The sequence below is a fragment of the Heptranchias perlo genome, chromosome 20 (assembly GCF_035084215.1).
Source record: "Heptranchias perlo isolate sHepPer1 chromosome 20, sHepPer1.hap1, whole genome shotgun sequence".
NCBI lineage: Eukaryota > Metazoa > Chordata > Chondrichthyes > Hexanchiformes > Hexanchidae > Heptranchias > Heptranchias perlo.
In genome coordinates, this window is record NC_090344.1 from 5,126,528 (window position 1) to 5,372,964 (window position 246,437).

Sequence of the window (246,437 nt, forward strand, 5' to 3'; positions counted from 1 at the left end):
TTCGTCCTTCATTTACAGACGCTCCCTGACTGATCACCATTTCTCCATCAGTTGCAGACGCTCTTTGAACGATCATCATTTCCACTTCATTTACAGATGCTCTCTGATCAATCACCCTTCCTTTTCAGCCGTTCCCTGACCAATCATCATTTCTGCTTCAGTTGCAGATGCTCCCTGACCAATCATCATTTCTCCTTCATTTTCAAACACTCCCTTACTGACCATCATTTTCCCTTCATTTACAGATGCTCCCAGACCGATCACCATTTCTTCATCATTCACAGACGTTCACTGACCGATCACCATTTCTCCTTCGTTTACAGAAACTCCCTGACCGATCACCATTTCTCCTCCATTTACAGACGTTCCCTGACCGATCACCATTTCTCCTTCATTTACAGACGCTCCCTGACCGATCACAATTTCAACTTCATTTACAAATGCTCCCTGACCTATCACAATTTCAACGTCTTTTACAGACGCTCCCTGACCGATCACCAATTCTCTTTCATATACAGACGTTCCCTGACCAATTACCATTTTCCTCCATTTACAGACACTCCCTGAATGATTACCATTTCTCCTTCATTTACAGACGCTTCCTGCCCGGTCTCCATTTACAGATGTTCCCTGACCGATCACCATTTCTCCTTCATTTACTGACTCTCCCTGACCGATCACCGTTTCTCCTTCATTTCCTGACTCTCCCTGACTGGTCTCCAGTTCTCCTTCATTTACAGACGCTCCCTGAGAAGTCCCAGTTTACACCGCGCATGCGCGGGGCCACGGCCTTTTGTTGAGAGTTGGTCCGGAGCGAAACGGGAGAAACCGGAAACCGGCGGGTAGTGAGGGGGGGATAATGTTCACTGTTTTATATTCGGGTCTGGGGCCGCACTCGGGGTTTGTGAAGCCTGAGCCTGGGCCTGAGCCCGGACCCGGGCCCCGGGGTTTATTGATCCTCTTGCTCCGATCCTCTCACCTGCACCGAACGCGCTCCTCCCGCAGCCTCGACTGACCGCGCATGCTCAGGACACACTGCCCGATAATGAGTCACTACTGCGCCTGCGCAATGTGCTCCACTGATTCAGATAGGGCACAATCTGTCCCGCGCTGCATGCTGGGTGATGCATCCGCCATTGATTATCTTATTATCTGGCCGAAAAGCACAGACATTGGAAGCAGAGAGAGCGCGTTTGGACCAAGGATAACAAAATAAACTGAAACCCCAGCCCTTCGTGCCATTTAAACCGACAAAAACACACAGCGTAGATGCCCCACCTGCCCCACTTTGCTGAACTCCAGAAAATATTTTGTCGGTAACTTTTATTAATTTTGTTTTGTTAAATGTTGCAACTGACGGGTTCAATTAATGTTTATTTTCCAACTGCACCGCAGGACGGCCAGTCTCACCATTAACCCCGTCCTGGTGATTAAGGAGAGTTCCGGACCAATAGGAGGAGCGGAAATTTATTGGAATTTCCTGCAACTCGTGGGGTGCCGCAGGGATCAATGCTGGCGGCCTCAAATATTTCCAAAATATATCAACAACTTTGATGAAGGAACAGAGTGTCTTGTGGCCAAATTAGCTGATGATACAAAGATAGGTGGAAAAGCAACTTGCGATGAGGACACAAAGTGTCAGCAAAGGGATGTTGACTGGTTAAGCGAATGGGCAAAATTTGGCAGATGGAATCTGATGTGCGAAATATGAAGTCATTCACATTGGAAGGAAAAATAACAAAGCAAAATATTATTTGAATGGAGAAATACCACAAAATGCTGTGGAACATAGGGATCTGGGTGTCCTCATACATGAAACACAGAAGTCAACAGAAGTCGGGGCTTTAACTTTCCCAACATTGACTGGGACAGCCATAGCATTAGGGGCTTGGATGGAGAGAAATTTCTTGAGTGTATTCAGGAGGAATTTCTCATTCAGTATGTGGATGGCCCGACTAGAGAGGGGGCAATACTTGACCTACTCTTGGGAAATAAGGACGGGCAGGTGACAGAAGTGTTAGTGAGGGATCACTTTGGGACCAGTGATCATAATTCCATTAGTTTTAAGATAGCTATGGAGAATGATAGGTCTGGCCCAAAAGTTAAAATTCTAAATTGGGGAAAGGCCAATTTTGATGGTATTAGACAGGAACTTTCAGAAGTTGATTGGGAGAGTCTGTTGGCAGGCAAAGGGACGTCTGGTAAGTGGGAGGCCTTCAAAAGTGTGTTAACCAGGGTTCAGGGTAAGCACATTCCTTATAAAGTGAAGGGCAAGGCTGGTAGAAGTAGGGAACCTTGGATGACTCGGGAGATTGAGGCCCTAATCAAAAATAAGAAGGAGGCATATGACATGCATAGGCAGCTGGGATCAAGTGGATCCCTTGAAGAGTATAGAGATTGCTGGAGTAGAGTTAAGAGAGAAATCAGGAGGGCAAAAAGGGGACATGAGATTGCTTTGGCAGATAAGGCAAAGGAGAATCCAAAGAGCTTCTACAAATACATAAGGGGCAAAAGAGTAACTAGGGAGAGAGTAGGGCCTCTTAAGGATCAACAAGGTCATCTATGTGCGGAACCACAAGAGATGGGTGAGATCCACATCGATATTTACGGTTGAGAAAGGCATGGATGTTAGGGAACTTTGGGAAATAAATAGTGATGTCTGGAGGAGTGTACATATTACAGAGAGGGAGGTGCTGGAAGTGTTAACGCGCATCAAGGCAGATAAATCTCCGGGACCTGATGAAATGTATCCCAGGACGTTATGGGAGGTTAGGGAGGAAATTGCAGGTCCCCTAGCAGAGATATTTGAATCATCGACAGCTACAGGTCAGGTACCTGAAGATTGGAGGGTAGCAAATGTTGTGCCTTTGTTTAAGAAGGGCGGCAGGGAAAAGCCTGGGAACTACAGACCGGTGAGCCTGACATCTGTAGTGGGTAAGTTGTTAGAGGGTATTCTGAGAGACAGGATCTACAGGCATTTGGAGAGGCAGGGAGTGATTAGGAACAGTCAGAATGGTTTTGTGAGAGGAAAATCATGTCTCACGAATTTGATTGAGTTGTTTGAAGGGGTAACCAAGAAGATAGATGAGGGCTGTGCAGTAGACGTGGTATACATGGACTTTAGCAAAGCCTTTGACAAGGTACTGCATGGTAGGTTGTTACATAAGGTTAAATCTCACGGGATCCAAGGTGAGGTAGCCAATTGGATACAAAATTGGATTGACGACAGAAGACAGATGGTGGTTTTTCAAACTGGAGGCCTGTGACCAGCGGTGTGCCTCAGGGATCGGTGCTGGGTCCGCTGTTATTTGTTATTTATATTAATGATTTGGATGAGAATTTAGGAGGCATGGTTAGTAAGTTTGCAGATGACACCAAGATTGGTGGCATTGTGGACAGTGAAGAAGGTTATCTAGGATTGAAACGGGATCTTGATAAATTGGGCCAGTGGGCCGATGAATGGCAGATGGAGTTTAATTTAGATAAATGTGAGGTGATGCATTTTGGTAGATCGAATCGGGCCAGGACCTACTCCGTTAATGGTTGGGCGTTGGGGAGAGTTATAGAACAAAGAGATCTAGGATTACAGGTTCATAGCTCCTTGAAAGTGGAGTCACAGGTGGATAGGGTGGTGAAGAAGGCATTCAGCATGCTTGGTTTCATTGGTCAGAACATTGAATACAGGAGTTGGGATGTCTTGTTGAAGTTGTACAAGACATTAGTAAGGCCACACTTGGAATACTGTGTACAGTTCTGGTCACCCTATTATAGAAAGGATATTATTAAACTCGAAAGAGTGCAGAAAAGATTTACTAGGATGCAACCGGGACTTGATGGTTTGACTTATAGGGAGAGGTTGAATAGACTGAGACTTTTTTCCCTGGAGAGTAGGAGGTTTCGGGGTGATCTTATAGAAGTCTATAAAATAATGAGGGGCATAGATAAGGTAGATAGTCAAAATCTTTTCCCAAAGGTAGGGGAGTCTATAACGAGGGGGCATAGATTTAAGGTGAGATGGGAAAGATACAAAAGGGTCCAGAGGGGCAATTTTTTCACTCAAAGGGTGGTGAGTGTCTGGAACGAGCTGCCAGAGGCAGTCGTAGAGGCGGGTACAATTTTGTCTTTTAAAAAGCATTTGGACAGTTACATGTGTAAGATGGGTATCGAGGGATATGGGCCATGTGCAGGCAATTGGGACTAGCTTAGTGGTATAAACTGGGCGACATGGACATGTTGGGCCGAAGGGCCTGTTTCCATGTTGTAAACTTCTATGATTCTATGATTCTATAACATACAGGTGCAGCAGGTAATCCGGAAGGCAAACAGAATATTGGACTTTATTTCTAAGGGGATGGAGTATAATAGCAGGGAAGTCATGCTGCAACTGTACAGGGTGCTGGTGAGACCACATCTGGAGTACTGCGTACAGTTCTGGTGACCTTATTAATGGAAGGACATACTTGCATTGGAGGCGGTACAGAGAAGGTTCACTCGGTTGATAACGGTTATGGAAGGATTGTCTTATGAGGAAAGATTGAACAGGTTGGGTCGATACGCATTGGAGTTTAGAAGAATGAGAGGAGATCTTATTGAATCATGCAAGGATCTGATGGGACTCGACAGGGTAGATACTGAGATGATGTTACCCCTCATGGGGGCTCTAAAACTAGGGGCATAGTCTCAGAATAAGGGGTCGCCCGTTTAAGATGGAAATGAGGTGGAATTTCTTCTCCAAGAGGGTCGTGAATCTTTGGAATTCGTTATCACAAAAAGCTGTGGAGGCTGAGTCATTGAATACATTCAAGGCTGAGTTACACAAATTTTTGATCAGCAAGGGAGTTAAAGGATATGGGGAAAGGGCAGAAAAGTGGAGTTGAGGTAAAAATCAGATCAGCCATAATCTCATTAAATGGCAGAGCAGGCTCGAGGGGCCGAATGGCCCACTTCTGCTCCTATCTCTATGGTCTTATGGTCTTATGGTAAATTGACTGGAGGGATGAGCGGACAGTTGGTCCTCCGACCATTCGGAGTGTGTGAGGGGCGGGAGTTGCGGCACCGAATGGGCGGGTCGAAGCCCAGATGTCCCCATTGTCTGAGGCATCATTTTAAAAAATTAATTTATCTTAAGCTCCAGGAGAAAACTCGACCTTTCTGTTGTGGCTTGAAAAAGATGAAACCAGATGAGGTGGAACAAACATTTCAACATTTGTTGGAAAAACACATTAATTAAGAACAACTAACATGGATTATTTGAGATATCTCAAGTCTACTGATAAAGGGAATGTAGCGGAGGTTGTGTAGATGGATTGTGAAAAGGTGTTTGATAAGATGCCGGACAGGAGGCTTGTTGATAAAATTAATACTCACGGTATTAAAATGAATGGGGCAGGATGGATAGGAAGTTGTGTGAAGGGCAGAAAACAGAGAGTAGTGGTTAATGGATGTTCTTCAGACAGGACAGATGTAAACAGTGGTGTCCCCCAGGGTCAGTGTTGGGACCATTGCTCTTCTCAATACAGAGAATGATCTGAACTTGGGTATGTGGGACACAAGGTGAAAATCTCTAGATGACGCCAAAATTGGCAGCGTGGGGAACTGTGAAGAGGAGTCAGTGACGTCATTGTGACGTCCACAGGTTCGGAAACAGGCAGGTGAAGTTTAATGGAGAGAAATGTGACGTGATACATTTTGAGAGGAAGAAAAATGAGATGAAATGTAAACTAAATGGTCAAAGTTTTAAAGTAGAGGAGCAGAGAGACTTAGGGGTGGAAGATTCTAACTAATGCATTGTCTTGTTAATTAACAAGTCTGAGCGTCCGCAACTTTAACACGTTATTAAGAAATATATGAGCAAATTCTCTTTCCTCTACCGCACCAGAGTAAACATACAAGTCCCCCGTGTACACGAGATGATCCCTCTGGATAGAACCTCAGGCGCCCTGAGCTTGATCTCCGGTGTCTCCAGTCCCGACTGCCCCTTACATCAGTATCCCCTCACTTTTATACCCTGTTGTGATCCATCTTTGTCACTGGAGCTGGAACTTCCCTAATCTGTGGTTTACAAGGACACATTGCTTGGTTCCCAGCAGTTACTGTTCTTAGTAACGTTCTCATGACCCCTAAACTACCATGTTTACTGTTAATTAGAATCATAGAATCAAATAAATTTACGGCACAGAAAGAGGCCATTCGGCCCGTCGTGTCTGTTCCTGCCGAAAAAGAGCTATCCAGCTTAATCCCACTTTCCAGCTCTTGGTCTGTAACCTTGTATGTTATGGCACTTTGAGTATATACCCACGTGCTCTTTAAATGCGATGAGGGTGTCCGCCTCTACCACCCTTTCAGGCAGTGTGTTCCAGATCCCACAACCCTTGGGTGAAAGAATTTCTCCTCAGCTCCCCACTTCTACCAATCACTTTAAATCTATATCCCTGATTATTAACCTCTCTGTTCAGGCGCCTCATAATTTTGTACACGTTAATTAAATCTGCCTTTAGCCTCCTCAGTTACAAAGAAAACAACTCCAGCCTATCCAATCTTTCCTCTTAGCTAAAATTCGACATTGCAGGCAACATCCTTGTAAATCTTTCTTGCTTCGTATAAAATGTCTGCTATTTGAAAGTTGTGACATTGATCAAAGTCTGCGTTAAGTTTTCTTGCCATTTGTGTCAAGATTTGGAAAAGTTCTACTACCTAACACTTTAAATGTTGCTGACCTTTAACTGTAGCTCACAGTGTCCGAACAGTCACTGTTATCATTGGCCTTTTATCTATCTTCTTGTGCTCCATCTCCTTCACAACACTTGCTGATCACAGTATCGTTTCCTTCAAATTGAATCCCAATGTGAAAAAATGCACAATTTCAAACACGTGCAAGATTGGAAGGAAAGTGCGACTGGGGATAATTGGCTTGGATCAGTGATCTCTTCAGCATTAAGACATTCATTATCTGAAAAAAGCACGGAGATGAGATTTTTGTCTATATTTATCAGTACAGAAAAGAAGCAGGGAGTTGAGATCCTTTTCACCTCCACGGCACATTCTGTTGGGGGTTCAGACTGTTTTATCTTTGTCTATTTCGCTTGCCCATTTTCCTGTGAATCCAGATACTGATTGCGTTTCTGGCTGTGTTTATCTTTGTGTGTCCATCAGTGCGTTGATGCACGGATGAATATTTGTGCTTGTGTTTGTTTGTTACATTACATTAAAAAAAGGATCAGACAATTCTCGCTCGGACACTGAAAAACTAATAAGCGAAGTGTTGTTTATTGTGATGCTGAAACTAAAAAAATCAGAAAAACTTGTGAGGGAAATTAAGGACAAGTCTCAAGGTTTTTACACGTGTATTAAGAGAAAGAAGGGTGACTAAGAGTAATGTGGGACCCTTAAAGACAAATGGCGATGATATTGTAATTGAAAATCAGGAAATGGCAGACCAGCTAAATACTCGAAAAGGATGAGGATAATATACCAGAGACACGAGGAAAACTGGAAATAAATCAAAGCGATTCAGTGTAAGTAAAATAATGGTAATGAAGAAAATAATGAGACTGATGATAGACAAATCTCCAGGATCTGATGGTTACCACCCCAGGGGATTAATAGGAGTAAGTGAGGAAATTTTACAAGCTTTGGTCATGATCTTTCATAGTGTCATGATTCAGGATTTGTTCCATGGATTGAAAAAATGCCAATGTCATTCCATTATTTAGGAAGGGGAGGAGAGATAAAGTAGGAAATTATAAACCTATTAGTCTGATGCCTGTTGTGGGGAAGTTACCCGTATCTGTTATGAGGGAAAGAATGACTGAGCACTTGGATAAATATGAATTGATCAGAGTGAGCCAGCATGGATTTGTGAAGGGTAAGTCAAGTCCAACGAAACAAGCTGAACATTTTGAAGATGTAAATAACGTGGTAGATAATGGAGTGTCGATGGGTGTTATATGTACATTGACTTCAAGAGGCATTCGATAAGGTACCACATAAGAGAGTGTTAAAAACAATGAGAGCGCATGGAAATTAAAGTAACCTATTGACATGGGTAGAGAGTTGGTTGGGAGGTAGGAGACAGAGAGTAGGGATAATGAATCTGTGCTCAAATTGACAGGCTGTGATTAGTTGTGTCCCCCAGGGATCTGTACCGGGGCATCAGCTTTTTACTATATGTATAAATGAGGCAAATGAAGAAATAGAGAGCCATATATCCAAGTTTGTCGACGACACCAAGTTAGGTGGCACAGTGAGTAGTGTAGATGGCAGCATGAAGTTACAAAGCGAAATTGATAGATTGAGTGAGTTGGTAAAACTGTGTCAGATGGAGATTACATAGAATGACATAAAATGTACATCACAGAAACAGACAATTCGGCCCAACTAGACTATGCCGGTGTTCATGCTGCAGACGAGCCTCCTCCAACTCCTCTATATCTAACCCTATGAGCAAACCCGAATAGTTCTTTCTCCTCCATGTGTTTACTTAGCTTCCCCGTAAATGCATCCATGCTTTTCGCCTTAGCTACAACTTGTGGTAGCGAGTTGCATTCTAACGACTCTCTGCGTAAATATGGCTCTCTTCAATGTTATATTGCATTTATTAAACACTATCTTATATTATTAGCCCCAGGTTTTGGAGTCCCTACCCCCAAAGTACATACACTTTATCTACATCTGACCTATCAAAATCTTGCATAATCTTAAAGTACTATATCAGGTCACCCTCAGCCTTCTCGTTTCTACAGATAAGACCCCCAGCGTGTTCAAACTTTCAATATGGGAAAGTGTGAGGTCATTCACTTTGGACCTAAGCAAGATCAGTAAGAGCATTTTCTAAATGGAGAGAAGCAAGCAACTGTGGGGAAGCAGAGATATTTCGGGGTCCAAGTACAGCAATCACTAAATATCAGTGGACAGGTACAAAAGTAATTCAAAAGGCTAATGGAATGTGGGCCTTTATCTCAAGGGAGCTGGAATACAAAGGGTGGAAGTTATATGCATGCTGAACAGCAGAAGCAACATGATATAGACAGAGCTAAACGATTCCACAAACAATGGAACAGATCCAAGTTGTGCAGTCCTGCCACATCCAGTCGTGAATGGTGGTGGACAATTAAACAACTAACGGGACTGTAAACAATCCCATCCTCAATGATGGTGGAGTTCAGCACGGGAGTGCAAAAGACAAGGCTGAAGCGTTTGCAACCATCTTCAGCCAGAAGTGCCGAGTGGATGATCCATCTCGGCCTCCTCCCGATATCTCCACCATCACAGAAGCCAGTTTTCAGCCAATTCGATTCACTCCACGTGATATCAAGAAACGGCTGAATGCACTGGATACAGCAAAGGCTGTGGGCCCCGACAACATCCCGGCTGTAGTGCTGAAGACTTGTGCTCCAGAACTAGCCGCGCCTCTAGCCCAACTGTTCCAGTACAGCTACAACACTGGCACCTACCCGACAAATTGGAAAATTGCCCAGGTATGTCCTGTCCACAAAAAGCAGGACAAATCCAATCCGGCCAATTACCGCCCCATCAGCCTACTCTCAATCATCAGCAAAGTGATGGAAGATGTAATCGACAGCGCTATCAAGTGGCACTTACTCACCAATAACCTGCTCACTGATGCTCAGTTTGGGTTCCGCCAGGACCACTCGGCTCCAGACCACATTACAACCTTGGAGCAAACATGGACAAAAGAGCTGAATTCCAGAGGTGAGGTGAGAGTGACTGTCTTTGACATCAAGCTAGCATTTGACCGAGTGTGGCATCAAGGAGCCCAAGTAAAATTGAAATAAATGGGAATTAGGGGGAAAACTCTCCAGTGGCTGGAGTCATACTTAGCACAAAGGAAGATGGTGGCGGTTGTTGGAGGCCAATAATCTCAGCCCAAGGACATTGCTGCAGGAGTTCCTCAGGGCAGTGTCCTGGGCTCAACCATCTTCAGCTGCTTCATCAATGACCTTCCCTCAATCATAAGGTCAGAAATGGGGATGTTCGCTGATGTTTGCACAGTGTTCAGTTCCATTCGCAACCCCTCAGATAATGAAGCAGTCCGTGCCTGCATGCAGCAAGACTTGAACAATATGCAGGCTTGGGCTGATAAGTGGCAAGTAACATTCGCGCCAGACAAGTGCCAGGCAATGACCATATCCAACAAGAGAGAGTCTAACGACCTCCCCTTGACATTCAACGGCATTACCATCGCCGAATCCAACACAATCAACATTCTGGGGATCACCATTGACCAGAAACTTAACTGGACCATCCACATAAATACTGTGGCTACAAGAGCAGGTCAGAGGCTGGGTATTCTGCGGCGAGTGAATGATCTCCTCACTCACCAAAGCCATCTACAAGGCACAAGTCAGTTGTGTGATGGAATACTCTCCACTTGCCTGGATGAGTGCAGCTCCAACAACACTCAAGAAGCTCGACACCACCCAGGACAAAGCAGCCCGGTTGAGTGGCACCCCATCCACCACCCTAAACATTCACTCCCTTCACCACCGGCGCACTGTGGCTGCAGTGTGTACCATCCACAGGATGCACTGCAGCAACTCGCCAAGGCTTCTTCGACAGCACCTCCCAAACCCGCGACCTCTCCAACCTAAAAGGACAAGGGCAGCAGGTACATGGGAACAATACCACCTGCACGTCCCCCTCCAAGTCACACATCATCGCGACTTGGAAATATATCGCCGTTCCTTCATCGTCTCGGGGTCAAAAGCCTGGAACTCCCTTCCTAACAGCACTGTGGGATAACCTTCACCACACGGACTGCAGCGGTTCAAGAAGGCGGCTCACCACCACCTTCTCAAGGGCGATTAGGGATGGGCAATAAATGCTGGCCTTGCCAGCGACGCCCACATCCCATGAACGAATAAAAAAAATGTTACAGTTAAATAAACTCTGCTGAGACCACATTTCGAGTACTGCATTCAGTTCTGGACACCACGCCTGAGGGAGGATATATTGGCTTTGGCGGGGGTGCAGTGCAGATTCACCAGAATTGACCAGAATGATACCTGGGCTAAAATATTTAAATTATGCGAACAGGTTGCATGGACAAGGTTTGTATTTCCTTGTGTATAGAAGATTAAGTGTTGATGTAATCGAGTTGTTGAAGGTGATTAAATGAGCCAGTGGTGTGTGTGTGAGCTGTGAGACAGTTTGAAATCCCAATCCTCTCCACCACTGGGGACTGAGTCTTCCAACATACAGGGATTTTCACTCGTGCAAGTTTCATCCACATTTTCTGCTCTTCATTTCTCCGACCTGCTTGTTGCGCCTTTCCCTTCAATTCAGGACTAACAGGAAAAACTCGATTCTGCGGTCAATCTTCGTGTCAAATGGTGAGATTTCAAATAATTGAAATCGCCCCTTATCAACCCCAATATCGTCACTTACACGTTTGACGAATGCAAAGCGGCTTCTATCGCGGTTTGGCTGCACAACTCGTTCAAAGATACTGTCGGTAATTGGAGGGTCTTTCAAGTCATGACACGAACATAACAGTTCGCACTGCCGTTTTCCGCAAGACACTTCAGATTCATGTGGAATGATTTCGGTCTGGCGGTTAAATCCGTTCCCTCTTCACAAATCCGTCTTTGAACCCGGGACTTTTATTATTTTTGATAACCGAGACCAAACTGGTTTGTCCTGTACTGTACATTACTTTCTAAATATTACAAATAAGCGGAGCACTTGAGCTGTCACAGCTGTGACTTTGACTTTTCTCCCTCTCCTCTGGATCTCCCCGGTAACTATCACTAACCACAATCTTCTGTCACACTTCTCCATCAGAAAGTTCCGAGTCTCGGTTTTCAAATGAAATAACTCCCATCTCTTCAATCAACGACAGCCCAGGGAGAGTTTCTTAGTTTCAGCTCCCAATTTCCCCAAATCCTTAAAGTAGCATGAAAATAATTGTCCTTAAGATAATAATAATATAATTAAAAGTTCTTATCGTCTGGGGTTTTGTTTCAGATGCCACGGCTTTGAAATGTCACTGCGGATGTTTAACGAATCGCCTCTCGGTTGGAGGCTTCTGTGTGGGAAAGATCACGAAGCGATAATTGAGAGACCGAGGATGAAGCTGTTTGATGGGAGCACTGGGGACACAGACCGTGCGCGGCTCCAGTGGCGCAATCGGTCAGTGCGCGTTATTTCCACAATAATTATATGCTCGAGAAATGCTGGGGTTGTGAGCTCCAGCGCCATCGAAAGTAGTTGAACCTTTTAAACATTTTGACTGGAGTTCAAGGTACAACCGGTTCCATAACGCATCGACTTCTTCATGTCCCCATGTGGGCACTGAGGCTCCTCTGGCCCACCGTCTTGCAACAGCAGGTGAGAGTTTATTTGTTTGTAAGAGGAGAGAGGGCAATTGGCGAGAGCTGAAATGGTAAAGCGGCCGGCACGACATCTTTAAATCTAAAGAACCAAAAACACAATTCTTCTTTCCGTGAAGCAGGTTTTCATCGGTTTGAAGTGTCGTGTAGGGAAAATTCGGGAGGCAAATCTGTTGCCTGGTGTCACGGTGTGACGGGTGAAATTATTCAGCTTTCAATTGTTGATCGGCTGAAATGTCGAGAGGCCTTTTCCAGCTCCCGTGTGGAACAAGTTTAGCTTTTGAGCCATTGGGTGAAGCGTTTTTTTTATTGCTGCTAACGAATGACAAGACATTTTGTTGAAACGAGAAGAATTGCAAAATCACAAGTTCGCTGTCCATGTTTCTGACATCATGTTCAACAGAAACAAAGATTCTCCTCAACACGTTGCTGAAAATTGTATAAAAGGGATCCTCACCCGAATTCGACATCGACAGGGATAATTCAGAGTCCGACCATGAATCTGTATGATGGAAGCTAACCCAACAGCGAGCCTGGATAGCTCAGTCGGTAGAGCATCAGACTGTTAAACTAGGTTAGTGATCTGAGGGTCCAGGTTTAAGTCCCTGTTCAGGCTAAAACTTTTAAAACAGCTGGCAAGTTCTGCTTTTCCAGCGGACCAAAATCAGCGAAAGGAGCAAGAGTTGGCCATCCAGTCCTTCGAGCCTGCTTCGCCAATTTGATCAGGTCATTGCTGATCTTCGACCTCGACTCCACCTGTCTCCATAACCCTTGAGTTCCTTCGTGTCCAAAAATCTATCCATCTCTGTTTTGGATCTGTTCAATGGCTCAGCATCCACAGCCCTCTGGGGTAGAGAATTCCAATGGTTCACAACCCCCTCAGTGAAGAAATTATTCCTCATCTCTGTACGAAATGGCCGGTCCCTTATCTTGAGATTGTGACCATTAGTTCGAGACTCTCCAGCTAGGGGAAACAGCGTCCTAGCATCTACCCTGTCAAGCCCTCTAAGAATTTTATATGACTCAATGAGATCACCTCATTATTGTAAACTGCAGAGAATATAGTTCCATTCTACTCAATCTCTCCTCACAGGACAACCATCTTATCCCAGGAATCAATCCAGTGAACCTTTGTTGCACCCACTCGAAGGCAAGTGTATCGTTCCGCAGGTGAGGAGATCAAAACTGTACACAGTACTCCAGATGCGGTCTCACCAAAGCCCTACCTAATTACAGCAAGGCTTCCTTATCTTTGTACTCAAACCACCTCGCAATAAAGGGCAACATACCATTTGCTTTCCAAATTGCTGGCCGCACCTGCAGGTTAACTTTCTGTGATCCATGTACAAGGACACACAAATCCCTCTGAATATCAACACTTCGTAGTCTCTCACCTTTGAAAAGATATTCTGCTTTTGTATTCTTCCTACCAAAGTGAATAACCTCACATTTCCCCAACTTATACTTCATTTGCCACCTTCTAGCCCACTCACTTAATCTGTCCGCATCACTTTGCATCCTCTTTGCATCCTCCTCACAGCTTACTTTCCCACCTGGTTTTGTATCGTCAACAAACTTGGATACATTTCACTCGGTCCCCTCATCTAAGTCATCAATATAGATTGTAAATAGCTGAGGCCTAAGCACTGATCTTCACGGCATCCCAATAGTTACAACCTGCCAACCCGAAAATGACCTCTTTATTCCGACTTTCTGTTTTCTGTACGTCAACAAATCCCCAATCCATGTTAATATATCACCCACAAACCCATGAGCCCTAATCTTGGTAAACAAACTTTTGTGTGGCACCTTATCGAATGCCTTTTGAAAATCCACATATTCTACATCCACCGGTTCTCCCTTATCTACCCTGCTATCTACACCCTCAAAACCTCTAATAGAGTTGTCAAACACGATTTCCCTTTCATAAAACCGTGTTGCATGTGCCGAACCATATTATGATTTTCTAAGTGCCCTTTTACCACGTCCCGAGTTATAGATTCTAGCATTTTCCATCCTACTATTGTCAGGCTAATCGCTTGTAGTTCCCTGTTTTCTCTCTCCCTCCTTTCTTGAATAGCGGAGTTACATTTGGTACCTTCCATTCCATAGGGACCTTTCTAGAATCTGTAAGATACATAAAAAGGCTGATGATAACAGTGACTGTTCGGACACTGTGAGCTACAGTTAAAGATTGGTAACATTTAAAGTGTCAGGCAGCAGATCTTTTCCAAATCATGACAGAAATGGCAAGAAAACGGAACGCAGACTTTGATCAATGTTACGACTTTCAAATAGCAGACATTTTATACAAGGCAAGAAAGATTTACAAGGATGTTGCCTGGACTGTCGAATTTTAGCCAAGAGGAAAGATTGGATAGGCTGGGGATGTTTTCTTTGGAACAGAAGAGGCTGAATGGAGATTTAATTGAGGTGAACAAAATTATGAGGGGCCTAGTGTGGATTGAAAGGACCCATATCCCTTCACAGAGAGGATAGTAACCAGGGGCATAGATTTAAAGTGATTGGTCGGAGGATTATTGGGGAGCTGAGGAGAAATTCTTTCGCCCAAGGGTTGTGGGGTCTGCAACTCACTGCCTGAAAGGATGGTAGAGGCGGACACCCTCATCGCATTTAAAGAGTACGTGGGTATGTACTTGAAGTGCTGTCAACTATAAGGCCACAGACCAAGAGCTGGAAAGTGGGATTAAGCTGGATATTTCTTTTTCGGCTGGCACAAACACGATGGGCCGAACGGTCTCTTTCTGTGCCGTAAATTCTTTTGATTCCATGATTCTAATTAACAGTAAGCAGGGTAGTTCAGGGGTCATGAGAACGCTACTGAAGAAAAATAACTGCTAGGAACCAAGCAATGTGTCCTTGTAAACCACAGACTGGGGAAGTTCCAGCTCCAGTGACAGGGATGGGTCACAACAGTGTATAAAAGTGAGGGGATACTGATGTAAGGGGCAGTCGTGACTGGAGACACAGAGATCAAGCTCAGGGTGCCTAAGGTTCTATCCAAAGGGATCACCTCGCGTGCACGGGGGACTTGTATGTTTACTCTGGTGCGGTAGAGGAAAGAGAATTTGCTCATATATTTCTTAATAAGGTATTAAAGTTGCTGACTCTCAGACTTGTTAATTAATAAGACAATGCATTAGTTAGGACCTTCCTCCCCTAAGTCTCTCTGCTCCTCTACTTTAAAACTTTGACCATTTAGTTTACGTTTCATCTCATTTTTCTTCCTCTCAAAATGTATGACGTCACATTTCTCTCCATTAAACTTCACCTGCCTGTTTCCGAACCTGTGGACGTCACAATGACGTCACTGACTCCTCTTCACAGTTCCCCACGCTGCCAAATTTGGCGTCTTAGAGAGATTTTCACCTTGTGTCTCACATACCCAAGCTCAGATCATTCTCTGTATTGAGAAGAGCAATGGTCCCAACACTGACCCTGGGGGATACCACTGTTTACATCTGTCCTGTCTGAAGAACATCCATTAACAACTACTCTCTGTTTTCTGCCCTTTACACAACTTCCTATCCACACTGCCGCATTCATTTTAATACCGTGAGTATTAATTTTATCAACAAGCCTCCTGTCCGGCATCTTATCAAATACCTTTGCACAATCCATCTGCACAACATCCACTACATTCCCTTTATCAGAAGACTCGAGTTATCTCAAATTATCCATGTTGGCTATTCTTAATTAATGTGTTTATCCAACAAATGTTGAAATGTTTGCTCCACCTCATCTGGTTTCATCTGTTTCAAGCCACAACAGAAAGGTCGAGTTTTCTCCTGGAGCTTAAGATAAATTATTTTTTTACGATGATGCTTCAGACATGGGGACATCTGGGCTTAGACCCGCCCATTCAGTGCCGCAACTCCCGCCCCTCACACACTCCGATTGGTTGGAGGACCAACTGTTCTCTCATCCCTCCAGTCAATTTACCATAAGACCATAAGATCATAAGAGATAGTAGCAGGAGTAGGCCATTCGGCCCCTCGAGCCTGCTCCGCCATCTAATGAGATCATGGCTGATCTGATGTTTACTTCAACTCCACTTACCCGCCCTTTCCCCATATCCTTTGACTCCCTTGCGAATCAAAAATTTGTCGAACTCAGCCTTGAATGTATTCAATGACTCAGCCTCCACAGCTTTTAGGGGTAAAGAATTGCAAAGATTCACAACCCTCTGGGAGAAGAAATTCCTCCTCATTTCCGTCTAAAACGGGCGACCACTTATTCTGAGACTATGCCTCCTAGTTTTAGATTCCCCCATGAGGGGTAACAACCTCTCAGTATCTACCCTGTCGAGTCCCCTCAGAATCTTGTATGTTTCAATAAGATCTCCTCTCATTCTTCTCAACTCCAATGATTATGGACCCAACCTGATCAATCTTTCCTCAAAAGACAGCCCTTCCATACCCGGAATCAACCGAGTGAACCTTCTCTGAACTGCCTCCAATGCAAGTATGCCCTTCCTTAAATAAGGTCACCAGAACTGTACGCAGTACTCCAGATGTGGTCTCACCAGCACCCTGTACAGTTGTAGCATGACTTCCCTGCTTTAACACTCCAACCCCCTCGAAATAAAGGCCAATATTCCGTTTGCCTTCCGGATTACCTGGTGCACTTGTATGTTGACTTTTTATGTTTCATGTACGAGGACGCCCAGATTCCTCTGTACCGCATCATTTTGTAGTATTTCTCCATTCAAATAATATTTTGCTTTTTTATTTTTCCTCCCAAAGTGCATGACTTCATATTTTCCCACATTATATTCCATCTACCAAATTTTTGCCCATCCCCTTAACCTGTCAATATCTCTTTACAGTCACTTTGTGTCCTTATCGCAACTTGCTTTTCCACATATCTTTGTATCATCAACAAATTTGGCCACAAGACACTCTGTTCCTTCATCCAAGCCATTATTATATACTGTAAAAAGTTGAGGCCCCAGCATTGATCGCTGTGGCACCCCACTCGTTACAGGAAATTCCGATAAATTCCTGCTGCTCCTTTTGGTCGGGATATCTCGTTAATCACCATGGCGGGATTAATGGAGAAACTGACGGTTCTGAGGTGCAGTTAGAAAATAAACATTAATTGAACCCATTAGTTGCAACAATTAATAAAACGAAATTAATACAAGTTACCGAATAAAATATTTTCTGGAGTTCACCAAAGTGTGTGTGGTGGGGGGGGGGCTTCTATGCCGTGTATTTGTGCCGGTTTAAATGGCACGAAGGGCTGGGCTTTCAGTTTATTTCATTATCCTTGATCCAAACGCGCTCTCCCTGCTTCAAATGTTTTTGCTTTTCGTACAGACATTACGATAAGCAATGGCGGCTGTAGCACCCAGCATGCAGCGCGGTAGACATTGTACCCTATCTGAATCAGAGGAGCACAGTGCGCAGGCGCAATAGTGACTCATGATCAGGCTGCGGGAGGAGCGCGTTCGGTGCAGGTGAGAGGATCGGAGCAAGAGGATCAATAAACCCCGGGGCCCGGGTCCGGGCTCAGGCCCAGGCTCAGGCTTCACAAACCCCGAGTGCGGCCCCAGACCCGAATATAAAACAGTGAACATTATCCCCCCTCACTACCCGCCGGTTTCCGGTTTCTTCCGTTTCGCTCCGGACCAACTCTCAACAAAAGGCCGCGGCCCCGCGCATGCGCGGAGTAAACTGGGAATTCCCAGGGAGCGTCTGTAAATGAAGGCGAAATGGTGATCGGTCAGGGAGCGTCTGTAAATGAATGAGAAATGGTGATTGGTCAGGGAGCGTCTGTAAATGAAGGAGAAATGGTGATTGGTCAGGGAGCGTCTGTAAATGAAGGAGAAATGGTGATTGGTAATGGGAGCGTCTGTGAATGAAGGAGAAATGCTGATCCGGCAGGGAGTGTCTATAAATGAAGGAGAAATAATGGTGGGTCAGGGAGCGTCTGTAAATGAAGGAGAAATGGTGATTGGTCAGGGAGCGTCTGTGAATGGAGGAGGAATGGTGATCGGTCAGGCAGCGTCTGTAAATGAAGTAGAAATGCTGATCCGTTAGGCAGTGTCTATAAATAAAGGAGAAATAATCGTGGGGGTCAGGGAGCGTCTGCAAATGAAGGAGAAATAGTGATCGGTCAGGGAGCGTCTAAAAATGAAGGAGAAATAACGATCGCTACACCTTTCGTCATCCAGGGATCTCCAGCTTTGGAGGCCGTTCCTTTCCTCCTCGTGGGAATCTGTCTGCTCGGTGCTCAAACCAACTCCTCCTTGAAGGCCTCCCATTGTTCAATTACTGTTTTGTTGCCAATTTTTGATTCCAATCCACCTGGACAAGATCCCTTTTTAACTCACTGAAATTCGCCCTCTTCCAGTTAGGAATTTTCACATTTGACTGTCCCTTGTCCTTTTCCATAACTGTTCTAAACCTAATGAGATTATGATCACTGCTGCCCCACTGAAACATGCTCCACCTGCCCCACTTCATTCTCCACACCGAGCCCACTGCTGTACTCACATTCACTCTCTCACATTCACTCTGTCACAGTCACTCACGCTCACTCTCACATTCACTCTTTCACACTCTCTCACATTCACTCTCTCACATTCACTCTCTCACATTCACTCGCTCACATTCACTCGCTCACATTCACTCTCTCACCCTTTCACTCATGGTTTAGCACCACTGAAAGATGATGCGATGAGTTTGGATTTCAGCTCAGGGAGGAGGGAGAGTGTGTGGGACGGGGATTTACAGCTTTGAGGAACAAGAGAGGAAAGAATGTTCCATAGAAACTAGAATTGTCTGTTCTAAATTTTTATCCTGTACTTACAGTGATAACTTTTATAAACTCCTTTTACAGGGTATTTGAAGGGGTGGATTTGCAGACAGGAAACTCAAACCAAAGACCACGTCAAGATCTGACAGAGTCACTCGATTCATCAGGACCTGAATATCATCGGCCTTTGAATGTGGAAGGAGAAATGTTTGTCTGTTCTGTCTTTGGGAAAAGATTTGAAACATCAGTGTGAGTGGAAAATCACCGAGACACACACACCCGAGTGAGTGTTCCAGTGCACTGACTGTGGAAAGAGCTTTAACCAGTTCCAAAGCCTGAAAAAACATTGCACCATTCAAAGCAGGGAGACACCGTACACGTGTTCTGTGTGTGGACGAGGCTTCGACTGATCATCCAACCTGGAGAGACACAAAGACACCCGGACCACGGAGAAACCGTGGAAATGTGGGGACTGTGGGAAGGGATTCAATTACCCGTCACAGCTGGAAATTCATCGACGCAGACACACTGGGGAGAGGCCGTTCATCTGCTCCGTGTGTAAGAAGAGATTCGCTGAGTCATCCCACCTGCTGACACACCAACGAGTTCACTCTGATGAGAGATCTTTTACATGCTCTGACGGTGGGAAGAGCTTTAAAAGCAGAAACAAACTTCTGAGATATCAGCACGGTGACACTGGGGAGAGGCCGTTCATCTGCTCTGTGTGTAAGAAGAGATTTACTCGTTCGTCCACCCTGCTGAGACACCAGCGAATTCTCACTGGGGAGAGGCCATTCTCCTGTTCCGTGTGTAAGAAGAGATTCATTCAGTCATCCAACCTGCTGAAACACCAGCGAGTTCACACTGGGGAGAGGCCATTCTCCTGATCCGTGTGTAAGAAGAGATTCACTCAGTCATCCACCCTGCTGATACACCAGCGAGTTCACACTGGGGAGAGGCCATTCTCCTGCTCTGTGTGTGGGAAGAGATTCACTGAGTCATCCAACCTGCTGGCACACCAGCGAGTTCACACTGATGAGCAACCTTTTAAATGTTCTGACTGTGGGAAGAGATATAAAATCAAAAGGAATCTGCTGACACACCAACATACTCACCCTGGGGAGAGACTTTTTAAATGTTCTGACTGTGAGAAGGGCTTTAAAAGCACAAATGAGCTGCTGAAACACCAACGCACTCACACTGGGGAGAGACTGTTCACCTGCTCCGTGTGTGGGAAGGGATTCACTAATTCATCCCACCTTCTGAGACATCAACTTGTTCACACTATTGAGTGACCTTTAAATTCAGTGACTGTGAGAAGAGCTTCAAAAGCAGAAATGAACTGCTGACACATCAACTCACACATATTGGGGAGAGACTGTTCACCTGCTCCGTGTGTGGGAAAGGATTCACTCAGTCATCAACACGTGCTGAGACACCAGCGAGTTCACATATGACTGCAGGGGTTGGATTCTGCTGTTAATCCCATCCTGGACTGAACCATGTTCATTCTGACAGTTGGGGTTTGTTTCTGCTGATGTCAATAACCCCTATAACTGGGCTGGAGTTTAATATTCTGGATATCTGTTCAATAAATTAGCTTTGTTTTAAACACTTTATTGTTGATTTTGGTCTTTCCCACCTGAGTGTTTAGCATCACCTGGCTGGATCCCAGAAAGGACAATCTGGGGGGAGGATCGTCCGGTGAGAACTGAACTTCAGCCTGGACACAGTCCTTCAGGGCCACACTGAGAGGGGCAAACGGCACTTTGGTCTTTCTCGTCTCTCTTCACTGACAGTAAAGTCGTCGTGCGGGTTTATCTTGCGTGTAAGAAATGTATCCCAGCCGCTCTCTTTCATGGTTCAGATCTCCTAGGAATGGAACAGAAGTGTCCATTCCAATGGAATCAAGAAGGACAATGGTGAATGCTGGAAAAGTGCTGTCAAATCAGAGATTGGTGTAAAACTGTGATCGATTCGTGACTGGAAGTGAAACGGCAGGTTTAAGACTCCAGTCTAAAAATAACTGGTAATTATTCTATGAAGATTGAAATTGTTTGTGTGACAGTCCTGAGTCCACCAATTAAGGCAGGCGAAAATGAACCCATTTAAAATCAGTGGGTTAAAGCGTACAATAAAATAGCAGAAGAGGTAATTCACATGAGCCTGTTAACTGCTGGTACAATTATACAACAGGCATTTGATCTGCAGGTAAAGAAGGATCTGCAGTGTGTTTCCAGAATTCCCTGTTTTATTGATGTCTTTGTGTTAGACACCAGGATAACGAAAGATACTCGACCCGGACCATCCACAGGGTGGGGGCGATCCCGACAGTTACTCTGGGATCACCCCCGCTGCGGAACTCCACCACTGACCCTGCTGAAGGTTGCAGGCTCAGGGAGTGGGGCCTCCAGGAGTGGACTGTAAGAAAGCTGGGTTTCAGTATCCTGACAAATATATGCCGAGGAACCAGAGGAATCCTTACTAAGGAACCGTCTGGGGTTTTACCTGTCAGTGGAGGTCTTGTGCTGAATGATTCTTGACTCCCCGAACTGTCTTACATTTAACTCAGGTCAGGCCAGGATGAATTCAGTTCACAGGAGAATTGGGACAATTATCACCCACAATCAAGGGAGATAAAAGCTGCCATTAGAGAAGCTCAGAGATCTTTGGAAAAGAAGATGGTGCTCAATTTTAATAATAGTTAAAGCTTTTCCAGCTGCGTCAGGAGTCAGAAGACCATTAAAGATGGTTTAGGGCCACTGAAAGACAGTTCAGGACAGATTCCCGGGCTATGGCAGAGCTGTTAAATGACTATTTCTCATCAGCCTACACTCCTGTGGATGATGCTCAGATTCCAGCTGTGGGATGTGCTGTCGACAATAGCATCATAAATATTAAAATAGAAAGGGATGTGATCTTGGATAAAATATGAAATCTCAAAATACTTTGTGCTCCAGGTCCAGATGATATCCACCCCCGGGTGTTTAAAGAGATGGGACGGGTGCTCTGTGAGCCCCTTGCCTGTATCTTCAACTGCTCAATAGAGTCAGGGATTGTTCCCTGAGATTGGAAGGTAGCTCACGTAGTTCCCATTTTCATTACCGGGGACAAATCATAGCCAGGGAATGACAGGCCCATCAGTGTGACCTCGATCAGAGGGAAGATGCTTGAAGGGATCCTAAGAGATGCTATTTATTATCACGGGGAAAAATAAGGAGCCATTGGAGATACTCAACACGGCTTCCGGGAAAGAAGGTCGTGTCTCAAAAACTTGCTTGAGTTTTTTGAAGAAGTTACCGGATTAGTGGATGAGGGTAATCCGGTTCACATTGTCTATCTCAAGGGTGCGAAACTCATTTTCTATGGTGGGCCTGATCCGATATCCTGGCATTTGGCCTGGGCCACATTCAACAAAAGTTGTAAACTAGAAATAGATGAAGATGGACTATATTGGTGCTTACTTGCATTTGGGTTTCATTTACTGCTACTGCGGCTCCCGATACCTGGCACCTCTTAGCTTGAACCATTGCATCAACATTTGGAGTAAATGACTGGGCTGAGGCCTGTCTTGGATAAAAACATGAGGACCACTTATCATTACAGTACTTTTTGCCCCAAACACTAACCGTGGAAGTGAATTTCACAGTCTCACAACTCCCTACGTAAAGAAGTTGCTCTTGATCACTGCTCTATAACAGATAGCAGGGGTTAAGGGTCGCTACTCAGACTGTATAAGGTGGAATGAGGTGTTCCACAAGGGTCGGTTCTGGGACACTGTTCACAATTTACATAAACGATTTGGACTCGGGAATCGGAAGTACAATTTCAAAATTTACGGATGACACCAGATTAGCAGGGCGGGGGGCTGTGGGTGGGTGGGGTGGGGTATAGATAATATTGATGAAGATTGCGACCAAATACAAGAAAACATTAATAAACTGGCAAAATGGGTGTATAATTAGCAAATGAATCTAAATGCAGATGCGGGTGAAGTGGAGCATTTTGGTAGAAAGAACAAGGAGGCCGCATGCTACTTGGACAATAAGAGTCTAAATGTCCTTGGTTCCAAAGAAAACAATCCCAGCCTATCCAATCTTTCATCATAGCTAAAATTCTCAACTCCTGGCAACATCGTCGTAAATCTCCTCTGTACCCTTTAATATTCTCTCTCTCTCTCTCTCTCTGCCATTTGGGTCTCTTTCTCTCTGTCTGTGTAATTGACACAATGTTTATTCAGTGTACTGGGACGTACTGTTCTCCGTGACTGGCCTGTTTGAACAACAACGACACCTTTTGATTGGTGTGATGCTGTCCCAGCCTAATATAAGATATGCAATTTGAGAACCTTTCACTCATTCACCTGACGAAGGGGATAATCTCCGAAAGCTTGTGATTTTAAAATAAAATTGTTGGACTATAACCTGGTGTTGTAAGATTCCTTAAATTTGTCCACCCCAGTCCATCACCGGCATCTCCACATCATGGCCCTCTCTCGAGCAATCACATCTTTCCCCTAATGTGGTGACCAGAACTGTACGCAGTACTCGAGCTGTGGCCTTACTCGTGTTTTATGTAGTTGTCAGATCACCTCCCTGCTATTATATCCTATGCCTAGGCTAATAAAGGAAAGTATCCCGAATGTCTTCTGATAAATTCGGAGCTAAATTACCAACATTTATGTCTCTTCGCCCTCATAGTGAATGGAAGCAGCAATTTGAGTGAAGTATACTTATGGTGGAGTGTAAACTATGACGATGCCGAGACAGACGACAATGTCGTTTCGGAGCAATTCGTTCTGTAAAGTGTTACTTGAAAATACAAGTCGTACATTCAAAACGAATTTGATAAAGAGAGGCTAATATTGTCGATGTGAAATAATTCGTGTACAACCTGATGTTGCTCTACATCGTACATCGTACAAGAAAGCGAGATTGGAGGGACAGGGCGTTCTGAAAGGATGGTGGATCGGCTTCAAGGCAGCGAAATTTTACAGTGGCTGCACGGCTCTGTTGCCAGTTGGTCTTTGGGTCTGATTCTCGCTCAGGGAGTTTCACTGGTTCAAGTGCCGGATCAGCCCCGTTGTGTCCCCATTTTTGGTCAAAAATCACCAATTGGCTTCTCACAGCTTTTCAGCGGTTTTGACTTATCTCCAGCAGAGCATGTTTGAGCGCCAGAGGACAGAATGCAGAGGGTTTGTCCACGCAACACACTGAGACGAAATGAAGACAAGTTTTCTAGAAATTGTACTGACTGAAGCCGGCAAATTAATTTATCCCAACTCAGGCGATCTCACGGGTACAGAATACAAAAGGTAAAGGATGCTGAATTGGACTGGAACCAAATCCCTGATTTCCCACCGGCAGGCGAAGATACTAACACTGAAATACTAATGCACACACAACTGCAGGCTGCACGTGTAGCGTTGGGTACATGTCCAGAACATGCAGTCTGGCAGAGTTCCCGTGATAACCCTATGCAGTCTGCTCCACTGCCGTGCAGTTCCTGTGGGTTACGTCAGGAGTGGGTCAAACATAGCCGTGTAATTCAATGGGGGCTTGAAACCACCTCACATCGCCACTGTGAAATGCTCAAATAAATAAGAGCTGTAGTTACCAGGCAGTGTTTACTCCCTCAGAGCATAAAGGATAATCCAGCCCATTGTTCACCTAAAAGATTTCACGACATGAGACTGAATTTATTTTAACCTGTACTTTAAATTCTGCTCAATCACAGAATTTGGAGATTTATACTATTTTTCTTTGCATGCATCTCTCTATCTCTGTCTGTGTTTCTTCTTTCTCTCTATTTCCCCTGATGGACTTATCAGGCTTCCTTGAACGGCCAGGTCTGGAAACCCGGGATGGGACAAGGCTGTCGGATCTTCAGTCCAGTTGCTTTATTTCGACGGGATGAGCTTTGCTATTTTTCGTCTCCGCTTTCGGAAAATATAAACCCAGATGGAAATTCCCCTCCTCGGGTCCCGTCACCTCCCGGTAAAGGAAATGAACCCGATCTATCACTCGTCTTAATATCTGTATTCTCATTGCTTAAGAATAAAATTATGGGGCTACAGCTATTCTCAGGACACATTTTAGAAATTAACACATAACAGACTTATTCGGAAAAGTGGGATTAAAGGGCAGGTGATAACCTGGGCACATAATTGGCTAAAGGGAAGGAGGCAGAGAGCAGTGGTGAACGGATGTTCTTCTCACTGGAGAGAAATATGCAGTGTGATCCCAAGGGTCGGTGTTTGGACTATTGCTTTTCTTGTTTTTATAAATGACTTGGATGTGGGAATAGGGAGTACGATTTCGAAGTTTGCGGATGATACAAAACTTGGCAACGTAGCAAATAGTGAGGAAGATAGTAGCAGATTTCAGGAGGACATGGACAGACTAGTGAAACGGGAAGTCACGTGACAGATTTAACGCAGATCAGTTTGAAGTGATGCACTTTTGGAAGAAGAACAATTTATGGCTGGTTGCAAGAGCAGAGGGACCTGGGGTGCATATTCACAAAACAGGGCAAGTTGATAAGGCGGTTAAGCAAGCGAATGGGGTAATTCGCTTTGTAAATAGGACATTGAATATAGAAACAAGGAAGTCATACTAAACCATTACAAATCATTGGTTAGGCTCAGCTGGAATATATTGTACGGTTCTGGGCACCACACTTTAGAATGAAAAGGCATTGAAGAGGATTCAGAGCAGGTTGACCTGGATAATACCAGGGTTGAGGAACTTCAGTTATGTGGAGAGATTGGAGAAGCTGGAATTATTCCACTTGCAGCAGAGAAGGTTAAGGAGTGAATCTAATGGATGTATTCAAAGTAACGAGGTGTTTTGAAAGATCAAGTAGGTAGGAATTGGTTCCTCTGGCAAGTGGGTCAGTAACCAGAGGTCATAGATTTAAAATAATTGGCAAAAGAACTAGAGTTGAGGGGAATTTTAACCGTGAAATTCGGCTTTTCTATTCCCTTATGAATATCGCAGATTATAATGTCCAGGCGGGGTGGGACTGAGTGCTGAGATCGGAATGGAAGCTCATCAGAATGAACTTGGTCTCATCAGTTTTTGTTATTTTTCCGACCAGTTGCCCGAAGCAGGCGGTGAACCTTCTTCTCGAGAGAGGATCGTCATTTCAGTTCAGAAGGAAAAAGGTATCAAGAAAATCGGGTGACAAAAACACGGAATGATCCGAGACTGACAGCAATTCCCGTTTCAACTGACACAGACACGGAATGATCCGGGACTTACAGCACATCTCTTTTAAACAGACACAGGCACGGAATGATCCGGACATAAATCATCATTATGGAACATAAGTTTTTCTTACGTTGACCATAAGATTTGCTTCTTTTACAATGACTCCGATTTTCTCTTTGAGACTTCGCGACCATTCTCATTTCAACACGTTCGTGGAAGGAACTTTTGCTGATTTCAGCAAACAACGCAAAAACCTCTGCCCGCCGTTTCGAGAAGGATGGGACTTTAACCAGACCTGCTGGACACACTGAATGAGGGAAAGAAGACTTAAAACACAATAACGACGAGGGTGGGATTCGAACCGACGCGTGCAGAGCACAATGGATTAGCAGTCCATCGCCTTAACCTCTCGGCCACCTCGTCACATGAGGCAACCTGCGAAATCCCTTTTATTCAAAATGAAAATACTGGTTATGTTGCCAATCTGAAATAAAAACAGTGAATGTGGATATCCTCAGCAGGTCAGGCAGAATCTTTAGATATAGAAACAGAGTTGACGTTTCAGGTCGATGACCATCACATGAGTATTACATCACACTCCTGACTTGTGCCTTGCAGATCGTAGAACAGCTTTGGAGAGTCACGAGGTGAGTCACTCACCGCAGAACATCCAGCCTCTGACCTGCTCTTACAGCCACAGTATCTATGTGGCTGGCCCAGTTAAGTTTCTGGTGAATGCTGATCCTAAGGATGTTACTCGGGGCGATTCGGCGATTGTAATGCCATGGTAATGGTAATCTCCCACAGAAGAGATTTACTGGAAAGATTCCAGGGATGAGGGTCTTTAGTTACATGGATAGATTGGAGAAGCTGAGGTTGTTCTCCTTCGAACAGAGAAGGTTGCGAGGAGATTTGATAGAAGTATTCAAAATCATGAAGAGTGTAGATAGAGAGAAACTGATCCCGTTGGCGGAAGGGTCAAGGACCAGAGCACATCGATTTCAGGTCTTTGGCAAAAGAACCAAAGTTGAAGGAAAAACTTTTTTTACACAGCGAGTGGTTATGATGTGGAATGCACCGCCCGAGGGGGTCTTGGAGGCAGATTCATTCATGGCCTTCAAAAGGGAACTGGATAAGTATTTGAAAGGAAAAAAATACAGGGCTCCAGGGAAAGGGCGGGGGAGTGGGTCTTGCTGAATTGCTCTTGCAGAGAGCCGGCAAGGACTCAATGTGCCGAATGGCCTCTTTCCGTGCTGTAACATTTCTATGATTCTATTCTATTTGTAGGAGGCGATGCAAAACGACCGGAGCGTGACGTCAATCGACCTGCTCATGTCCATTCCCTGATAATGAATCCGAGTGTGAGGGAAAGAAGAAATTCATAATTATTGTACATATTTTTTATCTTATGCTGACCATAAGAGATACTCGGTTTACCAGGGGACCATTGTGCACTTTGATTGATAATTCACCTGGATCACACCTGACAGTCCCAACACCTCCGTGCAAGAAACAGTTTAGGTGCTAATTTGACTTTGCTGATTTGAGCAAACAGATGTTAGCCAGCAATGCGGAAAGGCACTTCTGAGAAAAGAAGGATTTTTGGTGAAGAGACCAAACTGAACAGCGCCAGCAAATTCTTACAGCGGTGGAATTCGAAACCTTGTAATTCAGAGATCAAATCTGACATTTTCGAAAACTAAGCCACTGTCCCACATGGCAATCGATTCGTTGCGGCTGAAAGATGTCATGGAGCTGAAACGTTTCCTCTGGCTCTTTCTCCACAGGTTCTGCCTGACCTGCTGAGTGTTTTCAGCATTTTCTGGTTTCATTTTTATGATTTCAGAATGGCTGTTTTCCTGAAAAAACCCAATTTGACCCAAGGACGCAGCTCACTCTTTACTTTCCCCACGCGCTTTAAAGTCTGTCGTTTCCGAACAAAATCCCTTCCACGCCGGACATTCAAAGGACCTTTCACTCACGGCCAACCTCCTGCAATCGACACTTTTTCGCCACTGCCGCTCTTTGCATTTCTCCTCATTCCTTTTCAATCGGACATTTCCACAGACCTGTTAAAATCAAGAGGAACATTTCCGATCTTCCTGCACCGCCCAGATTGCCAAAAGTGCACATTTCAGACGTCATTCGCAGCGATGTAGCGCCGCCCGTCTCTCCCGCACATCAACTACTCGGGGAAAAGCGCCAACGACCATGGAAACAAAACCCAGTTCTTCAGTTAACATCCCCCGTGTCACAAGATACCCCATGGAAATTTCACGGAAAAGTATGCCGCTGTCCTTCCGATTGCCAGCCCTGCTTTCTTCGTTCTTGTCTCTGGAGCAGTGTCGCAGGTGGGAATGTTTCAAGGCACAAATGAACATTGGTGTGAACGGGACATGTGCCCCCGAGTAACAGCGGTCGATGTGGAGCAAACTTAAAGACATAAGAATGTGAAAGTGAATGTTAGAGTCGGTAAGGCCGCAGTAAAGTCTCAATGAAATGGACCATGATTGTGGAAGGAAAAAAATCTGGAAGAAGCGGCGGGTCTGAATTTTGGATCTTTCAGCAGAGACACATGAGAGAACAAAGACAGGATACAGACAAAGGTGTTGGAGGCAGAAAGAAAAAGAACGAATTAAGAGGAATGAAAAGAGAGTGAAAGAAAGGATGGGATAGAAGGCGATGAAAGAAAGAAAGAAAGAAAGAAAGAAGGACGGGAGAGAGAAAGACAACCGTGCAATACTCACCCGGCAAACGGGCGCTGCTCCCAATCGGCTACACTTCGCCCCACTGACCCTCGTCCCATTCACAACATCCTACAATATGCTGTCAATGCTGTGCAGTGAAACAGAGAATTTGAAGGTATAAAGACACTCACATCGTCCGACAATACACTTTCAATACCTGTGCAGTGAGACAGCGAGTTTCAAGGTATAGAGACACTCACACACCGTCCTACCATACACTTTCAATACCTGTGCAGTGAGACAGCGAGTTTAAAGGTATGGAGACACTCACCTTTTTGTTCAAAAGTAGCACATCCCAGGAATAAGAGAGACCGAGGGTCAGTTTCCCCCTCCTGATGTAGCTGAGGCTTGTCAGTCAAGAGTCCCCTCCTCCCAGTATTGGCTGTGGAGGAAGTACAGTGTCGATTTAATGGAATACCTTCAGCCTGACCGAGGTTATTCTGACTGGCCAGTAATTACTCGATCTACACCTTTCTCCTTTTTTAAACAACGGTACATCTTTAGCAGTCCTCCAATCCTCCGGCATCACATCTGTAACCAGGGAGGATTGGAAAATGATGGTCAGAGCATCCGTTATTTCCTTTCTTGCTTCTATTAACAACCTGGGATATATTTCATCCGGGCCTGGGGATTCAGGTGGAATGATTTGGGGATTTTCTATTTTCTGTTTGCAAAAGTTTGCACCGCAGGTCAAGATCACAAGTCTCGGTCAAAATTAGGACCACTTCCGGGTTTAAACCTCAAATCGTGAATTATGCCACAACTCCAACGAGCCCAAAAACAAATAAATTAACGTGTTACGGACATATTCTATGAGAGGTCTGTCTGTACAATGAAAGGGCGTTTTTGATCAGTCATTCTGATATCCGTTTCCTCCTGAAACTTGAACAAATACAAATTCCACACTCTAATTTTGTCGTTTAATTCCACAAATTAGGTGAAAATAATAAATTACGGAAGGCACTGCTGGGAGTTGAACCCAGGATCTCCTGTTTACAAGACAAATGATTTAACCAACTAAGCCACAGCGCCACTTGATATCATTGCTGGCCCACCTCCTCTCACTAATATCTATCAGTGACACGTTACTGTCTGTTTGGGGTTCAGACCGTTTCATCTTTATCGATTTCGCTTGTCCGTTTACCTGTGCATCCCAATTTCGCCTGCATTTCTCTCTGTGTTTAACTTTATGTATCCCTCAGTGCGTTGATACACGGATGATTATGTGTGCTTGTGTTTGTTACATTAAATAAATTAGGGGTTCAGAAAATTCTCGCTCTGACATTGGACAACGATTGACCCAAACTTTACAGCGAAGTGTTGTTTATTATGGTGCCGAAACTAAAAAATCGTAAGAGGTCCAAAAAGGGAAAAGGAGATAAACTTGTGAGGGAAAATATTGACAACAATCAAGGTTTTTACACGTATATTAAGAGAAAGAAGGGTGACTAAGAGTAACGTGGGCCCCTTAAAGACAGATGGAGGTGATATTGTAATTGAAAATCAGGAAATGCCAGAGTTGCTAAATATTTACTTTTTATCAGTCTTCACAGAAATGGATGGAGCTAACATAACAGAGACACGAGGAAAACTGAAAATAAATCAAGGGGATTCGTATAAGTAAAATAATGGTAATGGAGATAATAATGAGACGAAAGATAGACAAATCTCCAGGACCTGATGGTTACCATCCCAGGGGACTAAGAGGAATAGGCGAGGAAATGGTACATGTTTTAGTCATGATCGTTCAAAAGTCTCTTGATTCAGGAATTGTTCCTTTGATTGAAACATTGTCAATCTCACTCCATTATTTAGGATGGGTAGGAGAGATAAAGTTAGAAATTAAAGACCCATTAGTCTGAAGTCTGTTGTGGGGGAGTTACCAGTATCTGTTATTAGGGAAATAATGACTGAACACTTGGATAAATATGAAGTCATCAGCGAGAGCCAGCATGGATTTGTAAAGGGTAAGTCAAGTCTAACAAAACTAGTTGAACTTTTTGAAGGTGTAACTAACGTGGTAGATAATGGAGTTTCCTTGGGTGTTATATAATATTCACTTCCAGATGCATTCGATAAGGTACCACATAAGAAGCTGTGAACAACAATGAGAGTGCGTAGAATTTAAGGCAACCTAATGAAATGGGTTCGGAGTTGGTTAGAAGGTGGGAGACAGAGACCCAGAATAATAAGGTATGTACTCAAATTGGCAGGATGTGATCAGTGCTGGGGCATTAGCTTTTGACTATATGTATAAATAACGGAGGTGAAGGAATAGGAAGCCGTATCGCCACGTTTGTCGCTAGCATCAAATTAGATATCACAGTGAGTAGCGTTTCCGGGTGTATAAGGTTGTGGTGCAATCGGTCAGCCTGCGGTAATTAGAGGACTCTAGAAATACCCAGGTTATGAATTCGAGTCGCACCTTGGATAGACAAACCTTCCAATCCGAGCATTTTGACCGGAGTTCAAGGTGCAACTGGCATGTTCCATAAGGCATCTACTTCTCAGTGTTCCTATGTAGGCACTTGTGGGTACTTGAGTTCCTCTGGCCGACCGTCTTGCAATAGCAGGTGCGAGTTTACTTGTTTATAAGGGAAGAGGGGGCGATTAGCGACAGCTGATATGGCAAAGCGGCCTACACGAGGTCCTTAAATCTAAAGAACCAAACACACAATTCTTCTTTTCGTTGAGTGGATATTCGTCGATTGGAAGTTTCGTGTGAGGAAAATTTGGAAGGGAAATCTGCTGCCTGGTGTCACTGTGTAACGGGTGAAACTATTCAATTTACAGATGTTAATACGCTGAAAGGTCGAGAGGTTATTTCCAACTCCCGTGTGGGACAAGTTTAGCTTTTAAGCCACTATATAAAGTGTTATTTTAATTGGTGCTAACGATTGACAAGACATTTGGCACAAACAAACATAATTGTAAACTCACGAGTTCACTGCCCATGTTTCTCACATCATGTTCAACAGAAACAAGGAATCCCCTCAACACGTCACTGAGAATTTTCAAAAAGGGATCCTCATCATGGTTCGACGTCAACGATGGATAATTCATAGTGCAGGAATCTGCATAATGGAAACTTTTCTAATCGCGAGTCCGGGTATCTCAATCGGGAGAACATCGGACTTTAAAAACCGATAATGATCTGAAGGTTCAAAGTCTGGTTCAGGCTGTAAATTTTGAAACAGCTGGCAAGTTCTGTCTTTGCAGCAGAGCAACAACTGCGGGACAGACGATGCCTGCGATGTGCTGTCAAAGCTTCGGTGGTATCCTGTTTCCCAGGGATGGACAGAAATGCGCTTTCTTCGGCGGCATTCGCTGCTTTCCGCCAGCAACGTGTGATTGGAGAGAGCGGGGCCGGACAGGCGGCCTGAATGTTGTTGCTGTCGTGGCTTCACTCAATCCGGGAGCTGGGGAACATCGAACATCGAAAAACTGATGGATGCAGTGCTGTTTAGAACTACAGTTATTAACCGACGCAGCGCTGCAGGATTCTTTAATGATCTCTCACAAATCAACTGAAAACAGTCGCAATGTGCAGCTTTGAGAGGGGCTTTCTGCACCGTTAGGGCAGGAAACGGGAGTGAGGGAGAGACACTGTCGGTATCTCTGTAATGCTTGAGTTTGTGTAGAACTGTGCAGAGGTTCTATGAGGTGTTGTGTTTTTTTCATATTTAACTACAGAGTGAATTCTTGCTTCATTTATATTCACTAATTGTTGGTGGATAACGTTTTCAAAATGTTTCCGCTCGGTTTCGAACCGGAGTTATTTAGTGTGTTCGGCGTGCGCGATAATTATTGCACGACGAAAAGTTCACTGTGTGAATGCATATTGGCATAACTCAGATGATAGCTGCCGTCTACAAATGCTCTCAGTGCGAGAGCCGGGTCAGATTCCCGTTCAGGGAATTAAGTTTTACAAAATAGTTTATTGTATTAATTTCGCAAAACTCTGTAAAAAAGACGAATACTCGTTCTAATCGCCATTAATCAACCAGCAACATTCTGTTTCAGACTGAAGGAAATCCTAACATTTTTTTAATCATTCATGGGATGTCAGCGTCGGTGGAAAGGCCAGCACTTATTGCCCAATCCGAATTGCCCTTGAGAAGATGGAGGTGATCCGTCTTCTTGAACCGCTGCAGTCCGTGTGGTGAAGGTTCTCCCACGGTGCTGTTCGGAAGGGAGTTCCAGGATTTTGACCCAGCGACGATGAAGGAACGGCGATATATTTCCAAGTAACTATGGTGTGTGACTTGGAGGGGGCCGTGCAGGTTGCGGTGTTCATATGTGCCTTCTGCCCTTGTCCTTCCAGGTGGTAGAGGTCGCGGGTTTGGGAGGTGCATCTTGTGGATGGGACACACTGCAGCCACGGTGCGCTGGTGGTGGAGGGAGTGAATGTTTAAGGTGGTGGATGAGGTGCCAATCAAGTGGGCTGCTTTTTCCTGGGTTGTGTCGAGCCTCCTGAGTGTTGTTGGAGTTGCACACATCCAGGCAAGTGGAGAGCATTCCATCACACTCCTGACTTATGCCTTGTAGATGTTAGAAAGGTTTCGGGGAGGCACGAGTCTCCAGTGCAATCACAGCTTTCATGTAATTTGATGACCAGAACTGCACGCAGTACTCAAGTTGTGGCCTAACTAATGTTATGTACAGTTCGAGCATAACCTCACTGCTATTACAGTCTATGCCTCGGCTAATTGAGGAAAGTATCCGGTATGCATTTTAACCACCTTATCTACCTGTCCATCTACCTTCAGCGATCTGTGGACATGCACTTCAAACGTCCCTGTGTTCATCTACACCTCTCAGTATCCTCCCAAGCAAGGTAGTTTCAGAGCAACTCAATCTGAAACGTCTTACTTGATAACACAGGTCGTACAGTCAAAACCATTTGGTAAAGGAGACTAATATTAGTGACTGAAAATAGTAAGTGCACAAGTTGATATTGCTGTACACCAGAATAGAATACGAGATGGGATGGACAGAAACGGTCTGAAAGATGGCTGATCGGCTATGGGAGGCAGCGGACATTTATACTGGCTGTCCGACAGCCAGTGGTTTGTTTTTCTCGGGGTATGTTTCTCACTTGGGGGATTATATTGATTAATGATACGAACGGTCCCGGGTTCGAATCCACGACGAACCTGACAACCACAAGGCTTTTTGTGAAAAGTCACCAATTGGCTTCTGATACCTTTTCAATGTTGCTGTTGGTCGAATTGAATTATATCGAGAGCATTTTTAAGATCCAGAGGAGAGAGTGCGGAACTTTCCAAGGCGAAACGCATGTGAAGTAAATAAATGTCGCAAGCTGATGAGGAGATTGAAGCTCGATGTGAATTTACCTTCAGGCGGCCTCATTGACATTAGATGACAGGATAGAACGCCACATATCCAAGTTAGCCGATAACACCAAGATGGGCAGCATTGTACGCAGTGCAGATGGAAGAACAATATTACAGAGACATTAATATAATAAATGAATGGGCAAAACTGACAAATGGATTTCAATTTAGTCCAGTGTGAGGTCATCCACTTTGGACCTGAGGAGGATATTTCAGAATACTTTCTAAATGATGAAATGCTCGAAACTGTGGAGGTCCAAAGGGACTCAGGGGTCCAGCTACATAGTCATTAGAATGTCATGGACAGGTGCAGAAAATAATCAAAAAGGTTAATGTAATGCTGGCCTTTTTTATTTAGAGGAATAGAATACTAGAGAATAGACATTATGCTACAGCGAATCAAAGCTCTGGTTTGACAACACCTGGAGTACTGTGTTCAGTTTTGGGCACCGCACCTGAGGAAGGATATATTGTCTGTGGAGGGAGTGCAGTGTGGATTTACTACAATGATACCTGGACTCCAAGGGTTAAATTCCAACGAGAGATTACACAAACTAGGGTTGTTTACCCTGGAATTTGGTAGGTTAAGGGCTGATTTTATCGAAGTTTTCAAGATATTAAGGGGAATTGTTGTGGTAGTTCGAAAGAAACTATTTCTGCTCGTTGGGTGCCTGGGACGAGGGGACATCGCTGAAACATTAGAGTCAGCAATTTCAGGAATGAAGTTGGGAAACACTTCCACAAGCAAAGGGAGGTAGAAGTTTGGAACTCTCTTTCGCAAACAGCAGTTGATGCGAGCTTAATTGTTAATTTTAAACCTGAGATTGATAGGTTTTTTTGAACCAAAGGAATTGAGGTATATGATGCTCAGGCGGTTTGATGGAGGGAGGTCACAGAACAGCCATAATCTCATTGAATTGCGGAACAGTCTCGAGGTGCAAAATGGCCGACTCCAGTTCCCAAGTTGCTCATTGGTGCAGAATGCAAAGCGATCCTGCATTGGCCGGGAATCGAACCCGAGTCCCTCGCGTGGGAGGCGAGAATTCTACCACTAAACCACCAATGCTGGCAGATCTGCTATCTGCAAATGTCCACTTAGGTCTCTTCGCTCACATAGTGAATGAAAGCAGCAATTTGAGTAAAGTTTACTGATGGTCAAGTGTGCGTTGTGACGATATCGAGACAGTCGACAATATTCAGCGCAGTTGATTCTGCAAATTGTTGCTTGATATTACAAGTCGTACATTCAAAACCATTTTGATAAAGACACTCTAATATTGTTGATTTGAAATAATTGGTGTAGAACCTGATATTGCTCGACATCGTATTTGGTACAAGAAAGAGAGATTGGATGGACAGAGCGTTCTGAAAGGATGGCGGATCGGGTATATGGGAGCGGAATTTTACCCTGGCTGAACATCTCCGTTGCCTTTGGGTCTGATTTTTGCTCAGGGAGTTTCATTGGTTCAAACCGGATCAGCCCCGTTGTGTCCCCATTTTTAATCAAAAATCACCAATTGGTTTCTCACATCTTTTCAGCGGTGCAGAAGGCAGGTTTGACTTATCTCCAGCAGAGCATGTTTGAACACCAGAGGACAGAATGCAGAGGGTTTGTCCACGTAACACACGTAGACGAAATTAAGATAATCTTTCAAGAAGTTTTACAGATTGAAGCCGGCACGTGAATTTATCCCAATTCAGTCGATCTCATGTGCGCAGAATGAAAAGGTAAAGAATGCTGCATTGGCCTGGAACCAAACCCCTGGTTTCCCACAGGCAGACGAGGGTTCCACCACTGAACCGCTGATGCACACACAGGGGCAGGTTGCACGTGTAGCGTTGGATATATGTCTTGAATATGCAGTCAGCAAAGCTCCTGTGCAGCCTGCTTTTACAGCCGCGCGAGCGAACGAGGCAAGGCATGGACTTTGAAATTCACTGTGCTTTCGAAACCAACTGACAATCATGGTGCAAAATGCTCAAATAAATAAGAGCTTTAATTACCAGGCAGTGCTTCTCTCAGAGATAAAGAGATAATCCAGCCAAATGTTTACCTATAAGATTTCACGATATGGGATTTAATTTAAGTTGCACCTTAAATTCAGTTTGATCACCGAATGTGGAGATTTATGCTATTATTTTCTTTGCGTGCTTCTCTCTATCTCTGTCTTCATTTCTTCTCTCTCTGTGTTTTCCCCTACTGGACTTATCATGCTTCCTTGAACGGCCAGGTCTGGATGGGATATGGCTGTCGGATCTTCAGTCAAATGTTGTATTTCGACGGGATGATCTTTGCGATTTTCCGTCTCTGTTTTCGGAAAATATAAACCCAGATGGGATTCCCCCTCCTCAGGTCCCATCACCTGCGGGTAATGGGAATGAGCCTGATCTATCACTCGGTCTTAATATCTGTATTCTCATTGCTTAAGAATAAGATAACGGGTTACAGTTATTTTCAGGTCACATTTTAGAAATTAACACATGACAGATTTATTCGAAAACTAGAAGCACGTGGGGTTAAAGGACCAGTGGTAATGCGGGCACGTAATTGGCTGAGGGATAGGAGACAGAGAGTAGTGGTGAACGGATGTTTTTCTGACTGGAGGGAAACATGCAGTGGGATCCCCCAGGGGTCGGTATTAGGACTATTGCTTTTCTAGTTACGTATAAATGACTTGGATGTGGGAATAGGGAGTACAATTTCGAAGTTTGCGGATGTTAGAAAACTTGACAAAGTAGTAAATAGTGAGGAAGATAATAGCAGACTTCAGGAGGACATGGACAGAATGGTGAAATGGGCAGTCACGTGACAGATTTAATGCAGATCAGTGTGAAGTGATGCACTTTTGGAAGACGAACATGGAGAGGCAGTATAATCTAAATGGAACAATTCATGGGGGTCGGGGGGGGGGGGGGGCGGTGGGGTGGGATGCAAGAGTAATGGGACCTGGGCGTGCATGTTTTGAAATCAGGGCAAGTTGATAAGGCGGTTTACAAATCATAAAGGATACTTTGCTTTGCAAATAGGAGCATTGAATACAAAAAAAAGGAAGTCATACTAATCCTTACAAATTTGTGTTTAGGCCTCAGCTGGAGTATATTGTACGGTTCTGGGCACCACACTTTAGGATGAAAAGGCATTGAAGAGGATTCAGAGCAGGTTGGCCTGGATGATGCCAGTGATGAGGGACTTCAGTTATGTGGAGAGATTGGAGAAGCTGGGATTATTCTCCTTACAGCAGAGATGGTTAACCGGAGACCTAATAGAGATATTCAAAATAATGAGGGGTTTTGAAAGTACAAGTAGGGAGAAACTGTTTCCTCCGGCAAGTGGGTCGGTAAACAGAGATCATAGATTTAAAATAATTGGGAAAAGAACTAGAGCGGAATTGAGGAGAATTTTTTCACACGGAGGGTTTGTTAAGATCAGGAACTCACTTCCTGAAAGGGTGGTGGATGCAGATTCCACAGGATCATTCAAAAGGCAATTGGACATGTACATGAAGAGAACTAATTTGCAGGGAAAATCTGGGGTGTGGGTCTAATTGGACAGTTCTTCGAATGATCAAGCACAGGTACCACGGCGGAATGGCCTCCTTCTGTGCTGTAAGCTTCTGTGATTCTATGATTACCTCCTGAATCATTACAATTGATGCTATTCAGTGTTGAGGAACCAAGAAAATTATTAACGTGATATTCGTCATCTCCATTCCCTTACCAATATCGCAGATTATAATGTACAGGCGGGGGTGGGACTGAATGGGGGATAGACTGCGGAAATTGGAATGGAAGCCCAGCAGAATGAACTTTGTTTCATCAGTTTTGTTAATTTTCCTACCAGTTGCCCGAAGCAGGCGGTGAATCTTCTTCTCGAGAGAGGATCGTCATTTCAGTTCAGAAGGAAAAAGGTATCAAGAAAATCGGGTGACACAGACACGGAATGATCTGGGACTTACGGCACATCCCTTTTAAACAGACACAAACACGGAATAATCTGGGACTGACGGCACATCCCTTTTAAACAGACACAAACACGGAATAATCTGGGACTTACGGCACATCCCTTTTAAACAGACACAGACACGGAATGATCCGGGATATAAATCACAATTGTGGTCGATTAGTTTCTCTTCCGCTGATCACAAGATCAACTCTTTTTACCAGGACACCGCTATCCGGTTGATACGTCGCGATCTCCCAATCTCTGCACCTTCGTGGAAGGAAATGTTGCTGATTGCAGCAAACAACCCAAAAAGCTCGGTCTGCCGTTTCGGGAAGCACGGGACTCACATCCACACCTTCTGGATGGAGTGAATAAGAAAAACAAGACTTGAACACAATAACGACGAGTATGGATTCGAACCCACGCGTGCGAAACACAATAGATTAATAATCCGTTGCCTTAACCTCTCGGCCACCGCATCACAAGAGTAACACTCCGAAAGTCCTTTTATTCAAAATGAAAATAGTGGCTAAGTTGCCAATCTGAAATAATAACAGTCGATGCTGGAAATCGTCAGCAGGTCAGACAGAATCTTTAGATATAGAAACAGAGTTAATGTTTCAGTTCGATGATCTTTCGTCTGAGCTGAGTCAGAATAAAAGCGCTTTCATTTTCTTTTTTTGAATGCAAAGCCCTGGACTCTGAGGACAGGAAAGTCGGACCATACAATGTGACCTGCCCATGCACCCAAATCGAGAATGTTGAAAATACCCAGTCAGCAGAAAACTTCGGTGGAAGAACAGATTTTGTCACTGCATGCAACGTGGGGAATTGCCAGGATGCCAAGCATTAGGATTCACTCGATATTTTGTCAGAGAGGCCTTTGATGAATTTCAGATGGAACAGCAACATGTTGAAATCCAGTCGGTGTGTGAAAGAAAGCGAGTGCTGATGGAAGGGGCTGTGAGTTCAACAGTGTGGGGCCGTGTGCCCAAACACAGCAGTTAAATCCGATTCTCAATTAGTGAACCCATCCAAAAGATCTGTTTGTTTGGTTGAGGTTTTTTCTCATTCGTTCATGGGATGTGACCGTCGCTGGCGAGGCCGGCATTTATTGCCTATCGCAAACTGCCCTTGAGAAGGTGGTGGTGAGCCGTCTTGTTGAAACGCTGCACTCCGTGTGGTGAAGGTTCTCCCACAGTGCTGTTCGGTAGTGAGTTCCAGGATTTTGACCCAGTGACGATGAAGGAACGGCGATATAATGTCGATGAAAACATAAATTACAAAGGGAGATTGATAGATTAGGTGAATGGGCAAAATTGTGGCAAATGGAATTCAATGCAGACAAATGTGATGTCATCCACTTTGGATCAAAAAAGGATAGAACAGGGTACATTCAAAATGGGAAAATGTTAAAAACAGTGGATGTCCAAAGGGACTGAGGGGCTCAGTTACATAGTTCATTGAAGTGTCATGAACAGGTGCAGAAAATAGTCAATAAGGCTAATGGAATGCTAGCCTTTATATCGAGAGGACTAAAGTACAAGGGGGCAGAAGCTATGCTGCAGCTATACAAAACCCTGGTTAGACCACACCTGGAGTACAGTGAGCAGTTCTGGGCACCGCACCTTCGGAAGGACATATTGGCTTTGGAGGGAGTGCAGCGTAGGTTTACTAGAATGATACCCGGACTTCAAGGGTTAAGTTACGAGGAGAGATTACACAAATTGGGGTTGCATTCTCTTGAGTTTCGAAGGTTAAGGGGTGATCTGATCGAAGTTTATAAGATATTAAGGGGAACGGATAGGATGGAGAGAGAGAAATTATTTCCGCTGGTTGGGGATTCTAGGAGTAGGGGGCGCAGTCTAAAAATTAGAGCCAGACCTTTCATGAGCGAGATTAGAAAACATTTCTACACACAAAGGGCGGTCGAAGTTTGGAACTCTCTTCCGCAAACGGCAATTGATACGAGCTCAATTGCTAAATTTAAATGAGCGATCGATAGCTTTTTAGCAACCAAAGGTATTAAGGGATATGGGCGAAAGGCAGGTATATGGAGCTAGATCACAGATCAGCCATGATCTTATCAAATGGCGGAGCAGACACGAGGGGCTGAATGGCCCACTCCTGTTCCTTTGTCCTATGTTCCGATATTTCCAAGTCGGGATGGTGTGTGACTTGGAGGGGAATGTGCCGGTGGTATTGTTCCCATGTGCCTGCTGCCCTTGTCCTGCGAGCTGGTAGAGTTCGTGGGTTTGGGAGGTGCTGTCGAAGAAGCCTTGGCGAGTTGCTGCAGTGCATCCTGTGGATGGTACACACTGCAGCCACTGTGCGCCGGTGGTGGAGGGAGTGAATGTTTAGGGTGGTGGATGGGGTGCCAATCAAGCGGGCTGCTTTGTTCTGGATGGTGTCGAGCACTCATCCAGGCAAGTGGAGAGTATTCCATCACACTTCTCACTAGCGCCTTTTCGATGGTGGAAAGGCTTAGGGGAGTCAGGAGGTGAGTCACTCGCTGCAGAATACCCAGCGTCTGACCTGCTCTTGTAGCCACAGTATTTATGTGGCTGGTCCAGTTAAGTTTCTGGTCAATTGTGACCCCAAGGATGTTGATGGTTGGGGATTCGGCGATGGTAATGCCGGTGAATGTCAAGGGGACATGGTTAGATTCTCTCTTGTTGGAGACAGCCATTGCCTGGCATTTGTCTGGCGCGAATGTTACTTGCCACTTATCAGCCCAAGCCTGGATGTTGTCCAGGTCTTGCTGCATGCGGGCACGGACTGCTTCTTTATCTGAGGGGTTGTGAATGGCACTGAACACTGTGTAATCATCAGCGAACATCCCCATTTATGGCCTAAGGATGGAGGGAAGGTCATTGATGAAGCAGCTGAAGACCATTGGGCCTAGGACACTGCCCTGTACTGTACACTACTTTTTAAAATATTACAGATAAGCAGAGCACTTGAGCAGTCACAGCTGTGACTTTGACTTTTCTCCCTCTCCTCCAGATCTCCCCCGCAACTGCCACTAACCAACCGCAATCTTCTGTCACACTTCTCCACGAGAAATTTCCGTGCCTCAGTTTTCAGATGAAATAACGTCCATCTCTTCAGTCACGGACAGCCCAGAGAGAGTTTCTGAGTTTCAGGTCCCACTTTGCCTCAATCCTCCTTGAGGTACCATGAAAAAATGTCCTTCAGTTAATAATAATACAAATAAAAGTTCTTATCTTTTGGGGTTTTGTTTAGATTCCACGGCTTTTAAAGATCATTGCGGATATTTGACGAAGCGCCTCTTGATTGGCGGCTTCTCTTTGACAAAGATCCCGAAGCGATCATTGAGAGGCTGAAAATCAAGCTGTTTGATAAAAGCACTGATACTTCGGTATTTATGTAAGCAGTATGGGTTCTGGAAATATCTCAGGTTGTGAGTTCAAGTTTCACCTTCAACAATCAAACCTTTCAATCCGGGCATTTTGACTGGAGTTCAAAGTACAACTGGTATGTTCCATGATGCATCTACTTCTTAGTGTTCCCATGTGGGCACTTGGGTTCCTCTGGCCTTCCGTCTTGCTTGAGCAGATGCGAGTTTCGTTGTTTTCGAGGGAGAGGGGGATCTCAGCGTCAGCTGTAATGGCAAAGGGGCCGTGATGAGATCTTTCAATCGAAGGAACCAAACATACGATTATTCTGTTCGTCAAGCGCATATTCATCGGTTGCAATTTTCGTGTGGGGCAAATTTGGAAGGGAAATATGCTGCCTGGTGTCACTGTACAACGGGTGAAATTCTTCAGCTTACAGATGTTAATAGACTGAAAGGTCGAGAGGCCTTTTCCAGCTCCCGTGTGGGACAAGTTCAGCTTTTGGGCCAATTGGTAAAGTGTTATTTTAATTGGTGCTAACGAATGACAAGTCATTTGGCACAAACAAGAGTTCGCTGTCCATGTTTCTTAGATCATGTTCAACAAAATCAAGGATTCCCCTCAACACGTGACTGAGAATTTTATAACAGGGACACTCCCCCCTGTTCGACGTCTTCGAGGGATAATTCAGAGTCCTCTTATGAATATTTAAGATAGGAACTTAACGACTAGCGAGCCTGGGGGGATCACTCGTTAAAGCATCAAACTTTTAAAGCGGGTAGTGATATCAGGGTCCAGTGTTCAAGCTATAAATTTTGAAACAGCTGGTAAATTCTGCCTTTGTTGCGGAGCAACAGCTCCGGGACAGACGATGCCTGTGATGTGTCGTCAAAGCTTCGGTGGTGTCTTGTTTCCCAGGGATGGGCAGTAATGCGCTGTCTGTAGCGGGAATTGCAGCTCCCCGCCAGCAACGTGTGATTGGAGAGAGCGGGGCCGAAAGAGGGGCTTAATGTTGTTTCTGTCGTGGCCTCAATCAATCCGGGAGCTGGGGAAGATCAAACATCGAAAAACTGATGTTTGTTGCCGCGGCCGCAATGCTGTCTATAACTGTGGTTATTAACCGAAGCTGCACTGCAGGAGCCTTTAATGATCTCTCACAAATCAGCTTAAATTATTCGCAATGTGCAGCTTTGAGAGGGGCTTTCTGCACCGTCAGTGCAGGAAACGTGAGTGAGTGTGAAACACTGTCTGTATATGTGTTGTGTTTGAGTTTGTATTGAACTATACAGAGAATGGAAAATATACCTGTTCAGTGAGGTGTGGTATTTTATTCACATTGAACCACAGACTGAATTCTTGCTTTTTTCACACTCATTGATTTTTAGTGGGTAACGTTTTCAAAATGTTTCTGCCCGGTTTTGAACCGGGGACCTTTCGCGTGTTAGGCGAACGTGATAACCACTACACTACAGAAACGCTGTTACACACAATCTTATAGGAAACCCTCAGAAGATAGCTGCCGTCTGCAAATGCTCTCAGTGTGGGAGACGGGTCCCTTTCCCGTTCAGGGGATTAACTTCTCCAAAATAGTTCAATGTATTAATTTCGCGATACTCATTAAACTCTGAAAAAAGACGAATAGTTGTTCAAATCGCCATTAATCAATTAATAACTTTTTGTTTCAGGCTGACGGAAATCCTAACTTTTTTTTATGTATTCATTCACCAGGCAGAATACAGAAAGTTCAGAGGGGATCTGAAAGAGGAAATAAGAGGGTCAAAGAGAGAGTATAAGAATAGACTGGAGGCCAACATAAAAGGGAATCCAAAAGTCTTCCACGGGCATGTAAACATTAAACGGGTAGTAAGAGCGCTACTCTGATCAGAGACCATAAAGGAGATCTGCACATCGAGGCAGAGGGGTTGGCACTAAATGAATACTCTGCATATGTCTTTACCAAGGATGAAGATGCTGCCTTAATCTCAGTATAGGAAGATATAGTTGAGATACCAGATGGGCTAAACATTGATAAAGAAGAGGTACTTTAAAGGTTATCTGCACTTAAAGTAGATACGTCACCCGATCCGGATGGGATGCATCTTAGGTTGCTGATATAATTAAGAGGGGAAATTGCAGAGGTACTGGCCATAATCATCCAAATATCCAAAGATACGGCGGTGGTGCAGAGGAGCGGAGAATTGCAAATGTTACACCCTTGTTCAAGAAAGAGTGCAAGGGTGAAACCAGCAACAAGAGGCCAGTCAGGTAAACTCAGTGTTGGGGAAACTTTTAGAAACGATAATCCGGGACAGAATTAACAGTCACTTGGACGAGTGTCGATTGATTAGGGAAAGCCAGCGCGGATTAGTTAAAGGCAAAACGAGTTTAACTAACCTGATGGAATATTTTGATGAGATAACAGAGAGGGTAGATGAAGGCAATGCAGTTGATGCAGTGTATATGGACTTTAAAAAGGCATTTCATAAAGTGCCCCACTGTAGGCTTATCAGTAACATTGCGGCCCATGGATAAAGGGGGCAATAGAATCATGGATACAGAATTGGCTAAGGAACAGGAAACAGAGAGTAGTGGTGAGCGGTTGTTTTGTGGACTGGAGGGAGGTGTACAGTGTTGTTCCCCAGGGGTTAGTGATGGGACCACTACGTTTCTTGATATATATTAATGACTTGGACTTGGGTGTACTGGGCACAACTTCAAAATTTGCAGATGACACAAAATTTGGAATGGCAGTAAACACTGTGGAAGATAGTGATAAACTTCAAGAGGTGATAGACAGGCTGGCTGCATGGCGGACACATGGCAGATGAAATTTAAAGCAGAAACATGCATAGTGATACATTTCGGTACGAAGAACGAGGAAAGGCAATATAAACTAGAGGGCACAAATCTAAAAGGGGCACAGGTTCAGAAGACCTGGGGTTTCATGTGCACAAATCTTTGAAGGTGGCAGAGCAAGTTGAGAAAGCCGTTAAAAATCCGACTGGAGCCTGGGCTTTATAAATAGAGGCATAGAGTAAAAAAGTATGGACGTTATGATGAACCTTTATCAAACACTGGTTTGGCCACAACTGGAGTATTGTGTCCAGTTCTGTGCACCGCACTTTAGGAAAAATGTGAAGGCCTTAGAGAGGGTGCAGAAGAGATTTACAGGAATGATTCCAGGGATGAGGGACTTCAGTTACTTGGATAGACTGGAGAAGTTGCGTTGTTCTCCTTGGAACAGAGACGGTTGCGAGTAGAATTAATCAAGTTATTCGAAATGATGATGAGTCGAGAAACTGTTCCCATTGGCGGAAGGGTCAAGAACCAGAGGACATAGATTTCAGGTGATTGGCAAAAGAACCAAAGGTGACATGAGGAAAAACTTCTTTACACAGCGAATGGGTAGGACTTGGAATGCACTGCCCGAGGGGGTGGTGGAGGCAGATTCAATTATGGTCTTCAAAAGGGAACCAGATAATTATTTGAAAGGAAAAGAATTGCACGACTACGGGGAAACGGCGGGGGAGTGGGTCTTGATGGATTGCTGTTATATAGAGCCGAATCGCCTCCTTCCGTGCTGCAACCTTTCTCCGAAATCTATGATTTCATGGGACATGGGCCGTCGCTGGCAATGCCAGCATTTATTGTTTATCCCTAATTGCCCTTGAGAAGGTGGTGGTGAGCCCCCTTCCTGAACCGCTGAAGTCCGTGTGCTGAAGGTTCTCCCACAGTGCTGTTAAGCAGGGAGTTCTAGGATTTTGACCCAGCAGTGATGAAGGAACGGCGATATATTTCCAAGTCGGGATGGTGTGTGACTTGGAATGGAACGTGCAGGTGGTGTTGATCCCATGAGCCTGCTGCTCTTGTCCTTCTAGCTGGTAGAGGTCGCGGGTTTGGGTGGTGCTGACGAAGAAGCTTGGCGAATTGCATTGCTGCAGTGCATCTTGTAGATGGTACACACTGCAGCCACGGTGCGCTGGTCGTGGAGGGAGTGAAAGTTTAGGGTGGTGGATGGGGTGCCAATCAAGCGGGCTGCTTTGCTCTGGATGGTGTCGAGCTTCTTGAGTGCTGTTGGAGCTCCACTCATCCAGGCCAGAGGACAGTATTCCATCACACTCTTGACTTGTGCCTTGTAGCTGGGGAAAGGCTTTGGGGAGTCAGGAGGTCAGTCACTCGCCGCAGTGAGTGACTGACCTCCTGACCAGCTCTTGTAACCACACTATTTATATGGCTGGTCCAGTTAAGTTTCTGGTCAGTGGTGACCCCAGGATGTTGATGGTTGGGGATTCGGCGATGGTAATGCCGTTGAATGTCAAAGGGAGGTGGTTAGACTCTCTCTTGTTGGAGATGGTCATTGCCTGGCACTTGTCTGGCGCCAATGTTACTTGCCACTTATGAGCCCAAGCCTGGATGTTGTCGAGGTCTTGCTGCATGCGGGCTCGGACTGCTTCATTATCTGAGGGATTGTGAATGGAACTGAACACTGTGCAATCATCAGCGAACGTCACCATTTCTGACCTTATGATGGAGGGAAGGTCATTGATGAAGCAGCTGAAGATGGTTGGACCTAGTGCACTGCCCTGAGGAACTCCTGCAACAATGTCTTGGGGCTGAGATGATTGGCCTCCAACAACCACTACCATCTTCCTTTGTGCCAGGTATGACTCCAGCCACTGGAGAGTTTTCCCCCTAATTCCCATTGACTTCAATTTTACTCGGGCTCCTTGATGCCAAACTCGGTCAAATGCTGTCTTGGTGTCAAGGGGAGTCACTCTCACCTCACCTCCGGAATTCAGCTCTTTTGTCCATGTTTGGACCAAGACTGTAATGAGTTCTGGAGCTGAGTGGTCCTGGCGGAACCCAAACTGAGCATCGGTGAGCAGGTTATTTGTGAGTAAGTGCCGCTTGATAGCACTGTCGACGACACCTTCCATCACTTTGCTGATGATTGAGAGTAGATTGATGGGGCGGTAATTGGCCGGATTGGATTTGTCCTGCTTTCTGTGGACACGACATACCTGGGCAATTCTCCACATTGTCGCATAGATGCTAGTACTGTAGCTGTACTGGAACAGCTTCGCTCGAGGTGCGGCTAGTTCTGGAGCACATGACTTCAGCACGACATGCGGGATGTTGTCCTGGCCCACAGCCTTTGCTGTATCCAGTGCACTCAGCCGTTTCTTGATATCACTTGGAGTGAATCGAGTTGGCTGAAGACTGGCTTCTGTGGTTTTGGGGATATCGGAACGAGGCTGAGATGGATCATCCACTCGGCACTTCTGGCTGAAGATGGCTGCAAACGCTTCTGCCTTGTCTTTTGCACTCTCGTGTTGGGCTCGGCCATCATTGAGGATGGGGATGTTTACAGAGCCTCCTCCTCCCCTTACTTCTTTAATTGTCCACCAGCATTCACGACTGGATGTGGCAGGACTGCATAGCTTTGATCTGATCCGTTGGTTGTGGAATCGCTTAACTCTGTCTATAGCATGTTGCTTCCACTGTTTAGCATGAATGTCGTCCTGAGTTGTAGCTTTACCAGGTTGGCACCTCATTATTTGGTATGCCTGGTGCTGCTCCTGGCATGCTCTTCTCCACTCCTCATTGAACCAGGTTGATCTGCTGGCTTGTTGGTAATGGTAGAGTGCGGGATATGCCGTTCCATGAGATTACAGATTGTGCTGCTGCTGATGGCCCACATTCACCTCATGGGTGCCCAGATTTGAGCTGCTAGATCTGTTCTGAATTTATCCCATTTAGCACGGTGGTAGTGCCACACAACAAGTTGGATGGTATCCTCAGTACGAAGATGGGACTTCGACTCCACGAGGACTGTGCAGTGGTCACTCCTACCAATACTGTCATGGAACAGATGCATTTGCGACAGGTAGATTGCTCAGGACGAGGTCAAGTAAGTTTTTCCCTCGTGTTGGTTCGCTCACCACCTGCCGCAGGCCCAGTCTCGCAGCTATATCCTTCAGGACTCGGCCAGCTCGGTCAGTAGTGGACATTGAAGTCCCCCACCCAGAGTACATTCTGTGCCCTTGCTACCCTCAGTGCTTCCTCCAAGTGGTGCTCAACATGGAGAAAGACTGATATCATCAACTGAGGGAGGAGAGTGAGCGGTGATCAGAAGGAGGTTTCCTTGCCCATGTTTGACCTTATGCCATGAGATTTCATGGGGTCCAGAGTCAATGTTGAGGACTCCCAGGGCCACTCCCTCCTGACTGTATATCACTGTACCGCCACCTCTGGTCGGATCTGTCCTGCCGGTGGGACAGGACATACCCAGGGATGGTGATGGAAGCCGTCTGGGACGTTGGCTGAAAGGTATGATTCTGTGAGCATGGCTATGTGTCAGGCTGTTGCTCGACTCGTCTGTGGGACAGCTCCCCCAATTTTGCACAAGTCTCCAGATGTTAGTGAGGAGGACTTTGCAGGTTCAATTGGGCTTTGTTTGACCTTTGTCGTGTCCCGTGCCGAGTGGTCCGTCCGGTTTTATTTTTATTATGACTTTTTTTGAGCGAGATTTTTACAACTGAGTTGCTTGCTAGGCCATTTCAGAGGACAATTACAAATCAACCACATTGCTGTGGGTCAGGAGTCACATATAGGCCAGGCCGGGTAAGGACGGCAGGTTTCCTTCTCTGAAGGATATTCGTGAACGAGATGGGTTTTCACGACAATCCGGTAATTTCATGGCAACCCATTATTGATACTAGTATTTTAATCCCAGATTTTATTCAATGAATTGAAATTAAATTCCTCAGCTGCGTGGCGGGATTTAAACTTATGACTCGGAGATTATTCATCCAGGCCTGCTGGATTACTAGTTCAGTAACATAACCGCTATGTTACCATTCCATATCTGGACACTAACATAGTGATTTGACTCTGTTTATTAATTAGTATTAAAAATACCCGCATTCCCACGGGTCACACGGAGATGGGGCCTATTTTGAATAAACTATTAAAGGTGACGTTGGGTCTAAAAATATAAAGGTGACGACAAAAGCAAAAAAGAAACAAATAATGCGATTTGGTTCCAATTTCGTTTAATTTTGTGATGAAGAAATAAAGGTGTCAAGGGGGAAAAAGCAACAATTCCAATGCAACCAAACAAAAAGTCCTGGAGCTGTCCTTGGAACCAGTCTCACTTTTTTTCTTCCATTAAGAACAGGCCCATCTCCGTGTGAGCCGTGCGAATGCGGGTTGATGTTCCGGAGCCCGTGGGCCTCGGACTGTGCCTCAGGCTGATTGGCACATTCATTTACTGCCAATTAAGCAGCGCTGCGATAAAAAGAGGGAGTCGGTTTTTATTCTCACTTATCTGGGGTGGTTCGCTTAATATAATGGAGGAGTTGGGGATTTTTGGTTTATTATTTGTTGTAGTCTGTTCAGCTCAGCCGCCCTCTCTCCTTTTCCCCGCCAATAAATGTTGGCTCTCTCCCAAAAACCGTAAAGACTGCGGATTTCCAGGAATTGAAGCCAGTGAGTGTGTGCGGAGAGGCTGCTGCTTTGATGCGGGGAACCAGGATGTGCCGCCGTGTTTCTATTCACTGGACAACCTGCCAGGTGGGCGTATTCTCGGTCCGTCTATATTCTGGGCCAGGACTTTCCAGGGTGCCCCGCAATCCAGCTGCTCTGTTTCCCTGGACAGTTTCATTTCTCTCCTTCCTGTCCTACAACGTCAGTTGGAATTTCAATCCTTTCCAGTCCGGGGAGTTGAACCGGTGCTGGGATTGAGAGCCTCTAATCCCGCAGAGTATAATTGATGGTGGGATTGGGAGCTGTTAATCAGATACAGAAAGGACAATAGTTATTCGGCCTTTGACGCAGTATCTGTAGTTCGAACCGTTGCTCGGTGACCTGGGACTCTCTCTCGTTGAATTCTGCCCGGTGTAATTGCCCAGGTAGCGGGAGGGGGGTGGGGGTGGGGGTCAGAGTGAATGAGCCCCGGCCCCTGTTGTCACTGACCATTCGGATTTGATGTTTAACTTCTATCGGAGATTCTGGTACTTTAAATCCAAGCAGCGCGGTGATGAGCTGTAGTTGGTCCACTGGTCTCCATTAGAAAGATAGTGGGACGGATAGAAACTGACACATGGATAGGGTTTGTCCCACTCCGGTTAACGGTTCTCTTTGCCCTCCCCGTGGGGCAACTAATCGCCTTTCATTGACTATCTTGCAGTCTGCACCAAAGATGGGCGGGTGCTGATCGCGATTTCCAAGGATTTGACGCTGCCTCCTGTAAACCTGACAACGGTCCATCTGAAGGATGGAGACGGAGCTGAGTGCAGTCCGACCGTGGCCTCTGCAGACACTGTGCTCTTTCAGTTCGCAGTCACTGAATGTGGCGCTACTCAGCGGGTAGGTATTGCGGGCTGGGAGTCCCATCAATGGTTCAGCTCGGGACTGATTGTCTTCTGTCTCTTGTAGCTGGACGGCGTGAACATCCTGTATGAAACGGATGTGTTGGGTGAGTTTGAGATCTTGGATGGTGCTTTGTGATCAGTGACCCGGGACAGCACTTTCAGGTGAGAATAAGAGAACATTCAGCGGGTAGAGACAGTGAGGAGCTGAATTCTCCAGCCGTGTCCGTTCTGTTGCAGGCTCCATGTCCAGTGCAGTTACAGGGGAAGCCAGGAGTCTGATCTGCAGGTGAAGCCCAGAGTTTACACCCTTTCTCCACCACTGCCTGCCACTGAGGCCGGGATCCTGCTTCTGGAGCTGAGAATAGCGAGAGGTAACGAGTGCTCGCTGATAGTAGTGTCCAACTTCAGGCTCTCTCCAAATAGTGCCCGCCCTTCATCTTTCTCTTTTCAGATGGTGGCTACCGGAGCTGGTACGTGGCCAGTGACTACCCGATCCTGAGTGTGCTCCGGGACCCCGTGTTTGTGGAGGTTCGTGTTCTGAACCGAAACGATCCGTCCCTTGTGCTGGTGCTCAATGACTGCTGGGCGACCCTCACCCCCGAGCCGTATTCGGGGCTCCGATGGGACCTCCTGGTGGACAGGTAAGGGAGCGAGTGAGGGAGCTTGGGGTAGTGTGGGGATTGGAGAGGGGGCGAAATGGGCGGGGATTAATACAGAAATCGTTACTGGAGTCCGAGTTAGTGACTGGGGAAATATTCCTCCGAAGTTGAGATTTTGTTCTGGACTCTGGTTTAATTGGTTTGATGTATACCTATAACCGTGCGGCCATCTGTTCGAGGTGTTCTCTCTCCGTGTGACCCCCGCTGTCTTTCAGGTGTCCCTTTGCTGGTGATAACTACAAAACCCGCCTCCTCCCGGTAAACGCTGCTTCCCATTTGCGGTTCCCAACTCACCATAATCGTTTTGTAGTCAGCACATTCGCCTTCTGGGACCGAGTTTCGGGCCGGGCTCTGACCGGGGAGGTGAGTTTCCTTCACTGCTTCTTTCCCGGTCACTTGTTCCCTGGGCTTAATAAGTGAGCAGGCCCCTGTTGGTCGGTTGACTGTAGAAGCATTAATCTCCTGACTGGGAGCTGTGGGATTGACTATACCGCACTGTCCCTTTGCAGGTTTATTTTCACTGCAGTGCTGAGGTTTGCTACCCTTCCACCCGAGATAACTGCACTGCTCCCTGCAGCTCCAGTAAGTACCTGTGACCTGATTAGAAACTAAACCCTGATGGGGAGGGGTGGGTGTGGGACATCTGGACACGTGCCTCCCTCAGCAAGGGGCCGAACACTGGGCGCAGGGTGAGTGTCCCGAATCTGGCGGATCTGGGAACTTGCCCAGTTCCATTCGGTGCAGGTTTCCATTAGAATAGCAATCTAGGGCAGCGGGTCTGAGCACATCTTGCACCAGGTCAGTAATTGTGAAGGATGCTCTGATCCTTGAGCTGGGATGAATGAAGTATTTTTGTTTCCTTGCTACTTGCCCGGATGCTGAGCTGCCCTACTTGCCGACCCCTGAGGAGCAGAATCCTCCCATTGTTGGCACGGGTGTGTTCCACATCCGGTTCGGAATCGTCCACCCTTGGCCTTGGAGAACATTAAACCAGCATCTAACTATCATCATTCTGACACTGGGAATTCAGGGTGGAACCGAACGGATGTCCCGGGGCCGGACACCTGGCCAATTATGAGTGTCTCATGAAACTGCGGGTCAAAGTAGTGCATCAAACAGTGTCTCCTTCACCAGCAGACCAAACTGGCCATTGTGGCAGCAGCAATTGCGAAATCTGCTCAGTTTGCGCGTCCTTCTGAGAATCGGTTTGGTGAGAACCGGATGGAACTATAGCCGGAACTGCAATCTACAAACTCTGTCCGGTACCCAGGGCCCTGATGTGCTTTGCATGAGGCCATCTGATTCAGGATTTCCAGACAGATGAAGATTTAATCATTCAACATGAACTCTTGTGTCTTTCTCTCCTTCGCCAGAGAGGCGAAGAAGCGCCGATGACCAGTCTGGGGTATTGGTGACCGCTGATGGACCCATCCTGTTCCTGGAAGGTGAGGCGAGATTGGCTGCTCTGATCCACCAGGACGAGAAAGGTAAAGCAGGGAGCTCCACCTGTGTCTCGTGATGGAGTAACTGGTGCCCATCTAACCCTGGCTTCTCCCCACAGATACTGCTGTTGATTCCCCCTTCCGTGTTCCTGGATTAGCGGTTGGGGTAGCGCTGCTCTCCGTGGCCCTGTTGGTCGGGACTGTTGCTATATGGAAAATGGAGCAGGGCCGCAGTATGGGCTCCGAGTGCAGCTCCATGGAACTGTAGATGTCTGTTGGATAATAAAATCCTGTTATTGATGATTGCTGGTCTCGTGTTATCTTCCAAATGCTCGCTGGGTTGTACTCTTTGCAGTGAGTTAACTTGGTGTCTGGTTTGAGAATTGTTTTTGCTGCAGCCAACAATTGCAACCTTCCCCAATTCGGAATGAGATCCGGGTCAAAGCTGTGGTGGGTTTGTCGTAAAATGGTGTTGGGCAGGAATGACTAGTTCCCTGTGTGCTGGTCCTGGGCCCATATCTCTGGAATTGCCTCTCCCCTGAAGGCATCCATTGACCAGTTTGCCAAGCCGGGAGAATTTTGGGCTCTCTCCTTGCACGACCACTGGCTGCTGGTCCCTTCGGCTAAAGGAACAGGAGAATAGACGAGATGATTGCGTGGCTACAGGGATGGTGTAGGAGGGAGGGATTTAAATTCCTGAGACTATGGGACCGGTTCGGCGGAAGATGGGATGGGTAACACCGGACCAAGACCGATGTCCTCATGGGGGCTGTTTGCTCGTGCTGTTAGGGAAGGTTAAAACTAGAATGGCAGGGGGATGGGAACCAGAGCAGGAAGACGGAGGAGGGGGAAACAATGATAGAAACAAGACAGAACGGGAAGAAGCAATAGTGGCAGGCAGAGAAAACATGGTGATAAACAAATAGGGCCATAGTGCAAAATAATACTAAGCTGACTAGCAATCTTGAACAGTCTAAATGTGTTAATGTGCGGATCATTTGTAATAAGTTCGATGAATTTACAGCTCAGATAGATATTAACGGGTATGATATAATTGCGATTATAGAGACATCCAGGGGTATTCAATATTTAGGAAGGACAGGCAAAAATGGAAAGGAGGTGGGGTAGCGTTATTGTTAAAGGAGGAAATCAATGCAATAGTGAGTAAGGATATTGGCTCGGAAAATCACGATGTGGAATCTGTATGGATTGAATTAACACCAAGGGGCAGAAAAAGTTGGTTGGGGTTGTCGATTGGCCCCAAACAGTAGAGGAGATGTAGGGGAGGGCATTAAACAGGAAATTAGAGACACAGGCAAGAAAGGTAAACCATAATCAGACTTAAATTTACATACAGCTTGGTTAAACCAAACTAGCAATAATACAGTGGGGGAGGAATTCCTGGAGTCTAGAAATAAATCATGTACACTCATGCATTTAGGAACCAACTAGCGAAAAGGCGATCCTAGATTGGGTATTGTGCGATGAGAAAGGATTGATTAACAATCTTGTGCGGGCTCACTTAGGGAAGAGCGACCATTACATGATAGAATTCCTCATTAAGATGGAGAGTGAAGTAGTTAAATCCGAAACTAGGGTGCTGAATCTAAATGAAGGAAATTACGAAAGTGAGTTGGCTAGGATAGATTGGAGAACTTGACAAAAAGGGATGACGGTGGACAGGCAATGGCTAATATATGAAGAACATGTGGAGAAATTATAACAATTATTAATTCCTGTCTGGCACAAAAATAAAACAGGAAAGGTGGCTCAACCGTGGCTTACAAAAGAAATTAGCCATTAGTATTCGTTCCAAAGAGGAGACATATAGAATTGCCAGAAAAAGCTGCAGGCCTGAGGATTGGGAGCAGTTTAGAATTCAGCAAAGGTGGACTAAGAGGGGGAAAAGTAGAGTATGAGTAAACTAGCCGGCAACACAAAAACTGACTGTAAAAGGTTCTATAAATGTCAAGAGAAAAAGATTAGTGAAGACAAATGTAGGTCCCTTACAGTCAATTGCGGAACAAAGAAATGGGAGAACAATTAAACACATACTTTGGTTCTGTCTTCAAATGAGGACACAAACAACCTTCCAGAAATGTTAGGGAAGTAAGGGTCGACTGAGGGAGAAACTGAAGGAAACCAGGATTAGTTTTAAAGAAAAAGTGCTCGGGAAATTAATGGAGTTAAAGGCTGACAAATCCCCAGGGCCTGATAATCTACATCCCAGAGTACTAAACGAAATGGCCCTGGAACTAGTGCATGCATTGGTGATCATCTTCCAAAATTCTACAGACTCGAAGAGTTCCTACAGATTGGAGGGTGGCAAATGTAACCCCACTATTGAAAAAACGAGGAAGAAAAAACAGGGAATTAAAGATCAGTTAGCTTAACATCAGTCGTGGTGAAAATGCTCGAGTCTATTTTAAAAGATGCGATAACAGAACGCTTGGAGGGCATTAACGGGATTGGACAAAGTCAGCATGGGTTTATGAAAGGGAAATTATGCTTAACCAATCGACTGGACTTTTTTGAGGAGGTAACTTGTAGAATAGATAGGGGTGAACCAGTGGATGTGGTGTACTTGGATTTTCAGAAGGCTTCTGATAAGGTCCCACACAAGAGGTTAGTGTGCAAAATTAATGCACATGGGATAGGGGGAATATACTGTCATGGATTGAGAATTGGTTGACAGACAGGAAAGAGTAGGAATAAATGGGTCTTTTCCCGGGTGGCAGGCAGTGACTAGTGAGGTACCGCAGGGATCAGTGCTTGGGCCCCAGCTATTCACAATATATATCAATGATTTGGATGAGTGAACGTAATGTAACATTTCCAAGTTTGCAGATGACACAAAGCTGGGGTGGAATGTGAGCTGTGAGGAGGATGCAGAGGCGGTCCAATGTGATTTCGACAAGTTGGGTGAGTGGGCAAGAACATGGCAGATGCAGTATGACGTGGATAAATGAGGTTATCCACTTTGGTTGTAAAAACAGAAATGCAGATTATTATCTGAATGGTGATAGATTGGGGAAATGGGGAGGTGCAACGAGACCTGGGTGTCCTTGTACACCAGTCGCTGAAAGCGAGCATTCAGATGCAGCAAGCAGTTAGGAAGGCGAATGGTATGTTGGCGTTCATTGCAAGAGGATTTGAGTACAGGAGCAGGAATGTCTTACTGCAGTTGTACAGGGCCTTGGTGAGACCACATCTGGAGTATTGTGTGCAGTTTTGGTCTCCATATCTGAGGAAGGATGTCCTTGCCATGGAGGGAGTGCAATGAAGGTTTCCCAGACTGATTCCTGGGATGGCAGGATGATGTATGACTAGGCCTGTATTCACTCGCGTTTAGAAGAATGAGGGGTGATCTCATCGAAACATATAAAATTCCAACAGGACTAGACAGACTAGATGCAGGGAGGATGTTCCCGTTGGTTGGGGAGTCCAGAACCAGGGGTCACAGTCTCAGGATACGGGGTATGTCATTTTGAACCAAGATGAGGAGAAATTTCTTCACTGAGGCTGGTGAACCTGTGGAATTCTCTACCACAGCAGGCAGTGGAGGCCAAGTCATTAGATGTATTGAAGAAGGAGATAGATATGTTTCTTAATGCTCAAGGTATCTGGGGAAAAAGCGGGAACAGGGTGCTGAGTTAGACATCAGCCATGATCATTTTGAATGGCGGAGCAGGCCCGAAGGGCCGAATGATCTACTTTTGCTCTTATTTTCTATGTTTATATGAAATTGATAAAGATAAAACAGTCTGAACCCCCAACAGAATATGACGTGTACCATAGATATTAATGAGAGGTCGTGAGAAGCGTTCCCGTGGATTGGCTCCGTGGCTCAGTTGGTTAAAGAACTCCGGTCCTGGATTCAACTCCCCGTGGTGCTTTTGTGGAATTTATGATGTGTAGTGAATTTGACCAGCAAAAACATCGTGCGTTGTTCAGGGTCCAATATGGAACTTCTCAGAATATCTCTTCAAAATGCCCTTTTATTTTACAGACTGACCTCTCATAGAATGTGAGCGTAACATCTTAATGTCAGGACACGTTCTTGTTTCTGGGCTCGTTGAGGTCGGGGTATAATTCTCGATTCGAGGTTCATATTCCGGAGAATCCCCATTTTAGCCTGAGAATTTTTATCTTTAGTTGCGGTTCAGACTTTGCAAAGAGGGAAAAGAAGTCCCCAAATCACTCCACCTCAATCTCAAACGCTTTCGGAAGAAGTTCAGTTCAAACAATCACTACCTTTTCAAGGCACGTCAATGACCTACACTTTCATTGAACGAGCTTTGCTTGCAATTGCATTCGACCTTGAAACCGGTCTGGCCTTTCATCTCATTGAAGCAGAGTCTGGCCGCTTTGTATCTGTGAGCATATCATTGACGGGTTTTGCTTTGATATTGGTCTCTTTCAATTTTAAAAATTTCACCAAGCCTCAGGGAAAAGAAACCGAGAATCGAATTGTCCCTGCAAGTGAAGAAATGAAGGGATTGGTGCAACAAGCAGATCTGGAAAATGCACAGTGCGGTCGCTCAGGAATTTCAAATCCACCCTCTCGCCACTCAGCGATCATATAAACTGAGCTTTACACTGGCCCAGTGTCACCGCGCTGAAATCGAGTATTTCTCCGGCACGTTTCTCTTAACTTCACAGTTGCTGGTTTAAGAGTGAAGACCAGCTCGTTGGTTGAAGCTTGCAGGAGTGAAAATCCAATCATTTTGGAGAAGTAAACTGACAGTAGACAGCTGTTATATTGGTGGCTGCAATCTTAAAGTTTAGCTCATTGAATTACTGGTTTAGCAGGTGACCTCTTCGTCTGTTTCGGTGGTGCTATCACTTAGCGAGAAAGTGTGATGGTTCGAACCCTTATTTCATTTTCCCGAAGGATTCATCGCCTCAAAGTTCCAGGGTTTCAATGTGTGTTTGGTCTGCAAGAAAATGTAACGTGATCATAGCCGGCTGAGCAGGACTGATATTCCACCACTTAACCTGCGGTCGGAAATCAGGCACATGAAACATATAAAGGAATGGAACATTGGCTTCACGGAAATCACAATTCAAAACCCATTTATTTTAAGCGGGTTTATTTTAAATGAGTTAACGCCTGCCTTCAATAGTAGACTCAGGACTGTCACACAAACAGGTTAAATCTTCATAGAATAATTACCACAGTCATTTTTAGACTGGACGCCTCACGGCGACTTTGCTGTCAGTGAAGAGAGACGGGAAAGTCCAAAGTGCCATTTGCCCCTTTCACTGTGGCCGTGAAGGACTGTCTCCAGGCTGATGTTCTGTTCCCATCGGACGATCCTCCCCCCAGATTGTCCTTTCTGAGCTCCAGTCAGGTGATGCTAAACACTCACGTGGGAAAAACCAAAATCTACAACAAGGTGTTTAAAACAAAGCTGATTCATTTAACAGATATCCAGAATATTAAACTCCAGCCCAGTTATAGGGGTTATTAACATCAGCAGAAACAAACCCCAAATGTCAGAATGAACATGGTTCAGTCCTGGATGTGATTAACAGCAGAATCCTACCCTTGCAGTCACTTGTGAACTCGCTGGTGTCTCAGCATGTGTGATGACTGAACGAATCCCTTCACACACACACGGAATCATAGAAAGTTACAGAACAGAAGGAAGCCATTCAGCCCATCGTGTCTGTGCCGTCCGAAAAAGAGCTATTCAACTTAATCCCACTTTCCAACACTTGGTCCATAGCCCTGTAGATTACGGCACATCAAATGCACATCCAAGTAATTTTAAATGAGTTGAGGTTTTCTGCCTCAACCACCCTTTCAGACAGTGAGTTCCAGACCCCTAACACCCTGTCCGCTTCTGTGTATCCTGTTACTTTATCACTGCTATCCGGAAGTCCATAAACAACTCCCACCAAAGTATTGTATTCGATTCTGTTACTCATTTCTACGCAACGCGTTTCTACTGCGTGCTCACCTTTACTGATATCTCTTCTTTCTAATGCTGTAATAATATCCCTCCTCAATATCGCTGCTCTATCGCCTTTTCCAATGTCGCTATCCTTTCGAAACGGCTTATAACTTGAAATATTTATCTCCCAGTCATGCCCAGTTTGTAGCCAGGTCTCAGTGATGAGCACTACGTCATGCATTATAAGCTGAATTTACGCTTCTAATTCACTTGTTTTATGTCTTATGCTACGTGCATTAGTGCATAGAACATTTAATTGGGCAACAGAACTTGTCCTGCCCTTATGCCCGGATGTTGTGTTTAACACACTTGGTAAATAAGGTGAGTGAACTGCAGACACAAGTGGCAACATGGGATTATGATATCGTGAAAATAATGGAGAGCTGGCTCAAACAAGCGGAGGAGCGGCCACTTTATTTAATGATACACGATATCATTACTGGCTGCAACATATTCAGGAAAGGCAGGGAAAAAAAGTGGGGAGAGGGGTTAGAGTGGAGCAGGCACTATTGATCAAAAATACTGTTACAGCGGTGGAAAGGGTCCAAAGGCAGAATCTATTTGGGTCGAATTAAGGAACAATTGAGGAGCTATTAAGCTGCCGGGTGCATTCTATAGGCGACCAAATAGTGGGAAGGAGCTGGAGGAGCAAATTGGCAGGTAAATTGCAGAAAGATGCAATAATTTTAGAGTCGTGATAAAAGGGAACTTCATTTATCCGAATATAGACTGGGAAATAGCAGTGTAAAAGACAAAGAGGGCAATTCCTGAAATGTGTCCAAGAGAACTTTCTTAATCCGTATGTTTTCAGCCCAACGAGGAAGGAAGCAGTGTTGGATTTGTTTAGGGGAAAGAAGTGGGGCAAGTGGAGCATGATTCAGTGGGGGAGCATTTAAAGCAGGTTTAGTGTAGTTATGGACAATGCAAGGAAAAATCAGGTATGAAAATACTCAACTGGGAAGAGCGAATTTCAGCGAGTTGAAAAGGGATCGGGTCCAGGTGGATTGGAATCAAAAATTGGTAGGTAAAACTGTAAATGAGCAATGGCAGTCTTTGAGTGAGGAGATAGTTCGGGTACAAACTGGACACATTCTTACTCGGGGAAAGGTTGGGCATGAAAAACTAGAGCTCCCTGGATGACAACAGAATATTTGAGACAGCATTTTTTACATTCTGAATACCAATGTCCGGACAGGTGTGCCCGCGGTAATCAACCACAACCTCGTCACCTCTACGTTGACAGATAAAAAGCGGCCTCATTCTGCTTCAGTGAGATGAAATCCGAGAGCGGTTTCAAGGTCAATTGCAATTGCAAGCAGAATGCATTCAGAGGACGTGAGATCATTGAGATACCTCCAAACACCCTGCCAGTTTGAACAGCAGCTCAAGATCAAAAGTCTGGGGGAAAAAATAGGGTTCGTCCGGGATTTGTCACATATTTCAAGCAACAAACCAGAACCGAAAATCATACCCCTGGACCAACGAGCCCGCTGGAAAAAAAAAGCAACAAGAAGTTGTTTCTGAGTATCAGCGGCAACTTTCCCCAAATCTTCCTTAAAGTACCGTAAATACAAATGTGTCCGTACATTAGTGAAGAATCATAAAGCCAATTTCTTCTCTGTTGGGTTTTTTTAGGGCTCCTGACGCTGATAAAGATGATTGGGGACAGTTGATGAGTTAATGGTTGTAAGGGTGCAGATACTCCGGTGTAAGGGCGCAGATACTCCGGTGTGAGGGTGCAGATACTCCGGTGTGAGGGTGCAGGTACTCTGCTGTGAGGATGCAGATTCTCCGGTGTGAGGGTGCAGGTACTCTGCTGTGAAGGTGCAGATGCTCGGATTTAAAGGTGCAGATATTCCGGTGTAAGGTTGCAAATACTCGGATTTAAGGGTGCAGATACTCGGATGTGAGGATTTGTTGCCGCGACTGAAATGCGGCTTAGAACTGTTGTTTTTATCCAAGGCAGCGCTGCAGGATCCTTTCATGATCTCTCACAAATCAACTGAAACCGATCGGAATGTGAATACAATTTTGCGTTTCCAAAATAAAAGGGAGTGACATTCATTGTGGAAACAGTCTGGTGTCGCTCACTGCAGAAATATCCATGTCAGAGTGAAGCGCCTCTCCTGCAACCTTCGGACCTTGTCTGTCAAGAAGAATTCAGATTTCGGCGAAGCCAATCACAGGTTAAATGGTGGAAGATCGGCCGTGCTCAGCTGGCCATCGAAACCGGGCATTTGTTTTGCAGCCAAAACAAACATCAGAAATCAGGAAATGCGAGACCACGAAGATAAAAATTACCACACCGTCCCTGGGTGGGCTCGAACCACCAACTTTTGTTAACAGCCGAACGCGCTAACCGATTGCGCCACAGAGACAGCACACGTTTGTTATTGAACCACTGATTGAACGAGCTAAAAATTCAGGTTGCAGCGATTAATATAACCTCTCTCTACTATCACTTTGCCATTAAACACCTGTGTGTTGGAAGACTCAGTCCCCTCGTGGTCGAGAGGATTGATTTCTCGAGCTGTGATTCGCCATTCTCCATTCCAGTAATATTCAGGTTTACTGAAAATGAGATGAGATGAAATGAGCAGGTCCGACGAGCAGGTCTGTGACACGAATCGGTGTCTACAAAGTTGTCTCTTGCACTTACAGTGAAGCGGGCGGCAGTTTTCACTCTTAAACCAGTATCTATGATGTTCAGAAAAAGTGTGGCCGAGACATCCGCGATTTCAGCGCGGTGACACTGGGTCAGAGCAAAGTCCAGTTCATGCGATTTCCGAGTGGTGAGAAGGTGGATTTGGAACTCATGTGCGGCTGCACTCCTGTCCAGATCTGCTTGGAGCGATATTCACTTCAATTCATCACTGACAGGGACAATTTGATTCCAAGTTTCTTTTTTTCTGTTGCTTGGTGAGATTTTAAAAGTTGTAAACGACCCATACCGACCCCAAACTCGTCACTTCCACTCTGACAGATGTAACGCGGTCACACTCTTCACTTCGGTGAGATGAAAGCCGGGAGCGATTTCACGGTGAACACAACTCATTCCAAGAAAATGCGGGTCATTGAGGTGCCTTTAAATTCCAGATTGTTTGCACTGAACTTCTTCCCAAAGCGTTTGAGATTCAGGTGGAGCGATTTGGGGAATTCTGTTCCCTCTTTGCAAAAGTTTCAACCGCAGGTCAAAATCAAAAGTTGAGGGCAGAATGAGACGCCTTCCTGAAATTTGAGAACCAGGGAAGCAGACTTCAGAGCAAGGTTCTGTTTAGTGAGAAAAAGCAGATAAAATATTCATTCCGGAACGATCCAGAATCCGATCAGCTCGAAAAGTAACGGTTACCCCGTGATTTGAACACGCAGCCTTCTGGTGACGCAAAATGTCATGAAGATCGAAGCAGGAAGTTGAAAAGTGGGAATTGATAAATTCAGTGAGTGGGTAAAACTGCGGCAAATATAGTTCAATGTGGGGGAGAGCGAGATCATCCACTTTAAATCTAAGAACGATAAATCAGAATGTTTTCTATATGGTGAGAAACTAGGATTTGTGGAGGAGCAGAGAAATTTCGGGGTCCAAGTACAGAAAGCGCTACCAACCAGCGTACAGGTACAGAAATTAATTAAAATGTCCACTAGACCATCAGTACCGCCGGTTTACTCAGTTGCTTAGAGTGTGTTGTCAAGCCTTCATCACGGATTCGATTCTTATAATTTACTTTATTTATTTCGGCTTTTTATAACTTTTGAAATCGAAGCTTTACAAAAAAATATATGAAGACAGATTCGAGGGGACAGTTTGTTGAATAACATCCATTGTCACTTTGCCCCTGGACCGGAGAAACACGTCTTTCTTTTTATTCGGGATTTTTTGGCAATTGACCCTGTGGTGCAATGGCGAGTGTGTTGGACTTCTACTTGTTTTGTTTGATAAGCCATTCACAGGTTGTGGATTCGAGTTGCAACGGCGTTGGATTTTAGTTCGGGAGCTGGGAAGTGAAATTTTACAGCAAAACCGCAACAGGATCATTAATGTCCGTCAAGGATGTGAAACTGTCCCCGACACTTCATCTTACACAAGTGGCTCCAGTCCCAGCCGAATTCATGATTCTTAAACCACTCTGAGCTGGATTGGTGAAACTCTCTCAAGAAGGAGACTCAACATCTGCTCAGACCGAAAGTCAATCTGCTCGACTTCCGGCTCTGTCAGACTGCATGTTCCTTCAGACAGGTTTCCAACTGGACACATGCATCCTGCTGCCGTGGCAGCATTGGTGCTTCAGGGGTAGAATTCTTGCTTGCAGTAATTCTGTTCCTGTAAAACGAGCTCCTGAAGTGTAGGATGGAAAGTATCCTGGCTGAGCGGCCTCTGGCTCTGGTTTAAAGCTCCAGTTAAATCCCACGATTTGTTGATGTATCAAAATCATAGTTTGTGTCTCTAAAACCGCAGCCTCCCTCCTGTAAACAAGTAATACGAAACATCTCATCTGCGCTTGCAACCGCGTCGTCCGGAGGAACCACATGGCAATTCAGATAATTAAATGAATTTTGGAACACATCAGTTGTACCTTCAACTCCGGTCGAAATGTTCACAAGGAAAAGGATTGTTTGATCTTGCTGAGATTCGAATTAAAAACCCCGGTATTTCCTGAGCCTGGAACTCAAATAAGGACTGATTGCGCCGCGAGAGCCCGGTCACTCTGATCACCTGTCACACTCTGCTGGAAAGAATCTGAAGGTGAGATTTCCTTACCTGTAGAAACGTGTCCTGTCCCCGTGATGAAACTAATATCTGCACTTTCACTTTCAGCTTCTTTCACATCCTCTGCTCCATTGCACTGCAATCGGGATTTCTGTGAACAAGTCAAAATGGATATTTGCAGAAATTCTGTCAGTGGAAAATTCGAATCGAGAAACGCCCCAAACATTGAAACCAGCGATTTAAACCACCAGCTCACACTTCCACAAAACAAGGCCTGTCTTTAAAGGTCCGTTTAATGATGAAATAAATTAAATTAATTGAAGCTAATTGACCGCATTTGCCTCGTGCTGGGGTTGTTCGCCTTGGAGCAGAGAAGGTTCAGAGGAGATTTGATAGAAGTGTTCAAAGTCATGAAGAGTTCAGATAAAGTAAATAAAGAGAAGCTGTTTTAATTGGCGGAATGGTCGGGAACCAGGCGACACAGATTTGAGGTGATTGCAAAAGAACCAAAGGCGATATGAGGAAAAACTTAATTACGCAGCGAGTAGTTCTGATCTGGAATGCGCTGCTTGAAAGGATGGTGGAAGCAGATTCAATCGTGACTTAAAAAAGGAATTTGAAGGGGAAAAATACAGAGCACCGGGAAAGGGCCGGGGAATGGGACTAATTGGATTGCTCTTGCATAAAGCCGCCACGGGCTCGATGAGCCGAACAGCCTCCTTCTGTGCTGTAACCATTCTATGATTCGATGGACAGAAGCGGTCTGAACGAATGGGCGATCGGTTGTGGGTCGCAGGGATATTTTAACTGGTTGTCCGGTTGTGTTACTGACGGCTCCTTGTTCTCGGATTATGGTTTTCATTTTGGGCGTTTCACTGATTGATATGTGAGAGGTCCCCAGTCCAAATCCCAGAACACTCCTGTTTCACTATTTCCAGTGAAGATTCACTCATTTCTTTCTCACATTTTTTCAGCGTTGCAGAAAGCAGGATTGATTTAATTCTCGAGCATGTTTGAGGTCCAGAGGCCAGAATGCAGCCGGTATATCGACGCAACACACACGGAGAGTGTAAAATGTCTCACGGCGGTGTGCAGATTGAAACTGAAGGTGAATTTATCCCAATTCAGGCGATCTCAGAGGTGCAGAATAAAAATGCTCCTTAATTGGTCGGGAATACGAACCCCGTTCCCTCGCGTGGTAAGTGCTAATTCTACCAGTGAAACAGCAACGTTTTCATGGCATCGGACTCTCTGTGTCCAGTTGGAAACCTGTTTGAAACAACATATAATTTCACAAATCTCCTCTGAGTACCTTGCGCATTCTGATTTACAGCCGTGCATTACGAGCACTCGCTGCTTGTGATGGCCGAGTGGTTAAGCCGTTACATCTAAAACTCGACAGGGTCTTTCGGTGAATCATTGGAATCCTGCTCACGGCGCTATTGTTTACAGTTTTGTTCAATGCTCAAATAAATATGAACTGGAGATAACGGGCCGCATTTCCTTCTCTCAGATAGATCCTCCACCGCGGCAGACCTTTTAATTGGGAGCCCAGTGGTCTCTTGCAAAACTTCAAGGTGCTTGAAGGGAACTTCACAATAATCCACAACTGGAGAATTGTGTCCAATTCTGGGCACCGCACTTTAGGAAGGATGTGAAGGCCTTAGAGGTGGCTCAGAAAAGATTTACTGCAACGGTTTCAGGGTTGAGGGACTTCAGTTCCGTGGATAGACCTGAGAAGCTGGGGTTGTTCTCCTTAGGGCAGGAAGGTTGAGAGGAGATTTGATAGAAGTGTTCAAAATCATGAAGGGTCTAGATAAAGTAAATAAACAGAAACTGCTCCCGTTGGCGGAAGGGTCGAGAACCAGAGGACACAGATTTACGTTGGTTGACAAAAGAACCAAAGGCGATTTGAGGAAAAACGTTTTAATCAGCGAGTAGTTATAATCTGGAATAGATCTCCTGAAAGGGTGGTGGAAGCGGATTTAATCGTGACTTTCTAAAAGGAATTTGATTCATATTTGAAGGAAAAATATTTGCGGGTCTGCAGGGAAAGAACGGGGGAATGGGACTAACTGGATTGCTCTTAAAGAGAGCCGGGGCAGGCTCAATGGGCCGAATGGCCTCTTTCTGTGCAGTAACGATTCTATGAGTGTATGATTCCATCTCTCTCAAGCTACATTTCAAATTCTGCTAACTTGATATTCAGGCTTTTTTTTCTTTACTTTTACCTCTCTATCTCTCCCTGTCTCTGTCACTCTCTGTTTTCCCCTGATGGACTTCTCAAGCTTCATTGAACGGCCAAAGCTCATCGAACCTGCGACACCAGCAGAGAACGGTAAAGATCGAAAGACTGAGACGGGAGGAAAAGTAAAGGACCAATCCAGATGATGAATTCTGAGCCAATGTCCACATATCGATGTCGCTTCGTCCTCATAGTGAAATCATCAGTACTTTTAGCCCAGTATAAAAACAAAATCTTGTATTTATAAAGCGCTTTTCACGACATCAAGACCTCCCAAAGCGCTTTACAGCCAATGAAGTATTTTTGAAGTGGAGTCACTGTTATACTTGTGGATAATCTGCGGATGCCGAGACAGACAACAATGTAGCTTTAGAGCAATTAATTCTGCAAAGTCTCACTTGATATTACAACTCGCACATTCGAAACGAATGTGGTAAAGAGATGCTAATATTGTTGATATGAAATAGTTAATGTACGTCTTCACATTGCCGTACATCGGAATAGAAAAAGTGATAGGATGGACAGAATGGTGGCCGATCGGCTGTGGGTGGCACAGAATTCTGCATTGGTTTCACCCCTCTGTTATCAGTGGCTCGTTGATCTTGGGGTATGATTCTCGCTTTGGGGATTTGCTGATTGTTATGTGAGAGATCCCGGACGAGCCCTGCGGTGATACCATTTTTAGTTCAAAATCACTAATTGGCTTCTCACGTCTTGTCAGCGGTGTAGTCGGCAGGATTGTCTTAATTCCAGTGCATGGAGGACAGAATGCAGAGGTTCTGTCGACGACAACACACATGGAGAAAGGGAAATTTCCCAAGATGTTGTTCAGATTGAAGCTTAATGTCAACGTATCCCAATTCACGTGACCTCATGAATGGAAAATGAAAAATGCTCCTCTATTGGGTGGTGATCGAACCCGGGCCTCCCGCGCAGAAAGAAAGAATTTTATTACCGAAATAACAAAGTCCGCACAGCAGCCGGCGGCATGCGCTCAGTTCGAAACCTGTCTAAATGAACACACAGTCTCAGAGTTCTCCTGTCATAACCTTCTTCATTCTCTTCTGCAGCCGTGTCGGATTTGTCGCTTGCAGCTGCGATGACCCAATGATTAAGGCGTTGGACTTGCAATGTGATTTTCCAACCCAGCTTCGACGCAACACACGTGGAGAATGGAAAATATCTCAAATGGTGCGCAGATTGAAGCTGAGGGCGAATGTCGCACAATTCACGCGATCGTATGAATGGAGAATGAAAATAATCCGAAACGAACCGGAAATCGAACCCCGGTTTCTCACGTGATAAATGAGAATTCTATCACCGAGACAGCAAAGTCAGCACATTAACAAGCTGTAAGTTTCCAGTTGGAAACCTGTCTGAGAGAACAAAGTGTCACAGATCTCGTGTGATAACCCGACGCATTCTGATTTATCGCTGTGCATGATCGATGTTTGCCGCTGCGATGGCCGAGTGGTTAAGGCGTTGGACTTGAAATCCAATGGGGTTTTCCTGCACAGGTTCGAATCCTGTTCGCAGCGCTGCTTTTTAAAGTTTGTTCAGTGTTCAAATTAATATGAACTTGAACGAACGGACCTTGTTCGCTCCCTCAGAGAGGTGCTCCATCGCCAACGACGCTTTTAACTCGGAGCCCAATGATCTCTTGCAAAATTGCAAGACACGTGAAGGAATCTCTCCCAAGCTCCATTCTAAATTCTGCTCGTTCGCAGAACTTGACATTTACACAATTTATTTCTATGTTTTAATCTCTCCCTGTCTCTGTCTCTTGACTTTGCCTGTTTTCTCCTGATGGACTTCTCAGGCATCGTGAACAGCGAAGAAGGATGGAACCTGCAACACCAGCAGAGAAGGGTAAAGATGGAAAGACTGAGACGGTAGGAAAAGAAAAGGTGCAACCCAGCTGATGAATTCGTAATTAATGTCCACACATTTATGTTTCTTCCCCTCACAATGAAAAAATCAGCAATTTGAGTACAGTACACTTATGATAGAGTGTATAATATGCGGATGTTGAGACAGACAATCGAGCCTTTGCCGTGGTGATGAAAGCGCCGAATCCTAAACACTAAACCCCAAGGAAACGCTGAAAATTCTTTGCTGCGAACAAGCAGAGCAAGGCGGCCGTTCCTAATTGGCCCTTTGTAATTCAGGTCATTTTCCTGCCAGACAAACTGCTCGCACAAAATGGCATTTTCTGTTCGAAATAATACCGCGACAGATGTGATGTTCAGGCAATGACATCACCAAGTGCAAGTAGGCATGTGCATGAAATGGAAAGTGAGGTAAAATACGACCACAAGCTGCTGATGGACATGTTTCCATTTCCAAAATTCACGCACTGAATGCAGCTCCTGGGAAAGCTGCAAGGTCACGCAGGTCCATCATGAATCGTTTGAAGCAACTGGCAGTTTAAAGTGGCATCTCCTGCTGCTTCTGTGGGGAGTGAGAGAGACGCACTGTCGGTATTTGCGTGCAGTTTGATTTTGCACAGAACTGCACAGAGAAACAGCAAATATACCGTGGCTGTGAGATGTTCTATATTATTGATATTTCACCACAGGAATATCCGCAGTCAGAAGCTGAAAAGACGGAGAGATAAGAGGCCTGAGAATAAACACAGAGCTGAATGAATCATGAAAGAGCGAAAGAAAAAATAATGTCATCAGTTCCACTTTGTCTCGTGCGCAATCTTGGGAGCTCCCCAATGGCCTGGTGGTGAGAATTCGGTACTCTCACCGCCGCGAGGTTCGATTCCCAGTTTGGGAATTAACTTTAAAAAGAGTTATGAACTTATTAAATGAATTACATGAAGCTAATTAAATCCTGTTCGTAGTTGAATCCCTGTTTTAATCATCATGAATCAATCGATAACTTTCTATTTTAGACTGAAGGCGATGTTGACGTGGTGACCGAGAGACAGTCAAAACTTTAATAAGATTTGTAAGCTTTGAATGTGATGATTTTTTTTCATTTTATAGACTGCATCTTAAGAGTGGGAATAAAAACGCAGTGGAGTCGTTGTTAAATTTAACATTTACTGGCAATTGTCGCTGTTTATCACAGGAGCGCCCGAACTGGTTCTCCGATCAAGATGAAAGTAACGCAACGAGGAACATCTGATACAACACGAAAGACATCGGGCTATGACAAAAATCCCCACCGTTTTGCTTTTCCAAAATAAAGGGTGTGAAATTTATTATCTGAACATAGGAACAGTCTGGTCTCACTCACTACAGAAATCTCCATGTCACAGCGAACCAGCTCTCCTGCTGCGAATGCGGCCTCCCTTCGGGCCTTTCGGGGGCTTGTCTGTCAAGGAGAATTGTAATTACCGTGTAGCCAATGTTCCATTCCTTTATATGATTCATGTGCCTGATTCCCGACCGCAGGGTAAATGGTAGAATATCAGCCCTGCTCAGCTGGCAATGATTCCGGTACATTTTCTTGATTCCAAAACATGCGTTGAAACCCTGGAACTTTGAGACGATGAATCCTGAGGAAAAATAAAATAAGGGCTCGAACAATCAAACTTTCACGCTAACGGATAACACCACCGAGAACAGGTGAAGAGATCACCTGCTAAACCAATAATTCACTGGGCTAAACTTTGAGATTGCAGCGACCAATATAACAACTGTCTACAGTCAGTGAAAAATGAATGATTAAAGCTTGTCGGAGTGAAAATCCAACCAGCCAGTCTTCACTCTTAAACCAGCAACTATGAAGAAAAACATGCCGGAGAAATACTCGATTTCAGTGCGGCGACACTGGGCCAGAGTAAAGTTCATTCAACATAATTGCCGAGTGGCTGGAGGGTGGATTTGGAACTCCTGACCGATTGCACCACGCATTTTCCAGATCTGCTTGGATCACCAATCCCTTCAGCTCATCACTTAGAGGGACAACTCGATTCTCGGTTTCTTTTTCCTGACGATTGATGAAATTTTACAAATTGGAAGCGATCAATATCAAATGTAAAGACGCCACCGACATGCTCACAGATGCAAAGCGGCCACACTCTGCTTCAATGAGATGAAAGTCAAGAGCGATTTCACGGTCGAATGCAATGGCTAACACAATTCATTCAACGAAAGTTCAGGTCGTTGAGGTGCCTTTAAAGTCCTGATTGTTTCTATTGGACTTCTTCACAAAGCATTTGAGATTCACGTGGGACGATTTGGGGACGTTATTTTCTTTTGTGCAAAAGTTTCAACTGCAGTTCAAGATCAAAATTCCTGGGACGACAGTTGTTCACAATTTATCGGTGCTGGGACCACTGCTGTTCACAATTTATCGGTGCTGGGACCAAGGTTGTTCACAATTTATCGATGCTGGCACAACTGTTGTTCACAATATATCAGTGATGGGACCACTGTTGTTAACACTTTATCAGTGGTGGGACCACTGTTGTTCACAATTTATCGGTGCTGGGACCACTTTTGTTCAAAATTTACATTCATGATTTGGACACGGGAATCGGAAGTACAATTTCAAAATTTAGGGACGACACCAAATTGCGAGCTGTAGTTAATACAAAGAAGAATGCGGATAATAAAGGAAGACATTAGTAAATTTGCAGAATGGGCGTGTAAATGGCAAAATAATTGCAATATTTATTATATACTCCCTTGCCTTTTTGCCCCCCCCCCCTCAACTAAATGCATTACCTCACACTTCTTCAGATTGAATTGCATTTGCCACTTTTCTATCCACCTGTCCGCTCTATGGATATCTTCCTGCAGTCGACAGCTTTCCTCCTCACTCTCAACCACAGGAACAATTTTTGTATCATCTGCAAATTTCTTCATAATGCCCCCTACATTTAAGTCTAAATCAATGATCTGTACCATGAAAAGCAGGGACCTAGTACGAAGCCGCATGGAACCCCACTCGAAACAGCCTTCCAGTCACAAAAGCACCCGTCGACCACAACCGCTTGCTTCCTGCGACTCAGCCAATTTTGGATTCAACTTGCCAATGTCCCTTGGATCCAATGGGCTTTTACATTTTTGACAAATCTGCCCTGTAGGACTTTGTCAAAAGCCTCGTTAAAATCCATGTTGACTACATCAATCGCGATACCCTCATCGATCCTCCTTGATACCTCCTCAAATAATTCAATTCAAACGACCATCCCTTAACAAATCCACGCTGACTGTCCTTGATTAATCCGTGCCTTTCTAAATGACGATTCATACTTCAGCTCGAGTTTAGGCCGACTGGCCTGTATTTACTTGATCTGTCCCTTTATCCCTTTTTCAAAAATGGTACAACGTTAGCAATCCTCAAATCCTCCTGCACGACACCTTTTGCCAGGGTGGATTGGAAAATGATGGTCAGAGCCTCCGCTATTTCCTTCCTTGCTTCTGTTAACAACCTGGGATATATTTCATCTGGGCCTGGAGATTCAGGTCGAGCGATTTGAGGACTTCTTTTTCCTCTTTGCAAACGTTTGTCCGGCAGGTCAAGATCACAAGTCTTGGTCCAAATTCGGACGACGTCCGGCTTTGAACCTCAAATCGTGAATTATACCCCGATCCCAACGAGCCCAGAAACAAGAACGTGTCCTTTCATTAACGTGTTGCAGACACATTCTCTGAGAGGTCTGTCTGTGGAATGAAAGGGCGTTTTTGAACAGTCATTCTGTTATCCGTTTCCTCCTGAAACCTGAACAAACACGAACACCACATTGTTATTTTGTCGCTTTATTGCATAAATTAGGTAAGGTAATGAGCTGCACAAGGCGCTGCTGGGAGTTGAACCCAGGATCTCCTGTTTACTAAACAGATTGCTTTAACCAACTAAGCCACAGCGCCAATTGATGACTGGGTGCCCCCACCTCCTCACTAATATCTATCAGCGACACTTCACTGTTGGGGGTTCAGGCCGTTTTTTCTCTGTCCATTTCGCTTGTCCGTTCACCTGTGCATCCCGACACTGACTGCATTTCTCGCTGTGTTTATCTTTGTGTATCCTTCAGTGCGTTGATAAATGGATGATTATGTGTGATTGTATTTGTGACATTAAATAAATCAGGGCTTCAGACAATTCTCGCTCTGACATTGGAGAACTATTGAGCCGAACTTTACAGCGGAGTGTTGTTTATTGTGGTGCTGAAACTAAAAAAAAGCGTAAGAGGAGCAAAAAGGGAAAAGGAGAAAAACTTGTGAGGGAAAATGAGGACAACTCTCAAGGTTTTTACGAGTATATTAAGAGAAAGAAGGGAGGCTGAGAGTAATGTGGGCTGCTTAAAGACAGATGGAGGTGATATTGTAATTGAAAATCAGGAAATGGCAGAGTTGCTAAATTTTTACTTTGCATCGCTCGTCACAGAAATGGATGACGCTAACATACCAGAGACACGAGGAAAACTGTTAATAAATCAAGGGGATTCAGTAAAAGTAAAATAATGGCAATGGAGAAAAAGAGGAGGCGAAAGATCGACAAATCTCCAGGACCTGATGGTTTCCACCCCAGGGGATGAAATGGAACAGGTGAGGAAATTGTACACACTTTAGTCATGATCGATCAAAACTCTCTTGATTTAGGAATTGTTATTTAACGAAGCGCATCTTGATTGGAGGCTTCTGTTTGAGAAAGATCTCGAAGTGATAATTGAGAGACCGAAAATAAAGCTGTTTGGCAGGAGCGCTGATGCTGTCGGTTGTTCGCTGCTCTCGTATTGTACAATTGTTAAGCGTGCGTTACTTATTTATAGCAGTATGGGCTCCAGAAATGACCAGGTTGTGAGTTCGAGCGTCTTCTAAAACAATCAAACCTTTTTCTCTGAACATTTTGATCGGAGTTCAAGGTACAAATGGTATCTTCCATAACGCATCTTGTTAACAACCAGTCGTTTTTACAACACGCCCTTGTGGGACAAACGTATGGAGGTCAACAATCGGCTTCTTAGTTTTCCCATGTGGGCACTTGGGTTCCTCTGGCCTACCGTCCTGTAATAGCAGGTGCCAGTTTACTTGTTCATAGCGGGAGAGGGGGCTTTTAGCGGCAGCTCATATGGCAAAGGGGCCGGTACAAGATCTTTAAATCTAAAGAACCAAACAAACAATTCTTTTCTTTAAGCCGATTTTGATCGGTTGGAAGTTTCGTGTGGGGAAAATTTGGAAGAGAAATATGCTGCCTGGTTTCACTGTGTAACGGGTGAAATTATTCAGCTTACAGATGTTAATACGCTGAAAGGTCGAGAGGCCGTTTCCAGCTCCCGTGTGGGACAAGTTCAGCTTTTGAGCCGGTGGGTAAAGTGTTATTTTAATTGCTGCTAACGAATGACAAGACATTTGGCACAAACAAGAAGAATTGCAAACTCACGAGTTCACTGTTCATGTTTCTTACATCTTGTTCAACAGAAACAAGGATTCTCCTCAACACGTTGCTGAGAATTTTATCAAACGGTCCTCACCCTTGCTCGACGGCTGCAGGGTTAATTCAGAGATCTCCCATGAATATGTAGGATGGGAGCTTATGTAGTATCGAGCCTGGGTAGCTCAGTCGGTAGAGTATCAGACTTTTAAAGTGGGTAGTGAGCTGAAGGTCCAGCGTTTAACTCCATGTCCAGGCTCCAAATTTCGGAACAGCTGGCAAGCTGTGTCTTTTCAGGGGGACCTGCGATGTGTTGTCAAAGTTTCGATAGTATCTTGTTTCCCAGGGATGGGCAGTAATGCGCTGTCTGAGGCGGTTTCCGATCAGGAATTGAACTTTATTGTGTTAGTTCACTGTATTAATTTCGCAAAACTCATTCAACTCGGTAAAAAAGACGAATATTTGTTCAAATCGCCATTGATCATCCAGTAACTTTCTTTTTCCGGCTGAAAGAATTGCTTACTTTTTTTATCCGCTCATTCACCAGGCCGAATTTAGGGAGTTCAGTGGGGAAGTGAAAAAGGAAATGAGAGGCAAGGAGAATTATGACTATAGACTGACGGCCAACATAAAAGGGAACCCAAGAGACTTCGACAGGCATGCAAACAGTAAACGGGTAGTCAGAGGAGGGGTGAGGCCGATTAGGCACGACAAAGGAGATCTACTCCTGGAGGCAGAGGGGATGGCCTTGGTACCAAATGAGTACTTTGCATCTGTCTTTACCAAGAAGACAGAGTCTCAGCAAAGGAAGTTATCGTTGAGATACTGGATTGTCTAAAAATTGATAAAGAAGAGGCAATTGAACGGCTGGCTGTACTTAAAGTAGATAAGCCACCACGTCCGGATGGGATGCATGCTCGGTTGCTGAGGGAAGTAAGGGTGCAAATTGCAGAGGTACTGGCCATAATCTACCAACATCCTGAGATATGTGTGTGGTGCCAGAGGACTGGAAAGTTACAAAGATTACACCCTTGTCCAAAAAAGGGTGTACGATTAAACCCAGCAACTATAGGTCAGTCAGTTTAACCTCAGTGGTGGGGAAACGTTTCGAAACGATAACCCGGGACAGAATTAACAGCCACTTGGACGAGGGTGGATTGATTAGGGAAAGGCAGCACGGATTTGTTAAAGGCAAATTGTGGTTAACAGGCCTGTTAGAGTTTTTTGATGAGGTAACAGAGAGGTTAGATGAGGGCAATTTAGTTGATGTGGTGTATGAGGACTTTCAAAAGGTGTTTGCTGAAGTGCCGCATGGTCTGCTTCTGATCAAGATTGCGGCCCATGGAATAAACGGGGCAGAAACAACATAAATGCAGAATTGACGAACAGAAGGAAACAGATTACTGGTGAACGGTTGTTTTTCGAACTGGAGAGAGTTGTACAGTGGTGTTCCCCAGGGATCAGTGCTGGGACCACTGCTTTTCTTTTATATATTAATGACTTGGACTTGAGTGCACAGAGCACAATTTCAACATTTGCAAATGAAACAAAACTTGGAAGAGTCGTAAAAAATGATAAGGATAGTGATGAACTTCAAATGATATAGACATGCTGGTGGCATGGGCGGAGACGGGTCAGATGAAATTTAACGCAAAAAAAATGCGAAGTGATACATTTCGGTCGGAAAAACGAGGAGAGGCAAAATAAACTCCAGGGCACAAATGTAAAAGCGGTAGAGGAACAAAGAGGGGTTTATGTGTACAAATCGTTGAATGTGGCAGGGCAGGTTGAGAAAGCGGTTAAAAAGCATACGGGATCCTGGGCTTTAGAAATAGATGTCTTGAGTGCAAAAGTACAAAAGTATAGAAGTCAGGATGAAACTTTATAACACACTGGTTCGAACACAACTGAAATTTTGTGTGGGGTTCTGGACACCGCACTTCAGGAAAGATGTGAAGGCCTTCGAGGGGGTGCAGAAAAAAAATACTATCATAATTCCAGGGATAAGGGACTTTACTTACGTGGATCGACCGGAGAATCTGAGGTTGTTCTCCTTGGAACAGAGACGGTTTTGTCGAGATTTGATAGAGGTATTCAAAATCATGAAGGATCTCGGCATGGAAGATGGAGAGAAACTGTTCCCATTGGCGGAAGGGTCAAGAACCAGAGGACATAGATTTAAAGTGATTGGCAAAATAACCAAAGGTGACATGAGGAAAAACTTTTTTACACAGCGAGAGGTTCGGATCTCAATGCACTGCCCGAGGGTGTGATGGAGGCAGATTCAATCATGGCCTTCAAAGGGGAGCTGGATAAGTACTTGAAAGGAAACAAAATGCAGGGCTTCGGGGAAAGGCGGGGGAATGGTTCCAGCTGGATTGCTCTTGCAGAGATCTCGCACGGACTCGATGGCGCGAATGGCCTCTTTCCGTGCTGTAAGCTTTCTATGATTCAATTCTATGTGTTGGTTGCAATGCAAAGGGAACAGAGCGTGCCATAAATCGACACGACTCTGAGTATCCTCACAAGCAATGTATTTTAAGAGCAACTCATTCTGAAACGTCTTACTTGATAACTCAAGTCGTGCACTCGAAAGCAATTTGGTAAAGGGAGACTAATATTGGTGAATGGAAATAGTTGGTGCACAACTTGATATTGCTGTCCACCCGAATAGAAAACGAGATTGAATGGATCGAAGTGGTCTGAAAGGATGGTCGATCGGCTGTGAGACGCAACCAACTTTTACACTGGCTGCAAAACTAAAATAACAGCGGCTCGTTGGTCTAGGGGTATGATTCTCGCTTAGGGCGTTTCATTGAGTGATATGCGAGCGATCCCGGGTTCAAGTCCCGGACAAGACCGCATACGTTTCGCCTTTTAGTGAAAAGTCACCAATTGTCTTCTCACATCTTTTCAGTTTTGCTGTTGGTGGAACTGAATTATATCCGGAGGATGTTTGAGCTCCAGTGGACTGAATGCCGACGTTTCGTCGGCGCAATACACATGAAGCAAATAAAATGTCTCAAGATGACGAGGAGATTGAAACTGAATTTGGATTTTTCCCAATTCAGGCGGATATTAGATGACGGGATAGAAAGCCACATATCCAAGTTTGCCGATGACACCAAGATGGGCAGCATTGTAAGCAGTGCAGATGAAAGCATAAAATTACAGAGAGGCATTAATATAATAAATGAATGTGCAAAATTGTGGCAAATCGATATGAATTTCGTCAAGTGTGAGGTCATCCACTTTGGACCTAAAAGGATAAATCAGAGTACTTTCTAAATGGTGAAAAGCTCGAAACAGTGGAGGTCCAAAAAGACTTAGGGGCCCATGAACATACATCATTAAAATGTCATGGACAGGTACAAAAAATAATCAAAAAGGTTAATGGAATGTTGATCTTTATATCCAGAGGACTAGATTCAAGGGGATAGGCATTATTTTACAGTTATACAAAGCTCTGGTTGGACCAGACCTGGAGTATTGCCTTCAGTTCTGGGCAACGCACCTTTGGAAGGATATATTGGCTATGAAGGGAGTGCAGCGTCTATTTACTAGAATGTTGCCTGGACTCCACAGTTTCAATTACGCGGAGAGATTACATAAACTCGGGTTTGCCTCGAATTCAGTAGATTAAGTGCTGATTTGATCGAACATTTCAAAATATTAAGGGGAACTGATGGGGTAAATAGAAAAAAAAACATTTCCGCCCGTTAGCGTGTCTAGGACTCGTTGAAGCAGCCGAAATATTAGGGTCAGGACTTTCAGGAGTGAAGTTGGGAAACACCTCTGCAAGCAAAGGGAGGGAGAAGTTTGGAATTCTCTTCCGCAAACGACAGTTGATGCGAGCTGAATTGTTAATTTTAAAACTGAAATTGATAGATTTTTGTTAACCAAAGGCATTAAGGGACATGGGGCTAAGGCGATAATATGCAGGTAGGTTACATATCAACCAGGATCTCACTGAATTGTGCATAAGGCTCGCGGGGCCAAATAGTATACTTTTGCTCTTCAGTTCCTCATTGTTACAGAATGATCCTGCATTGTATCGGGAATCGAACCAAGGTCTCCAGCGGAACAAGTAAGAATTCGACCCCAAGCACCATCAATGCGCGCGTTTGTAACAGCAGCATGTGTCCATTTGGAATCCGATCTGAATGAACATGCCGTTTACAGCTGCGGTGGCCGAGTGTTTAAAGCGTTGGACTCAAAATTCAATTGAGGTTTTCCTGCGCAGGTTTGAATTCTGCTCGCAGAGCTACTGTTCAAAAATCACTTCAGTGCTGAAATAGATTAATTGGCGTTAATTGACCGCATTTATCTCTCTCCCAGAATGAGCGATTCTGCAGCGCAGCCGGTGCTTTTTATTCGTGTCAGATCTTCTCTTGCAAGATTTCACGACCCGAGAAGGAATCTCTCCCAATCTGTAACTTAAATTCTAGTAGTTTGCAAAACTTGACATTTATACTCTTTATTTTCTTTGCATGCATCTCTCTTTCTCTCCCTGTCTCTGTCTCTTGTCTCTCTGTGTTGTCCCCAATGGACTTCTCAGGCTTCCTTGAACGGCGATGGCTGATCTAACCGGCAACAATAGCAGAGAAGGGTAAAAAAAAAAGGACTGAGACAGTAGGAAAAGGAAAGGTACAACCCAGCTGATAAATTCATAGCTAATGTCTCCACATTCATGGCTGTTCGCTCTCATAGTGAATGAAAGCAGCAATTTGAGTAAAGTATACGCATCGTAGAGTGTAAACTATGACGGTGCCGAGACAGACGACAATGTCGTTTCAGAGCAATTCATTCTGTAAAGTGTTACTTGATAATAAAAGTCGTCGATTCAAAACGATTTTGATAAAGAGAGACTAATATTGTTGATTTGAAATAATTAGTGTAGAACCTGAAATTGCTCCACACGGTATATCGTACAAGAAAGCGAGTTTGAATGGCCATGGTGTTCTGAAAGGATGGCGGATCGGCTGCGTGGCAGCGAAATTTTACACTGGCTGCACGGCTCTGTTGCCAGTTGATCTTTGGATCTGATTCTCGCTCAGGGAGTTTTACTGGCTCAAATCCCGGATGACCCCTGATGTGTCCCCGTTTTTGCTCAAAAATCACCAATTGGCTTCTCACATCTTATCAGCGATGCAAAAGGCAGGTTTGACTTATCTCCAGCAGAGCATGTTTGAACACCAGAGGGCAGAATGCAGAGGGTTTGTCCACGAAAGACACGTAGACGAAATGAAGATAATCTTTCAAGAAGTTGTACAGATTGAAGCCGGCACATGAATTTATCCCAATTCAGGCGATCTCATGGGTACAGATGCAAAAGGTAAAGGAAGCTGCATTGGCCTGGAACCAAACCCCTGGTCTCGCCGTCGGCAGGCGAGGGTTCGACCCTGAACCACCAATGCAAACACGGCTGCAGGCTGCACGTGTCGCGTTGGATACAAGTCTGGAACATGCAGTCTGGCAGAGTTCCTGTGATGAGCCTGCGCAGTCCACAACCGCGTGCTACCTGTGGGTGACCAAACGAGTGGGTCAAGCATGGTCTTGAAATTCACTGAGATTCGAAATCACTTCACACCGCCACTGTAAAATGGTCAAATAAATAAGAGCTGTAGTTACCAGGCAGTGGTTACTTCTCTCAGAAATAAAGTTATAATCCAGCCCTATGTACACCTCTAAGATTTCACGACATGCGAAGAATTTCCTTTAAGCTGCAGCTTAAATTCTGCTCAATCACACAATTGGAGATTTATACTATTTTTCTTTTCATGTATCTCTCTATCTCTGCGTTTCTTCACTTTCGGTGTTGCTCCCTAATGGACTTATCAAGCTTCCTTCAACGGCCAGGTCTGGAAACCCCGGATGGGAAAAGGCTTGTCGGATCTTCGTCCAATTGTTGGATTTCGACGGAATGAGTTTTGCTATTTTCCGTCTCCGTTTGCGGAAAATATAAACCCAGATGGGATTTCCCCTCCTCGGGTCCCGTCACCTTCGGGTAATGGGAATGAACCCGATCTATCACTCGGTCTTAATATCTGTATTCTCATTGTTTAACAATAAAATTACTGGGTTACAGTTATTTTCAGGACACATTTTAGAAATTAATACATAACAGACATATTCGAAAACTAGAAGCACGTGGGATTAAAGGGTCGGTGGTAACGTGGGCAAGTAATAGGCTGAGGGATAGGAGGCAGAGGTTAGTAGTGAACGGATGTTTTTCTGACTGGGGAGAAATATGCAGTGGAATCCCCCAGGGGTCGGCATCAGGTCTATTGCTTTTCATGTTATATTTAAATGACTTGGATGTGGGAATAGGGAGTACAATTTCAAAGTTTGCGGATGATACAAAACTTGGCAACGGAGTAAATAGTGACGAAGATAATAGCAGACTTCAGGAGGACACAGACAGGCTGGTGAAACGGTCAGTCACGTGACAGATTTCAAGCCGATCAGTGTGAAGTGATGCACTTTTGGATGAAGAACATGGAGAGGCAGTATAATCTAAATGGAACAATTTATGGGGGTTCCAAGAGCAGAGGGACCTGGGAGTTCATATTCATAAAACAGGGCAAGTTGATAAGGCGGTTAAGAAAGCGTATGGGATACTTGGCTTTGTAAATAGGGGCATTGAATATAAAAAAAGGAAATCATACTAATCCTTACAAATCAGTGGTTAGGCCTCAGCTGAAGTATATTGTACAGGTCTGGGCACTACACTTTAGGATAAAAAGGCATTGAAGAGGATTCAGAGCAGGTTGACCTGGATGATACCAGTGATGAGGGACTTCGGTAATATGGAGAGATTGGAGAAGCTGGGATTATTCTCCTTACAGCAGAGATGGTTAACGGGAGACCTAATAGAGATATTCAAAATAGTGAGTGGTTTTGAAAGAGCAAGTAGGGAGAAACTGTTTCCGTCTGGCAAGTGGGTCGGTAACCAGAGATCACAGATTTAAAATAATTGGGAAAAGAACGAGAGGGGAATTGAGGAGAATTTTTTTCACACAGAAGGTTGATAAGATCTGGAACGCACTTTCTGAAAGGGTGGTGGAAGCAGATTCCATGGGATCATTCAAAAGGCAATTGGCATAATTGAAGAGGACTAATTTGCAGCATTATTGGGAAAAATCTGGGGTGTGGGTCTAATTTGGACAGGTCTTCGAAAAAGCCGACACTGGCACGACGGCCAAATGGCCTCCTTCTGTGCTGTAAGATTCTATGATTCTATGATTACCTTCTGAATCATTACAATTGATGCTATTCAGCGTTGAGCAACCAAGAAAATTATAACCGTGATATTCGGCTTCTCCATTCCCTTATGAATATCGCAGCTTATAATGTCCAGGCGGGGGTGGGTCTGAATGGGGGATAGAGTGCGGAGATTGGAATGGAAGTCCAGCAGAATGAACTTGGCCTCATCAGTTTTTGTTACTTTTCCAACCAGTTGCCCGAAGCAGGCGGTGAACCTTCTTCCCGAGAGAGGATCGTCATTTCAGTTCAGAAGGAAAAAGGTATCAAGAAAATCGGGTAAAACGCACACAGAATGATCCGGGGCTTTTTGCACATCCCTTTTAAACAGACACAGACACGGAATAATCCGGGACTTACAGGACGTCCCTTTTTAACAGACACAGACACGGAATGATCCGGGACTTACAGCACATCCCTTTTTAACAGACACAGACACTGAATGATCCGGACATAAATCATCATGATGGTACATACGTTTCTCATAGGTTGAACATTAGATTTACTCTTTTTACAATGACACCACTGTACAATCTGATACTTCGCGACCTTACAATCTCAACACCTTCCTGGAAGGAACTGTTGCTGATTTCAGCAAATAATGCAAAACCCTCTGTCTGCCGTTTCGAGAAGGATGGGACTTTGACCAGACCTTCTGTGTGGATTGAAGGAGAGAAACAAAACTTAAACACAATAACGACGAGGATGGGACTCAAACCCACGCGTGCACAGCACAATGGATTAACAGTCCATCGCCTTAACCTCTCGGTCACCTCGTCGCACGCAAAAATATGCGAAAGCCCCTTTATTCAAAATTAAAATACTGGCTATGTTGCCAACCTGAAATCAAAACTGTAAATGTGCATATCCTCAGCAGGTCAGGCAGAATCTTTAAACATAGAAACAGAGTTAACGTTTCAGGTCGATGGCCATCACATGATTATTCCAACTCACTCAACTTGCGCCTTATAGATGGTTGAACGGCTTTTGGAAATTAGAAGGTGATTCACTCGCCGCACAATATCCAGCCTCTGAACTGCTTTTGTAACCATAGTATTCATGTGGCTGGTCCAGTTAAATTTCTGGTTAATGGTAACCAATAGTATGTTAATGGTGGGGGATTCGGCGATGTTAATACCGAATCCCCACAGAAGAGATTTACTGTAAAGATTCCAGGGATGAGGGGCATAAGTTTCATGGATAGATTGGAGAAGCTGGGGTTGTTCTGCTTGGAACAGAGACGGTTACGAGCAGATTTAATAGAGGTTTTCAAAATGATGAAGGATCCAGACAGAGTAGAAAGAGATAAACTGTTCCTATTGGTGGAAGGTTCAAGGACCAGATAACATACATTTAAGGTGTTTGGCAAAAGAACCAAAGGTGACATGAGGAAAAACTTTTCTACACAGCGAGTGTTTAGGGTCTGGAATACACCGCCCGAGGGGGTGGTGGGGGCAGATTCAATAATTGTCTTCAATAAAGAACTGGATAAGTATTTGAAACGAAAGAGAATACAGGGCGACAGGGAAAGGGTGGGGGAGTGGGTCTGTCTGGATTGCACTTGCAGAGAGCCGGCATGGACTCGATGTGCCGAATGGACTCTTTCCGTGCTGTGACCTTTCTTTGATTCTATTCTATTTGTCGGAGGCGATGCAAAGCGACCGGAGCGTGACGTAAATCGACCTGATCATGTACATTCTCTGATAATAAATCTTAGTGTGATGCAAAGAAGAAATTCATAATTATGGTACATATCTTTTATATTATGCTGACGAAAAAGAGGTACTCGGTTCACCAGGCCGCCATTGTGCACATTGGTTGAAACTTCACCTCGATCACCCCTTACACTCCCAACACCTCCGTGTAAGATACAGTTGGGTGGTAATCCAGACTTTGCTGAATTGTTCAAACACGTGTAAACCAGCAATGCGGAAAAGCACTTCTTACCAATGAAGGGTTTTTGGTGAGGCGGCCAAAATGAAAAGCTCTACAAATTTTGGCAGCAGTGCCATTCGCACCTACATAATTCAGAAATGGAAGTCAGCATCTTAGACAACAAAGCTACTCACACACACGGCAAACCATTCAGTTCGGATGACAAATGTCATCAAGCTGAAACATTACCTCTGGTTCTTTCTCCACAGGCGCTGCCTGACCTGCTCAGCGTTTTCAGCATTTTCTGTCTCCATTCTTGTGATTTCACAATGGCCGTTTTCCTGAAAACACCCAATTTGACCCAAGGACAAAGCTCCAACTTCACTTTACCCACGCGCTTAAAGTCTGCGGTTTCGGAACAAAATCCCCTCCGCGACGAACATTCAAAGGACCTTTCGCTCACGGCCAACCTCCTGTAATCGACACTTTTTCACCATTGCCACTCTTTTCATTTCTCCTCATTCCTTTACAATCGGACATTTACACAGACCTATTACGATCAAGCGGAACATTTCCGACTTTCCTGCACCGCCCAGATTGCTAAAAGTGCAGCTTTCATCCGTCTTTCGCAGCTATGTCGCGCCGCCCGTCTCTACCGCAAATCAACTGCTCGGGGAAAAGCGCGAACGACCATGGAAACAAAACCCAGTTCTTCAGTTAACATCCCCCGTGTCACAAGATACCCCATGGAAATTTCACGGAAAAGTATGCGCTGTCCTTCCGAATGCCAGCCCTGCTTTCTTTGAGCTTGTCTCTGGAACAGATCGAAATGTATCGACTGGTTTCAAGGCACAAATGAACATTGATGCGAACGGGACATGTGCCCCCGAGAAACAGCGGTCGATGCAGTGCAAACTTAAAGGTGTAAGAATGTGAAAGTGAGTGTTAGAGTAGGCAAGGCCGCAGGAAAGTCTCAAAGAAATAGACCATGATTGTGGAAGGAAGAAAAAGCTGGAGGCAGCGGCGGGTCTGAATTTTGGATCATCCAACAGAGACACACGAGAATACAAAAATAGGATACAGACAAAGGTGCTGGGGCAGAAAGAAAAAGCACGAAATAAGAGGAATGAAATGAGAGTGAAAGAAAGAATGGGAGAGAGGGAGGTGAAAGGAAGAAAGAGAGAAAGAAAGATAGAAGGGAGAGACAAAATCAAGCGTGCAATACTCAGCCCGCAAATGGGCGCTGCTCCCAATCGGCTACACTTCGCCCCACAGACCCTCATCCCATTCATACCGTCCTACAATCCACTGTCAATGGTGTGCAGTGAAACAGAGAGTTTAAAGGTAGAAAGACACTCACACCATCCTACAATACACTGTCAATGCTGTGCAGTGAAACAGAGAGTTTAAAGGTAGAAAGACACTCACACCATCCTACAATACACTGTCAATGCTGTGCAGTGAAACAGAGAGTTTAAAGGTAGAAAGACACTCACACCGTCCTACAATGCACTGTCAATGCTGTGCAGTGAAACAGAGAGTTTAAAGGTATAAAGACATTCACACCGTCCTACAATACACTGTCAATACCTGTGCAGAGAGACAGAGAGTTTAAAGGTATAGAGATACTCACCTTTTTTTTTCAACAGTAGCACATCCCAGGAATAAGAGAGAGCGTGAGTTTGCTCTCCAGGTGTAGCTGAGGCTTGTCAGTCAAGAGTCCCCTCCTCCCAGTATTGGCTGTGGAGGAAGTACAGTGTAGATTTAATGGAATACCTTCAGCCTGACCGAGGTTATTCTGACTGGCCAGTAATTACTCGATCGATCTCTTTCTCCCTTTTAAACAACGGTACATCTTCAGCAGTCCTCCAATCCTTCGGCATCACACCTGGAACCAGGGAGGATTGGAAAACGATGGTCAGAGCCTCCGCTATTTCCTTCCTTGCTTCTATTAACAGCCTGGGATATATTTCGTCAGGGCCCGGGGATTCAGGTGGAGTGATTTGGGAACTTTCATTTTCCAGTTTGCAAAAGTTTGCACCGCTGGTCAAGATCACAAGTCTCGGTCAGAATTTGGACTACTTCCGGGTTTAAACTTCAAATCGTGAATTATACCCCGACCCCAACGAGACCAGAAACAAGAACGTGTTGGAGACACATTCAATGAGAGGTCTGTCTGAATAATGAAAGTGCGTTTTTGAGCAGTCATCTTGATATCTGTTCCAGCCTGAAACCTGAACAAATCCAAACACCACAGTGTTATTTTGTCGCTTCATTCCACAAATTAGGTGAAAATAATAAGTTGCATAAGGCACTGCTGGGAGTTGAACCCAGGATCCCCTGTTTACTAGACAGATGCTTTAACCAGCTAAGCCACAGCGCCAATTGGTGACAACTTGTTCACACCTCCTCTCAATAACATCTATCAGCGACACGTTATTGTCTGTTCGGGGTTCAGACCGTTTGATTTTGTCGATTTCGCTTGTCCGTTTCCCTGTGAATCCCGATACTTCCTGCATTTTTTCGCTGTGTTTATCTTTGTGCATCCATCAGTGCATTGATACACCGATGATTATGTGTGCTTGTGTTTGTTACATTAAATAAATTAGGGGATCAGACAATTCTCTCTCTGACAGTAAAGAACTAATGAGCCGAACTTTATTGCAAAGTATTATTTCTTGCGGTGCTGAAACTAAAAACCGGAAGAGGAACAATCAGGGAAAAGGAGAAAAACCTGTGAGGGAAAATGAGGACAACAATCAAGATTTTTACCAGTACATGAAGAGAAAGAACCGTGACTAAGAGTAATGTGGGCCCTTTAAAGACAGATGGAGGTGATATTGTAATTGAATATCAGGAAATAGCAGAATTGCTAAATATTTACTTCACAGAAAAGGATGAGGATAACATACCAGAGACACGAGGACAACTGTAAATAAATCATGGGGATTCAGTATAAGTAAAATAATGGCAATGGAGAAAATAATTAGATTAAAGATAGACAAATCTCCAGGACCTGATCGTTACCACCCGAGGGGACTAAGAGGAATAGGCGAGGAAATTGTACATGCTTTAGTCATGATCGTTCAAAATATCTTGATTCAGGAATTGGTCCTTTGATTGAAACATTGTCAATGTCACTCCATTATTTAGGATGGGTAGCAGAGATGAAGTTGGAAATTATAGACCCATTAGGCTGACGTCCGTGGTGGGGACGTTACCAGTATTCGTTATTAAGGAAGGAATGCCTGAGCACTTGGATAAATATGAAGTAATCAGAGAGAACCAGCATGGATTTATAAAGTCAAGTCCAACAAAGCGAGTTGAACTTTTTGAAGATATATCTAACGTGGTCGATAATGGAGTGTCTATGGATGTTATATAATATTGAATTCCAGAAGGATTCGATGAGGTACCACAGAAGATACTGTTAACATAAATGGGAGCGCGTAGAATTTAAAGCAACCTATCGAAACGGGAAGGGAGTTAGTTAGAAGGTGGGAGGAAGAGACCCGGTGTATAAATGCGTAGACGACGGAATAGACTGCCGCATATTCTGGCGATTTGGAGGAGGGGAACGAGTGTAACGCATCAAAGTTTGCAGATGATACAAAGATGGGAGGGAAAGTAGAGAGTGAGGAGGACATAAAAAACCTTCAAGGGGATATCAACAGGCTGGGTGAGTGGGCGGAGATTTGGCAGATGCAATGCAATATTGGAAAATGTGAGGTTATGCACTTTGGCAGAAAAAATCAGAAAGCAAGTTATTATCTTAATGGTGAGAAACTAGAAAGTACTGCAGTACAAAGGGATCTGGGAGTCCTCGTGCAAGAAAGTCAAAAAGTTAGTATGCAGGTGCAGCAGGTGATCAAGAAGGCCAACGGAATGTTGGCTTTTATTGCTAGGGGGATTGAATATAAAAACAGGTAGGTATTGCTGCAGTTATATAAGGTATTGGTGAGACCGCACCTGGAATACTGCATACAGTTTTGGTGTCCATACTGAAGAAAAGACATACTTGCTCTCGAGGCGGTACAAATAAGGTTCACTCGGTTCATCCCGGGGATGAGGGGGTGGACATATGAGGAGAGGTTGAGTAGATTGGGACTCTACTCATTGGAGTTCAGAAGAATGAGAGGCGATCTCATTGAAACATATAAGATTGTGAAGGGGCTTGATCGGGTGGATGCGGTAAGGATGTTCCCAAGGATGGGTGAAACAAAACTAGGTGGCATAATCTTAGAATAAGGGGCTGCTCTTTCAAAACTGAGAGGAGGAGAAACTTCTTCACTCAGAGGGTAGTAGGTCTGTGGAATTTGCTGCCCCAGGAAGCTGTGGAAGCTACATCATTAAATAAATTTAAAACAGAAATAGACAGTTTCCTAGAAGTAAAGGGAATTCGGGGTTACGGTGAGCGGGCAGGAAATTGGACATGAATTTAGATGTGAGGTTAGGATCAGATCAGCCATGATCTTATTGAATGGCGGAGCAGGCTGGAGGGGCCGATTGGCCTACTCCTGCTCCTATTTCTTATGCTCTTATGTTCTTATATCCACGTTTGTCGCTGACACCAATTTAGGTGTCACAGTGAATATTGTAAATGGAAGCATAGGGAAACTGAAAGATTAAGTGAGTTGGCAAAATTGCGGCAGATGGAGTTACATAGAATTACAAAGAATGTACATCACGGAAACAGGCAATTCGGCCCAACTAGATTATGCCGGTGTTTATGCTGCAGACAAGCCTCCGCCAACCCCTCCTCATCTAACCGTATGTGCAGACCCTTATATTCCTTTCTCCTCCATGTGTTTATCTAGCTTCGCCGTCAACGAATCCATGCTATTCGCCTAAACTACTCCTTGTGGGAGCGAATTGAACATTCTAACCACTCTCTGGGTGAATGTGTTCCTCTTGAATGCCATATTGAATTAAATAGTGACTACCTTATAATCATGGCCCCAATGATTTGGAGTCCCCGCATTCACAAGTGCAAACACCTTATCTACGTCTAACCTATCAAACCCTTGCATAATCTTAAAGTCCGATATCAGGTCACCCCTCAGCCTTCTCTTTTCTATACAGAAGAGCGCCAGTCTGTTCAAACTTTCAAAATGGGCAAGTATGAGCTCATCTACTTTGGACTGAAGTAAGATAGATCAGAGTATTTTCTAAATGGTGAGAATCTAGGAACTGTGGAGGAGCAGAGAGATTTAGGGGTCCAAGTACAGAAATCGCTAAAAGCCAGTGGAATGTTCGAAAAATGAATTTAAATGTCTCATGGCATGTTGGCCTTTATTTCAGGGAAACCGGGATTCAAAGGGGGGAAGTATGTTACAGATAGAAATCCCTGCTGAGACCCCATTTAAAGTATTGCATTCAGTTCTGGGCACCACCTCTCAGGAATGAAATATTGGCCTTGGAGAGGGTGCAGCGCAGATTCACCAGAATGATACCGGGGCAAAAATGGTTAAATTATGAGTACAGGTTATGCGGAGGTCGGTCCTCATTTTGCTCTTATCGATCCGGCCCCATCCGTTTACTGTTGACGGGAGCGCGTCTGATACGAAGTCAGTCAGAATCGGATGCAAATCACATCACGGGCACAGCGGCTCTGGGACTGGCGACTGGTTTTACATTGAGTCTTTTTTAAGGGATAGGCTGTGCATTGTTTGTATAATAATAATAATAAGTTTGATACAATTAAGGTTTTTTTCGGTTATTTCCCATTTCCACCCTCACCAGTTTTATATAGTAACAGTTAACAATGTTTAAGGGATGTGATGTGCAGTGTTGGTGGAATCAGTGTAATTTAACTTGATACATTGAAGAATCTCTTGTCTATCCCAGGCTTTTACCTTATGTTTAGACCCTCACCTAGTTTAAAATCGGTCACTCACTGATATAAATAAACCAATAACAACCCCGAATCCTCAGCGGGTATATTTGTTCCGATAATTAGTGACGGCCGCAATTTCCATTGAAATTACAATCGGCAAATCCCAGAGGCTGTTTCGGGTTTGACAAACTGTGAAACAGATTGTTTTAAAAGCCGAAAAAAGGGAAAACCTGGTGGTAGATATAAAGTTTTATACATTATCTCTTTCTGTTTCAGATTTACAATTTCTCTTTGTGTGTTGCTGACAGGAGCGGCTATAATGGAGCCCAGTGACTGGGTAATGAGCTGCACTGAGACATTGGCCTGTGTTACAGACTGGCTCGTTGGACCTGCTCATTTCGACTCATCTCATTGTCAGCAACGGGAAATTATTGAAATTGAGGCTGGTGAATAACTGCTCGAAATACCAATCCTCTCCACCACTGGGGACTGAATCTTCCGACAAACAGGGATTTTCAATCGTGCAAGTTTCATTCACCAATTCTGCTCTTCGTTTCCCTGATCTGATTGGTGCGCCTTTCCCTTCAATTCAGGACTGATAGGAAAAACTCGATTTTACAGTCGATTTTCGGGTCATGACGTATCGTGATATTTCAAATAATTGATATCGACCTTTATCAATCCCAATATCGTCACCTACACGTTTGACAAATGCAAAGCGGCTTCAATCACGGTTTTGCTGACACAACTCGTTCAAAGATACTGTCGGTAATTGGTGGGTCTTTCAAGTCATGACACGAACGTAACGGTTCGCACTGCCGTTTTCCCCAAGACACTTCAGATTCATGTGGAATGATTTCGCTTTGGGGGTTAAAACCATTCCCTCTTCACAAATCCGCGTTTGACCCCGTGTCTTTTAATATTTTTGATAAGCGATACCAATTCGGTTTGCCCCGTAGTGTACATTACTTTTTAAATATTACAGATAAGCAGGGCACTTGAGCTGTCACAGCTGTGACTTTGACTTTTCTCCGTCTCCTCTCGATCTCACCGGCAACTGTCACGAACCACAATCTTCTGTCACACTTCTCCATCAGAAAGTTCCGAGCCTCGGTTTTCAAATGAAATAACGCCCATCTCTTCAATCAACGACATCCCAGGGAGAGTTTCCCAGTTTCGTCTCACACTTTCCCCAAATCCTCCTTAAAGTACCATCAAAAATTGTCCCTAAGTTAATAATAATATAATTAAAAGTTCTTATCTTCTGGGGTTTTGTTTCAGATTCCAGGGCTTTTAAAGGCCACTGCGGATATTTATCGAAGTGCATCTTGATTGGAGGCTTCTTGGAGAAATCGGAGAAAGATCTCGAAGCTCTTGTAGCGCAAGCGGTCAGCGTGCGGCACTTTTATCAGCTTCAGAAATGCCCAGGTTGTGAGTTTCAGCCGCACCGAGAACAGTCGAACATTTTACTCCGAACATTTTGACCGGAGATCAAGGTACAACTGGTATGTTCCGTCACGCATCTGCTTCTTAGTGTTCCCATGTGGGCACTTGGGTTCCTCTGGCCTACCGTCTTACAACAGTAGGTGCGAGTTTACTTGTTTACAGGGGGAGAGGGGGCGATTAGCGTCAGCTGATATGGCAAAGGCGCCGGTACGAAATCTTTAAATCTGAAGAACCAAACACACAATTCTTCTTTTCGTTCAGCGGATATTCATCGGTTGGAAGTTTCGAGTGGGGAAAATTTGGAAGGGAAATCTGCTGCCTGGTGTCACTGTGTAACGGATGAAATTATTCAGCTTACAGATGTTAATACATGAAAGGTCGAGAGGCCTTTTCCAACTCCCGTGTGGGGCAAGTTTAGCTTTTGAGCCACTGGATAAAGGGTTATTTTAATTGGTGCTAACGAATGAGAAGACATTTGGCACAAACAAGAAGAATTGTAAACTCAAGAGTTCACTGTCCATGTTTCTTACATCATGTTCAACAGAAACAAGGATTCTCCTCAACACGTTACTGAGAATTTTATAAAAGGGATCTTCAACTCAGTTCGACGTTCACGAAGGATAATTCAGAGTCCTACCATAAATTTGTACAATGGATCTTTTTCGTATATTGAGCTTGGGTCGCTCAGTCGGTAGACTCTGAGATTTCTATAAGCGGCTCGTGATTTGAGTGTGCAGAAATCAAATCCTTGTTCAGGCAATAAATTTTGAAACAGCTGGCAAGTATCTATGTTTGCGGGACAAATGATGCCTGCGATGTGTTGTCAAAGCTTCGGTGGTATATTGTTTCCCAGGGATCGGCAGTATTGCGCTGTCTGAGGCGGTATTTGCGGCCTTCCGCCAGCAACCTGTGATTGGAGGGAGCGGGGCCGGACAGGCGGCCTGAATGTCGTTGCTGTCGTGGCCTCACTCAATCCGGGAGCTGGGGAACATCGAACTTCGAAAAACGGATGTGTTTGTTGCCGCGGCTGCCATGCTGTTTAGAACTATAGTTATTAACCGAGGAAGCTCTTCAGGGTCCTTTAAAAATCTTTCACAAATCAACAAAAAACAGTCGCAATGAGTAGCTTTGAGAGGAGATTTCTACACAGGCAGGGCAGGAAACTGAAGTGAGGGAGATATATTTTCGGTATCTGTGTAATGTTTGAGTGTGTGTAAAACTGGACAGAGAAAGGAAAATATACCGGTTCTGTAATTTATTCATATTTCACGACATAGTGAAATCTTGCGTGTTTTCATATTTATTGATTTTTAGTGGATGACGTTTTGAAAATGTTTCCGCCCGGTTTCGAACCGGGGACCTTTCGCGTGTGAGGCGAACGTGATAGTCACTACACTACGGAAACTCTGCTGTGTAAACGGTTATACGAAATGCTCGGAAGATAGTTGCCGTCTTCAAATGTTCTCAGTGCTGGGAGACGGGGCCGGGTCCCATTCAGGGGATTAAGTTTTACAAAATAGTTTGTTGTATTAATTTCGCAAAACTCATTAAACTCAGTAAAAAGACGAATAGTTGTTCAAATCGCCATTAATCAACCAATAACTTTCTGTTTCAGACTGACGGAAATCCAGCATGTTTTTCATTCATTCATTCACCAGGCTGAATATGGAAAGTTCAGAGGGGAAGTGAAAAAGGAAATGACGGGCAAAGAGAGAGTGTGAGAATAAGCTGGCGGCCAACATAAACTGGCATGTAAACATTAAACGGGCAGTAGGAGCCGTACTCTGATAAGGGACCATAAAGGAGAGCTATTCATGGAGGCAGAGAGGATGGCAGAGATATTATATGAATACATTGTATACGTCTTTACCAAGGAAGAAGATGCTGCCAGAGTCTCCGTAAAGGTAAATACAGTTGAGATCCTGAATGGGCTAAACATTGATAAAGAAGAGGTACTCGGAAGGCTAGCTGTACTTAAAGTAGTTAAGTCACTCGGTCCGGATGGGATGCATCGGAGGCTGCTGAGGGAAGGAAGGTTGGAAATAGCAGGAGGTACTGACCATAATCTTACAAACATCCACAGATACGGGGGTGGTGCCAGAGGACTGGAGAATTGCAAACGTTACATCCTTGTTCAAAAAAGGTTGTAAGGATAAAGCCAGCATCTATATGCCAGTCAGTTTAACCTCAATGGTGGGGGAACTTTTAGAAACGATAATCCGGGACAGAATTAACAGACGCTTGGACGACTGTGGATTGATTAGGGAAAGCCCGCATGGGTTTGTTGAAGGCAAATCGTGTTTAACTAAAATGATAGAGTTTTTTGTTGAGTTAACAGAGAGGGGAGATGAAGGCAACGCAGTTGATGCGGTGCATATGGACTTTCAAAAGGTGTTTGATAAAGTGCCGCACGGTAGGCTTATCAGTAAGATTGAGGTCCATGGGTCAAAGGGGGTAGTAGAAACATGGATGCAGAATTAGCTAAGGGACAGGAAGCAGAGAGTAGTGGTGATTGGTTGTTTTTTGGACTGGAGGGAGGTGTACAATGGTGTTCCCCAGGGGTCAACGCTGGGACCACTGCTTTTCTTGATTTATATTACTGACTTGGACTTGGGTGTACAGGGCACAATTTCAAAATTTGCAGATGACACAAAACTTGGATCGGTAGTAAACAGTGTGAAGGATGGTGACAGACTTCAAGAAGTTATAGATTGGCCGGTGGCATGGGCGGACACGTGGCAGATGAAATATAACGCAAAAAAAATGAGAAATGATACATTTCGGTAGGAAGAACCAGGAGAGGCAATATAAACTAGAGGGAACAACTCCAAAATGGTGCAGGCCCAGAGAGATCTGGTGGTTTATGTGCACAAATCGGTGAAGGCTTCAGAGCAGGTTGCGAAAGCGGTTGAAAAGGTATACGGGATCCTGGACTTCATAAATAGAGGCATCGAGTAAAAAAGTATGGAAGTCATGATGAACCTTTATGAATCACTGTTTCGGCCACAACTGGACTATTGTGTCCGGTTCTGTGCACCGCAGTTCAGGAAAGATGTGAAGGCCTTACAGAGGGTGCAGGAGAGATTTACTGGAATGATTGCAGGGATGAGGGATTTTAGTTACTTAGACAATCTGGAGAAGCTGGGGTTGGTTGTCGTTGGAACAGAGATGGTTGCGGGGAGATTTGAGAGAGGTATTCAAAATCATGATGGGTCTAGACAGAATAGATAGAGAGAAACTGTTCCCAATGGTAGAAGCGTCGAGAACCAGAGGACATAGATTTCAGGTGATTGGCAAAAGAACCAAAGGTGACATAAGGAAAAACTTTTTTAAACAGCGAATGGTTGGGATCTGGAATGCACTGCCCGAGGGGGTGGTGAAGGCAGATTCAAAGGCAACTGTATAAGTGCTTGAAAGGAAAAAAAATGCAGGGCTACAGGGAAAGGGCGGGAGAGTGGGACTAGCTGGATTACGATTGCATGGAGCCGAATGGCCTCCTTCCGTGCTGTAAACTTTCTACGATTTCTATGATATGTGAGTGTCGCTGGCAAGGCCAGCATTTATTGGCCATCCCTAATTGTACTTGAGAAGGTGGTGGTGAGCCACCTCCTTGAACCGCTGACGTCCGTGTGGTGAAGGTTCTCCCACAGTGCTGTTAGGTCGAGAGTTCCAGGATTTTGACCCAGCGATGATGAAGGTACGGCGATATATTTCCAAGACAGGATGGTGTGTGACTTGGAGGGGAACATTCAGGTGGTGTTTTTCCTATGTGCCATATGCCCTTGACTTTCTAGGTGATAGAGGTCGCGGGTTTGGGTGGTGCTGTCGATGAAGCCTCGGCGAATTGCTGCAGTGCATCCTGTAGATGGTACACACTGCAGCCACGGTGCGCTGGTGGTGGAGGGGGTGAATGTTTAGGGTGGTGGATGGGGTGCCAATCAAGCGGGCTGCTTTGTCCTGGATGGTGTCGAGCTTCTTGATTGAAGCTGGAGATGCACGCATCCAGGCAAGTGAAGGGTATTCCATCACACTCCTGACTTGTACATTGTCGATAGTAGAAAGACTTTGGGGAGTCAGGTGATGAGTCACTCGCCGCACAATACCCGGCCTCTGACCTCCTCTTGTAGCCTCCGTATTTATGCAGCTGGTCCAGTTCGTTTCTGGTCAATGGTGGCCTCTCCCAGGCTGTTGATGGTGGGGAATTCGGCGATGGTAATGCCGTTGAATGTCAAGGGGAGTTGTTAGACTCTCTCTTGTTAGAGTTGGTCATTGCCTGGCACTTGAATGTTACTTGTCACTCATCAGCCCAAGGCTGAATGTTGTCCAGGTTTTGCTGCACGCGGGCAGGGACTGCTTCATTATTTGAGGGATTGCGAATGGAACTGAACAATGTGCAATCATCAGCGAACATCCCCATTTCTGACCTTATGATGGAGGGAAGGCTATTTATAAAGCAGCTGAAGATGGTTGGGCGTCGGACACTGCCTCGAGGAACTCCTGCAGTGGTGTCCTGGGGCGGAGACGATTTGCCTCCAACGACGACTACATTCTTCCTTGGTGCCAGGTACGATTACAGCCACTGGAGAGTTTTCCCCCTGATTCCCGTTGACTTCAAATTTCCTAGGGCTCCTTGAAGACACATCGGTCAAAGGATGCCTTGATATCAAGGGCGGTAACCCTCACCTCACCTCCGGAATTTAGCTCTTTGTCCAGGTTTGGACCCAGGCTGTTATGATGTCTGGAGCCGAGTGGTCCTGGCGAAACCCAAACGGAGCATCGATGAGCAGGTTATTGGTGAGTAAGTGCCGTTTGATAGCACTGTCGACGAAAACTTCCATCACTTTGCTGATGATAGAGTGCAGACTGATAGGGTGGTAATTTGCCGGATTGGCTTTGTCCAGCCTTTTGTGAGCAGGACATCCCTGCACAATGTTCCACTTTGTTGGCTTTCCACCTTGGTTACCAAGTGACAGTATAAACTTTAATGAGTTTGTTTTGTTTTCCCTGTGTTGAATTGTCACCCGTTCTCATTTTACAGACGGAATTTTAGGACTTGGTTAAAAATGTTCCGTGCTTGTGATGCAAGTTATCTGGTGCAGCCTTTGTTAAATTCCCCGCCTCAGTAAGACAGAAGGGCAACGTCTGCTCCACTCTATCATACAACCCCAACTGGTGCCGCCTCAGTTAAAGTACATTAACTAGTGCCCCCCACTCTTGTACAACCTCAAGTGAGTATATACAAAGAGTGTGCGTTTGTTTGACTGTGATGTTTATGCAGCGGCCGCCGCCAATCTTTCCGTTGCTATGGAAAGTTTGTTAGAGACGAAAATCGAATCCCACCCTGACAGTCCTGAAGAATCAATGTCCATGCTCAGTGCACTCGGCCATCCTCTATGTCAGTGTTGTCCAAGAGAAATTGCTGACTAGCCGCAGGTGTGGCCATGGTGGCATTGTTTAAGTCACATGAACGAAAACATCTTGCACACACACAATATACAGTGAGGTGTACTTCACATATGTATATTTCCTTACAAACATCTCCCACCATTCAGTAACCTAGGAAGTAAAGCACTCACAACGATCAAAAACATTCGCACACTCTGCTTTTCACCATTTTATCAACAACTCACAAAAAGTTTGAAGTCCACATGCGAATATGAGTATTGAGATCACAGATCTAAAGATTGTGTCCATGACTCATTTTGATTTAATAATCGCAATTGCAATTAGCCATATCTGGATTCCCATTTAGCCAGATGAGGCTCGTGGCAAAGATATTGGAACAACTGGTCAAAGACACAATGGATTGATTCCACGGGCCGTGTTCTGCTGACCCCAAGCACGACACATTCTCAGAACAAATAAAAACAAACCTGCCGTGGACGGATGTCGGGTTTGTTTTCTGGAAGCAGCAAATCAACTGGGCAGAAAAATCACCTCCATCCTCAGGCACAAGAAAAAAATTCGTACAAGCAAAGGACTGAATGTGAAGATTGAGGATTCAAAACCACACCACCAGGCGAAACTGCGATCTGAATACAGCGCCCTCAACCGCTGGCTGATCCTGACTCCAGAATCTCGAGTTTACTGACCCCGATTTTCTCAGTGAGGCAGTTTCACTCTCTCTGGTTCTCGCTTAAACCTGCTGGAAGGCCAATTTCAATGGGTTGAGAACGCATCTGGCCAGGGTAAATTAGAATCAAAGATTGACATGGAAAACTGTAACTGAACAATGGGCGGCCTTTAAAGAAGTGATGGTTCAGGTACAGTCGAGGTACATTCCCACCAGGGGGAAAAGTAGGGCAAATAAAGCCAGAGCTCCCTGGATGACGAAAGAGACAGAGATTAAGGTGAAACAGAAAAAAGAGGCGTAGGACAAATGTCAGGTTGATAATACAAGTGAGAACCGGGCTGAATATAGAGAGTTCAGAGGGGAAGTGAAAATGGAAAAAAAGGGGCATGGAGAGAGTATGAGTATGGACTGGTGGTTAACATAAAAGGGAATCCAAAAGTCTTCTTTTGGCACATGAACAGTAAACGGGTAGGAAGAGGAGGGGTGGGACCGATTAGGGACCAAAAAGGAGAGCTACACATGGAGGCAAAGGGCATGGCTGTGGTAATAAATGAGTAAGTTGCATTTGTCTTTACCAAGGAAGAATATGCTGCAAAGTTACAGTAAAAGAAGTAGTTGAAATACGAGATGGGATATACATTAATAAAGAGGAGCTATTAGGAATTCCAGCTGTGTTTAAAGTAGATCAGTCACCTGGTCCGGATGGTATGAATCCTAGTTTTCTGAGGGAATTAGGGGTGAAAATTGTGGAGGTCCTGGCCATAATCTTCCAATCATCCTTAGATACGGGGGTGGTGCCAGAGGACTGGAGAATTGCAAATATTATACCCTTGTTCAAAAAGGCGTGTATGGATCATCCCAGGAACTATAGGCCAGTCAGTTTAACCTCGGTGAAGGGGGAACTTTTAGAAACGATAATCCGAGACAAAGTTAATCGTCACTTGGACAAGTGTGGATTAATTAAGGAAAGCAGCACGGATTTGTTGAAGGCAAATCGTTTTTAACTAACTTGATTGAGTTTTTTGTTGAGGTAAGAGAGATTCGATGAGAGCAATGTGGTTGACATGGTATATATGGACGACCAAAAGGCGTTTGATGAAGTGTTGCATAATAGGCTTGTCATCAAAGTTGAAGCCCAAGGAATTAAAGAGGCAGTGGCAGTACGAAATTGGCTAAGTGACAGGAAACAGAGAGCAGTGGTGAACGGTTGTTTATCAGACTGGAGGGAGGTGTACAGTCGTGTTCCCCACGGGTCGGTACTAGGACCACTGCTTTTCTAGATATATATTAATGAATTGGACTTTGGTGTACAGGGCACAATTTCAAAATTTGCAGATGACACAAAGCTTGGAAGTGTAATGAACAGTGAAGAGGATAGTGATAGTACAAAGACAGGCTGGTGGAATGGGCGAACATATGGCACATCAAATCTAACGCGGAGAAAAGCGAAGCGATATATTTTAGTTGGAAAAACGAGGAGAGGCGAATTAAACTAAAGCGTTTAATTCTAAAGGAGCTGCAGGAACCGAGAAATCTGGGGGTTTGTGTGAACAAATCTTTAAAGGTGGCAGGGCAGATAGAGAAAACGGTTTTAAAAAGCATATGGGATCCTGTGCTTTACAAATTGAGGCAAAGAGAACAAAAACAAGGAAGTTACGATGAGCTTTTGTAAAACACTGGTTCGGCCACAACTGCAGTATTGTGTCCAGTTCTGGGCACCGCACTTTGCGACGGGTGTGAAGGCCTTAGAGAGGCTGCAGAAAAGATTTATTAGAATTGTTCCAGGGATGAAGGACTTCAGTAACGTGGATAGACTGGAGAAGCTGGGGTTGTTGTCCATGGAGCAGAGAATGTTGAGAGGAGATTTCATCGATGTATTTAAAATCATGAAGGGTCCAGACAGAGTAGAGAGAGAGAAACTGCTCCCATAGGCGGAAGGGTCAAGAACCAGAGGACAAAGATTTATGGTGATCGCAAAAGAATGAAAGTCGACATGAGGAAAAACGCTTTTACACAGCGAGTGGTTAAGATCTGGAATTCACTGCCTGAGTGAGTGCTGGAGGCAGATTCAATTGTGGCTTTCAAAAGAGAATTGGATAAGTACTTGAAGGGAAAAAAATGCAGGGCTACGGGTAAACTGCGGGGGAGTGTGACGAGTTGGATTGCTCTAGCAAAGTTCCGGCATGAACTCGATTGGCCGAATGGCCTCCTTCCGTGCTGTAACCATTCTAGGATTCAAAGAAGCAGAAACTAAATAACTCAAACTGCCGAAACCCGAGATCTTTAGTCAAACGCCCTCCCAACTGAGCTATTTCCACCCCACTGTTAATTGATCTTTGTGTCCTTATGTTGGAAGAACATATAAACCCAGGGGGAATTGCCCCTCCCGGTCATTCCGCACTTCATATATAAACATCGCACTCATAAAAACACACCCATAGTTCATACATAAACATCGCACTCATATATACAAACTCATAGTTCATCTATACACATCGCACTCATATATACACACCCACAGTTCATACATAAACATCGCACTCATTTATACACACTCATAGTTCATTTATAAACATCGCACTCATATATACACACTCATAATTCATATATACACATCGCACTAATATATACACACCCACAGTTCATATATAAACATCGCACTCATATATACACACTCATAGTTCATTTATAAACATCGCACTCATATATACTCACCCACAGTTCATATATAAACATCACACTCATATCTACACTCCCACAGTTTATAAAAAAACAGCGTACTCCTCCTCCACACCCAATTTAAATGTATCCAAAGTCCTGTTTATGGTTCTCACCAATGTCTGAACACTGAAAGTTTAACTGTTTTCCAGATACTGTCCGTCCTACTTTGTATTTTCAGCATCGGATTTCCTGCAGACCGGCAAAGGGAGCGGAATAGCGGTCCTGTCGGTGAATGCTGCTTTCAACGAACGTCTCGGCGTCCAGGAGCTGGCGGGGATTGGAAAGCTCTTGTGTCACACGAAGTGTCTGAACGGCCCGGATACACCTGAAGGTCATCAGCGCGGTGCCTCCACGTCGTGCTGCAATGTTCGTGTGTCTGACATCAAACTAAAAGGCGGCTTGTTGGTAAACGTTGTGGTCACAGTTTCTTTTTGTAATTGAACCTAAATCTTTCAAGATGGAATGTTTTCTTTCCTGCTTCACCATAAACAATATCTTATTACGAAATTTGATTCTTCGTTCCCCAGTGTCAGAGATAAAATTGCATAAACCCGAGCCAGGTAGGAGTCGAACCTACAATCTTCTGATCCGTAGTCAGACGCGTTATCCATTGCGCCACTGGCCCAAGTCATGGGAGTTGATGTATTTTATTTCACTTTTCATTCAGAATCAACCGACAGGTTGACAGATATAAACAGCGAAATGTGCAAGCGCAATCGAAATGAACCAAACGGCCTCAAAATCCAACACACAGTGGCGAGTATCTGACAGGTGTCAGTGAGAGGAGATGGTGAATTTGCAGCTTGATTTGGCTCCGTGGCTTCGCTGCTCAAAGTGCGTGTTTCGTCGGGTCCTTTATTGTCTTAAGCCTCCGATGTGATATTTACCCAATTTGTGAGTTCAACAACAAAATGATCTTTAACAAAATAATATTTGTATTAGTTTCGGAGTCAACAAGGAAAGGATTCCAGAACTGCAGTGCGGAAGTGCTCCTTCATTGAACAGATGGAGCTCTCATACAATGTGTCCGAAAGACGTTTCGAGGATACTGTTCCAGAGGGCTGATTTTACAAACTACTTTAGTTACAACCAGCAACCCATCTCCATTAAATTTGCGAAGCGAAACTCGTTTCAGAGCAGTTTCGCTGTTCAGCTTTTGTAAAATTAGCAGAAACTCATTTTGAACACATCATAATATTAATGAGAATATCAGGCACATGACAATTGGGATGGAACCGTCTCTTACAATAAGTACAAAGTATAATCGATTACAAAGTGAAAAAGCCAATCCAGTCTCTCAGTCTCTCTGTCACTTTCTCGGTGAGTGAACGTAAACCAACAGAAGAAGCTAAAACAAAGAACTGAGCAGTTTTGTTTGTTTCCTTTTCCTTCGGGCGAGTACAGTTGAAGAGAATGATTTCTGTTTCCTGCTGGACAAATAACTGGAAAGAGCAGTGTATCAGGTTCCCATCGCACGCATATATAAACACCCACAGTTCATATATAAACATTGCATTCATATAAACTCACCCACAGCTCATATATAAATATCGCATTCATTAATACTCACCCACAGCTTATATATAAAAATCGCATTTATTTTATTCGTGCATGGGATGTGGGCGTCGCTGGCGAGGCCAGCATTTATTACCCATCCCTAATTGCCCTTGAGAAGGTGGTGGTGAGCCGCCTTCTAGAACTGCTGCAGTCCGTGCGGTGAAGCTTCTCCCACAGTGCTGTTAGGAAGGGAGTTCCAGGATTTTGACCCAGCGACGATGAAGGAACGGCGATATATTTCCAAGTCGGGATGGTCTGTGACTTGGCGGGGTATGTGCAGGTGGTGTTGTTCCCATGTGCATGCTGCCCTTGTCCTTCTAGCTGGTAGAGGTCGCGGGTTTGGGAGGTGCTGTCGAAGAAGCCTTGGCGAGTTGCTGCACTGCATCCTGTGGATGGTGAACACTGCAGCCACTGTGCGCCGGTGGTGAAGGGAGTGAATGTTTAGGGTGGTGGATAGGGTGCCAATCAAGCGGGCTGCTTTGTCCTGGATGGTGTCGAGCTTCTGATGTGTTGTTGGAGCTGCACTCATCCAGGCGAGTGGAGATTATTCCATCACACTCCTGACTTGTGACTTGTAGATGGTAGAAAGACTTTGGGGGGTCAGGAGGTGAGTCACTCGCCGCAGAATATCTAGCCTCTGACCTGCTCTTGCAGCCACAGTATTTATATGGATGGTCCAGTTAAGTTTCTGGTCAATGGGGAGCCCCAGGATGTTGATGGTGGGGGATTCGGCGATGGTAATGCCGTTGAATGTCAAGGGGAGGTGGTGAGACTGTCTCTTGTAGGAGATGGTCATTGCCTGGCTCTTGTCTGGCGCCAATGTTACTTGCCACTGATGAGCCCAAGCCTGGGTGTTGTCCAGGTCTTGCTGCATGCCGGCTCGGACTGCTTCGTGATTTGAGGGGTTACGAATGGAACTGAACACTTTGCAATCATCAGCGAACATCCCCATTTCTGACCTTATGATGGAGGGAAGGTCATTGATGAAGCAGCTGAAGATGGTTGCGCCTAGGACACTGCCCTGAGGAACTCCTGCAGCAATATCCTGGGGCTGAAATGTTTGACCTCCAACAACCACTACAATCTTCCTTTTTGCTAAGTATGACTCCAGCCACTGGACAGTTTTCCCCCTGATTCCCATTGACTTCAATTTTACTGGAGCTCCTTGGTGCCACACTCGGTCAAATGCTGCCTTGAAATGAAGGGCAGTCACTCTCACCTCACCTCTGGAATGCAGCTCTTTTGTCCATGTTTGGACCAAGGCTGTAATGAGGTCTGGAGCCGAGTGATCCTGGCGGAACCCAAACAGAGCATCGGTGAGCAGGTTATTGGTGAGTAAGTGCCGCTTGATAGCACTGTCGACGACACCTTCCATCACTTTGCTGATGATTGATAGTAGACTGATGGGGCGGTAATTGGCCGGATTGGATTTGTCCTGCTTTTTGTGGACAGCACATACCTGGGCAATTTTCCTCGTTGTCGGGTAGATGCCAGTGTTGTAGCTGTACTGGAACAGTTTGGCTAGAGGCGCAGCTCGTTCTGGAGCACAAGTCTTCAACACTACAGCCGGGATGTTGTCGGGGCCCATAGCCTTTGCTGTATCCAGTGCACTCAGCCGTTTCTTGATATCACTGGGAGTGATTCGAATTGGCTGAAGACTGGCTTCTGTGATGGTGGAGATATCGGGAGGAGGCTGAGATGGATCATCCACTCGGCACTTCTTCCTGAAGATGTTTGCAAACGCTTCAGCCTTGTCTTTTGCACTCACGTGCTGGATTCTGCCATCATTGAGGATGGGGATGTTTACACAGCCTCCTCCTCCCGTTAGTTGTTTAATTGTCCACCACCATTCACGACTGGATGTGGCAGGACTGCAGAGCTTTGATGTGATCCGTTGGTTGTGGATTCGCTTAGCTCTGTCTATGGCATGTTGCTTCCGCTGTTTAACATGCATGTAGTCCTGAATTGTAACTTCACTAGGTTGGAACCTAATTTTTAGGTACGCCTGGTGCTGTTCCTGGCATGCTCTTATGCACTCCACATTGAACCAGGGTTGATCCCCTGGCTTGTTTATTAATGGTAGAGTGAGGAATATGCCGGGCCAAGATATTACAGATTATGCTGGAATACATTTCTGCTACTGTTGATGGCCCACAGCACCTCATGGATGCCCAGTTTTGAGCTGCTAGACCTGTTCTGAATCTATCCCATTTTGCACGCTGATAGTGCCACACAACACGTTGGATGGGAAGACGGGACTTCGTCTCCACGAGGACGGTGCGGTGGTCACTCCTACCAATATTGTCATGGACAGATGCATTTGCGACAGATAGATTGTTGACGACGAGGTCAAGTAACTTTTTCCCTCGTGTTGGTTCTCTCACCATCTGCCGCAGTTCCAGTCTGGCAGCTATGTCCTTCGGGACTCGGCCAGCTCAGTCAGCAGTGATACGACCGAGCCACTCTTGGTGATGGACATTGAAGTCCTCCATCTAGAGTACATCCTGTGCCCTTGCTACCCTCAGTGCTTCCCCCAAGTGGTGTTCAACATGGAGGAGGATTGATACATCAGCTGAGGGAGGGCGGTTGGTGGTAATCTGCAGGAGCTTTTCTTGCACTTGTTTGACCTGATGCCATGAGATTTCTTGGGGTCCAGAGTCAATGTTGAGGACTCCCAGGGCAACTCCCTCCTGACTGTATATCACTGCACCGCCACCTCTGGTCGGTCTGTCCTGCCGGTGGGACAGGACATGCACAGGGATGGTGATGGAAGAATCTTGGACGTTGGCTGAAAGGTATGATTCTGTAAGTATGGCTATGTCAGGCTGTTGCTTGACTAGTCTGTGGGATAGCTCTCCTAATTTTGGCACAAGTCCCCAGATGTTAGTGAGGAGGACTTTGCAGGGTCGACTGGGCTAGGTTTGCCTTTGTCGTGTCCGGTGCCTAGTGGTCCGATGCCGGGTGGTCCGTCCGGTTTTATTCTTATTATGACTTTTATTAGCGAGATTTTACAACTGAGTGGCTTGCTAGGCCTTTTCAGAGGGCAATTAAGAATCAACCACATTGCTGTGGCTCATTTATACTCACTCACAGTTCACATATAAACATCGCATTCATATATACTCACCCACAGTTCATATATAAACATCGCACTCATATTTTACACCCACAGTTCACATATAAACATCGCTCTCATATATAAACTCATTCGGTTTATAAAGCAACAGCGCGCTCATACACCCACACCCAGTTTATAGTAGCAGATCGGTACCGATCGCCGATAGAGCTCTCAGATTCCGAGAGTCCGAAGTAGCAGCGACCGAACAAATTCTGGATCTCATCCTTAACACAGACCGGTCGATCCACCTGTAAAATTACATCGCACTTGGATATCAGGGAGGGTAATGGTTTCTGAGAATGTATCAGGGAGCCTAATGGCTTCTTAGTGGCGATCCATCGGGGCAAGGGGATCTCAGAGAGGGGAAGGGACTGTCAGAGGGTATCAGAGAGTGCAAGGGGATCTCAGAGCGGGGAAGGGATAGTCAGATGTCATCAGAAAGTGTCAGGGGGCTCAGAGAAGGGAAGGGACTGTCAGAGGGCATCGGAGAGTACATTAAGAACTGAGAGAGGGGAAGGGCTGCCGAGTCTGAGAGAGTGTAAGGGGGCTCAGGGCAGATCTGTGTAAGGGGCACTCAGTGGGTATGAGAGAAGGTAAAGAACGCTGACAAGGTTCAAAGATGATCATGGACTCTCTGAGGTCAGAGACAGAGTGTATCAGAGAAGTTAAGGAGCTCAGCGAGAATCAAAGAGGGTAAGGGCGGCTCAGGAGGTATCAGAGAGGCGAATGGATCCAGAGATATCATCTTCTAAATATTACAATTTCGAACATTCAACATTTTTGATAACAGCAATAAATGAAGCCGATTGAACCGATAATCTGCCGTGTCCCATCTGGAGGGAATGAGAAGGTCGAATCTGGAGGGACTGGATATTTGGCAACGCTCAAGGTTTCATTTCACACAGCTCAGTGTTGTGTCTGTTTTTTAACTGGATTTCATGAACTCGAGAAAAGAGGTTGCAATTTTATAAATTTTATTACCCATTGTGAAAAATAGAACACAAATCGCCCAACGTGGGGCTCGAACCCACGACCCTGAGATTAAGAGTCTCATGCTCTACCGACTGAGCGAGCCGGGCTGGTTGCTAAAATTTTTCCCATTCTATTATTGTAGAGAGACAGCTGTTGGCTTTGCTGCATGGGTTCAGTTCGTTCTGCAATCTCAGGGTTTCTCCTTCTGTGCACCTGATTTTCATTCTGGAGTCAGTCTGATGCCTTTTGCACGTCATTCAGCACCACGCTGAGCTGAAAAGGAACATCGGAACAGGAGAGGGCCATTCAGCCCCTCTTCCTGCTGTGCCATTCAATTCGATCATGATGTGATCTGCAACTCAACTCTCCTTCCCCGCCTTGGACACAAATCCCTTGGAACCCAAACCGAGAAATGATCGACCAATATCAGTCTTGAAAATTTGAATTGAGCCACAATCCACATCCTTTTGGCCGAGAGAGTTCCAGCTTTCGGCCGTATTTTGTTTGCTAAATTAATTCCTGATTTCTTGCCTGATTGGTCTGTCTCCAATTTCAAGATTAAAACCCCTCATTATGGATTCCGCCAACATAGAGAGAGATGACACAAAGACAGACAGAATTATAAGCAGTGCAGATGGAAGAATGAGATCACAGAGAGATATTACTAGATTAAGTGAATGGGCAAAACTGCGGCAAATGGATTTCAACGTAAGCAAGTTTGAGGCCGTCCACTTTGGACCTCAAAAAGATAGATCAGAAAACATATTAATGGATGTTACTCCAAAAAATTTACCTCATGACATTTTGTGTGGATTCGCTTGTTTCTCAAGTCTGCCAAACTTTTAAAAGTTACCAAAATATTGCAATAGTAACCTTATGGCCCGTACGGGTGTCGAACCCGCGACCTTGGCGTTATTAGCACCACGCTCTAACCAACTGAGCTAACCGGTCATGTATACAGCTTAGCATTATGGGCTTACCCGCGTGCTGGGTAGTTTGTGTTTATTTTTACACCAGCTGACAGGGTTTTACAACGAATATTGAATAAACCACATCCCTTAAACATTGTTACTTGTTTCTGGATATACTGTCGAGGATGTAGATCAAAATTAACAAACAAAGAGCACTTTAATGTAACAAATTAAATTCCGATCAATATTATTTTACTAACAATCAACAGCCCATCCATGAAACACTGCCCCGCTATCAAACCTGTGGGAAGGACCCTGAGCGACTGTGAAAATGATATCACCGCAACGTGATTCGATCACGCTGCGTTTTGACGTTGAGTCAGATGTCTGTCTGTCTATCTGTCTGTCCGTTTATCCGTCTGATTGGGTCTCGGCCTTATTCTCAGGCCAGGCTTTTTGTTTGCTGGCTGCAGGCCTCGCTCCCCGACTGACTGAACAACGACCGGGCCGTGTGTCAGAATCAAAGACTGTGACTGACTGTCTGCCCATTTATGGCCACATTTCTGAGTTCCTGCCATCGCTCTGTGTCGCAGGCCTGTCTCTGTCCCTTCGGATCACAACACACCCACAAGCTTCACGACTGAATGCAGGTTTGGTCAGTCTGTCCTCGCAGGTCCTTCGGAAGCTAATGATTTTGAACTGAATTATTTTTCCTGAGTGACTTGTGAAGTTTGGTTCAGTGATATGTTTGCGAAAGAGAACGGAGGAAATAGTTAGTGTGCAACTCGACATTTCTCTACATCGGAATAGAAAACGTGATTGGATGGATAGAAGAGGTCTGAAAGGATGGCCGATCGGCTGTGGGTGGCACCGAATTCTGCAGTGGCTGCAGTGGTTCATTACCGGTAATGAAAATGAGGTAATAAACTACCACAAGCTGCCGGTGAAAATCATTCAATTTCCCAAACTTGACCCACCGAATCAAATGAAGCTGCTGGGAAAGCTACAAGACAACGCCGGTCTATCGGGCATCGTTTGAAGCAACTGGCAGTTTAAAGTAGCATCGACAGCCATGTAAGTACTGCCATGTGCCGCTGCGATCGCCGAGTGGTTGAAGCGTTAAATTCAAGATCAAATGGAGTTTTCCTTCGCAGGTTTGATTTCTGCTCGCTGAATTATTGTTTAAAGATCCGTTCAATGCTCAAATGAATGAACTGGATCTAACTCACTTCATTTATCTCTCTCAGAGCATGAGAGATACTCGAGCGTGGCCGGCGCTTTTAATTGGGTGCCCAATGTACTCTTGCAAAATTCAAATACACAAGAAAGAATCTTGCCCAATCTGCAACTAAAATTCTGCTACTTTGCAGAACCACCCATTTATAAGCGACTTTATTTACATGAATCTCTCTATCTCTCCTTGTCTCTTGTCTCTATGTTGTCCCCTGATGGACTTCTCAGGCTTCCTGGAACGGTAAAGGCTGATCTAACCTGCAACACCAGCAGGGAAAGGTGAAGGAAAAAAAGACTGAGACGGTCGGAAAAGTAAAGGTGCAACCCAGCTGATAAATTCGTAGCTAATGTCTCCACATTTTTGTCTCTTCGCCCTCACAGTGAAAGAAAACAGCAATCTGAGTAAAATATACTTATGATAGCTTGTACACTCTGACGATGCCGAGACAGATGCCAATGTAGCTTCAGATGAACTAATTCTGAAAAGTATTATTTGAAAAAACAAGTCGTACAATGTAAACGAATTTAGTAAAGAGAGGCTAATATTGGTGACTGGAAATAGGTCGTGTACAACTTGATATTGCTGTATTTTGGAATGGAAAACGAGATTGGGTGGACAGAAGCGGTTGGAAAGGATAGCCGATCGGCTGAAGACTATGGTGAAATTTTAGACCGGCTGCAGGGCTTTCTAGCAAGCGGCTCGTTGGTCTAGGGGTATGATTCTCGCTTTGGGCGTTTTTCTAATGGAATATGCGAGAGGTCCCGGGTTCAAATCCCGGACGAGCCCTGTTATCTCACTGCTTTTTAGTGAAAAGTCACCAATTGGATTCTGACATCTTTGCAGTTGTTCGAATTGAATTATATTTGAGCTCCAGAGGACAAAGTGCAGAAGTTTCCAAGGCGCAACACACACGGAGTAAATAAAATGTCTCAAGATGATGTGGAGATTGAAGCTGAATGTGAATTTACCCCAATTTAGGCGGTCTCATTGATATTAGATGACGGGATCGAGAACCACATATCCAAGTTTGCCGATGACACAAAGATAGACAGAATTATAAGCAGTGTGGATGGAAGAATGAGATTACAGAGAGATATTACTAGATTAAGTGAATGGGCAAAACTGCGGTAAATGGATTTCAACGTAAGCAAGTTTGAGGCCGTCCACTTTGGACCTCAAAAAGATAGATCAGAAAACATATTAATGGATGTTACTCCAAAAAATTAACCTCATGACATTTTGTGTGCATTCGCTTGTTTCTCAAGTCTGCCAAACTTTTAAAAGTTACCAAAATATTGCAATTGGAACCTTATGGCCCGTACGGGGATCGAACCCGCGACCTTGGCGTTATTAGCACCACGCTCTAACCAACTGAGCTAACCGGCCATGTATACATCTTAGCTTTATGGGCTTACCCGCGTGTTGGGTAGTTTGTGTTTATTTTTACACCAGCTGACAGGGTTTTACAACGAATATTGAATAAACCACATCCCTTAAACATTGTTACTTGTTTCTGTATATACTGTCGAGGAAGTAGATCAAAATTAACAAACAAAGAGCACTTTAATGTAACAAATTAAATTCCGATCAATATTATTTTACTAACAATCAACAGCCCATCCATAAAACACTGCCCCGCAAGAAAACCTGTGGGCAGGACCCTGAGCTGCTGTGAAAATGATATCACCGCAACGTGATTCGATCACGCTGCGTTTTGACGTTGAGTCAGATGTCTGTCTGTCTATCTGTCTGTCTGTTTATCCGTCTGATTGGGTCTCGGCCTTATTCTCAGGCCAGGCTTTTTGTTTGCTGGCTGCAGGCCTCGCTCCCCGACTGACTGAAGAACTGCCGGGCCGTGTGTCAGAATCAATGACTGTGACTGACTGTCTGCCCATTTATGGCCACATTTCTGAGTTCCTGCCTTCGCTCTGTGTCGCAGGCCTGTCTCTGTCCCTTGGGATCACAACACACCCACAAGCTTCACGACTGAACGCAGGTTTGGACAGTCTGTACTCGCATGTCCTTCGGAAGCTAATGATTTTGAACTGAATTATTTTTCCTGAGTGACTTGTGAAGTTTGGTTCAGTGATATGTTTGCGAAAGAGAACGGAGGAAATAGTTAGTGTGCAACTCGACATTTCTCTTCATCGGAATAGAAAACGTGATTGGATGGATAGAAGAGGTCTGAAAGGATGGCCGATCGGCTGTGGGTGGCACCGAATTCTGCAGTGGCTGCAGTGGTTCATTACCGGTAATGAAAATGAGGTAATATACTACCACAAGCTGCCGGTGAAAATCATTCAATTTCCCAAACTTGACCCACCGAATCAAATGAAGCTCCTGGGAAAGCTACAAGACAACGCCGGTCTATCGGGCATCGTTTGAAGCAACTGGCAGTTTAAAGTAGCATCTACAGCCATGTAAGTACTGCCATGTGCCGCTGCGATCGCCGAGTGGTTGAAGCGTTAAATTCAAGATCATATGGAGTTTTCCTTCGCAGGTTTGATTTCTGCTCGCTGAATTATTGTTTAAAGATCCGTTCAATGCTCAAATGAATGAACTGGATCTAACTCACTTCATTTATCTCTCTCAGAGCATGAGAGATACTCGAGCGTGGCCGGCGCTTTTAATTGGGTGCCCAATGTACTCTTGCAAAATTCAAATACACAAGAAAGAATCTTGCCCAATCTGCAACTAAAATTCTGCTACTTTGCAGAACCACCCATTTATAAGCGACTTTATTTACATGAATCTCTCTATCTCTCCTTGTCTCTTGTCTCTATGTTTTCCCCTGATGGACTTCTCAGGCTTCCTGGAACGGTAGAGGCTGATCGAACCTGCAACACCAGCAGGGAAAGGTAAAGGAAAAAAAGACTGAGACGGTCGGAAAAGTAAAGGTGCAACCCAGCTGATAAATTCGTAGCTAATGTCTCCACATTTTTGTCTCTTCGCCCTCACAGTGAAAGAAAACAGCAATCTGAGTAAAATATACTTATGATAGCTTGTATACTCTGACGATGCCGAGACAGATGCCAATGTAGCTTCAGATGAACTAATTCTGAAAAGTATTATTTGAAAAAACAAGTCGTACATTGTAAACGAATTTAGTAAAGAGAGGCTAATATTGGTGACTGGAAATAGGTCGTGTACAACTTGATATTGCTGTATTTTGGAATAGAAAACGAGAATGGGTGGACAGAAGCGGTTGGAAAGGATAGCCGATCGGCTGAAGACTATGGTGAAATTTTAGACCGGCTGCAGGGCTTTCTAGCAAGCGGCTCGTTGGTCTAGGGGTATGATTCTCGCTTTGGGCGTTTTTCTAATGGAATATGCGAGAGGTCCCGGGTTCAAATCCCGGACGAGCCCTGCTATCTCACTGCTTTTTAGTGAAAAGTCACCAATTGGATTCTGACATCTTTGCAGTTGTTCGAATTGAATTATATTTGAGCTCCAGAGGACAAAGTGCAGAAGTTTCCAAGGCGCAACACACACGGAGTAAATAAAATGTCTCAAGATGATGTGGAGATTGAAGCTGAATGTGAATTTCCCTCAATTTCGGCGGTCTCATTGATATTAGATGACGGGATCGAGAACCACATATCCAAGTTTGCCGATGACACAAAGATAGACAGAATTATAAGCAGTGTGGATGGAAGAATGAGATCACAGACAGATATCACTAGCTTAAGTGAATGGGCAAAACTGCGGTAAATGGATTTCAACGTAAGCAAGTTTGAGGCCGTCCACTTTGGACCTCAAAAAGATAGATCAGAAAACATATTAATGGATGTTACTCCAAAAAATTGACCTCATGACATTTTGTGTGGATTCGCTTGTTTCTCAAGTCTGCCAAACTTTTAAAAGTTACCAAAATATTGCAATAGGAACCTTATGGCCCGTACGGGCATCGAACCCGCGACCTTGGCGTTATTAGCACCACGCTCTAACCAACTGAGCTAACCGGCCATGTAGACATCTTAGCTTTATGGGCTTACCCGCGTGTTGGGTAGTTTGTGTTTATTTTTACACCAGCTGACAGGGTTTTACAACGAATATTGAATAAACCACATCCCTTAAACATTGTTACTTGTTTCTGTATATACTGTCGAGGATGTAGATCAAAATTAACAAACAAAGAGCACTTTAATGTAACAAATTAAATTCCGATCAATATTATTTTACTAACAATCAACAGCCCATCCATAAAACACTGCCCCGCAAGAAAACCTGTGGGCAGGACCCTGAGCTGCTGTGAAAATGATATCACCGCAACGTGATTCGATCACGCTGCGTTTTGACGTTGAGTCAGATGTCTGTCTGTCTATCTGTCTGTCTGTTTATCCGTCTGATTGGGTCTCGGCCTTATTCTCAGGCCAGGCTTTTTGTTTGCTGGCTGCAGGCCTCGCTCCCCGACTGACTGAAGAACTGCCGGGCCGTGTGTCAGAATCAATGACTGTGACTGACTGTCTGCCCATTTATGGCCACATTTCTGAGTTCCTGCCTTCGCTCTGTGTCGCAGGCCTGTCTCTGTCCCTTAGGATCACAACACACCCACAAGCTTCACGACTGAACGCAGGTTTGGTCATTTTGTCCTCGCAGGTCCTTCGGAAGCTAATGATTTTGAACTGAATTATTTTTCCTGAGTGTCTTGTGAAGTTTTGTTCAGTGATATGTTTGCGAAAGAGAACGGAGGAAACAGTTAGTGTGCAATTCGCCATTTCTCTTCATCGGAATAGAAAACGTGATTGGATGGATAGAAGAGGTCTGAAAGGATGGCCGATCGGCTGTGGGTGGCACCGAATTCTGCAGTGGCTGCAGTGGTTCATTACCGGTAATGAAAATGAGGTAATATACCAACACAAGCTGCCGGTGAAAATCATTCAATTTCCCAAACTTGACCCACCGAATCAAATGAAGCTGCTGGGAAAGCTACAAGACAACGCCGGTCTATCGGGCATCGTTTGAAGCAACTGGCAGTTTAAAGTAGCATCTACAGCCATGTAAGTACTGCCATGTGCCGCTGCGATCGCCGAGTGGTTGAAGCGTTAAATTCAAGATCATATGGAGTTTTCCTTCGCAGGTTTGATTTCTGCTCGCTGAATTATTGTTTAAAGATCCGTTCAATGCTCAAATGAATGAACTGGATCTAACTCACTTCATTTATCTCTCTCAGAGCATGAGAGATACTCGAGCGTGGCCGGCGCTTTTAATTGGGTGCCCAATGTACTCTTGCAAAATTCAAATACACAAGAAAGAATCTTGCCCAATCTGCAACTAAAATTCTGCTACTTTGCAGAACCACCCATTTATAAGCGACTTTATTTACATGAATCTCTCTATCTCTCCTTGTCTCTTGTCTCTATGTTGTCCCCTGATGGACTTCTCAGGCTTCCTGGAACGGTAAAGGCTGATCTAACCTGCAACACCAGCAGGGAAAGGTAAAGGAAAAAAAGACTGAGACGGTCGGAAAAGTAAAGGTGCAACCCAGCTGATAAATTCGTAGCTAATGTCTCCACATTTTTGTCTCTTCGCCCTCACAGTGAAAGAAAACAGCAATCTGAGTAAAATATACTTATGATAGCTTGTACACTCTGACGATGCCGAGACAGATGCCAATGTAGCTTCAGATGAACTAATTCTGAAAAGTATTATTTGAAAAAACAAGTCGTACAATGTAAACGAATTTAGTAAAGAGAGGCTAATATTGGTGACTGGAAATAGGTCGTGTACAACTTGATACTGCTGTATTTTGGAATAGAAATCGAGATTGGGTGGACAGAAGCGGTTGGAAAGGATAGCCGATCGGCTGAAGACTATGATGAAATTTTAGACCGGCTGCAGGGCTTTCCAGCAAGCGGCTCGTTGGTCTAGGGGTATGATTCTCGCTTTGGGCGTTTTTCTAATGGAATATGCGAGAGGTCCCGGGTTCAAATCCCGGACGAGCCCTGTTATCTCACTGCTTTTTAGTGAAAAGTCACCAATTGGATTCTGACATCTTTGCAGTTGTTCGAATTGAATTATATTTGAGCTCCAGAGGACAAAGTGCAGAAGTTTCCAAGGCGCAACACACACGGAGTAAATAAAATGTCTCAAGATGATGTGGAGATTGACGCTGAATGTGAATTTACCCCAATTTAGGCGGTCTCATTGATATTAGATGACGGGATCGAGAACCACATATCCAAGTTTGCCGATGACACAAAGATAGACAGAATTATAAGCAGTGTGGATGGAAGAATGAGATTACAGAGAGATATTACTAGATTAAGTGAATGGGCAAAACTGCGGTAAATGGATTTCAACGTAAGCAAGTTTGAGGCCGTCCACTTTGGACCTCAAAAAGATAGATCAGAAAACATATTAATGGATGTTACTCCAAAAAATTGACCTCATGACATTTTGTGTGGATTCGCTTGTTTCTCAAGTCTGCCAAACTTTTAAAAGTTACCAAAATATTGCAATTGGAACCTTATGGCCCGTACGGGGATCGAACCCGCGACCTTGGCGTTATTAGCACCACGCTCTAACCAACTGAGCCAACCGGCCATGTAGACATCTTAGCTTTATGGGCTTACCCGCGTGTTGGGTAGTTTGTGTTTATTTTTACACCAGCTGACAGGGTTTGACAACGAATATTGAATAAACCACATCCCTTAAACATTGTTACTTGTTTCTGTATATACTGTCGAGGAAGTAGATCAAAATTAACAAACAAAGAGCACTTTAATGTAACAAATTAAATTCCGATCAATATTATTTTACTAACAATCAACAGCCCATCCATAAAACACTGCCCCGCAAGAAAACCTGTGGGCAGGACCCTGAGCTGCTGTGAAAATGATATCACCGCAACGTGATTCGATCACGCTGCGTTTTGACGTTGAGTCAGATGTCTGTCTGTCTATCTGTCTGTCTGTTTATCCGTCTGATTGGGTCTCGGCCTTATTCTCAGGCCAGGCTTTTTGTTTGCTGGCTGCAGGCCTCGCTCCCCGACTGACTGAAGAACTGCCGGGCCGTGTGTCAGAATCAATGACTGTGACTGACTGTCTGCCCATTTATGGCCACATTTCTGAGTTCCTGCCTTCGCTCTGTGTCGCAGGCCTGTCCCTGTCCCTTGGGATCACAACACACCCACAAGCTTCACGACTGAACGCAGGTTTGGACAGTCTGTCCTCGCAGGTCCTTCGGAAGCTAATGATTTTGAACTGAATTATTTTTCCTGAGTGACTTGTGAAGTTTGGTTCAGTGATATGTTTGCAAAAGAGAACGGAGGAAATAGTTAGTGTGCAACTCGACATTTCTCTTCATCGGAATAGAAAACGTGATTGGATGGATAGAAGAGGTCTGAAAGGATGGCCGATCGGCTGTGGGTGGCACCGAATTCTGCAGTGGCTGCAGTGGTTCATTACCGGTAATGAAAATGAGGTAATATACTACCACAAGCTGCCGGTGAAAATCATTCAATTTACCAAACTTGACCCACCGAATCAAATGAAGCTGCTGGGAAAGCTACAAGACAACGCCGGTCTATCGGGCATCGTTTGAAGCAACTGGCAGTTTAAAGTAGCATCTACAGCCATGTAAGTACTGCCATGTGCCGCTGCGATCGCCGAGTGGTTGAAGCGTTAAATTCAAGATCATATGGAGTTTTCCTTCGCAGGTTTGATTTCTGCTCGCTGAATTATTGTTTAAAGATCCGTTCAATGCTCAAATGAATGAACTGGATCTAACTCACTTCATTTATCTCTCTCAGAGCATGAGAGATACTCGAGCGTGGCCGGCGCTTTTAATTGGGTGCCCAATGTACTCTTGCAAAATTCAAATACACAAGAAAGAATCTTGCCCAATCTGCAACTAAAATTCTGCTACTTTGCAGAACCACCCATTTATAAGCGACTTTATTTACATGAATCTCTCTATCTCTCCTTGTCTCTTGTCTCTATGTTGTCCCCTGATGGACTTCTCAGGCTTCCTGGAACGGTAAAGGCTGATCTAACCTGCAACACCAGCAGGGAAAGGTAAAGGAAAAAAAGACTGAGACGGTCGGAAAAGTAAAGGTGCAACCCAGCTGATAAATTCGGAGCTAATGTCTCCACATTTTTGTCTCTTCGCCCTCACAGTGAAAGAAAACAGCAATCTGAGTAAAATATACTTATGATAGCTTGTACACTCTGACGATGCCGAGACAGATGCCAATGTAGCTTCAGATGAACTAATTCTGAAAAGTATTATTTGAAAAAACAAGTCGTACAATGTAAACGAATTTAGTAAAGAGAGGCTAATATTGGTGACTGGAAATAGGTCGTGTACAACTTGATACTGCTGTATTTTGGAATAGAAATCGAGATTGGGTGGACAGAAGCGGTTGGAAAGGATAGCCGATCGGCTGAAGACTATGATGAAATTTTAGACCGGCTGCAGGGCTTTCCAGCAAGCGGCTCGTTGGTCTAGGGGTATGATTCTCGCTTTGGGCGTTTTTCTAATGGAATATGCGAGAGGTCCCGGGTTCAAATCCCGGACGAGCCCTGTTATCTCACTGCTTTTTAGTGAAAAGTCACCAATTGGATTCTGACATCTTTGCAGTTGTTCGAATTGAATTGTATTTGAGCTCCAGAGGACAAAGTGCAGAAGTTTCCAAGGCGCAACACACACGGAGTAAATAAAATGTCTCAAGATGATGTGGAGATTGAAGCTGAATGTGAATTTACCCCAATTTAGGCGGTCTCATTGATATTAGATGACGGGATCGAGAACCACATATCCAAGTTTGCCGATGACACAAAGATAGACAGAATTATAAGCAGTGTGGATGGAAGAATGAGATTACAGAGAGATATCACTAGATTAAGTGAATGGGCAAAACTGCGGTAAATGGATTTCAACGTAAGCAAGTTTGAGGCCGTCCACTTTGGACCTCAAAAAGATAGATCAGAAAACATATTAATGGATGTTACTCCAAAAAATTGACCTCATGACATTTTGTGTGGATTCGCTTGTTTCTCAAGTCTGCCAAACTTTTAAAAGTTACCAAAATATTGCAATAGGAACCTTATGGCCCGTACGGGGATCGAACCCGCGACCTTGGCGTTATTAGCACCACGCTCTAACCAACTGAGCTCACCGGCCATGTAGACATCTTAGCTTTATGGGCTTACCCGCGTGTTGGGTAGTTTGTGTTTATTTTTACACCAGCTGACAGGGTTTTACAACGAATATTGAATAAACCACATCCCTTAAACATTGTTACTTGTTTCTGTATATACTGTCGAGGAAGTAGATCAAAATTAACAAACAAAGAGCACTTTAATGGAACAAATTAAATTCCGATCAATATTATTTTACTAACAATCAACAGCCCATCCATAAAACACTGCCCCGCAAGAAAACCTGTGGGCAGGACCCTGAGCTGCTGTGAAAATGATATCACCGCAACGTGATTCGATCACGCTGCGTTTTGACGTTGAGTCAGATGTCTGTCTGTCTATCTGTCTGTCTGTTTATCCGTCTGATTGGGTCTCGGCCTTATTCTCAGGCCAGGCTTTTTGTTTGCTGGCTGCAGGCCTCGCTCCCCGACTGACTGAAGAACTGCCGGGCCGTGTGTCAGAATCAATGACTGTGACTGACTGTCTGCCCATTTATGGCCACATTTCTGAGTTCCTGCCTTCGCTCTGTGTCGCAGGCCTGTCTCTGTCCCTTGGGATCACAACACACCCACAAGCTTCACGACTGAACGCAGGTTTGGACAGTCTGTCCTCGCAGGTCCTTCGGAAGCTAATGATTTTGAACTGAATTATTTTTCCTGAGTGACTTGTGAAGTTTGGTTCAGTGATATGTTTGCAAAAGAGAACGGAGGAAATAGTTAGTGTGCAACTCGACATTTCTCTTCATCGGAATAGAAAACGTGATTGGATGGATAGAAGAGGTCTGAAAGGATGGCCGATCGGCTGTGGGTGGCACCGAATTCTGCAGTGGCTGCAGTGGTTCATTACCGGTAATGAAAATGAGGTAATATACTACCACAAGCTGCCGGTGAAAATCATTCAATTTACCAAACTTGACCCACCGAATCAAATGAAGCTGCTGGGAAAGCTACAAGACAACGCCGGTCTATCGGGCATCGTTTGAAGCAACTGGCAGTTTAAAGTAGCATCTACAGCCATGTAAGTACTGCCATGTGCCGCTGCGATCGCCGAGTGGTTGAAGCGTTAAATTCAAGATCATATGGAGTTTTCCTTCGCAGGTTTGATTTCTGCTCGCTGAATTATTGTTTAAAGATCCGTTCAATGCTCAAATGAATGAACTGGATCTAACTCACTTCATTTATCTCTCTCAGAGCATGAGAGATACTCGAGCGTGGCCGGCGCTTTTAATTGGGTGCCCAATGTACTCTTGCAAAATTCAAATACACAAGAAAGAATCTTGCCCAATCTGCAACTAAAATTCTGCTACTTTGCAGAACCACCCATTTATAAGCGACTTTATTACATGAATCTCTCTATCTCTCCTTGTCTCTTGTCTCTATGTTTTCCCCTGATGGACTTCTCAGGCTTCCTGGAACGGTAGAGGCTGATCTAACCTGCAACACCAGCAGGGAAAGGTAAAGGAAAAAAAGACTGAGACGGTCGGAAAAGTAAAGGTGCAACCCAGCTGATAAATTCGTAGCTAATGTCTCCACATTTTTGTCTCTTCGCCCTCACAGTGAAAGAAAACAGCAATCTGAGTAAAATATACCTATGATAGCTTGTATACTCTGACGATGCCGAGACAGATGCCAATGTAGCTTCAGATGAACTGATTCTGAAAAGTATTATTTGAAAAAACAAGTCGTACATTGTAAACGAATTTAGTAAAGAGAGGCTAATATTGGTGACTGGAAATAGGTCGTGTACAACTTGATATTGCTGTATTTTGGAATAGAAAACGAGATTGGGTGGACAGAAGCGGTTGGAAAGGATAGCCGATCGGCTGAAGACTATGGTGAAATTTTAGACCGGCTGCAGGGCTTTCTAGCAAGCGGCTCGTTGGTCTAGGGGTATGATTCTCGCTTTGGGCGTTTTTCTAATGGAATATGCGAGAGGTCCTGGGTCGAAATCCCGGACGAGCCCTGCTATCTCACTGCTTTTTAGTGAAAAGTCACCAATTGGATTTTGACATCTTTGCAGTTGTTCGAATTGAATTATATTTGAGCTCCAGAGGACAAAGTGCAGAAGTTTCCAAGGCGCAACACACACGGAGTAAATAAAATGTCTCAAGATGATGTGGAGATTGAAGCTGAATGTGAATTTCCCCCAATTTCGGCGGTCTCATTGATATTAGATGACGGGATCGAGAACCACATATCCAAGTTTGCCGATGACACAAAGATAGACAGAATTATAAGCAGTGTGGATGGAAGAATGAGATTACAGAGAGATATTACTGGATTAAGTGAATGGGCAAAACTGCGGCAAATGGATTTCAACGTAAGCAAGTTTGAGGCCGTCCACTTTGGACCTCAAAAAGATAGATCAGAAAACATATTAATGGATGTTACTCCAAAAAATTGACCTCATGACATTTTGTGTGGATTCGCTTGTTTCTCAAGTCTGCCAAACTTTTAAAAGTTACCAAAATATTGCAATAGGAACCTTATGGCCCGTACGGGGATCGAACCCGCGACCTTGGCGTTATTAGCACCACGCTCTAACCAACTGAGCTAACCGGCCATGTAGACATCTTAGCTTTATGGGCTTACCCGCGTGTTGGGTAGTTTGTGTTTATTTTTACACCAGCTGACAGGGTTTTACAACGAATATTGAATAAACCACATCCCTTAAACATTGTTACTTGTTTCTGTATATACTGTCGAGGATGTAGATCAAAATTAACAAACAAAGAGCACTTTAATGTAACAAATTAAATTCCGATCAATATTATTTTACTAACAATCAACAGCCCATCCATAATACACTGCCCCGCTATGAAACCTGTGTGCAGGACCCTGAGCTGCCTGTCTGTCTATCTGTTTATCCGTCTGATTGGGTCTCGGTCGTATTCACAGGCCAGGCTTTTTGTTTGCTGGCTGCAGGCCTCGCTCCCCGACTGACTGAACAACTGACGGGCCGTGTATCAGAATCAATGACTGTGACTGACTGTCTGCCCATTTATGGCCACATTTCTGAGTTCCAAATCGCTCTGTGTCGCAGGCCTGTCTCTGTCCCTTAGGATCACAACACACCCACAAGCTTCACGACTGAACGCAGGTTTGGTCAGTCTGTCCTCGCAGGTCCTTCGGAAGCTAATGATTTTGAACTGAATTATTTTTCCTGAGTGACTTGTGAAGTTTGGTTCAGTGATATGTTTGCGAAAGAGAACGGAGGAAATAGTTAGTGTGCAACTCGACATTTCTCTTCATCGGAATAGAAAACGTGATTGGATGGATAGAAGAGGTCTGAAAGGATGGCCGATCGGCTGTGGGTGGCACCGAATTCTGCAGTGGCTGCAGTGGTTCATTACCGGTAATGAAAATGAGGTAATATACTACCACAAGCTGCCGGTGAAAATCATTCAATTTCCCAAACTTGACCCACCGAATCAAATGAAGCTGCTGGGAAAGCTACAAGACAACGCCGGTCTATCGGGCATCGTTTGAAGCAACTGGCAGTTTAAAGTAGCATCTACAGCCATGTAAGTACTGCCATGTGCCGCTGCGATCGCCGAGTGGTTGAAGCGTTAAATTCAAGATCATATGGAGTTTTCCTTCGCAGGTTTGATTTCTGCTCGCTGAATTATTGTTTAAAGATCCGTTCAATGCTCAAATGAATGAACTGGATCTAACTCACTTCATTTATCTCTCTCAGAGCATGAGAGATACTCGAGCGTGGCCGGCGCTTTTAATTGGGTGCCCAATGTACTCTTGCAAAATTCAAATACACAAGAAAGAATCTTGCCCAATCTGCAACTAAAATTCTGCTACTTTGCAGAACCACCCATTTATAAGCGACTTTATTTACATGAATCTCTCTATCTCTCCTTGTCTCTTGTCTCTATGTTTTCCCCTGATGGACTTCTCAGGCTTCCTGGAACGGTAGAGGCTGATCGAACCTGCAACACCAGCAGGGAAAGGTAAAGGAAAAAAAGACTGAGACGCTCGGAAAAGTAAAGGTGCAACCCAGCTGATAAATTCGTAGCTAATGTCTCCACATTTTTGTCTCTTCGCCCTCACAGTGAAAGAAAACAGCAATCTGAGTAAAATATACTTATGGTAGCTTGTACACTCTGACGATGCCGAGACAGATGCCAATGTAGCTTCAGATGAACTAATTCTGAAAAGTATTATTTGAAAAAACAAGTCGTACATTGTAAACGAATTTAGTAAAGAGAGGCTAATATTGGTGACTGGAAATAGGTCGTGTACAACTTGATATTGCTGTATTTTGGAATAGAAAACGAGATTGGGTGGACAGAAGCGGTTGGAAAGGATAGCCGATCGGCTGAAGACTATGGTGAAATTTTAGACCGGCTGTAGGCCTTTCTAGCAAGCGGCTCGTTGGTCTAGGGGTATGATTCTCGCTTTGGGCGTTTTTCTAATGGAATATGCGAGAGGTCCCGGGTTCAAATCCCGGACGAGCCCTGTTATCTCACTGCTTTTTAGTGAAAAGTCACCAATTGGATTCTGACATCTTTGCAGTTGTTCGAATTGAATTATATTTGAGCTCCAGAGGACAAAGTGCAGAAGTTTCCAAGGCGCAACACACACGGAGTAAATAAAATGTCTCAAGATGATGTGGAGATTGAAGCTGAATGTGAATTTACCCCAATTTAGGCGGTCTCATTGATATTAGATGACGGGATCGAGAACCACATATCCAAGTTTGCCGATGACACAAAGATAGACAGAATTATAAGCAGTGTGGATGGAAGAATGAGATTACAGAGAGATATTACTAGATTAAGTGAATGGGCAAAACTGCGGCAAATGGATTTCAACGTAAGCAAGTTTGAGGCCGTCCACTTTGGACCTCAAAAAGATAGATCAGAAAACATATTAATGGATGTTACTCCAAAAAATTGACCTCATGACATTTTGTGTGGATTCGCTTGTTTCTCAAGTCTGCCAAACTTTTAAAAGTCACCAAAATATTGCAATAGGAACCTTATGGCCCGTACGGGGATCGAACCCGCGACCTTGGCGTTATTAGCACCACGCTCTAACCAACTGAGCTAACCGGCCATGTATACATCTTAGCTTTATGGGCTTACCCGCGTGTTAGGTAGTTTGTGTTTATTTTTACACCAGCTGACAGGGTTTTACAACGAATATTGAATAAACCACATCCCTTAAACATTGTTACTTGTTTCTGTATATACTGTCGAGGAAGTAGATCAAAATTAACAAACAAAGAGCACTTTAATGTAACAAATTACATTCCGATCAATATTATTTTACTAACAATGAACAGCCCATCCATAAAACACTGCCCCGCTATAAAACCTGTGGGCAGGACCCTGAGCTGCTGTGAAAATGATATCACCGCAACGTGATTCGATCACGCTGCGTTTTGACGTTGAGTCAGATGTCTGTCTGTCTATCTGTCTGTCTGTTTATCCGTCTGATTGGGTCTCGGCCTTATTCTCAGGCCAGGCTTTTTGTTTGCTGGCTGCAGGCCTCGCTCCCCGACTGACTGAACAACTACCGGGCCGTGTGTCAGAATCAATGACTGTGACTGACTGTCTGCCCATTTATGGCCACATTTCTGAGTTCCTGCCTTCGCTCTGTGTCGCAGGCCTGTCTCTGTCCCTTAGGATCACAACACACCCACAAGCTTCACGACTGAACGCAGGTTTGGACAGTCTGTCCTCGCAGGTCCTTCGGAAGCTAATGATTTTGAACTGAATTATTTTTCCTGAGTGACTTGTGAAGTTTGGTTCAGTGATATGTTTGCGAAAGAGAACGGAGGAAATAGTTAGTGTGCAACTCGACATTTCTCTACATCGGAATAGAAAACGTGATTGGATGGATAGAAGAGGTCTGAAAGGATGGCCGATCGGCTGTGGGTGGCACCGAATTCTGCAGTGGCTGCAGTGGTTCATTACCGGTAATGAAAATGAGGTAATAAACTACCACAAGCTGCCGGTGAAAATCATTCAATTTCCCAAACTTGACCCACCGAATCAAATGAAGCTGCTGGGAAAGCTACAAGACAACGCCGGTCTATCGGGCATCGTTTGAAGCAACTGGCAGTTTAAAGTAGCATCTACAGCCATGTCAGTACTGCCATGTGCCGCTGCGATCGCCGAGTGGTTGAAGCGTTAAAATCAAGATCAAATGGAGTTTTCCTTCGCAGGTTTGATTTCTGCTCGCTGAATTATTGTTTAAAGATCCGTTCAATGCTCAAATGAATGAACTGGATCTAACTCACTTCATTTATCTCTCTCAGAGCATGAGAGATACTCGAGCGTGGCCGGCGCTTTTAATTGGGTGCCCAATGTACTCTTGCAAAATTCAAATACACAAGAAAGAATCTTGCCCAATCTGCAACTAAAATTCTGCTACTTTGCAGAACCACCCATTTATAAGCGACTTTATTTACATGAATCTCTCTATCTCTCCTTGTCTCTTGTCTCTATGTTGTCCCCTGATGGACTTCTCAGGCTTCCTGGAACGGGAAAGGCTGATCGAACCTGCAACACCAGCAGGGAAAGGTAAAGGAAAAAAAGACTGAGACGGTCGGAAAAGTAAAGGTGCAACCCAGCTGATAAATTCGTAGCTAATGTCTCCACATATTTGTCTCTTCGCCCTCACAGTGAAAAAAAACAGCAATGTGAGTAAAATATACTAATGATAGCTTGTATACTCTGACGATGCCGAGACAGATGCCAATGCAGCTTCAGATTAACTAATTCTGAAAAGTATGATTTGAAAAAACAAGTCGTACACTGTAAACGAATTTAGTAAAGAGAGGCTAATATTAGTGACTGGAAATAGGTCGTGTACAACTTGATATTGCTGTATTTTGGAATAGAAAACGAGATTGGGTGGACAGAAGCGGTTGGAAAGGATTGCCGATCGGCTGAAGACTATGGTGAAATTTTAGACCGGCTGCAGGGCTTTCTAGCAAGCGGCTCGTTGGTCTAGGGGTATGATTCTCGCTTTGGGCGTTTTTCTAATGGAATATGCGAGAGGTCCCGGGTTCAAATCCCGGACGAGTCCTGTTATCTCACTGCTTTTTAGTGAAAAGTCACCAATTGGATTCTGACATCTTTGCAGTTGTTCGAATTGAATTATATTTGAGCTCCAGAGGACAAAGTGCAGAAGTTTCCAAGGCGCAACACACACGGAGTAAATAAAATGTCTCAAGATGATGTGGAGATTGAAGCTGAATGTGAATTTACCCCAATTTAGGCGGTCTCATTGATATTAGATGACGGGATCGAGAACCACATATCCAAGTTTGCCGATGACACAAAGATAGACAGAATTATAAGCAGTGTGGATGGAAGAATGAGATTACAGAGAGATATCACTAGATTAAGTGAATGGGCAAAACTGCGGTAAATGGATTTCAACGTAAGCAAGTTTGAGGCCGTCCACTTTGGACCTCAAAAAGATAGATCAGAAAACATATTAATGGATGTTACTCCAAAAAATTGACCTCATGACATTTTGTGTGGATTCGCTTGTTTCTCAAGTCTGCCAAACTTTTAAAAGTTACCAAAATATTGCAATAGGAACCTTATGGCCCGTACGGGGATCGAACCCGCGACCTTGGCGTTATTAGCACCACGCTCTAACCAACTGAGCTCACCGGCCATGTAGACATCTTAGCTTTATGGGCTTACCCGCGTGTTGGGTAGTTTGTGTTTATTTTTACACCAGCTGACAGGGTTTTACAACGAATATTGAATAAACCACATCCCTTAAACATTGTTACTTGTTTCTGTATATACTGTCGAGGAAGTAGATCAAAATTAACAAACAAAGAGCACTTTAATGGAACAAATTAAATTCCGATCAATATTATTTTACTAACAATCAACAGCCCATCCATAAAACACTGCCCCGCAAGAAAACCTGTGGGCAGGACCCTGAGCTGCTGTGAAAATGATATCACCGCAACGTGATTCGATCACGCTGCGTTTTGACGTTGAGTCAGATGTCTGTCTGTCTATCTGTCTGTCTGTTTATCCGTCTGATTGGGTCTCGGCCTTATTCTCAGGCCAGGCTTTTTGTTTGCTGGCTGCAGGGCTCGCTCCCCGACTGACTGAAGAACTGCCGGGCCGTGTGTCAGAATCAATGACTGTGACTGACTGTCTGCCCATTTATGGCCACATTTCTGAGTTCCTGCCTTCGCTCTGTGTCGCAGGCCTGTCTCTGTCCCTTCGGATCACAACACACCCACAAGCTTCACGACTGAACGCAGGTTTGGACAGTCTGTCCTCGCAGGTCCTTCGGAAGCTAATGATTTTGAACTGAATTATTTTTCCTGAGTGACTTGTGAAGTTTGGTTCAGTGATATGTTTGCAAAAGAGAACGGAGGAAATAGTTAGTGTGCAACTCGACATTTCTCTTCATCGGAATAGAAAACGTGATTGGATGGATAGAAGAGGTCTGAAAGGATGGCCGATCGGCTGTGGGTGGCACCGAATTCTGCAGTGGCTGCAGTGGTTCATTACCGGTAATGAAAATGAGGTAATATACTACCACAAGCTGCCGGTGAAAATCATTCAATTTCCCAAACTTGACCCACCGAATCAAATGAAGCTGCTGGGAAAGCTACAAGACAACGCCGGTCTATCGGGCATCGTTTGAAGCAACTGGCAGTTTAAAGTAGCATCTACAGCCATGTAAGTACTGCCATGTGCCGCTGCGATCGCCGAGTGGTTGAAGCGTTAAATTCAAGATCATATGGAGTTTTCCTTCGCAGGTTTGATTTCTGCTCGCTGAATTATTGTTTAAAGATCCGTTCAATGCTCAAATGAATGAACTGGATCTAACTCACTTCATTTATCTCTCTCAGAGCATGAGAGATACTCGAGCGTGGCCGGCGCTTTTAATTGGGTGCCCAATGTACTCTTGCAAAATTCAAATACACAAGAAAGAATCTTGCCCAATCTGCAACTAAAATTCTGCTACTTTGCAGAACCACCCATTTATAAGCGACTTTATTTACATGAATCTCTCTATCTCTCCTTGTCTCTTGTCTCTATGTTTTCCCCTGATGGACTTCTCAGGCTTCCTGGAACGGTAGAGGCTGATCTAACCTGCAACACCAGCAGGGAAAGGTAAAGGAAAAAAAGACTGAGACGGTCGGAAAAGTAAAGGTGCAACCCAGCTGATAAATTCGTAGCTAATGTCTCCACATTTTTGTCTCTTCGCCCTCACAGTGAAAGAAAACAGCAATCTGAGTAAAATATACCTATGATAGCTTGTATACTCTGACGATGCCGAGACAGATGCCAATGTAGCTTCAGATGAACTAATTCTGAAAAGTATTATTTGAAAAAACAAGTCGTACATTGTAAACGAATTTAGTAAAGAGAGGCTAATATTGGTGACTGGAAATAGGTCGTGTACAACTTGATATTGCTGTATTTTGGAATAGAAAACGAGATTGGGTGGACAGAAGCGGTTGGAAAGGATAGCCGATCGGCTGAAGACTATGGTGAAATTTTAGACCGGCTGCAGGGCTTTCTAGCAAGCGGCTCGTTGGTCTAGCGGTATGATTCTCGCTTTGGGCGTTTTTCTAATGGAATATGCGAGAGGTCCCGGGTTCAAATCCCGGACGAGCCCTGTTATCTCACTGCTTTTTAGTGAAAAGTCACCAATTGGATTCTGACATCTTTGCAGTTGTTCGAATTGAATTATATTTGAGCTCCAGAGGACAAAGTGCAGAAGTTTCCAAGGCGCAACACACACGGAGTAAATAAAATGTCTCAAGATGATGTGGAGATTGAAGCTGAATGTGAATTTACCCCAATTTAGGCGGTCTCATTGATATTCGATGACGGGATCGAGAACCACATATCCAAGTTTGCCGATGACACAAAGATAGACAGAATTATAAGCAGTGTGGATGGAAGAATGAGATTCCAGAGAGATATTACTAGATTAAGTGAATGGGCAAAACTGCGGCAAATGGATTTCAACGTAAGCAGGTTTGAGGCCGTCCACTTTGGACCTCAAAAAGATAGATCAGAAAACATATTAATGGATGTTACTCCAAAAAATTGACCTCATGACATTTTGTGTGGATTCGCTTGTTTCTCAAGTCTGCCAAACTTTTAAAAGTTACCAAAATATTGCAATAGGAACCTTATGGCCCGTACGGGGATCGAACCCGCGACCTTGGCGTTATTAGCACCACGCTCTAACCAACTGAGCTAACCGGCCATGTAGACATCTTAGCTTTATGGGCTTACCCGCGTGTTGGGTAGTTTGTGTTTATTTTTACACCAGCTGACAGGGTTTTACAACGAATATTGAATAAACCACATCCCTTAAACATTGTTACTTGTTTCTGTATATACTGTCGAGGATGTAGATCAAAATTAACAAACAAAGAGCACTTTAATGTAACAAATTAAATTCCGATCAATATTATTTTACTAACAATCAACAGCCCATCCATAAAACACTGCCCCGCTTTAAAACCTGTGGGCAGGACCCTGACCTGCTGTGAAAATGATATCACCGCAACGTGATTCGATCACGCTGCGTTTTGACGTTGAGTCAGATGTCTGTCTGTCTATCTGTCTGTCTGTTTATCCGTCTGATTGGGTCTCTGTCTTCTTCTCAGGCTTTTAGTTTGCTGGCTGCAGGCCTCGCTCCCCGACTGATTGAACGACAACCGGGCTGTCTGTCGGAATCAATGACTGTGACTGACTGTCTGCCCATTTATGGCCCTGAATGGCCACATTTCTGAGTTCCTGCCTTCGCTCTGTGTCACAGGCCTGCCTCTCTCCCTTCGGGTGAAAACACACCCACAAGCTTCACGACTGAACGCAGGTTTGGTCAGTCTGTCCTCGCAGGTCCTTCGGAAGCTAATGATGTTGAACTGAATTATTTTTCCTGGGTGACTTGTGAAGTTTTGTTCAGTGATATGTTTGCGAAAGAGAACGGAGGAAATAGTTAGTGTGCAACTCGACATTTCTCTTCATCGGAATAGAAAACGTGATTGGATGGATAGAAGAGGTCTGAAAGGATAACCGATCGGCTGCGGCTGGCACTTAATTGGGCAGTGGCTGCAGTGGTTTATTACCGGTGGTTTGTTACCGGTGGCTTGTTAGGCTTGGGGTCTGATTCTCGCTTTGGAATATTTGACGATTGATTCTGAGCGAGGTCCAGTTTCTCAATGTTGTTTGAAGCTCAAATAAATATGAACGAGATTTAACCAACCACATTTCTTTCCTTCAAACAGATATTTCAGCAGACGAGTGTCCAATCGTCTTTTACAAGACATTTGAAGGAATCTCTCCCGAGCTCCATGTTAAATTCTTGCTCGTTCGCAGAACTTGACATTTGTTTCTATACTTTAATCTGTCTCTTGACTCTCTGTGTTTTCACCTCATGGACTTCTCAGGCTTTATTAAACGGCCAAGGATGATCGAATCTGCAGAGAAGTGTAAAGAAAGGAAGACTGAGACGGTAGGAGAAGTAAAGTTGCAACCCAGCTGATGAATTCATAACTAATGTCCACTAATGTCTCTTCGCCCTCACAGTGAAAAAATCAGCAATTTGAGTACAGTATACTTTTGGTAGAGTGTACAATAGGCAGATGTTGAGACAGACACCAATCGAACTGTTGTCGTGGCGATGAAAGCGCCCAATGCTAAACACTCGATCACAAGGTAACGCTGAAAATTCTTTGCTGTGAACATGCAGACCAACGCGGCCTTTCCCACTTGTCATTTTCGGGCCAGGCAAGCTGCTCGCACAAAACAGCATTTTCTATTCGAACTACGATCGGGACAAAAGGTGATGTTCAGGCAATGACAGCACCAAGTGCAAGTAGCCATATACACGAAATAGAAAGTGAGGTAATATACTACCACAAGCTGCCGGTGAAAATCATTCAATTTCCCAAAATTAACGCACCGAATCAAATGTAGCTCCTGGGAAAGCTGCAAGACAACGCAGGTCTATCGGGCATCGTTTGAAGCAAAGTGCCATCTCCTGCTGCTTCTGTGGGGAGTGAGAGAGAGAGAGACACTGTCGGTATCTGCGTACAGTTTGATTTTGTACAGAACTGCAGAGAGAAACAGCAAATATACCGGGGCTGTGATATATTGTGTCCTAGGCCCAACCATCTTCAGCTGCTTCATCAATGATCTTCCCTCCACCATAAGGTCAGAAATTGGGATGTTCGCTGATGACTGCACAGTGTTCAGTTCCATTCGCAACCCCTCAGATAATGAAGCAGTCCGAGCCCGCATGCAGCAAGACCTCGACAACATCCAGGCTTGGGCTGATAAGTGGCAAGTAACATTCGCCCCAGATAAGTGCCAGGCAATGACCATCTCCAACGAGAGAGAGTCTAACGACCTCCCCTTGACATTCAACGGCATTACCATCGCCGAATCCCCCACCATCAACATCCTGGGGGTCACCATTGACCAGAAACTTAACTGGACCAGCCATATAAATACTGTGGCTACGAGAGCAGGTCAGAGGCTGGGTATTCTGCGGCAAGTGACTCACCTCCTGACTCCCCAAAGCCTTTCCACCATCTCCAAGGCACAAGTCAGGAGTGTGATGGAATACTCTCCACTTGCCTGGATGAGTGCAGCTCCAACAACACTCAAGAAGCTCGACACCATCCAAGATAAAGCAGCCCGTTTGATTGGCACCCCATCCACCACCCTAAACATTCACTCCCTTCACCACCGGCGCACTGTGGCTGCAGTGTGCACCATCCACAGGATGCACTGCAGCAACTCGCCAAGGCTTCTTCGACAGCACCTCCCAAACCCACGACCTCTACCACCTAGAAGGACAAGGGCAGCAGGCGCATGGGAACAACACCACCTGCACGTTCCCCGCCAAGTCACACACCATCCCGACTTGGAAATATATCGCTGTTCCTTCATTGTCGCTGGGTCAAAATCCTGGAACTCCCTTCCTAACAGCACTGTGGGAGAACCGTCACCATACGGACTGCAGCGGTTCAAGAAGGCGGCTCACCACCACCTTCTCGAGGGCAATTAGGGATGGGCAATAAATGCTGGCCTCGCCAGCGACGCCCACATCCCGTGAACGAATAAAAAAAAAATTCATATTTAACTACAAGAATATCCGGAATCAAATGCTGAAAGGAATGGAGAGATCAGAGGCCTGAGAATAAACACAGAGCTGAATGAACCACGAAAGAGTGAAAGAGAAATAAATGGCATCAGTTCCACAGTGTCTGGTGCGGAATGTTGAGAACTCCCCGGTGGGCTGGTGGTTTGAATTCGGTGATTTCACCGCCACGTGGTTCGATTCCCAGTCAGGGAATGAACGTCAGACAAGAATAAAGAACCGATTGAATTAACTGCATGAAGCAAATTAATCGCAGTTTGTCGTTGCATCATTGTTTGAATCAACATTAATCAACAGATACGTTTTTATTTCAGACTGAAGGAGATACTGACATGGTCATCAAGAGACAGTCAAAACTTTAATAAGACTTTTGCGCTTTGCATGTGATGAAATTTTATCATTTTACACATTGCAAGTAATAAAGTAATACAAAAAAATCAGAATCCTTTAAACCGAGGAGGAGTCGAACCTATAACGTTTTACATTTTGAAGAAGATACGTTATTTATTGCACCACTGGCTCAGATTGCAGAAAGTAAGCAGCAGCTCACACTCTCACAGCGCTGCGATATAAACAGGTCCCGAGTCAGCCTCGGTCATGAGCACGGGACACCACGAGCCTGAGAGCATCAGAAAGGTGCTCACTAAACAATTACCAAAGAGAAGTACGTTGTTTTTTCCTGCCTGCGATAGCTTTGCTGGTCGAACAGAAAACTTCAAAGGAGTAGATCTTTACGATCGTTTGTTCAATTCCATCTCAAAGGAGCAATCAAGCAGCAATTAGCTCAAGGCCCCTCTCGTAAGTTTACGATGCACCCTCAGAGACCGCCATGTCGTCTGAGGAATCACCCTCCTCGATCGCTTCACTCGCAGACGGCCCTGCAAGAGAACAGAGGGCACTATGAGGCATGTGCACCAACGTTACGGTGCGCCTGATGGCAGGTGATGATACGGTTACTCGCGATCATGGGCGTTGAGTGTCAGCTTTCCCTTACCGGCCGTTTCTGCAGCGACACACTCGCCATCAGCCACCGACAGGCAATGTCGCGTGCGGGCGAGGTCGAGCGCCTCCACCTCTGCGTCGGTGAGCTCTACCACTTGCGGCGGGCCACCTCCGATGCGTGCCCTTTCCCGATTGTTCTTGCTCCTCTTCTCCTGTAAAGGCAAAACACAGATGTGTGAGTGGGTGCGTATTGCATTGTGAGACACATCGAGCATCGGTGTGGGTGGGTTGAGCGTGGCGCAGATGGATGGGAGGATGCGTGTGCCACGTGCCCATCCCATTGCATAGGGATTGGGTGTGTGGTAGTGTTCGGGTGGGGACAGGGACGGTGGGTACTTGCGGGCACGGCGAGGGTGGTGAATGAGTGGCTGTGAGGATTGCTGCTGGAGCGCTGTGGTAGCTCTGCAGGAGGGGTTGAGATCTGTTTGGCGTGATGGTGGGGACGGGCTGTGGGAGGGTGCGTTGGTGTACTCACCTTGCCAGACCTAGTCAGGTCATTGAAGCGCTTGCGGCACTGCTCCCAAGTCCTTGGGGTGTTGGCCCTGCTGCTGACCTCCGCCGCCACCTCTGCCCATGCCTTCCTGGTGGCGGCGGCAGGGAACTTGCGTCCATCCGCCGGGAATAGCGTGTCCCTCCTCCTCCTCACGCCCTCCAGCATCAGCTGCAGCGCAAGGTCGGAAAAACGTGGCGCAGCCTTTCCCCTTGGCTGAGCCATCATCACCAGCCTAATGATTGCAGCAGGAGGGGGGGCTTTGGGAGACTGCCCCTTTAAGTGGAGCTCCTACATCGCGTCGACGGCACTGCGCATGCGCAGCCGGCCGGCACGCAGCTGGGGAGCGGAGAACCCGGAAGCAGGGCTGAATCTGTTCAATTCGCCCTGCGCGTTTTCCACGCTCCCGGAGGACCACCCGCTGGGAACCCGCAGGCCTGCTGAATTCGAGCCCTTGAATTATTTATATCATAAATTATACCTTTGAATTAATTATATAATTTAAACACTTGACGTCTTTATATAATAATTTTAACACTTGAATCATTTACATAATAAATTAAACTTTTGAATTATTCAGATAATCAAATAATCAGTTCAATTATTTACATAATAAATTTAACACTTGATTTTTTTTATATAATAAATGAAACACTTGAATTATTTATATAATAAAATAAACAATTGTTTCTTTATATATAAATTTAACACTTGTATTATTTATGTAACATATTAAGCTGTAGAATTATTTTTGATAAACTAAACACTTCAATAATTTATATAGTAAATTAAACACTTCAATTGTTTATACAGTAAACTAAACTATTGAGTTATTTATCTAATAAATTAAGCACTTGACTTCTTTAGATAATAAATTAAACAATAAAGTTAGATAATAAATTAAACACTTGTTTATTTGTACAATAATTTCATCAATTGAATTATTTAGATGATTAATTTATGATAAAAATAATTCAATAGTTTAATTTAACAACTGAAGTAGTTATGTAAGAAATTAAACAATTGATTATTTATATTATGAATTAAACTATTGAATTATTTATATAATAAACGAAACCTTTAAATTATTTATTTAACAAATTAAACTAGTGAATTATTTAGATAATAAATTAAACACTTGAAATGTTTAAATAATAAAGTAAACAATTGAACTATTTTTGTAATAAATTATACACTTGACTGTTTCATATAATAAATTAAACACTTGTTTATTTGTATAATAAATTCACCAATTGAATTATTTATATAATAAATTAAACAACTGAACTATTTATATAGTGAATTATACACTTGAATTATTTATATAATTAAACTACTGAATTATGTATCTAATATATTAATCAATTGAATTATTTATATAATAAATTAAACAATTCAATTATTTAAACAAAAAATTAAACAGTTTATTAATTATATAATATATTAAACTATTGAATTATTCATATAAAATTAAACACTTGAACAATTTAGATGATGAATTAAACTATTGAATTATTTATATAATAAATTTAGCTGTTGAATGTTTTATATAATAAATTAATCTCTTGGTTATTTCTATAATGAATTAATCAATCGAATAATTTAAACTATTGAATTCTCTTTATAATAAATGAAACATTTGAATTATTCATATCATAAATTACTTGAATAATTTATATAATAAATTAAACTATTGGATTATTTATATAATTTAATCAAACGAATTATTTAGAGAATAAATTAAACAATTGAATCATTTATATAATAAAGAAACAATTTAATTAATAAATGAAACACTAGACTTTACATAATAAATTAAACAATTGATTATATAATGAGTTGAACTATTTAATTTTTTATATAATAAATTAAACACTTGAATTGTTCACATAATAATTTAAACAATTGAATTATTTGTATCATAAATTAAACAATTATTATATTTATATAATGAATTAAGCTATTGAGTTATTTATATCATTAAACACTTGAATTATTTATACAATAAAAGAACAATTTAATTTATATAATAATTTAAACACTTGAATTATTTATATAATAAATTTGACACGTGAATTATTTAATGAATTAAACAATTAAATTGTTTATCAAATAAATTATTAATATCGTAAATTAAACAATTCGTTTATTTATATCATGAATTAAACGCTTGAATTATTTATGTAAAATTAAACACCTGAATAATAGATAGGATGAATTAAACTATTGAATTATTTATAACGTAAATTTAGCTATTGAATGTTTGATGTAATAAATTAAACTCTTGGTTATTTCTATAATAAATTAATCAATCGAATAATTTAAACTATTGAATTCTCTTTATAATAAATGAAACATTTGAATTATTCATATCATAAATTAAACACTTGAATAATTTATATAATTAATTAAACAATTCAACTAATGACATAATAAATTAAACGATTGAATTATTTGTATAATTTAATCAATCGAATTATTTGTCATAAATTAAACAATTTAATTAATAAATGAAACACTCATCTTTATATAATAAATTAAACAATTGATTATATAATGAGTTGAACTATTGAATTATTTATATAATAAATTAAACACTTGAATTGTTCACATAATAATTTAAACAATTGAATTATTTATATCATAAATTAAACAATTATTATATTTATATAATGAATTAAACTATTGAGTTATTTATATAATTGAACACTTGAATTATTTATACAATAAAAGAACAATTTAATTTATATAATAATTTAAACACTTGAATTATTTATATAATAAATTTGACACGTGAATTATTTAATGAATTAAACAATTAAATTGTTTATCAAATAAATTATTAATATCGTAAATTAAAAAATTCGTTTATTTATATCATGAATTAAACGCTTGAATTATTTATATAATGAATTAGCTGTTGAATTATTTAGAGAATAAATTTAACAATTGAATTATTTATATAATAAATTATTCAATTGAATTGTTTATACATTAAATAAAACGACTCAATAACTTATATAATAAATTAAACTATTTAATTACTTATATAATCAATTAAACTATTGAATTCTTCATATAATAAATTAAACAATGGATTATTTATATAATGAATTAAACTATTAAATTATACATGTAATAAATTAAACACTTGAATAATTTATACAATAAATTAAATAATTCAATTATTTACATAGTAAATTAAACTATTGAACTATTTATATAATATATTAAACTTTTGAATTATTGATTACCTGCTGCACCTGTATGTTGACTTCTTGTGTTTCATGTACGAGGACACCCAGATCCCTCTGGACCGCAGCATTTTGTAGTATTTCCCCTTTCAAATAATAATTTGTTTTTTTATGATTGCTCCCCAAAGTGGATGACTTCACATTTTCCCACATTATATTCCATCTGCCAATTTTTTGCCCATTCCTTTAACCTGTTAACATACCTTCACAGATACTTTGTATCCTCATCGCAACTTGCTTTTCCACCGATCTTTGTATCATCAGCAAATTTGCCACAAGATACTCTGTTCCTTCATCCGAGGTCCAAATGCGATCTCTCTGCATTCAATGTCTTTGCTTTTGGGCCAGATTTTAAGAACATCAATGGCGGCTGTACCACCCAGAATGCAGCGCGGTACAGATTGTGCCCTATCTGAATCAGTGGAGCACAGCGCGCAGGCGCAGTAGTGACTCATTATCGGGCAGTGTGTCCTGAGCATGCGCGGTCAGTGGAGGCTGCGGGAGGAGCGCGTTCGGTGCAGGTGAGAGGATCGGAGCAAGAGGATCAATAAACCCCGGGGCCCGGGTCCGGGCTCAGGCCCAGGCTCAGGCTTCACAAACCCCGAGTGCGGCCCCAGACCCGAATATAAAACAGTGAACATTATCCCCCCTCACTACCCGCCGGTTTCCGGTTTCTCCCGTTTCGCTCCGGACCAACTCTCAACAAAAGGCCGCGGGCCCGCGCATGCGCGGTGTAAACTGGGAACTCTCAGGGAGCGTCTGTAAATGAAGGAGAAATGGTGATCAGTCAGGGAGCGTTTGTAAATGAATGAGAAATGGTGATCGGTCAGTGAGCGTCTGTAAATGAACGAAAAATGGTGATCGGTCAGGGAGTGTCTGTAAATCTGAGAAATGGTGATTGGTCAGGGAGCGTCTGTAAATGAAAGAGAAATGGTGATCGGTCAACGAGCGTTTGCAAATGAAGGAGAAACGGTGATCAGTCAGGGAGCATCTGTAAATGAAGGAGAAATGGTATTCTCTATATCTTCAGTCATCCAGGGAGCTCTATCTCTGGATGCCATTCCGTTCCTCCTCGTGGGAATCTGTCTGCTCTGTACCTGAACCAACTCCTCCTTCAAGGCCTCCCATTGTTCAATTACTGTTTTGTTGCCAATTTTTGATACCAATCCACCTGGACAAGATCCCTTTTTAACTCACTGGAATTAGCCCTCCTCCAGTTAAGAATTTTCACATTTGACTGTCCCTTGTCCTTTTCCATAACTGTTCTAAACCTAATGAGATTATGATCACTGCTGCCCCACTGAAACATGCTCCACCTGCCCCACTTCATTCTTCACACCGAGCCCACTGCTGTACTCACATTCACTCTCTCACATTCACTCTCTCACATTCGCTCTCTCACATTCACTCTCTCACATTCACTCTCTCACATTCACTCTCTCACATTCACACTCTCACATTCACTCTCTCACATTCACTCTCTCACATTCACTCTCTCACACTCACTCTCTCACACTCACTCTCTCACATTCACTCTCTCACATGCACTTTCTCACATGCACTCTCTCACACTCACTCTCACATTCCTCTCACCCTTTCACTCATGGTTTAGGGCCACTGAAAGATGATGCGATGGGTTTGGATTTCAGCACAGGGAGGAGGGAGAGTGTGTGGGACGGGGATTTACAGCTTAAAGGAATAAGAGAGTAAAGAATGTTCCATAGAAAGTAGAGTTATCTGATCTGAATTTCTATCCTGTATTTACAGTGATAATTTTTATAAACTCCTTTTACAGGGTATGAGAAGGGGAGGATTTGCAGACAGGAAACTCAAACCAAAGATCACGTCACGATCTGACAGAGTCACTCGATTCATCAGGACCTGAATATCATCGGCTTTTGAATGTGGAAGGAGAAATGTTTGTCTGTTCTATCTCTGGGAGAAGATTTCAAACATCAGTGTGAGTGGAAAAGCACCGAGACACACACACCCGAGTGAGAGTGTTCCAGTGCACTGACTGTGGAAAGAGCTTTAACCAGTTACACAGTCTGCAAAAACATCAGACCATTCACAGCGGGGAGAAACCGTACACGTGTTCTGTGTGTGGACGAGGCTTCAACTGATCGTCCAACCTGGAGAGACACAAGGACACCCGGACCACGGAGAAACCGTGGAAATGTGGGGACTGTGGGAAGGGATTCAATTCCCCTTCAAAGCTGGAAATTCATCGACGCAATCACACCGGGGAGAGACCGTTCACCTGCTCCGTGTGTGGGAAGGGATTCACTCAGTCATACACCCTCCTGACACACCAGCGATTTCACTTTGATGAGAGACCTTTTAAATGTTCGGACTGTGAGAAGAGGTTTAAAAGCAAAAGTAACCTGCTGACACACCAACACACTCACACTGGGGAGAGGCCGTTCACCTGCTCCGTTTGTGGGAAGGGATTCACTCGGTCATCCACCCTGCTGACACACCAACGAGTTCACACTGGGGAGAGGCCGTTCACCTGCTCCGTGTGTAAGAAGAGATTTACTCGGTCATCCCACCTACAGAGACACCAGCGAGTTCACTCTGAAGAGAGACCTTTTAAATGTTCTGACTGTGGGAAGAGATTTAAAACCAGAAACGAACTACTGAGACACCAACGCACTCACACTGGGGAGAGGCCGTTCTCCTGCTCCGTGTGTAAGAACAGATTCACTCATTCATCACACCTTCTGCAACACCAGCAAGTTCACATTGATGAGAGACCTTTTAAATGTTCTGACTGTGCGAAGAGATTTAAAACCAGAAACGAACTACTGAGACACCAACGCATTCACACTGGGGAGAGGCCGTTCACCTGCACCGTGTGTGAGAAGAGATTTACTTGGTCATCCAACCTGCTGAGACACCAGCGAGTTCACACTGATGAGAGACCTTTTAAATGTTCTGACTGTGAGAAGAGATTTAAAAGCAAAATTAATCTTATGACACACCAACGCAGTCACACTGGGGAGAAGCCGTTCACCTGCTCTGCGTGTGGGAAGGGATTCACTCGGTCATCAGACCTTCTATCACACCAGCGAGTTCACACTGGGGAGAGACCGTTCACCTGCTTCGTGTGTGGGAAGGGATTCACTCGGTCATCCCACCTTCTGTCACACCAGCGAGTTCACACTGGGGAGAGGCCATTCACCTGCTTCGTGTGTGGGAAGGGATTCACTTGGTCATCCAACCTGCTGATACACCAGCGAGTTCACACTGGGGAGAGACCGCTCATCTGCTCTGTGTGTAAGAAGAGATTCACTCATTCATCACACCTTCTGCAACACCAGCGAGTTCACTCTGTTGAGAGACCTTTTAAATGTCTTGACTGTGAGAAGAGATTTAAAATCAGAAACGAAATGGTGAGACACCAACGCACTCACACTGGGGAGAGGCCGTTCACCTGCTCCGTGTGTGGGAAGGGATTCACTCGGTCATCCACCCTGCTGAGACACCAGCGAGTTCACACTGGTGAGAGACCTTTAAATGTTCTGACTTTGGGAAGAGATTTAAAATCAGAAACAAACTGCTGAGACATCAACGCACTCACACTGGGGAAAGGCTGTTCACCTGCTCCGTGTGTGGGAAGGGATTCACTAATTCATCCCACCTTCTGAAACATCAACTTGTTCACACTATTGAGTGACCTTTTAATTCACTGACTGTGAGAAGAGCTTTAAAAGCAGAAATGAACTGCTGACACATCAACACATGCCCATTGGGGAGAGACTGTTCACCTGCTCCGTGTGTGGGAAGGGATTCACTCAGTCATCACACGTGCTGAGACACCAGCGAGTTCACATATGACTGCAGGGGTTGGATTCTGCTGTTAATCACATCCAGGACTGAACCATGTTCATTCTGACAGTTGGGGTTTGTTTCTTCTGATGTCAATAACCCCTATAACTGGGCTGGAGTTTAATATTCTGGATATCTCTTAAATAAATTAGCTTTATTTTCAACACCTTGTTGTAGATTTTGGTCTTTCCCACCTGAGTGTTTAGCATCACCTGACTGGAGCTCAGAAAGGACAATCTGGGGGGAGGATCGTCCGGTGGGAACAGAACTTCAGCCTGGACACAGTCCTTCAGGGCCACACTGAGAGGGGCAAACGGCACTTTGGTCTTTCTCGTCTCCCTTCTCTGACAGTAAAGTCGCTGTGAGGCATCCAGTCTAAAAATGACTGTGGTAATTATTCTATGGAGATTTCAACTGTTTGAGTGACAGTCCTGACTCTACCATTTAAGGCAGGTGTTAACTCATTTAATTAATCCCGTTAAAATAAATGAGTTAAAGTCTGCATTAAAATAGCAGAGGGAGGAGTTCCCAGGAGCCTGTTAACTGCTGGTACAATTATACAACAGTCATTCGATCTCCAGATAAAGAAGGACCTGCAGTGTGTTTCCAGAATTCACGGTTTTATTGATGTGTGCGTGTTGGACACCAGGATCACTAAAAATACACGACCCGGACCATCCACAGGGTGGGGGCGATCCCGACATTTACTCTGGGATCACTCCCACTGCGGAACTCCACCACTGACCCTGCTGAAGGTTGCAGGCTCAGGGAGTGGGGCCTCCAGGAGTGGACTGTAAGAAAGCTGGGTTTCAGTATCCTGATAAATATATGCCGAGGAACCAGAGGAATCCTTACAAAGGAACCATCTGGGGTTTTACCTGCCAGTGTAGGTCTCGGGGTGAATGATTCCCGACTCCCTGAACTGTCTTACATTTAACCCAGATCGGATCAGGATCAATTCAGTTTGCAGGAGAATTTGGTCAAATATCACCCACAATTGAGGGAGACACAAGCAGCCATTAGAGAATCTAAGAGATCTTTGGAAAAGAAGATGGTGCACAATTGTGGGAATAATAGCAAACGTCTTTCCAGCTAGGTCAGGATTCAGAAGACCATTAAAGATGGTTTAGGGCCACTGAAAGACAGTTCAGGACAGATTCCCGGGCTATAGCAGAGCTAGTCATAGAGTCATAGAGTTATACAGCACGGATAGAGGCCCTTCGGCCCATCGTGTCCGCGCCGGCCATCAGCCCTGTCTACTCTAATCCCATATTCCAGCATTTGGTCCGTAGCCTTGTATGCTATGGCATTTCAAGTGCTCATCCAAATGCTTCTTGAATGTTGTGAGGGTTCCTGCCTCCACAACCCTTTCAGGCAGTGAGTTCCAGACTCCAACCACCCTCTGGGTGAAAAAGTTCTTTCTCAAATCCCCTCTAAACCTCCTGCCTTTTACCTTGAATCTATGTCCCCTTGTTATAGTACCCTCAACGAAGGGAAAAAGCTCCTTAGTATCCATCCTATCTGTGCCCCTCATAATTTTGTACACCTCAATCATGTCCCCCCTCAGCCTCCTCTGCTCCAAGGAAAACAAACCCAATCTTCCCAGTCTCTCTTCATAGCTGAAGCGCTCCAGCCCTGGTAGCATCCTGGTGAATCTCCTCTGCACCCTCTCCAAAGCGATCACATCCTTCCTGTAGTGTGGCGACCAGAACTGCACACAGTACTCCAGCTGTGGCCTAACCAGTGTTTTATACAGTTCCATCATAACCTCCTTGCTCTTATATTCTATGCCTCGGCTAATAAAGGCAAGTATCCCATATGCCTTCTTTACCACCTTATCTACCTGTTCCGCCGCCTTCAGGGATCTGTGAACTTGCACACCAAGATCCCTCTGACCCTCTGTCTTGCCTAGGGTCCTCCCATTCATTGTGTATTCCCTTGCCTTGTTAGTCCCTCCAAAGTGCATCACATCGCACTTTTCCGGGTTAAATTCCATTTGCCACTGTTCCGCCCATCTGACCAACCCATCTATATCGTCCTGCAGACTGAGGCTATCCTCCTCACTATTTACCACCCTACCAATTTTTGTATCATCAGCGAACTTACTGATCATACCTTTTACATTCATATCCAAGTCATTAATGTAGACCACAAACAGCAAGTGACCCAGCACCGATCCCTGTGGTACCCCACTGGCCACAGGCTTCCAGTCACAAAAACAACCTTCGAGCATCACCCTCTGCCTTCTGCCACTAAGCCAGTTTTGTATCCAAAGTGCCAAGGCACCCTGGATTCCATGGGCTCGTACCTTCTTGACCAGTCTCCTGTGGGGGACTTTATCGAAGGCCTTACTGAAATCCATGTATACCACATCCACTGCGTTACCCTCATCCACACGCCTAGTCACCCCCTCAAAAGCTGTTAAATGACTATTTCTCATCAGCCTACACTCCTGTGGATGATGCTCAGATTCCAGCTGTGGGATGTGCTGTCAACAATAACATCATAAATATTAAAATAGAAAGGGATGTCATCTTGGATAAAATATGAAATCTCAAAATACTTTGTGCTCCAGGTCCAGATGATATCCACCCCCGGGTGTTTAAAGAGATGGGACGGGTGCTCTGTGAGCCCCTTGCCTGTATCTTCAACAGCTCAATAGAGTCAGGGATTGTCCCCTGAGATTGGAAGGTAGCTCACGTAGTTCCCATTTTCATGAAAGGAGACAAATCAGAGCCAGGGAAAGACAGGCCCATCAGTGTGACATCGATCTGAGGGAAGATGCTTGAAGGGATCCTAAGAGATGCTGTTTATGATCACGGGGAAAGAGAAGGGGCCATTAGAGATACTCAACACGGCTTCTGGGAAAGAAAATGGTGTCTCACAAACTTGCTTGAGTTTTTTGAAGAAGTTGCTGGGTTAGTGGATGAGGGTAATCCGGTTCACATTGTCTATCTCAGGGGTGTCAAACTCATTTCCTATGGTGAACCTGACCCGATATCATGACACTTGGCCTGGGCCACATTCAGCAAAAGTTATTAAACTGGAAAGAGATGAAAATGAACTCTATTGTTACTTCCATACATTAAGATGTTGTTTTCTGCTACTGCTGCTCCCGATACCTGGCGCCTCTGAGCTTGAACTATTGCACCAACATTTGGAGTAAATGACTGGGCTGAGGCCTGTCTTGGATAAAAACATGAGGACCACTTGTCATTACAGAACTGTGTGCCCCAAACACTAACCGTGGAAGTGAATTCCATAGACTGCCTACTCCCTATGTAAAGAAATTTCTCTTGACTACTGCTCTAAAACAGATAGCAGGGGTTAATTGTAGCGACTCACACTGTATAAGGTGAAAAGTGATGTTCCACAAGGATTGGTTCAGGGACCACTGTTCACAATTCACATAAATGATTTGGACTCGGGAATCGGAAGTACAATTTCAAAATTAACAGATGACACCAGATTGGCGGGGTGGGGTGGAGTTTAGATAATATTGATGAAGATTGTGACCAAATACAAAATACATTAATAAACTTGCAAAATGGGTGTATAATTGGCCAATGAATTTTAATGCAGATGACAGTGAATTGGAGCATTTTGGTAGCAAGAATTTGGAAGTTGTGCCCTGTATACCCAAGTCCAAGTCATTAATGTATATCAAGAAAAGCAGTGGTCCCAGCACCGACCCCTGGGGAACACCGTTGTATACCTCCCTCCATTCCGAAAAACAGCTGTTCACCACTACATTCTGTTTCCTGTTATTTGGCCAATTCTGTATCCATGCTGCTACTGCCCCTTTTATTCCATGGGCTTCAATCTTGATGACAAGCCCATTAGGCGGCACTTTATCGAATGCCTTTTTTAAAGTCCATACACACCACATCAACTGCATTTCCCTCATCGACCCTCTCTGTTACCTTATCAAAAAACTGTATCAAGTTAGTTAAACACGATTTGCCTTTAACAAATCCGTGCTGGCTTTCCCTAATCCTTGTCCAAGTGACTGCTAATTCTGTCCCCGATTATCGTTGCTGGAACTTTCTCCACTGCCGAGGTTAAACTGACTGGTCTGTCGATGCTGGGTTTTGTCTTTCACCCTTTCTTGAACAATGGTGTTACATTTGCAATTCTCCAGTCCTCTGGCATAACCCCCATATCTAAGGATGTTTGGAAGATTATGACCAGCACCTCTGCAATTTCCACCGTTACTTCCCTCAGCAACCGAGGATGCATCCCATCCGGACCAGGTGACGTTTCTACTTTAAGTACAGACAGCCTTTCAAGTACCTCCTCTTTATGAATTTTTAGCCAATCCAGTATCTCAACGACATCTTCCTTTACTGACACTCTGGCAGCATTTTCTTCCTTGGTAAAGACAGATGCAAAGTATTTGTTTAGTACCTCCGCCATGCCCACTGCCTCCCACTGCCACTTCCTCACTATAACCTGGGTGAGTGGTCCAATTGATAACGCATCTGCCTACGGATCAGAAGACTATCGGTTTGATTCCTTCCTGGCTCAGATGTTTTTTTTTGCAAACTGTGCATTATTTTATAGCTGTCCTAATTGCTGATGCTGCCTGGCTGCATACCTGGTAAGTGCCTTCTTATTGCAGCAAGCAGTGCATCAGTGTCAAAATCTGAAGGTCCTGAATTCAATCTTCAGAGAAGACCTCAGGGATTACGAAGCTTTTTTTCTATCTCTCACCTCATCTTTCCATCTTTGCTGCAGAGCAAAATCAAGAACTTTTGCTTACTGCAGATTTGCTGCCTCTTGACCTCTCTGTACCCAAACACACAGCGAAGATTAGGAAGTGCATGGGCTATGGACTCGCTGACAACACTCTTGTTTCTGTATAATTGCACCAAGACAATCGGTGAGTGGAGAATATAATCAACGATCCCACTACTTCTCACATGCCAAGTGAGCGATCTACCAGTTGAGCTAAACCTCGTTTGCTGTTTGTAAATCGCCCTTCACAGTTCCTGCCTCACACTCGCCTCCAAGCTGCTCCACGACCAGCAGAGAAATCTTGCCTTGGGTTATGGATCCCTGAATATATGAAATACTTTGCTCTAATCGGCGGTATCGAGCATCAGCAAGTGAGGAACAGCAGAACGGGAAGCCACAGTAATGAATGATGCTGAGAAGAGACCGAGCCTGCGGAAGGAAGATGAGGTCACTGGAAAGCAACAGCCGCCCGAGCTTGAGGGAGCAGCGTGAGCCCTGACTGACTGACTGATCGAAGACCTTTTTGCCTGAAATTGAGGGCGATTTGAAGTGTTGCTGCTCAAAGGCACTCCCTGCTGGTGAGCAGAGGCAAATGCTCGAGTGAAACAGCCGTGCTCGGGCAGACACAGAAAGCTTCAAGATTTGAGAAAGGAAAAGAGGTGTCCTGTGACTCAGTGGCAACATGTTAATCTGAAAGCTGCCTGCAAAGTTCAGAGAGCGACCTTGAGGTAATTGTTGCTTATTCCAAAAGTACACTCACTCCTTCGAGCCGGAATTGAACCAGCGACCTAAGGATGACTTTACTTTGGTTTAATTCACTACAGTCCTCCGCTCTACCAGCTGAGCTATCGAAGGGAAGTGATAGAAAGGATTGTCTTTGGTGATTGTTCAACGTGCGCCTGTTGACATGTTCAGACTCGTGAAACAGTCGAGTCTCGAGTTAAACAAAGGCACGGATGAGGGTTTCAGCAGCAGAACTTCATTCTGGAAGTTGGGATTTGTTTCTGCTGATGTTAATAACCGCTATAACTGGGCTGAAATTCAATATTCTGGATATATGTCAAATAAATCAACTTTGTTACAAACAGAATGGGTCAATTACTTGATGTCCGAATGACCGATTATTATGTCTTCCTCCTTTCTCACTGCAGATTATTTCAGTTCACATACCTTCAATTACTCTCATGGCCAAGTCCCAGTTCCCCGGTCCTTCCCGAGTGCCTCTCCCAGCCTTGGGATCCAGGGAAGGTATCAGTAATGTACCCGGGATCACTAAACATAAAACCCAGTCTGTGAATCACTTTCAGCGCCTGGACTTATCGTGTGTCCCACAGCATCTCGTTGACCTTCGATGTGTGAATAGAGCATCAGGTATGGGAATCTCGGCTTAAATTTAAATCCACTCTCCAAATGTATTCAACAAAATACAAACAAGTAAACACATCACGGCCCAATAATCCAGCAGTAAATTCAAAGGAATAATTCTGTTATCAAACTCTTTGAGTGGACATAGAATCATAGAATCATAGAAGATTGCAACATGGAAACAGGCACTTCGGCCCAACATGTCCATGTCGCCCAGTTTATACCACTAAGCTAGTCCCAATTGCCTGCACTTGGCCCATATCCCTCTATACCCATCTTACCCATGTAACTGTCCAAATGCTTTTTAAAACACAAAATTGTACCCGCCTCTATTACTGCCTCTGGCAGCTCGTTCCAGACACTCACCACCCTTTGAGTGAAAAAATTGCCCCTCTGGACCATTTTGTATCTCTCCCCTCTCACCTTAAATCTATGCCCCCTCGTTATAGACTCCCCTACATTTGGGAAAAGATTTTGACTATCTACCTTATCTATGCCCCTCATTATTTTATAGACTTCTATCAGATCACCCTACTCTCCAAGGAAAAAAGTCTCAGCCTATCCAACCTCTCCCTATAAGTCAAACCATCAAGTCCTGGTAGCATCCTAGTAAATCTTTTCTGCACTCTTTCTAGTTTAATAATATCCTTTCCATAATAGGGTGATCAGAATTGTACACAGTATTCCAAGTGTGGCCTTACTAATGTCTTTTACAACTTCAATAAGACATCCCAACTCCTGTATTCAATGTTCTGACCAATGAAACCAAGCAAGCTCAATGCCTTCTTCACCACCCTATCCACCTGTGACTCCACTTTCAAGGAGCTATGAACCTGTACTCCCAGATCTCTTTGTTCGATAACTCTCCCCAACGCCCTACCATTAACGGAGCAGGTCCTGGCACGATTCGAACTACCAAAATGCATCACAGAATAAAGAAAAATCCCAACTCTCAGATCTCCTCGAATCCTTTGAAAATTCCTTACAAATCTTGACAATAATCAACAAGTCTAATTTAATGTTGACCTTTATCTTGAGTGGGGTTGGAATAAAGAAGTGATGCTTCAGTTGTAAAGAACCTTGGTCAGACCCCATCTGGAGAACTGGGCACCGAACCGAGAGAGAGATCAATCGGCCTTGGGAAAGATACAGTGCAGATTCACCAGAATGACACCTGTGTTAGAAGGATTAAATTATGAGGACGGGTGGCATAAACTTGGTTTTTATTTCAATGAGTTTATAACATTGAGATGTGATCTCATCGAGATGTTTAAAATAATAAAGGTTAACAATAAGGTAGATACAGAGAAATGATTTCTTCTGGAGGAGGAATCCAGAACAAGAGGGCATAAGAAATAGGAGCATGAGTGGGCTATACGGCCCCTCGGGCCTGCTGTGCCATTCAGTAAGTACATGGCTGATCTTCAACCTTAACTCCACTTTCCTGCCTGATTCCTTGATTCTCTCGGTGCACAAAAATCTCTCCATCTCATTCTTGAATATAATCAATGTCTGAGCATCCACAGCCCTCTGGGGTAGAGAATTCTAAGGATTCACTACCCTCTGATTAAAGAATTTTTTCCTCATCTCATTCCTAAATGGCCGATCCCTTATCCTGAGACGATGCCCCTTAGTTCTAGACTTTCCAGCCAGGGGAAACAGCCTCTCAGCATCTACCCTGTCAAGCCCTCTCAGAATTTTAGACGTTTCAATGAGATCACCTCTCATTCTTCTAAACTCCAGAGAATATAGGGCCATTCTACTCAATCTCTCCTCATACAACAACCCTCTCATCCCAGGAATCAATCTAGTGAACCTTCGTTGCACCCCCTCGAATCAAGTATATCCTTCCTCAGGTAAGGAGACCAAAACTGTACACATTACTCCAGGTGTGGTCTCACCAAAGCCCTATATAATTGCAGCAAGACTTCGTTACTCTTAATCTCCAACCCACTAAAAATAAAGGCCAACATATTATTTGCTTTCCTAATTGTTTGCTGTACCTCCATGTTAACTTATGTGATCAGTGTACAAGGACACCCAAATCCCTCTGAACACCAACATTTCTTAAACTCTCACCTTTTAAAAAATATTCTGAATTTCTATTCTTCCTCCCAAAGTGAATAATTTTCACATTTCCCCACATTGGACTCCATCTGCCAAGTTCTTGATAATCTTAAAAATAGAGCTAGTTCATTTAAGAGCAAAAAAAGGCGGCAATTTTTCACACAAACGATAGTGGAAATTACAAACTCACTTCCCCGAAAGGCTGTGGATGCTGGGGCTCGATTGAAATTTTCAATATTGAGCTCAATAGATTTGTGTTGTGTGAGGGTTGCAAGGGATATGGAGCAAAGACGAGTAAATGGCGTTGTGACACAGATTAGTCCTGATCCAATTGAACGGCGGAGCAGGCTTCAGGGGCTGAATGGCTAATTTCAGTTTCTGAACCCAGTAATTGACACCAATCACCTCCACTCTGATAAAAAAAAACACCACAGGCACTGACACAAATCACCTCCGAACTGATTTAAACCAACTTCACAGTCACTGATACCAACATCCTCCTGTCTGATAAAAAATAACCCCACAGTCACTGATACCAATCTCAATGAATGGTGAAACAGGCTCGAGGGGCTGAATGGTCTACACCTGTTCCTAATTGTAAACAATTTTACAACACCAAGTTATAGTCCAACGATTTTATTTTTAATCCCACAAGCTTTCGGGGGCTTTCCCCCTTCCTCAGGCGGTGTGGAAGTGACAATTTCGAATCCTTCGCATTTTAAAATCACAGAACAATGCCTGGTGAATACTGCCCGTTGCCAAGGCAATCACAGTGAGCAGACAGAAAGGTGTCATCTAAAAGGCCACTGAATGTACAACCCCCCCCCAAAAAAAAGAGAGAGAGACAGAACGAAGACAGTCAATGACCCGTTATATTAAAAACAGATAACATTTGTTCGCTGGTGGGGTTACGTGTAGTGTGACATGAACCCAAGATCCCGGTTGAGGCCGTCCTCATGGGTGCGGAACTTGGCTATCAATTTCTGCTCGACGATTTTGCGTTGTCGTGTGTCTCGAAGGCCGCCTTGGAGTACGCTTACCCGAAGGTCGGTGGCTGAATGTCCATGACTGCTGAAGTGTTCCCCGACAGGGAGAGAACCCTCCTGTTTGGCGATTGTTGCGCGGTATCCGTTCATCCGTTGTCGCAGCGTCTGCATGGTCTCGCCAATGTACCATGCTCCGGGGCATCCTTTCCTGCAACGTATGAGGTAGACAACGTTGGCCAAGTCACAGGTTGTATGAACCTTGCACCTGGTGGGTGGTGTCCTCTCGTGTGATGGTGGTATCTGTGTCGATGATCTGGCATGTCTTGCAGAGGTTACCGTGGCAGGGTTGTGTGGTGTCGCGGACGCTGTTCTCCTGAAAGCTGGGTAATTTGCTGCAAACGATGGTCTGTTTGAGGTTGGGCGGCTGTTCAAAGCTGAGTAGTGAAGGTGTGGGGATGGCCATAGCGAGGTGTTCGTCGTCATTGATGACATGTTGAAGGCTGCGGAGAACATGGCGTAGTTTCTCCGCTCTGGGGAAGTACTGGACGACAAAGGGTACTCTGTTGGTTGCGTCCCGTGTCAGTCTTCTGAGGAGGTCGATGCAATTTTTCGCTGTGGCCCGTCGGAACTGTCGATCGATGAGTCGAGCGTCATATCCCGTTCTTACTAGGGCGTCTTTCAGCGTCTGTAGGTGTCCATCGCGTTCCTCCTCGTCTGAGCAGACCCTGTGTATTCGCAGGGCCTGTCCATAGGGGATGGCCTCTTTGACGTGGTTAGGGTGGAAGCTCGAAAAGTGGAGCATCGTGAGGTTGTCCGTGGGCTTGCGGTAGAGTGAGGTGCTGAGGTGCCCGTCTTTAATGGAGATTCGTGTGTCCAAGAAAGAAGCTGATTCTGAGGAGTAGTCCATGGTGAGCTTGATGGTGGGATGGAATTTGTTAATGTTATCGTGTAGTCTCTTTAGTGATTCCTCACCGTGGGTCCATAGAAAGAAAATGTCGTCGATGTATCTGGTGTATAGTGTTGGTTGGAGGTCCTGTGCAGTGAAGAAGTCCTGATCGAACTTGTGCTTTAAAATGTTGGCGTATTGGGGTACGGATTTGGTCCCCATGGCTGTTCCGTGTGTTTGGGTAAATAACTGGTTATCGAAGGTGAAGACATTGTGATCCAGGATGAAGCGGATGAGTTGTAGGATGGCGTCTGGAGATTGGCTGTTGTTGGTGTTGAGTATTGATGCTGTCGCAGCGATGCCGTCATCGTGGGGGATACTGGTGTATAGTGCCGAGACGTCCATCGTGGTGAGAAGTGTTCCTGGTTCAACTGGTCTGTGGGTACTGAGTTTTTGTCGGAAGTCTGTAGTTTCGCGACAGAAGCTGGGGGTTCCCTGTACGATGGGTTTCAGGATGCCCTCGATGTATCCAGAGAGGTCCTGACCTTCAAAGCATCCTGCACGCTCTCATCCCACGTACTCCCCGAGTGGGAGACTTCTACTGCCTCCCAAAGATACACAAAGCCAACACACCCAGACGTCCTATCGGAACCCTGTGTGAGAACTTCTCTGGATACATCGAGGGCATCCTGAAACCCATCGTACAGGGAACCCCCAGCTTCTGTCGCGACACTACAGACTTCCTACAAAAACTCAGTACCCACGGACCAGTTGAACCAGGAACACTTCTCACCACGATGGACGTCTCAGCACTCTACACCAGTATCCCCCACGATGACGGCATCGCTGCGACAGCATCAATACTCAACACCAACAACAGCCAATCCCCAGACGCCATCCGACAACTCATCCGCTTCATCCTGGATAACAATGTCTTCACCTTCGATAACCAGTTCTTTACCCAAACACACGGAACAGCCATGGGGACCAAATTTGCACCCCAATACGCCAACATTTTCATGCATAAGTTCGAGCAGGACTTCTTCACTGCACAGGACCTCCAACCAACACTATACACCAGATACATCGACGACATTTTCTTTCTATGGACCCACGGCGAAGAATCACTGAAGAGACTACACGATAACATCAACAAATTCCATCCCACCATCAAGCTCACCATGGACTACTCCTCAGAATCAGCTTCTTTCTTGGACACACGAATCTCCATCAAAGACTGGCACCTCAGCACCTCACTCTACCGCAAGCCCACGGACAACCTCACGATGCTCCACCTTTCCAGCTTCCACCCTAACCATGTCAAAGAGGCCATCCCCTATGGACAGGCCCTGCGAATACACAGGATCTGCTCAGACGAGGAGGAACGCGATGGACACCTACAGACGCTGAAAGATGCCCTAGTAAGAACGGGATATGATGCTCGACTCGTCGATCAACAGTTCCGACGGGCCACAGCGAAAAATCGCGTAGACCTCCTCAGAAGACTAACACGGGACGCAACCAACAGAGTACCCTTCGTCGTCCAGTACTTCCCCGGAGCGGAGAAACTACGCCATGTTCTCCGCAGCCTTCAACATGTCATCAATGACGACGAACACCTCGCTATGGCCATCCCCACAACTCCACTACTCGCCTTTAAACAGCCACCCAACCTCAAACAGACCATCGTTCGCAGCAAATTACCCAGCTTTCAGGAGAACAGCGTCCACGACATCACACAACCCTGCCACGGTAACCTCTGCAAGACATGCCAGATCATCGACACAGATACCACCATCTCACGAGAGGACACCACCCACCAGGTGCATGGTTCATACTCCTGTGACTCGGCCAACGTTGTCTACCTCATACGTTGCAGGAAAGGATGCCCCAGAGCCTGGTACATTGACGAGACCATGCAGACGCTGTGACAACGGATGAACGGACACCGTGCAACAATCGCCAGACAGGAGGGTTCCCTCCCAGTCGGTGAACACTTCAGCAGTCAAGGACATTCAGCCACCGACCTTCGGGTAAGCGTACTCGAAGGCGGCCTTCAAGACACACGACAACGCAAAATCGTCGAGCATAAATTGATAGCCAAGTTCCGCACCCATGAGGACGGCCTCAACCGGGATCTTGGGTTCATGTCATGCTACACGTAACCCCACCAGCGAACAAAAGTTATCTGTTTTTAATATAACGGGTCATTTGCTGTCTTTCTCTTCCTTCCGGATGTTTCTATGTTTCTGCCTCTCTCTCTCTGTTTTTTTCTACTTTTTGGTTGTTTGTATATTCGGTGGCCCTGTAGGTAACACCTCTCTGTCTGAACACTTTGATTGCCTTGGCAACGGGCAGTTGGAAAGACGATCTGTAATCACCAGGTATTGTTCTCTGATTTATAAATGCGAAATGTCCGAGGATTTCATTTCCACATTCACCTGAGGAAGGAGGACGCCTCCGAAAGCTTGTGATTATGAAATAAAATTGTTGGACTATAACTTGGTGTTGTAAAATTGTTTACAAATTGTCAACCCCAGTCCATAACCGGCATCTCCACATCATTTTTAAACCTGATTGATGTCAAACTCGAGGGGAAAACTGGCCCTTTCTGTTGTGGCTTTAAACAGATGGAACCGTGTGGGTGGAGCAAAGATTTCAACATTTGTTCTAAAATGGATTAATTCAGGACAGACAGCAGGGATTATTGGAGGAAATAACACAGTGTAGGGATAAAATGCAATGGATGTTGTGAAGATGGATTGTTAAAAAGTGTTTGAGAAGATGCCGGACAGGAGGCTTGTTGATAAGATTAAAGCTCACGGTATTAAAGGGAGTGGGTCAGTGTGGATGGGAAGTTGGATAAAGGGCAGAGTAGTGGTTAATGGATGTTTTTCAGACTGTGGGGATGTAAACGGTGGTGTCCCCAGGGGCAGTGTTGGGACCATTGCTCTTCTCAATACAGAGCAATGACCTGGGCTTAGGTACAAGGGCATTAGATCAACATTTCCTGACAACACCAAGATAGGGAGCATTAAGAACTGTGAAGAGGAATGTTAGCAACTTAAGTGTGATATAGGAACATTAGGAACAGGAGTAGGCCATTCAGCCCCTCAAGCCTGTTCTACCATTCAGTGAGATGGGTGTCAGTGAGTATGGGGTTGGTTTGTATCAGACAGGTTAAGATTAATGTCAGTGACTGTGGTGATTTTTTCAGAATGGAGGTGATTGGTGTCAGTGACTGGGTTCAGGAACAGGAATTCGCCATTTAGCCCCTGAAGCCAACTCCACCATTCAATTGGATCAGGACTAATATGTACCACAACTCCATTTACTCGCCTTTGTTCCATATCCCTTGCAACCCTCAAACAACACAAATCTATCAATCTCAATTTTGAAAGTTTCAATCGAGCCCCAGCATCCACAGCCTTTTGGGGAAATGAGTTTGTAATTTCCACTTTGTTTTGCTCTTAAATGACCTAGCTCTAATTTTAAGATTATCAAGAAGGTGGCAGATGGAGTACAATGTGGGGAAATTTGGAAATTATTCACTTTGGTGGGAAGAATAGAAAAGCAGAATATTTTCTAAAAGCTAATATGCAGGTACAGCAAACAATTAGGAAAGCAAATAGTATGTTGGCCTTTATTGTAAGTGCATTGAGGAATAAGAGTAAGGAAGTCTTGCTGCAATTGTATAGGGCTTTGGTGAGACCACACCTGGAGTACTGTGTACAGTTTTGGTCTCCGTACCTGAGGAAGGATATATTTGATTCGAGGGGGTGCAACAAAGGTTCACTGGATTGATTCCTGGGATGAGAGGGTTGTTGTATGAGGAGAGATTGAGTAGAATTGCCCTATATTCTCTGGAGTTTGGAAGAATGAGAGGTGATCTGATTGAAACGTCTAAAATTCTTAGAGGGCTTGACAGGGTCGATGCTGAGAGGCTGTTTCCCCTGGCTGGAAATTCTAGAACTCGGGGGCATAGTCTCAGGATAAGGGATCAGCCAATTAGGACTGAGATGAGGAAAGATTTCTTCACTCAGACGGTGATGAAACGTTGGAATTCTCTACCTCAGAGTGTTGTGGATGCTCAGTCGTTGAGTATATTCAAGAATGAGATGGAGAGATTTTTGGACACCGAGGGAATCAAGGAATCGGGCAGGAAAGTGGAGTTAAGGTAGAAGATCAGCCATGCACTGAATGTTTGGCAGAGCAGGCTCGAGGGGCCGTATGGCCCACTCCGACTCGTATTTCTTATGCCCTCTTGTTCTGGATTCCTCCTCCAGAAGAAATCATTTCTCTGTATCTACCTTATTGTAAACCTTTATTATTTTAAACACCTCGATGTGATCACATCTCAATGTTCTGAATTCAATGGAATAAAAACCAAGTTTCAGCAACCCGTCCTCATAATTTAATCCTTTTAACCCCGGCATCATTCTGGTGAATCTGCACTGTACCTTTTCCACGGCCGATTGATCTCTCTCTCGGTTCGTTGCCCAGTTCTCCAGATGGGGTCTGACCAAGGTTCTTTACAACTGAAACATCACTTCTGTATTCCAACCCCACTCAAGATAAAGGTCAACATTCAATTAGACTTGTTGATTATTGTCCAGATTTGTAAGGTATTTGCAAAGGATTCGAGGGGATCTTAGAGTTGGGATTTTTCTTTATTCTGTCCACTCAAGGAGTTTGATAACAGACTTACTCCTTTGAATTTACTGCTGGATTATTGAGCCATGATGTGTTTAGTTGTTTGTATTTTGTTAAATACATTTGCTGAGTGGATTTAAATTGAAGACGAGATTCCCAGGCCTGATGCTCTATTCACACATCGAAGGTGAGAGAGATGCTGTGGGACACACGATAAGTCCAGTCGCTGAAAATGATTCACAGACTGGGTTTTGTGTTTAGTGATCCCGGGTACATTACCGATACCTTCCCTGGATCCCAAGGCTGGGAGAGGCACTCGGGAAGGACCGGGGAACTGGGACTTGGCCATGAGAGTAATTGAAGATATGAGAACTGAAATAATCTGAAGTGAGAAAGGAAAAAATGCAGAATAATCGGTAGTTAGGACATCAATTAGTCTCTTATCTTGATTTCAGCAAGTAATTGAACCATTCTGTTTGAAACAAAGTTGATTTATTTGACATAGATCCAGAATATTGAATTTCAGCCCAGTTATAGTGGTTATTAACATCAGCAGAACCAAATCCAAACTTCCAGAATGAAGTTCTGCTGCTGAAACCCTCATCCGTGCCTTTGTTTATCTCTAGACTCGACTATTCCAATGCTCTCCAGGCCCGGCCTTCCACTTTACACCCTCCGTAAACTTGAACCCACAATCTCCAGATCAATAATCAGTCACATTATTCATTGTGTCACTGGCCCAGGCTGTGGAGAACACGGAGCAGCTCACACTCCCACAGCGCTGCGGTATGAGCAGGTACGGAGTCAGCCTCAGTCATGAGCACTGGAATCCACGAGTCCGGGTGTGTCAAAGGTGCACGGTGAACAATCACCAAAGTGAAACATTTTTGCCGCTTCCCTTCCATACCTCAGCTGGTCGAGCGACAAGACTGTCGCGGAAAATAAGACAAAGTCATCCTTATGTCATTTGTTGAATTCCGGCTTGATGGAGTACGTGTGCTTTTGCAATAAGCAGCACTTAGTTCAAGGTCACTCTCTTAATTTTACACACAACTTACAGATTAACATGTTGCCATGAAAGCACAGGACGCCTCTTTTCCTTTCACAAACTTCAGAACTTTCTGTGTCTGCCCAAACAAGGCTGTTTTGCCTCTGCTCACCAGCAGGGAGTGCTTTTGAGCAACAATACTTCAAAACACTCAGCTCTCGCTTTCAGGCAAAAGAAGTCTTCGATCAGCACCGGACTCCACGAGTCTGAACATGTCAACAGGCGCACGGTGAACAATCACCAAAGACAATCCTTTCTATCGCTTCCCTTTGATAGCTCAGCTGGTAGAGCAGAGGACTGTAGTGAATTAACCAAAGTAAATTCATCCTTAGGTCGCTGGTTCAATTCCGGCTCGAAGGAGTGAGTGTGCTTTTGGAATAAGCAGCAATTACCTCAACGTCGTTCTCTGAACTTGACAGGCACCTCCCAGATTAACATGTTGCCACTGAGTCACAGGACACCACTTTTCCTTTCTCAAACCTGAAAGCTTTCTGTGTCTGCCCGAGCATGGCTGTTTCACTCGAGCTTTTCCCTCTGCTCACCAGCAGGGAGTGCCTTTGAGCAGCAACACTTCAAATCGCCCTCAATTTCAGGCAAAAAAGGTCTTCGATCAGTCAGTCAGTCAGGGCTCACGCTGCTCCCTCAAGCTCGGGCGGCTGTTGCTTTCCGGTGACCTCGTCTTCCTTCCGCAGGCTCGGGCTCTTCTCAGCATCATTCATGATTACTGTGGCTTCCCGTTCTGCTGTTCCTCACTTGCTGATGCTCGACACCGCCGATTGGAGCAAAGTATTTAATATATTCAGGGAGCGGCAACCCAAGGCAAGATTTCTCTGCTGGTCGTGGAGCAGCTTGGAGGCGAGTGCGAGGCGGGAACTGTGAAGGACGATTTACAAACAGCAAACGAGGAATTAGCTCAACTGGCAGAGCGCTCACTTGGCATGTGAGAAGTAGTGGGATCATTGATTATATTCTCCACTCACCGATTGTCTTGATGCAATTATACAGAAAGAAGTGTTGTCAGCGAGTCCATAGCCCATGGACTTCCTAAACTTTACTGTGTGTTTGAGTACAGAGAGGTCAAGGGGCAGAACATCTTTTGATGGGCTGCAGTCAGCAAAAGTTCTTGATTTTGCTCTGCACCAAAGATGGAAAGATGAGGTGAGAGATGGAAAAAAAGCTTCGTAATCCCTGATGCCTTCTCTGAAGATTGAATTCAGGACCTTCAGATTATGACACTGATGCACTGCTTGCTGCACTCAGAAGGCACTTACCAGGTCTGGAGCCAGGCAGCACCACCAAGTTGGACAGTTTGCAAGGTATTGAAAGCAATAAAATAATGTACAGTTTGCAAAAAAATTCCCAAACCAAGTAGGAATCGAACCTCTTGCTTTCTAATCCATAATCATATGCGTTATCCATTGCACCACTAGTCACAATTATAGTGAGGAAGTAGCATTGTGAGGCAGTGAGCATGGCAGAGGTACTAAATAAATACTTTCCATCTGTTTTCACCATGGAAGAAGATGCTGCCAGAATGTCAGTAAAGGAAGATGTAGTTGAGATACTGGATTGGCTAAAAATTCATAAAGAGGAGGTACTTGAAAGGCTGGCTGGACTTAAAGTAGATACATCACCTGGTCCGGATGGGATGCATCCTCGGTTAGTGAGGGAAGTAACGGTGGAAATTGCAGAGGTACTGGCCATAATCTTCCAAACATCCATGGATAAGGGGGTGATGCCAGATGACTGGAGAATTGCAAATGTTACACCCTTGTTCAAGAAAGGGTGAAAGATAAAACCCAGCATCAACAGACCAGTTAGTTTAACCTCGGTAGTGGGGAAAGTTCCAGCAACGATAATCCGGGAGAGAATTAGCAGTCACTTGGACAAGGATTAGAGAAAGCCAGCACGGATTTGTTAAAGGTAAATCGTGTTTAATTAAATTGATACAGTTTTTTGATGAGGTAACAGAGAGTAGATGAGGGAAATGCAGCTAATGTGGTGTGTATGGACTTCCAAAAGGCGTCAGATAAAGTGCCTCACAATGGGTTTGTCATCAAGATTGAAGTCCATGGAATAAAAGGGGGCAGCAGCAGCATGGATACAGAATTGGCTAAATAACAGGAAACAGAGGGTAGTGGTGAACGGTTGTTTTTCGGAATGGAGGGAGGTATACTGTGGTGTTCCCCAGGGGTCGGTGCTGGGACCACTGCTTTTCTTGATATACATTAATGACTTGGACTTGGGTATACAGGGCACAATTTCCAAATTCTTGCGACCAAAATGCTCCAATTCACTGTCATCTGCATTAAAATTCATTGGCCAATTATACACACATTTTGCAAGTTTATTAATGTATTTTTTGTTTGATCGCAATCTTCATCAATATTATCTAAACTCCACCCCACCTGCCAATCTGGTGTCATCTGTAAATTTTGAAATTGTACTTCTGATTCAGAGTCCAAATTGTTTATGTGAATTGTGAACAGTGGTCCCAGAACCAATCCTTGTGGAACATCACTTTCCACCTTATACAGTGTGTGTCGCTACAATTAACCCCTCTATCTGTTTTAGAGCAGTAGTCAAGAGAAACTTCTTTAGATAGGGAGTTGTCAGTCTGTGGAATTCACTTCCACGGTTAGTGTTTGGGGCACACAGTTCTGTAATGACAAGTGGTCCTCATGTTTTTATCCAAGACAGGCCTCAGCCCAGTCATTTACTCCAAATGTTGGTGCAATAGTTCAAGCTCAGAGGCGCCAGGTATCGGGAGCAGCAGTAGCAGTAAACAACATCTTAATGTATGGAAGTAACAATAGAGTTCATTTTCATCTATTTCCAGTTTAATAACTTGTGCTGAATGTGGTCCAGGCCAAGTGCCAGGATATCGGGTCAGGTTCACCATAGGAAATGAGTTTGACACCCCTGAGATAGACAATGTGAACCGGATTACCCTCATCCACTAACCCAGCAACTTCTTCAAAAAACTCAAGCAAGTTTGTGAGACACCATTTTCTTTCCCAGAAGCCGTGTTGAGTATCTCTAATGGCCCCTTCTCTTTCCCCGTGATCATAAACAGCATCTCTTAGGATCCCTTCAAGCATCTTCCCTCAGATCGATGTCACACTGATGGGCCTGTCTTTCCCTGGCTCTGATTTGTCCCCTTTAATGAAAATGGGAACTACGTGAGCTACCTTCCAATCTCAGGGGACAATCCCTGACTCTATTGAGCTGTTGAAGATACAGGCAATGTGCTCAAAGAGCACCCGTCCCATCTCTTTAAACACCCGGGGGTGGATATCATCTGGACCTGGAGCAGAAACTATTTGGAGATTTCGTATTTTATCCAAGATGACATCCCTTTCTATTTTAATATTTATGATGTTATTGTTGACAGCACATCCCACAGCTGGAATCTGAGCATCATCCACAGGAGTGTAGGCTGATGAGAAATAGTCATTTAACAGCTCTGCCATAGCCTGGGAATCTGTCCTGAACTGTCTCTCAGTGGCCCTAAACCATCTTTAATGGTCTTCTGAATCCTGACGTAGTTGGAAAGACGTTTGCTATTATTCCTACAATTGGGCACCATCTTCTTTTCAAAGATCTCTGAGCTTCTCTAAAGGCTGCTTGTGTCTCCCTCGATTGTGGGTGATATTTGTCCCAATTCTCCTGTAAACTGAATTCATCCTGATCCGATCTGGGTTAAATGTAAGACAGTTCAGGGAGTCAGGAATCATTCACCCAGAGACCCATACTGACAGGTAAAACCCCAGATGGTTCCTTAGTAAGGATTCCTCTGGTACCTCAGCATATATTTGTCAGCTATCTTACAGTCCACTCCTGGAGGCCCCACTCCCTGAGCCTGCAACCTTCAGCAGGGTCAGTGGTGGAGTTCCGCAGTGGGAGTGATCCCAGAGTAACTGTCGGGATCGCCCCCACCCTGTGGATGGTCCTGGTCGTGTATTTTTAGTGATCCTGGTGTCTAACACGCACACATCAATAAAACCATGAATTCTGGAAACACACTGCAGGTCCTTCTTTATCTGGAGATCGAATGACTGTTGTATAATTGTACCAGCAGTTAACAGGCTCCTGTGAACTCCTCCCTCTGCTATTTTAATACAGACTTCAAATCATTTATTTTTAACGGGTTTATTTTAAATGCGTTAACGCTTGCCTTAAATGGTAGACTCAGGACTGTCACACAAACAGTTTAAATCTCCATAGAATAATTACCACAGTCATTTTCAGACTGGACGCCGCACGGTGACTTTGCTGTCAGAGAAGGGAGACGAGAAAGACCAAAGTGCCGTTTGCCCCTCTCAGTGTGGCCCTGAAGGACTGTGTCCAGGCTGAAGTTCTGTTCCCACCGGACGATCCTCCCCCCAGATTGTCCTTTCTGAGCTCCAGTCAGGTGATGCTAAACACTCAGGTGGGAAACACCAAAATCTACAACAAGGGTTTAAAATAAAGCTGATTTATTTAACAGATATCCAGAATATTAAACTCCAGCCCAGTTATAGGGGTTATTAACATCAGCAGAAACAAACCCCAACTGTCAGAATGAACATGGTTCAGTCCTGGATGGGATTAACAGCAGAATCCGACCCCTGCAGTCATATGTGAACTCGCTGGTGTCTCAGCACGTGTGATGACTGAGTGAATCCCTTCCCACACACGGAGCAGGTGAACAGTCTCTCCCCAATGGGCGTGAGTTGATGTGTCAGCAGTTCATTTCTGCTTTTAAAGCTCTTCTCACAGTCAGTGAATTAAAAGGTCACTCAATAGTGTGAACAAGTTGATGTCTCAGAAGGTGGGATGAATTAGTGAATCTCTTCCCACACACGGAGCAGGTGAACAGTCTCTCCCCAGTGTGAGTGTGTTGGTGTTTCAGCAGATCATTTGTGCTTTTAAAACACTTCTCACAGTCAGAACATGAGGGTGAGTACGTTGATGTGTCAGAAGGTGGGATGACCGAGTGAATCTCTTCTTACACATGGAGCAGGTGAACGGCCTCTCCCCAGTGTGAGTGCGTTGGTGTCTCAGCAGTTCGTTTCTGCTTTTAAACCTCTTTTCACAGTCAGAACATTTAAAAGGTCTCTCATCAGAGTGAACTCGCTGGTGTGACAGAAGGTGAGATGACCGAGTGAATCTCTTCTTACACACGGAGCAGGTGAACGGTCTCTCCCCAGTGTGAGTGCGTTGGTGTCTCCACAGTTCGTTTCTGCTTTTAAAGCTTTTCTCACAGTCAGAACATTTAAAAGGTCTCTCTTCAGAGTGAACTTGCTGGTGTGTCAGAAGGTGTGATGACCAAGTGAATCTCTTCTTGCACACGGAGCAGGTGAACGGTCTCTCCCCAGTGTGAGTGCGTTGGTGTCTCCACAGTTCGTTTCTGCTTTTAAAGCTTTTCTCACAGTCAGGACATTTAAAAGGTCTCTCATCAGTGTGAACTCGCTGGTGTGACAGAAGGTGGGATGACCGAGTAAATCTCTTCTTACACACGGAGCAGGTGAACGGCCTCTCCCCAGTGTGAGTGCGTTGGTGTGTTAGCAGATTAATTTTGCTTTTAAACCTCTTCCCACAGTCAGAACATTTAAAAGGTGTCTTATCAGTGTGAACTCGCTGGTATGACAGAAGGTGGGATGATCGAGTGAATCTCTTCTTACGCACGGAGCAAGTGAACGGCCTCTCCCCAGTGTGAACTCGCTGGTGTGACAGAAGGTGGGATGACCGAGTGAATCTCTTCTTATGCTGAGAGCGGGTGATCGGTTTCAACCCAGTGTGAGTGCGTTGGTGTGTCAGCAGATTCCTTTTGCTTTTAAACCTCTTCTCACAGTCAGAACATTCAAAAGGTCTCTCATCAGAGTGAACTCGCTGGTGTGTCAGCAGTTCAGATGAATCAGTGAATCCCTTCCCGCACACAGAGGAGGTGAACGGCCTCTCCCCAGTGTGAGTGCGTTGGTGTTTCAGCAGATTACTTTTGCTTTTAAATCTCTTCTCACAGTCAGAACATTTAAAAGGTCTCTCATCAGAGTGAACTCGCTGGTGTGACAGAAGGCTGGATGACCGAGTGAATCTCTTCTTACACACGGAGCAGGTGAACGGCCTCTCCCCAGTGTGACCTCGTTGGTGTGTGAGAAGGTTGGATGACTGAGTGAATCTCTTCCCACACACAGAGCAGCAGTACGGCCTCTCCCCAGTGTGAACTCGTTGGTGTGTCAGCATATCGTTTCTGCTTTTAAATCTCTTCTCACAGTCAGAGCATTTAAAAGGTCTCTCAACAGAGTGAACTCGCTGGTGTGTCAGCAGGGTGGATGACCGAGCGAATCCCTTCCCACACAGAGAGCAGGTAAACGACCTCTCCCCAGTGTGAGTGCGTTGGTGTGTCAGAAGGTGGGATGACCGAGTGAATCTCTTCTGACACACAGAGCAGGTGAACGGCCTCTCCCCAGTGTGAGTGCGCTGGTGTACCAGCAGATCATTTGTCCTTTTAAAGCTCTTCCCACAGTTAGAACATTTAAAAGGTCTCTCATCAGAGTGAACTCGCTGGTGTATCAGCAGGGAGGATGAATCAGTGAATCTCTTCCCGCACACGGAACAGGTGAACGGCCTCTCCCCAGTGTGAGTACGTTGGTGTGTCCGCAGATTACTTTTGCTTTTAAACCTCTTCCCACAGTCAGAACATTTAAAAGGTCTCTTACCAGAGTGAACTCGCTGGTGTGTCAGCAGGGAGGATGAATCAGTGAATCTCTTCCCACACACGGAACAGGTGAACGGCCTCTCCCCAGTGTGAAATCGCTGGTGTATCAGGAGGCCGTATGACTGAACGAATCCCTTCCCACACGTGGAGCAGGTGAACGGCCTCTCCCCAGTGTGACTGCGTCGATGAGTTTCCAGCTCTGAAGGGTAATTGAATCCCTTCCCACAGTCCCCACATTTCCACGGTTTCTCCGTGGTCCGGGTGTCCTTGTGTTTCTCCAGGTTGGACGATCAGTTGAAGCCTCGTCCACACACAGAACACGTGTACGGTATCTCCCCGCTGTGAATGGTGTGATGTTTTTTCAGGCTGTTTCACTGGTTAAAGCTCTTTCCACAGTCAGTGCATTGGAACACTCTCACTCGGGTGTTTGAAATCTTCTCCCACAGACAGAACAAACAAACATTTCTCCTTCTATATTCAAAGGCCGATGATATTCAAGTCCTGATGAATCGAGTGACTCTGTCAGATCTTGACATGATCTTTGGTTTGAGTTTCCTGTTTGCAAATCCTCCCATTCCAATACCCTGCAAAAAGATTTTACAAAAGTCATCACTGTAAATACACGATCGAAATTCAGAACACACAATTCTAGTTTCTACGGAACATTCTTTCATCTCTTGTTCCCCAAAGCTGTAAATCCCCGTCGCACACACTCTCCCTCCTCCCTGTGCTGAAATCCAAACCCATCCCATCATCTTTCAGTGGCCCTAAACCATGAGTTAATGTGAGAGAGTGAATGTGAGAGAGTGAGAAAGTGAATGTGAGAGTGCATTAGAGAGTGAATGTGAGTACAGCAGTGGACTCATTGTGGAGAATGAAGTGGGGCAGGTGGAGCATGTTTCAGTGGGGCAGCAGTGATCATAATCTCATTAGGTTTAGAATAGTTACGGAAAAGGACAGGGGACAGTCAAATGTGAAAATACTTAACTGGAGGAGGGCGAATTCCAGTGAATTAAAAAGGGATCTTGTCCAGGTGGATTGGAATCAAAAATCCAGGCAGAACAGTAATTGAACAATGGGAGGCCTTGAAGGAGGAGTTGGTTCAGGTTCAGAGCAGACAGATCCCCACGGGGGAGAAAGGAAGGGCATCCAAAGCTAGAGCTCCCTGGATGACTAAAGAGATAGAGATTAAAATGAAACAGAAAAAGGAGGCTTATGACGAATGTAAGGTTCATAATACAGTCGTGAACCAGGCTGAACAAAGAAAGTACAGAGGAGATCTAAAAAAGGGAATAAGAGGTGCAAAGAGAGAGTATGAGAATAGATTGGTGGTTAACATAAAAGGGAATCCAAAAGTCTTTTCTAAACATACAAACAGTAAAAGGGTAGTCAAAGGAAGGGTGGGTCGATTTGGGACAAAAAAGGAGATCTTCTTGTGGAGGCAGAGGGCATGGCTGAGGCACTAAATGAGTACTTTACATCTGTCTTCACCAGAGAAGAGGATTCTGCCATTGTACAGTAAAGGAGGAGGTCGTAGTGATATTGGAGACAATAAAAATAGATAAAGAGGAGGTACTTAAAAGACTGGCAGTGCTCAAAGTAAAAAAGATTTTCGGTCCAGATGTGATGCCTCCGAGATTACTGAGGGAAGTAAGGGTGTAGATAGTGGAGGCTCTGACCACAATCTTCCAATCCTCCTTGGATATGGGAGTGATGTTTGAGGACTGGAGGATTGCAAGTGTTACACCCCTGTTCAAAAATATGGGAGAGGGATAAACCCAGCAATTACAGGCCAGTCAGCCTAACGTTGGTGGGAAACTTCTCGAGACCAGAATCCGGGACAAAATTAATTCTCACTTGGAAGAACGTGAGTTAATAAATGACAGTCAATATAGATTTGTTAAAAGTAAAATCAGGTCTGACTAATTTGATTGAGTTCATCAATGAAATAACGGAGAGGGTTGATGAGGGTAGTGACTCGATGTTGTGTCCATGGACATTTAAAAGGCGTTTGGTAAAGTACCACCGAATGGACCTGTTGGTAAAATTGAAGCCCATGGCAGCATGGATACAAAATTGGCGGAGAGACAGAATGCAGAGAGCAGTGGGGAACCATTGTTTCACAGACTGGAAGGAAGTATACAGTGAAGTTCCGCAGGGATTGGTATTAGGACCATGCCTCTTTTTGATATATATTAATGACCGAGACGTGTAACTAGTGGGGTGCTGCAAGGATCAGTGCTTGGGCCTCAGCTATTTACAATATATATCATTGACTTCGATGATGGGACCGAGTGTAAAGTATCCAAGTTTGCTGATGATATAAAACTAGATGGGAAAGTAAGCTGTGAGGAGGACACAAAGAGTCTGCAAAGGGATATAGACAGGTTAAGTGAGTGGGCAAGAAGGTGGCAGATAGAGTATAATGTGGGGAAATGTGAGGTTATTCACTTTGGTAGGAAGAATAGAAAAACAGAATTTTTTTTAAATGGTGAGAAATGATTAAATGTTGGTGTTCAGAGAGATTGGATGTCCTCGTACAAGAAACACCGAAAGATAACATGCAGGTACAGCAAGCAATTCGGAAGGCAACTGGAATGTTGGAATTTATTGCAAGGGGGTTGGAGTAGAAGAATAAGGAAGTCTTGTTGCAATTGTACAGGGCTTTGGTGAGACCACACCTGGAGTACTGTGTACAGTTGTGCTCTCCTTATCTAAGGAAGGATATACTTGCCTTGGAGCCGGTGCAGCAAAGGTTCACTAGATTGATTCCTGGGATTAGAGGGTTGTCCTATGAGGAGAGATTGAGTAAAATGGGCTAATTAATTCTCTCTGGAGTTTGGAAGAATGAGACGTGATTTCATTGAAACTTCTCAGATTCGGAGAGGGCTTGAGAGGGTAGATACTGAGAGGATGTTTCCCCTGGCTGGACAGTGTCGAACTAGGGGCATCGTCTCAGGATAAGGGGTCGGCCATTTAGGACTGAGAAGAGGAGGAATTTCTTCACTCAGAGGGTTGTAAATCTTTGGAATTCTCTACCTCAGAGGGCTGTGGATGCACAGTCGTTGAGTATTTGCAAGGCTGAGATCGATAGATTTTTGGACTCGAAGGGAATCAAGGGATATGGGGATCGGGCAGTAAAGTGGAGTTGAGGTCGAAGATCAGCCTTGATCTTGTTGAATGGCAGAGCAGGCTCAAGGGGGCGTATGGCCTACTCCTGCTCCTATTTCTTATGTTCTTATGAACCGTCATGTTTTCTTCCTCATTTACAGACTCTCCCTGACATTCAACATTTCTCCTTCATTTACAAACAATTCCTGACCAATCACCATTTCTCCTTCATTTGCAGATGCTTCCTGACCGATCACCAGTTCCTCTTCATTTGCAGACTCCCTGACCTTCACCATTTCTCTTTCATTTACAGATGCTCCCTGACCGATCCACATTTCTCCATCATTTACAGACGATGCCTGACTGATCACCATTTCTCCTTCATTTACCGACGTGCCCTAACTGATCTCCATTTATCTCTCATTTACAGACGCTCCCCCACCGATCACCATTTCTCCTTCATCTACAGACGCTCCCTGACTGGTCACCACTTCTCCTTCATTTACAGACGCTCCCTGACCGATCTCCATTGTTCCTTCATTTCCAGACGCTCCCTGACCGATCACAATTTCTCCTTCATTTCCAGACGCTCCCTGACCTATCACCATTTCTCCTTCATTTCCAGACGCTCCCTGACCGATCACCATTTCTCCTTCATTTACAGACGCTCCCTGACCGATCACCATTTCTCCTTCATTTACAGATGCTCCCTGACCAATCACCAGTTCTCCTTCATTTACAGACGCTCCCTAACCGATCTCCATTTCTCCTTCATTTACAGACGCTCCCTGACCGATCACCATTTCTCCTTCATTTACAGACGCTCCCTGACCGATCACCATTTCTCCTTCATTTACAGACGCTCCCTGACCGATCACCATTTCTCCTTCATTTACAGACGCTCCCTGACCGATCACCATTTCTCCTTCATTTACAGACGCTCCCTGACCGATCACCATTTCTCCTTCATTTACAGACGCTCCCTGACCGATCACCTTTTCTCCTTCATTTACAGACACTCCCTGATTCGATGAGTCACGAGGTTTGACGCTGACTCTGCGCATGCTCGGAGGCCGCGGGCCGTGTGTTGAGTTTCGGGTCTGATCTAAACCGGAGCCCCCGGAGTGTAGAGAGAGAGAGGAGAATGTTCACTGTTTGATATTCGGGCCCGGGGCCGCACTCGGGGTTTGTGAAGCCCCCGCCCCCGGGGTTTATTAACCCGCTCCCCCCGCCCATCTCTCACCTGTTGCGGACACGATCTCGGCCTCACTCCCCGCCCGCCGCGCATGCTCAGCTCACACTGCCCGGGTGATTGACGGGAGCTCCGGACCAATAGGAAGAGCGGAGAGGGACTGGAGGACCGAGCGGGCGGTTGGTCCTCCAACCAATGGGAGTGTGTGAGGGGCGGGACTTGCGGCCCCGAGTGGGCGGGGCTGAGCCCGGATCTCCCTCATTGGCTGAAACTCTGCCTCATTTTGAAAGCTGATTGGTGTGAAACTCTTGGGGAAAACTGGCCCTTTGTGTTGTGGAGAAAAACCGATGGAACCGAGTGGGTGGAGCAAAGATTTCAACATTGGGAATGAAATGGATTAATTCAGGACAGACAGCAGGGATTATTGGAGGGAATAACACAGTGTGGGGATAAAATGCAATGGAGGTTGTGAAGATGGATTGTTAAAAAGTGTTTGAGAAGATGCCGGACAGGAGGCTTGTTGATCAGATTCAAGCTCACGGTATTAAAGGGAGTGGGTCAGTGTGGATGGGAAGTTGGAGAAAGGGCAGAGTCGTGGTTAATGGATGTTTTTCAGACTGTGGGGATGTAAACAGTGGTGTCCCCAGGGGCAGTGTTGGGACCATTGCTCTTCTCAATGCAGAGCAATGACCTGGGCTTGGGTACAAGGGCAGAAGATCAACATTTCCTGACAACACCAAGATAGGGAGCATTAAGAACTGTGAAGAGGAATGTTCGCAACTTCAGTGTGGCATCGGAACATTCGGAACAGGAGTCGGCCATTCAGCCCCTCGAGCCTGTTCCACCATTCAGTGAGATTGTTGTCATTGAGTATGGGGTAGGTTGATATCAGACAGAAGGAGATTGGTGTCAGTAACTGTGGGGTTGATTTATATCAGACAGGATAAGTTTTGTGTCAGTTACTGTGGGGTTGGTTTATATCAGACAGGAGGAGATTGGTATCAGTGACTGAGGGGTTGATTTATATCAGACGGTTTGAGCTTGGTGCCTGTGACTGTGAGGTTGGTTTATATCAGACTGGACGAGATTGGTATCAGTGGCTGTGGGGTTGGTTTATATCAGACAGGAGGAGATTGGTATCAGTGACTGTGGGGTTGTTTTATTTATCAGACTGGAGGTGATTGGTGTCAGTGACTGGGTTCAGGAACTGGAATTAGCTATTTCGCCCCTGAAGCCCACTCTACCATTCAATTGGATCCGGACTAATCTGTACCACAACTCCATTTACTTGTCTTTGCTCCATATCCCTTGCAACCCTCACACAACACAAATCTATCAATCTCAATATTGAAAATTTCAATCGAGCCCCAGCATCCACAGCCTTTCGGGGAAGTGAGTTTGTAATTTCCACTCCCCTTTGTGTGAAAAATTGCCACCTTATTTTGCTCATAAATGACCGAGCTCTAATTTTAAGATTATCATGAAGGTGGCAGATGGAGTACAATGTGGGGAAATTTCGAAATTATTCAATTTGGTAGGAAGAATAGAAAAGCAGAATCTTTGTAAAAGTTAAGAGACTAAGAAATGACGGTGTTCAGAGGGATTTGGGTGTCCTTGTACACTGATCACAGAAAGTTAACATACAGGTACAGCAAACAATTAGGAAAGCAAATAGTATGCTGGACTTTATTGCAAGTGTGTTGGAAAATAAGAGTAAGTAAGTCTTGCTGCAGTTATATTGGGCTTTGATGAGACCACACCTGGAGTACAGCGCACAGTTTTGGTCTCCTTACCTGAGGAAGGATATACTTGCCTTAGAGGGGGTGCAACGAAGGTTCACTCAATTGATTCCTGGGATGAGAGGATTGTTGTAAGATGAGAGTTTGATAGAATGGCCCTATATTCTCTGGAGTTTAGAAGAATGAGAGGTGATCTCATTGAAACGTCTAAAATTCTTAGAGGGCTTGACAGGGTTGACGCTGAGAGGCTGTTTCCCCTGGCTGGAGAGTCTCAAACTAGGGGGCATAGTCTCAGGATAAGGGATCGGCCATTTAGGACTGAGATGAGGAAAAATTTCTTCACTCAGAGGGTTGTGAATATTTGGAGTTCTCTACCTCAGAGGGCTGTGGATGCTCAGTCATTGAGTATATTCAAGAATGAGATTGAGAAAGTTTTGGACTCGGAGGGAATCAAGGAATCGGGCAGGAAAGTGGAGTTAAGGTAGAAGATCAGCCATGTTCTTACTGAATGGCAGAGCAGGCTCGAGGGGCCGTATGGCCCACTCATGCTCCTATTTCTTATGCCCTCTTGTTCTGGATTCCTCCTCCAGAAGAAATCATTTCTCTGTATCTACCTTATTGAATCCCTTTATTATTTTAAACATCTCGACGAGGTCACATCTCAATGTTCTAAACTCATGGGAATAAAAACCAAGTTTATGCCACTTATCCTCCTAACTTAATCATTTTAATCCCGGCATAATTCTGGTGAATCTACACTATATCTTTTCCACGGCCGATTTTTCTCTCCTTAGTTTCGGTGCCCAGTTCTCCAGATGGGGTCTGACCAAGGTTCTTCACAACAGAAGCATCACTTCTGTATTCCAACCCCACTCAAGATAAAGATCAACATTAAATTAGACTCGTTGATTATTGTCAAGATTTGCAAGGTATTTGCAAAGGATTCGAGGGGATCTTAGATTTGGGATTTTTCTTTATTCTGTCCACTAAACTCGAGGAGTTTGATAACTCCTTTGAATTTAGTGCTGGATCATTGAGCCGTGATGTGTTTACTGGTTTGTATTTTGTTAAATACATTTGCTGAGTGAATTTAAATTTAAGACGAGATTTCCAGGCCTGATGCTCTATTCACACATCGAAGGTGAGAGAGATGCTGTGGGACACACGACAATCCAGTTGCTGAAAGTGATTCACAGACTGGGTTATGTGTTTAGTGATCCTGGTACATTACCGATACCTTCCCTGGATCCCAAGGCTGGAAAAGGCACTCAGGAAGGCCAGGGGAATTGGGACTTGGCCATGAGAGTAATTGAAGGTATGCGAACTGAAATAATCTACAGTGAGAAAGGAGAATAGGCATAATAATCGGTAATTAGGACATCAATTAGTCTCTTATCTTGAATTCAGCAAGTAATTGAACCATTCCGTTTGAAACAAAGTTGATTTATTTGACATTTATCCAGAATATTGAATTTCAGCCCAGTTATAGCGGTTATTAACATCAGCAGAAACAAATCCCAACTGCCAGAATGAAGTTCTGCTGCTGAAACCCTCATCCGTGCCTTTGTTTACCTCTGGACTCGACTATTCCAATGCTCTCCAGGCCCGGCCTTCCACTTTACACCCTCCGTAAACTTAAACCCACAATCTCCAGATCAATAATCAGTCGCATTATTCATTGTGTCACTGGCCCAGGCTGTGGAGAACACGGAGTAGCTCACACTCCCACAGCACTGCGGTATGAGAAGGTACCGAGTCAGCCTCAGTCATGAGCACTGGAATCCACAAGTCCGGGTGTGTCAAAGGTGCACGGTGAACAATCACCAAAGTGAAACATTTTTGCCGCTTCCCTTCGATATCTCAGCTGGTCAAGTGACAAGACTGTCGTGGAAAATAAGATAAAGTCATCCTTACGTCATTTGTTCAATTCCTGCTCGAAGGAGTATGCGTGATTTTGCAATAAGCAGCAGTTAGTTCAAGGTCGCTCTCTTAACTTTACAGGCACCTTACAGATTAACATGTTGCCATGAAGGCACAGGACGCCTCTTTTCCTTTCTCAAGCCGCAAAACTTTCTGTGTCTCCCAAACAAGGCTGTTTTGCCTCTGCTCACCAGCAGGGAGTGCTTTTGAGCAGCAATACTTCAAAACACTCAGCTCTCGCTTTCAGGTGAAAGAAGTCTTCGATCAGCACCGGACTCCATGAGTCTGAACATGTCAACAGGCGCACGGTGAATAATCACCAAAGACAATTCTGTCTATCGCTTCCCTTCGATAGCTCAGCTGGTAGAGCGGAGGACTGTAGTGAATTAAACAATTAAAGTCATCCTTAGGTCGCTGGTTCAATTCCGGCTCGAAGGAATGAGTGTGCTTTTGGAATAAGCAACAATTACCTCAAGGTCGCTCTCTGAACTTTGCAGGCACCTCCCAGATTAACATGTTGCCACTGAGTCACAGGACACCTCTTTTCCTTTCTCAAACCTGAAAGCTTTCTGTGTCTGCCCGAGCACGGTTGTTTCACTCGAGCATTTGCCTCTTGCTCGCCAGCAGGGAGTGCCTTTGAGCAGCAACACTTCAAATCGCCCTCAATTTCAGGCAAAAATGTCTTCGATCAGTCAGTCAGTCAGGGCTCACGCTGCTCCCTCAGGCTCGGGCGGCTGTTGCTTTCCAGTGACCTCGTCTTCCTTCCGCAGGCTCGGGCTCTTCTCAGCATCATTCATGATTACTGTGGCTTCCCGTTCTGCTGTTCGTCACTTGCTGATGCTCGATACCGCCGATTGGAGCAAAGTATTTCATATATTCAGGGAGCGGCAACCCAAGGCAAGATTTCTCTTCTGGTCGTGGAGCAGCTTGGAGGCGAGTGCGAGGCGGGAACTGTGAAGGGCGATTTACAAACAGCAAACGAGGAATTAGCTCAACTGGTAGAGCGCTCACTTGGCATGTGAGAAGTAGTGGGATCATTGATTATATTCTCCACTCACCGATTGTCTTGGTGCAATTATACAGAAACAAGAGTGTTGTCATTGAGTCCATAGCCCATGAACTTCCTAAACTTCACTGTGTGTTTGGGTACAGAGAGGTCAAGGGGCAGCAAATCTTTTGATGTGCTGCAGTCAGCAAAAGCTCTTGATTTTGCTCTGCAGCAAAGATGGAAAGATGAGGTGAGAGATGGAAAAAAAAGCATCGTAATCCTTGATGCCTTCTCTGAAGATTGAATTCAGGACCTTCAGATTATGACACTGATGCACTGCTTGCTGGCACTGAGAAGGCACTTATCAGGTCTGGAGCCAGGCAGCACCAGCAAGTAGGACAGCTTGCAAGGTATTGGCAGCCATAAAATAATGCACAGTTTGCAAAAAAAAATGCAAGCCAAGTATGAATTGAGCTTACAATCTTTTGATCTGTAATCAGATGCGTTATCCATTGCACCACTAACCCCTGTTATAGTGAGTAAGTAGCAGTGGGAGGCAGTGGGCATGGCAGAGGTACTAAATAAATACTTTGCATCTGTCTTCACCAAGGAAGAAGATGCTGCCAGAATGTCAGTAAAGGAAGATGTCGTTGAGATACTGGATTGGCTAAAAATTCATAAAGAGGAGGTACTTGAAAGGCTGGCTGGACTTAAAGTAGAAACGTCACCTGGTCCGGATGGGATGCATCCTATGTTGCTGAGGGAAGTAACGGTGGAAATTGCAGAGGTACTGGCCATAATCTTCCAAACATCCCTAGGTATGGGGGTGATGCCAGAGGACTGGAGAATTGCAAATGTTACACCATTGCTCTAGAAAGGGTGAAAGATAAAACCCAGCAACTACAGACCAGTCAATTTAACCTCGGGAGTGGGGAAAGTTCTAGCAACGATAATCCGGGATAGAATTAGCAGTCACTTGGACAAGGATTAGGGAAAGCTAGCACGGATTTGTGAAAGGCAAATCGTGTTTACCTAACTTGATACAGTTTTTTGATAAGGTAACAGAGAGGGTCGACGAGGACAATTCGGTTGATGTGGTGTGTATGGACTTTCAAAAGGCGTTTGATATAGTGCCGCACAATGGGCTTGTCATCAAGATTGAAACCCATGGAATCAAAGGGGCAGTAGCAGCATTGATACAGAATTGGCTGAATAACATGAAGCAGAGAGTCGTGGTGAATGACTGATTTTCGGAATGGAGGGAGGTATACAGTGCTGTTCCCCAGGGGTCGATTCTGGGACCACTGCTTTTCTTGATATATATTCCTGACTTGTTCTGGATTCCCCCTTCAGAAGAAATAATTTCTCTGCATCTACCTTATTGTGTACCTTTATTATTTTAAACACCTCGGTGAGATCACATCTCAATGTTCCAAACTCATGGGAATAAAAACCAAGTTCATGCCACCTATCCACACAATTTAATCTATTTAACCCTGGCATCATTCTGGTGAATCTGCACTGTATCTTTCCCAAGGCCGATTTATCTCTCTCTCGGTTCAGTGCCCAGTTCTCCAGATGGGGTCTGACCAAGGTTCGTTACAACTGAAACATCACTTCTGTATTCCAACCCCACTCAAGATAAAGATCAACATTCAATTAGACTTGTTGATTATTGTCCAGATTTGTGAGGTATTTGCAAAGGATTCGAGGGAATGTTAGAGTTGGGATTTTTCTTTATTCTGTCCACTCAAGGAGTTTGATAACAGACTTACTCCTTTGAATTTAGTGCTGGATTATTGAGCCGTGATGCATTTACTTGTTTGTATTTTGTTAAATACATTTGCTGAGTGTATTTAAATTTAAGCCGGGATTCCCAGGCCTGATGCTCTATTCACACATCGAAGGTGAGAGAGATGCTGTGGGACACACGATAAGTCCAGTAGCTGAAAGTGATTCACAGACTGGGTTTTGTGTTTAGTGATCCCGGGTACATTACCGATACCTTCCCTGGATCCCAAGGCTGGGAGAGGCACTCGGGAAGGTCTGGGGAACTGGGACTTGGCCATGAGAGTAATTGAAGGTATGAGAACTGAAATAATCTACAGTGAGAAAGGAGAAAAGGCATAATAATCGGTAATTAGGACATCAATTAGTCTCTTATCTTGAATTCAGCAAGTAATTGAACCATTCCGTTTGAAACAAAGTTGATTTATTTGACATAGATCCAGAATATTGAATTTCAGCCCAGTTATAGCGGTTATTAACATCAGCAGAAACAAATCCCAACTGCCAGAATGAAGTTCTGCTGCTGAAACCCTCATCCGTGCCTTTGTTTGCTTTTAGACTCGACTATTCCAATGCTCTCCAGGCCCGGCCTTCCACTTTACACCCTCCGTAAACTTGAACCCACAATCTCCAGATCAATAATCAGTCGCATTATTCATTGTGTCACTGACCCAGGCTGTGGAGAACACAGAGCAGCTCCCACTCCCACAGCACTGCGGTATGAGCAGGGACCGAGTCAGCCTCAGTCATGAGCACTGGAATTCACGAGTCCGGGTGTGTCAAAGGTGCACGGTGAACAATCACCAAAGTGAAACATTTTTGCCGCTTCCCTTCGATATCTCAGCTGGTAGCGCGACAAGACTGTCGTGGAAAATAAGATAAAGTCATCCTTACGTCATTTGTTCAATTCCTGCTCGAAGGAGTATGCGTGATTTTGCAATAAGCAGCAGTTAGTTCAAGGTCGCTCTCTTAACTTTACAGGCACCTTACAGATTAACATGTTGCCATGAAGGCACAGGACGCCTCTTTTCCTTTCTCAAGCCGCAAAACTTTCTGTGTCTGCCCAAACAAGGCTGTTTTGCCTCTGCTCACCAGCAGGGAGTGCTTTTGAGCAGCAATACTTCAAAACACTCAGCTCTCGCTTTCAGGTGAAAGAAGTCTTCGATCAGCACCGGACTCCACGAGTCTGAACATGTCAACAGGCGCACGGTGAATAATCACCACAGACATCAATTTTTATCACTTCCCTTCGATAGCTCAGCTGGTAGAGCGGAGGACTGTAGTGAATTAAACAATTGAAGTAATTGTTAGGTCGCTGGTTCAATTCCGGCTCGAAGGAGTGAGTGTGCTTTTGGAATAAGCAGCAATTACCTCAAGGTCGCTCTTTGAACTTCACAGGCACCTCCCAGATTAACATGTTGCCACTGAGTCACAGGACATCACTTTTCCTTTCTCAAACCTGAAAGCTTTCTGTTTCTGCCCAAGCACGGCTGTTTCACTCGAGCATTTGCCTCTGCTCACCAGCAGGGAGTGCCTTTGAGCAGCAACACTTCAAATCGCCCTCAATTTCAGGCAAAAAGGTCTTCGATCAGTCAGTCAGACAGGGCTCACGCTGCTCCCTCAAGCTCGGGCGGCTGTTGCTTTCCAGTGACCTCATCTTCCTTCCGCAGGCTCGGGCTCTTCTCAGCATCATTCATGATTACTGTGGCTTCCCGTTCTGCTGTTCCTCACTTGCTGATGCTCAATACCGCCGATTGGAGCAAAGTATTTCATATATTCAGGGAGCGGCAACCCAAGGCAAGATTTCTCTGCTGGTCGTGGAGCAGCTTGGAGGCGAGTGCGAGGCGGGAACTGTGAAGGGCGATTTACAAACAGCAAACGAGGAATTAGCTCAACTGGTAAAGCTGTCACTTAGCATGTGAGAAGTAGTGGGATCATTGATTATATTCTCCACTCACCGTTTGTCTTGGTGCAATTCTACAGAAACAAGAGTGTTGTCAGTGATTCCATAGCCCATGTATTTCCTAAACTTCGCTGTGTGTTTGAGGACAAAGAGGTCAAGGGGCAGCAAATCTTTTGATGTGCTGCAGCAAGCAAAAGTTCTTGATTTTGCTCTGCAGCAAAGATGGAAAGATGAGGTGAGAGATGGAAAAAAAAGCTTCGTATTCCTTGATGTCTTCTCTGAAGATTGAATTCAGGGCTTTCAAATTATGACACTGATGCACTGCTTGCTGCACTAAGAAGGCACTTACCAGGTATGCAGCCCGGCAGCACCAGCAAGTAGGACAGCTTACAAGGTATTGAAGGCCATAAAATAATGCACAGTTTGCAAAAAAAAAATCCAAGCCTAATTGGAGTCGAACTTATAATCTTGTGATTTTTAGTCAAATGCGTTATCCATTGCACCACTGGCCCAGGATAGAGTAAGCAAGTAGCAATAGGAGGCAGTGGGCATGGCGGAGGCACTAAATAAATACTTTGCATCTGTCTTTACCAAGGAAGAAAATGCTGCCAAATTGTCAGTAAAGGAAGATGTCGTTGAGATACTGGATTGGCGAAAAATTCATAAAGAGGAGGTACTTGAAAGGCTGTCTGTACTTAAAGTAGAAACGTAACCTGGTCCGGATGGGATGCATCCTACTTTGCTGTGGGAAGTAACGGTGGAAATTGCAGAGGTACTGGCCATAATCTTCCAAACATCCCTTGGTATGGGGGTGATGCCAGAGGACTGGAGAATTGCAAATGTTACATTCTTGTTCAAGAAAGGGTGAATGATAAAACCCAGCATCTACAGACCAGTCAGTTTAACCTCGGTAGTGGTAAAGTTCTAGCAACGATAATCCGGGATAGAATTAGCAGTCACTTGGACAAGGATTAGGGAAAGCCAGCACGGATTTGTTAAAGGCAAATCGTGTTTAACTAACTTGATACAGTTTTTTGACAAGGTAACAGAGAGGGTCGATGAGGACCATTCGGTTGATGTGGTGTGTATGGACTTTCAAAAGGCGTTTGATACAGTGCCGCATAATAGGCTTGTCATCAAGATTGAAGCCCATGGAATAAAAGGGGCAGTAGCAGCATTGATACAGAATTGGCTGAATAACATGAAGCAGAGTGTAGTGGTGAATGACTGATTTTCAGAATGGAGGGAGGTATACAGTGGTGTTCCCCAGGGGTCGGTGCTGGGACCACTGCTTTTCTTGATAATATTGCTGACTTGTTCTGGATTCCCCCTCCAGAAGAAATCATTTCTCTGTATCTACCTTATTGTATACCTTTATTATTTTAAACACCTCGGTGAGATCACATCTCAATGTTCCAAACTCATGGGAATAAAAACCAAGTTCATGCCACCTATCCTCATAATTTAATCCTTTTAACCCCGGCATCATTCTGGTGAATCTGCACTGTATCTTTCCCAAGGCCGATTGATCTCTCTCTCGGTTCAGTGCCCAGTTCTCCAGATGGGGTCTGACCAAGGTTGTTTGCAACTGAAGCATCACTTCTGTATTCCAACCCCACTCAAGATAAAGGTCAACATTAAATTTGACTTGTTGATTATTGTCAAGATTTGTAAGGTATTTGCAAAGGATTCGAGGGAATCTTAGAGTTGGGATTTTTCTTTATTCTGTCCACTCAAGGAGTTTGATAACAGACTTACTCCTTTGAATTTAGTGCTGGATTATTGGTCCGTGATGTGTTTACTTGTTTGTATTTTGTTAAATACATTTGATGAGTGTATTTAAATTGAAGACGAGATTTCCAGGCCTGATGCTCTATTCACGCATTGAAGGTGAGAGAGATGCTGTGGGACACACGATAAGTCCAGTAGCTGAAAGTGATTCACAGACTGGGTTTTGTGTTTAGTGATCCCGGGTACATTACCGATACCTTCCATGGATCTGAAGGCTGGATAAGGCAATCAGGAAGGACCGGGGAACTGGGACTTGGCCATGAGAGTAATTGAAGGTATGCGAGCTGAAATAATCTGCAGTGAGAAAGGAGAATAGGCATAATAATCGGTAATTAGGACATCAATTAGTCTCTTATCTTGAATTCAGCAAGTAATTGAACCATTCCGTTTGAAACAAAGTTGATTTATTTGACATAGATCCAGAATATTGAATTTCAGCCCAGTTATAGCGGTTATTAACATCAGCAGAAACAAATCCCAACTGCCAGAATGAAGTTCTGCTGCTGAAACCCTCATCCGTGCCTTTGTTTGCTTCTAGACTCGACTATTCCAATGCTCTCCAGGCCCGGCCTTCCACTTGACACCCTCCGTAAACTTAAACCCAAAATCTCCAGATCAATAATCAGTCACATTATTCATTGTGTCACTGGCCCAGGCTGTGGAGAACACAGAGCAGCTCACATTCCCACAGCGCTGCGGTATGAGCAGGTACCGAGTCAGCCTCAGTCATGAGCACTGGAATCCACGAGTCCGGGTGTGTCAAAGGTGCACGGTGAACAATCACCAAAGTGAAATATTTTTGCCGCTTCCCTTCGATATCTCAGCTGGTAGCGCGACAAGACTGTCGTGGAAAATAAGATAAAGTCATCCTTACGTCATTTGTTCAATTCCTGCTCGAAGGAGTATGCGTGATTTTGCAATAAGCAGCAATTAGTTCAAGGTCGCTCTCTTAACTTTACACGCAACGTGCAGATTAACATGTTGCCATGAAGGCACAGGACGCCTCTTTTCCTTTCTCAAACTTTAAAACTTTCTGTGTCTGCCCAAACAAGGCTGTTTTGCATCTGCTCACCAGCAGGGAGTGCTTTTGAGCAGCAATACTTCAAAACACTCAGCTCTCACTTTCAGGCAAAATAAGTCTTCGATCAGCTCCGGACTCCACGAGTCTGAACATGTCAACAGGCGCACGGTGAACAATCACCAAAGACAATTTTTTTGTATCACTTCCCTTGGATAGCTCAGCTGGTAGAGCGGAGGACTGTAGTGAATTAAACAATTGAAGTAATCCTTAGGTCGCTGGTTCAATTCCGGCTCGAAGGAGTGAGTGTGCTTTTGGAATAAGCAGCAATTACCTCAAGGTCGCTCTCTGAACTTTAACGGCAGTTTACAGATTAACATGTTGCCACTGAGTCACAGGACACCACTTTTCCTTTCTCAAACCTTAAAGCTCTCTGTGTGTGCCCGAGCACGGCTGTTTCACTCGAGTATTTCCCTCTGCTCACCAGCAGGGAGTGCCTTTGAGCAGCAACACTTCAAATCGCCCTCAATTTCAGGCAAAAAGGTCTTCGATCAGTCAGTCAGACAGGGCTGACGCTGCTCCCTCAAGCTCGGGCGGCCGTTGCTTTCCGGTGACCTCGTCTTCCTTCCGCAGGCTCGGGCTCTTCTCAGCATCATTCATGATTACTGCGGCTTCCCGTTCTGCTGTTCCTCACTTGCTGATGCTCGATAACGCCGATTGGAGCAAATTATTTAATATATTCAAGGAGCGGCAACCCAAATCAAGATTTCTCTGCTGGTCGTGGAGCAGCTTGGAGGCGAGTGCGAGGCGGGAACTGTGAAGGACGATTTACAAACAGCAAACGAGGAATTAGCTCAACTGGTAGAGCGCTCACTTGTCATGTGAGAAGTAGTGGGATCATTGATTATATTCTCCACTCACCGATTGTCTTGGTGCAATTATACAGAAAGAAGAGTGTTGTCAGCGAGTCCATAGCCCATGTACTTCCTAAACTTTACTGTGTGTTTGAGTACAGAGAGGTCAAGGGGCAGAACATCTTTTGATGGGCTGCAGTCAGCAAAAGTTCTTGATTTTGCTCTGCACCAAAGATGGAAAGATGAGGTGAGAGATGGAAAAAAAGCTTTGTAATCCCTGATGCCTTCTCTGAAGATTGAATTCAGGACCTTCAGATTATGACACTGATGCACTGCTTGCTGCACTAAGAAGGCACTTACCAGGTCTGGAGCCAGGCAGCACCACCAAGTTGGACAGTTTGCAAGGTATTGAAAGCAATAAAATAATGTACAGTTTGCAAAAAAATTCCCAAACCAAGTAGGAATCGAACCTCTTGCTTTCTAATCCATAATCATATGCGTTATCCATTGCACCACTCGTCACAATTATAGTGAGGAAGTAGCATTGTGAGGCAGTGAGCATGGCAGAGGTACTAAATAAATACTTTCCATCTGTCTTCACCATGGAAGAAGATGCTGCCAGAATGTCAGTCAAGGAAGATGTAGTTGAGATACTGGATTGGCTAAAAATTCATAAAGAGGAGGTACTTGAAAGGCTGGCTGGACTTAAAGTAGATACATCACCTGGTCCGGATGGGATGTATCCTCGGTTAGTGAGGGAAGTAACGGTGGAAATTGCAGAGGTACTGGCCATAATCTTCCAAACATCCTTCGATATGGGGGTGATGCCAGAGGAGTGGAGAATTGCAAATGTTACACCCTTGTTCAAGAAAGGGTGAAAGATAAAACCCAGCATCCACAGACCAGTCAGTTTAACCTCGGTCGTGGGGAAAGTTCTAGCAACGATAATCCGGGATAGAATTAGCAGTAACTTGGACAAGTATTAGGGAAAGCTAGCACGGATTTGTGAAAGGCAAATTGTGTTTAACTAACTTGATAGAGTTTTTTGATGAGGAGCAGAGAGGGTCGATGAGGGCAATGCAGTTGATGTGGTGTGTTTGGACTTTCAAAAGGTGTTAAAGTGCCGCATAATGGGCTTGTCATCAATATTAATGCCCATGGAATAAAAGGGGCAGTAGCAGCATTGATACAGAATTGGCTCAATAACAGGAAACAGAGAGTAGTGGTGAACAGTTGTTTTTCAGAATGGAGGGAGGTGTACAGTGGTGTTCCCCAGGGGTCGGTGCTGGGACCACTGCTTTTCTTGATATATATTAATGACTTGGACCTGAGTATACAGGGCACAATTTCCAAACTTGAAAGTGCAGTGAACAGTGAGGATAATAAACTGTGAGGAGGAGAGTGATTTACTTCAAGAGGTTCCCAATTCGATTCGGAAATGCAGTGGATCCGTGGCTCTAACGCAGGCGGATACCCTAAATGGGAAGATATGGAGGAAAAATTTGGATAAATGAGATGGTGGCCGGGTATGAGACGGGATATTAAAGATCTTGTGGTGGGATGTGTGATTGGTGCTCGGTGGATGGGATGCCAATCAACCGGGCTGCTTTGTCCTGGATGGTGTCGAGCTTCTTGAGTGTTGTTGGAGCTGCACTCATCCAGGCAAGTGGAGAGTATTCCATCATACTCCTGACTTGTGCATTGTAGATGGTGGAAAGGCTTTGGGGAGTCAGGAGGTGAGTCACTTGCTGCAGAATACCCAGCCTCTGACCTGCTCTTGTAGCCACAGTATTTATATGGCTGGTCCAGTTAAGTTTCTGGTCAATGGTGACCCCGAGGATGTTGATGGTGGGGGATTCGGTGATGGTAATGCCGTTGAATGTCAAGGGGAGATGGTTAGACTCTCTCTTGTTGGAGATGGTCATTGTCTGGCGCGAATGTTGCTTGCCACTTATCTGACCAAGCCTGGATGTTGACCAGGTCTTGCTGCATGCAGGCACGGACTGCTTCATTATCTGAGGGGTTGGGAATGGAACTGAACCCTGTGCAATCATCAGTGAACATCCCCATTCCTGACCTTATGATGGAGGGAAGGTCATTGAAGAAGCAGCTGAAGATGGTTGGACCCAGGAGCTCTTGCAGCAATGTCCTGGGGCTGAGATGATTGGCCTCCAACAACCACTACCATCTTCCTTTGTGCCAGGTATGACTCCAGCCACTGGAGAGTATTCCCCCGATTCCCATTGACTTCAATTTTGCTGTTCAATTTTGTCCCCCATAATGAAAATTGGAACTATGTGAGCTACCTTCTAATCTCAGGGGACTATCGCTGACTCTATTGAGCTGTTGAGGATACAGGCAAGGGGCTCACAGAGCACCCGTCCCATCTCTTTAAACACCCGGGGGTGAATATCATCTGGACCTGGAGCTAAACCTATTTTAAGATTTCATATTTTATCCAAGATCACGTCCCTTTCTATTTTAATATTTATGATGTTATTGTTGACAGCACATCCCACAGCTGGAATCTGAGCATCATCTACAGGAGTGTAGACTGATGAGAAATAGTCATTTAACAGCTCTGCCATAGCCCGGGAATCAGCCCTGAACTGTCTTTCAGTGGCCCTAAACCATCTTTAATGGTCTTCTGACTCCTGACGTAGCTGGAAAGGCGTTTGCTATTATTAGCACATTTGTGCACCATCTTCTTTTCAAAGATCTCTTAGCTTCTCTAATGGCTGCTTGTGTCTCCCTCGATTGTGGGTGATATTTGTCCCAATTCTCCTGTCAACTGAATTCATCCTGATCTGACTGTAAGACAGTTCGGGGAGTCAAGAATCATTCACCGCTAGACCCACACTGACAAGTAAAACCCCAGACGTTCCTTAGTAAGGATTCCTCTGGTACCTCAGCATATATTTGTCAGCTATCTTGCAGTCCACTCCTGGAGGCCCCACTCCCTGAGCCTGCAACCTTCAGCAGGGTCAGTGGTGGAGTTCCGCAGTGGGAGTGATCCCAGAGTAACTGTCGGGATCGCCCCCACCCTGTGGATGGTCCGGGTCGTGTATTTTTAGTGATCCTGGTGTCTAACACGCACACAGCAATAAAACCATGAATTCTGGAAACACACTGCAGGTCCTTCTTTATCTGGAGATCGAATGACTGTTGTATAATTGTACCAGCAGTTAACAGGCTCCTGTGAACTCCTCCCACTGCTATTTTGATGCAGACTTTAAATCATTTATTTTTAACGGGTTTATTTTAAATGAGTTAAAGCCTGCCTTAAATGGTAGACTCAGGACTGTCACACAAACAGGTTAAATCTTCATAGAATAATTACCACAGTCATTTTTAGACTGGACTCCGCACGGAGACTTTGCTGTCAGAGAAGAGAGATGAGAAAGACCAAAGTGCCGTTTGCCCCTCTCAGTGTGGCCCTGAAGGACTGTGTCCAGGCTGAAGTTCTGCTCCCCCCAGATTGTCCTTTCTGAGCTCCAGTCAGGTGATGCTAAACACTCAGGTGGGAAAGACTAAAATCTACAACAAGGTGTTTAAAACAAATCTGATTTATTTAATAGATATCCAGAATATTAAACTCCAGCCCAGTTATAGGGGTTATTGACATCAGAAGAAACAAACCCCAACTGTCAGAATGAACATGGTTCAGTCCTGGATGTGATTAACAGCAGAATCCAACCCCTGCAGTCATATGTGAACTCGCTGGTGTCTCAGCACGTGTGATGACTGAGTGAATCCCTTCCCACACACGGAGCAGGTGAACAGTCTCTCCCCAATGGGCATGTGTTGATGTGTCAGCAGTTCATTTCTGCTTTTAAAGCTCTTCTCACTGTCAGTGAATTAAAAGGTCACTCAATCGTGTGAACAAGTTGATGTCTCAGAAGGTGGGATGATCGAGTGAATCCCTTCCCACACACGGAGCAGGTGAACAGTTTCTCCCCAATGGGCATGTGTTGATGTGTCAGCAGTTCGTTTCTGATTTTAAATCTCTTCCCAAAGTCAGAACATTTAAAGGTCTTTCATCAGTGTGAACTCGCTGGTGTCTCAGCAGGGTGGATGACCGAGTGAATCCCTTCCCACACACGGAGCAGGTGAACGGCCTCTCCCCAGTGTGAGTGCGCTGGTGTGTCAGCAGATAAATTTTGCTTTTAAATCTCTTCTCACACTCAGAACATTTAAAAGGTCTCTCATCGGAGTGAACTCGCTGGTGTGACAGAAGGTTGGATGACCGAGTAAATCTCTTCTCACACAAGGTGCAGGTGAACGGCCTCTCCCCTGTGTGACTGCGTTGGTGTCTCACCATTTCGTTTCTGATTTTAAATCTCTTCTCACAGTCAGGACATTTAAAAGGTCTCTCATCAGTGTGAACTTGCTGGTGTGACAGAAGGTGTGATGAATGAGTGAATCTCTTCTGACACACAGAGCAGATGAACGGCCTCTCCCCAGTGTGAACTCGCTGGTGTGTCAGCAGAGTGGATGACCGAGTGAATCCCTTCCCACACACGGAGCAGGTGAACGGCCTCTCCGCAGTGTGAGTGCGTTGGTGCGACAGCAGATTCCTTTTGCTTTTAAACCTCTTCTCACAGTCAGAACATTTAAAAGGTCTCTCATCAGTGTGAACTCGCTGGTGTCTCAGCAGGGTGGATGACCAAGTAAATCCCTTCCCACACACGGAGCAGGTGAACGGCCTCTCCCCAGTGTGAGTTCGTTGGTGTCTCAGTAGTTCGTTTCTGATTTTAAATCTCTTCCCACAGTCAGAACATTTAAAAGGTCTCTCATCAGTGTGAACTTGCTGGTGTTGCACAAGGTATGATGAATGAGTGAATCCCTTCCCACACACGGAGCAGCAGAACGGCCTCTCCCCAGTGTGAACTCGCTGGTGTGCCAGCAGGATGGATGACCGAGTGAATCTCTTCCCACACACGGAGCAGGTGAACGGCCTCTCCCCTGTGTGAGCGCGTTGGTGTGTCAGCAGATGATTTTTGCTTTTAAACCTCTTCTCACAGTCAGAACATTTAAAAGGTCTCTCATCAGAGTGAACTCGCTGGTGTTGCAGAAGGTGTGATGACTGAGTGAATCTATTCTTACTCACGGAGCAGGTGAATGGGCTGTCCCCAGTGTGAACTCGCTGGTGTGATAGAAGCTGAGATGACCGAGTGAATCCCTTCCCACACACGGTGCAGATGAACGGTCTCTCCCCAGTGTGAATGCGTTGGTGTGTCAGCAGATTACTTTTGCTTTTAAACCTCTTCTCACAGTCCGAACATTTAAAAGGTCGCTTATCAGAGTGAAATCGCTGGTGCATCAGGAGGCTGTCTGACTGAGTGAATCCCTTCCCACACACGGAACAGGTGAACGGCCTCTCCCCAGTGTGATTGCGTCGATGAATTTCCAGCAGTGAAGGGTAATTGAATCCCTTCCCACAGTCCCCACATTTCCACGGTTTCTCCGTGGTCCGGGTGACCTTGTGTCTCTCCAGGTTGGACGATCAGTTGAAGCCTCGTCCACACACACAACACGTATACAGTTTCTCCCCGCTGTGAATGGTGTGATGTTTTTTCAGGCTATGTAACTGGTTAAAGCTCTTTCCACAGTCAGTGCACTGGAACACTCTCACTCGGGTGTGTGTGTCTTGGTGCTTTTCCACTCACACTGATGTTTGAAATCTTCTCCCAGAGATAGAACAGACAAACATTTCTCCTTCCACATTCAAAGGCCGATGATATTCAGGTCCTGATGAATCGAGTAACTCTGTCAGATCTTGACGTGGTCTTTGGTTTGAGTTTCCTGTCTGCAAATCCTCCCCTTCCAATAACCTGTGAAAGGAGATTATAAAAGTTATCACTGTAAGTACAGGATAAAAATTCAGATCAGATAACTCGTCGTTCTATGGAACATTCTTTCCTCTCTTATTCCTCAAAGCTGTAAATCCCCGTCCCACTAACTCTCCCTCCTCGCTGTGCTGAAATCCAAACCCATCAAATCATCTTTCAGTGGTACTAAACCATGAGTGAAATGGTGAGAGAGTGAATGTGAGAGAGTGAATGTGAGAGAGTGAGTGTGAGATAGTGAGTGTGAGAGAGTGAGTGTGAGAGAGTGAATGTGAGAGAGTGAATGTGAGAGAGTGAATGTGAGAGAGTGAGTATGAGAGAGTGAATGCGAGTACAGCAGTGGGCTCGGTGTGGAGAATGAAGTGGGGCAGGTGGAGCATGTTTCAGTGGGGCAGCAGTGATCATAATCTCATTCGGTTTAGAACAGTTATGGAAAAGGACAAGGGACAGTCAAATGTGAAAATTCCTAACTGGAGGAGGGCTAATTTCATGAGTTAAAATGGGATCTTGTCCAGGTGGATTGGTATCAAAAATTGGCAACAAAACAGTAATTGAACAGTGGGAGGCCTTCGAGGAGGAGTGGGTTTGGTCGAGAGTAGACAGATTCCCACGAGGAGGAAAGGAATAGCATCCAAAGCTAGAGCTCCCTGGATGACGAAAGAAAAAGAGATCACCATTTCTTCTTCATTTTCCGATGCTCCCTGAATGATCACCATTTCTCCTTCATTTACAGACTCCCCCTGACTGATCACCATTTCTCCTTCATTTACCGATGCTCCCTGAATGATCACCATTTCTCCTTCATTTACAAACGCTCGTTGACCGATCACAATTTCCCCCTCATTTGCATATGTTCCCTTATCGATCACGATTTCTCCTTCATTGACAGATGCTCCCTGACCGAATACCATTTCTCCTTCATTTACAGACCCTCCCTGACCGATTACCATTTCTCCTTCATTTACAGACACTCCCTGACCGATCACGATTTCTCCTTCATTTACAGACGCTCCGTGACCGATCACCATTTCTCCTTCATTTACAGACGCTCCCTGACCGATCACCATTTCTCCTTCATTTACAGATACTCCCTGACCGATCACCATTTCTCCTTCATTTACAGACGCTCCTTGACCGATCACCATTTCTCCTTCATTTACAGACGCTCCCTGACCCACCATCACTTCTCCTTCATTTATAGACATTCCCTGACGGATCAGCATTTTTTACTTCATTTACAGACTCTCCCTGACAGATCACCATTCCACCGTCATTTCCAGACGCTCCATGACCGATCACCATTTCTCCTTTGTTTACAGACGCTCCCTGACCGATCACCATTTCTCCTATATTTACAGACGCTCCCTGACCGAACACCATTTCTCTTATATTTACAGACGCTCCCTGACCGATCTCCATTTATCCTTCATTTACAGACGCTCCCTGAGAATTCCCAGTTTACACCGCGCATGCGCGGGGCCGCGGCCTTTAGTTCAGAGTTGGTCCGGAGCGAAACGGGAGAAACCGGAAACCGGCGGGTAGTGAGGGGGGATAATGTTCACTGTTTTATATTCGGGTCTGGGGCCGCACTCGGGGTTTGTGAAGCCTGAGCCTGGGCCTGAGCCCGGACCCGGGCCCCGGGGTTTATTGATCCTCTTGCTCCGATCCTCTGACCTGCACCGAACGCGCTCCTCCCGCAGCCTCGACTGGCCGCGCATGCTCAGGACACGCTGCCCGATAATGAGTCATACTGCGCCTGCGCACTGTGCTCCACTGATTCAGATAGGGCACAATCTCTACCGCCCGGCATGCTGGGGGATCCCGCCGCCATTGATGGTCTTAATATCTAGCCGAAAAGCAAAGACAATGAAGCAGTGAGATCGCGTTTGGACCATGGATAATAAAATAAACTGAAACCCCAGCCCTTCGTGCCATTTAAACCGGAAAAACACATAGCGTAGACGCCCCCCCCCCCACTTTGCAGAAATCCAGAAAATATTTTGTCGGTAACTTATATTAATTTCGTTTTATTAAATGTTGCAACTGACGGGTTCAATTAATGTTTATTTTCCAACTGCACCGCAGGACCGCCAGTCTCACTATTAACTCCGTCCTGGTGATTAAGGAGAATTCCGGACCATTAGGGGGAGCGGAAATTTATAGGAATTTCCTGCAACTAGTGGGGTACCGCACGGATCAATGCTGGGGACCTCAACTATTTAAAATATATATCAATAACTTTGATAATGGAACAGAGCGTCTTGTGGCCAAATTAGCTGATGATACAAAGATAGGTGGAAAAGCAACATGCGATGAGGACACAAAGTGTCAGCAAAGGGATGTTGACTGGTTAAGCGAATGAGCAAAAATTTGGCAGATGGAATCTTATGTGGGAAAATGTGAAGTCATCCACATTGGGAGGAAAAATAAAAAAGCAAAATATTGTTTGAATGGAGAAATACTAAAAAATGCTGTGGAACAGAGGGATCTGGGTGTCCTTGTACACGAAACACCAAAAGTGAACATGCAGTTGCAGCAGGTAGTCCGGAAGGCAAACAGAATATTAGCCTTAATTTCCAGGGGTATGAAGTGTAAAATCAGGGAAGTCATGCTACAACTGTACAGGATGCTGGTGAGACCACATCTGAGGTACTGCGTACAGTTCTGGTGCCCTTATTTCAGGAATGACAGACTTGCATCGGAGGCAGTTCGGAGAAAGTTCAGTAGGTTGATTCCGGGTATGGAAGGTTTGTCTTACGTGGAAAGATTGAACAGGGTGGGTCTATACTCATTGGAATTTAGAAGAATGAGAGGAGATCTTATTGAAACATGCAAGATTCTGAAGGGACTTGATAGGGTAGATGCTGAGAGGATGTTACCCCTCATGGGGGAATCTAAAACGAGGGGGCATAGTATAAGAATAAGGGTTCGCCCGTTTTAGACGGAAATTAGGAGGAATTTCTTCTCCCAGAGAGCCGTGAATCTTTGGAATTCTTCACCCAAAAAGCTGCGGAGGCTGAGTCATTGAACACATTCAACGCTGAGTTCGACAAATTTTTGATCAGCGAGGGAGTTAAAGGATATGGGGAAAGGGCGGAAAAGTGGAGATTAAGGTAAAAATCAGATCAGCCATGATCACATTAAATGGCTGAGCAGGCTCGAGGGGCCGAATGACCTATTCCTGCTCCTATCTCTTATGGTCTTATGGTAAATTGACTGGAGGGATGAGCGGACAGTTGGTCCTCCAACCAATCGGAGTGTGTGAGGGGCGGGAGTTGCGGCACTGAATGGGCGGGTCTAAGCCCAGATGTCCGTTTTTGTCTGAAGCATCATCGTAAAAAATTAATTTATCTGAAGCTCCAGTAGAAAACTCGACCTTTCTGTTGTGGTTTGAAATAAATGAAACCAGATGAGGTGGAGCAAACATTTCAACATTTGTTGGAAAAACACATTAATTAAGAACAACCAACATGGATTATTTGAGATATCTCAAGTCTACTGATAAAGGGAATGTAGCGGAGGTTGTGTAGATGGATTGTGAAAAGGTGTTTGATAAGATGTCGGAAAGGAGGCTTGTTGATAAAATTAATACTCACGGTATTAAATTGAATTGGGCAGTATTGATAGGAAGTTGTGGAAAGGGCAGAAAACATGGAGTAGTGGTTAATGGATGTTCTTCAGACTGGAGAGATGAAAACAGTGGTGTCCCCCAGGGTCAGTGTTGGGACCATTGCTCTTCTCAATACAGAGAATGATCTGAACTTGGGTATGTGGGACACAAGGTGAAAATCTCCAGATGACGCCAAAATTGGCAGCGTGGGGAACTGTGGAGAGGAGTCAGTGACTTCATTGTGACGTTCACAGGTTCGGAAACAGGCGGGTGAAGTTTAATGGAGAGAAATGTGACGTCATACATTTTGAGAGGAAGAAAAATGAGATGAAATGTAAACTAAATGGTCAAAGTTTAAAATAGAGGAGCAGAGAGACTTCGGGGTTGAAGATTATAACTAATACGTTGTCTTATTAATTAACAAGTTTGAGAGTCAGCAACATTAATACCTTATTAAGAAATATATGAGCAAATTCTCTTTCCTCTACCGCACCAGAGTAAATATACAAGTCTCCCGTTCACACGAGATGATCCTGCTGGATGGAACCTCAGGCGCCCTGAGTTTGATCTCCGGTGTCTCCAGTCCCGACTGCCCCTTACATCAGTATCCCGTCACTGGAGCTGGAACTTCCCCAGTCTGTGGTTTACAAGGACACATTGCTTGGTGCGCAGCAGTTATTTTTCTTCAGTAGCGTTCTCATGACCCCTGAACTACCCTGCTTACTGTTAATTAGAATCAAAGAATTAAAGAAATTTACGGCACAGAAAGAGACCGTTCGGCCCATCATGTCTGTGCCAGCCGAAAAAGAGCTGTTCAGCTTAATCCCACATTCCAGCTCTTGGTCTGTAGCCTTATAGTTTACAGCACTTCAAGTACATTCCCACGTACTCTTTAAATGCGATGAGGGTGTCCGCCTCAACCATCCTTTCAGGCAGTGAGTTGCAGACCCCACAGACCTTGGGCGAAAGAATTTCTCCTCAAATCCCCACTGATCCTCCGACCAATCACTTTAAATCTATGCCCCTGGTTACTATCCTCTCTGTGAAGGGATATGGGTCCTTCCAATCCACACTCGGCCCCTCATAATTTTGTACACCTCAATTAAATCTGCATTCAGCCTCTTCTGTTCCAAAGAAAACATCCCCCGCCTATCCAATCTTTCCTCTTAGCTAAAATTCTACAGTCCAGGCAACATCCTTGTAAATCTTTCTTGCCTTGTATAAAATGTCTACGAATTGAAAGTCGTGATATTGATCAAAGTCCGCGTTCCGTTTTCTTGCCATTTCTGTCAAGATTTGGAAAAGATCTGTTACCTGACACTTTAAATGTTGCCGACTTTAACTGCAGCTCACTGTGTCTGAACAGTCACTGTTATCATTGGCCTTCCATGTATCTTCTTGTGCTCCATCTCCTTAACAACACAAGCTGATCACAGCAATGTTTTCATCAAATGGAATCGCAGTGTGAAAAAATGCACAATTTCAGAGCGAAGCAACATAGGCAAGATTGGTGGGAGATGCGACTGGAGAAAATGGGCCTGGGGCAGTGTGAACATCTCTTGAGCATTAAGATATTCAGTATCCGAAGAAGCAGGGGGATGAGGTCGTTGTGTCAATTTATCCAGGTATCTGCAAAATCCATCGTCTCTCAATGCCCAGCATCATTCTTCCCCTCTCCTCATTTCCAGTTGAGGTTTTTTTCTCGTTAAGTCTCTGTATTTACTTTGAACATCTACTTCAACGGCATGTGGAGGTGCAGAGGAAGCTCGAGATAAAGTAGTGACAGAAACAGAAGGAGATGGCAGGTGATGACAGAATCTTGTGTGTGTCAGTTGCTTCATGTGAGACATGACAACCCTGCGTTGACTTGTAAATTTCCGAGGAGTTTCACTGATTCGGTGCGTGCGTTTTGGAAATGGAAACAGTTTCACCAGCAGCTTGAGGTAATATTTCCCCTCACTGTCCATTTCATGTCCCTGCCGACCCGCACTTGGTGCTGTCGTTGTCAGAAAAAAGGCTTTCATGTTCTAACAGTAAATTCCATTTTGTGCGAGCAACTTGTCTGGGGCGAAAGTGACGTGAGTTTCAAAGGGACAAGTCGGAAAGGCAACGTTGGACTGCTTGCTTTAATGAAAATTGCAGCAGATTCGTTCGTGGTTTAGTGCTGAGGATTTGGCGCTCTCGCCGCCGCGGTACCATGTTTGATTCCCGATCAGGGAACTTGACTTTCCTGGTGTGGTTCAAAATAGCACCAACCAAATTCCCTCGACTGAGCACAAAGCTCGCTCCTGATCAACATGAGTAATTTCACCGCTCCTGCCTGAACAGCCAGCAGCCCATCATTCTTCAATTTTACAACCCATAAGAGCGATAAACAATGCACTTTCTTGCCTTCTGTAAAATGCCTCCTGTTCGAAAGTCGTGCCGTTGATCAAAGTCTGCATGAAATTTTCTTGCCATTTCTGTCATGATTTGGAAAAGATCTGCTGCCTGACACTTTAAATGATGAAGAACCTTTAAATGTAGCTCACAGTGTTCGAACAGTCACTGTTATCATTAGCCTTTTATGTATCTTCTTTTACTCCATTTCCGGAACAACACCAGCTGATCACAGCATCGTTTTCTTCAAATTGAATCCCAGTGTGAAAAAATGCATAATTTCAAAGCTGAGCAACGTGTGCAAGATTGGAAGGAGAGTGCGAGTGGAGATAATTGGCTTGGATCAGCGATCTCTTGAGCATTAAGACATTCATTATCTGAAAGAAGCACGGAGATGATATTTTTGTCTCGATTTATCAGTGTAGAAAAGAAGCAGGGAGTTGAGATCCTTTTGTCCATTCATCCTGCTATCTACAAAATCCTTCGCCTCTCAATGCCCAGCATCTTTCTTTCCAACTCCTTGCTCTGCAGGGAAGTCTTGGTTTCATTAATTCTCCGTGTTTGCAGCAAACATTTAATTCACCTGGCAGATCTGGCCGTGTCTTCCAGTCATAATCATCCTATCGTGTTGACACCATGTTCGCAACTCAAGATAAGCTGTTTTTTGTTGATGGAATGCATTCGAGACAGTTTTCTAGATCAATATGTCGAGGACCCAACAAGGGAACAGGCTATTTTAGATCTAATATTGTGTAATGAGACTGGATTAATTAGTAATCTGAAAGTAAATGATCCTCTGGGGAAGAATGATCATAAAATGATAGAATTTCAGATTGAGTTTGAGAATGATGTCGTTAAGTCCGAAACTAGGGTCTTAAATCTGAACAAAACCAATAACGGAGTTATGAGGGGTGAGTTGGCTGAGATGGTTTGTGAAATTAGATTAAAAATATGATGGTAGATAATCAATGGCGAACATTTAAAGAAATAATTCATAATTTCTCAACAAAATTACATTCGCTTGAGGATTAAAAACACCACCGGAAAAGTGGAGAAATTAATGATGGAATTCGGGTAAAAGAGGCTTATATTCTTCCCAAAAAGAGTAGTAAGCCTGAGGATTAGGAGGGTTTTGGAAATCAGCAAAGGATGACCAAGAAATTGCTAAAATGGGAGAATATAGAAAGAGGCTAAACCAGCAGGAAATGTAAACATGAATTGTAAGAGCTTCTACAAGGGAATTCGGGTTTACGGGGAGCGGGCAGGAAATTGGACATGAATTTAGATTTGAGGTTCGGATCAGATAAGCCATGATCTTTTTGAATGGCGGAGCAGGCTCGAGCGGCCGATTGGCCTACTCCTGCTCCTATTTCTTATGTTATTATGTTCTTAAGAATGTTTAAAGGAAGAGATTAGCGTATGTAAACATGGGTCCTTGGAGACAGAGACAGGAGAATTTATATTGGAGAATAAGGAAATGGCAGAGACGTTAAACAAGTATTTTGTATCTGTCGTCATAGTAGAAGACACAAAAATCATACCAGAACTATTGGGGAACCAAAGTTCTAATGAGAGTGAGGAACCTAAAGCAATGAAGATTAGTAATGAAAAAGTACTGGAGGAATTAATGGGACTAAAAGCTGACAAATTCATTGGCCCTGGTGGCCCACATCCAGGGTTTTAAAAGAGGTGGCTGCAGAGATAGTGGATGCATTGGTTTTATCTTCCAGAGTTCCCATGATTCTAGAAAGGTCCCCATGGATTGGAAGGTACCAAAAGTAACCCCGCTATTCAAGAAAGGAGGGAGAGAGGAAACAGGTAACGACAAGACATTTAGCCTGACAATAGTAGGAGGGAAAATGTTAGAATCTATGACTAGGGACTTGATAACAGGACACTTAGATAATCATAACATGATTAGGCACATGCAACACGGTTTTGTGAAAGGGAAATCGTGTTTGACAACTCTGTTAGAGGTTATGAGGGTGTAGATAGCAGGGTAGATAAGGGAGAACCAGTGGATATAGAATATTTGGATTTTCAAAAGGTAATCAATAAGGTGCCACACAAAAGTTTGTTAGACAAGATTAGGGCTCATGGGATAGTGGGTAATATATCAACATGGATTGAGGATTTGTTGATGTACATAAAAGAGAAAGTCGGAATAAACAGGTCATTTTCGGGTTGGCAGGTTGTAACTAGTGGGGTGCCGTGAATATCAGTGCTTGGGCCTCAGATATTTACAATCTATATTAATGACTTAGATGAGGGGACCGAGTGTAATGTATCCAAGTTTGCTGACGATACAAAACTAGGTGGGAAAGTAAGCTGTGAGGAGGACGCAAAGAGGATGCAAAGTGATACAGACAGGTTAAGTGAGTGGGCGAGAAGTTGGCAGATGAATTATAACGTGGGGAAATGTGAGGTTATTCACTTTGGTAGGAAGAATTGAAAAGCAGAATATCTTTTCAAAGGTGAGAGACTGCGAAATGTTGGTATTCAGAGGGATTTGTGTGCTCTTGCACACGGATCACAGAAAGTTAACATGCAGATGCAGCAAGCAATTAGGAAAGCAAATGGTATGTTGCCCTTTATTGCGAGGTGGTTGGAGTACAAAGATAAGGAAGCCTTGCTGTAATTATATAGGGTTTGGTAAGACCACATCTGGAGTACTGTGTACAGTTTTGATCTCCTTACCTGCGGAACGATACACTTGCCTTAGAGTGGATGCAACAAAGGTTCACTCGATTGATTCCTGGGATGAGAGGGTTGTCTTGTGAGGAGAGATTGAGTAGAATGGGCCTATATTCTCTGCAGTTTTCAATAATCAGGTGATCTCATTGAAACATATAAAATTCTTAGAGGGCTTGACAGGGTAGATGCTGGGATGCTGTTTCCCCTTGCTGGAGAGTCTAGAGCTAATGGTGATAATCTCAAGATAAGGGGCCGGCCATTCAGTACAGAGATGAGGAATAATTTCTTCACTGAGAAGGTTGTGAACTATTGGAATTCTCGACCCCAGAGGGCTGTGGATGCTGAGCCATTGAATAGATTCAAAACTGAGATAGATAGAATGCTGGACACGAAGGAACTCAAAGGATATGGGGACAGGTCAGGAAAGTGGAGTTGAGGTCGAAAATCAGCGATGACCTCATCAAATTGGCGAAGTGGGCTCGAGGGACTGGATGGCCAACTCTTGCTCCTTTCGCTGATTTTGCTCCGCTGGAAAAGCAGAACTTGCCAGCTATTTTAAAAGTTTTCGCCTGAACAGGGACTTGAACCCTGGACCCTCAGATCACTACCCGTTCGTAAAAGTCTGATGCTCTACCGACTGAGCTATCCAGGCTCGCTGTTGGATTAGCTTCCATCATACAGATTCATGGTCGGACTCTGAATTATCCCTGTCGATGTCGAATTCGGGAGAGTGTCCCTTTGAAACAATTTTCAGCAACGTGTTGAGGAGAATCCTTGTTTCTGTTGAACATGGTGAAAGAAACATGGCCAGCGAACTCGTGATTTTGCAATTCTTCTTGTTTGTACAAAATGTCTTGTCATTCGTTAGCAGTAATTAAAAACAACACTTTACCCAATGGCTCCAAAGCTAAACTTGTTCCACACGGGAGCTGGAAAAGGCCTCTCGACCTTTCAGCCGATCAACAATTGAAAGCTGAATAATTTCACCCGATACACCGTGACACCAGGCAGCAGACTTACCTCCCGAATTTTCCCGACACGACACTTCAAACCGATGAAAACCTGCTTCACGGAAAGAAGAATTGTGTTTTTGGTTCTTTCGATTTAAAGATGTCGTGCCGGCCGCTTCACCATTTCAGTTGTCGCCAATTGCCCTCTCTCCCTCCTTTTAACAAATAAACTCTCACCTGCTATTGCAAGACGGTCGGCCAGAGGAGCCTCAGTGCCCACATGGGGACATGAAGAAGTCGATGCGTTATGGAACCAGTTGTACCTTGAACTCCAGTCAAAATGTTGAGAAGTTTCAACTACTTTCGAGGGCGCTGGAGCTCACAACCCCAGCATTTCTCGAGCGTATAATTATTGTGGAAGTAACGCGCGCTGACCAATTGCGCCACTGGAGCCGCGCACGGTCTGTGTCACCACTGTCATAGAGTCATAGAGTTATACAGCACGGATAGAGGCCCTTCGGCCCATCGTGTCCGCGCCGGCCATCAGCCCTGTCTACTCTAATCCCATATTCCAGCATTTGGTCCATAGCCTTGTATGCTATGGCATTTCAAGTGCTCATCCAAATGCTTCTTGAATGTTGTGAGGGTTCCTGCCTCCACAACCCTTTCAGGCAGTGAGTTCCAGACTCCAACCACCCTCTGGGTGAAAAAGTTCTTTCTCAAATCCCCTCTTAACCTCCCGCCTTTTACCTTGAATCTATGTCCCCTTGTTATAGAACCCTCAACGAAGGGAAAAAGCTCCTTAGTATCCATCCTATCTGTGCCCCTCATAATTTTGTACACCTCAATCATGTCCCCCCTCAGCCTCCTCTGCTCCAAGGAAAACAAACCCAATCTTCCCAGTCTCCCTTCATAGCTGAAGCGCTCCAGCCCTGGTAACATCCTGGTGAATCTCCTCTGCACCCTCTCCAAAGCGATCACATCCTTCCTGTAGTGTGGCGACCAGAACTGCACACAGTACTCCAGCTGTGGCCTAACCAGTGTTTTATACAGCTCCATCATAACCTCCTTGCTCTTATATTCTATGCCTCGGCTAATAAAGGCAAGTATCCCATATGCCTTCTTTACCACCTTATCTACCTGTTCCGCCGCCTTCAGGGATCTGTGAACTTGCACACCAAGATCCCTCTGACCCTCTGTCTTGCCTAGGGTCCTCCCATTCATTGTGTATTCCCTTGCCTTGTTAGTCCCTCCAAAGTGCATCACCTCGCACTTTTCCGGGTTAAATTCCATTTGCCACTGTTCCGCCCATCTGACCAACCCATCTATATCGTCCTGCAGACTGAGGCTATCCTCCTCGCTATTTACCACCCTACCAATTTTTGTATCATCAGCGAACTTACTGATCATACCTTTTACATTCATATCCAAGTCATTAATGTAGACCACAAACAGCAAGGGACCCAGCACCGATCCCTGTGGTACCCCACTGGCCACAGGCTTCCAGTCACAAAAACAACCTTCGACCATCACCCTCTGCCTTCTGCCACTAAGCCAGTTTTGTTTCCAAAGTGCCAAGGCACCCTGGATTCCATGGGCTCGTACTTTCTTGACCAGTCTCCTGTGGGGGACTTTATCGAATGCCTTACTGAAATCCATGTATACCACATCCACTGCGTTACCCTCATCCACACGCCTAGTCACCCCCTCAAAAAATTCAATCAAATTAGTCAGACATGATCTTCCCTTGACAAAGCCATGTTGACTATCCCTGATTAATCCTTGCTTCTCCAAGTGGAGACTAATTTTGTCCTTCAGAATTTTTCCAATAATTTTCCTACCACTGATGTTAGGCTCACTGGCCTGTAGTTCCCCGGTTTTTCCCTACTCCCCTTCTTGAATAATGGTATTACATTAGCGGTTCTCCAGTCCTCTGGCACATCCCCTGTGGCCAGAGAGGTTCTGAATATATGTGTCAGAGCCCCCGCAATCTCCTCCTTTGCCTCACACAGCAGCCTGGGATACATTTCGTCCGGGCCTGGGGATTTATCCATTTTTAGGCCTGCTAAAACCGCCAATATCTCCTCCTGCTCGATGTTAATATGTTCGAGTATATCACAGTCCCCCTGCCGTATTTCTATGTCTACATCGTCCTTCTCCATAGTGAAAACAGATGCAAAAAATTCATTTAGAACCCCTCCTACATCTGCCGGCTCCACACACATTGCCATTTTTGTCCCTAATGGGCCCTATTTTTTCCCTAGTCATCCTCTTACCCTTAATATACTTATAAAACATCTTAGGATTTTCCTTTATTTTGCTCGCCAGTGTTATTTCATGGCCCCTCCTTGATCTCCTAATTTCTTTTTTAAGTATCCCCCTGCACTTTTTGTACTCCTCTAGGGCTTCCTCCGTCTTTAGCCTTTTGTATCTGCCAAAAGCCCTCCTTTTTTTCCTAATCCATTCTCGTATATCCCCTGACATCCAAGGTTCCCTGGAGTTCTTGGAACCACCCTTGACCTTTACGGGAACATGTTGCCATTGTATGGTCTCAATCTCCCTTCTGAAAGACTCCCATTGCTCCGATGCGGATTTTCCTACAAGCAGCTGATCCCAGTCCATTTTGGCCAGATCCTGCCTTATCCTATTAAAATCGGCCTTCCCCCAATTTAGAACCTTTATTTCCGGCCCCTCCCTGTCCTTTTCCATGACCACCTTAAATCTCACCGAATTATGGTCACTGTCACCAAAGTGCTCACCTACGAGCACTTCTTCCACTTGGCCGGCCACATTCCCTAGAATTAGGTCCAGTACTGCCCCCTCTCTTGTAGGACTTTCTGCATGCTGGCTCAAAAAGCTCTCCTGGATGCACGTTAAGAATTTTGTACCCTCCAAGCCTTTTACACTCTGAGTATCCCAGTTAATATTGGGGAAGTTGAAATCCCCCACTATTATTACCCTATTATTTGCACAATTTTCTGAGATTTGCCTACATATCTGTTCCTCTATCTCCCCCTGACTGTTTGGGGGCCTATAGTACACTCCCATCAAAGTGCTTGCCCCCTTTTTGTTTTTAAGCTCCACCCATATGGCCTCATTCGAGGAACCTGCTAATATATCATCCCTCCTTATGGCAGTAATAGATTCTTTAATTAATATTGCGACCCCCCCTCCTCTTATACCTCCCCCTCTGTCTCGCCTGAAGATTCTGTACCCCGGAATATTGAGCTGCCAGTCTTGCCCCTCCCTCAACCATGTCTCTGTGACAGCAACAATATCATACTCCCATGTGTTTATCAACACCTTCAGTTCATCCACCTTATTCGCAAGACTCCTTGCATTAAAATAGATGCCATCCAGCCTTGCCCTCACATATTTGCCCTGTCTTCCAATGTTTAACCCATTCAGTATCTCAACTATATCTTCCTATACTGAGACTCTGGCAGCAACTTCACCCTTGTTAAAGACATATGCAAAGTATTCTCTTTGCCCCTCTTATTTCCCCTTTCAGTTCCCCTCCGAACTTTCTAAATTCTGCCTGGTGAATGAATTTTTAAAAAGTTATGATTTCCGTCAGCCTGAAACAGAAAGTTATTAGTTGATTAATGGTGATTTGAACAACTATTCGACTTTTTTCAGAGTTTAATGAGTATTGCGAAATTAATACAGTAAACTATTTTGTCGAAGTTAATTCCCGAAACGAGAATGGGACCCGTCTCCCACATTGAGAGCTTTTGCAGACTGCAGCGATCTTCTGAGGGTTTCCTCGAACAACGTGCGCAGCAGAGTTACTGTAGTGTAATGGTTATCATGTTCGCTTATAAACGTGAAAAGTCCCCGGTTCGAAAACGAACAGAAACATTTTTGGGATGCCTCCATGAATCGATCTCCTTTGTGGTCCAGAATCAGAGTCGGGTTCTTCCTACCCGTTTAATGTTTACATGCCTGTGGCAGACTTTTGGATTGCCTTTTATGTTGGCCGCCAGTCTATTCTCAGACCCTCTCTTTGCCCCTCTTATTTCCCCTTTCAGTTCCCCTCTGAACTTTCCATATTCTGCCTGGTGATTGAATAAAAAAAAAGTTAGGATTTCCGTCAGCCTGAAACAAAAAGTTATTAGTTGATTAATGGCTATCTTCTGAGGATTTCCTTTCACACCGTCTGCGGCAGAGTTTTTGCAGTGTCGTGGTTGTCACGTTTGCCTAACACGCGAAAGATCCCCGGTTCAAAACCGTACAGAAACATTTTTGGGCCACCCCCTCTGCCTCCATGAGTCGATCTCCTTCATGGTCCCGAATCAGAGTTGGGTTCTTACGAACCGTTTTATGTTTACATGCCTGTGGAAGACTTTTGAATTCCCATTTATGTTGGCCGCCAGTCTATTCTCATACCCTCTCTTTGTCACTTTCAGTTCCCCTCTGAACTTTCTGTATTCTGCCTGGCGAATGAATAAAAATAAAAGTTAGGATTTCCTTCAGCCTGAAACAGAAAGTTGTTAGTTGATTAATGGCGATTTGAACAACTATTCGTCTTTTTTCAGAGTTTAATGAGTATTGCGAAATTAATACAGCAAACTATTTCCCTGAAGTTAATTCCCTGAACGGGAAAGGGACCCGTCTCCCACACTGAGAGCATTTGCAGACGGCAGCTATCTTCTGAGGGTTTCCTATAGCGAAATATGTAGCAGAGTTTCTGTAGTGTCGTGGTTATCACGTTCGCCTAACACGCGAAAGGTCCCCGGTTCGAAACCGGGCAGAAACATTTTGAAAAAGTTCCCCACTAAAAATCAATAAGTATGAAAAAAAGCAAGAATTCAGTCTGTGGGAAAATGTGAATAAAATACCACACCTCACAGAACTGATATATTTTCCATTCTCTGTATAGTTCAATACACATTCAAACACTACACATATACAGACAGTGTCTCGCCCTCATTCACGCTTCATGCCCCGACTGTGCAGGAAGCCCCTCTCAAAGCTACACATTGCGATTGTTTTCAGTTAATTTATGAGAGATCATTAAAGGATCCTGCAGCGCTGCCTCGGTTTATAAATACAGTTATAAACAGCATTGCAGCCGCGGCAACAAACAGATCAGTTTTTCGATGTTCGATGTTCCCCAGCTCCCGCATTGAGTGAGGCCACGAGAGCAACAATATTCAGGCCGCCTGTCCGGCCCCGCTCTCTCCAATCACACGTTGCTGGCGGGAAGCTGCAATTGCCGCTTGCAGACAGCGCATTACTGCCCATCCCTGGGAAAGAAGTTTACAACGAAGCTTTGACAACACATCACATGCATCTTCTGTCCCGTAGTTGTTGCTCCGCTGCGAAGACAGAACTTGCCAGCTGTTTCAAAATTTACAACCAGAACACTGGATCCTCAGATCACTACCCGTTTTAAAAGTCTGTTGCTCCACCAACTGAGCTACGCAGGCTCGCAATTTGTTAAGTTCATATCGTACATATTCAATGTAGGACTCTGAATTATCCATCGTGGACGTCGAAATTGGGTGAGGGTCCCTGTTATAAAATTGTCAGCTTCGTGTTGAGGAGAATCCTTGTTTCTGTTGAACATGATGTAAGAAACATGGACAGTGAACTCGTGAGTTTACAATTCTCGTGTTTGTGCCAAATAAGAACATAAGAACATAAGAAATAGGAGCAGGAGTAGGCCAATCGGCCCCTCGATCCTGCTCCTCCATTCAATAAGATCATGGCTGATCTGATCCTAACCTCAAATCTAAATTCATGTCCAATTTCCTGCCCGCTCCCCGTAACCCCGAATTCCCTTTAATTCTAGGAAACTATCTATTTCTGTTTTAAATTTATTTAATGATGTAGCTATTATTTAACAATGTCTTGTCATTCGTTAGCAGCAATTAAAATAACACTTTACATAGCGGCTCAAAAGCTAAACTTGCCCCACACGGGAGCTGGAAAAGGCCTCTCGACCTTTCAGCGTATTAACATCTGTGAGCTGAATAATTTCACCCGTTGCACAGTGACACCAGGGAGAATATTTCCCATCCAGATTTTCCCCACACGAAACTTCCAACTGATGAATATCCGCTAAACGAATAGAAGAATTGTATGTTTAGTTCCTTAGATTTAAAGATCTCGTACCGGCTCCTTTGCCATATCAGATGCCGCTAATCGCTCCCTCTCCCCCTATAAACAAACAAATTCACACCTACTATTGCAAGACGGTAGGCCAGAGGAACCCAAGTGCTCACATGGGAACACTAAGAAGTAGATGCGTTATGGAACATACCAGTTGCACCTTGAACTCAAAATGTTCGATTGTTCCAGATGAGGCTCAAACTCACAACCTGGGCATTTCTGGAGTTCATAAAAGTACCGCACGCTGAGCGCTTGCGCCACAAGAGCAGCGCACAATCGGTTCTATCAGTGCTCCCGTCAAACAGCTTCATTTTCCGTATCTGAATTATCGCTTTGTGATCTTTCTCCGATTTCTCCAAGAAGCCTCCAATCAAGATGCGCTTCGATAAATATCCGCAGTGAACTTTAAAAGCCCTGGAATCTGAAACAAAACCCCAGAAGATAAGAACTTTTATTGATCTTATTATTAACTAAAGGACAACTTTTGATGGTGCTTTAAAGAGGATTTGGATAAAGTGTGAAATGAAACTGAGAATCTCTCTCTGGGATGTCGTTGATTGAAGAGATGGGCGTTATTTCAGTTGAAAACCGAGGCTCGGAACTTTCTGATGGAGAAGTGTGACAGAAGATTGTGGTTAGTGGCAGTTACCGGGGAGATCGAGAGCAGAGGGAGAAAAGTCAAAGTCACAGCTGTGACAGCTCAAGTGCTCTGCTTATCTGTAATATTTTAAAAAAGTAATGTACAGTACAGGGCAAACCGATTTGGTATCGGTTCTCAAAAATACTAAAGGATACAGGTTCAAAGGCGGATTTGTGAAGAGGGAGCGGATTTAACCGCCAGACCGAAATCATTCCCCATGAATCTGAAGTGTCTTGCGGAAAACGGCAGCGCGAACTGTTGTGTTCGTGTCATCACTTCAAAGACCCTCCAATTACCGAAAGTATCTTTGAATGAGTTGTGCACAAAACCGTGAGTGAAGTCGCTTTACACTTGTCAAACGTGTAGGTGACGATATTGGCGTTAATAAGGGTGGATTTCAATTATTTGAAATCTCACCATACCTCTTGACCCGAAAATCGACTGTAAAATTGAGGTTTTCATGTAAGTCGTGAATTGTAGGCAAAGCCGCATCAAACAGATCAGAGAAATGAAGAGCAGAAAATGTGGATGAAATTTGCACGAGTGAAAATCCCTGTTTTTCGGAAGACTCTGTCCCCACTGGTGGAGAGGATTGATATTTCGAGCTGTTATTCACCAGCCTTAACTTCAGTAATTTCCTGTTTGCTGACAATGAGATGAGACGGAATGAACAGGTCTAACGAGCCGGTCTGTAACACAGGACAATGATTCAGTGCAGCTCGTTACCCAGTCACTGGGCTCCGTTATAGCCGCTCCTGTCAGTCACACACAAAGAGAAATTGTAAATCGGAAACAGAAAGAGTTAATGCATAACACTTAATATCAACCACGAGTTTTTCCCTCTTTCCGGCTTTTAAAACAATCTGTTTCACAGTTTGTCAAACCCAAAACAGCCTCTGGTATTTGCTCATCGAGAATTTCAGTGGAAATTGGGACCGTCACTTAGTATCGGAACAAATATACCCGCTGAGGTTTCGGGGTTGTTACTGATTTATTTATATCAGTGAGTGGCTGATTTTAAACTAGGTGAGGGTCTAAACCTGAGGTAAGAGCCTGGGATAGACAAGAGATTCTTCAATATATCAAGTTAAATTACACTGATTCCACCAACACTGTACATCACATCCCTGAAAGATTGTTACCTGTTACTGTATAAAACTGGTGAGAGTGGAAATGGGAAATAACTGAAAAAACCTTCATTGTATCAAACGTATTATTATTATACAAACAATGTACAGCCTATCCCATAAAAAAGACTCAATGTAAAACCAGTCGCCAGTCCCAGACCCGCTGTGCCCGTGATGTGATTTGCATCCGATTCTGACTGACTTAGTATCAGACGCGCTCCCGTCAACAGTAAACGGATGGGGCCGGATCCTGAAGAGAAAAATGAGGACCGACGTCCGCATAACCTGTCTTCATAATTTAACCATTTTAGCCCCGGTATCATTCTGGTCATTCGGCGCTGCACCACTCCAAGGCCAATGTTTCCTTCCTGATGTGTGGTGCCCAGAGCTGAATGCAGTACTTTAAATGGGGTCTCAGCAAGGATTTCTATCTGTAACATACTTCCCCCCTTTGAATACCAGCTTCCTTGAGATAAAAGCCAACATCCCATGAGACATTTAAATCAATTTTTCTACCATTCCACTGGATTTAGCGATTTCTGTCCTTGGACCCCTAAATCTCTCTGCTCCTCCACAGTTCCTAGCTTCTCACCATTTAGAAAATACTCTGATCTATCTTGCTTCAGTCCAAAGTAGATGAACTCACACTTTTCCATATTGAAAGTTTGAACAGACTGGGGCTCTTCTGCATAGAAAAGAGAAGGCTGAGGGGTGATCTGATATCGGACTTTAAGATTATCCAAGGGTTTGATAGGTTAGACGTAGATAAGGTGTTTGCATTTGTGGAGGTGGGAACTCCAAATCATTGAGGCAATGAATATAAGGTAGTCACTATTTAATTCAACATTGCATTCAAGAGGAACACATTTACCCAGAGAGAAGTAAGAATTTGCAATTCGCTCCCACAAGGAGTAGTTTAGGCGAATAGCATGGATTCGTTTACAGCGAATCTAGAAAAAGAAATGGAGGAGAAAGGAATATAATGGTTTGCTCATCGGGCTAGATTAAATGGGGATGGCGGAGGCTTGTTTGCAGCATAAACACCGGCATTGTCTAACTGGGCCGAATTGCCTGTTTCCGTGATGTACATTCTATGTAATTCTATGTAAGCTCCATCTGCCACAGTTTTGCCAACTCACTTAATTTATCAATTTGCCTTGGCAACTTTATGCTTCCATCTACAGGACTCACCGTGACACCTATCTTGGTGTCAGCGACACACGTGGATTTACGGCTCTCTATTCCTTGGTCTACGTCATTTATATGCCGGGTCTCTGTCTCCCACCTTCTAACCAACTCCCTACCCATTTCATTAGGTTGCCATAAATTCTACGCACTGTCATTGTCGTTAACAGTCTCTTATATGGTACCTTATCGAATACCTCTGGAAGTCAATATCATATAACAACCATGGACACTCCATTATCTACCACGTTAGTTACATCTCCATAAAGTTCAACTAGTTTTGTTAGACTTGACTTACAAAATATCCATGCTGGCTCTCTCTGATCAATTCATGTTTATCCAAGTGCTCAATCTTTCTTTCCCTAATAACGGATACTGGCAACTTCCCCACAACGGATGTCAGACTAATGGGTCTATAATTTCCAGCATCATCTCTGCTACCCATCCCAAATAATGGAGTGACATTGAAATTGTTTCCATCAAAGGAACAATTCCTGAACCAAGAGAGTTTGAACGATCATGACGAAAGCATGTACAATTTCCTCACCTAGTCCTTTCAGTCCCCTGGGATGGTCACCATCAGGTCCTGGAGATTTGTCTATCTTTCATCTAATTATTTTCTCCATTGCCATTATTTTACTTATACTGAATCCCCTTGATTTATTTACAGTTTTCCACATATCTCTGATATGTCAGCCTCATTTATTTCTGTGAAGAACGAAGCAAAGTAAATATTTAGCAACTCCACATTTCATGATTTTCAATTACAATATCACCTCCATCTGTCTTTAAGCGGCCCACATTACTCTAAGCCTCCATTCTTTCACTTAATATACTGGTAAAAATCTTGACTGTTGTCCTCATTTTCCCTCACAGGTTTTTCTCCTTTTCCCTGTTTGGGCCTCTTCCGGTTTTTAATTTTCAGCACCAAAATAAACAATACTTTGCTGTAAAGTTCGTCTCAATATTTCTTCACTTTCAGGGAGAGAATTGTCCAAACCGGTAATTTACTTAATGTAACAAACATAAGTACACATAATCATCCCCATATCAACGCATTGATGGACACACAAAGATAAACACAACGAGATCTACAGGCAGCATCGGGATGAACAGGTGAACGAACAAGCTGAACAGACAAAGATGAAACGGTCTGAACCCCAAACAGTGACGTATCGCTGATAGATATTAGTGAGAGGAGGTGGGACTTTGCTATCATGAATGGGCGCTGTGGCTTAGTTGGTTAAAGCATCTGTCTTGTAAACAGAAGAGCCTGGGTTCAACTCCCAGCAGTGCCTTGCGTAACTACTTATTTTTACCTAATTTGTGGAATTAAGCGACAAAATGGCACTTTGGAATTGGTATTTGTTCAGATTTGAGGAGGAAACGGATATCAGATTGACTCTTCTAACACGCCCTTTCATTGTGCAGTCAGACCTCTCATAGAATGTGTCAGCAACGGGTTAACTTAAAGACACGTTCTTGTTTCTGGGCTCGTTGAGGTCAGGGTATAATTCACAATTTGAGGTTCAAACCCGGAAGTAGTCCTAATTTGGACCTTGACTTGTGATCTTGACCTGCGGTGAAAATCTTTGCAAAGAGGAAAATGAAGTCACCAGAACACTCCACCTGAATCTCCAGACCCCAATGAAATATATCCCAGGCTGTTAACAGAAGCAAGGGAGGAAATAACGGAGGCTCTGACCATCATTTTCCAATTCTCCCTGGTTACAGGTGATATGCCGAAGGATTGGAGGGCTGCTAAAGTTGTGCTGTTGTATAAAAAGGGAGAAAAGGATAGATAAAGTAATTATAGGCCAGTCAGCCTAACCTCGGTCAGGCTGAAGGTATTCTGTTAAATCTGCTCTGCACTTCCTCCACGGCCAATACAGGGAGGAGGGGACTCTTGACTGACAAGCCTCAGCTCCACCAGGAGAGGGAGACTGACCCACGCTCTCTCTTGCTTCTGGGATGTGCCACTTTTGAAAAACAAGGTGAATTTCTCTATATCTTTAAACGCTCTGTCTCACTGCACATGATTTAAAGTGTATTGTGGGACGCTGTGAGTGTCTCTGTACCTGTAAACTCTCTGACTCACTGCACGGATGTTTAATGTGTGCTGTAGTATAGTATGCAAGTATCTCTGTATCTTTAAACTCTCTGTTTCACTTCACAGCATTGTCAGTGTATTGTAGGATGGTGTGAATGGGATGAGGGTCTGTGGGGCGAAGTGTAGCCGATTGGGAGCAGCGCCCGTTTGCGGGGTGAGTATTGCACGCTTGATTTTCTCTCTCCCTTCTATCTTTCTTTCTCTCTTTCTTTCTTTCACCTCCCTCTCTCCCATTCTTTCTTTCACTCTCTTTTCATTCCTCTTATTTCGTTCTTTGTCTTTCTGCCCCAGCACCTTTGTCTGTATCCTGTTTTTGTTCTCTCATGTGTCTCTGTTGGATGATCCAAAATTCAGACTCGCCGCTTCTTCCAGCTTTTCCTTCCTTCCACGATCATCGTTCATTTAATTGAGACTTTACTGCGGCCTTGCCTACTGTAACATTCACTTACACATCCTTACGCCTTGACGTTTGCTCTCCATCGACCGCTGTTTCTCGGGGGCACATGTCCCGTTCGCATCAATGTTCATTTGTGCCTTGAAACCAGTCGATACATTTCGATCTGCTCCAGAGACAAGCTCTCAGAAAGCAGGGCTGGCATTCGGTGGGACAGCGCATACGTTTCCGTGAAATTTCCATGGGGTATCTTGTGACACGGGGGATGTTAACATGGTTTTGTTTCCATGGTGGTTGGCGCTTTTCCCCGAGCAGTTGATGTGCGGGAGAGACGGGCGGCGCGACATTGCTGCGAATGACGGCTGAAAGGTGCACTTTTGTCAATCTGGGCGGTGCAGGAAAGTCGGAAATGTTCCGCTTGATCTTACTAGGTCTGTGGAAATGTCCGATTGAAAAGTAATGAGGAGAAATTAGAAGAGCGGGAATGGTGAAAAAGTGTCGATTACAGGAGGTTGGCCGTGAGCGAAAGGTCCTTTGAAAGCTCGGCGCGGAGGAGATTTTGTTCGGAAACGGCAGACTTTAAGCGCGTGAGGAAAGTGAAGTGCGAGCTGCGTCCTTGGGTCAAATTGGGTGTTTTCAGGAAAACAGCCATTGTGAAATCACAAGAATGAAAACTGAAAATGCTGAAAACGCTGAGCAGGTCAGGCAGCGCCTGTGGAGAAAGAACCAGAGGAAACGTTTCAGCTCTATGACCTTTATCATCAGATCTCAATGGCTTGCCATGTGCGTGAGTAACTGCGCTGTCAAAGATGGCTGGCTTCCATCTCTGAATTATGTGGGTTCGAATCTCACTGCTGCCAGAATTTGTATCCCCTTCCATTTTCGCCGCCTCACCAAAAACCCTTCTTTGATAAGAAGTGCTTTTCCGCATTGCTGGTTTACACCTTTTTGCACAATTCAGCAAAGTCTGGATTGCCACCCAACTGTTTCTTGGACGGAGGTGTTGGGAGTGTAAGGGGTGATCTCGGTGAAGTATCAATCAATGTGCACAATGGCGCCCTGGTGAACCGAATACCTCTTATTGTCAGCATAATATAAATGGTATGCACCATAATTATGAATTTCTTCTTTTCATCACACTAGGATTTATTATCAGGGAATGTACATGAGCAGGTCGATTTACGTCACGCTCCGGTCGCTTCGCATCGCCTCCCACAAATAGAATAGAATCATCGAAAGGTCACAGCACGAAAAGAGGCCATTCGGCACATCGAGTCCGTGCCGGCTCTCTGCAAGTGCAATCCAGACAGACCCACTCCCCCACCCTTTCCCTGTAGCCCTGTATTCTCTTTCGTTTCAAATACTTATCCAGTTCTTTATTGAACACCATGATTGAATCTGCTTCCACCACCCCCTCGGGCGGTGTATTCCAGATCCTAAACACTCGCTGTGTAGAAAAGTTTTTCCTCATGTCACCTTTGGTTCTTTTGCCGAACACCTTAAATCGATGTTCTCTGGTCCTTGAACCTTCCGCCAATAGCAACAGTTTCTCTCGATCTGCTCTGTCTGGATCCTTCATGATTTTGAATACCTCTATCAAATCTCCTCGTAACCGTCTCTGTTCCAAGCAGAACAACCCCAGCTTCTCCAATTGATCCATGAAACATATGCCCCTCATCCCTGGAATCTTTACAGTAAATCTCTTCTGTGGGGATTCGTTATTAACATCGCCGAATCCCCCACCATCAACATACTGGTGGTCACCATTAACCAGAAATTTAACTGGACCAGCTACATCAATATTGTGGCGACAAGAGCAGGTCAGAGGCTGGATATTCTGTGCCAAGTGACTCACCTTCTAACTCCCTGAAGCGGTTCAACCATCGACAAGGCGCAAGTTGAGTGAGTTGGAATACTCATGTGATGGCCATCGACCTGAAATGTTAACTCTGTTTCGATGTCTGAAGATTCTGCCTGACCTGCTGAGGATCTGCACATTTGCAGTTTCAGGTTGGCAACACAGCCAGTATTTTCATTTTGAATAAAGGTGCTTTCGCGTATTTCCGAATTCGACGAGGTGGCCGAGAGGTTAAGGCGATGGACTGCTAATTCATTGTGCTGTGCACGCGGGGGTTCGAATCCCATCCTCGTCGCTCTGATGTTCAAGTTTTGTTTCTCTCATTCAGTCCATCCAGAAGGTCTGGTCAAAGTCCCATCCTTCTCGAAACGGCAGACGGTGGGTTTTGCATTGTTTGCTGATATCAGCAACAGTTCCTTCCAGGATGGTGTTGAGATTGTAAGGTGGCGAAGTATCAGATTGTACATTGGTGTCATTGTAAAAAGAGTAAATCTTATGGTCAACGTAAGAGAAACTTATGCACCATAATTATGATTTATGTCCGGATCATTCCGTGTCTGTGTCTGTTTAAAAGGGGTGTGCTGTTAGTCCCGGATCATTCTGTGTGCGTTTTACCCGATTTTCTTGATACCCTTTCTCCTTCTGAACTGAAATGACGATCCTCTCTCGACACGAAGGTTCACCACCTGCTTCGGGCAACTGGTAGGAAAAATAACAAAAACTGATGAGACCAAGTTCATTCTGATGAGCTTCCATTCCAATCTCCGCACTCTATCCCCCATTCAGTCCCACCCCGCCTGGACATTATAATCTGCGATATTCATAAGGGAATGGAGAAGCCGAATATCACGGTTATAATTTTCTTGGTTGCTCAACAATGAATAGCTTCAATTGTAATGATTCAGAAGGTAATCACAGAATCATAGAATCTTACAGCACAGAAGGAGGACTTTCGGCCGTCGTGCCAGTGTCGGCTTTTTCGAAGATCTGTCCAAATTAGACCCACAGCCCAGATTTTTCCCCATAACACTGCAAATTAGTCCTCTTCAATTATGTCCAATTGCCTTTTAAATGATCGTATGGAATCTGCTTCCACCACCCTTTCAGGAAGTGCGTTCCTGATCTTAACAACCCTCTGTGTGAAAAAAATTCTCCTCAATTCCCCTCTAGTTCTTTTGCCAATTATTTTCAATCTGTGATCTCCGGTTACCGACCCACTTGCCAGAGGAAACAGTTTCTCCCTACTTGCTCTTTCAAAACCCCTCACTATTTTGAATACCTCTATTAGGTCTCCCGTTAACCATCTCTGCTGTAAGGAGAACAATCCCAGCTTCTCCAATCTCTCCACACAACTGAAGTCCCTCATCACTGGTGTCATCCAGGTCAACCTGCTCTGAATCCTCTTCACTGCCTTTTCATCCTAAAGTGTGGTGCCCAGATCTGTACAATATACTTCAGCTGAGGCCGAACCAATGATTTGTAAGGATTAGTATGATTTCCTTTTTAAATATTCAATGCCCCGATTCACAAAGCCAAGTATCCCATACGCTTTCTTAATCACCTTATTAACTTGCCCTGTTTTCTGAATATGAACCCCCAGGTCCCTCTGCTCTTGGAACCCCCCATAATTTGTTCCATTTAGATTATACTGCCTCTCCATGTTCTTCTTCCAAAAGTGCATCACTTCACACTGATCGGCGTTAAATCTGTCACGTGACTGCCCATTTCACCAGTCTGTCTTTGTCCTCCTGAAGTCTGCTATTATCTTGCTCACTATTTACCACGTTACCAAGTTTTGTATCATCCGCAAACTTCGAAATTGTACTCCCTATTGCCACATCCAAGTCATTTATATATAACAAGAAAAACAATAATCCTAATACCGACCCCTGGGGGATCCCACTGCATATTTCTCTCCAATCAGAAAAACATCCGTTCACCACGAATCTCTGCCTCCTATCATTTAGCCAATTACTTGCCCACGTTTCCACCGACCCTTTAATCCCACGTGCTTCTAGTTTTCGAATAAGTCTGCAATGTGTTCATTTCTAAAATGTGTCCTCAAAATAAATATATCCCTATAATTTTATTGTTAAACAATGAGAATACAGATATTAAATCGAGTGCTAGATCGGGTTCATTCCCATTACCCGGAGGTGACGGGGCCCGAGGACGGGGAATCCCATCTGGGTTTATTTTTTCCGAAAACGGAGACGGAAAATAGCAAATCTCATCCCGTTGAAATCCAACAATTGGACGAAGAACCGATAGCCTTTTCCCATCCCGGGTTTGCAGACCTGGCTGTTGAAGGAAGCCTGATAAGTCCATTAGGGATCAACAGCGAAAGTGAAGAAACGCAGACAGAGATAGATAGATACATGCAAAGAAAAATAGTATAAATCTCCAATTCTGTGATTGAGCAGAATTTAAGTGGCCGCTTAAAGGAAATTCGTCGCATGCCGTGAAATCTTAGACGTGTACATAGGGCTGGATTCTTACATTATTTCTGAAAAAAGTAAACACTGCCTGATAACTACAGCTCTTATTTATTTGACCATTTTACAGTGGCGGTTTGAAGTGATTTCGAATCTCAGTGAATTTCCAGACCATGCTTGACCCACTCGTTTGGTCACCCACAGGTAGCACGCGGTTGTAGACTGCGCAGGCTCATCACAGGAACTCTGCCAGACTGCATGTTCCAGACCTGTATCCAACGCTACACGTGCAGCCTGCAGCCGTGTGTGGATTGGTGGTTGAGTGCAGAACCCTCGCCTGCCGACGGGAAACCAGGGGTTTGGTTCCAGGCCAATGCAGCTTCCTTTACCTTTTGTATCTGTACCCATGAAATCGCCTGAATTGGGAAAAATTCATGTGCCGGCTTCAATCTGTACAACTTCTTGAAAGATTATCTTCATTTCGTCTACGTGTCTTTCGTGGACATACCATCTGCATTCTGTCCTCTGGTGTTCAAACATGCTCGGCTGGAGATAAGTCAAACCTGCCTTCTGCACTTGCTTCAAAGATGTGAGAAGCCAATTGGTGGTTTTTGACGAAAAATGGGGACGCAAGGGGGCTCATACCGGGATTTGAGCCAGTGAAACTCCCTGAGCGAGAATCAGATCCAAAGTCCAACTGGTAACAGAGCCGTGCAGCCACTGTAAAATTTCGCTGCCACGCAGCCGATCCGCCATCCTTTCAGAACACCATGGCCATCCAATCTCGCTTTCTTGTACGATATACGATATAGAGCAATATCAGGTTCTAAACTAATTATTTCAGATCAACAATATTAGTCTCTCTTTATCAAATTTGTTTTGAATGTACGACTTGTATTATCAAGTAACACTTTACAGAATGAATTACTCTGAAACGACATTGTCGTCTGTCTCGGCATCGTCATAGTTTACACTTCACCATAAGTATACTTTAGTCAAATTGCTGCTTTCATTCACCATGAGAACGAAGAGCCACGGATGTGGAAACATTAGCTACGAAATTATCAGCTGGGTTGCACCTTTCCTTTTCATACTTCCTCAGTCTTTTTTTCTTAACCCTTCTCTGCTATTTTTGCAGGTTAGATCTGCCATCGCCGTTCAAGGAAGCCTGAGAAGTCCATTGTGGACAATACAGAGAGACAAGAGACGGAGACATGGAGAGATGGAGAGATGCATGCAAAGAAAATAAAGAGTATAAGTGTCAGGTTTTGCAAACTAGCAGAATTTATGTTACAGATTGGGAGAGATTCCTTCTTGGGTCTTGAAATCTTGCAAGAGAAGATTGGACACAAGTTAAAATCATAGGCCTCGCTGGAGAATCTCTCATTCTGGGAGAGAGATAAATGCGGTCAATTAACTCCAATTAATCTATTTCAGCACTGAAGGGATCTTTAAACAGTAGCTCTGCGAGCAGAATTCAAACCTGGGCAGGAAAACCTCAATTGAATTTTGAGTCCAACGCTTTAAACACTCGGCCACCGCAGCTGTAAACGGCATGTTCATTCAGATCGGATTCCAAATGGACACATGCTGCTGTTACAAACGCGCGCATTGATGGTGCTTGGGGTCGAATTCTTACTTGTTACGCTGGAGACCTTGGTTCGATTCCCGATACAATGCAGGATCATTCTGTAACAATGAGGAGCTGAGGAGCAAAAGTATACCATTTCGCCCCTCGAGCCTGTTGCGCAATTCAATGAGATCCTGGTTGATATGTAACCTAACTGCATATTATCGCCTGAGCCACATATCCCTTAATGACTTTGGTCAACAAAAATCTATCAATTTCAGTCTTAAAATTGACAATTCAGTTCGCATCAACTGCCGTTGGTGGAAGAGAGTTCCAAACTTCTGCCTCCCTTTGCTTGTCGAGGTGTTTCCCAACTTCACGCCTGAAAGTCCTGACCCTAATGTTTAGGCTCTGTCCCCGAGTCCGAGACACGCTAACGGGCGAAAATATTTTTTTTCTGTTTACCCCACCAGTTCCCCTTAATATTTTGAAATGTTCGATCAAATCAGCACTTAATGTACTTATTTCGAGGCAAACCCAAGTTTATGTAATCTCTCCTCGTAATTTAAATTTTGGAGTCCAGGTAGCACTCTCGTAAATCGACGCTGCACTCCCTTCATAGCCAATATATCCTTCCTAAGGTGCGTTGCCCAGAACTGAAGACAATACTCCAGGTGTGGTCGAAACAGATCTTTGTACAGCTGTATCATAATGCCTATCTCCTTGTATTCTAGTCGTCTAGATATAAAGACCAACATTCCATTAACGTTTTTGATTATTTTTCTACCTGTCCATGACATTTTAATGATCTATGTACATGGGCCCCTAAGTCTTTTTGGACCTCCACTGTTTCGAGCTTTTCACCATTTCGAAAGTACTCTGATTTATCCTTTTAGGTCCAAAGTAGATGACCTCACACTTGACGAAATTCAGAACCATTTGCCACAATTTTGCCCATTCATTTATTATATTAATGCCTCTCTGTAATTTTATGCTTTCATCTGCACTGCTTACAATGCTGCCCATCTTGGTGTCATCGGCAAACTTGGATATGTGCCTTTCTATCCCGTCATCTAATATCCGCCTGAATTGGGAAAAATCCAAATTCAGTTTCAATCTCCTCATCATCTTGAGACATTTTATTTGCTTCATGTGTGTTGCGCCGACGAAACTTCGGCATTCAGTCCACTGGAGCTCAAACATCCTCTGGACATAATTCAGTTCTCCCAACAACAAAACGGAAAAGATGTGAGAAGCCAATTGGTAACTTTTCACTAAAAGAAGCAACACATGAGGGCTCGTCCGGGATTTGAACCCGGGACCTCTCGCATATTACTCAATGAAACGCCCTAAGCGAGAATCATACCCCTAAACCAACGAGCCGCTGTTAGTTTAGTTGTGAAGCCAGTGTAAATGTTCGTTGCGTCTCACAGCCGATCGACCATCCTTTCAGACCACTTCGATCCATTCAATCTCGTTTTCTATTCGGGAGGACAGCAATATCAAGTTGTGCACCAACTATTTCCATTCACCAATATTAGTCTCCTTTTACCAAATTGCTTTCGAGTGCACGACTTGAGTTATCAAGTAAGACGTTTCAGAATTAGCTGCTCTTAAACTACATTGCTTGGGAGGATACGGAGAGTCGTGTCGATTTGTGGCACGCTCTGTTCCCTTTGCATTACATCCCACACATAGAATTGAATCATAGAAATGTTACAGCACGGAAAGAGGCCATTCGCGCCATCGAGTCCGTGCTAGCTCTCTGCAAGAGCAATCCAGCTAGAACCGAGCCCCGAAGACCTGCATTATTTTTCCTTTCAAGTACTTATCCAGTTCCCCTTTGAAGGCCATGATTGAATCTGCCTCCATTGCACCCTCGGGCAGTCCAGATCCGAACCTCTCGCTGTGTAACAAAGTTTTTCCTCATGTCACCTTTGGTTATTTTGACAATCACCTTAAATCTATGTCCTCTGGTTCTTGATCCTTCCGCTAATAGGTACAGTTTCTCTCCATCTCCTCTGTCCAGACACTTCATGATTTTGAATACCTCTATCAAATCTCTACAAAACCGTCTCTGTTTCGAGGAGAACAACCCCAGATTCTCTTGCCTATCCACGTTACTAAAGTCCCTCGTCCATGGAATTATGCTAGTATTTTTTATCTGCACCCCTCTAAGGCCTTAACATCTTTCCTGAAGTGCCATGTCCAGAACCGGACACAATAATTCAGTTGTGTTCAAACCACTGTGTTATAAAATTTCATCATGACAGCTATACTTTTGTACTCTGTACATCTATTTATAAAGCCCAGGATCCCGTATGCTTTTTAACCGCTTTCTCAATCTGCCCTGCCACATTCAACGATTTGTGCACATAAACCCCTCTTTGTTCCTGTACCGCTTTTACATTTGTGCCCTGGAGTTTATATTGCCTCACCTCGTTCTTCCAACCGAAATGTATCACTTCTCATTTTTCTGCATTAAATTTCATCTGCCACGTCTCCGCCCATGCCACCAGCCAACCTATATCCTTTGAAGTCTATCACTATTCTTATCACTGTTTACGACCATTCCAAGGTTTGTTTCACCTGCAAATTTTAAATTGTGATCTGTGCACTCAAGTCCAAGTCATTAATATATATCAAGAAAAGCAGTGGTCCCAGCACTGATCCCTGGGGAACGCCACTGTACAACTCTCTCCAGTTCGAAAAACAACCGTTCACCAGTAATCTCTGTTTCCTGCTCTTAGTCAATTCTGCATTCATGTTGTTACTGCCCCCTTTATTCCATATGCCGCAATCTTGATGATAAGCCGACCATGCGGCACTTTATCAAACGCCTTTTGAAAGTCCACATACACCACATCAACTGAATTGCCCTCATCTCTCCTCTCTGTTACCTCATCAAAAAACTCTTACAGGTTAGTTAACCACGATTTGACTTTAACAAATCCGTGCTGGCTTTCCCTAATCATTCCACCCTCGTCCAGGTGACTGTTAATTCTATCCCGGGTTATCGTTTCTAAACGTTTCCCCACCACTGAGGTTAAACTGACTGGCCTATAGTTGCTGGGTTTAATCGTACACCCTTTTTTGGGCAAGGGTGTAACCTTTGCAATTCTCCAGTCCTCTGGCACCACCCACATATCTAAGGATGTTTGTTGATTATGGCCAGTACCTCCGCAATTTCCACATTTACTTCCCTCAGCAACCGAGCATGCATCCCATCCGGACCTGGTGGTTTATCCACTTTAAGTACAGCCAGCCGTTCAAGTGCCTCTTCTTTTTCAATTTTTAGACCATCCAGTACCTTAACTATACCTTCTTTTGCTGAGACTCTGGCAGCATCTTCTTGGTAAAGACAGATGCAAAGTACTCATTTGGTACCGAGGCCATCCCCTCTGTCTCCATCAGTAGATCTCCTTTATCGTGCCGAATCGGCCTCTCCCCTCCCCTTACAACCCGTTGAATGTTTACATGCCTGTCGAAAACTTTTGGATTCCCTTTTATGCTGGCCGTCAGTCTATAGTCATATTTCTCTGTGCCTCTCATTACCTTTTTCACTTCCCCTCTGAGCTCCCTAATTTCGGCCTGGTGAATGAGCGCATAAAAAAAGTTAGCATTTCTTTCAGCCGGAAACAGAAAGTTACTGGTTGATTAATGGCGATTTGAACAAATATTCGTCTTTTTTACAGTGTTTAATCAGTTTTGAGAAGTTAATACAGTGAACTAATATAGTAAAGTATTTTGTAAAAGTTGAATTCATGATCGGTAACCGCCTCAGACAGCGCATTACTGCCCATCCCTGGGATACAAGATAATACCGAAGCTTTGACAACACATCGCAGGTCCCGCTGCAAAGACACAGCTTGCCAGCTGTTCAGCAATTTGGAGCCTGGATAGGGAGTTAAACGCTGAACCATCATCTCACTACCCACTTTAGTCTGATACTCCACCGACTGAGCTACCCAGGCTCGATACTACATAAGCTCCCATCGTACATATTCATGGGAGGTCTCTGAATTATCCCTGCAGCCGTCGAGCAAGGGTGAGGTCCGTTTGATAAAATTCTCAGGAACGTGTTGAGGAGAATCCTTGTTCCTGTTGAACATGATGTAAGAAACAGGGGCAGTGAACTCGTGAGTTTATAATTCTTCTTGCTTGTGCCAAATGTCTTGTCATTCGTTAGCAGCAATTAAAATCACACTTTACCCAGCGGCTCAAAAGCTGAACTTGTCCCACATGGGAGCTGGAAAAGGCCTCTCGACCTTTCAGCGTATTAACATCTGTAAGCTGAATAATTTCTCCCGTTACACAGTGACACCAGGCAGAATATTTCCCTTCCAAATTTTCCCCACACGACACTTCCAACCGATGAATATCGGCTTAACGAAAAGAAGAATTGTTTGTTTGGTTCTTTAGATTTAAATATCTCGTAACGGCCCCTTTGCCATGTGAGATGCCGCTAAAAGCCCCCTCTCCCCCTATGAACAAGTAAACTGGCACCTCCTATTGCAAGACGGTAGACCAGAGGAACCCAAGAGCCCACATGGGAACACTAAGAAGTAGATGCGTTATGGAACATACCAGTTGTACCTTGAACTCCATTCAAAATGTTCGGAGTAAAAGGTTTGATTGTTTTAGAAGACGCTCGAACTCACAACCTGGTCATTTCTGGAGCCCATACTGCTATAAATAAGTAACGCACGCTTAACAATTGTGCAAAACGAGAGCAGCGCAAAACCGACAGCATCAGCGCTCCTGCCAAACAGCTTCATTTTCGGTCTCTCATTTATCACTTCGAGATCTTTCTCAAACAGAAGCCTCCAATCAAGATGCTCTTCGTTAAATAACAATTCCCGAATCAAGAGAGTTTTGATCAATCATGACGAAAGCATGCACAATTTCCTCACCTGTTCCTTTTAATCCCTGGGATGGTGAACATCAGGTCCTGGAGATTTGTCTATCTTTAGCCTAATTATTTTCTCCATTGCCGTTATTTTAATAATACGAATCCCCGTGATTTATTAAACAGTTTTCCTCGTGTCTCTGGGATGTTATCCTCATCCATTTCTGTGACAACTGATGCAAAGTAAAAATTGAGCAACTGCCATTTCCTGATTTTCAATTACAATATCACCTCCATCTGTTTTTAAGCGGCCCAAGTTACTCTGAGCCTCCTTTCTTTCTCTTAATATACTTGTAAAAACCTTGAGAGTTGTCCTCATTTTCCCACACAAGTTTTTCTCCTTTTCCTTTTTTGCTCCTCTTACGATTTTTTAGTTTCAGCACCACGATAAACAACACTTCGCTGGAAAGTTCGGCTCAATAGTTCTCCAATGTCAGAGCGAGAATTGTCTGAAGCCCTAATTTATGTAATGTAACAAATACAATCACACATAATCATCCGTGTATCAACGCACTGATGGATACACAAAGATAAACACAGCGAGAAATCCAGTCAGTGTCGGAATGCACAGGCAAACGGACAAGCGAAATGGACAGAGATGAAACGGCCTGAACCCCCAATAGTGAAGTGTCGCTGATAGATATTAGTGCGAGGAGGTGGGGCTACTGCATCATCACTTGGCGCTGTGGCTTAGCTGGTTAAAGCATCTGTCTAGTAAACAGGAGATCCTGGGTTCAACTCCCAGCAGTGCCTTGTACAGCTTATTATTTTACCTAATTTGTGGAATTAAGCGACAAAATAACACTGTGGTGTTTGTCTTTTTTCAGGTTTCAGGAGGAAACGGATTGCAAGATGACTGTTCAAAAACGCCCTTTCATTGTCCAGACAGACCTCTCATATAATGTGTCTGCCACACGTTAATTTAAGGACACGTTCTTGTTTCTGGGCTCGTTGTGGTGGGGGCATAATTCACGATTTGAGGTTCAAAGTCGGAACTCGTCCAAATTTGGACCTCGACTTGTGATCTTGACCTGCGGTACAAACGTTTGCAAATAGGAAAAATAAGTCCTCAAATCGCTCCACCTGAATCTCCAGGCCCAGATGAAATATACCCAGGATGTTAACAGAAGCAAGGAAGGAAAAAGCGGAGGCTCTGACCATCATTTTCCAATCCACCCTGGCAAAAGGTGTCGTGCTGAAGGATTTGAGGATTGCTAACGTTGTACCATTGTTTAAAAAGGTAAAAAGAGATAGATCGAGTAAATACAGGCCAGTCAGCCTAAACTCGATGGTGGGTAAATTATTGAGCACAATTTTGACGGAAAGTATGAATCGTCATTTAGAAAGGCACGGATTAATCAAGGACAGTCAGTGTGGATTTGTGAAGGGAAGGTCGTTTGAATTGAATTATTTGAGGAGGTATCAAGGAGGATCGATGAGGGTAGCGCGATTGATGGAGTCAACATGGATTTTAGCGAGGCTTTTGGCAAAGTCCTACATGGCAGATTGGTCAAAAATGTAAAAGCCCATTGGATCCAAGGGACATTGGCAAGTTGAATCCAAATTTGGCTGAGCAGCAGGAAGCAAGCGGTTGTGTTCGACGGGTGCTTTTGTGACTGGAAGGCTGTTTCGAGTGGGGTTCCATGCGGCTTCGTACTAGGTCCCTGCATTTCGTGGTACAGATCATTGATTTGGATTTAAATGTAGGGGGCATGATTAAGAAATTTGCAGATGATACAAAAATTGTTCCTGTGGTTGATAGTGAGGAGGAAAGCTGTCGACTGCAGGAAGATATCCATAGAGCGGACAGGTGGATAGAAAAGTGGCAAATGCAATTCAATCTGAAGAAGTGTGAGGTAATGCATTTAGTCGGGGGGGGGGGGCAAAAAGGCAAGGGAGTACACAACAAATATTGTCATTAATTTGCCATTTACACTCCCATTCTGTAATTTTACTAATGTCTTCCTTTATTTTTCGCATTTTTCCTTTGTATTAACTACAGCTCGCAATTAGGTGTCCTCCCTAAATTTTGAAATTGTACTTCCGATTCCCGTGTCCAAATCATGAATGTAAATTTTGAACAACAGTGGTCCTAGCACCGATAAATTGTGAAGAGCAGTGGTCCCAGCACCGATAAATTGTGCACAGTGGTCCCAGCACCGATAAATTGTGAACAGCAGTGGTCCCAGCACCGATAAATTGTGAACAGTGGTCCCAGCACCGATAAATTGTGAACAGTGGTCCCAGCACCGACAAATTGTGAACAGCAGTGGTCCCAGCACCGATAAATTGTGAACAACTGTGGTCCCAGGAATTGTGATCTTGAACTGCAGTTGAAACTTTTGCATAAAAGGAAATAACGTCCCCAAATCGTCCCACATGAATCTCAAACGCTTTGGGAAGAAGTTCAATGGAAACAATCAGGACTTTAAAGGCACCTCAAAGACCTGAACTTTCGTTGAATGAATTTTGTTAGCCATTACATTCGACCATGAAATCGCCCTTGACGTTCATCTCACTGAAGCAGAGTGTGGCCGCTTTGTATCTGTGAGCATGGCGGTCGCGTGTTTAGCTTTGATATTGATCGCTTCCAATTTGTAAAATTTCATCAATCGTCAGGGAAAAGAAACCGAGAATCGAATTGTCCCTGTAAGTGATGAAGTGAAGGGATTGGTGCTCCAAGCAGATCTGGAAAATGCGTGGTGCAATTGGTCAGGAGTTCAAAATCCACCCTCCAGCCACTCGGCAATCATATTAACTGAGCTTTACTCTGGCCCAGTGTCACCGCACTGAAATCGAGTATTGGTGCGGCGTGTTTTTCTTCATAGTTGCTGGTTTAAGATTGAAGACCGGCTTGTTGGATTTTTACTCCTGCAAGTTTCAACCATTCATTTTTCACTGACTGCAGACAGTTGTTCTCTTGGTCGCTACAAACTCAAAGTTTAGCCCAGTGAATTATTGGTTTAGCAGGTGACCTCTTCACCTGTTCTCGGTGGTGTTATCCGTTAGCGTGAAAGTTTGATGGTTCGAGCCCTTATTTTATTCTCAGGATTCATCGCCTCAAAGTTCCAGGGTTTCAACGCATGTTTTGGAATCAAGAATCATTGCCAGCTGAGCAGGGCTGATATTCTACCATTTACCCTGCGGTCGGAAATCAGGCACATGAATCATATAAAGGAATGGAACATTGGCTTCACGGAAATTACAATTCTCCTTGACAGACAAGCCCCCGAAAGGCCCGAAGGGAGGCCGCATTTGCAGCAGGAGAGCTGGTTCGCTGTGACATGGAGATTTCTGTAGTGAGTGAGACCAGACTGTTCCTATGTTCAGAGAATAAATTTCACACCCTTTATTTTGGAAAAGCAAAACGGTGGGGATTTTTGTCATAGCCCGATGCCTTTCGTGTTGTATCAGATGTTCCTCGTTGCGTTACTTTCATCTTGATCGGAGAACCAGTTCGGGCGCTCCTGTGATAAAGAGCGACAATTGCCAGTTAATGTTAAATTTAACAACGACTCCACTGCGTTTTTAATCCCACTCTTAAGATGCAGTCTATAAAATGAAAAAAATTCATCACATTCAAAGCATAAAAATCTTATTAAGTTTTGACTGTCTCTCGGTAACCACGTCAACATCGCCATCAGTCTGAAATAGAAAGTTATCGATTGATTCATGGTGATTAAAACAGGGATTCAACTCCGAACAGGATTCAATTCGCTTCATGTAATTAATTTAATAAGTTCATCACTCTTTTTAAAGTTAATTCCCTGACTGGGAATCGAACCTCGCGGCGGTGAGAGGACCGAATTCTCACCACCAGGCCATTGGGGAGCTCCCAAGATTGCGCACGAGACAAAGTGGAACTGATGACATTCGTTTTTCTTTCGCTCTTTCATGATTCATTCAGCTCTGTGTTTATTCTCAGGCCGCTTATCTCTCCTTCTTTTCAGCTTCTGACTGCGGATATTCCTGTGGCTAAATATGAATAATATAGAACATCTCACAGCCCCGGTATATTTGCTGTTTCTCTGTGCAGTTCTGTGCAAAATCAAACTGCACGCAAATACCGACAGTGCCTCTCTCTCACTCCCCACAGAAGCAGCAGGAGATGCCACTTTAAACTGTCAGTTGCTTCAAACGAATCATGATGGACCTGCGTGGCTTTGCAGTTTTCCAAGGAGCTGCATTCAGTGCGTGAATTTTGGAAATGGAAACATGTCCATCAGCAGCTTGTGGTCGTATTTTACCTCACTTTCCATTTCATGTACATGCCTACTTGCACTTGGTGATGTCATTGCCTGAACATCACCTCTGTCGCGATATTATTTCGAACAGAAAATGCCATTTTGTGCGAGCAGTTTGTCTGGCAGGAAAATGACCTGAATTGCAAAGGGCCAAGTAGGAAAGGCCGCGTTGCTCTGCTTGTTCGCAGCAAAGAATTTTGGCGTTTCCTTGGGGTTTAGTGTTTAGGATTCGGCGCTTTCATCACCACGGCAAAGGTTCGATTGTCGGTCTCAACATCCGCATATTATACACTCTACCATAAGTGTACTGTACTCAAATTGCTGATTTTTTCATTGTGAGGGGAAGAAACATAAATGTGTGGACATTAACTACGAATTCATCAACTGGGTTGCACCATTTCTTTTCCTACCGTCTCAGTCTTTCCATCTTTCCCCTTCTCTGCTGGTGTTGCAGGTTCCATCATTCTTCGCTGTTCACGATGCCTGAGAAGTCCATCAGGAGAAAACAGGCAAAGTCAAGAGACAGAGACAGGGAGAGATTAAAACATAGAAATAAATTGTATAAATGTCAAGTTCTGCGAACGAGCAGAATTTAGAATGGAGCTTGGGAGAGATTCCTTCACGTGTCTTGCAATTTTGCAAGAGATCATTGGGCTCCGAGTTAAAAGCGTCGTTGGCGATGGAGCACCTCTCTGAGGGAGCGAACAAGGTCCGTTCGTTCAAGTTCATATTAATTTGAACACTGAACAAACTTTAAAAAGTAGCGCTGCGAACAGGATTCGAACCTGTGCAGGGAAACCCCATTGGATTTCAAGTCCAACGCCTTAACCACTCGGCCATCGCAGCTGCAAACATCGATGATGCACAGCTATAAATCAGAATGCGTAGGGTTATCACACGAGATCTGTGACACTTTGTTCTCTCAGACAGGTTTCCAACTGGAAACTTGCAGCTTGTTCATGTGCTGACTTTGCTGTCTCGGTGATAGAATTCTCATTTATCACGTGAGAAACCGGGGTTCGATTTCCGGTTCGTTTCGGATTATTTTCATTCTCCATTCATACGATCGCGTGAATTGTGCGACATTCGCCCTCAGCTTCAATCTGCGCACCATTTCGAGACATTTTCCATTCTCCACGTGTGTTGCATCGAAGCGGGGTTGGAAAATCACATTGCAAGTCCGACTTCTTAATCATTGGGTCATCGCTGCTGCAAGCGACAAATCCGAAACGGCTGCAGAAGAGAATGAAGAAGGTTATGACAGGAGAACTCTGAGACTGTATGTTCTTTTAGACAGGTTTCGAACTGAGCGCATGCCGCCGGCTGCTGTGCGGACTTTGTTATTTCGGTAATAAAATTATTGCTTTCTGCGCGGGAGGCCCGGGTTCGATCACTGCCCAAGAGGGGAGCATTTTTCATTTTCCATTCATGAGGTCACGTGAATTGGGATACGTTTACATTCAGCTTCAATCTGAACAACATCTTGGGAAATTTCCCTTTCTCCATGTGTGTTGTCGTCGACAGAACCTCTGCATTCTGTCCTCCATGCACTGGAATTAAGACAATCCTGCCGACAACACCGCTGACAAGACGTGAGAAGCCAATTCGTGATTTTGAACTAAAAATGGTAACACCGCAGGGCTCGTCCGGGATCTCTCACATAACAATCATCAAATCCCCAAAGCGAGAATCATACCCCAAGGCCAACGAGCCACTGATAACAGAGGGGTGCAACCAATGCAGAATTCTGTGCCACCCACAGCCGATCGGCCACCATTCTCTACATCCTATCACTTTTTCTATTCCGATGTACGGCAATGTGAAGACGTACATTAACTATTTCATATCAACAATATTAGCATCTTTTTACCACATTCGTTTCGAATGTGCGAGTTGTAATATCAAGTGAGACTTTGCAGAATTAATTGCTCTAAAGCTACATTGTTGTCTGTCTTGGCATCCGCAGATTATCCACTCTCCCACAAGTATAACAGTGACTACACTTCAAAAATACTTCATTGTCTGTAAAGCGCTTTGGGACGTCCTGAGGTCGTGAAAAGCGCTTTATAAATACAAGACTTTGTTTTTATACTGGGCTAAAAGTACTGATGATTTCACTATGAGGACGAAGCGACATCAATATGTGGACATTGGCTAAGAATTCATCATCTGGGTTGGTCCTTTACTTTTCCTCCCGTCTCAGTCTTTCTATCTTTACCGTTCTCTGCTGGTGTCGCAGGTTCGATGAGCTTTGGCCGTTCAAGCAAGCCTGAGAAGTCCATTCGGGGAAAACAGAGAGTGACAGAGACAGGGAGAGATAGAGAGATAAAAGTAAAGAAAAAAAAAGCCTGAATATCAAGTTAGCAGAATTTGAAATGAAGCTTGAGAGAGATGGAATCATACACTCATAGAATCGTTACTGCACAGAAGTAGGCCATTCGGCCCATTGAGCCTGCCCCGGCTCTCTTTAAGAGCAATCCAGTTAGTCCCATTCCCCCGTTCTTTCCCTGTAGACCCGCAAATATTTTTCCTTCAAATATTAATCAAATTCCTTTTAGAAAGTCACGATTAAATCTGCTTCCACCACCCTTTCAGGAGATGCATTCCAGATTGTAACTATTCGCTGATTTCAAACGTTTTTCCTCATATCGCCTTTGGTTCTTTTGTCAACCACCGTAAATCTGTGTCCTCTGGTTCTCGACCCTTCCGCCAACGGGATCAGTTTCTCTTTATTTACTTTATCTCAACCCGTCATGATTTTGAACACTTCTATCAAATCTCCTCTCAAACTTCCTGCCCTGAGGAGAACAACCCCAGCTTCTCCAGTCTATCCACGTAACTGAAGTCCCTCATCCCTGAAACCAGTCCAGTAAATCTTTTCTGCGCCACCTCTCAGGCCTTCACATCCTTCCTAAAGTGCGGTGCCCAGAATTGGACACAATACTCCAGTTGTGGATTATTGTGAAGTTTCCTTCAAGCACCTTGAAGTTTTGCAAGAGACCACTGGGCTCCCAATCAAAAAGGCTCTGCCGCGGTGTAGGATCTGTCTGAGAGAAGGAAATGCGGCCCGTTATCTCCAGTTCATATTTATTTGAGCATTGAACAAAACTTTAAACAATAGCGCCACGAGCAGGATTCCAATGAATCACCGAAAGACCCTGTCGAGTTTCAGATGTAACGCCTGAACCACTCGGCCATCACAAGCAGCGAGTGCTGGTAATGCACGGCTGTAAATCAGAATGCGCAAGGTACTCAGAGGAGATTTGTGAAATTACATGTTGTTTTAAACAGGTTTCCAACTGGACACAGAGAGCCCGATGCGATGCAAACGTTGCCGTTTCACTGGTAGAATTTGCACTTACCACGCGAGGGAACAGGGTTCGTTTTCCCGACCAATTAAGGAGCATTTTTATTCTGCACCTCTGAGATCGCCTGAATTGGGATAAATTCACCTTCAGTTTCAATTTGCACACCGCCGTGAGACATTTTACTCTCTCCTTGTGTGTTGCGTCGACAAACCGGCTGCATTCTTGCCTCTGGACCTCAAACATGCTGGAGAATTAAATCAATCCTGCTTTCTGCAACGCTGAAAAGATGTGAGAAAGAAATGAGTGAATCTTCACTGGAAATAGTGAAACAGGAGGATTCTGGGATTTGAACTGGGGACCGCTCACATATCAAACATTGAAACGCCCAAAATGAAAACCATAATCCGAGAACACGGAGCCGTCGGTAACACAACCGTACAACCAGTCGAAAATTTCCCTGCGACCCACAACCGATCGCCCATTCATTCAGACCGCTTCTGTCCATCGAATCATAGAATGGTTACAGCACGGAAGGAGGCTATTCGGCTAATCCAGCCCGTGGCGGCTTTTTATAAGAGCAATCCAATTCGTCCCATTCCCCGGCCCTTTCCCGGTGCTCTGTATTTTTTCACTTCAAATTCATTTCTTAAGTCACGATTGAATCTGCTTCCACCACCCTTTCAAGCAGCGCATTCCAGATCAGAACTACTCGCTGCGTCATTAAGTTTTTCCTCATATCGCCTTTTGTTCTTTTGCAATCACCTCAAATCTGTGTCCTCTGGTTCCCGACCATTCCGCCAATTAGAATCACAGAATCACAGAAGCTTCCAACATGGAAACAGGTCCTTCGGCCCAACATGTCCATGTCGCCCAGATTATACCACGAAGTGTCCACAGGACACGTTTCCACAGGTAAGGACATCTCACCTTAAGATTCTTTCCAGCAGAGTGGGACAGGTGATCAGAGTGACCGGGCTCGAGCGGCGCAATCGGTCCTTATATGAGTTACAGGCTCGGGAAATGCTGGGGTTGTTAATTCGAGTCTCACCAAGATCAAACAATCCTTTTCCTTGTGAACATTTCGACCGGAGTTGAAGGTACAATTGGTGTGATGCAAAATGCATCCACTTATCTGAATTGCCATGTGGTTCCTCCGGACTACTCGGTTGCAAGAGCAGATGAGATGTTTAGTATTACTTGTTTACAGGAGGGAGGCTGCAGTTTTGCAGACACAAACTATGATTTTGATCCATCTTCAAATCGTGGGATTTAACTGGAGCTTTAAACCAGAAACAGAGGCCGCTCAGCCAGGATACTTTCCATCCTACACTTCAGGAGCTAGTTTTACAGGAATAGAATTACTGCAAGCAAGAATTCTACCCCTGAAGCACCAATGTTCGCACGGCAGCAGGATGAATGTGTCCAGTTAGAAACCTGTCTGAAGGAACATGCAGTCTGACAGAGCCGGAAGTCGAGCAGATTGACTTTCGGTCTGAGCAGATGTTGAGTCTCCTTCTTGAGAGAGTTTCGCCAATCCAGCTCAGAGCGGTTTAAGAATCATGAATTCGGATGTGACTGGAGCCACTTGTGTAAGATGAAGTGTCGGGGGCAGTTTCACATCCCTGACGGACATTAATGATCCTGTTGCGGTTTTGCTGTAAAATTTCACTTCCCAGCTCCCGAACTAAAATCCAACGCCGTTGCAACTCGAATCCACAACCTTTGAATGGCTTATCAAACAAAACAAGTAGAAGTCCAACACACTAGCCATTGCGTCACAGGGTCAGTTGCCAAAAAATCCCGCATAAAAAGAAAGACGTGTTTCTCCGGTCCAGGGGCAAAGTGACAATGGATGTTATTCAAAAAACTGTCCCCTCGAATCTGTCTTTATATATTTTTTTGTAAAGCATCGATTTTAAAAGTTATAAAAAGCCGAAATAAATAAAGTAAATTATAAGAATCGAATCCGTGATTAAGGTGTTACAACATACTCTAAGCAATTGAGTTAACCGGCCGTATTAACGGTCCATTAGATATTTTAATTAATTTCTATACCTGAACGCTAGTTGGTCGCGCTTTCTGTACTTGGACCCCTAAATCTCTCTGCTCCTCCACAGTTCCTAGTTTCTCACCATTTAGAAAACATTCTGATTTATCTTTCTTAGATTTAAATTGGATGATCTCGCTCACCCCCACATTGAACTATATTTGCCGCAGTTTTCCCCACTCACTGAATCTATCAATTCCCACTTTTCAACTTCCTGCTTCAATCTTCATGACTTATTGCGTCACCAGAAGGCTGCGTGTTCAAATCACGGGGTAATCGTTACTTTTCCAGCTGATCAGATTCTGGATCGATCCGGGATGAATATTGCATCTGCTTTTTCTCAATAAACAGAACCTTGCTCTAAAGTCTGCTTCTCTGGTTCTCAAATTTCAGGAAGGCGTCTCATTCCGCCCTCGACTTTTGATTTTGACCTGCGGTTGAAACTTTTGCAAAGATGGAAAATAAGTCCCCAAATCGCTCCACGTGAATCTTAAACGCTTTGGGAAGACGTTCAATGCAAACAATCAGGAATTTAAAGGCACCTCAATGACCTGCACTTTCTTGGAATGAGTTTTGTTCGCCATTGCATTCGACCGTGAAATCGCTCCCGGCTTTCATCTCACTGAAGTGAAGAGTGTGACCGCGTTACATCTGTCAGAGTGTAAGTGACGAGTTTGGGGTCGGTGTGGGTCGTTTACAAATTTTGAAATCTCACCAAGCAGCAGAGAAAAAGAAACTTGGAATCAAATTGTCCCTGTCAGTGATGAATTGAAGTGAATATCGCTCCAAGCAGATCTGGACAACTCGCAGTGCAGCCGCACAGGAGTTCCAAATCCACCTTCTCGCCACTCGGCAATCGCATGAACTGAACTTTACTCTGACCCAGTGTCACCGCGCTGAAATCGCGGATGTCTCGGCCACACTTTTTCTGAACATCATGGTTCGTGGTTTAAGAGTGAAAACTGCCGTCCGCTTCACTGTAAGTGCAAGAGACATCTTTGGAAACACCGAGTCGTGTCACAGACCTGCTCGTCGGACCTGCTCATTTCATCTCATCTCATTTTCAGCAAACCTGAATATTACTGGAATAGAGAATGGCGAATCACAGCTCGAGAAATCAATCCTCTCGACCACGAGGGGACGGAGTCTTCCAACAGACAGGTGTTTAATGGCAAGGTGAGTTTAATGTTCAGGAATAATAATGCACAGATTTTCACTCGTGCAAACTTCACACACTTTATGTTGGAAAAGTAAACTGATAGTGGAGAGAACTTATTTTGATCGCTGCAAACTGAATTTTTAGTTCGTTGAATCAGGAGTTCAACAGCAAACGTGTGCTGTCTGTGTGGCGCAATCGGTTAGGGCGTTCGGCTGTTAACCGAAAGGTTGGTGGTTCGATCCCACCCAGGGACGGTGGGGAAACTTTTATCTTCACGGTCTCGCATTTCCTGGTTCTGATGTTTGTTTTGGCTGCAAAACAAATGCCCGGTTTCGATGGCCAGCTGAGCACGGCCGATCTTCCATCATTTCACCTGTGATTGGCTTCGCGGAAATCTGAATTCTTCTTGACGGACAAGGTCCGAAGGTTGCAGGAGAGCCGCTTCACTCTGACATGGATATTTCTGCAGTGAGTGACGCCAGACTGTTTCCACAATGAATGTCACTCCCTTTTATTTTGGAAACGCAAAATTGTATTCACATTCCGATGGGTTTCAGTTGATTTGTGAGAGATCATGAAAGGATCCTGCAGCGCTGCCTTGGATAATAACAACAGTTCTAAGCCGCATTTCAGTCGCGGCAACAAATCACTGCATCCGAGTATCTGCACCCTTAAATCCGAGTATCTGCGCCCTCACACCGGAGTATCTGCGCCCTCACACCGGAGTATCTGCGCCCTCACACCGGAGTATCTGCGCCCTCACACCGGAGTATCTGCGCCCTCACACCGGAGTATCTGCGCCCTCACACCGATAACTCATCAACTGTCCCCAATCATCTTTATGAGCGTCAGGAGACCTAAACAAAACACAACAGTGAAGAAATTGGCTTTATGATTCTTCACTAATGTACGGACACATTTTTGTTCACGGTCCTTCAAGGGAGATTTGGGGAAAGTGGCCGCTGATACTCAGAAACCACTACTTGTTGCTTTTTTTTTTTCAGTGGGCTCGTTGGTCTTGGGGTATGATTCTCGCTTCGGGTTTGTTGTTTAAAATATGTGAGAGATCCCGGGTTCAAATCCCGGACGAGCCCTCATTTCCCCCCCAGACTTTAGATCTTGAGCTGCTGTTCAAACTGGCAGGGTGTTTGGAGGTATCTCCATGATCTCACGTCCTCTGAATGCATTCTACTTGTAATTGCAATTGACCTTGAAACCGCTCTCGGATTTAATCTCACTGAAGCAGAATGTGGCCGCTTTTTATCTGTCAGCGTGGAGGTGACGAGGTTGTGGTTGAGAACCGCGGGCACACCTGTCCGGACATTGGTATTCAGAATGTACAAAATGCTGTCTCAAATACTCTGTTGTCATCCAGCGAGCTCTAGTTTTGCATGCCCAACCTTTCCCCGAGTAAGAATGTATCCAGTCTGTACCCGAACTATCTCCTCACTCAAAGCCTCCCATTGCTCATTTACTGTTTTACCTGCCAATTTTTGATTCCAATCCACCTGGACCCGATCCCTTTTCAACTCGCTGCAATTCGCTCTTCCCAGTTGAGTATTTTCATACCTGATTTTTTCTTGCATTTTCCATAACTACACTAAACCTGCTGCAAATGCTCCCCCAGAGAATCATGCTCCACTTGCCCCACTTCTTTCCCCTAAATAAATCCAACACGGCTTCCTTCCTCGTTGGGCTGAAAACATACAGATTAAGAAATTTCTCTTGTACACATTTCAGGAATTGCTCGACCTCTTTGACTTTTACACTGCTATATCCCAGTCTATATTCTGATAAATGAAGTTCCCTTTTATAACTACTCTAAAATTATTGCATCTTTCTCCAATTTACCTGCCAATTTGCTCCTCTATCTCCTTCCCACGATTTGGTCCCCCGATAGAATGCATCCAGCAGCGTAATAGCTCCTCAATTGTTCCTTAATTCTAAACAAATAGATTCTGCCTTTGAACCCTTAAGCATGTCAACCCTTTCTACCGCTGTCACAGTATTTTTGATCAATAGTGCCTGCTCCCCTCTAGCCCCGCCCCCCCTCCTTTTTTCCCCTGCCTTTTCTGAATACGTTGTAGCCTGGAATATCGAAGTGGCCACTCCTCCACTTGTATGAGCCAGGTCTCCATTATTGACACTATAACATAATCCCATGTTACCACTTGTGTCTGCAGCTCACCAACCTTATTTACCAAGGATGTTAAACACAACATCAGGGCATAAAGGTCGGACAAGTTCCAATGCCCAATTAAATGTTCTATACACTAATGTACGTAGCATAAGAAATAAAACAAGTGAATTAGAAGCGTAAATTAAGCTTATAGTGCATGACGTAGTGCTCATCACTGAGACCTGACGACAAACTGGGCATGACTGAGATAAATATTTCAAGTTATAAGCCGTTTGGAAAGGATAGGGACATTGGAAAAGGCGGTGGAGTAGCGATATTGATGAGGGATACTATTACTGCATTGGAAAGAAGAGATATCAGTCAAGGTGAGCACGCATTAGAAAGGCTTTGCGTAGAAATGAGTAACAGAATAGAATACAAGACTTTGGTGGGAGTTGTTTATGGACTTCCGGATAGCGGTGAAAAAGTAACAGGATACACAAAAGCGGACAGGTTGTTAGGGGTCTGGAACTCACTGTCTGAAAGTGTGGTCGAGGCAGAAAACCTCAACTCATTTAAAAAGTACTTGGATGTGCATTTGAAGTGCCGTAATCTACAGGGCTATGGACCAAGTGTTGGAAAGTAGGATTAAGTTGGATAGCTCTTTTTCGGCCGGCACAGACACGATAGGCCGAATGGCTTCCTTCTGTTCTGTAATTTTCTGTGATTCCATGATTCCGTGTGTGGGAAGGGATTCACTCAGTCATCACACGTGCTGAGACACCAGGGAGTTCAAAAGTGACTGCAGGAGTTGGATTCTGCTGTTAATCACATCCAGAACTGAACCATTTTCATTCTGACATTTCGAGTTTGTTTCTTCTGATGTTAATAACCCCCATAACTGGGCTGGAGTTTAATTTTCTGTATATCTGTTGAATAAATCAGCTTTGTTTTAAACATCTTGTTGTAGATTTTGGTCTTTCCCGCCTGAGTGTTTAGCATCACCTGACTGGAGCTCAGAAAGGACAATCTGGGGGGAGGATCGTCCGATGGGAACAGAACTTCAACCTGGACACAGTCCTTCAGGGCCACACTGAGAGGGGCAAACGGCACTTTGGTCTTCCTTGGCTCTGTTCACTGATAGCAAAGTCGCCGTGCGGCATCCAGTCTAAAAATGACTGGTAATTATTCTCTGAAGATTTAACCTCTTTGTCTGACAGTCCTGAGTCGACCATTTAAGGCAGGCGTTAACTCATTTAAAATAAACCCGCTTAAAATAAATGGGTTATGAATTGTGATTTCTGTGAAGCCAAAGTTCCATTCCTTTATGTGATTGATGTGCCTGCTCTCCGACTACAGGGTAAATGGTGGAATATCAGCCCTGCTCAGCCGGCAATGATCACGGTACATTTTCTTGCAGACAAAACACACATTGAAACCCTGGAACTTTGAGGTGATGAATCCTTAGGGAAAATAAAATTAGGGCTCAAACCATCAAACCTTCGCGTTAAACGATAGCACCACGAGACAGGTGAAGAATTTACCGACTGAACCAATAATTCACTCAGCTAACCTTTGAGGTTGCAGTGACCAATATAACATTTGTCTACTGTCAGTCCAAAATGAATGATTGAAGCTTGCAGGAGTGAAAATCCAACGAGCCGGTCTTCACTCTTAAATCAGCAACTATGAAGTTAAGAGAAACGTGCCAGATAAATACTCGATTTCAGCGCGGTGACACTGGGCCAGAGTAAAGCTCAGTTAATATGATCGCCCAGTGGCGAGAGGGTGGATTTGGAACTCCTGATCGACCGCACTGCGCATTTTCAAGATCTGCTTGGAGCACCAATCCCTTCAATTCATCACTTACAGGGAAAATTCGATTCTCGGTTTCTTTTCCCCGATGCTTGGTGAAATTTTAAAATTTGTAAGCGACCAATATCAAAGCGAACCTCGTCACTGACATGCTCACAGATACAAAGCGGACACACTCTGCTTCAGTGAGATGAAAGCCCAGAGCGGTTTCAAGGTCGAATGCAATTGTAAGCAAAGCTCGTTCAATGAAAGTGCAGGTCATTGAGGTGCCTTTAAAGTCCTGATTGTTCGAACTGAACTTCTTCCGAAGGTGCTTGAGATTCAAATGGAGTGATCTGGGGACTTCTTTCCCCTCTTTGCAAAAGTTTGAACCGCAGGTCAAGATCAAAAGTCCCGGGTTTAATTCGGGCTTCGACTCTCGAATCGAGAATTATACCCCGACCTCAACCAGCCCAGAGACAAGAACGTGTCCTTCCATTGACGTGCGACGGTCACATTCCATGAGAGGTCGATCTGAAAATTGAAAGGGCATTTTTGAAGAAACATTTTGATCAATTTTGTGTTGGCTCTCTGAACAAGGACAAACACCACACTGTCTGTTTTCGCATGTCAGATTCACTCAACATCATAAATTACATAAAGGCGCCGCTGAGAGTTGAACCCAGAATCTCCTGTTTATTGGACAAGCGCTTTAACCAACTAAGCCACGGAGCAAATTCCTGGCTGTGGTTTTCACCTCCTCTCATTAATATCTATCAGCCACACGTCACATTCTGTTGGGGGTTCAGACTGTTCCATCTTTGTCTATTTCGGTTGCCCGTTTCCCAGTGAATCCCGACACTGCCTGCGTTTCAGGCTGTGTTTATCTGTGTGTGTCCATCAGTGCGTTGATACACGGATGGATATGTTTGCTTGTGTTTGTTTGTTACATTAAATAATTTAGAGGATCAGACAATTCTCGCTCTGACACTGAAGAACTAATGAAGCAAATTTCACAGCGAAGTGTTGTTCATCGTGGTGCTGAAATTTAAAAAAAATCTTAAGAGGTGCAAAAAGGGAAAACGAGAAAAACTTGTGAAGGAAAATACGGACAACTCTCACGGTATTAACAGTACACAACGAGAAAGAAGGGTGACTTGGAGTAATGTGGGCCCCTGAAAGACGGATGGGGGCGATATTGTAATTGAAAATCAGGAAATGGCAGACTTGCTAAACACTCAAAGAAAAGGATGAGGGTAATATCCCAGAGACACGAGGAAAACTGAAAATAAATCAAGGGGATTCAGTGCAAGTAAAATAATGGTAATGGAGAAAGTAATTGGACTAAAGATAAACAAATCTCCAGGACCTGATGGTTACCATCCCAGGGGATGAAAAGGAATCGGTGAGGAAATTGTACATGCTTCAGTCATGATCGTTCAAAACTCTCTTGAATCAGGAATTGTTCCATGGATTGAAAAATTGGCACTGTCACTCCATTATTTTGGAAGGGGAGGAGAGATAAAGTAGAAAATTACAGACCTATTATTCTGGCGTCTGTTGTGGGGAAGTTACCAGTATATGTTATTAGGGAAAGAATGACTGAGCACTTGGATACACATGAATTGATCAGAGAGAGCCAGCATGGATTTGTAAAGTCGAAGTCAAGTCCAACGAAACTAGTTGAACTTTTTGAAGATATAATAACGTGGTAGATAATGGAGTGTCTCTGGGTGTTTTATGTATATTGACTTCCAGAGGCATTCGATAAGGTGCCACATGAGAGACTGTTAACACAAATGGGAGCACATGGAAATTAAAGCAACCCATAGACATGGGTAGGGAGTTGGTTGGGAGTTAGGAGACAGAGAGTAGGGATAATGGATCTGTGCTCAAATTGACAGGATGTGATTAGTGGTGTCCCCCAGGGATCTGTTCCGGCCCATCAGCTTTTAACTATATGCTTAAATGACGTAGATGAATGAATGAGAGCCGCATATCCAAGTTTGTCGACGACACCAAGTTAGGAGGCACAGTGAGTGGTGCAGGTCGGAGCATAAAGTTATAAGAGAAATTGATAGATTAAGTGAGTTGGTAAAACTGTGGCAGATGGAGCTTACATAGAATTACATAGAATGTACATCTCAGAAACGGACAATTCGGCCCAATTAGACTATGCCGGTGTTTATGCTGCAGACGAACCTCCTCCAACGCCTCTTCATCTAACCTTATGAGCAAACCCTTTTATTCCTTTATTCCTTTCTCCTCCATGTGTTTATCTAGCTTCCCCGTAAACGCATCCATGCGATTCGTCTTAACTACTTCTTGAGGTAGCGAGTTGCACATTCTAACGAGTCTCTGGGTATATATGGTTCTCTTGAATGCCATATTGGATTAATTGGTGACTTTTATTTATGGCCCCAAGTTTTGGAATCATCACCAACAAAAGTTCAAACACCTTTTCTACATCTGACCTATCAAACCCTTGCATAATCTTGAAGTCCGATATCAGCTCAGCCCTCAGCCTTCTCTTTCCTATGGAAAAGAGCCCCAGTCTGTTCAATCTTTCAATATGGGGAAGTATGAACTTTGGACCTAAGCAAGATAGGTTAGAATATTTTCTAACTGATGATAAGCTCGGAACTGTGGAGGAGGAAAGATGTTTTCGGGTCCAAGTGCAGAAATCACTAAAAGTCAGTGGACATTTGCAAAAAATAACCCAAAAGGCGAATGGAATGTTGGCCTTCATCTTAAAGGGAGCTGGAATTCAAAGGGGTGTACGCTATGTTACAGTTATATAAACTCTTCTGAGACCACATTTCGAGTACTGCATTCAGTTCTGAGCACCACACCTCAGGGAGGATATATTGGCCTTGGAGGGGGTGCAGCGCAGATTCACCAGAATGATACCGGGGCTAAAATAGTTAAGTTGTGCGGGACAGGTTGCACAGACAAGGTTTGTATTTCCTTGTGTATAGAAGATTAAGTGATGATGTCATCGAGTTGTTGAAGGTGATTAAATGAGCCAATGGTGTGTGTGTGAGCTGTGAGACAGCTTGAAATACCAATCCTCTCCACCACTGGGGACTGGGTCTTCCAACATGCAGGGATTTTCACTCTTGCAAGTTTCATCCACATTTTCCGCTCTTCATTTCTCCGACTTGTTTGCAGCGCCTTTCCCTTCAATTCAGGACTTAAAGGAAAAACTCGATTCTGCCGTCAATCTTCGGGTCACATGGTGAGATTTCAAATAATTGAAAACATCCCTTATCACTCTCAATATCGTCACCTACGCGTTTGACGAATGCAAAGCGGCTTCAATCGCGGTTTGGCTGCACAACTCGTTCAAAGATACTGTCGGTAATTGGAGGGTCTTTCAAGTCATGACACGAACATAACAGTTCGCACTGCTGTTTTCCGTAAGACGCTTCAGATTCATGGGGAATGATTTCGGTCTGGCGTTTAAATCCGTTCCCTCTTCACAAATCCACCTTTGAACCCGGGACTTTTAGCATTTTTGATAACCGATAGCAAACTGGTTTGTCCTGTACTGTACATTACTTTCTAAATATTACAGATAAGCGGAGCACTTGAGCTGTCACAGCTGTGACTTTGACTTTTCTCCCTCTCCTCTCGATCTCCCCGGCAACTACCACTAATCACAATCTTCTGTCTCACTTCTCCATCAGAAAGTTCCGAGTCTCGGTTTTTAAATGAAATAACGCCCATCTCTTCAATCAACGACAGCTCAGAGAGAGTTCCTTAGTTTCAGATCCCAATTTCCCCAAATCCTCAAAGTAGCATGAAAATAATTGTCCTTAAGTTAATAATAATAATATAATTAAAAGTTCTTATCGTCTGGGGTTTTGTTTCAGATTCCACGGCTTTCAAATGTCGCTGCGGATGTTTAACGAATCGCCTCTTGGCTGGAGGCTTCTGTGTGGGAAAGATCACGAAGCGATAATTGAGAGACCGAGGATGAAGCTGTTTGATGGGAGCACTGGTGACACAGACCGTGCGCGGCTCCAGTGGCGCAATCGGTCAGCCCGCGTCATTTCTATAATAATTATACCCTCGAGATTGTGAGCTCCAGCGCCATGTCAATAGTTGAACCTTCCAAACATTTTGACCAGAGTTCAAGGTACAACCGGTTCCACAACGCATCGACTTCTTCATGTCCCCATGTGGGCACTGAGGCTCCTCTGGCCTCCCGTCTTGCAATAGCAGGCGAGAGTTTATTTGTTTATGGGAGGGAGTGGGGGCAATTGGCGAGAGCTGAAATGGTAAAGCGGCCGGCACAACATCTTTAAATCTAAAGAACCAAAAACACAATTCTTCTTTCCGTGAAGCAGGTATTCATCGGTTTGAGGTGTCGTGTAGGGAAAATTCGGGAGGCAAATCTGCTGCCCGTTGTCACGGTGTAACGGGTGAAATTATTCAGCTTTCAATTGTTGATCGGCTGAAATGTCGAGAGGCATTTTCCAGCTCCCATGTGGAAAAAGTTTGGCTTTTGAGCCATTGGGTAAGGTGTTTTTTTTTAATTGCTGCTAACGAATGACAATACATTTTGTACAAACAAGAAGAATTGCAAAATCACGAGTTCACTGTCCATGTTTCTGACATCATGTTCAACAGAAACAAGGATTCTCCTCAACACGTTGCTGAAAATTGGAGAAAAGGGATCCTCACCCGAATTGGACATCTGCAGGGATAATTCTGAGTCCTACCATGAATCTGTATGATGGAAATTAATTAAGCAGCGAGCCTGGATAGCTCAGTCGGCAGAGCATCAGACTTTTAAAACCGGTAGTGATCTGAGGGTCCAGGGTTCGAGTCCCTGTTCAGGCTAAAACTTTTAAAACAGCTGGCAAGTTCTGCTTTTCCAGCGGACCGAAAGGAGCAAGAGTTGGCCATGCAGTCCCTCGAGCCTGCTTCGCCAATTTGATAAGGTAATCGCTGATCTTCGATCTCAACTCCACTTTCCCGACCTGTCCCCATATCCCTTGAGTTCCTTCGTGTCCAACATTCTATCCATCTCAGTTTTGAATCTATTCAATGGCTCAGCATCCACAGCCCTCTGGGGTCGAGAATTCCAATGGTTCACAACCTTCTCAGTGAACAATATATTCCTCATCTCTGCACTAAATGGCCGGCCCCTTATCTTGAGATTATGACCCTTAGTTTTAGACTCTCCAGCTAGGGGAAACAGCGTCCCAGCATTTAACCTGTCAAGCCCTCTAAGAATTTTATATGTTTCAATGAGATCACCTTATTATTGAAAACTGCAGAGAATATAGCCCATTCTACTCAATCTCTCCTCACAAGACAACCCTCTCATCCCAGGAATCAATCCAGTGAAGTTTTGTTGCACGCACTCTAAGGCAAGTGTATCGTTCCGCAGGTAAGGGATCAAAACTGTACACAGTACTCCAGATGCGGTCTCACCAAACCCTATATAATTACAGCAAGGCTTCCTTATCTTTGTAATCCAACCACCTCGCAATAAAGGGCAACATACCATTTGCTTTTCTAATTGCTTGCTGCACCTGCATGTTAACTTTCTGTGATCCGTGTGCAAGGACACGCAAATCCCTCTGAATACCAACATTTCGCAGTCTCTCACCTTTGAAAAGATATTCTGCTTTTCAATTCTTCCTACCAAAGTGAATAACCTCACATTTCCCCACGTTATAATTCATCTGCCAACTTCTCGCCCACTCACTTAACCTGTCTGTATCACTTTGCATCCTCTTTGCGTCCTCCTCACAGCTTACTTTCCCACCTAGTTTTGTATCGTCAGCAAACTTGGATACATTACACTCGGTCCCCTCATCTAAGTCATTAATATAGATTGTAAATATCTGAGGCCCAAGCACTGATATTCACGGCATCCCACTAGTTACAACCTGCCAACCCGAAAATGACCTGTTTATTCTGACTTTCTATTTTATGTACATCAACAAATCCTCAATCCATGTTAATATATTACCCACTATCCCATGAGCCCTAATCTTGTCTAACAAACTTTTGTGTGGCACCTTATCGATTACCTTTTGAAAATCCAAATATTCTATATCCACTGGTTCTCCCTTATCTACCCTGCTATCTACACCCTCATAACCTCTAACAGAGTAGTCAAACACGATTTCCCTTTCACAAAACCGTGTTGCATGTGCCTAATCATGTTATGATTTTCTAAGTGTCCTGTTATCAAGTCCCCAGTAATAGATTCTAACATTTTCCCTCCTACTATTCTCAGGCTAAATGGCTTGTCGTTCCCTGCTTCCTCTCTCCCTCCTTTCTTGAATAGCGGGGTTACTTGTGATACCTTCCAATCCATGGGGACCTTTCTAGAATCATGGGAACTCTGGAAGATAAAACCAATGCATCCACTATCTCTGCAGCCACCTCTTTTAAAACCCTGGATGTAGGCCACCAGGGCCAATGAATTTGTCAGCTTTTAGTCCCATTAATTCCTCCAGTACTTTTTCATTACTAATCTTAATTGCTTTAGGTTCCTCACTCTCATTAGAACTTTGGTTCCCCAATAGTTCTGGTATGATTTTTGTGTCTTCTACTATGACGACAGATACAAAATACTTGTTTAACGTCTCTGCCATTTCCTTATTCTCCAATATAAATTCTCCTGTCTCTGTCTCCAAGGACCCATGTTTACATACGCTAATCTCTTCCTTTAAACATTCGTAAGAACATAATAACATAAGAAATAGGAGCAGGAGTAGGCCAATCGGCCCCTCGAGCCTGCTCCGCCATTCAATAAGATCATGGCTGATCTGATCCTAACCTCAAATCTAAATTCATGTCCAATTTCCTGCCCGCTCCCCGTAACCCCTAATTCCCTTGTAGAAGCTCTTACATTTCATGTTTACATTTCCTGCTGGTTTATCCTCTTTCTATATTCTCCCATTTTAGCAATTTCTTGGTCATCCTTTGCTGATTTCCAAAACCCTCCTAATCCTCAGGCTTACTACTCTTTTTGGGAAGAATATAAGCCTCTTTTACCCGAATTCTATCATTAATTTCTCCACTTTTCCGGTGGTGTTTATAATCCTCAAGCAAATGTAATTTTGTTGAGAAATTATGAATTATTTCTTTAAATGTTCGCCATTGATTATCTACCATCATATTTTTAATCTAATTTCACAAACCATCTCAGCCAACTCACCCCTCATAACTCCGTTATTGGTTTTGTTTAAATTTAAGACCCTAGTTTCGGACTTAACAACATCATTCTCAAACTCAATCTGAAATTCTATCATATTCTGATCATTCTTCCCCAGAGGATCATTTACTTTCAGATTACTAATTAATCCTGTCTCATTACACAATATTAGATCTAAAATAGCCTGTTCCCTTGTTGGTTCCTCGACATATTGATCTAGAAAACTGGCTCGAATGCATTCCATCAACATAAGTCAGCTTATCTTGAGTTGCTAACATGATGTCAGCACGATGGCACGTATTATGACTGGAAGACAAGGCCAGATCTGCCAGGTGAATTAGATGTTTGCTGCAAACACGGAGAATTAATGAAACCAAGACTTCCCTGCAGAGCAAGGAGTTGGAAAGAAAGATGCTGGGCATTGAGAGGCGAAGGATTTTGTAGATAGCAGGATGAATGGACAAACGGATCTCAACTCCCTGCTTCTTTTCTACACTGATAAATCTCGACAAAAATCTCATCTCCGTGCTTCTTACAGATAATGAATGTCTGAATGCTCAAGAGATCGCTGATCCAAGCCAATTATCTCCACTCGCACTCTCCTTCCAATCTTGCACACGTTGCTTAGCTTTGAAATTATGCATTTTTTCACACTGGGATTCAATTTGAAGAAAACGATGCTGTGATCAGCTGGTGTTGTTCCGGAAATAGAGTAAAAGAAGATACATCAAAGGCGAATGATAACAGTGACTGTTCGAACACTGTGAGCTACATTTAAAGGTTCTTCATCATTTAAAGTGTCAGGCAGCAGATCTTTTCCAAATCATGACAGAAATGGCACGAAAATTTCATGCAGACTTTGATCAACGGCACGACTTTCGAACAGGAGACATTTTACAGAAGGCAAGAAAGTGCATTGTGTATCGCTCTTATGGGTTGTAAAATTGAAGAATGATGGGCTGCTGGCTGTTCAGGCAGGAGCGGTGAAATTACTCATGTTGATCAGGAGCGAGCTTTGTGCTCAGTCGGGGGAATTTGGTTGGTGCTATTTTGAACCACACCAGGAAAGTCAAGTTCCCTGATCGGGAATCAAACATGGTACCGCGGCGGCGAGAGCGCCGAATCCTCAGCACTAAACCACCAGCGAATCCGCTGCAATTTTCATTAAAGCAAACAGACCAACGTTGCCTTTCCGACTTGTCCCTTTGAAACTCACGTCACTTTCGCCCAGACAAGTTGCTCGCACAAAATGGAATTTACTGTTAGAACATGAAAGCCTTTTTCTGACAACGACAGCACCAAGTGCGGGTCGGCAGGTACATGAAATGGACAGTGAGGGGAAATATTACCACAAGCTGCTGGTGCAACTGTTTCCATTTCCAAAACGCACGCACCGAATCAGTGAAACTCCACGGAAATTTACAAGGCAACGCAGGGCTGTCATGTCTCACATGAAGCAACTGACACACACAAGATTCTGCCATCACCTGCCATCTCCTTCTGTTTCTGTCACTACTTTATCTCGAGCTTCCTCTGCACCTCCACATGCCGGTGAAGTAGATGTTCAAAGTAAATACAGAGACTTAACGAGAAAAAAACCTCAACTGGAAATGAGGAGAGGGGAAGAATGGTGCTGGGCATTGAGAGACGATGGATTTTGCAGATACCAGGATAAATTGACACAACGACCTCATCTCCCTGCTTCTTCGGATACTGAATATCTTAATGCTCAAGAGATGTTCACACTGCCCCAGGCCCGTTATCTCCAGTCGCATCTCCCACCAATCTTGCATATGTCGCTTCGCTCTGAAATTGTGCATTTTTTACACTGGGATTCCATTTGAAGAAAACATTGCTGTGATCAGCTTGTGTTGTTAAGGAGATGGAGCACAAGAAGATACATAAAAGTCCAATGATAACAGGGACTGTTCAGACACTGTGAGCTACAGTTAAAGGTCGGCAACATTTAAAGTGTCAGGTAACAGATCTTTTCCAAATCTTGACAGAAATGGCAAGAAAAAGGAACGCGGACTTTGATCAATGTCACGACTTTCAAATAGCAGACATTTTATACAAGGCAAGAAAGATTTGCAAGGATGTTGCCTGGACTGTAGAATTTTAGCCAAGAGGAAAGATTGGATAGGCTGGGGATGTTTTCTTTGGAACAGAAGAGGCTGAATGCAGATTTAATTGAGTTGTACAAAACTATGAGGGGCCTAGTGTGGATTGGAAGGACCCATTTCCCTTCACAGAGAGGATAGTAACCAGGGGCACAGATTTAAAGTGATTGGTAGGAGGATTAGTGTGGAGCTGAGGAGAAATTTTTTCGCCCAAGGGTTGCGGGGTCTGCAACTCACTGCCTGAAAGGATGGTAGAGGCGGACACCCTCATCGCATTTTAAGAGTACGTGGGTATGTACTTGAAGCGCTGTAAATTATAAGGCGACAGACCAAGAGCTGGACAGTGGGATTAAGCTGGACAGCTCTTTTTCGGCTGGCACAGACACGATGGGCCGAACGGTCTCTTTCTGTGCCGTAAATTCCTATGATTCTATGATTCTAATTAACAGTAAGCAGGATAGTTTCGGGGTCATGAGAACGCTACTGAAGAAAAATAACTGCTGGGAACCAAGCAATGTGTCCCTGTAAACCACAGACGAGGGAAGCTCCAGCTCCAGTGACAGGGATGGGTCACAACAGTGTATAAAAGTGAGCGGATACTGATGTAAGGGGCAGTCGGGACTGGAGACACCGGAGATCAAGCTCAGGGCGCCTGAGGTTCCATCCGGAGGGATCATCTCGTGTACACGGGGGACTTGCATGTTTACTCTGGTGCGGTAGAGGAAAGAGAATTTGCTCATATATTTCTTGATAAGGTATTAAAGTTGCTGACTCTCAGACTTGTTAATTAATAAGACAATGCATTAGTTAGAACCTTCCTCCCCTAAGTCTCTCTGCTCCTCTACTTTAAAACTTTGACCATTTAGTGTAGATTTCATCTCATTTTTCTTCCTCTCAAAATCTATCACCTCACATTTCTCTCCATTAAACTTCACCTGCCTGTTTCCGAACCTGTGGATGTCACAATGACGTCACTGACACTCCTCTTCACAGTTCCCCACGCTGCCAATTTTGGGGTCATCGAGAGATTTTCACCTTGTGTCCCACATACCCAAGCTCAGATCATTCTCTGTATTGAGAAGAGCAATGGTCCCAACACTGACCCTGGGGGACACCAATGTTTACATCCCTCCAGTCTGAAGAACATCCATTAACCACTACTCTCTGTTTTCTGCCCTTCACACAACTTCCTATCCACACTGCCCGATTCATTTTAATACCGTGAGTATTAATTTTATCAACAAGCCTCCTGTCCGGCATCTTATCAAACACTTTTTCACAATCCATCGACACAACATCCACTACATTCCCTTTAACGGTAGACTCGAGTTATCTCAAATAATCCATGTTGGCTATTCTTACTTAATGTGTTTATCCAACAAATGTTGAAATGTTTGCTCCACCTCATCTGGTTTCATCTGTTTCAAGCCACAACAGACAGGTCGAGTTTGCTCCTGGAGCTTAAGATAAATTATTTTTTTTAAATGATGCTTCAGACAATGGGGTCATCTGGGCTCAGACCCGCCCATTCGGTGCCGCAACTCACGCCCCTCACACACTCCGATTGGTTGGAGGACCAACTGTTCTCTCATCCCTCCAGTCAATTTACCATAAGACCATAAGATCATAAGAGATAGGAGCAGGAGTAGGCCATTCGGCCCCTCGAGCCTGCTCCGCCATTTAATGAGATCATGGCTGATCTGATGTTTACCTCAACTCCACTTACCCGCCCTTTCCCCAAATCCTTTGACTCCCTTGCGAATCAAAAATTTGTCGAACTCAGCCATGAATGTATTCAATGACTCAGCCTCCACAGCTTTTTGGGGTAAAGAATTCCAAAGATTCACAACCCTCTGGGAGAAGAAATTCCTCCTCATTTCCGTCTTAAACGGGCGACCACTTATTCTGAGACTATGCCCCCTGGTTTTAGATTCCCGCATGAGGGGTAACAACCTCTCAGTATCTACCCTGTCGAGTCCCCTCAGAATCTTGTCTGTTTCAATAAGATCTCCTCTCATTCTTCTCAACTCCAATGATTATAGACCCAACCTGAGCAATCTTTCCTCATAAGACAGCCCTTCCATACCCGGAATCAACCGAGTGAACCTTCTCTGAACTGCCTCCAATGCAAGTATACCCTTCCTTAAATAAGGTCACCAGAACTGTACGCAGTACTCCAGATGTGGTCTCACCAGCACCCTGTACAGTTGTAGCATGACTTCCCTGCTTTAACACTCCAACCCCCTAGAAATAAAGGCCAATATTCCGTTTGCCTTCCGGATTACCTGCTGCACTTGTATGTTGACTTTTTATGTTTCATGTACGAGTACACCCAGATCCTTCTGTACCGCAGCATTTTGCAGTATTTCTCCATTCAAATAATATTTTGCTTTTTTATTTTTCCTCCCAAAGTGCATGACTTCATATTTTCCCACATTATATTCAATCTACCAAATTTTTGCCCATCCGCTTAACCTGTCAATATCTCTTTACAGTCACTTTGTGTCCTTATCGCAACTTGCTTTTCCACCTATCTTTGTATCATCAACAAATTTGGCCACAAGACACACTGTTCCTTCATCCAAGCCATTATTATATACTGTAAAAAGTTGAGGCTCCAGCACTGATCGCTGTGGCACCCCACTCGTTACAGGAAATTGCAATAAATTCCTGCTGCTCCTTTTGGTCCGGATATCTCGTTAATCACCATGGCGGGATTAATGGAGAAACTGACGGTTCTGAGGTGCAGTTGGAAAATAAACATTAATTGAACCCGTCAGTTGCAACAATTAATAAAACGAAATTAATACAAGTTACCGAATAAAATATATTCTGGAGTTCACCAAAGTGTGTGTGTGGGGGGGGGGGGGGCTTCTATGCCGTGTGTTTGTGCCGGTTTAAATGGCACGAAGGGCTGGGCTTTCAGTTTATTTCATTATCCTTGATCCAAACGCGCTCTGCCTGCTTCACATGTTTTTGCTTTTCGTACAGATATTACGATAAGCGATGGCGGCTGTAGCACCCAGCATGCATCGCGGTAGAGATTGTGCACTATCTGAATCAGAGGAGCACAGTGCGCATGCGTATTAGTGACTCATGATAAGGCAGCGTGTCCTGAGCATGCGCGGTCAGTCGAGGCTGCGGGAGGAGCGCGTTCGGTGCAGGTGAGAGGATCGGAGCAAGAGGATCAATAAACCCCGGGGCCCGGGTCCGGGCTCAGGCCCAGGCTCAGGCTTCACAAACCCCGAGTGCGGCCCCAGACCCGAATATAAAACAGTGAACATTATCCCCCCTCACTACCCGCCGGTTTCCGGTTTCTCCCGTTTCGCTCCGGACCAACTCTCAACAAAAGGCCGCGGACCCGCGCCTGCGCGGTGTAAACTGGGAATTCCCAGGGAGCGTCTGTAAATGAAGTAGAAATAGTGATCGCTCAGGGAGCGTCTGTAAATGAAGGAGAAATAATGGTTGGTCAGGGAGCGTCTGTAAATGAAGGAGAAATGGTGATCGGTCAGGGAGTGTTTATAAATGAAGGAGAAATAATGGTGGGTCAGGGAGCGTCTGTAAATGAAGGAGAAATGGTGATCGGTCAGGGAGTGTCTATAAATGAAGGAGAAATAATGGTGGGTCAGGGAGCGTCTGTAAATGAACGAGAAATGGTGATCGGTCAGGGAGCGTCTGTAAATGAAGCAGGAATGGTGATCGGTCAGGGAGCGTCTGTAAATGAAGTAGAAATGCTGATCCGTCAGGGAGCGTCTGTAAATGAAGGAGAAATAATGGTGGGTCAGGGAGCGTCTGTAAATGAAGGAGAAATAGTGATCGGTCAGGGAGCGTCTAAAAATGAAGGAGAAATAACGATCTCGACACCTTTTGTCATCCAGAGATCTCCAGCTTTGGAGGCCGTTCCTTTCCTCCTCGTGGGAATCTGTCTGCTCTGTACTCAAACCAACTCCTCCTTGAAGGCCTCCCATTGTTCAATTACTGTTTTGTTGCCAATTTTTGATTCCAATCCACCTGGACAAGATCCCTTTTTAACTCACTAAAATTAGCCCTCCTCCAGTTAGGAATTTTCACATTTGACTGTCCCTTGTCCTTTTCCATAACTGTTCTAAACCTAATGAGATTATGATCACTGCTGCCCCACTGAAACATGCTCCACCTGTCCCACTTCATTCTCCACACCGAGCCCACTGCTGCACTCACATTCACTCTCTCACATTCACTCTGTCACAGTCACTCTCTCACGCTCACTCTCACATTCACTCTTTCACACTCTCTCACATTCACTCTTTCACACTCTCTCACATTCACTCTCTCACATTCACTCTTTCACACTCTCTCACATTCACTCTCTCACATTCACTCTCTCACATTCACTCTCTCACGCTCTCACCCTTTCACTCATGGTTCAGCACCACTGAAAGATGATGCGATGAGTTTGGATTTCAGCTCAGGGACGAGGGAGAGTGTGTGGGATGGGGATTTACAGCTTTGAGGAACAAGAGAGGAAAGAATGTTCCATAGAAACTAGAATTGTCTGTTCTAAATTTCTATCCTGTACTTACAGTGATAACTTTTATAAACTCCTTTTACAGGGTATTTGAAGGGGTGGATTTGCAGACAGGAAACTCAAACCAAAGACCACGTCAAGATCTGACAGAGTCACTCGATTCATCAGGACTTGAATATCATCGGCCTTTGAATGTGGAAGGAGAAATGTTTGTCTGTTCTGTCTTTGGGAAAAGATTTGAAACATCAGTGTGAGTGGAAAAGCACCGAGACACACACACCCGAGTGAGAGTGTTCCAGTGCACTGACTGTGGAAAGAGCTTTAACCAGTTCCAAAGCCTGAATAGACATCACACCATTCACATCGGGGAGAAACTGTACACGTGTTCTGTGTGTGGACGAGGCTTCGACTGATCGTCCAACCTGGAGAGACACAAGGACACCCGGACCACGGAGAAACCGTGGAAATGTGGGGACTGTGGGAAGGGATTCAATTATCCGTCACAGCTGGAAATTCATCGACGCAGACACACCGGGGAGAGGCCGTTCATCTGCTCCGTGTGTAAGAAGAGATTCACTGAGTCATCCCACCTGCTGACACACCAACGAGTTCACCCCGATGAGAGATCTTTTACATGCTCTGACTGTGGGAAGAGCTTTAAAAGCAGAAACAAACTTCTGAGACATCAGCACAGTGACACTGGGGAGAGGCCGTTCATCTGCTCAGTGTGTAAGAAGAGATTTACTCGTTCGTCCACCCTGCTGAGACACCAGCGAATTCACACTGGGGAGAGGCCATTCTCCTGTTCCGTGTGTAAGAAGAGATTCACTCAGTCATCCAACCTGCTGAAACACCAGCGAGTTCACACTGGGGAGAGGCCATTCTCCTGCTCCGTGTGTAAGAAGAGATTCACTCAGTCATCCACCCTGCTGATACACCAGCGAGTTCACACTGGGGAGAGGCCATTCTCCTGCTCTGTGTGTGGGAAGAGATTCACTGAGTCATCCAACCTGCTGAGACACCAGCGAGTTCACACTGATGAGAGACCTTTTAAATGTTCTGACTGTGGGAAGAGATATAAAAGCAAAAGGAATCTGCTGACACACCAACGTACTCACACTGGGGAGAGACTTTTTAAATGTTCTGACTGTGAGAAGGGCTTTAAAAGCACAAATGATCTGCTGAAACACCAACACACTCACACTGGGGAGAGACTGTTCACCTGCTCCGTGTGTGGGAAGGGATTCACTCAGTCATCACACGTGCTGAGACACCAGCGAGTTCACATATGACTGCAGGGGTTGGATTCTGCTGTTAATCCCATCCAGGACTGAACCATGTTCATTCTGACAGTTGGGGTTTGTTTCTTCTGATGTTAATAACCCCTATAACTGGGCTGGAGTTTAATATTCTGAATATCTGTAAAATAAATCAGCTTTATTTTAAACACTTTATTGTTGATTTTGGTCTTTCCCACCTGAGTGTTTAGCATCACCTGTCTGGAGCTCAGAAAGGACAATCTGCGGGGAGGATCGTCCGGTGGGAACAGAACTTCAGCCTGGACACAGTCCTTCAGGGCCACACTGAGAGGGGCAAACGGCACTTTGGTCTTTCTCGTCTCTCTTCACTGACAGTAAAGTCGCCGTGCGGGTTTATCTTGCGTGTAAGAAATGTGTCCCAGCCGCACTCTTTCATGGTTCAGATCTCCTCGGCACGGAACAGAAGGGTCCTTTCCAATGGAGTCAAGAAGGACAATGGTGAATGCTGGAAAAGTGCTGTCAAATCAGAGATTGGTGTAAAACTGTAATCGATTCCTGACTGGAAGTGAAACGGCAGGTTTAAGTCTCCAGTCTAAAAATAACTGGTATTTATTCTATGAAGATTTAAATTGTTTGTGTGACAGTCCTGAGTCCACCAATTAAGGCAGGCGAAAATAAACCCATTTAAAATCAATGGGTTAAAGCGTGCAATAAAATAGCAGAAGAGTTAATTCATAGGAGCCTGTTAACTGCTGGTACAATTGTACAACAGGCATTTGATCTGGAGGCAAAGAAGGACCTGCAGTGTGTTGCCAGAATTCCCTGTTTGATTGTTGTCTTTGTGTTGGACACCAGGATAATGAAAGATACACGACCCTGACCATCCACGGGGTGGGGGCGATCTCGACAGTTACTCTGGGATCACTCCTGCTGCGGAACTCCACCACTGACCCTGCTGAAGGTTGCAGGCTCAGGGAGTGGGGCCTCCAGGAGTGGACTGTAAGAAAGCTGGGTTTCGGTATCTTGACAAATATATGCCGAGGAACCAGAGGAAACCTTACATGTCAGTGTAGGTCTCGGGGTGAATGATTCCTGACTCCCAGAACTGTCTTACATTTAACCCAGATCGGATCAGGATCAATTCAGTTTACAGGAGAATTGGGACAAATATCACCCACAATCGATGGAGACACAAGCAGCCGTTAAAGAAGCTCAGAGATCTTTGGAAAAGAAGATGGTGCACAATTGTGGTAATAATAGTAAAAGATTTTCCAGCTACGTCATGAGTCAGAAGACCATTAAAGATGGTTTAGGTCCACTGAAAGACAGTTCAGGACAGATCCCTGGGCTATGGTACAGCTGTTAAATGAGTATTTCTCATCAGTCTACACTCCTGTGGATGATGCTCAGATTCCAGCTGTGGGATGTGCTGTCGACAATAGCATCATAAATATTAAAATAGAAAGGGATGTGATCTTGGATAAAATATGAAATCTCAAAATACTTTGTGCTCCGGGTCCAGATGATATCCACCCCCGGGTGTTTAAAGAGATGGGACGGGTGCTCTGTGAGCCCCTTGCCTGTATCTACAACTGCTCAATAGAGTCAGGGATTGTTCCCTGGGATTGGAAGGTAGCTCACGTCGTTCCCATTTTCATTAACGGGGACAAATCATAGCCAGGGAATGACAGGCCCATCAGTGTGACCTCGATCAGAGGGAAGATGCTTGAAGGGATCCTAAGAGATGCTATTTATTATCACGGGGAAAAAGAAGGAGCCATTAGAGATACTCAACACGGCTTCCGGGAAAGAAGGTCGTGTCTCAAAAACTTGCTTGAGTTTTTTGAAGAAGTTACCGGATTAGTGGATGAGGGTAATCCGATTCACATTGTCTATCTCAGGGGTGCGAAACTCATTTTCTATGGTGGGCCTGATCCGATATCCTGGCACTTGGCCTGGGCCACATTCAACAAAAGTTGTAAACTAGAAATAGATGAAGATGGACTATATTGGTGCTTGCTTGCATTTGGGTTTCATTTACTGCTACTGCGGCTCCCGATACCTGGCACCTCTTAGCTTGAACCATTGCATCAACATTTGGAGTAAATGACTGGGCTGAGGCCTGTCTTGGATAAAAACATGAGGACCACTTGTCATTACAGTACTTTGTGCCCCAAACACTAACCGTGGAAGTGAATTTCACAGTCTCACAACTCCCTACGTAAAGAAGTTGCTCTTGATCACTGCTCTATAACAGATAGCAGGGGTTAAGGGTCGCTACTCAGACTGTATAAGGTGGAATGAGGTGTTCCACAAGGGTCGGTTCTGGGACACTGTTCACAATTTACATAAACGATTTGGACTCGGGAATCGGAAGTACAATTTCAAAATTTACGGATGACACCAGATTAGCGGGGCGGGGGGCTGTGGGTGGGTGGGGTGGGGTATAGATAATATTGATGAAGATTGCGACCAAATACAAGAATACATCAATAAACTGGCAAAATGGGTGTATAATTAGCAAATGAATCTAAATGCAGATGCGGGTGAAGTGGAGCATTTTGGTAGAAAGAACAAGGAGGCCGCATGCTACTTGGACAATAAGAGTCTAAATGTCCTTGGTTCCAAAGAAAACAATCCCAGCCTATCCAATCTTTCATCATAGCTAAAATTCTCAACTCCTGGCAACGTCGCCGTAAATCTCCTCTGTACCCTTTAATATTCTCTCTCTCTCTCTCTCTGCCATTTGGGTCTCTTTCTCTCTGTCTGTGTAATTGACACAATGTTTATTCAGTGTACTGGGACGTACTGTTCTCCGTGACTGGCCTGTTTGAACAACAACGACACCTTTTGATTGGTGTGATGCTGTCCCAGCCTAATATAAGATATGCGATTTGAGAACCTTTCACTCATTCACCTGACGAAGGGGATAATCTCCGAAAGCTTGTGATTTTAAAATAAAATTGTTGGACTATAACCTGGTGTTGTAAGATTCCTTACATTTGTCCACCCCAGTCCATCACCGGCATCTCCACATCATGGCCCTCTCTCGAGCAATCACATCTTTCCCCTAATGTGGTGACCAGAACTGTACGCAGTACTCGAGCTGTGGCCTTACTAGTGTTTTATGTAGTTGTCAGATAACCTCCCTGCTATTATATCCTATGCCTAGGCTAATAAAGGAAAGTATCCCGAATGTCTTCTTAACCACCTTATCTACCTGTCCTGCTACCTTCAGTGATCTGTGGACATGCACTCCACGTTCCCGCTGTTCGTCTCCACCTCTCCGTATCCTCCCAAGCAATGTGGTTTCAGAGCAACTAATTCTGGAACGTCTCACTTGATAATACAAGTCATAAGTCGAAACCAATTTGGTAAAGGGAGACTAATATTGGTGACTGGAAATAGTTAGTGTACAACTTGATATTGCTGCACACCGGAATATAAAACGAGATTGGATGGACAGAAGAGGTCTGACAGGATGGCCGAGCAGTTGCCGGAGGCAGTGAACGTTTACACTGGCTGCACAGTGAGAGCGGCTCGTTGGTCTCGGGATATGATTCTCGCTTCGGGGATTTTATTGATTGATATGCGAGAGGTCCTGGGTTCAAATCGCGGACGAGCCCTGCTGTCTCGCTGCTTTTAGTGAAAAGTCTCCAATTGGCTTCTGACATCTTTCCAGTGTTGCTTTTGGTAGAATTGAATTACATCCAGAGAATGTTTGAGCTCCAGAGGACAGAGTTCGGAAGTTTGCATGTCACAACACAAGTGAAGTAAATAAAATGTCT

General features: G+C 44.5%; 2 protein-coding genes, 42 non-coding genes and 1 pseudogene across 44 annotated transcripts; 21 read left to right on the forward strand and 24 right to left on the reverse strand.

The window, feature by feature from the left end:
* Positions 1 to 12,881: 12,881 nt before the first annotated feature.
* Positions 12,882 to 12,966, forward strand: trnan-guu (transfer RNA asparagine (anticodon GUU)). Its single transcript is given in 2 exon segments — positions 12,882 to 12,918; positions 12,932 to 12,966. It is a non-coding gene; the product is annotated as a tRNA-Asn (tRNA).
* Positions 12,967 to 26,685: 13,719 nt separating this feature from the next.
* Positions 26,686 to 26,767, reverse strand: trnas-gcu (transfer RNA serine (anticodon GCU)). The gene has a single exon. It is a non-coding gene; the product is annotated as a tRNA-Ser (tRNA).
* Positions 26,768 to 30,049: 3,282 nt separating this feature from the next.
* Positions 30,050 to 30,123, reverse strand: trnat-ugu (transfer RNA threonine (anticodon UGU)). Its single transcript has one exon. It is a non-coding gene; the product is annotated as a tRNA-Thr (tRNA).
* A 5,320-nt stretch (positions 30,124 to 35,443) lies between these two features.
* On the reverse strand, positions 35,444 to 35,514 carry trnag-ccc (transfer RNA glycine (anticodon CCC)). The gene has a single exon. It is a non-coding gene; the product is annotated as a tRNA-Gly (tRNA).
* A 7,639-nt stretch (positions 35,515 to 43,153) lies between these two features.
* trnav-aac (transfer RNA valine (anticodon AAC)) lies at positions 43,154 to 43,226 on the reverse strand. The gene has a single exon. It is a non-coding gene; the product is annotated as a tRNA-Val (tRNA).
* A 6,923-nt stretch (positions 43,227 to 50,149) lies between these two features.
* LOC137335584 (zona pellucida sperm-binding protein 4-like) lies at positions 50,150 to 52,455 on the forward strand (annotated as a pseudogene).
* A 14,137-nt stretch (positions 52,456 to 66,592) lies between these two features.
* On the forward strand, positions 66,593 to 66,674 carry trnas-uga (transfer RNA serine (anticodon UGA)). The gene has a single exon. It is a non-coding gene; the product is annotated as a tRNA-Ser (tRNA).
* Positions 66,675 to 70,895: 4,221 nt separating this feature from the next.
* Positions 70,896 to 70,970, reverse strand: trnat-agu (transfer RNA threonine (anticodon AGU)). Its single transcript has one exon. It is a non-coding gene; the product is annotated as a tRNA-Thr (tRNA).
* A 9,464-nt stretch (positions 70,971 to 80,434) lies between these two features.
* trnan-guu (transfer RNA asparagine (anticodon GUU)) lies at positions 80,435 to 80,516 on the reverse strand. The gene has a single exon. It is a non-coding gene; the product is annotated as a tRNA-Asn (tRNA).
* A 3,405-nt stretch (positions 80,517 to 83,921) lies between these two features.
* trnat-agu (transfer RNA threonine (anticodon AGU)) lies at positions 83,922 to 83,995 on the reverse strand. Its single transcript has one exon. It is a non-coding gene; the product is annotated as a tRNA-Thr (tRNA).
* A 6,231-nt stretch (positions 83,996 to 90,226) lies between these two features.
* Positions 90,227 to 90,299, reverse strand: trnav-cac (transfer RNA valine (anticodon CAC)). The gene has a single exon. It is a non-coding gene; the product is annotated as a tRNA-Val (tRNA).
* A 7,941-nt stretch (positions 90,300 to 98,240) lies between these two features.
* On the reverse strand, positions 98,241 to 98,313 carry trnar-acg (transfer RNA arginine (anticodon ACG)). The gene has a single exon. It is a non-coding gene; the product is annotated as a tRNA-Arg (tRNA).
* A 5,056-nt stretch (positions 98,314 to 103,369) lies between these two features.
* Positions 103,370 to 103,442, reverse strand: trnak-cuu (transfer RNA lysine (anticodon CUU)). The gene has a single exon. It is a non-coding gene; the product is annotated as a tRNA-Lys (tRNA).
* A 770-nt stretch (positions 103,443 to 104,212) lies between these two features.
* trnai-aau (transfer RNA isoleucine (anticodon AAU)) lies at positions 104,213 to 104,286 on the reverse strand. Its single transcript has one exon. It is a non-coding gene; the product is annotated as a tRNA-Ile (tRNA).
* Positions 104,287 to 106,176: 1,890 nt separating this feature from the next.
* Positions 106,177 to 106,266, forward strand: trnap-ugg (transfer RNA proline (anticodon UGG)). Its single transcript is given in 2 exon segments — positions 106,177 to 106,212; positions 106,231 to 106,266. It is a non-coding gene; the product is annotated as a tRNA-Pro (tRNA).
* A 526-nt stretch (positions 106,267 to 106,792) lies between these two features.
* Positions 106,793 to 106,866, reverse strand: trnai-aau (transfer RNA isoleucine (anticodon AAU)). The gene has a single exon. It is a non-coding gene; the product is annotated as a tRNA-Ile (tRNA).
* A 1,890-nt stretch (positions 106,867 to 108,756) lies between these two features.
* trnap-ugg (transfer RNA proline (anticodon UGG)) lies at positions 108,757 to 108,846 on the forward strand. Its single transcript is given in 2 exon segments — positions 108,757 to 108,792; positions 108,811 to 108,846. It is a non-coding gene; the product is annotated as a tRNA-Pro (tRNA).
* A 526-nt stretch (positions 108,847 to 109,372) lies between these two features.
* trnai-aau (transfer RNA isoleucine (anticodon AAU)) lies at positions 109,373 to 109,446 on the reverse strand. The gene has a single exon. It is a non-coding gene; the product is annotated as a tRNA-Ile (tRNA).
* Positions 109,447 to 111,336: 1,890 nt separating this feature from the next.
* Positions 111,337 to 111,426, forward strand: trnap-ugg (transfer RNA proline (anticodon UGG)). The gene is given in 2 exon segments: positions 111,337 to 111,372; positions 111,391 to 111,426. It is a non-coding gene; the product is annotated as a tRNA-Pro (tRNA).
* Positions 111,427 to 111,952: 526 nt separating this feature from the next.
* Positions 111,953 to 112,026, reverse strand: trnai-aau (transfer RNA isoleucine (anticodon AAU)). The gene has a single exon. It is a non-coding gene; the product is annotated as a tRNA-Ile (tRNA).
* Positions 112,027 to 113,916: 1,890 nt separating this feature from the next.
* Positions 113,917 to 114,006, forward strand: trnap-ugg (transfer RNA proline (anticodon UGG)). The gene is given in 2 exon segments: positions 113,917 to 113,952; positions 113,971 to 114,006. It is a non-coding gene; the product is annotated as a tRNA-Pro (tRNA).
* Positions 114,007 to 114,532: 526 nt separating this feature from the next.
* On the reverse strand, positions 114,533 to 114,606 carry trnai-aau (transfer RNA isoleucine (anticodon AAU)). Its single transcript has one exon. It is a non-coding gene; the product is annotated as a tRNA-Ile (tRNA).
* A 2,505-nt stretch (positions 114,607 to 117,111) lies between these two features.
* Positions 117,112 to 117,185, reverse strand: trnai-aau (transfer RNA isoleucine (anticodon AAU)). The gene has a single exon. It is a non-coding gene; the product is annotated as a tRNA-Ile (tRNA).
* Positions 117,186 to 119,002: 1,817 nt separating this feature from the next.
* On the forward strand, positions 119,003 to 119,092 carry trnap-ugg (transfer RNA proline (anticodon UGG)). The gene is given in 2 exon segments: positions 119,003 to 119,038; positions 119,057 to 119,092. It is a non-coding gene; the product is annotated as a tRNA-Pro (tRNA).
* A 526-nt stretch (positions 119,093 to 119,618) lies between these two features.
* trnai-aau (transfer RNA isoleucine (anticodon AAU)) lies at positions 119,619 to 119,692 on the reverse strand. Its single transcript has one exon. It is a non-coding gene; the product is annotated as a tRNA-Ile (tRNA).
* Positions 119,693 to 121,582: 1,890 nt separating this feature from the next.
* Positions 121,583 to 121,672, forward strand: trnap-ugg (transfer RNA proline (anticodon UGG)). The gene is given in 2 exon segments: positions 121,583 to 121,618; positions 121,637 to 121,672. It is a non-coding gene; the product is annotated as a tRNA-Pro (tRNA).
* A 526-nt stretch (positions 121,673 to 122,198) lies between these two features.
* On the reverse strand, positions 122,199 to 122,272 carry trnai-aau (transfer RNA isoleucine (anticodon AAU)). The gene has a single exon. It is a non-coding gene; the product is annotated as a tRNA-Ile (tRNA).
* Positions 122,273 to 124,162: 1,890 nt separating this feature from the next.
* trnap-ugg (transfer RNA proline (anticodon UGG)) lies at positions 124,163 to 124,252 on the forward strand. The gene is given in 2 exon segments: positions 124,163 to 124,198; positions 124,217 to 124,252. It is a non-coding gene; the product is annotated as a tRNA-Pro (tRNA).
* A 526-nt stretch (positions 124,253 to 124,778) lies between these two features.
* On the reverse strand, positions 124,779 to 124,852 carry trnai-aau (transfer RNA isoleucine (anticodon AAU)). The gene has a single exon. It is a non-coding gene; the product is annotated as a tRNA-Ile (tRNA).
* A 9,794-nt stretch (positions 124,853 to 134,646) lies between these two features.
* On the forward strand, positions 134,647 to 136,166 carry LOC137335608 (zinc finger protein 229-like; the record flags this gene model as incomplete). Its single annotated transcript, XM_068000914.1, has 1 exon — positions 134,647 to 136,166. A coding segment is annotated over one exon (1,425 nt), but the record flags the coding sequence as incomplete, so codon positions are not given.
* Positions 136,167 to 141,833: 5,667 nt separating this feature from the next.
* trnay-gua (transfer RNA tyrosine (anticodon GUA)) lies at positions 141,834 to 141,928 on the reverse strand. Its single transcript has 2 exons — positions 141,892 to 141,928; positions 141,834 to 141,869 (listed from the first exon to the last, which is right to left on the reverse strand). It is a non-coding gene; the product is annotated as a tRNA-Tyr (tRNA).
* A 10,416-nt stretch (positions 141,929 to 152,344) lies between these two features.
* On the forward strand, positions 152,345 to 152,438 carry trnay-gua (transfer RNA tyrosine (anticodon GUA)). The gene is made up of 2 exons: positions 152,345 to 152,381; positions 152,403 to 152,438. It is a non-coding gene; the product is annotated as a tRNA-Tyr (tRNA).
* Positions 152,439 to 157,415: 4,977 nt separating this feature from the next.
* Positions 157,416 to 163,181, reverse strand: LOC137335607 (zinc finger protein 774-like; the record flags this gene model as incomplete). The annotated part of the gene is made up of 2 exons (XM_068000913.1): positions 163,133 to 163,181; positions 157,416 to 159,362 (listed from the first exon to the last, which is right to left on the reverse strand). A coding segment is annotated over exon 2 (888 nt), but the record flags the coding sequence as incomplete, so codon positions are not given.
* Positions 163,182 to 167,085: 3,904 nt separating this feature from the next.
* Positions 167,086 to 167,178, forward strand: trnay-gua (transfer RNA tyrosine (anticodon GUA)). Its single transcript has 2 exons — positions 167,086 to 167,122; positions 167,143 to 167,178. It is a non-coding gene; the product is annotated as a tRNA-Tyr (tRNA).
* Positions 167,179 to 170,762: 3,584 nt separating this feature from the next.
* On the forward strand, positions 170,763 to 170,855 carry trnay-gua (transfer RNA tyrosine (anticodon GUA)). Its single transcript has 2 exons — positions 170,763 to 170,799; positions 170,820 to 170,855. It is a non-coding gene; the product is annotated as a tRNA-Tyr (tRNA).
* Positions 170,856 to 174,437: 3,582 nt separating this feature from the next.
* On the forward strand, positions 174,438 to 174,530 carry trnay-gua (transfer RNA tyrosine (anticodon GUA)). Its single transcript has 2 exons — positions 174,438 to 174,474; positions 174,495 to 174,530. It is a non-coding gene; the product is annotated as a tRNA-Tyr (tRNA).
* A 15,650-nt stretch (positions 174,531 to 190,180) lies between these two features.
* trnak-uuu (transfer RNA lysine (anticodon UUU)) lies at positions 190,181 to 190,266 on the reverse strand. Its single transcript is given in 2 exon segments — positions 190,181 to 190,216; positions 190,230 to 190,266. It is a non-coding gene; the product is annotated as a tRNA-Lys (tRNA).
* Positions 190,267 to 195,250: 4,984 nt separating this feature from the next.
* trnav-aac (transfer RNA valine (anticodon AAC)) lies at positions 195,251 to 195,323 on the forward strand. Its single transcript has one exon. It is a non-coding gene; the product is annotated as a tRNA-Val (tRNA).
* A 5,534-nt stretch (positions 195,324 to 200,857) lies between these two features.
* trnat-ugu (transfer RNA threonine (anticodon UGU)) lies at positions 200,858 to 200,931 on the forward strand. Its single transcript has one exon. It is a non-coding gene; the product is annotated as a tRNA-Thr (tRNA).
* Positions 200,932 to 204,208: 3,277 nt separating this feature from the next.
* Positions 204,209 to 204,290, forward strand: trnas-gcu (transfer RNA serine (anticodon GCU)). Its single transcript has one exon. It is a non-coding gene; the product is annotated as a tRNA-Ser (tRNA).
* A 5,004-nt stretch (positions 204,291 to 209,294) lies between these two features.
* Positions 209,295 to 209,383, reverse strand: trnap-agg (transfer RNA proline (anticodon AGG)). Its single transcript is given in 2 exon segments — positions 209,295 to 209,330; positions 209,348 to 209,383. It is a non-coding gene; the product is annotated as a tRNA-Pro (tRNA).
* A 4,205-nt stretch (positions 209,384 to 213,588) lies between these two features.
* On the forward strand, positions 213,589 to 213,662 carry trnat-agu (transfer RNA threonine (anticodon AGU)). Its single transcript has one exon. It is a non-coding gene; the product is annotated as a tRNA-Thr (tRNA).
* Positions 213,663 to 217,917: 4,255 nt separating this feature from the next.
* trnas-uga (transfer RNA serine (anticodon UGA)) lies at positions 217,918 to 217,999 on the reverse strand. Its single transcript has one exon. It is a non-coding gene; the product is annotated as a tRNA-Ser (tRNA).
* A 5,848-nt stretch (positions 218,000 to 223,847) lies between these two features.
* trnan-guu (transfer RNA asparagine (anticodon GUU)) lies at positions 223,848 to 223,921 on the forward strand. Its single transcript has one exon. It is a non-coding gene; the product is annotated as a tRNA-Asn (tRNA).
* An 8,422-nt stretch (positions 223,922 to 232,343) lies between these two features.
* On the forward strand, positions 232,344 to 232,428 carry trnak-uuu (transfer RNA lysine (anticodon UUU)). Its single transcript is given in 2 exon segments — positions 232,344 to 232,380; positions 232,393 to 232,428. It is a non-coding gene; the product is annotated as a tRNA-Lys (tRNA).
* Positions 232,429 to 246,437: the final 14,009 nt, after the last annotated feature.